General features: G+C 43.3%; 1 protein-coding gene across 2 annotated transcripts; it reads right to left on the reverse strand.

Moving 5' to 3' along the window:
• Positions 1-9,134: 9,134 nt before the first annotated feature.
• On the reverse strand, positions 9,135-171,156 carry ATXN10 (ataxin 10). Of its 2 annotated transcripts, XM_073621910.1 has the most exons (11): positions 170,959-171,154; positions 149,940-150,125; positions 139,686-139,768; positions 96,488-96,584; positions 94,029-94,193; positions 86,866-86,946; positions 83,339-83,504; positions 83,140-83,248; positions 71,317-71,486; positions 39,838-39,901; positions 9,135-9,709 (listed from the first exon to the last, which is right to left on the reverse strand). In XM_073621910.1, the coding sequence occupies exons 1-11, from the start codon at positions 171,093-171,095 to the stop codon at positions 9,528-9,530; spliced, it is 1,440 nt and encodes a 479-aa protein (XP_073478011.1). In that variant the 5' UTR covers positions 171,096-171,154; the 3' UTR covers positions 9,135-9,527. The 2 variants fall into 2 exon arrangements, with proteins under 2 accessions (XP_073478011.1, XP_073478012.1); XM_073621911.1 differs by lacking the exons at positions 96,488-96,584; positions 139,686-139,768 and having other exon boundaries at positions 170,959-171,156.
• Positions 171,157-288,358: the final 117,202 nt, after the last annotated feature.

Below are 288,358 nucleotides of genomic sequence, written 5' to 3' on the forward strand. Positions count from 1 at the left end.
CTTCCTGCTTCAACCTTTTCTCCATCCCTTATTTTTTTTTTTATTCTTTATTTACGGGTATGCAACAGGACACAATAGTACGACGTTACAGCACATTCTTTATGAAAACCATCAGCGGTAACATGTAGAGTTCGAAAAATACAAAGGGTATTTCACCATCTCTTTTAACCTTTTATGCAGGGTTGTGCTCAAGAAACATACTCACCGGCCCAGAGAATCTAGTGTTTTTCTGTATGGATCCTGTGCCACTAGCTTTCTCTCCTATGTCATCGGGAGTCCCTTGTCTCTTCTGAGTTTTGCAGCCGGCCCCTGATGACGAGCTGCTGATTCCACCCTCCTCCAGCACTGTGTCTATGCTTCTAAAGCCTCTTGGGATATGTGACATGGATACCCCAGGAGGCTCTGGTTTCAGGGTAACAGCATTCTCACCTAGGCGAGAATGGAAGCATGGGAGATAGTGTTGGTGGTGATGGGGGGGTTGAACCGCAGAATCAAAAAGAAAGGTAGAGAATAATGTATTTGGCCATTTTAGGTTAAAGGGGGGGGGGGGATTTGATTGTTATAGAGTGAAGGTTCACTCTAAAGCAGTGGTCTCAAATGCGGCCCTGGGGGCAAATGTGGCCCTCTGCTTGCTTTTATCCAGCCCTTGGGGCATAGTTCCTGCCACTGACACCAACAATGGGGCACTCTTCCTCCCACTGACACCAACAACTGGGGCACTTCTCCCACTGACACCAATGATGGGGCTCTATTACTCCCATTGATACCAACGACAGGGCACTATTCATCGCACTGACACCAACAATGGGGCACTGACACTAACGATGGGGCACTATTCCTCCCACAGATGCCAATTATGGGGTACTATTACTCCCACTGATGCCAATGATGGGGCTCTATTCCTCCCACTGACACCAACAATGAGGCACTTCTCCCACTGACACCAATGATGGGACACTATTCTTCCTATTATCACCAATGATGTGGTACAATTATTCCCATTGATACTAACAATGGGGCTCTATTACTCCCATTGAAACCAACGATGGGGTACTATTACTCCCATTGATACTAATGATAGGGCACTATTACTCTCACAGACACCAATGATGGGGCTCTATTACTTCCACTGACACCAACGGGGCACTTTTCCTCCCACTGACACCAATGATGGGACACAATTCTTCCCATTATTACCAATGATGTGGTACAATTATTCCCATTGATACCAAGGATGGGGCACTTTTTTTCCAATTGATACCAATGATGGGGCACTAATACTCCCACTGATGTCTACAATGTGGTACAAATACTCACCATTGATACCAACGATGTGGTACAATTACTCTCATTGATAAGAACGATGGTGCACTATTACTCCCATTGATACCAATGATGTGGTACAATTACTCCCATTGATACCAACAATGGGGCACTATTCCTCCTCCTAATACCAATGATGGGGCATTGTATACCCCCCACTGATGCCAGGACATTTTCTACTCCCACTGGCCATAGTCCGGCCCCCCTAAAGTTGGAAGGACAATAAACTGGCCCTTTGTTTAAAAAGTTTGGAGACCCCTGCTCTAAAGTATGTAAGCATTTGTGTAGCATTTTTCTGAACAATCACATTTGATAAACCAAGGAGGCTTCATTAACTGCAATCATTTATTTCTGAGAGTTGACAGAGTTTGGAAAAAAAAAATGAACCTTAAAAAAAAAACCAAAAAAAACACACAGCTTCGACATTTGTTTCATGTATTTGAAAGCTGGTTTCAGACATATCAATGCTCAAACAAAAATGACATATATGCTGAATTTTTAAGATTTCTCTCTTTGGTCAGGTTCAGAGTTTAAGGTTGAAAATATTTCTCCTGTTCGAATCTGCGAAATCCTCGATGACAACTGTGTAAACTTGTAGCATTCAAAAAAGCCCCTTTGACTTTAATTTTCCTATTCATCCCCGTGAAGTAAAGGAAGATTATAGAGACTGGTGAGGTAGCCAGTGTATATTTCACATCAAACAAGCCCAAAGAGACACAGAGATTTTGTTGGATGTACACCCCACCCGGCCGCCCCTCCGTATGCCCTCTTCATTCAGAGCTACATTCCGTAGATCTCGGCCTCTCGAACAATATGGAGACTGAAGAGATCCCCATACTTTAGTGTCTCTTGAATTAATGAACTGGAAATGAGTTTTGTCAATGTTTTGGGAAGGCAGGCAGAGAGAAAAGGGTCTCAGAGAATTAATCACAGTGAGAAAGTAGCACTTCAGCGACCCGGCAGGGCCCTCAATGTGATTTTCTGGGAAACTTTAAGGGGAAAAAAAAAAAATAAATATCTCAGTCTAAGAAACTTTAACATAGACCTAGTGGGAGCTAGAATGTTCTAGAACAGTTTCTATGGCCATGATGATTATTTCCTTCTATGGCTAGGGATCTTAATATATGCTAGGGCGGTGGTTCTCACCCTAGGGTTGAGTTGCATAGACATGGAGGTGATCAAGTCAATGGCATTTAAAGCTGAAGTTTGAACTATTCCGTTTTATATACCTTATTGATGTCATTGCTGAGTCTCTGTGCTTCTCTATGCAATATACAGTCAGATCATGGCTGGTGGAAGGGGCTGGCAAGGTGCTATATACAGCTTCCTGAAAACATCCCAGCCTCAGTGCCCCTCTCAAGAGCCCTGCTGCAGGCAATGGGATGGCTCTTGGGAGGAGATATGCAAATATCAATAGGTTGGCATCGGTCTGGAATAGCTGGAGTTCCTAGCCAGGCTAGACTGCCCTGGGTTACAACCACATGTGTTGCCTTTATGATTGAAGAACTGAAATCCAAAGAATTAAAGGGCCGGCCAGGGACAGTCAGGTTGGAGAGGAAAGTGTTAGATGATGCTGGATGTCCTGCAGGTAGGAAACTCACAGTGTGCAGCGAAATCAGAGTAAGCTGTTTCAATACAGGAGAGGAGACTGTACAAGACTGAAGGGGAGCCTAGAGTTCAGTATTCAAGCTGAACTTCGGCAAACAACTAAATTCACAGATGAAAAATGTATATCAGAATTAATTTACCTGCCAAAGGATTCAATTTATGCCCATCCAGCCCTACGATTGACACAGCTCTGCCACACATCACAGCTCTGCCTGGCAGGGCAGGAGACCTGATTTCTCTTTGCTGCAGTTCGGTTACACTAACTCATCTGTGACTGGATAGTGAAAAGAGAAGCAGCACAATGATGAGCTCTGTTCTCCTCTCAGCATCTTCCTAGTAAGCACATGAGAACTACAGCTCAACTGATTGGCTCCTTGTGCTGCTCCCCCCTCTCACAGTGTGAGTTCTGCTGTACAGGGAGTGCAAGAAACTGAAACAAAGTCAAGTTCATGTACTTAGACTGCTTGCAATAAAATAATACATTTAAAGATGTGTTACTCGATATAGAGTTGCAGTAACATTTGTCTCTTTTAGATCTGTCTGGTGATAATTCAAAAAATTGAATTTCCCATTACTTTTAGTGCCAGAGACCAGAGTCATCAGAACAGAGTGAATCTCCCCAGCAGGAATACAGACAGCAATAAAAACTTGACAGCAGTTCTAACCCCTTGCCACTTTAGATCTTTAGTCTAATTGCTGGGTTCCTTGGGCAGCATTAGTTTCACTTGTTGCCTGGCTTGGCTCTTTAACCCCTTCAATACCAGACACTTCCACCCCCTTTCTGCCTAGGTCAATTTTCAGCTTTTAGTGCTGTCGCAATTTGAATGACAATTGCGCGGTCATGCAACACTGTACCCAAACAACATTTTTTCCCTACAACTAGAGCTTTTTTTTTGGTGGTATTTGATCACCTCTGCATTTTTTTTTATTTGCTAAACAAATTTTAAAAAAGTGTTTCTTCCTTTCGGTTATAAAATTTTGTAAATAAGCAAGTTTTCTCCTTCACTGACAGGCACTGATGAGGCTGCACTGGTGGTGAGGCACTAATATGCAACACTGATATGCAGCACTGATGGGCACTGATAGGTGGCACTGAGGAGGAACCACTGACAGGCATTACTGATGGGCACTGATTGGCATCCCTAATAGGCACCGATTGGCATCTCTGGTGGGCTCTAGTAGGCATCCTTGATGGTTCTGCACTGATAATCAATGCGCTAATTATCAGTGCAGACCCCCTCTGTCAGAAGAGCCGCCGATCGTCTCTCCTCTGCTCGCGCCTTGTCAGCGCAAATAGAGGAAAAGCCGATAAACAGCACTTCCTGGTTATGATGTGACCAGCTGTGATTGGACACAGCTGATCACATGGTAAAGAGCCTATGTCATAGGCTCTTTACCAAGATCAGAGATGTAGTGTGTCAAAGCGACACACCGCACCACCAATCGCCGCTCTGCGCACCCTGATATGAGCCCCAGGTAGGATACCACAACCACCCTGCAGCCATCATTTTGAATACGGCGGGCGGGAAGTGGTTAAAGAGATCCTGCCATTAGCTTAAAAAAATTGAAGGTAAAGGTACAGTCCCCTCCCTTCTTGTACATCACAACACTCTCCTCTTCTGGGAGTGTCTATTTACTGTCTGTGCTGGCCCAGCTCCTCAACCATTCCCCTATACCTCGCTTTTATGATGCTATAGGAGCAGAAATGAAGGTGAATACTAAAGAGTATCACTTGAGTGGCAGCTCTGAGTATACTGGGGCTGCTGACATTGCATCCAAGATGGCCGCACCCAGCAGCAGTGTCAGGACTATTGGACATCTACGCAAGTGAGGCTGTTACGGATAAATAACATGCATAAAATACAATAAAATGCACAAATGGGAAGAGTGTAGTTTTAAAAAATGGTCTAGCAACAGGGTCACTTTAAGGGGACATGACAGCCTGGGAAATGCATAAAATAACTGTTTATCTAACATTTTATAAATCCCCTTTTCATTCATCTTTTAAAACAGCATTATCTTTTACTCATTAATCCAGTACATAATGCCTTAAGGAGACATTTCTCATCACAGTGAAAATGACTTGCATTAAGATAATGTGTAGTAGACAAGACCAGACAGGTAGCAGCCTATTAAAAAAAAAAAAAAAAAAAAAAGAAGCCAAATTTCACTATTGGCATGTCTGCCTCTCTGTTTTCTTTTTCACTTTTTTTTTTCCTCTAGAATTTAGGATTACACAATCAAAACTGCTTTAATGGAATTTTTTGTCAAAGTCCTGTAATGCACCTAGAATGTTAATATTTAGTGAGTTTAAAAAATACAATAGAAATGAAAAAAAATCTTATTTCACAGGGTTTGGACCCCCCCCCCCCTTATCTGCCTGGTGGGGCCTCTGTTGCTTACATATACCACGTTTTATTATTCTGGGGGCCAGGATTTCAGAATTCACCTGCAGTGCCACCTGCTGGTCAATCTCAGACTTCAGCTTGTCTGATTATAGTGCAAGTCTACAGCCAGTGGTATTATTGTGGTCAAGATCAAATTTAAAGTGACTGTCAAAGGTTTACTTGTATTCAAAGAACACCCTGTAAAAAACAGGCTCTATAAATTGCCGTTTTAACAGCCTGTATATTAAAATGCAGCCGATTTGCTTGACCATAGTAGGTATTGCCAATCAAGATGGCAAAAGACCCTGAACAGAAAAGGCCAGGGGGACGTCTGCACCAGTGAGGAAGCTCACAGCCAACTTATCATGGGGTCTTGTTTTTGCTTGTTCCCCTGGATCATCTGATATGTAGGTACTTGCCCTAGGGCCTAGGCCAACCTCTTGCCAAGTAGTGAAGCAATGGATTGCAGCTCAGGAGTCTGCACCTTTAAAGTGGTTCTAAAGGCTAGTTTTTTTTTTTTTTCCTTACTGCATTCTCTGCATTAGGGTAAAAAGTCTTTTAGTTACAGCCCCCCCCCCCCCCCCAGCTCCTCCCTTGTACTTACCTGAGATGATCTCTGTCCAGTGCAGTACACAAGAGCAGTGGCGCTGCTCTCTCCCTCCCTCCTCACTGGACTACTGTATGTGAGAGCAGTGGGAGCCATTGGCTCCAGCTGCTGTCAGTCAAATTCAGTGATGAAGGAGCATATTAGATTGCACAGAGCAGCCCCGATCCTCCTCTTCTAGGGTCCCCCCACTGGTGCTCTGGGCTACTCCTTTTCTCTGTGTGCCACTATAGGAAGCCACTTCATATGATGGCTCTCATGTCGACTCAATTCCTAGCCTCACTTGGTGTGTCCATTGACACACACAGTGCAGCTCGGCCCCGCCCCCTTGTCGCTGGATTTGACAGCAGCAGGAGCCTATGGCTCCCACTGAGTCCAGTGAGGAGGGCGAGAGAAAGCAGCGCTGCTGCTCTTGGGCACAGTACTGGATCAAGATCGGGCTCAGGTATGTATTTGGGGGACTGAGGAAGAACAATAGAAGTTTTTTTAAAGCGATTGTAAAGTTTTTTGTTTTTTTTAATAACAAACATGTTGTACTTACCTGCTCTGTACAGTTGGTTTTGCACAGAGCAGCCCAGATTATCCTCTTCTCGGGTCCCTCTTCGGCTCTCCTGGGCCCTCGCACCTGTTGAGTGCTCTTGCAGCAAGCAACTTGCTATGGGGACACCCAAGCTGAGTCACAGCTCCGTGTGTCCATTCAAACATAGAGCCCTGACCTGGACCCTCCCACTCTCTCCCCTGGTTGGCTAGCTGACTTTAACTGACAGCCGCAGGAGCCAATGGCACCGCTGCTGTGTCACAGCCAATCAGGAGGAGAGTCCCGGATGGCTAATAATCATGAACATCCCTGGAGAGAGATGGGGCTCAGGTAAGTAACTAGGGGGTGCTGGGGAGGCTGCTACACATAGAAGGTTTTTTTTTTATCTTAATGCATAGAATATATTAAGATAAAAAACCTTCTGCCTTTACAACTCCTTCTGACCCCTTTCACACTGGGGCGTTTTTCAGGTGTTTTAGTGCTAAAAATAGCATCTGTAAAGCGCCTCTCAAGTCTTCCAAGTGTGAAAGCACTCGGTGCGCTTGCAGGACCAGAAAAAAGTCCTGCAAGCAGCATCTTTGAGGCAGTGCGGGAGCGGTGTATACGCCGCTCCTCCATCACCCCTGCCTGGGCAGCACTACCCCGCACTGCCCCGCTAGTGGCCCAAAAGCGCCGCCATAACAGCGATAAAGTGCCACCAAAACTAGCGGCGCTTTACCACTAATACCCGCTGCTCTCCAGTGTGAAAGAGGTTTTAAAGGTAAAAAAAATCAAAAACTTTGGGGTCAGTTCACACCACATGCAGTCCAGTGTGTTTTTTTTCTGCATTAAAAACACATGGATATTCGGTTATATGGTTTTCAAGTGTTCCAGTTCCATAAAAAGAAAAAAAGAAAAAAAAAAAAAAGTAGAACATACTGCATTTTTTTCTGCGCTGAACTGTACTGGAATGCGGTAAAACGCATCAACGCACCAAAAAAGGCACTGGAACACAATGTCCTTATTTAAGGTGAAGGAAAAAAAGATGGGAAAAAATGTACTGGAACGCATAAAAAAAAAAAAACGCATGTAGAAAAGCATCCGGAACACATCCAGACTGCGTTTCTATGGTGTGAACTGGCACTCAGCCTTTACAACCACTTTAACATCTGTCCAATGAAAATGTGATGTTTCATTGTGTTTTCAGTTGTTCATTAACCTCTTGTGCCCACGTATGTACAGCAGCAAAGAGGGTAAGCTTTAATGTCCACACCCTGCACATGTGCATCCATAGGCGGCAGAGGTTTGTGTGATGAGAGCATGCTTACTGCACAGTCCCAATACAGACCTCACTTACTGTCTTTATGATGTCCATATAAAAGAAAAAAAAATTGCGGGGTGCAGCTGTGAAAAAAGGAACAGAGAGAAACAAAAACAATTTTCAGCAATTCTAATCCTACCCCACTCAACCATGTTTTTGGTCTGTGGGCTGTTGGAGAGATTTCTATTGATTTCCTGTCCTGAGAGAAAGTTAGGGAAAATCTACCTAAAAGGGACACAGACTGCAATAAAAACCTGACAGAGCTGTGAGGTTTCCAAACCAAAACTTTTGACTGAAGTTGGGCTTTAAAGGTGAACTCTGGGCTTCCTTTCAGTCTTGCACAGCTGTACAGGCACCTCTCCTGTAGTGAAATTGCTTACTCTGATTTCACTGCACTCTGTGAGCTCCTCACAAGGTACATTAGAAGCTGCAGTAGGTCAGATAGAACCACTAGAACCTTTCCAGACTGTCCAGCATTATCTACCTCTGTTCTACCCAGCCTCTTTTATTTATTGGATGTAAGTTCGTTCAATCGTGGAGGCTCAACTTCAACATGTGGGCATTACTGCCTAGGAACACCCACTTCTTCAAGGCTGGCATCCACCCATTAAGGCATTTTGATATTTGTAAGAGCCAGCCCACTACAGGTACTCCTCACTTAACGACCAGGTTCCGTTCCAGCGACCAGGTTGTTAAATGAGGAGCCACAAGTAATCAATATTTTAAGCATTCTTAACTACTGTACTGTGAAAAAAGGTCTAAAAACACCAGCTCAGTAACGTTTTAACTTGTTTAAGTACAAAACGCAAATGAAAATGTTGTACTGTACAATACAATGATGTACAGTGCGTCGTTCGGGTGGGGAGAGCTGGTGGTAAGTCATTAAACGAGAAGTATCTGTAGTTGCATTATGGCCAACAGCTCTTGAGAGGAGTACTGAGACAGGGTGCTGTGATGTACCCAGAAAGCTACATACTGTACCCTGCCTGCCAAGATCTGCCTGTCCCGGATAGAGAAGCAGAGGCCCAGTGATAACACTAATAAAAATAAGGTGTATTTTGTATTGTATTGTAAAGCGCTGTGCAAACTGTTGGCGCTATATAAGCCCTGGTTCACACCTATGCAGGTTGCAGTTTGCATATTCCAGGTGCATTTTGCATTTTTCAATATACATTTTTGATCCATTAAGGTCTATGGAACCAAAAAAAAAAAACAGAAAAAAGTCCCTGGCCCTTTCCATAAAATGCAGTTATGAACGTGACCCATAGGAAACCATGTTAAATGGATTGTAGTGTGTTTCTGCAAAACTGAAAACGCACTAAAAATGCATAGGTGTGAACAAGGTCTAAATCCTGTATTATAAAAATAATATAATATAATAAAACAAAAGTTTTATTTAAACATTTCATTAACATGTTATGAGGGGTAATGAGGAACCAGAGATGGCAAAATGTAAACAAATGAAACTTGAAGCTTTATTTAATGAGAACTCCAGGCAGGGAGACATCTACCGATTCCAAAGACACTTGTCAGGAACTTACAGATCCATGGATGTATATAGCCCAGGTACCAGGAAAATCTGCTCCCTTTTCACCATAGGAAAGGGAACACTGACAGTCACTAAACAATTTTCAACATGCTGTAAATCTTTGTCCCATAAATATAGCTTCTGACATTTCTAAGTGTTTGTTATTGAAACGCTGCATGGCTTCTTGTGGTTTGCTTGCTTTGATCAAGCTACTATAGCCAGTCCTGTACCTCCATTGTTCACATTTTCTTGACAGACCTCAGAAGCAGCTTGCCATCATGCTCCTCCACTTCTAATCCCATACGCTCCAGCGCAGATGCATCAGCCAGCCCTTGGCGTTCCAAGTTGGCGATGACCCCTTGGTTTCTCTCATTGTCTTTGGTGAGATTTCGAATGGCATAGAATGCCCACTGGTTCAGAACTGATAGTGAATGAGTTAAGAATAAAATAAACAAAGGAAGAGAATATAAGATACTTTCACTTTATTTGCAATAGTGGGGAAACCTATTACAAGCCAATCATTTTGAGGACCTACTGAAGTTGCACAAAGTCCCCATATGTTAGGATTTGCGACTAACTTTTGTCTGCAATTGTCTTACAATACATCTTCCTTCTAGTGAATATGCTACTTCCTGCTATTTTCTTTTTAAAGTTAAAACCGAACTCCAGGCAAACAGCTAAATACAGAGATGAACTCTATACAGTTTACCTATTTGTGTACCTGTTTGTCCATCCAGTTCTGAGATTTGCACAGCACATCCCTGCCTGGTAGGGCAGGAGATCTGATTTTACTTTGCTTCAGTTAAAGCATTACTAAAGGCTGTTATTTAAACAAAAAAAAAAAAAAATGAAACATGTTAAACTTACCTGCTCTGTGCAGTGGTTTTGCACAGAGCAGCCCTGATCCTCCTCTTCTCGTGTCCCTCCCCAGCGCTTCTGGCTCCTCCTTCCTGCTGAGTGCCCCCAGAGCAAGCAGCTTACTATGCGGCCGCTCAAGTCGAGCCGCTGCTCTGTGTGTCCATTTGTTTATTAGTATGTCCCAAATCAGCACAAACTGATTGACTTCTTGAGCTCCTTCTCCCTCTCCCAGTCAGAGCTGTGCTGTATAGGAACCACATGAGGCTGATGCCAGGTCACATTAAGGTATTCTCACGGCTCGCATCCACAAACTACACTTAAAGCGGTTCTTCACCCTAGAAATAAAAACAAATTTTTATTTCTAGGGTGACTTTTAAAAAGTGTTACTAAACCCAGTAATATAAAAATAGTTCATCCACCCCCCCAGTGCCCACAGCTTATAAATCTTAATTAAATATTGCTACTATATACCTTTTTGGATGATCTGTATACCACGGTCAGTGATAAACTGCACAGTTTCTCCAGTGCTGAGAGTTCAGGTAGGAGGAGATTACCACTGCAGCCTGTATACACGCCCACATGTGTGATGTCAATATCATGTGACCTGGCTAACTCTGAGAACAAGAAAATGTTCTCTCCAGCATAAAAGACACAACTGAGCTTGTGCAGGTCGGCTACTCTGCCTGTGTTAGCTGGCTTTCCCCTGATAGACAGTGCAGGAGGGAAGGATCTGTGCATACAGGATAAAACAACCTTTTTTACACAGTGCAGAGGATTAACCCTTTAAGTTCCACAGTGAGTATAACAAGCATGCTGTGCTGCATATACAGACTGATTTTACTCTTGTGGGTTTGGTAACACTTTAATAATAGGACACTTACCTGGCCAGGGATCCCGTGCTGTCCTCACCCGAGCCATGTCTTGGGTCATCTTCAGGTTCAAGCACCGACATATTTAACTTTCGGAAGCGGGCTGTGACTGCTTGCGGCTTCACGGCCAGCTTCCCACTACGTATGCGCAAGTCACTCAGCGATTGGTGAATGGTCTCCTTCAGCTTTCTGGGACATGTGATGTATCCAAGAAGGCGGAAGGGGGGGGGGGGGGTCCAACTTCTGCTAGGATTGCCACGGCGGTCCAACTGGAAGTGGGAGCAGGTACCTGTTAAAACCAAGTACCCCCGTACTATTCCCCAATGGCCAGAGTGGTGGTAAACGGATGGACATCTGACCCATTTCCATTGAAACGGGGAACCCGCCAGGGGTGTCCATTGTCCCCACTACTATATGCCTTGGCAGTGGAGCCCCTTGCCATCTCCCTTAGGATGAACCCGGATATACGCGGACTACGTATAGGATCCCTGACTGAGACGTTAAGTTTATATGCTGACGATATGCTTCTGTATCTGGAGGACACGGGCCTTTCCCTCCAAACAGCCCTAACGACCATTGAAAAATTCGGGAAACACTCGGGCCTTAACATGAACTGGTCCAAATCACAGATTCTCCCTCTAGATCTGTCACCCCCATCACAAACTGCATCCTCACTCCCCCTACAACAAGTTGCCCGCATTAAGTACTTAGGAGTAGAGATTACTAAAGACCCGCTAGATTATATCAGCAACAATATCGAACCACTCTTTTTACACTTAAAATCCCGCACACAAACCTGGGCAAGACTCCCCTTGGGAATATCGGGCAGGATTAACCTATTTAAGATGATATTACTTCCAAAATTCCTATATATACTCTGGAACTCTCCTGTACGTATCCCCCTTAACATTTTTAAAACACTTGACAAAATAATCAACTCCTTTATATGGGGGCCCAACAGGCATAAGTTAGCTTGGAACACGCTCAAAAACCCAACCTCCTCGGGAGGAGCGGCCCTACCGGATCTATACGCATACTACATTGCGGCACAACTTTCGCACCTATACTATATCCACAAAACAGATGAGACCAGATACCAAACCCTAGTATGTAAAAAACCAAATAGTGACATGCACTCCCCACTACAGGTTATATTCAGGAAAAGCAGTAAACAAGACAAAAACAAGGACCGAGACTTATTGCTTTCCCAACATAGATATGTGTGGGAGAAGGCGATCAAGTTGATTGGAGCCGACTCCTTTCATTCACACACACCCCTATGGCACAACCCCCAGTTGACGGAACTGACCTCTCTACCGGGAGCCACTAGATGGGCAGCCAAGGGAATAGTATTTCTATTCCAGATCACTACCATATTCGGAATTAGAAGCTTCCAGACACTTTGCGAGGAGTTTGATCTCCCCCCCCACATGCAATTTAGCTACATGCAGCTAAGGCACGCGCTCCAAACCCAATTCGGGTGCGGACTTCCTAACCCACAAATACTGCCACTGGTAGATATAATTACAGGGTCAAACCCAGAAAAACTTATATCCACCCTCTACACTACACTTCGCACCAAACCGGTAGCAAGGATTATAGACATGGCAAGAATTAGATGGGAGGACGATGTGGGACCCATAGACCACTCTGACTGGGAAGACATACTGGCAAACGTTAAAACCACATCACCCAAAATCTCCGAGCGCTTGACCCAGCTGTATATAATACACAAGTCATACCTTACACCATCCAGAATTGCAAAATTCTCTCCACACCAGAACCTAAACTGCCCAAGATGCTCTAGCAACCCATGCTCATTCTTTCACCTACTCTGGTCATGCCCAGTAATACAAAGTTACTGGGCACAAATCATAAAGTTCCTCCACGACCACATGGGATCACCAGTACAACTCGACCCCAAGCCATGCCTTCTCGGGCTACTCCCAGATGCCGACAAAGATAGACCCCTGACTACACTCCTTAGCGAATCACTCTTTAGTGCCAGAAAATTAATAGCCAAACACTGGATGAGAACAGAACCTCCCACTATACAAGCCTGGATTAGGGAAGTAAACATGGTACTACCATATAAAAAAGTAATGTACAAACACAGGGGCTGTCCGAATAAGTATCACAAAATATGGGATAAATGGTTGGAGAAGACTAGCACTTGCACGGACTAACTAACTATGTACGCTAGGCCAACGAATTGAAATGTTAGGGGTGGCCAATTCACCTGATGGAAACGATAACTAATGCTGCTGAGGCCATATATGACTATCTGTATCACTGTATTTTCTATGACAACACACACATTCATAAGTAATGCATGTAACCTCACTCTTCCGTCTACTTTTTGGAAAGACGCTATATAATGCATCTGTATATTATCCTTACTTCGTCAATAAACATGTTCTTTTTTCAAAAAATAAAACAAAAAACAAGTATTACCAAGCTCCCCCTACAAAAAAAAAAAGAAAAAAAAAAGAAAAAACTATGTGCCAAAATTTAAAGGAGGGGGGTAGCAGGCAGACAAACGGACTTCCCCTTTTATGTTTTTATGTGAAGTTCCCCTTTAATAAATACAGAGTTGAATTAATTTTAGGTCGGTCTGCTGTTCATTTTTTATCTTTCCTTAAAAAAAAAAAAAAAAAAGAAAAAAATATATACACACACACATACATAATATATATATATATATATATATATATATATATATATATATATATATATATATATATATATAAAATGGCTGGCATGGTCGATCTTCTTAAAATTTTGGCTACCTGACCATTTTGCCAACCTATCAGCTTTGTAAGTTTTAGTCAGATTCAGAACACGTAAGCAGATCAAGAATTTCAAAGTAGTCTGTAGTCCAAAGCTGCATACTTGTTCCAAAAGACTGACTCATATAATAATGGAAGAGGATCAGCACTGACAGCCACACAACTATCATTTCCAGAATGAGAAGTCACCAATGGCAGCCTCTATGTTTATCTGATAAGGTTTCTTTTAAAGCGGGGGTCCACCTATCTATCGTTTTTTTTTTTTTTTGGCGTTCATTCACAAACTTTTCTTCTCATGATTATCTACTCCCATGTTCTGTGTAATAAGTCCGCCTGTGTCCGATTTCGTTGTAAAGAATAACTTATAAAATTCACTGAAGGCGGTTTCCATCTTCATTGTGGGCATTTGAAGCCCACAAGCATGTATTTCCTGGATGCGGTGAATGCTGTGCTCCCAGCATTCACCGAGATGTTGTGATGAGGCTGTTGCACAATGCATGCTGGGAAGCCTGAGACTAGCTCCCAGGGGACTGTGGGAGGTCTGGGAGATGCTAGAAACACGCCTACTCCCTTGGGAGGAAAACCAGGAAGTGCTAAGAAGATTAGAAAAAAAAAGGTAATTACGGCGATTTAAATTTTTTTTACACAGCATGTCAGCATCTAGGCAAGGAAGAGAATGCATAGAGATAATGTTCAAAATTTGGGTGGAACCCCACTTTAAGTTGTGTGCTGACTTACTAGTAGATATATTAAGTCAATTACAAGAGCAGATGGGATTCTGGGAAACCCTGTATACCCACACTGTTGCCATGGTTGCAGTTTAAATTGTTTTGGCACTTTCACACTTTTTTGGCAAAACTGTCACCACCGAAATCAGACGATTTCAAATAAAGTTATGAAATGTTTTGTGCAGCAACTATATTATTTTTTTAGGTCTATCTATTGTCAAAACCTTTTTTTTTTTTTTTTTTGTCAGTTGCGGATATACTGTAGTTGTTTGTTTGTTTGTCATGTTTGGGAGAGTATCCCTTCAAAAGAAAAAAAGGAAACCTACTTTATTTAAGAGAGCAAGTGGATTAGATGAATCCGTATATTAAGCTCAATATATTTTTTTTTCAAATAGGAAAAAAAAAAAAAAAAAAAAAAAAACAAACTTCTGAACAAACTTTTCAGGCCTTAGGGGGTTATGAAAAAAAGGGAGAGTAATAATGCGTTATTAAGATTACAACCATTTTTCTAGTGCATTTGAACAGACAGCAACATGTTGAAACAATGCAAGCTTTGCTGAGCAGGGGATCTTTCGGTGAGCTGCTGTATTTTGGTAGTCGTAAGAAGTTCAGAATTGTTAAAGGATTAAATGTTTATAAACATGTCTGCATTTTAACTTCATTAAGCTGTAAATGACAGACAGGTCCCTGAATTGTCTGTATACCCACAGTGTACCGTCATGGCGGACCTGCTTTTTAAAACCAGTAATCCAGAGATTTGTAATCAGTAAAAATAAAAAAAAAAATTATGCAGGTAGACTTATGAACATCTTTCCAAATATACACCAGCCAGGCCAAGCCCGAATACACTTGTTTCTAGGCACAAGTGTATGACAAAGCCCCTCCTTAAAGGCACCACCCTTTGGGACAAATCTCATTAAAAATTTATTATGAAAAGTGTACGGCTTGTAAGGAACTTCCCAAATTGTCAGTATTCAGCAATCAAGAGTCTACAGGCATACAAGACCTCATGCTATTTGAGCTATGGGATGTTTTGTAACTCCTCTTATTTTACTAGAATGACAAAGATTTGGCCTCACACCTTTTGCGGCTATAACAGCCCCATTATTCTCACCTGCAATATAGGACTACAACAAGTCTGTGGACATCGGACATTCATACCTACAGTGCCTTGAAAAAGTATTCATACCCCTTGACATTTTCCACATTTTGTCATGTTACAACCAAAAACCTAAATGTATTTTATTGGAATTTTATGTGATAGACCAACACAAAGGGGCACATAATTGTTAAGTGGAAGGAAAATGATAAATGGTTTTCAATTTTTTTTTACAAATAAATATGTGAAAAGTGTGGCGTGCATTTGAATTCAGCGCCCCTGAGTCAATACTTTGTAGAACAACCTTTCATACAGCTGCAAGTCTTTTTGGGGATGTCTCTACCAGATTTGCACATCTAGGAAAGTGAACTTTTTGCCCATTCTTCTTTGCAAAATAGCTCAACCTCTGTCAGATTGGATGGAGAGCGTCTGTCAACAGCAATTTTCAAGTCTTGCCACACTTGCAACAGATTCTTGACTGGATTTAGGTCTGGACTTTGACTGGGCCATTCTAACACATGAATATGCTTTGATCTAAACCATTCCATGGTAGCTCTGGCTGTATGTTTAGGGTCGTTGTCCTGCTGGAAGGTGAACCTCCACCCCAGTCTCAAGTCTTTTGCAGACTTTTAACAGGTTTTCTTCTAAGATTGCCTGTATTTGGCTCCATCCATCTTCCCATCAACTCTGACCAGCTTCCCTGTCTCTGCTCAAGAAAAGCATCCTCGCAACACGATGCTGCCACCACCATGTTTCACGGTGGGGATGTGGAAAATTTCCAGAGGTATGAATACTTTTTCAAGGCACCGTATGAGCTTTTTGGAGATCTATTCCAAAACCAATAGCATTAAAGTGATTTTAAAGCTTCGTTTTTTATGTTGTTAAAATAACAAACATGTTATACTTACCTGCTCTGTGCAATGATTTTGCACAGAGAAGCCCCAAGCCTCCTCTTCTGAGGCCCCCCACCAGCACTCCTGGCTCCACAACCCCCTGCTGAGTGCCCCCATAGCAAGCCACTTGCTATTGGAGCACTTGTGAGTACTTGCTCCCGAGCCCTGCTCGGTGTCTATACAAAGCAGTAAGGTAAAAAAAAAAAAAAAAACTTCTGCCTTTACAACCACTTTAATCCAGAGTTCACCCCATCCCACCTCTGTAGCTATAAAAACCTCCACTATTCTAATCCACAATAAATAGCCAAAGGTCTGTGGACACCCGGCCATCAGATGACCTGAGCTGGTTGAAAATCTATTCCGAGTCTGTGAAAAATTTGTGCCCATTTAGCCAAAAGAGGATTGGTGAGGTCAGGTACCGATGTTGGATAAGAAACATGCCTAGAAATTGGTACTAGCCAAATTAATATGCTTTCAGTAGGATTGAGGTCAAGACTCTGTGCAGGCCACTCGAGTTCCTCCACACCGAACCAGCCAAACCACGTCTTCATGAAGCTGGTTTTGTGTTTAGGGGCATCCTGGAACAAAACTTTACCGCTAGGTTGGAAGTGGACAATTGTTTAAAATGTCTTTGCATGCTGTAGCCTTCACTATAAACACCTGGACTCGATTACTTGGAGGGGTGTCCACATACTTTTTGGCTATATACTATGTGGAATAGTCAGGTGTCCATAAGCGGTTGGCCATATACTGTAATATACACTGCTCAAAAAAAATAAAGGAACACATTGAAAGCACATCAGATCTCAATGGTGAAAAATAGCATGCTACATATCTATACTGATATGGACTAGGTAATGCATTAGGAACGAATGGATGCCTCATTGTTTGATGGAAATGAAAATTATCAACTTACAGAGGCTGATATCAAAGACACCCCGAAAATCAAAGTGAAAAAATGATGCAGTAGGTTAGCCTATTTTGCCGAAATTTCATTGCAACTCAAAATGGTACACAGTATTTTGTATGGCCCCCATGTGCTTGTATGCATGCCTGACAACGTCGGGGCATCCTCCTAATGAGACAACAGATGGTGTCCTGGGGTATTTCCTCCCAGATTTGGACCAGGGCATCACTGAGCTCCTGAACAAACTGAGATGCAACCTGGCAGCGTCGGGTGGACCAAAACATAATGTCCCAGAGGTGTACTATTAGATTTAGATCAGGTGAGAGCGTTGGGGCCATTTAATGGTATAAATTCCTTCATCCTCCAGGAACTGGCTGCATACGCTCGCCACATGGGGACGGGCATTGTCGTGCACCAGGAGGAACCCAGGACCCACTGCACCATCGTAGGGTCTGACAATGGGTCCAAGGATTTCACCCTGATACCTAATGGCAATCAGGGTGCCATTGTCTAGCCTATACAGGTCTGTGCATCCCTCCATAGATATGCCTCCCTAGACCATCACTAAGCCACCACCAAACGAACTGAACGATGTTACAGGCAGCATAATGTTCTCCACGGCTTCTCCAGACCCTTTCACGTCTGTCACATATGCTCAGGGTGAACCTGCTCTCATCTGTGAAAAGCACACGGCACCAGTGCTTTTGCTGGTGTTCAATGGCAGATGCCAATCAAGGTCCACTGTGCCAGGCAGTGAGCACAGGGCCCACTAGAGGATGTCAGGCCCTTAGCACACCCTCATGATGTCTGTTTCTGATTGTTTGGTCAGAGACATTCACACCAGTTGCCTGCTGGAGGTCATTTTATAGGGCTCTGGCAGTGCTCATCCTGTTCCTCCTTGCACAAAGGAGAAGATACCGGTCCTGCTGATGGGTTAAGGACCTTCAACGGCCCTGTCCAGCTCTTCTAGAGTAACTACCCATCTCCTGGAATCTCCTCCATGCTCTTGAGACTGTGCTGGGAGACACAGCAAACCTTCTGGCAATGGCACATATTGATGTGCCTTCCTGGAGGAGTTGGACTGCCTGTGCAACCTCTATAGGGTTCAGGTATCGCCTCATGCTACCAGTAGTAACACTGACCCTAGCCAAATGCAAAAGTAGTGAAAAACCTGTCAGAAAAGATTAGTAGGGAAAAAAATGTCCATGGCCTCCACCTGTGAAACCATTTCTGTTTTGGAGGTCATCTTATTGTTGCCCATCTAGTGCACCTGATGTTAATTTCATTAACACCAAAGCAGCTGAAACTGATTAACAACCCCCTCTGCTACTTAATTGAACGGATTTGATGCTATACTCTGATTAAAAAGTGTTCCTTTAATTTATTTGGAGCATTGTATATTAGATAGATACTATAGCTTCCCTTTATTGTAATTCAACCCACACATCAAAATGGGCTCCGTTCTTGTATCCAACTGGAATCTTTAAAAAATATTCAGCACCATTTACCCTAATGAGAACCTGAAAGAGACAAAACAGCCCAGCGGGGGGCACAAGCGTTTCCCTTTAATTTCAGGTTGGTTAGAAGCTGCCGCATAAATTTGATATACATATTGGAAGAACAAAGATCTAAAAATACAGCCTGAACGTTTTCCTCTCCCTCTAATTATTTTGTCTATTTATTTTGTTATTGTTGGATACGGCCTCTTCATAAAAATGGATATTTTCCTCACTTCACAAGCACGCCTCCTGTTATTGTGTGGTGGACGGGCTCCTGATGTTTCCTATGAGTGGGTACATTGTGTGATTTGTCCTATGCATCAGATGAAGCCTGTGGTTAAGCCCCCCTATTTTCCATAGCTTAATGTCATCTACTTTTAAAGTCACATTGACCTTGTAAGTTCTCCTTTTGTAAAAGGCAACTCCAAGCAAACAGATTAAAAAATTATTAAGGAAATGTTTTAGCTGCCAGAAGCACAGACTCTTGTTATCCATCAGCCCCTGCAGCGCTATATAGCTGCATAGCATCAGGAGACGGAAAACATAATCCAAAGTTACGTCCCTATTTCTGACTGGCTAGTGAAAGACTACCTACATACTTTCCCCTTTTGCCCATAACAGTAGGTTTGCTTAAAAGCTGAACTCTAGGCAAACAGTTGGAAATAAAATTATGGGAGCAATTTAACATTCCAAAGTATTTGTACTTCTGTCCATCAAGTCCTGAGATTTACACAGCTATGCCCAGAGTCTATGACTGGACAGTGAAGGAGAATCAAAAGACTGATAAGGTCATCGTTCGTTTCTCTCCTCCTTTTAGTATGTTCCTCTTCAGCGTATGTGTATGCAGCACACCTAACTATGTAATTATTATAATTATTAGTAAATTAATGGATTTTCACAATGGTACATAATTATTGTTGGACTATTGGGTTATACTTCCTTCAGATGATTTGGATACTGGCAAACAAAGGACAGCCTAGTGTAACCCCTTCCACACCCAGCATGCCTCAGTTTTGTTAGCAAGTCCTAAGAAATGAATCATAGAAAACAGAGAGGGACCTGTATCCCATGATGCACTCCAAGAATATGATTTTACAGGTATGTCAAAAATCGATTTTTCGTAATCTTAATCTTACATCACAGGACACAGCTCTGCTTGACTGCTAGGACATCTAAAAGCAATTCACCTGAAGGGTGGGGAACACAGCAAGCAAAAAAACCTTACACCTGAAACTGGCACCAGAGGAGGCTTGAATATCTACCTGGTAAAACTTAAACAAGCCCATGTGGCAGCCTTGCAATCTGGTGGGAAACTGTGGTTTCTGTTCATGGCAGAAGGACGTATAGTAAGCCAATAATGTAGAAAAGTTCAGCTGCAGGGAGCCTATGGACAATGTTAGTGACTACTCTTTTTGCCCCATGTTTGCCTGTTTTTGGGGGAAGTTTCTTTAATGTACATAATGTTAAAAACCTAGGGGTAGCCATATTTGAGCTTTCACATATGGAGGTTCTGCTTACAAAATTAGTAAAACTGCACTGCTTTACTGTTCCTCTTTGTTAGGGCCATTTTAGATCTGACTAACATCAGACTATTTATAAGACTAACTGAACTCTCAGGGTTTACATGCACACCTATTCTAGCTATATCTGTCTAAAGCAGGCCATCGATTATGGGATTTTCTTTCCTGCATCCACGGGTTGCTGTAGCCGCTGGCAATAACTGCATGCTATAAATACGACATGATGATTGTACCCAAGTAGTCCAATCAGCCTGCCCATAGATAGATCGAATCTTGGCCGGTCCCTGCTGAACTGGCAGAGATTTGATCCATCTATAGCCAGCTTAAGAAGGGATTTCCCCTCACTTCAGATAGATTTCTTGTTGCGTCACCAAGGACCAGCAAGCAGGTAAAGACACAAATTTCACACTAAATATAAAAAAAATAGGATTTTTATAACATCTTACCTGTAAAATCCTTTTCTTAGAGTACATCACGGGACACAGAGCCACAGTAATTACTCTGTACGGGTTATATGGCACCTTCAGGTGATGGACACTGGCCCACCCTAGACAGGAAGTTCAATTCCCCATATAACCCCTCCCCTTACCGGGAGTACCTTCGTTTTGTAGCAAAGCAATACACGTGTAATGAGAAAGAGGGGAGGGACCTCTGTGTCCTGTGATGTACTCCAAGAAAAGGATTTTACAGGTAAGCTGTTATAAAAATACTATTTTCTTTATCGTACATCACGGGACACAGAACCACAATAATTACCGCATGGGATGTCCCAGAGCAATGCTATCTGAGGGGAGGGGATACCAAAAAAAATAGGGTGCAATCAGACCTGAGGACATATACTGCTGCCTGCAGTACACTGCGCCCAAAGGCGATATCCTCATGCCTTCTTACATCCACCAGAATCTGGTGAATGTATGGACTGAAGACCAAGTTGTGGCCTTGCAGATTTGAGCCACGGAGGCTTGGTAATGCACTGCCCACGAAGCATTAACAGCCCTGGTGGAGTGCGCTTTGATTTGAAAAGGTGGAACTTTCCTCTTCAAACCATAAGCTAGAATAATTACTTGCCGAATCCATTTGGTAATAGTGGATTTTGACGCTGCCTGTCCTTTCCTATTACCTTCAGGCAACACAAATAAAACATCTGTTTTCCGAATCTTAGCAGTAGCCTTCAAATAGATTTTGACTGCTCTCACTACATTCAAAGAATGTAGTGACTTTTCTTCCGTAGAACAGGGTTCTGGAAAAAATGAAGGTAGAACAATATCCTGGTTTAGAAGAAAACCTGAAACCACCTTTGGCAGAAATCTAGGATGAGGACGCAATACTACTCTATACTTGTGAATGATTAACTATGGCTCTTTACAAGAAAGAGCCGTCAACTCTGAAACCTTTCTTGCAGAAGAAATGGCTACCAGAAAAACTAGCTTCCTTGTCAAAAAGGACCAAGGGAATATGTCATATTGGCTCAAAAGGCTGTTTCTGTAATGCTGATAGAACTAAATTCAAGTCCCAAGGGTTCAGGGGTGCTCTAACCGGTGGATTAAGCTGCGTTACCCCTTGTATAAAGCTTCGGACCAAAGAATGCGAAGCAAGCGGACGTTGAAACAATACCGATAAGGCCGAGACCTGGCCCTTGATAGTACTCAAGGCCAGCTTCATCTCTAACAACATTTGCAGAAAGGCAAGAATTCTACCTATGACATACTTTCTGGGGTGCCAACCCCTGGATTCACACCAGGAAACATATGCCTTCCAGACTCTATAATAAATGACTCTGGAAGCTGGCTTCTTGCATTAATCAAGGTAGATATCACTGAGCCTGAAAGCCCACGATTCTTCAGAATGTGGGTTTCAATAGCCAAACCGTTAAATTTAGTGTTTGTAGAGTAGGAAGCAACACTGGTCCCTGCGATAGCAGGTCTGGACGTGGTGGTAGGGTCCATGGGGCCCTTACCACCATCTTTACTATTTCTGCATACCAATATCTTCTGGGCCACGCTGGGACCACAAGAACTACTGACTTCCTTTTCCTTGATCCTGCGAAGAAGTCGAGGTAGCAGCAGAATAGGAGGGAATGTATAAATCAGTGAGAACTGATCCCACGGGGTCACCAATGCATCTGTTCCGCATGCGAGTGGATCCCTTGTTCTTGACACAAAGTTGTCAACTTTGCTGTTGAACCTGGCGCAAACAGATCTATGTCCAGGATCCCCCATCTTTGGCATATAGCCAGGAAGATGTCAGGGTGAAGGGACCATTCCCCTGGGAACAACTGCTGGCAACTTAATTAGTCAATTAGTCATTCCAGTTCTCTACCCCTGGAATGAAGATTGTCAATATGCACGGCACATGCTTTTCTGCTCAGGTTAGGATATGGTTTACCTCTCCCTGGGCTGCCTGACTTCTGGTGCCCCCTTGGTGATTGATATAAGCCCCCTGCTGTGGCATTGTCGGATTGAATCCTGACAGGAGAATTACACAACCTGAATGTCCAGGCCTTTAGGGCTAGGTACGCTGCCCGGATCGCTAGAATGTTGATGGGCAAGGTCCTTTTGGTTCTGGACCATTTCGCTTGGACAGATGCCTCTTCCAGGACTGCTCCCCAACCCGAAAGGCTGGCATCTATTGTTACCACCTTCCAGGTAACTGGTAAGAAGGACTTCCCCTTTAGCAGATTCTCGAATATCCTCCCACCCACTGAGGCTCTGGTGCAATTTTGGTGACAAACGCATCGGAAAAATCTAGTGCTTGGACGTTCTTGTTCCAGGCAGACTGGATACTGTTTTGCAGCAGTCTCGAATGAAACTGAGCATAGGGAACTGCTTCGAATGAAGCCACCATCTTCCCCAACAACCTCATATAAAAGGCGAATAGAAGGACCCTTCTTCACCCTCACCACCTGAACCAGCTCCTTTATGGCGCTGATCTTTGCCTGGGGTAAAAACACCCTCTTCTGGGCTGTATCGATAACCAGACCTAAGTACTCTAATCTTCTTACTGACTTTAAAGAAGAATGAGGACCCAACCTAGGTATTCCAGGTAGTTGACTGTGGTGATCATGCTTTGGTCTAAGTGGGCTACCGACCAGTCTATCAAGAGCAGGTCGTCTAGGTATGCTATTATCGTTATACCTCGAGTCCTTAATCTGGCCAGAGGAAGGGCCAGAAGTTTTGTAAACACCCAAGGTGCAGTAGCTAGACCGAAAGGCGAGGCTACAAACTGAAAATGAAGTTTTTCTACTTTGAAACGCAGATATTTCTGGTGAGCGGGGAAAAGAGGTACATGCAGGTATGCATCCTTGATGTCAAATTCTCATCCTTGTAGGATGGAGACTACTGATCAGATTGATTCCATGCAAAAACAGCGGGTATTCGAAACCGGTGTAGATCTTTGAGACATCTCCATTTGGTTTTGGCACCGTGAAAAGGTTTGAATAAAACCCCAACCCCTGTTCTTCCATGGGGACCACCATGATCACTTTTTGCGACAATAGCCGGTCCAACGCTTGAAAGAGACTTCTTTTTCTCTGGATCTTTGGGGACATTTGACCTGAGGAAACAAGGAGACAGGAATTCTTGAAACTCTAGTTTGTAACCTAGAGCTATTTTGGAGACCACCCATTTGTCTTGAAATTCCTCCTGCCAGACCCCTGAGAACTGCAGAAGCCTTCCCCTCCCTAGAACATGTGGGGGCGTCCCTTCATTAAGAGGCTTTAGCATTCTGTCTTGTAGGTTTCCTCCCCCAGGACTTCTTTTGTCCCTGGTGTTGACCCTGAGGTTTACCTCTTGAACTTGACGGTGGAGGTCGTCGCGACTGCCTGGAGGCTGATGCCCCTGACACTGGAGAAAGGGCCCGTTTAAATGAGGGAAGTTTACTCTTTTTCTTAACTGGCAAAAGGGTACTTTTCCCACTTGATATCTTTTGGATAGATTTGTCAAAATCACCCCCAAACAGCTTTTCACCGCGGAAAGGAAAACCAGCCAGGAGCTTTTTGCATGGCGCTTCGGCTGACCAACTTTTCAACCATAATATTCTACGCATATGTACCAACCCAATCGTAAGGCAAGAGGTTTGAAGAATAGAAACTCTGATTGCGTCAATTGCAAAACATTGCCGCCACTGCAGGTTGAGCCACTGAACCTGCCAAGGAGAAAATGTTTTTTAACAGGAATTCCAATTTTTTTATCAGTTGGATCCCTAAGCATTTGCGCATTGTCAACCAGACAAGTCAAACTTTTATTCACAAAGGATATAGCAGCGTCAATTGCTGGTATACTCCACATCTTAGGAAATTCTTCCTCCATAGGATAAAGTGTTGAAAACTTTTTAGGGGGGGGATGCTTATCTGGGTGATCCCACTCAGAATACATAAGCTTTTCCAGCAATGAATTGACAGGAAAGGCATGCAAAGCTTGAGGAGGCTTTAGTGAACCCAAACAAAAAGTGGGCTCCTCAACCGACTCAGTTAAGGGTAGCTTAAATGTGGAGCGGACCATTTCAGTAAGAGAACGCACCAGCAATTTTTCAGCTTGTGAAGCTGAAGAAGGTCCTTCCCCACTTGATCCCTTGGAAGAGGAGTCATCAGCCTCTTTACGGTCCCCTAAGAGGGATTCATCTTCCCTCATTCACTGTTCCTCTGCTTGAGGATCCTGGGTGGTAGAAGGGACCAAATGCGTTTTCTTCCACTCTGTGAAGATGCGATTAAAGCCGCTAACCTTTCCTGCAATCCAATCAAAGCTGAGGAGAAAAACCTCCTCAGTTATATAGACAGGGCCTGAAATATCGGAAGCAATTTCAGCCCCCGACGACCCTGATGGCTCATTCTGACCAGCCTCCCTAGGCCTTTCAGGGGGGATGGTGTTGCAGAGGGGGGTCCTTAGAGCGACCCCTTTATGGTTTTGTCTTTTGAGGTATTTGTACCTCTCCCTTTGGTCATAGTGCTGAGCACAAATGTAGAGGTACTACCAAATAAATGCACCCACTGCTGAGCAATAGTCCAGCAACTGCCACTGCTATTAATGCTCAGCCTGAAGTAAACGTGCCCTGGGAACGCCTGTGTCAGCAACACTCACATGCCTCCCGTCTGCTGTGTGTCCCTCCTTCAGCTGTATGCACCTGAAAAAAGTGCACTTTATAGCTTTACACAGCCCGCGTTGTGGACGCTGAATCAAGCCGAAGCTGCGTTAAGTCCCGCCCCTTTCTCCGACCTCCCGACGCGCCCCCCATCTTTTTAAAAAAAGTCAGTTTTTCCGTGCGAACGGGCTCCGATCCGGCTGGATTGCATGTGGAGGGGGAGCTGGGGTGGAGGAGAGCTGCTAGACAGAGAACCAGTGTAATGGCGGCGGCAGCGGCTTACCGCCGACTGGCCCATGCTCTCTCTGCCTCCTGGACAGAAGCTGTCCAGGTGGGGGACATTCAAGAGAAAACCCCCCCTTCCCACATCTTACCTGGGGCTTGGGCTGGAGGAAGCGTGCAGCTTGAATAACACAGACTGACAAGCATGGAACAGGTACGTGCTCTTGACAGCCCCCGGTGGCGACTTAGCAGCAGAATAGGCATGACAACATTTACTTTAAAGGAGAAAACCCACAAGAATTAGAAAAATCCCTTTGGAATCTCCCATACCTTATCCAGCTGCAGGGCTCTGTGGTAAACCAGACAGATCCAACCTTCACCACTCACAGTAGGCTCCATTAAAAAAACCTTCAGGGACCGGGGCCCCTTTTTAATCGGGGGATCCACACCCCTGGGCCTGTAAAGCACCCCACCAGGAATATGGCTGAAAAAACCGAAGCACTGGATCCCGGGGTCCAGCTCTCTAAAAAGAGAAGCGTTACAGGCAAAACCTTGTTTCTTCCGCCACAAGGCCCGGGTACCATTCAATTCGGCCTGAAAAGACACTTTGAATGGATCCGGTTGCATGGCTTGCCCCAGCAAGATTTCTCAAGTAGAGCTCAGCACAGCACATCTTTACTCGTGACCAACACCTAAGACACTGGTGAAAAAACTGAGGTACTCCCAGTAAGGGGAGGGGTTATATAGGGAATTGAACTTCCTGTCTAGGGTGTACCAGTGTCCATCACGTGAAGGTGCCATATAACCCATACAGTAATTCCTGTGGCTCTGTGTCCCGAGATGTACGATAAAGAAATACTCAAATAACGCAAAACTTACGCAAAATTACTGTTTTTGTTTCATCAGGCGCAAGAAATTACATTGTAAACGTTTTCTAGAAAGGCTTGCAAAAGAAATTCAACTAACAAGTCATTGAGGCAGAGAAACAAGCCACTTGATAGGTGAAAATGGAAAGCAAGCGAGTCCCAGGCTGTGAGAAGAGAATTAATTGAGAATAAACAGCTATTCCTCCCTAACACCACTCATCCCTTGTATCCGAACACACATCCATCTCTCACTGTTGTCATAAAAAAAAAAAAAAAGAAGAAAGAAAGGTTTCTTGGCTTTTGGCACACTTAGAGCAAATCTGGTTGATGATCGTTGATGGACCAAAACCCTCGCCCATTGTTACGTGTGACTCCCCACAAATAGATCTGCAAGTGGAGAACAAACGGTGTACACGGAGTCCTCTCCGCTAGGACACTTCACGTTCCTGAAGTCCCACAACAAGTGGATTACAACAAGTTTAGCTTTGAGATTATAGACTGGACTGTATTCAGCAGAGACTCTACACTCTACAAAAGGAGTGAATGCTTTTTGTGTTGCCTGCCTAGGCCTTATCTGTTCACATGAATTAAAAAAGGCCGAAGGGATGAAGTCTAAGAATGGAACCCGTAACTAATACTGATCAACAATTCAACAGGGTAGCCTCTCAAGTTCACAAAAGAGAGGGACAGAGGACCCCCAGCTAGCTGGGATACACAGTATTTAGAGGAGAACTCTGCATTACTAATGAGTTAATATGTACCAAGAATAAGTATTCTAAAGCAACATTTTAGGAAATTAGCTGACACTTAAAAAGCATACAAAATCACATTCTAGGAGGGTAAGTTATAAGTAGAACTGGCCGCTGTGTACCTGTTCTTGAATTACAGTGGCACTATGTTTCATAAACATTTATTAGGTAAAAAAATAAATAAAACACAGTTTCACTTTTTTAGCCTTTGTTGTATCTCAGTGCTAATGATCTCCTGCAGTTTCTTTGCATTTACTACTGCAGTTACACCCCATAGGACTTCTCACTGCAGGTCTCCAAATGGTGACAATTTGCCAATGCCTGTGCAATGCGTATAGCCATGGTCACCTGTAGTCTTCTTTGGAAGAGTGAGTGAGTGACAACCGGGGGGGTGAAATAATTGGGAGACAAGGAAAGAAAGAGTGTTGCCAGAAAGTGCCTGAACAAGGACCTTCATAGTGGGATGACCTATTATTTTAATGAAAGCTGCAGAGTAAAAAAACGCTGAACATTGCTTTTGAAGTTACATTAACAACATAATAATAATAACATAAGCAGCACTGATATGCAACAAAGGATATTAAAAAAAAAAAAAAGACAACTGCTTATGATACACATTCACTGGCAAACTGCACCGATCAGCCATAACTTTATAGAGGCTGACAGGTTAAAAGAACAACACTGATTATCTTGTTACAATGGCATCTGAAAGTGGGTGGGATATATTAGGAAGCAAGTAAACATGCTGTCCCTGAAGTTGATCTGTTAAAAACAGAAAAAATGGGCATCGCAGTTAGTTGCGTATGGGTCTGCGCAGCGGTGGGCCTGTGTCCACAGCCAGAAGCGCCTACAATGGGCAAGTGAGTATCAGAATCGGACCACATAGCAAGATGGTCTGGTCTGTTGAATCACATTTTCTTTTACATCATGGGGAAGAGATATCACCAGGATGCAGAATGAGAATAGGGCAAGTGTGAGGCAGTGAGATGCTTTGAGCAATATTCTGCTGGGAAACCTTGTGTTCTGCCATTCATGTGAATTTTACGGAGTTCCAGCTGGACCCATCTTTATTAAAAGTCCGCAGCTACAAAAAGTGTAGCTTCTGACTTTTAATAAACACACACTCACCTGTCCCACGATCCAGCGATGTGGCCACCCGAAGCATCCATTCTCTCCCCCGCCTGTCCGCAGCGCTGGCATTGCAAGTGTTGGCACCTGGCTGTGACAGCTTGCGGCTTCACAGTCAGCTGCAAGTCGCGCTGCGTGTCCTGAATGACCGGGCAATCTTCTGGGACCTGTGACGTGTTCTGGGTACCTGTCAAAACTAGGTACCCGCTCCCTGCCCTCCCCCCCACAAAAAATAAAACGGCAAATGTGGCATGTCAGGGGGTCAGGATACCTTAAAGCGGAAGTTCCACTCTTGGGTGGAACTCCGCTTTAACACTTACCACCCAAACACTGTTGCCGACCAAGTACACCCCTTCACAGAAACGGTATTCCCTGGTGGCAGTGGCCTCTTTCAGCAGGATAATGCACCCTGCCATACTGCAAAAACACAAGTTGGAGGTACTGCCTTGGCCTCCAAATTCTCCAGATCTCAATCCAAATCGAGCATCTTTGGGGTGTGCTGGAAAAACAAGCCTGATCCATGGAGGCCCCACCTCACAACTTACAGTACTTTTAGGATCTGCTACTTACGGTTTGATGCCAGATACCACAGTATAGATTCAGTGGTCTAGTGGCGTCTATGCCTCCATGAATCAGGGCTGTTTTGGTGACATAAGGGGGACCTACTCAATAATAGGTGAATGTTCATAAAGTTATGCCTGATCTGTGTAAAAGTTATTTAGTCAGGGTTTACATCTATTTTAGAACACAAAGACTTCTCAGAAACACAGGTTTTGTTTTTTCCATTTAACAGTCTGTGAAAGCATTCACGTGTCTCTAAAGTGGCACAGAAGTGACTTGCCCTGCACTTCATAAAAAACCTGGGTAAACGGCTACGGCACAAATGACTAAAAGACAACATAAATATTCCTTATGACAGAGGATCGGGAGATCCAGAGAGAGAGCAGAGCCCATTCTATGGTTTTGTCTTATAATAAAGTCAATTTGAGGATGAAAACAATGTTTAATGAATAGCTAACCAGAACTGTACATTGAGGACTTCCAGCCCATGCTGTGGTTCAGTTTGAAAGTCATTTGGTGGCCTCAAAGAATAGAGTGAACGGCCAGCCACATCACACACATACCAGACATAATCTGGCAAAAGCGAGAGGTTTGTATTTTCGGTATGGCCAAAGCAGAGACTGTAATTTAACAATGTGTTGAATGCTTTCTGTTGAGGGTTCTTAAAAATGTTATTGCTACTCCATAAAGAGAGCAGGTGCCTCTTACCTGAGGTTACTATAATAAATAGTTTTTTAGAAAGAGCGAATTTCCATGGTGTGTGCTCAAAAATAAAAAAAGCACAAGTTGGAAAACCAAACACAAAATATTTCGCGAGGGGTGCTGTGGTGCTCCTCCAAAGAGGAAGGGCCTCATAATTCATATATTAGCCTTAGGACACATGGCTTTGGATGGGGGTAAGGTACTCTGGTCCACCTAACTCAAGCCTTCCAGACCCCAGTCCTTAGGGAACAGCTGAACCTGATCCTCCAAGTACTTGGAAGGAGAAATCCTCATTGTGAGAGGAAAAAGACCTGAAGGCTACAGATCCTCTCCTCCCAACCTTTGGACATGCCCAAAGAACATGTGCCCTCTGTTTTTGTTGACTTAAGCTAGGTTCCCCCAGCCCTCATGGTAAATCGCAGCATTTTATCATGTGGGCAACTGTCAGTGTCAGATCTGGCTGAAATTTGAGCGATGTGCATATTCATGAACCGAACTGCTTACTTTTGTCCTGAAACTTTATCTGAAGTGTCACATAGGGACACTGCATGTATATCTCCACACAGCAGCACAGCTTGTTGTGCTGCAATGCAGCGACAAGCAGTGACATCCAGTGCAGAAAAATGCAGACATGCTGCATTTTTCAGCACTGCAGATCACACCATCATGTTCCAGCGGGACCTGTGTTTATCCAATCCCGAAAAGCACTGGTCACCACACAGTATAAACAAGCCCTAAAATGTGCTTTTGTGCAGAAAGAAGTACTGTGGTTGGTGCTGTACAGCATCTATGACATGCCAGGCCTTATGAAGTGTTAAAAAAAGAAAGGGTGCCATAACCCAATGCAACTGTCTCACAGTGTACCAAAGCCACATTAATTCTTTAGCACCCCTGGGATGCCAACCCACTGGGCAGAAGCACCATGGGTTCTCTGCCTTCCCAGCCGCTGACCACCCCAGGTAAAACCACATCCTTATCAGGAAGTACACAGATCCTTGATCAGTATTCCCCTTCTCCCATGTTTCTTGGTGGTTATTATGGCTTCCACCCTTTCTGGAGAGAAATCCATTGAAACCCCATCATACCAGTCCTGTACTCCCTGCCATAAGGTAGGAAGAACAGTAGGTTTCTGGTGCTGGACACCAATCATAACTGACACATCACTTGATCTTAGGCGAAGACCTGGGAAGAAGCATTTATTGTAAAGAGCTAAAGGTTGTTTTGTAGGTAGGCCCCAAGACACAATGGGCTTCAGTTGCTAAAGGAGAATTGTAGTCATGGCAGAAAATGCCATTAAACTCATTCAAAATATCATGGAACATTGTATTTTTGTTCTTTAAAGCTAAACGCTGGGCAGAAAAAAATGTAAATATATAATATATATCTTTAAAAGCCACCAAGCATACAAATCCATTGTGTGCACCAACTTCATGTGCACACCCAGATTTTACCTTGCAAAAGTAGTAGAGGTATCTTTACTGTGCTGTATATAACCTGTGCAGAAAGCAAAGCTGTGGGTGCGGTTCCAAACTCAACCCACTACAGCCTGCCTGTAGAACACTACAGAAGGGGGCGGAGACAAGACCAGCCACACTGCACAAGAGAGCAGCACTGACTGGTCTTTTTTTTTTTTTTTTAACAGGAAGCTCCTGCACAGAGCAAAAGTTTCACACTGGATTACTGCACAGATCTGGAAGAAATACACAAAGCACACTAAGAGGCAAGTAAGAATACCCCTTGAATTTAGACAATATTTGCTTATGCTGGAGTTCAGCTTTAAGTGTGGGCTGCAAAAGAAGCGGTATTGAATGATACGAATCAGTACATGGCAAGGGTGTAGGTTTTTAGTATAACACTGGATAAATGGAAGGAGAAGCCAATATTTATAGAATAACGCCCGATTCAGCCCAAAAAAAGCAAAAAACATTTGCAAGACCAAACTGTAAATAGGTGCAAATATATCGTAGTGAAAACGTTTGTGCCAGCTGAGCTCTAAGTCCTCAATTTGCAAATGAGCTACTCAGAAAACCTGCCAACTTGAAAAATTAGGTGTCAGCAAGCAAGGCGTGGCTTTTTTCTGACATTAGGAAGGAAGCTTGTAATGTGAATTCCGGCATTATATACTTTGTATGTGCAGAGCACCCTCTAGTGGCTACAGTGGAGATTCAAATCTCTAGGGAAGCAGGGGATGCCAGAGTTATTTTTGTGAGAAAATATAACTAAGTTATGGTGTGGGTTAACGGTATCCAAAAAGCCTCCCACTAAATCAGTTCATAGCAAAGTAAAACCTTCTTGAAAAGAATAAGGTATCTACATGTCTCCCTTCCATAACAAATGCAAACACTAAGATGTACAGTATATTCCTCATTTTAGAATAATGCATAGAACCATGCAAATCCTTCCTTTTTGCTTGTGGACTAACTGTACATCCAGAAACACTAGTTTAGAAAGTACAGAGCCATGCATTACAAACTGAATACAGCCGTTTCAGGCTTGCTGGTCATCATCAGTGCAGTGCTTTGACACCATAGCTTTATAAAAAGTAGGGCTTCGGAAGCAACAAGAAAGTATACCCAGACAGGTTATGGTTTTGTGGCTTAAAAGGAATCAAGTCTCAGCCACAAAAACAGACCTGACAGGCTCTAGTAGTGGAGTTTCAGCTCAGCAGGCTGTCACCACAAGCATCCACTAGTAGATTCGCCATAAATAAAGAACCACCTGGACAGTGGGTGAGATCTCCCTGCTGAGGTCCCAAACAGCACTGAAGCTCCAGACATATTTAAAGCCTGATCTATTACTATGAAATATGAAAATAATATGTTTTGGTTGGAACATTTCTTTAAATACAATTGTAAAAATAACTTTTCACATGTTCAGGATGAATTCAGGATACGGCTCTCGAAAGTACCAAGCAGGAGTTAATGAGCAGTGCTGCAGATGTCATCTCCCGCTAAGTTGAATGACCCATCCTACATTTTTTTTTTTTTTTACAGTGTGGTGACAGAAATGATACATATTAGGCTTCGGTACACCTCTGATGTGGTATACCATAGTGATGTAGAGCATGCAGATGTGGTGACCAGACCACCCAAAAGGGAGGCCAGACTAACCTCTGTGTGGGCATCACACAGATGCAAGATATCTATATGTTGTATAACACATACAGTATGTAGGTCACAGATTTACAGCGTAAGCTTGCAAATTAAATAGGCCAACAAACTAAAGAGGTCCCCACGCTGGTCTTAGAAGGTGACCGCTCTATGTGGTTACTGCTTCAACCAAGAACTTCTATGGCTTCTGGAAGATGGGCTGATCAGACAGAATAATCTATTCAAGAAAGTGAGTCTGTCACTAGACTGGAACCAAAAATGTTAAATGCCAACTCCTCTCTAAACCAAAATTTCAGTTCTGCAAGACTGTTGGCATACCAGATATTGGATCTTCTAATTCTCTTAGAGACTCCTGTGGCCAGATGAGTGTACAAGAATTCCCCAGTCTACAAAACTGCAAAGCTAGATTCTCCATCATGCAGAACATACACAAAATCAGGCAATCCATATGCAAGACAACAGTGTAATGGAAGAGAAATAGCACTGCTAAGTTTGGCTTCAGAGTCAGTCAGTTGTGCATTATATGGTCAAAAGAACCCCTCCAAATGTCAGGTGTCTCAAATAAAGGATGCCTTTAATGCTACAGGTTACAAAGGCATTTTAGACAAACTTGTCACTTCAACTTGTCTGGGGAAGACCCTTATTTGTTTGAGCACGATTGTACCCCTGTGTACAAGGCGAGCTACATAGAGACATGGTCGGATGCCTTTGGTGTGGAAGAAATTTGGAGTCCTGCACAGAGCCCTGACCTCAACTCTACTGAACACCAACCAGTGGGATGAAATGAAAGTCCAATTGTGAGTCAGGTCTTCCTATCCAACAACAAGGCACCAGACCTCAAAAATGAGCATACATTTGCTCAGGCATGCTCCAAAATCCAAAAAGGAGTTATAGCAAAGAGAGGGTCAATGTTTCTGTCTGAAAGATCAGAAGAACTTACAATCTGAACAGGTGGTACAGAACAGCGTATAATTACAGTGATTAAAAAAAAAAAATCTATATTCCTTCAAGAATGAGGATACCCCAGGCAGAGCACCATGAAACTATCCTTTTCAATATGCAGAAATACAACACGACTCTTTAATCATTATTGCACACATACATTTAAAACCTTTACCCAGCATGCCAATGTCAACTCATGCAAAAGTGACACACTGCATATCGCTATGCATTCAATTTTATGATATTCAGAGTTAAAGCGTTATTAAACTTAAAACCAAACATGTAATATATTGCAGTGTAAGGGAATATTTAATTTCAACGTTAGTCATATAATGAAGTATTCCCTTAGAGCAGCTTACCAATTCTGGTGAGGGAAAAAAGTATTTGATCCCCTGCTGATTTTGTACGTTTGGCCACTGACAAAAATGTAGGGTTGCACCGATACCACTTTTTTAAGACTGAGTACCAATACGTTATTTTAATGTCATGCGACAGTGGCACATGTGTCAGTAGTTTTTTTTTTCCTCTTTCTTACAATTACATGTTTTACAATGTATTTTTCTTTACTATTTTTTTTACAATTTTATATTTTTCTGTTTTGGGGGGAGGAGAGAGAGAGAGGAGGTGTCAGTGGTTTTTTTTTTGTTTTTTTTGTTTTTTTTTTTTGTTTGTTTGTTTTTTTACAATTTAACTTTGAAATATTTATAACAATTTTTTATTTATTTTTTTTCAGCCCTGTTGGGCTTTGGGGAGATATCAGGGGTCTGTTTTCCCTTTGAGACAGGGAAAGGGACAGAGGGCACAGATTCCACAGTCCCTTTCTCTGCAGCCTCAGCTACACTGAAAATGAATGAACAGGAGACAGAGGCTCCTCTCCATTCATAAACTGAAGCATTGTTACGATATTTCAGTTATGATGAATGGACAGAGGCACTGATCACTGACTGTTCATTTGGAAAAGGAAGGAGCCGGTAAATGACAGATTTACCGGCTCCTTCCTCCGCTATCCATCCTGAAAGATCCGGGGCAGGGGGAGACCGGTGGAGGAGCCGGGGAGGACACAGGGGGGATCCGGAGGAGAACAGGGGAACGGAAGGAGGACATGGGGGGGGGGGGGGGGCAGAGGGGTAGTCAGAGAGCCGGGAAAGATGCAGGGCGAGCCAAAGGAGGACACGGGAAGACCACCCACGGGAGGGGGAGGAGGAGAACAGGCTGTCAGAAAAGCTATACAGGGAGATCAGCGCTTGTAAATCCCCCCACCGCCGCACTAATCACCCTTGAGGCTGCCTAGGTATCCGGTCAAGCATCGGAGCATTTGCACAAGTACTCGTGCAAATGCTCGGTATAGGCACCGATATTAGTATCGGTGTAACCCTACAAAAATGATCAGTCTGCTCTATAATTTTAATGGTAGGTTTATTTTAACACTGAGAGACAGATTAACAGAAAAACACATTTCAAAAAAGTTATAAATTGATTTGCATTTTAACAAGTGAAATAAGTATTTGATCCCCTATCAGTCAGCAAGATTTTTAGCTCCCAGGTGTCTTCTATACAGGTAACGAGCTGAAATTAGGAGCACTCCCTAATGCCTCATACACACGATCGGAAAATTGGATGACAGATCGTGCGTTTTTTTTTTTTTGTATGCTAGTCATATATCGAATCTGAAGTACTAAAGTAATGAAAATTCTCGTACGACAGAATAAAAAATTCGGAAGTGATGTCATGTGTTGTAGTGCATTTGTATTGTATTTTCGGACAACAACTGTACTGATTAAACGAAAATTGTACGATCTGGTATCGTACAAGAACATTTTTTGTGTTTGTCCAATCAGAAATATCGGATGGACTGTCGTGATTGGCTCTTAAAAGTTCTGTACCAATGATCCGATTATCGTATGATCGCGTCGAAAGTGGTATTTTTCGTTCGATTTTCGGATCATGTGTACGGACCATTAGGGTACGTTCACACTGAATACGGGTGTGAAATCGTGCAAGTTCAGCAAAACGTGCACAATTTCAAACCCGCATTTCAGTGCGAGTTCGGGGGGGGATTTGAAAGACTTCTGTGCGGGTTCATGCACAGAGGTCTACTGAAATCGCCCCGAAGTCCCCAAAAGTAGTGCAGGAACTACTTTTGGAAAATCAGTGCGTTGCCGCAAAGTTGGCGTCGTACCGATTGGGACAGTGCCGTTGCCAGCAGTAGGTTGAGATTTGACGTTTTCCAATTCCAATCTCTCCACCATGGCTAAGACCAAAGAGCTGTCCAAGGATGTCAGGGACAAGATTGTAGACCTATACAAGGCTGGAATGGGTTACAAGACCATCGCCAAGCAGCTTGGTGAGAGGGTGACAACAGTTGGTGCAATTATTCGCAAATAGAAGAAACACATAATAACTGTCAATCTCCCTCAGTCTGGGGCTCCATGCAAGACCTCACCTTGTGGAGTTTCAATGATCATGAAAATGGTGAGGAATCAGCCCAGAATTACATGGGAGAATCTTGTCAATGATCTCAAGGCAGCTGGGATCATAGTCACCAAGAAAACACACTACATAGTGAAGGACTGAAATCCCGCAGCACCCGCAAGGTCCCCCCTGCTCAAGAAAGCACATGTACAGGCCCGTCTGAAGTTTGCTAATGAACATCTGAGTGATTCAGAGAAGAACTGGGTAAGAGTGTTGTGGTCAGATGAGACCAAAATCGAGCTCTTTGGCATTAACTAATTTTGCAGTGTTTGGAGGACTAATGCTGCCTATAACTCCAAGAACACCATACCCGCCGTCCTACACAAAGGTGTTAACATTATGTTTTGGGGTTGTTTTCCTGCTAAGGGGACAGGACAACTTCACCGCATCAAAGGGACAATGGACAGGGGCATGTAACGTCAAATCTTGAGTGAGAACCTCCTTCCCTCAGCCTGGGCATTGAAAATGGGTCTGGGATGGGTTTTCCAGCATGACAATGACCCAAAACACACAGCCAAGGCAACAAAGGAGTGGCTCAAGAAGAAGCACATTAAGGTCCTGGAGTGCCCTAGCCAGTCTGCAGAACTTAATCCCATAGAAAATACATGGAGGGAACTGAAGGTTCGAGGTACCAAACGTCAGCCTCAAAACCTTAATGACTTGGAGACGATCTCCAAAGAGGAGTGGGAGAAAATCCCTCCTCAGTTGTGTGCAAACCTGGTGGCCAACTACAAGAAACGTTTGACCTCTGTGATTGCCAACAAGGGTTTTGCCACCAAGTACTAAGTCATGTTTTGTGAAGGGGTCAAATACTTCTTTCACTTGTTAAAATGCAAATCAATTTATGACTTTTTTTAAATGCGTTTTTCTGGATTTTTTTTGTTGTTTATCTGTCTCTCACTGTTAAAATAAACCTACTATTAAAATTATAGACTGATCATTTCTCAGTGGGCAAATGTACAAAATCAGCAGGGAATCAAATACTTTTTTCCCTCGCTGTAAATGCAGTGGCTGCATTCAAGTTTTCTTCATGCTTTTTTCCCTTTATTTTCTACTGGTGATACAGCCAGTAACATACGTCCTGTCTTAGGGTGTCTCCAATCTGGACGGAGGAACAACAGAGACACCTTTGGACAGCCGTATTGTCAATCTGGGGAGACGGTAGTGTTAGATGGACATGACTAATGAAATAAAGCGAATTCCAGCTAACACTTTTTAAACTGTTACCGCAACAGTTATTTTTTTCCTTTTGGGATAAAGGTTTTACATGAATTAACAAATTCTAACCATTGTAAGGACCCCTGTCAGTAGTAAATGGTTTGTCTTAACCAGCTAACTGCCAATTTGCTGGACAGCTTGGTCCGTTAAAGGAAGTTGAAAAATAATGGACTTACTGGCAAGCGCACCCAGTTAAAATAAAGGAAAAAATATCTGAAAAAAAGAAAAACCACATCTAAGGATTGGTAAGCTGTAATATAATCCATTTTAGTTTTTTAGAATAATACCGATTTAACTCCTTATTTTGTATTTTGAACAGCATAGTGGCATGCCCCTTTGTTTGGTGTATCTCCATTCTAGAGAAAACATAGAATTGTTAATAATGAGGAGTAAAAACCCAACAGAGGTTTAAATAAAGAAACAAAGATTGCCCACACCTTGCTGTTTCCGCATTTCCCCATCAGCATATTTACAGTGACTGGGTAGAGCTTAGAGTCCTTATTTGCTAGAGTCGCTACCTTGGGATTAGGTGTTCCCAGAATATCAGGTCACTTAAATGGGCCCAGTATGAAGTAATCCTTTAACATAACATATAGTAGAATAACAGTACAGAATCAAGAATCAGAATATTGTAGGGATTCCCATCTTGAAAAATAAATATATATATATTCTGAACATTTTTTTACTCTTTTCTTTCATAACAAGCTTTTCCTGCTTTGCTCTGCAATCTTAGTGCCAAAACAGACAGCAGAAATAAATTGGGTCCTTATATTGTCTTTCCTGGCATGGCAGAAAAACAAAATGCCATTGTTGTAAAGCAGAGCAACTGGATTCGGGTTTGCTTTGTTCAGAGGTTTTCCTAGGCCACAATTATATGGGCAGCTGCCAGACAGAAGTATGCTAGAGCTACCTCTCACAGCCTTTTCGGGAGTTTCAGAGGGGGGGGGGATTATGGAAGAGAGCATCAGGAAATATGTAAATTCGTCATTTATGTCTAGTATGTAAACAACAGGACTTGATGATTGCCTCTGCAGTTACTGCTTGTAATAAACAGCCAAATTCAGAAGCAAGTAAAATTTGAGCCAGCCTCTGCAGCTCTGTAAACAGTTGAGATCCCATCTAGCAGTAGCTCCTCCCTCAACTATAAAATGCACTGATTATAAACTTGGCCCCAGCTGCACAGAACATATATCTCAAATCTTCAGTGTAGGTACTTTTACAGCTCAAATGAGGCAACAAAGGGCACACAGCTTGATATTATTAAATATAAAAAAAAAAATTAATAAATGGATTTTATCATGACATAGTAACATTGGTCATTACACGTTCTCGGATTCCTGCTTTTTGGGAACACAAAATTGTTTTACTGCGGCTTCTCATACTGCAAGTCTATGGAGATGGTCAACCCAATAATACCAAGACTCCCTGTGTGCTGATGTGTTATATAAACTGTTGTAAGCCCTGGTTCACATCAGTGAGGCTTTGAAGTCACACTACTTTAGTACGACTTCAAAGCTGATTTCATATGTGGAATACTGACATCTGTGCGACTTCATTTAACAGAGGTCAATGCAAGTCGCACTGAAATTGCACAGAAGTAGTGCAGGAACCTTTTTCTACATCACAGCAATTTGAATGGTTCCATTGCCACAAATGGGGTGCGACTTGTCATGCGAGTCTGAACTGTCAAGTCACATGACAAGTCGCACTGGTGCGAACCAGGGCTAAGGGCTCATTCACACAATGTGCAGTGACCTGCATTCGTTTTCTATGTGCCCTATTCACACCACAGCGCTGTGAAGAGGTGGGTTGCAGTGAACTGCTAAAATAATGTAGACATGCTGCATTTTTTCACACCGCACATCATGTTAGTGCATCTCCCCACATCATAGCCTTGCTGCGGTACATAGAGATTAATTGTCAATTTAGGACATCTCTGCTACACAATGGATGCCAGCCCACATGCTAAAAATAATCATTAATGGAGGTGAATTTCTTCATTCATCCACCCATCCTCCTTTCATAGATTGTTTTTCATTCATAGAAGCTATATTACAGCTTCTATGAATAGGGAAGGTTGGGGGACAGAAAGAGCGGACATAGTCGGCACTGTTGATGACTGCATATGACAGATCCCTTGGCTCTACTAACCACCACGGCACCAGAAAACTATAACGAGAGGGAAGGGGGTTTGGTCGGAGAATGGAAGATTTCAACAAAATCCGCAGCCAGCAGTACAATGGACACATCACATTGACTGTAAGTAATCTCCCTTGTGCTGATTAAAAAAAACAAACACAAATTTAAAAAAGTCATCCTATACACGCTCTGGAAAGGATACAGGGGTTGTTGTCATCTATACTGCAGTTATCCAGAATAAGTGGAATACCATCCAACTCATAGATCTGTAAAAAAAATAAATACAATACAATAAAACACAACAGAGCATGTTAATAACGTAAACCATAGAAATCTTTTAGTTTATGTAAAATGAAAGGATTGGAGGGAAAAGCCACAGGGGATCAGTCCAGGTATAATTTTTGTCAAAACAACAGAGGGGTCTAAGGACAACAGAGCAAACACCTCTTCAGGTCAGTCCACCACTCCAATGTCCCTATGGCAGCCTGGGTGCAGGTTCAGCTAGTACCGTAACTGAAAAAGAGAGTAGGCATGGATAACTGCACACCATAAAAAGGATAAAACTCCTTTATTAAATCAATGAAAACCCTTGGACAATAACACAACTACACAGAGGAACCACGTTGATGCATTTCATGTCCACAGACACTTAATCAGAATGTTATGAAAAAGTGCCTGTAGATGTGAAACGTGTCAACCTGGTTCCACTGTGTAGCTGTGCTGTTTTCCAATAAATGTAATCAATTTATTTAGGAAGTTGGAGTTTTATTCTTCTATGGTGTGTGGTTATCCATCCCTATTTTTATCAGAGGGGGTCTATGAAACTGACACCCAAGTGCTCAGTGAGGGGAACTCTGAGAGCTGATTGGAGGGGAAGGGATACACCCCTCTCCCCACAGCACAAAGGAAGAGAGTTGAGGCTGTCAATCTGCTGGCGGTCCCTCCCCTGTCACCTTTTTTCTCTTGGTGTCAGGAAAATTTGTCAGAAAATATTTATGCTGATAGCAGAGGAAGGAAGCAGCAGACAGACATGACAATCAGTGCTCTGGATTGAGACAAGTACACACTATAGAGGAATATGCTTTGTTCATATTTCACGTCTGAGGTTTACAAACACTTTAGGTAATTGAAGTATGCATTCACCTGTTTGGTTAGGGATCTACTTTAAAGTATATGTAAACCCTAACTGAATGACATATATTTTTCTAAAGCACTGTGCATCAAACAATTTACATTTTGGTTTAAAATACCCCCCCCCCCCCACACTTCGTTCCATTTCAGCTCTGCTGATCTCCCACATTTTCTTTGCAGCCACTTCCTATCTGTATACATTCCAGCAATGTCTGCAGGTCTGGTTTCCTGTTGGTGACAACAGTGGAACATAACAACCTGATTTGATAGCAAAATGGCTGCTTGTAGTCTGTGTAACAGTTACAAAGGAGGAACACAATTGCGAGGCAGGGACAAAGCGCTGTCACCCTATAACAGGAAGTGCCTAAGCAAGGATCTTCATGGCAGAATCACCATAAATGCTTTTGACCACTTGCCGACCGCCGCATGCCGATTTACGTTGGCAGAATGGCATGGGCAGGCTTAAAGGGCGTACCCCTACTTCCCTTTGAAATTGCCACCTAGAGGGCGCTCGCTGCGGGAGCGCGCCCGCGGGTCCCACGAACTCGCTGTTTGCCGGTGGCCCGCGATTGCGGCGAGGGGAGGCAGAACAGGGAGATGCCTATGCAAACAAAGCATTTCCCTGTTCTGCCTAGCATCTCGTCATTGGGAGCAGTGATCTGTCATGTTCCAGTAAGCCCACCCCCCTACAGTTAGAACACATCCAGGGAATACACTTAACCCCTTCCCTGCCAGTGTCATTTATACAGTAATCAGTGGATATTTGTAGCTCTGATCGCTGTATAAATGTCAATGGTCCCAAAAATAGTGTCAAAAGTGTCTGATCTGTCCACCATAATGTCGCAGTCCTGATAAAAATCGCAGATCGTCGCCATTACTAGTAAAATAAAATTGATAATAAAAATGCCATAAATCTATCCCCTATTTTGTAGACGCTATAACTTTTGCGCAAACCAATTAATATACATTTATTGCGATTTTTTTACCAAAAATATGTAGAAAAATACATCGGCCTAAACTGTGGAAGAAATTTTTTTTTTATATATATATTTTTTGTGGATATTTATTATGACAAAAAGTAAAAAAATAATGATTTTTTTTTCAAAATTGTCGGCCTTTTTTTGTTCATAGCGCAAAAAATAAAAACCGCAGAGGTGATCAAATACCACCAAAAGAAAGCTCTATTTGTGCAATTGTCAGCTAAAGCGACGCAGTGCCGAATCGCAAAAAATGCTCTGGTCAGGAAGGGGGTAAATCCTTCCACTGAACTGGTTAATGAAAGCTGCAGACTTGAAATGATGCAAATTGTTTTTGAAGTTTCAAAAACCTGTTAAAAAATATAGATAATATGAGATTGGGTTTAGATCTACCCCGATGCCTATTACCTTTCTATGAACAAACAATCAAGTTCAGCTAGAATAAACACAGTACACCCAGATAGTGGTAGGCACCATAGCTCATGATGAGTCAATGAGACATCTTTTGGTGTCACTGAACACCCAGCAATCTAAGGCCGCCCCCTGCACAGTGACACACTGCAGAGCTGCTTGAATCACATTTACCTTTGGAAGGCTTGGAAGTGACTTTCAAGTGTTATCCAAATACCTGAATAAAAGACTGCCACCCTACCAAAAATGTGAAGTGCTGTTGGGTGGGGGGCTATATGAAGAAAGGCACCTCCGCCCTATGTTCTGCTAGCGAACAATCCTGGCCTTGTCGAAGGCGCTTGAAGTGCTACACATCTTTTCAATTAGCTGGGAGATTGTGCACACCAATTACGGCACTATTGGCCTTTCAAGACTCTTTAACAATTGAGCAAAGGAACACTCCCTGGATTAAAATATCAACATTGGTTCACTCTAAGGTCAGGGCGGGTATAAAACATTTTTTTCAGGAATTTTTCTTGGAAGTAAAGCACAGCAGTCTATAAATCTTAGGATGTCAGGGCTATATCAAAAACAAAAAAACAAAAAACATATTCAGGGCATCTGTACAATTCACCATGTTTTATCCCTTTTAAAATGATGCAAGTACAGAAAATAACCTGTTGTGTTCCTAACTTCCTGTAGTAGGATGCCAACACATTGCCTTTGCTGCACTGAAATCTGAAAAGTGTTGACAGCACTGCTGAAATACAGAACTACGCATATCCCCCACAACTCTCTGTCCCACTCAACATACATCCATTGATCTCTTTACCAGCAAAGCAGGGCTGCTTTCTTGACTCTCAAAAGCCTGCCCACTAGGGATGAGCTTTGAGTTCGAGTCGAACTCATGTTCGACTCGAACATCAGCTGTTCGCAAGTTCGCCGAACAGCGAACAATTTGGGGTGTTCGTGGCAAATTCGAATGCCGCGGAATACCCTTTAAAAGTCTATGGTAGAAATCAAAAGTGCTAATTTTAAAGGCTTATATTCATGGTATTGTCATAAAAAGTGTTTGGGGACCTGGGTAAATGCAAAAAAAAGTTTTAAAAACGGCCGTTTTTTCGGGAGCAGTGATTTTAATAATGCTTAAAGTGAAACAATAAAAGTGTAATATCCCTTTAAATTTCTTACCTGGGGTTGTCTATAGTATGCCTGTAAAGGGGCGCATGTTTCCCGTGGTTAGAACAGTCTGACAGCAAAATTACATTTCAAAGGAAAAAAAGTCATTTAAGACTACTCGTGGCTATTAATGCATTGCTGGTATGACAATACACATAGAAGTTCATTGATAAAAACGGCATGGGAATTCCCCACAGGGGATCCCCGAACCAAAATTAAAAAAAAAAAAAAAAATGACGTGGGGGGTCCCCCTAAATTCCATACCAGGCCCTTCAGGTCTGGTATGGATATTAAGGGGAACCGCGGCCAAAAAAAAAAAAAACGGCGTGGGACCCCCCCAAAAATCCATACCAGACCCTTATCCGAGCACGCAACCTGGCAGGCCGCAGGAAAGAGAGGGGGGACGAGAGAGTGGCCCCCCCTCCTGAACCGTACCAGGCCACATGCCCTCAACATTGGGAGGGTGCTTTGGGGTAGCCCCCCAAAACACCTTGTCCCCATGTTGATGAGTACAAGGGCCTCATCCCCACAACCCTGGCCGGTGGTTGTGGGGGTCTGCGGGTGGGGGGCTTATCAGAATCTGGAAGCCCCCTTTACCCCCCTTTAACAAGGGGACCCCCAGATCCCGGCCCCTCCCCCCTGTGCAAAATGGTAAGGGGGTATGTACCCCTACCATTTCGACTAAAAAACTGTCAAAAATTTTAAAAATGACAAGAGACAGTTTTTGACAATTCCTTTATTTAAATGCTTCTTCTTTCTTCTATCTTCCTTCGGTTTCTTCCTCCATCATCTTCTTCTGGTTCTTCTTTCGGTGTTCTCGTCCAGCATCTCCTCCGCGGCATCTTCTTCCCTTCTTCTCCTCGGGCCGCTCCGCATCCATGAGGGCATAGAGGGAGGCTCCCGCTCTTCTCTTCATCTTCTTCTCTTCTTCATCTTCTTCTCCGGGCCGCTCCGCATCCATGGTGGCATGGAGGGAGGCTCCCGCTGTGTGACGCTTCTCCTCTTCTGACGGTTCTTATATAAAGGGGGGGCGGGGCCACCTGGTGAACCCGCCCCCCTCTGACGCACATGACGGGACTTCCTGTGGCGTCACGGGGAATGCCACAGGGAAGTCCCCGTCAAGTCACCATGCGTCGGGGGGGTGGGGTCACCAGGTGACCCTGCCCCTCCCGTTATTTAAGAACCGTCAGAAGAGGAGACGCGTTAAACAGCGGGAGCCTCCCTCCATGCCACCATGGATGCGGAGCGGCCCGGAGAAGAAGATGAAGAAGAGAAGATGAAGAAGAGAAGAAGATGAAGAAGAGAAGAGCGGGAGCCTCCCTCTATGCCATCATGGATGCGGAGCGGCACGAGGAGAAGGGAAGCAGACGCCACGGAGGAGATGCTGGACGAGAACACCGGAGGAAGAACCAGAAGAGCCAGAAGAAGAAGATGGAGGAAGAAACCGAAGGAAGATAGAAGACAGAAGAAAGAAGAAACATTTAAATAAAGGAATTGTCAAAAAACTGTCTCGTCATTTTTAACATTTTTGACAGTTTTTTTTAGTGAAATGGTAGGGGTACTTTTGTACCCCCTTACCATTTCACACAGGGGGGGAGGGCCGAGATCTGGGGGTCCCCTTGTTAAAGGGGGCTTCCAGATTCCGATAAGCCCCCCGCCCGCAGACCCCCACAACCACCAGCCAGGGTTGTGGGGATGAGGCCCTTGTCCTCATCAACATGGGGACAAGGTGTTTTGGGGGGCTACCCCAAAGCACCCTCCCAATGTTGAGGGCATGTGGCCTGGTACGGTTCAGGAGGGGGGGGGCACTCTCTCGTCCCCCCCTCTATTCCTGCGGCCTGCCAGGTTGCGTGTTCGGATAAGGGTCTGGTATGGATTTTTGGTGGGACCCCACGCCGTTTTTTTTTTTTTGGTGCGGGGTTCCCCTTAAAATCCATACCAGACCTGAAGGGTCTGGTATGGAATTTAGGGGGACCCCCCACGTCATTTTTTTTTTTAATTTTGGTTCGGGGGTCCCCTGTAGGGAATTCCCATGCCGTTTGTATCAATTAACTTCTATGTGTATTGTCAGACCGGCAATGCATTAATAGCACTTTTTTTCCTTTGAAATGTCATTTTCCTGTCAGACTGTTCTAAACACGGGAAACATGCGCCCATTTACAGGCATACTATAGACACCCCCCAGGTACGAAATTTAAAGGGATATTACACTTTTATTGTTTCACTTTAAGCATTATTAAAATCACTGCTCCCGAAAAAATGGCCGTTTTTAAAACTTTTTTTTTGCATTGATCCATGTCCCCTGGGGCAGGACTCAGGTCCCCAAACACTTTTTATGACAATAACTTGCATATAAGCCTTTAAAATTAGCACTTTTGATTATTCATCTTCGTGTCCCATAGACTTTAACGGTGTTCGCACAAATTTTTTGCCTGTTCGCATGTTCTGGTGCGAACCGAACAGGGGGGGTGTTCGGCTCATCCCTACTGCCCACACAGTATGTGTAGCAAAAGTCCTCGTGGCAGATGTAGTTCTGGGGGAACGCCTAGGTGAACAGGAACTGAGCTGAGGAACTTGCTACAGAAACAAGGTAAATGGGTAAAAACCTGGGTAATGCTAAAGTTTCACAAATACTAGTGTAGGGATCTGCTGCTCTCCACTGTTTGTATTTGTAATAGCTCTGCTCTTAATATGACAGAGCTGTTTAGCAGCCATTTAGCAGAAATGGTGGGAGAACATACATATCCTGTCCATGGGAGAGCTAGTGCTGAACCCAGACCAGAATACAGAGATGACTAGGCAAGTGCTCCTATGTTTAATAGTTTACTATTCGTGTGTGTGTGTATAATATATATATCTATCTATCTACAGTGGGATCGAAAGTTTGGGCACCCCAGGTAAAAATGTGTATTAATGTGCATAACAAAGCCAAGGAAAGATGGAAAAATCTCCAAATGGCATCAAATTACAGATTAGACATTCTTATAATATGTCAAAAAAGTTAGATTTCCATCATTTACACTTTCAAAATTACAGAAAACAAAAAAATGGCATCTGCAAAAGTTTGGGCACCCTGCAGAGTTAATATCTTTTACTGCCCCCTTTGGCAAGCATCACAGCTTGTAAACGCTTTTTGTAGCCAGCCAAGAGTCTTTCAATTCTTGTTTGAGGTATCTTTGCCCATTCTTCCTTACAAAAGTCTTCAAGTTCTTTGAGATTTCTGGGCTGTCTGTCACGCACTGCTCTTTTAAGGTCTATCCATAGATTTTCAATAATGTTGAGGTCAGGAGATTGTGAAGGCCATGGCAAAACCTTCAGTTTACACCTCTTGATGTAATCCCCCGTGGATTTTGAGGTGTGTTTAGGATCATTATCCATTTGTAGAAGCCATCCTCTCTTTAACTTCAGCTTTTTCACAGATGGCATCAAGTTACCATCCAAAATTTGCTGAAATTTTATTGAATCCATTTTTCCTTCTACTCGTGAAATGTTCCCTGTGCCACTGGCTGCTATACAACCCCAAAGCATGATTGATCCACCCCCATGCTTAACAGTTGGACAGAGGTTCTTTTCATTAAATTCTGTGCCCTTTCTTCTCCAAATGTACCTTTGCTCATTCCGGCGAAAAAGTTCTATTTTAACCTCATCGGTCCACAGAACTTGTTTCCAAAATGCCTCAGGCTTGTCTATATGTTCATTTGCAAAGTTCAAACGCTGATTTTTGTGGTGAGGACGTAGAAGAGGTTTTCTTCTGATGACTCTTCCATGAAGACCATATTTGTACAAGTATCTCTTTATAGTGGAATAGTGTACCACAACTCCAGTGTCTGCCAGATCTTTCTGGAGGGATCGTGCAGTCAAACGTGGTTTTGAATTGCTTTTCTCACAATCCTCCGAGCTGTTCTGTCTGATATTTTTCTTGGTCTTCCAGATCTTGCTTTAACTTCCACTGTTCCTGATGACTGCCATTTCTTAATTACATTCCGAACAGAGGATATTGACATCTGAAAACGCTTTGCTATCTTCTTATAGCCTTTCTCCAGCTTTGTGAGCGTCAACTATTTTCAGTTTCAATTTTCTAGACAACTGCTTAGAAGAACCCATGGTGCTGATTGTTGGGGCAAGGTCAGATGAGTCTGGCCATTTAAAACCTTTGAGATTGACATCACCTGGTCTTCCCAGACGATGATTGAGAACAATCCATGACACTGGCAGGTCTCAGCTTTGTAAAGGGGGCAGTGCATGCTATAAATTCTGCAGGGTGTCTAAACTTTTGCAGATGCCATTTTTTTGTTTTCTGTAATTTTGAAAGTGTAAATGATGGAAATAAAATCTAACTTTTTTTGACATATTATAAGAATGTCTAATCTGTAATTTGATGCCATTTGGAGATTTTGCCATCTTTCCTTGGCTTTGTTATGCACATTAATACACATTTTTACCTTGGGTGGCCAAACTTTCGATCCCCCACTGTGTATATACATACACACACACACACACACACACACACACAGCATCTCACAAAAGTGAGTACACCCCTCACATTTTTGTAAATATTTTATTCTATCTTTTCATGTGACAACGCTGAAGAAATGACATTTTGCTACAATGTAAAAGTAGTGAGTGCACAGCTTGTATAACAGTGTAAATTTGCTGTCCCCTCAAAATAATTAAACACACAGCCATAAATGTCTAAACCACTGGCAACAAAAGTGAGTACACCCCTAAGTCAAAATGTCCAAATTGGGCCCAAAGTGTCAATAGTTTGTGTGGCCACCATTATTTTCCAGCACTGCCTTAACTCTCTTGGGCATGGAGTTCACCAGAGCTTCACAGGTTGCCACTGGACTCCTCTTCCACTCCTCCATGATGACATCCTGGAGCTGGTGCATGTTAGAGACTTTGCACTCCTCCACCTTCCGTTTGAGGATGCCCCACAGATGCTCAATAGGGTTTAGGTCTGGAGACATGCTTAGCCAGTCCATCACCTTTGTCAGTGGTCATCTTGGAGGTGTGTTTAGGGTCGTTATGTTGGAATACTGCCCTGCGGCCCGGTCTCCGAAGTGAGGGTATCATGCTCTGCTTCAGTATGTCACAGTACATGTTGGCATTCATGGTTTCCTCAATGAACTGTAGCTCCCCAGTGCTGGCAGCACTCATGCAGCCCCAGATCATGATACTCCACCACCATGCTTGACTGTAGGCAAGACACACTTGTCTTTTGTACTCCTCACCTGGTTGCCACCACACACGTTCGACACCATCTGAACCAAACAAGTTTATCTTGGTCTCATCAAATAACAGGACAATAAATCCATGTCCTTAGTCTGCTTGTGTTCAAACTGTTTGAGGGTTTTTTTGTGCATCATCTTTAGAAGAGGCTTCCTTCTGGGACGACAGCCATGCAGACAAATTTGATGCAGTGTGCGCCGTATGGTCTGAGCATTGACAGGCTGACCCCCACGCCTTCAACCTCTGCAGCAATGCTGGCAGCACTCATACGTCTATTTACCAAAGACAACCTTTGGATATGACGCTGAGCACGTGCACTCAAATTCTTTGGTCGACCATGGCGAGGCCTGTTGCGAGTTGAACCTGTCCTGTTAAACCGCTGTATGGTCTTGGCCACCATGCTTCAGCTCAGTTTCAGGATCTTGGCAATTTTCTTTTAGCCTAGGGCCAGTGATGGCAAACCCTGGAACCCCAGATGTTTTGAAACTACATTTCCCAGGATGCTCATGCACTCTGCAGTGTAGTTAGATGGGCGTCGTGGGAAATGTAGTTCCAAAACATCTTGGGAGCCAAGGTTCACCATCACTGGCCTAGCCCATTCTTATGTAGAGCAACAATTCTTTTTTTCAGATCCTCAGAGAGTTCTTTGCCATGAGGTGCCATGTTGAACTTCAGGTGACCAGTGTGAGAGAGAGAGCGATAACACCAAATTTAACACACCTGCTCCCTATTCACACCTGAAAGCTTGTAACACTAATGAGTCACATGACACTGGGGAGGGAAAATGGCTAATTGGGCACAATTTGGACATTTTCACTTAGGGGTGTACTCACTTTTGTTGCCAGCGGTTTAGACATTAATGGCTGTGCGTTGTGTTATTTTGAGGGGACAGAAAATTTACACTGTTATACAAGCTGTAGACTCACAACTTTACCTTGTAGCAAAGTGTAATTTCTTTAGTGTTTTCACATGAAAAGATATAATAAAGTATTTACAAAAATGTGAGGGGTGTACTCACTTTTGTGAGATACTGTATATTATTTATACACACACACACTGTATATATATATATATATATATATATATATATATATATATATATATATATATATATATATATATATATATATCACACACACACACATCTATATAAATATATACAGTTTACTGTATATATTTAAAGATTGGTGACAGGAGCATCACTATCCTTTTGTTATCTCACATGCACAGTGCCAGATAGCTAGGTGTGTAGAGGTCATCTTCCAGTATATTGGTAGGTAGAACCGGTTTATTGCAAAAAAAGAGTTTATATGCAGCTACTGTTATTTTAGTTAATCCTGTCCCTTCTGGTCTGGAATTTCTTAGCTACTTTTGGGGTTAGGTTAGAGCCAACTTTTGCATACAAAGGCAGTGTCTGATAGTCAGTTTCTGCTGGAGAGAAGCTATGTTCCAGGCTGGTTGGACAACAGTTGGAGGATCTCCCTATCATTGCTGATCTTGCCTACAGGTTTCTGAGACCAGGACAGACACCACATCGTGATCATATTCAAGGGCCCCTGCAATTGGGCTTTGCTGCAACATTTATCTGGAGGCATCTTGATTATTAACTTTATTTACCCCAGCATATGTGCACAATTCCACCAGGACTCTTGGCCTCTATTCTGATGATACAAGTTGGATGTGTGTACCGTTATTAATATTTTCTTAAAAAAGCTTGTATGATTTCACTACTGGTGTGCATCTATTCAAATACGGTTAAAGTTATATGCTGGTTGCAATAGTCCCTCTGCTTCTAATTACTTTGAATAGACTACAGGTTAATTTCCCAGGAGGGGAACCCCCCCCCCCCCCTGTTCACAGAGGCCCTGTCCTGGGTGGAGGCATTTCCAAAATTTATTATTAATCCCACTTCTTCCAAAAGCAAAAGTTCGGACTCTAATATTTTCCTACAGGTTTAGTGTAATTTCCTGTTTGGGGACTATTTCTCAATCCTCCCCTCCCCAAAGAGGACTACACTAGATATTTTAGGTTTCAGTAGATGGCACTAAGCAGGATCACCAGGATGCCCACATTTTGCACAAAGAGGTAGACTGGAGTGGAGGGCTGGATTTGTAAAATACAAGGAAAGAATAAAAAAAAAAAAACAAAAAAAAGAAGTCTTCCCATTTGTAAAGAATATGTTTTTAGTAAACTGACCCTTTAGTTGAAATGTAACTGTTTCAGCCATCAACAGCCAAATTTGATGACTGCTCTTTAAATGATACCCCACCTTGCCAAGCTACTCACTATAGGCAAGTTTGAAAAAGCCTGCTCCAGTAATTATTCCCCCCCCCCCCCCCCCCCCCCCCCAGAGATGAGCAGTACAAGGAGCATCTAGTCCTTTCATCTCATCTCCATTCCCCACTAAACTGGATCATTGGGCCAAGAAATCTTAAATTTTGTTTTAACCAGCAGATCCAGCAGATTCAGGTGTGAGCGGCGCAATCACCTTAAATCATGCCTATGCCACTGCCGCTGTGCACAATCATGCGAAAAGCCCAATTATCAAGCATCTCCTGAGAGTCCAATGGGCAGGTGCCACCAATGAAAATATGCTTCTGATAATAAAGAACAAATATTTTTATTACCTGTGCAGCTTAGAAGATTACATTAGGTGCATTAAGCACATTCATTCCTACAGTCAAAAGCACATCACTGCACAGACTTGCTTTCCAAAAGGTAGCAGCCATCACGATCTGTGCTGTCAATCTCTAGTGCAAACATTAAAAGAATCTCACTCTCCTGTGATGTGTTGCCCATTGCAGACTAGAAGTCGAAATTAGGCAAGAGGTTATTTATTTAGAAATTGATCAAGCAGTTTCCTCTCCACTTTAAAATCTCTCTTTTAAAACAGGTGTGTTTTGTAGGAAAAAAAATCGTGAAAAAAAGTGTGAATAACTGCCCTTGGATCTTTTTTAATGGATTGGTGGTTTTGAGACCCACATCTAAAGACTTGACTTTTGTCAAATTAAAGTGAACCTCTCAGGTCCTAAAGACTGTATAAGTAGAAGTGGCTATCTTGTGATGCATGCAAGTAACTGCTCCTACATCTATCATCTCAGTAAAAATATATGATCTTTCCTTTCAGGAGTTAAAGGAATCCATCTCCTTTCCTGGACAAATGACACGATCTTTTGAAAATACATCCTGTTCCAAATTATTATGCAAATTCTATTTCAGTGTCACAAAGATTAAAGGGGTTGTAAAGATGTTTTTTTTTTTTTTTAAAATAACAAACATGTTATACTTACCTTCACTGTGCAGCTCGTTCTGCACAGAGTGGCCCCGAACCTGGTCTTCTGGGGTCCCTCGGCGGCTGTTTCAGCTCCTCCCCGCAAGCATTTACCACCTTCATGCGAGCTCCCTCGCACGGTGGTGAGTGCTTGCGGGCGCGCTCCCGTGATACAGCCGGCGGCTATAGCCGCTCGCTGTATCACTCGGCCCCGCCCCCCGGCGCGCCGCGTCATCGGATGTGATTGACAGCAGCGCGAGCCAATGGCTGCGCTGCTTTCAATCCATCCACTGCAGCCAATCAGCGACCAGGCTGAGCTGCAATGAAGCTGACGAGGACGAGGAGCGAAGATTCGAGGCGTCAGGTAAGTAAAACGGGGGGGGCTGGGGCGGCAGTACTGTCAAAAGTTTTTTCACCTTAATGCATAGAATGCATTAAGGTGAAAAAATTTTTACCTTTACAACCCCTTTAAATATTTTGTTTTTCAGTTTAACTCATGGATGGCATTGTGCCTCAGGGCTCTTTTGATCACTGAAAACAATTTCGGACACCTGTGATAATTAGATTGCCAGGTGAGCTCAATTAAAAGGAAAAACTACTAAAGGAGGGTGTTCCACATTATTAAGCAGAGCACCATTTTCAAGCAATACAGGGAAGAAAAAGAATCTCTCTGCTGCCGAAAAGAGTGAAATAGTTCAATGCCTTGGACGAGGTATGAAAACAGATATTTAACAAAAACTTAAGCGTGATCATCGCACTATTAAGAGATTTGTGGCTGATTCAGAGCACAGACGGGTTTCGTGCAGATAAAGGCACATTGAGGAAGATTTCTGCCAGATCCATGTATCGGATCAAGAGAGCAGCTGCTAAAACACCATTACATAGCAGCAAACAGATATTTGAAGCTGCTGGTGCTTCTGGAGTCCCACGGTCATCAAGGTGTAGAGTCCTCCAGAGTTTTGCAACTGTGCATAAACCTTGCACTTGGCCACCACTAACCAATGCTCACAAGCAGAAACGGCTGCATTGGGCAGAAAAATACATGAAGACTAATTTTCAAACAGTCCTGTTCACTGATGAGTGCCGTGCAACCCTGGATGGTCCAGATGGATGGAGTAGTGGATGGTTGGTGGAAGCCACCCTGTTCCAACAAGGCTGCGACGTCAGCAAGGCGGTGGTGGAGTCATGTTTTGGGCTGGAATCATGGGAAGAGAGCTGGTCGGCCCCTTTAGGGTCCCCGAAGGTGTAAAGTTGACCTCTGCAAAGTATGTGGAGTTCCTGACCGACCACTTCCTTCCCTGGTACAGAAGGAAGAACTATGCTTTCTGTGATAAAATCATCTTCATGCATGACAATGCACCATCTCATTCTGTAAAGAATACCTCTGCATCAATGGCTGCTATGGGGATAAAAGGAGAGAAAGTCATGGTGTGGCCTCCATTCTCCCCTGACCTCAATCCTATTGAGAACCTTTGGAACATCCTCGAGCAAAAGATCTATGAGGGTGGGAAGCAGTTTACATCCAAATAGCAGCTCTGGGAGGCTATTCTGACATCTTGCAAACAAATTCAAGCAGAAACTGTCCAAAAACTCACAGTTCAATGGATGCAAGACTTGTGAAGCTACTATCAAATAAGGGGTCCAATGTTAAAATGTAACGTGACCTGTTAAAAGTTTTTTAAAAGTTAAAATGTTGTTCAAAGTTTGATTGAAATAGCTTTTGATTTCAGTAAATATGCTGCAAACACAACAAATGACAATTTTCAGTTCTTTACAACCTATAAAGTGTTTTGAAACTTACTGTGCGTAAAAATTTGGAACAGTGCATTGCAAGTTTTTTATTTTGAAAAAAAAAACTGTTATCATTAGGAGGTTTGTTCAATAAAATTTGAATTGTACTCTTAATAGTTGATAACATGAGAATTATGCTGACTGTTGTTTCATTTAGGTAAATGAGAAAAATATCATTGGCATAATAACTTGGAACAGGGTGTAGTATATCCCCTACAACCAGGTAGCCCAAAAAAAAAAAAAAATTTTTTTGTAAACTCATATAATATGAAAAGCAACTATAATTAAATAAATATAATATTAACAATATCCACCTACACAACCAGCGCTAAGAGTTCCCCACTCTCCCTGTCAGGGGACAGGGAGAAAGGGGTCTGGTGCTAAACATATTATACTCTAAATAAGGTTGTAATGTGTTCAGAAAGGTGAACTTATCCTTTAAGCAGGTGACGTGTTGTGGTAGGACCCTATGCAGATGACATTCTTTCTATACTTGAATGCAGTTTATTGCATTTTCACCATCAACTCCAGAGCTCTCATAGGGAAAAACATCCTGATAGAAATACTCCATTATTTTGTAAATACTGTATCTGCTGACTTTTAATATAAAGACACTTACCTGTACCTGGATCCAGCCATGTCCTTACCTGGGCCGATTCTTCAGTCGGCTTTAGGTGCAGGCGCCGGCATCTGCACTAAGGGAAAGGCATTGAAGCCTTGTGGTTTCACAGTCGGCTTCCAACTCCACATGCGCGAACTGTGCTGTGCTTTGTGATTGGTCCCACAGTCTTCTGGAACCTGTGATGTGTCCCAGAAGGCTTCGGGGGGAAAAGGGCCCAAGTTAGGCTCAGAGGGCCACTGCAATCTGATGGTTACAAGCCCTTACATAAAGCCTCAGGCGATACACAGGGATTAAAAAAATCTTCCCACATAATTTCTACCAGTTTATCTGTAGTCTTCTCTACATCCGTTCAAAGTGCAGAATTTTTAAAGCTTGTCTGAGAGTTTAGAAGAAAAAAAAAAAAAGGGGGGGGGACAGAGCTGAAATTACACTCTACAGAGCTTAAGTGAGGAGGGCTCCGAAAGTTGATTGGAAGGAAGGGACACACCCCCTTCCACACAGCTCACAGAAACAGAGCTGAGGCTGTCAATCCTCTGATGGCAAAGTCCGTTTGTTAGAAAGTCCGCCACAAGTCCGCCAAAAGTCCGTCGAAAGTTTGTCAGACGGGCTGTCGGACTTTTGTAGCCGAAAAGTCCGACCGTGTGTACGCGGCATTAGGGCTCTCAATTGGGACAAGTACACACTATAGAGGGATATGCTGTTCATATTTCATGTTGGAGGTTTATAACCACTTTAAAAGTACACCTCTCTGGTCATCTCCCCTCCTGTTCACAATACATTTCTCACTGGTCACCTCATCTCCTGCTCACAGTACATCCCTCCCCGCTCACCTTACCCTCTGCTTATAGTACAACCCTCCCTGTTCTCACCACTGCTTACAGTACATCTCTCCCTGGCCACCCCATTCTTGTTCATGGTACATTCTTCACTGGCCACCTCATCTCCTGCTCACAGTACATCCTTCCTAGTCCCCCACCCCAACACATCACCCCTCTGGCAACTTCATCCCCCTTGCTCATAGAAAACAACATCCCCCAGCACTTCCCTTCCTGGCCACCTCACCTCCTGATCACAGTACTACGCCCCCCACCCATCTGCTCACAATACATTCTGCACTCAACCTGACCTATTTCTACTCCCACCACCTGCACACTAAACATTGCTCTGATAAGCAGCTACGCTCTACAACAGTCCCCCGCCACTGAAACACTGAACTCAGCTGCACCATGGTACCCATTGTGCAATGGGCTATTTTTTTCCCCAATCGACTTTTTAAACTGCAATAGGAGGAAGAAAGGATTCCCATAGTTGGTTGCTACATGACATATAGACAGTTTCTCTTTAAAACACTGATAAATGAGATTCTACTACAATCAATGAGGCACTGTTTTGTCTTGGCCGATAACGCTTGAAAAGGAAGACCAACTTCCTAAAAGTGTGTCATACTAAATCTTCCACTGGCTTGTAGAGATTAAAATCTGTGTGATGTGCAAGGGATTCATTTTTCTTCATTCCCTCATGTGATTTATACAGTAAGCCAAGACATAATTTGTCTCCAAAAGGATGTTTAATGATGTGTGTAAGCCATGGCTCCCCGTGTCGTGCTCCCCTGGGGCCCCCAGCAACAAGGCGAGCACCTACATGACTCCTCACAATTCTGAGAATGCCCTAAAGACAATCAGACATACTATTTTATCCAGGTAACGTTCAATTACTGCCAGCTCCACTTTACGTGCTTGGCAGCATGTGAATCAACAAATGTGCAAAACAGACAAAAGGAAAAACGGGAAAGAATTTGCTCTCAGGAAGTTATTCTGTACCTTGCTTGTTCACTACATACGTGAAACAAACCTGATCCTTTTACATGGAACTCCAGTTTTAGCAAGATGTAAAAATAAAATCCCCTCCAGTTCTAATATATAATCTTCAAGGACTTTTTAGCACACTTGGCTCCAGGTTAATTGTTTTTGCTCTGCAGAGATAGCAAGACAAGTTTTGGAGTGAGATTTGGTGATGTCACTACAGTGATGCTCACTGTTCTCCTTACTGGAGGTTCTGACATGAGGAGGCAAAGTCCTATCTCTGCCAAGATGGCTGTTTCCATACAGAGACACAGTGCAGATGAAGGCATGATAAGTCAATAAGGGGGAAAAGATAAGCTGCAGGGAGACCAAAGGAGAATCTGCTTACTAGTCCCTTGCCCTCTGTCTGCTATTTTTTGAGGACATATTCCAGGGTTCCTCTTAAAAAACAAAAAAACAAAAAAAAAAACAAAAAAAAAAAAACACACCTTCAGCTCCAGTTTGAGGAGGATAAATACAGATCTAAATGGGAATACAGTCACTTTTCATATGGTGAAGCCAATTTCTGTGCTATGGATCTTTTATTTTATATATTTGTATGTGTTTATTTAAATTAGAATTAACTTGTACTTTAACAAGCCAGTGTTTTTTGTTAGAGTATCAGATAGGAAAAAAAAAACAACTTTTGAGCCTTTCAGTCTGCCTCTCATTTTTTTCAAAGGTGCACCTGAATACCAGGTAATCTGGGGATTAAGCTTTTCATTTTGAAGTACAGACACTCCTTAGTCAGATTTAGCCACGCTTCAGCCATTTTCTTTTAAAATAGGTCTCCTTAAAGTAGTATTAACTCCTCTGTGTTTTTTTTAAACACAGTTTTACACACTGAGCACAAAAAATAAACATTCCCCAGCAAGCTATTTGTTAAAATGCTTACCCAGCGCTTGCAATTTTCAACTATTTAAAGTGCTGGCTTCTTCCCCGAACATCCAGTCTTCACAGGAATGAGTTTACAGTGGACAGTGTAGTTTCAAGTCAATCTGTTGGAGAATGGAGTGGGAGGAAGAGGGAGGAGCGAGGAGTGCCTTGCTATCCTAGGCTGCAGGGCTGTGTGTTTCTATTGATGCACACAGTGTGGGGAGACAATCCTAGTCCTTGCAGGCAACGGTGCCTCCATGAGAAGCTGCAAAAGAAAGGAGCTCCCAATAAACAGGAAACCTGGTCCAGTGGTCATAGAACCAGCCTGAAGAATAAGTTCACTTTTCAGAGCATGTTACACCCACAATTTGTGTGTAACATGCTCCAGGACTGCCCCCTGCACCCCTGATCCCCCGTCCCACCCCACCTTTCCCAATGACAGCAGGTGGGGGATCTACCCCACCGTTGCATTTTTGAAAATAGTGCAGCCCCACAGGGCTCAGCCCACACGGCTGTGCCATTCATTAGCATTGATCTGTGAGCGAGAGAACTACAATTACCATCAGCCATTGCAGCTGATGGCTTGTAGATCTCAATGGACTGAAGATTTACAGCTGCAATTACAGCTGTAAATCTTTTTGGGTATGTCTCTACCAGCTTTGCACATCTAGTGAGTGAAATTTTTGCCCATTCTTCTTTGCAAAATAGCTCAAGCTCTGTCAGATTGGATGGAGAGCGCCTCTGAACAGCAATTTTAAAGTCTTGCCACAGATTCTCAATTGGATTTAGGTCTTGACTTTGACTGCGCCATTCTAACACAAGAATATGCTTTGATCTAAACCATTCCGTTGTAGCTCTGGCTGAATGTTTAGGGTTGTTGTCCTGCTGGAAAGTGAACCTATGCCACAGTCTAAAGTCTTTTGCAACTCTGACAAGCTTAGCTGTCCCTGCTAAAGAAAAGCATCCCCACAACATGATGCTGCCACCACCATGTTTCATGGTGGGGACGGTGTGTTCAGGGTGATGTGCAGTGTTAGTTTTCCACCACACATAGCATTTTGATGTTAGGCCAAAAAGTTTAATTTTGGTCTCAACTGACCAGAGCACCTACTTGTGTCCCCCCCCCCCCCCCCAATGGCTTCTCACAAACGTCTTATGGCTTTCTTCTTGTCACTCTTCCATAAAGGCCAGATTTGTGGAGTGCACAGCTAATAGTTGTCCTGTGGACAGATTCTCCCACCTGAGCTGTGGATCTCTGCAGCTTCTCCAGAGTTACCATTGGTCTCTTGGCTGCTTCTCTGATTAATGCTCTCCTTGCCCGGCCTGTCAGTTTAGGTGGACGGCCATGTCTTGGTAGGTTTGCAGTTGTGCCATACTCTTTCCATTTTCCGATGATGGATTGAACAGTGCTCCGTGAGATGTTCAAAGCTTGGGATATATTTTTATAACCTAACAGGGATGGGCCGAACACCCCCCATTTCAGTTCACACCAGAACACCTCAAACAGGCAAAAAGTTCTAGCGAAAATGCAAACCCTATTAAAGTCTATGAGACACGGACATGAAAAATCAAAAGTCCTCATTTTAAAGGCTTATATGCAAGTTATTGCCATAAAAAGTGTATGGGGACTCGGGTACTTCCCTAGGGGACATGTATCAATGGAAAAAAAAGTTTTTAAAACAATTGTTTTTAAAAGGAGCAGTGATTTTAATTATGCTTAAAGTGAAACAATAAAAATGAAATATTCCTTTAAATATTGTGCCTGGGGGTCCCCTTAGTCTGCCTGTAAACTGGCGCATCTGTACAATGTATAGAACATGCCGCAGCAATAATTACGTTTTTAAAGGAAACACTATACAAGGCTGCCGTGTAAGCAGCCTTATATAGTGTGGAGCGACTTTTATATATACTTTTATATAGCGTGGGGCGTGTACCCTGCCTCTGGCCAATCATGGCTCTCACAGCACATCGCGCTGTGATTGGCCGAAAGCATATAGGTCAGGAGCATGCTTTAGCCAATCAGCACTGTGATCTCGCAGTGCATTATGGAGCTCATTGTGACGGGCGAACTTCCTGCGAGCACCCCATATGTCCGTTTGTTCTATGAACAAACGAACACCCGATTTTCCAGTCGAATGGAACATCAGGCCCATTTTTATAACCTAACTCTGCTTTAAGCTTCTCCACAACTTTATCCTTCACCTGTCTGGTGTGTTCCTCGGCCTTCATGATGCTGTTCGTTCAACAAGGTTCTCTAACAAATCTCTTGAGGGCTTCACAGAACAGCTGTATTTATATTGAGATTAAATTACACACAGGTGGACACTATTTACTAGTTAGGTGACTTCTGAAGGCAATTGGTTCCACTAGATTTTAATTAGGGGTATCAGAGTAAAGGGGGCTGAATACCACATGCCACACTTTTCAGATATTTATATGTAAAAACTTTGAATACCATTTATCATTTTCCTTCCACTTTAGTTATGTGACACTTTGTGTTGGTCTATCACATAAAATCCCACTAAAGTACCATTTAAATTTTTGGTTGTAAAATGACAAAATGTGGAAAATATTAAAGGCGGAGTTCCACCCAAAAATGGAACTTCCGCTTTAAGTGCTGGTGACCCCCTGACATGCCACATTTGGCTTGTAATTTTTTTTGGGGGGGGCGGTTACCAGTTTTTACAGACACCCAGCTCCCACTTCCTCCCCTGGTGCCGCGGAGCCTGAAGGAAGTTCACCTCTCCCCCCTCCCTCCCTCCCTCCATGCAATCTTCTGGGACACGTCACAGGTCCCAGAAGAATAACCGGCCATTCACAGCACAGGCTACACAAGCGCTATGCGCACCCGGCTGTGAAGCCACAGCCGGGCGCCCACAGTTAGAATGCTGGCGCCATGGAGAGGAGGGGGAGAGGAGCGAGGCTTCGTGCGCCTCGTGTCTGTGGGACAGGTGAGTGTCCAATTTAATACTTTTTGTAGCTGCTGACTTTAAAATGCGTGCAACTCCGCTTTAAAGTGGATGTAAACCCACTACCATAATTTGCAAGATATTAACATAGTTAATATCTATAATGATATACATGCCTCCTGCTTGTATTGTTTTGTTTTATTACTCACCCCCTCAGCTGTAACTTTCCCCGCAATATCGCCGAATTGGTGGGCGTTTCTCATTCCCGCTGCTCGGTGGGCAGAGTCGTGATATCAGCGGATTCCTCCGCCCACTTCTACACTCCCCTGGCCAGCTGGCGTTGCGAGGATGAGCCTTGTGTCAGAGAAGACTGAAGTGCATGTGCAGGAGTGACAGAGCGCGTTCTGTGAAGAAGCAGAGCGTGCTCATGTTACTCCTGCGCATGTGCAGAAGAAAGCTTACTCCTCCGTCCCATCCCCTGCTGTCTTCCTCCTCCTCCGCCCCTCCTCGTTCCCCGCAGCCGGATTCCCTCTCCTCTACAATCCTCTCCTCTACCGTGGGCTGCAAGGGTGGGGGGCGCGCGGGGGAATCTGTCAGGATGGAGAGCGGAGAAAGGGGCCGGTATATCAATCACCGGCCCCTTTCTTTTCTGAATGGGACACAGAGCGTTCGTTACTGATCGCTCTGTGTCCTGTGATAACTGAGCAGAGTAACCTGTGTTTTACTCTGCTCAGTTTATGAATGGAGAAAAGCCTCTGTCTTCCCTCCATTCATCTTCAATGCAGAGAAAAGGACTGGGGAATCTGTATCCTCTGTCCATTTCTCTGTCTCAAATGGGAGATGTCAGGGGTCTCGGTTTAGACCCCTGACATGTCACCAAAGTTCCCAACAGGGCTGAAATTAAAAATATATAAAAGATATAAAAATAAAATTGTTAAAAAAAAAAAGATAAAAAATGAAACGTGAAAATAATAAACAACTGACACCACATTATAAATAGATAATTGCGCTAATATTTACCTACTAATATTGCACAGTGTACCACCAAATATGTGAATAATTGTGAGCATATATTGAACCATACAAAATAAATACAATTAATAATTTCCTTCTGTGTAATGATAGCAATAGAGCAAACTTTTGCCACAGGTAAAGAATATCACATTCCACTGTGTGCAAACCAAATTATCTGCCAATAAAATCACATATGCGGGACTAGAGAGATAATATATATTATATATATATATATATATATATATATATATATATATATATATATATATATATATATATATATATATATATATATTATATGTGTATGTGTAATATAGCTGTGTCCAGAAGCAAACCCCCCCCATCAGACCAGTGGAGTGTCTGCAGCCAGGGCTGAGATTATGCTGAGGTGTGGAACATCCAATCCTGGCAGAGCAGCAGAACAAAGGAGTGGGAGGGAATTAAAAAATAATGCTTGTCTCTTAGGCTAGTGTACGAGATATGTAAATCACCTATCACTCACAGAAAGGGGGAGGATTTGACAAAGTTTTTCTCTGTAAAGATTTTTCTCACTGAACAATAAAAGAGTTCTGCTCAGAGATGGATTAACTCTTTGTGGCAAGACTAGGCTCAAATGATAGGAAATCTTATACTCTACACTTTGACATCAAAAAAAAGTGTCCAGTGTCCTAATTTTGTATTTGGCCCAGGCTTGAGGGTCGGGAATAGTATGAAAGTGCCGAAGAGAGGGATTCAACCAGAAAGGGGTATGTGGAGACAAAGTAGTATGGAGAAGAGCTTCTAGGGCAGTTCCCACTTTCCAAGACTGAAGCGTGGTGCACACAGAAGTGGTGAGGTCATGTGGGGCATTAGGACCTCTGAATACCAGAGACTGCAGGGCCTCTAGGGATCTAACTTATGCTGCATCCAATACAACAGAGGTGTTGGTTAAATCAGGCTGCAGCCACCAGTAGACCGTTGCAAGTTGTGTTGCTAAAAAATATTTAAAGCAGTCTGGCATGGTTAAGCCCCCTATGTCAACTGGTCTGGTAAGAGTGGTAGGATTTATACCTGGGTGGTTTGGATCCCCAAATGAACGAAAGAAATAAACGTTTCAACTTTAAGGAAAAAGGTGCATGGGAGCCATTGTGGGGTGTTCCTAAAGATGTATGTAAATTTAGGGGATCTTTAAAAGGTTAATTTGACCAATCAAAGAAAGGGGGAGGTTGCTCCATGCCTTCAGTTTGGATTTTATGTCAACCAACCCTTAGACCAAGTTAAGTTGAAGATAATCCAAGCTCTGCTAGAAATTACTATACCCAAGTAGGTAAATTTGTCCACACATCGGAGCATCCATCCTCATAAATAAGCTCCAGTGGGTGGAGTGAAACGCGTTGGAAGCATGGCCTGGCGGGGGTCCAGGCTAAGACTGCACCTTATCTACACACAGCAGGTCTTGTTCTGATGTACGGCTCTTAAGCTCTTATCAGTTAGGGCACTTTCACACTGGGGCGGGCTGGCGTCGGCAGTAAAGCGCCGCTATTTTTAGCGGCGCTTTACTGTCATTTTTGCGGCACTTTTCGGGCACTTTTAAACCCTCGCTAATGCCCGAAAAAGGGTTAAAAGCCACTGCAGCAGCATTTTGCCGACACTGCCCATCGATTTCAATGGGCAGGGGTAGGGGTGTATACACCGCTCCTAAAGCGCTTCAAAGATGCTGCTTGCAGGACTTTTTTAAGCATCCTGCCAGCGCACAGCTCCGGTGTGAAAGCTCTCGGGATTTCACAATGGAGTGAAAGGAGAGGTGCTTTACAGGTGTTATTTTAGGTGCTATAGCACCTGTTAAGCGCCTCGGGGTGAAAGTAGCCTTATTGTCTGGAGCATGGGTGGGCGCCTTCCCAGCCAGCACTCTCAGCAGCAGGCAACAAACTACACTTCCAAGCAGCCTGAGCGGCTCACATACATACCATGGGTCCACTAGATTTTAGTTAGGGGTATCAGAGTAAAGGGGGCTGAATACAAATGCGCGCCACACTTTTCAGATATTTGTAAAAAAAATGTAAAAACCATTTATAATTTTCCTTCCACTTCACAATTATGTGCCACTTTGTGCTGGTTTATCACATAAAATCCCAGTAAAATACATTTACATTTTTTGCTTGTAACATGACAAAATGTAGAAAATTTCAAGGGGTATGAATACTTTTTCAAGGCATTATATCTTTTATTTTTAGCACTTAACTGAACAAGCTGATAGAAGTTAATTGTATACTATGCACAGCTGCTACAGATTCTGTCCAAGTTTTAGTAAATCCTCTCCTATATGTACTAAGATTTAGAACTGCAATAAAAGACAAAGTATGCTAACCTCTCCAGCATTGCGTTTCTTCCGAGCATTGGGTGCATGTGTCAACCATGGTATTCAATTGTGCATTTGACACTCCTGGAAGTGTTGAGTGCTGAAGAGGCTTCTAGAGGCTGCAGTGCCAAAACAGAATGGAGAGGTGGAACTACTCTAGCTTCGGTTACAGGGAACTGACTGTTTTAAATATCTGGAGGCTGGGTCTTTTTAAATATTCTGGTGTTCCTTCACAGTTTGGTAGCTGTCGTAACAGAAACATATTACCTTGGTCAGACTATTATCAATATAGTGGGGATTCAACAGTTTACCTAATAAAGTATTGTAGAAAATAAAAGCAGAAAGATATAGCTTCCACAGTATAGGCAGCTGACACACAGTATGCTTTGAAAACAGGGCTGTCAATGCTTGTTGGGATTTCAGTCCAGCAAAGGCGCAGCATTTCCAGCACAAACAGGAATTTGGGAACCCACTGGATTTCTGGCAGATCAACGGGTATTTTCTATGCTAGCACATTTTCCCATCTTTTATCCCTTCAAAAATGCTACATGTATTGAAAAAAACTGATTTTACTGCATGTTTTTTTTTTTTTTTGGACCTGGCATACAACAAAATGTTACCCAGAGGATTTCATTTAATGACATACTTTACAAGAGAATTTTATTTCTCATTATCTGATAGAGACAACCAATGAAATGCTCAGAGGTTGGTTTCTAAATCACAATATGTAATTACCTTCCAAAAAAATAAAGAAAAGTGAAACATGTTGATTCTTGTACGCCACCTCCTCCAAAACTGGCAAAACCCACTTTTATATAACAAAGTCTGTGTGAAGTTTGTGCAAGAAGCGAAAGGGAACGTGGAGACAAAAGGCGTGATTCACAATCGACCACAGCACACACAGCTCTAGGACAGGACTATTTCTGGGCTTCCGTAAAGCTGGCAGACATGCTCACATCTCAATCAATAATGTTTCTACCTCCCCAAAGAGATCATTCTGTGACCTGTGTACAATCCATCATAATGGGGACGAGGTCTCTGCAGGTGTGCAGGGAACGTTCTGGAAAAAAAAAATAAAAGGCCACAGGCCTTAAAAGTGCCTGGATAAAGGGAAGTTGTTATTGCATACAGCAACCAGGGTCTTCTTTTTGGTTTACCACATTACACTGAAAACATGGGAGAACCCATATTGAATTTGCTGTGGTCAATAAAGTTGTTTGACATTTGGAAATGTAATTTGAGCATTGCAAAAAGCAAACCACCGAGTGTAATACCAGTATTAGCCAATCAGAACCCATCTCATACTGGTCTTCTTTTAGTAAAGTGATTTCTGGCTGGAGTGCTATTTGCACTACTGAGCAGTACACACTCCTGAGCCCTGCACCCTGTGCATTACACACTCCTGAGTGCACACTGGAATCTGAGGTCATATGCCGTGAATGATCTACAACTACCGTCTTCCAGCGTGGCATACAGCTTGTAGTTCCCAGTGAACTGCAAGGGCACTTGGTGAGCGCTCTTATAGTTCATTGATCTTCCTGCTCTCCAGTAACTGTCTGACCGTACAGGAGATACACGCAGACCGATATACTCAGAGCTGGCATGTAAAAAACACCAGAAGAGGTTACATCTCTTTGGTGAATCTCTAGATTCTTTTTTTTTTAAATCGGGCATTATATAATTTGTCACAAAAACAAAATCCTTCCATTCACTAAACAACCGACAAAAGTTATAGCTACACACAGGAAGATAAATGTAAACAATTTACATATCACATTGTAACGCGATAATTACATCTGGACTTTAATGATGTCAAGGGTGTTAAGAGCACCCCTTTGCCTAGCAACAAAAAAGCTAGGGTACCTGCAAACAAATCCTTCTCTTCCAGGTTTAGAAGGAGTTCATCCATTTATCCTTCCCATGCCTCTTCCTCAAAATCTAAGCCCTGAACCTCCTTCTGCCACCAGCCCTGGAATCCCAAGAAAACTAAGCCCAACTCCAAGCCCCCATCTCAGGAATGGGACCCCAACTTCTTCAAATTGGGAGGACGTCTGCTGGCTTTTTTCAGATCCTGAGGTTCGAGACCTTCCGGGAACTCTGGGACAAGCATGTTGTCTCCAGGAGGTACAGGCTGGTTTTGCCCTCTTCCTCCTGAATTCATATCTTTTAATGTGCCTTCTTCTCCACAGAGGTTGGAGAACCTGCATGCTGCTCTTGAACAATTGCTCACCTTGCAGCATCCCGCTCCGGTGCCTGCAGGACAGAGGTTTCAGTGTTTTTACTCCAACCTGTTCATGGTTCCAAAAGACAATTTTAATCCTATGCTGGACCTCAAGGGCAATATATTTTTTCAGAATCAGAAATTTTCTAAGATATCTACTTACACATTTTCCCCACCCCAGATAAGGAATCAGAATGAATTCTGACCTAGGTAGAGAGCTACATTCCAGTACTTACAGCTGTACACATTTCAATCTTAGGAAATTGGCTCGTCGACTTCCTCAGCCTTTGGATCAAGAAGAAGGTCCCTGGAGGTTTTTCAGGACCTTTGTCGCAGGTGAGGGACACCATATGTGGACTTGTTAGCATCCCAGTTCAACAACAAACTTAACAGTTTCATTGCCAGGACCAGAGATCTTTGAGATTTTGCAGTGGATGCTTTGGGATCAGTTTGACCTAATCTATGCTTTTTCTCCACTAAAACTCCCTCCTCGACTGCTCCACAGGATTGTGTCAGAGAGCATTCCAGTGATTCTTGTGGCACCAAACTAGCTCAGGAGGGTTTTGTTCTTAGACATACTCCGGCTTCTGGTAGATTCCCCTTGACCTCTTCCAGATCGTGTAGATCTTCTGTCTCAAGGTCCAATCTACCATCCTAATTCTCAGTTGCTAGCTGTTGAAGTCCAGGTCCTGAGGAACAGAGGCTTATTGGATTTGCTTATCCCAACTGTTCTTCTTGCTAGGAAGTCTACTTCTCGTAAAACATACCTTTGCACCTGGAAGGCTTATTTTGCATCAACCAAGCAGAGAAAGTCTCATCCTAGAGATAGGGACACATCCTAGCCTTTCTCCAGTTGGGTCTAGATCAGCATCTGGCCTTGAGTACCCTCAAAGGGCAGATTTCAGCCTTGGCTATCCTCTTCCAGCATCCTTTGGCTTCTCATTCTTTGATGAAGGCCTTTGTGCAGGGAGTAGCTCATTTAGCTCCTCCTAGATGCTCTCCAGTGACACCACAGGATCATAATCTGGTACTGATGGCTCTTCAAAAGCCTCCATTTGAACCGATCCAGGATATTTCCTTAGCTGAACTCACTCGAAAAGTATTTTTCTTGTCACAATCTCTTCAGCTAAATGAGTATCGGAGCTGGCAGAATTATCTTGTAACCCTTTTCCTGGTGTTGCACAAATGATAAGCTTGTTCTGAGAAGGCTTCTTTTTCTGCCCAAAGCGGTCTTCCTCCTTTCACCTTAATTAAGACATCATCCAACCAACTTTCTGTCCTGCTCCTAAGCACCCCAGTCTCTCTTCACTGTTTGGATGTGGCTTGTAAAAACTGGCTAGTAGCCTATGTGTTAAACAGTATGTAGAAATCTAATCTAGGGGTTTCATCCAAAGTTTTTTAAAATCCAATCACCTAACTAAATTGGGGCAATACGGGGACTGTGGGAGCTGGATCGGATGGTGTAACTCTTTACTTCTTCTTTACGCCCTGTCATTTCCCCAGTAACCCTTCTTCACTCCCCATATTTCCTTTCTCTCTCTGCACTTTCCTTCCCCCTCTGCCCCCTTATCCTTTACACGTTTTACCAGGTGGATGTTCAAGCCTCTGCTGATACCAGGTTCAGCCATAAGGTGCTACTAGCAGCTGTCTAATTAGGGTCTTATACCTTCTTACACTATCTTCTTATACCTTTTTTTTGGCACTTGTTTGCTCTTTTATCCACCCCTCTTTTTATGTATTGCTTTTCGATGTCCTGGTCATCTAAGACTCCTGTACTGTACTGTCAAAAAAATAATTTTTGACCTACCTGTAAAATCCTACTGTGGAGTACAATACAGGACACAGAACCTTCCCCACTGTCTCTAATAATTCTTATAGCTTGCTAAAAAAAAAGGGAGGGTTAAATGGGGGTCCTAACAGTTCTGTTTGCACTAGTCCAGTCACCTTATGTTAACATAAAACCCAGTCATCAAAGACCAAGCCTGTTTCTTGTACTGTAGTCAACAAATATTACAGGTAATTTAAAAGTCCTTTTGCTTCTATCGGTGTTGCCATCTTAGATTTCTCTTCACTTCCTGTCAGGTAAACTGTTGTTGGAAAGACTGGAAGTGAGGGTAAATCTTTCCAACAGCAGTCCAAAATGCAGTATAAACCTGACAAGAATTCTAACTCTTCCCCACCCTAAAACTAATAAAAACAAATAGGAGCTGGACCTACAATTTAAAGGTTCCTGCCCTTCAGCACTAGCACTTAGGCTTGCATATTTTAATTTAAGAATTGATATTCAATTGATATTCAAGTTCTTTCACAAACCCAATAATAAAATGTCTTTCTTGAAAAATAATAATATCCTACTTTCAGTTACTCTGAACTTAAAAAGCTCTACACGTGATCATCTTCAGACCACTTATCCTAGATTGAGGTAGGTCACATGGTATCAGGCTGACCATGCCAGCTCAGAATTATCTTTGCCTGGCCACAAATCATGCACACAACCCTTACTGAGATATTCCAAAACTATGCCAGGCCACCAGTAAGATATAATCCCTCCAGTGTGTTTTGGGTGTGCCCCAAGACCTCCTTCAGTGAGGATGAACCTACAACAGCTCTGTTGTCAGTCTCCCGGGGAGCATCAAACCCACCTGAACTACTATGATGTCAGCACTATCAAAAGGATGTGCAGAAATGTGAAGGAAGAAGGAAAATCAACAAAAGCTGCAATTCTATCGCCACAGGCACAAAAAAAAACCTACCAGGAAGTTTATATAACTTAAGTGAGGGAAAAATGCCATTGTACAAATATTCTCTTTCTTATTGCTTCATTGTAAATTATTTGATTAATCGGGCTAGGCTTCATGCTTTCCCCAAAGTCTCTGAAGGCCTACGTGAAGATCAATGAATGAGAGCACTCAGTGTATTTACCCATCCTTTCCTGCCCCTCGAGCAGTGTGCAGCAGTGAGATAGGCACCCTTCAGAGGTGAAAGGAGATTCGGATGCAGGCTGCGATTCAACAAACAAGGATGTGATGTGATAAATCCCTAGCAAACAATTATGAAATTGCCATCAAAAAAGGCTTTGTGTAGAGAGTAAACGTTGAATCAGTGTTTGTCTTCCGCAGGGAATTAGGCTTTCAGGTCAGTTTGGTTTGTGACCCTGCAGTGAGGCTGGCATGCATCCCGAAATCACAGACTATATCAGCCACCTGCACCTGGGAGATGCATCCTCCTCTACACCTGACACAGTGCTGGTTCTCCAGGTGTTGCCCAAATACTGAACCCAAAATACTACGTCAATCAGCAGCAGGTCAACATCTACAAAGCAGACCCTGGTTTCACTGCACGGAGCCAACCAATAGCTCACTAGCAGGGATGGAAGAACCGTATCAGAACCTTGGACGTGTGCCTGTTAGCAAAGGTTCCTAAGGTTTTTTTAAAGGCATTTTGATTCATCAGTGAAAATTCAAAAAAAAAAAAAAAAAAAAAAGTTTAAACTCAATTTTTTTTTAGTTTTAAAAAGGACAGAGCTTCCATTTTAGGACAAAATTGCAGGTTACACCAAAGGTCAGTTTTGGGCAGAAGAAGCTTCAAAGTAATGTGAATTCCTGTCCAAGAGAGTTGTCCCTGGAACAGGTGTCCATAATGAAAAGTTTGTACCTGTGAAAACTGTAAGGCTGGGTTCACACTATTGCTGCATGCGGCTCACAGCAGGGGTCCCCAATTCACCGTTTTAGGTCAGATTTCAGCCTGAATTTTTGGGCTGACTTCGGACCTGAAACGGACCAAAAGACACACAGGTCCCCTGTGCAAATCTGCACCAGAGATATGTGAACCGCTCCATAGAGAGTCAGTCACAATCTCTTGGATGCAACGAAACCCGCATCCAATGCGCATAGTTGTGAACCCAGTCTAATAATTTGGATTTCCTATCACTTTTTGTTCAGGTGACAATGGCCACCAGGACAAATGAAGAGAATGGATTTCTCCAGCGGCAACAGGGACAGCAATACAAAAAAAAAGAAAAAAAAACGGACGTGGGTTCTAACCCATTTAAATTTTATCTAAAAATATAAGAGAGAACACATATGTCATTAGTAAGGGCTCTCTCGTACTACCAGTGTTAGACTGCATTGTCCACTGCAGTCTCAACACAAGAACAAAGCAATATGCCATTTCTACTATGGCTTTAACTCATACCAACGAGCTCCATTGGCAAGTGCTGAGACAAGAAAAGAACATAGCATATTCCAATGTCCTACAGCAAGCTGCAGTACATAGACACGCATAGAAAATAAAGAGAGAAAAAAAAAAAAGGCAAACACTGCTTTCTGCATTGCAGTGGCACACAAATGTTTTGCTTTACGCCTTTTAAACACAATACAAGACTGATTGTATTGTATTGTAATGCACACCCTATTGTAATGGCCCCTTTTACACAAGCTGTCTGATTGGGTCTTAGCGGGAAGCGGTCTGTTTACACCCGGCTACCTCCGATCGGATCCGATTCGGCAAAAGCAAACAGAAGAGTGATCCGTTCCCCTCCGTTTGGCCAGATTGGATCAGAGGGCAGTCGGGTGTAACTGTACAGACGGTCCATTTACATCTGACTGCCCATAGAGCAGAGTGGGCTGTGTCTGTGTCCGCTCTGCATAAGCAGAGTAGACACGGACCTGTCATCTGGCAGCTCCACTCAGCTCAGTAGGGGATCAATGGACAGATCCCCTGCTGAGCAAAACTGGCCCATGTGACTGCCCATGTCACTGCTGGAACTGGGCTGTCTTAGCAGTTTGGTATTCTCTGAATGCTAGACTGAATCACCAACGCGTGGGTGAACTCAAACTTGTTACGCTAGAAATATAGGGGTATTTTTAAAATGAACTTTAAAGCCTCATTCCAGATGTTTTTATTTTTGTATATTTCTGTCTAGGACTCCAGCTGGAAGATTTTGCCTCACTGCCTGTCTTTGTGATACTAGAACAAGAAATACTTGGGAACACCTATCCCTGTGACTGGAAGGAACAGACAGCATTTAAAATAATGTAAGAGGTTCAAACCCCCAAACCTTTCTATTATAAAAAAAATGTGTTTCAGTTGTCTAGGAAGGTACTTTTCACTTGCTTCCTGTTGCGTCTCCAGGACAGGAATTGAGGATATATCTCCCCAATCGGGAAACCGCAATTAAAACCCGATTGAGGTTTTAACCGTTATCTGCACTATCCAGGGCAAAATAATAGGCTTTTTGTACTCGCCATGCAATCTTTAGAAAGTCTTAACTCTTGGGTTTTACTGCTGCTCACTGGAGGACTAGACACTGGCAAACAAAAAAAATGTAAGCCAGCACAAGATAACCCCTTTCTCCCATCTCTACTACCAGCATGCCTCAGTTTATTAGCACAAGAAGTACCAAGCATGATGATAAACACAGAGGGGTGAACCTGTGTCCTCGATGGATTTTATGGTGAGCACAAAAATCCAATTTTCTTTGTTAGCCACTGAAGGAAACAGGCAACAGACATCCAAAAGCAGTCCTACTGGGTAACACAAAAATAAACACTAGCAGAAAATAGATTTGTCGTCACAGCAGTGCTGTAGAAAAGCTGTCCATACTCCTAAGAAACTAGTAAAAAAAAACTGAAGTGTGCGGATACTGGAAAAGGTTATTTCGGGCTGGCCAACAGTTTATTTATTTTTTTTAATACCCATCCACACAATAGACATTTCTACCCCTATCAAAATGTTTCCTGGGAGTGCCTGCAGTACCAATAAGACAAAAAAATATGCAAATTAAATTTTTTTTAGATATGACCCCTTAATTGATTTGCATCAGGACAGTTTCCCACAGACCTCAACAAAGTTTCTGTAGCTACAGTATAAACAGCAGAAGCCTCCTACCTTGTCCTGGTTATCTTTGTTTCTATAACACAGGTTTGCAATCAAACGAACAAGGTGAGCTTTAAAGCCCACAGCGGCATGAGTGAGGTCACTGCCCAGGCTTGCAGTATGAGTAGAGGTGAAGATGTTCTTGCTTTGTTTTCCAACGAGATGCGTCAATCGTAGGGTCTCTGCAGAAGGCAAAAAGTGCTTAACAGCAAAATAAACCTGCAAATAATCAATGTGCTGGCTTACAGATTCTGAAGATGACTATAGACATATCAGTGGAAGTGCAGAGACAATCCAGCAATATTTGGAGAAGAATATTAGGAAAAGATACTTCTATTGAATACAAAACAACGCCAACAATCCAGCATTTGTAAGGCATTTTTTTTAGCAATGTAAGGAAAATATATTTTTTAAAGCTAAACCCTGGGATAAGCAAATATTGTGTAAATGCAAGAGGGATAATTATTCTTCCTTGAATCTCTGTGTGAATTGTGTACATCTTCTAGATCTGGGGAGTAGTAATCAAGTACGAAACTTTCCCTTTGTATAGGAGCTTCCTGTAATAAAGACCGGTTACTGCTGCTCTCTTTCCTTGTGCAGGGGGACTGGTCTGGTTTCCAGCCCCTTATGTAGCTTTCTGCAGGCAGCCTGTAGTGAGTGGAGCTGCTGGGCCCCTACCACAGCTCTGCTTTCTGTACAAACTATGTGTAGCACAGTGATGATGTCACCGTCATGCTTACAAAGTAATATCTGGGTTTGCAAAGGCATTTGGTGCATGCAAATTGCATTATAGTCTTTGAGGCTACTGGGCCAATATATTTAAAGTTTCAAAGCCCCAAGTTCAGCTTTAAAACTCAGCTGGTGTCCAGCTGAGGAGAGAGAGGGAGAGAGAGGGAGAGAGAGGGAGAGAGAGAGGGAGAGAGAGGGAGAGAGAGAGGGAGAGAGAGAGGGAGAGAGAGGGAGAGAGAGAGGGAGAGAGAGGGAGAGAGAGAGGGGGAGGGAGGGAGGGAGGGAGGGAGGGAGGGAGGGAGAGGGAGAGGGAGAGGGAGAGGGAGAGAGGGAGAGAGGGAGAGAGGGAGAGAGGGAGAGAGGGAGAGAGGGAGAGAGAGAGAGAGAGAGAGAGAGAGAGAGAGAGAGAGAGAGAGAGAGAGAGAGAGAGAGAGAGAGAGAGAGAGAGAGAGAGAGAGAGATTTGAAACTCTGTCAGGTTCTAACTGCCAGAAAATCTCTCCAAAAGAGAAGGCAGGCAAAATCAAAATCCCTCCTCAATGGACATGGAGGCAGCAGCGAGAGCCATTGGGGGTCAACAGAGAAAGTTCAGAGTCGCTATGTGCAATACCCCCCCCCCCCCCCCATTTCCTTTTAGAAGCATTAGGGACAGGAAGTGAGAGAAAATCTCCCCAGTTAAGTCACAAACAGCTAAACCTGGCAGAAATTTAACTATTTCCAAAAGCAAAAAAAAAAAAACAACTGGAGTTTTTAAAGCTGAAGTGCAATCGGCTTATATCTTCACTGGTTTCTCCCTCCCCCCGCATCACATGCTAATGATTTTAGTGAATAAACATCCAACAGCAATCAGCTTTCCCGAAGGCATAGTTACACACACCATTGCAACAGGAGGCTACAAGAAAATGGTACCTGCTAATAGATATATATATATATAGAGAGAGCGCCATGTCTTCATCATATCTCCCTGATGAAGCCATGTGACCCTGTGGCGTGTAGGGAAGGGTCTGGATGACATCACGACGCTCTGTGAACGAGATGTAACTATACCCTCGGGAAAGCTGATTGCTGTTGGAAACATTGTATATGCTGTTACAGCTTGGTGCGCTTCAGCACTAGTCAAATGTGAGTGTATGTCTGGAGGTGTTTTTTTTTTTTTTTTTAAACAATAGTTTGTATGTAATACTATGCATGGTGATATCTCTTTTAGGGGTGCACCGAATGGAAATTTTGGTGCCGAAACTGAAAATGAAGGATGCACTAGACCAAAACTGATTCCAATAATGACTGTTTTTAAAAAATATTTATATTTTTATACATAAAGTTGTATTATTATCAACTTTTTAATATCATCCATTTAAATTGAATTTATTGTTGGCCATTATTGGCACCTTTAGTACAAGAAAGGTCAAGAAAATAGGGTTTTTATAACAGCTTACCAGTAAAATCCTTTTCTATTGAGGTACATCACGGGACACAGAGCCTCAGTAATTACTGATGGGTTACATAGGGTATCACTAGGTGATTGGACACTGGCACACCCTAGACAGGAAGTTCAACCCCCTATATAATCCCTCTCATTACTGTGAATACCTCAATTTTGTAGCAAAGCAATATAAGTGCATTAGAAGAGGGGTGAGACCTCTGTGTCCCGTTATGTACCTCAAAAGAAAAGGATTTTACAGGTAAGCTGTTATAAAAATTCTACTTTCTTTCTCGTACATCACGGGACACAGAGCTCCAGTAATTACTGATGGGATGTCCCAGAGCAATGCTATCTGAGGGGAGGGGAACAACAATAAAGTAGGGTGTAATCAGACCTGAGGACCTTGTACCACTGCCTGCAGCACACTATGCCCAAAGGCGATATCGTCATGCCAGATAAAATCTGGTGAATGTATGGACTGAAGACCAGGTTGCGGCCTTACAGATTTGAGCCATAGAGGCTTGGTGATGCACTGCCCACGAAGCACTAATAGCCCTTGTGGAGTGCGCCTTGATTTGAAAAGGCGGAATTTTCTGTTTCAAACCATAAGCTTGAACAATCACTTGCCGAATCCATTTTGAAATGGTATACTTTGAAGCTGCCTGTCCTCTATTGGGACCTTCTGGCAACACAAACAAAACATCCGTTTTGCGAATTTGAGCAGTTGCTTCCAGATAGGCTTTGACTGCCCTTACTACATCCAAAGAATATAGTGACCTTTCTTCCGTAGAACAGGGATCGGGAAAAGAGGAAGGCAGAACAATATCTTGGTTTAGATGAAAATCTAATCTAGGATGCGGGCGCAATACCACTCTATCCTTGTGCATGATTAAATAAGGCTCTTTACAGGAAAGAGCTGCTAATTCTGATACTCTTCTAGCAGAAGAAATGGCTACCAGAAAAATTAACTTCCTTGTCAACAAGACCCATGGGAATTTGACGTATTGGTTCAAAAGGCTGTTTCTGTAAAACTGACAGAACCAAATTCAAGTCCCAGGGGTTTAGGGGCGCCTTAACCGGAGGATTAAGACGCGTTACCCCCTGCATAAAGCTTCAGACCAAAGAATGTGAAGCAAGTGGCCGTTGAAATAATACTGACAAGGCCGAGACCTGGCCCTTGATGGTACTCAAGGCCAGCTTCATTTCTAATCCCATTTGCAGAAAGTCAAGAATTCTACCCATTACATATTTTCTGGGATGCCAACCCCTGGATTCATATCCGGAGACATAAGTTTTCCAGACTCTATGATAAATCATTCTGTAAGCTGGCTTCCTTGCATTGATCAAGGTAGAGATCACAGGGCCTGAAAGCCCACGATTCTTCAGAACGTGGGTTTCAATAGCCAAACCATCAAATTTAGCGTTTGTAAGGCAGGATGGAACACTGGACCTTGGGATAACAGGTCTGGACGTGACAGTAGGGTCCACGGGGAACCTACTGTCATTTTTACTATTTCTGCATACCAAGCTCTTCTGGGCCAAGCTTGGGCCACCAGAAGTACCGACATCTTTTCCTGCCTGATCCTGCGAAGAAGTCGTGGCAGTAGTAGAATAGGAGGGAATGCATAAATCAGTGAGAACTGATGCCACGGAGTCACCAACGCATCTGTCCCGCATGCAAGAGGATCCTTTGTTCTTGCCACAAACTTGTCGATCTTGTTGTGGTACCTGGATGCAACGAGATCTACATCCGGAACCCCCCATCTTTGGCATATGGCCAAGAAGACGTCGGGGTGGAGACACCATTCCCCTGGAACTAACTTCCGGCGACTCAAATAGTCCACCTGCCAGCTCTCTACCCCTGGAAAGAAAGTTGCTGATATTCATGGCGCATGCTTTCCTGCCCAGATTAAGATCTGGTTCATTTCTCCCTGAGCTGCACAACTCCTGGTGCCTCCTTGGTGATTGATATAAGCCACTGCTGTGGCATTGTCTGGACTGGATCCTGACAGGGCAACCCTGTAACCTGAGTGTCCAGGCTAGGGATGAGCCGAACACCCCCCTGTTCGGTTCGCACCAGAACTTGCGAACAGGCAAAAAATTTATTCGAACACGCGAACACCGTTAAAGTCTATGGAACACGAACACGAATAATCAAAAGTGCTAATTTTAAAGGCTTATATGCAATTTATTGTCATAAAAAGTGTTTGGAGACCTGGGTCCTGCCCCAGGGGACATGGATCAATGCAAAAAAAAAAAGTTTTAAAAATGGCCGTTTTTTCAGGAGCAGTGATTTTAATAATGCTTAAAGTGAAACAATAAAAGCGTAATATTTCTTTAAATTTCGTACCTGGGGGGTGTCTATAGTATGCCTGTAAAGGGGTGCATGTTTCCCGTGTTTAGAACAGTCTGACAGCAAAATGACAGCAAAATGACATTTCAAAAGGAAAAAAAGTCATTTAAAACTACTCGCGGCTATTAATGAATTGCCGGTCCGACAATACACATAAAAGTTAATTGCTAAAAACGGCATGGGAATTCCCCACAGGGGAACCCCGAACCAAAATTAAAAAAAAAAAAAAACGTGGGGGGTCCCCCTAAATTCTATACCAGGCCCTTCAGGTCTGGTATGGTTATTAAGGGGAACCCCAGCCACAATTTTTTTTTTAAATGGCGTGGGGTCCCCCTCAAAATCTATACCAGACCCTTCAGGTTTGGTATGGATTTTAAGGGGAACCCTGCGCCAAAATGAAAAAAAAAAAATGGTGTGGGGTCCCCCCAAAAAGCCATACCAGACCCCACGCCATTTTTTTTTTAAATTTTGGCCGGGGTTCCCCTTAATATCCATACCAGACCTGAAGAGCCTGGTATGGAATTTAGGGGGATCCCCCACGTCATTTTTTTTTAGAATTTTGGCTCGGGGTTCCCCTGTGGGAATTCAATGAACTTTTATGTGTATTGTCGGACCGGCAATTCATTAATAGCCGCGAGTAGTTTTAAATGACTTTTTTTCCTTTGAAATGTCATTTTGCTGTCAGACTGTTCTAAACACGGGAAACATGCGCCCCTTTACAGGCATACTATAGACACCCCCCAGGTACGAAATTTAAAGGAATATTACACTTTTATTGTTTCACTTTAAGCATTATTAAAATCACTGCTCCCGAATAAAACGGCCGTTTTTAAAACTTTTTTTTGCATTGATCCATGTCCCCTGGGGCAGGACCCAGGTCCCCAAACACTTTTTATGACAATACCATGCATATAAGCCTTTAAAATGAGCACTTTTGATTTCTCCCATAGAGTTTTAAAGGGTGTTCTGCGGCTTTCGAATTTGCTGCGAACACCCCAAATTGTTCGCTGTTCGGCGAACTGGCGAACAGCCGATGTTCGAGTCGAACATGAGTTTGACTCGAACTCGAAGCTCATCCCTAGTCCAGGCCTTTAGGGCTAGATACGGCGCACTGATCTCCAGAACGTTGATGGGTAAGGTCCTCTCGGTTTTGGACCATTTCCCTTGGATAGACGACTGTTCCAGAACTGCTCCCCAACCAGAAAGACTGGCATCCGTTGTTACCACTGTCCAGGTAGCCGGTAAAAAGCATTTCCCTTTTGCAGATTTTCGGGTATTAACCACCAACTGAGGCTCTGACGTACTGTAGGAGACAGACGCATAGGACAATCTAACGCCTGAACCTTCTTGTTCCAGGCAGACATTTGGTTTTGGAACCGTGAAATGTTTGAATAAAACCACAATAAGCTTTTCCAGTAAACTATGAACAGGAAAGGCATATGTGGTGTGAGGAGGCTTCAGTGAACCCAAAGAGGAGGGTTCTTTAACTGACTCAGATACGGGTAACTTGAATGTGTAGCGGACCAATCCAGCAAGAATTTGCGCCAACACCTTCTCATCTTGAGAAGCTGAAGAGGGCCCTTCTCCACTTGATTCCTCAGAAGAAGAATCATTAGTCTCATCCTGATCCTCTGAGAGTGATTCTTCTCCTTTTTCCCCCAGAGTTCCTCTGCTTGAGGGTCCTGGGTGGCAGAGGGGGACTCTAGTGCATTTTCTTCCACTGAGTGAAGATGCGATTAAGGCCATTAGTCTTTCCTCTAATCCATTAACGGTTGAGGAAAAAAACTCCTGCGTAATGTATACAGCGGCTGAAGTGCCAGAAGCGGATGCAGCCTCAGACCCCGACGGCTCACCCTGGCCAGCTATCCCAGGTCCTTCAGGGGGGGAAGGTGTTGCAGAAGGGGGGTCCTCAGAGCCTGAGGGAGATCCCTTAGAGCCCCTATTTTTCGGGGTATTTATCTCTCTTCTACCCATAGTGCCAAGCAACAAAGGTAGAGGTACTACAAAAAAAAGCACTGACTGCTGAGCGATGTAGTTCAGCAACTGCCACTGCTACGAATGCCCAGTCTGGTGCTTAAGTAAATGCTGCCTGGGAAATGCCTGTCTCCCACATCACATGCCCCCGTCAGCTCTGTGTCCCTCCATAAGCTGTGTGCACCTGAAAGAGAGTGCACTTTATAGCCTGTGTAGCAAGGGATGTGGGCGTCTAATCACGCCAGACGTCACGTTACTGCTCCGCCCCCCCCCCCCCTCCTCCGACCACCACTCCCACCCCCCCTCGTTTTTTCAAAAACGTGTGCTTTCCCACATGAGCCAAGGCTCCGATCCTCGGGACAAGCATGGAGGGGAGGCTGGGGCGGAGGAGAGAGAAGGGCCGGTGGATGGGAACCTGCCGAAAATGGCGGTGGCGGCGGGTAGTGCGGTATACTACTGCTCCTTACTAAAGCTCATCCCAGCCCCCATAAGCCATGGGGGGAGAATCCCTAAAGGAAAGAACCCCCCTTACCCATCCTACCTGGAGCCTGGCTGGAGGAGCGTACAGTGTGGATACTGAGGCAGAGGGAACTGGCATGAAAGGTATGTGCTCTTAACAGCCCCCGGTGGCGAAAATAGGCATAGCATACATTTACTTAAAGGAGAAAACCTACTAGAATTAAAAAAATTCCTGAGGAGTCTCCCTTACCTTATCCAGCTGCAGGGTTCTGTATACAGACCCAATCTTCACCTCTCACAGTGGGCTCCATTTGAAAAACCTTCAGAGACTGGGGCCCCCTAGAATAGGGGGATCCGCAGTTCTGGGCCCGTAAAGCACCCCGGGGTCCAGCTCTCTAAAAAGTGAAGTGTTACAGGTAAAACCTTGTTTCTTCGGACACGAGGCCTAGGTACCATCCAATTCGGCCTGGAAAAAGCACTTTGAATGGATCCAGTTGCATGGCTTGCCCCAGTATAGTATATTCCTTTGGAGCTCAGCATAGCACATCTTACTCGTGACCAACACCTAAGACACTGGCGAAAAAACTGAGGTATTCCCAGTAAGGGGAGGGATTATATAGGGGGTTGAACTTCCTGTCTAGGGTGTGCCAGTGTCCAATCACCTAGTGATACCCTATATAACCCATCAGTAATTACTGAGGCTCTGTGTCCCGTGATGTACGAGAAAGAAAAATGCAGTCTGCAGTCTCTCACCATCTCTTGTATCATGGTCCTCAGCCTTTAACCATCTCTTGTATCATGTCTGCAATCTCTTAAACACATTGCTAATAGTATTAGCAAAATTTCCATTCGGTGCACCTCTAGCAGTAATGAGACAGGGGATGGTCAGCGACTGCAGACATGATATAGGAGATGGTCAGAGACTGCAGACATAATACAGGAGATGGTTAGAGACTGTAGACATGATACAGGAGATGGTTAGAGACTGCAGACATACAGTGCCTTGCAAAAGTAATCACCCCCCCTTGGCATTTTTCGTGTTTTGTTGCCTCACAACCTAGAATTAACATGGATTGTTTAAGGATTTGCATCATTTAATTTACAAAACATGCCCACAACTTTGAAGATTTTTTTTTTTTTGTGAAGCAAACAAATAGGACAAAATAACAGAAAAAGTCAATGTGCATAACTATTCACCCCCCTAAAGTCAAAACTTTTTAGAGCCACCTTTTGCGGCTATCACAGCTCCAAGTCGCTTTGGATAAGTCTCTATGAGCTTGCCACGTGTCACCACTGGGATTTTTTCCCATTCCTTCTTGCAAAACTGCTCCAGCTCCTTCAAGTTGGATGGTTTAAAAATTGTGAACAGCAGTCTTCAAGTCTGACCACAGATTTTCTATTGGATTGAGATCTGGGCTTTCACTAGGCCATTCCAATACATTTACAGGTTTCCCCTTAAACCACTAAAGTGTTGTTTTAGCAGTGTGTTTGGGGTCACTGTCCTGCTGGAAGGTGAACCTCCGTCCTAGCCTCAAATCACACACAGAGTGGTACAGGTTTTGCTCAAGAATATCCCTGTATTTAGCACCATTCATCTTTCCCTAAACTCTGACCAGTTTTCCAGTCCCGACTGCTGAAAAACATCCCCACAGCATGATGCTGCCACCACCATGTTTCACTGTGGGGATGGTGTTCTTTGGGTGATGGTTTGAGCCAGACAGCGTTTTCTTTGATGGCTAAAAAGTTCAATTTTAGTCTCATCAGACCAGAGCACCTTTCTCCATACATTTTGGGAGTCTCCCACATGTCTTTTCGCAAACTCAAAACGTGCCATTCTGTTTTTTGCTGAAAGTAATGGATTTCTTCTGGCCACTCTGCCATAAAGTCCAACTCTATGGAGTGTACGGCTTTTTGTCGTCCTATGTACAGATACTCCAGTCTCTGCTGTGGAACTCTGCAGCTCATGCCCGACCCATGAGTTTTGGTGTGCGGTCGCCTCTTGGCTGGTTTGCTGTTGTGCCATGTTCTTTCCATTTGGTTATGATAGATTTGGATATTTTTTTTAGACCTAACCCTGACTTGTACTACTCAACAAAATTGTCCCTTACTTGTTTGGAGAGTTCCTTGGTCTTCATGGCAGTGTTTGGTTAGTGGTGCCTCTTGCTTAGGTGTTGCAGCCTCTGGGGGCTTTCAAAAAGGTGTGTATATGTAATGATAGATCATGTGACACTTAGATTGCACACAGGTGGACATCATTTCACTAATTGTGTGACTTCTGAAGGTAATTGGTTGCACCAGAGCTTTTTATGGGCTTCATAACAAAGGGGGTGAATACATACGCACATGCCAATTATCAATTTTTTATTTCTGAAAAATAGTTTTATGTATATATTTTTCTAATTCTACTTCACCAACTTAGACCATCGCATAAAATTCAGATTAAAAAAACATTGAACTAAAGGCTGTAATGTAACAAAATAGGTAAAAAGCCAAGGGGGTGAATACTTTTGCAAGGCACTGTAGTACAGGAGACGGTCAGAGACTGCAGACATGATACAGGAGTTGGTCAGAGACTGCAGACATGATACAAGATATCAATGCAGCCTCACCAGTGCCCATCAGATGCAGCCTGCCTTTGCCCAGCAGCCTCACCAGTGCCCGTCATGTGCAGCCAACCTGTGCCCAGCAGCCTAACCAGTGCCCGTCATTTGCGCCTACCAGTGCACATCATATGCAGCCTACTAGTGTCCAGCAGCCTCACCAGAGCCTGTGATATGCAGCCTCAACAGTGCCCGTTATATGCAGCCTACCAGTGCCCAGCAGCCTCATCAGTGCCCATTATATGCAGCCTACCTGTGCCCAGCAGCCTCACCAGTGCCCGTCATATGCAGCCTACCAGTGCCCACCAGCCTCACCAGTGCCTGTCATATGCAGCCTACCTGTGCCCAGCAGCCTTACCAGTGCCAGTCATATGCAGCCTACCTGTGCCCATCATATGCAGCCTGCCTGTGCTCAGCAGCCTCACCCGTGCCCGTCATATGCAGCCTCACCCGTGCCCGTCATATGCAGCCTACCAGTGCCCAGCAGCATCACCAGTGCCCGTCATATGCAGCCTGCCTGTGCCCATCAGCCTCACCAGTGCCCATCATATGCAGCCTACCAGTGTCCAGCAGCCTCACCAGTGCCCGTCATATGCAGCCTCACCAGTGCCTGTCATATGCAGCCTACCAGTGCCCAGCAGCCTCACCAATGCCCATCATATGCAGCCTACCAGTGCCCAGCAGCCTCACCAATGCCCATCATATGCAGCCTACCTGTGCCCAGCAGCCTCACCAGTGCCCGTCATATGCAACCTGCCTGTGCTCAGCAGCCTCACCAGTGCCCATCATATGCAGCCTACCAGTGCCCAGCAGCCTCACCAGTGCCCGTCATATGCAGCCTCACCAGTGCCCATCATATGCAGCCTACCTGTACCCATCATATGCAGCCTACCTGTACCCATCATATGCAGCCTACCTGTGCCCAGCAGCCTCACCAGTACCCATCATATGCAGCTTACCAGTGTCCAGCAGCAACACCAGTGCCTGCCATATGCAGCCTCAACAGTGCCTGTCATATGCAGCCTACCAGTGCCCAGCAGCCTCACCAGTGCCCGTCATATGCAGCATCACCAATGCCCGTCATATACAGCCTGCCTGTGTCCAGCAGCCTCACCAGTGCCCGTCATATGCAGCCTGCCTGTGCCCAGATCAGAGCGGCGATCTCAGTGTGTAATGGAGCTGGATTTGAATTGCCCGGGCTGCAGTAACAATGTCCTGCCTCCTGTGATCACGTCACACTGATTCAATGTCCCGGCATTGGATCAGTGTGCCGTCTATCATAGGAGGTGGGACATTGTTACTACGGCCTGGACAATTCAGCTCCATGACACACGGAGATCGCAGGGAGGAGAGGAGGAGGGAGGGGAGGACTGGGCGCACCAGGGTGACACTCCCGCAATAGGCGGCACCAGGGGCGGACCCCGTCCTCTTTCGATATCAGCTGTTTTTTTCTTTCGGCCGAATGAAAAAAGCACCTTTTTCGACTGCTGAAATTTCGGTGCACCTCTAATCTCTTTCTCTATGTGTGCCTGAGTGGAGGCATCGTGAGGAGTAAGATCTATATATGGAGGCATTAAGAAATACCTAGGACGTCCAATTGATCCAGGAATCTGGGAATGCTTTATTAAGTCCACATTGGGGGACACAATTGCTTAGTGACCTTACTTAACTGTATGGTCATATATCCCAGGTGAGAGCTGGTAAACCGTTAATGGGCTGTGATCAGCGGTGATCCTTGGGATCATCGCTGATCAGTTTCATAAAACGGACACCGTAATCAAGATAACAATTGAAGAGGAATATAAGAATAGCAGCACTGTGGACTGTGTTTGCAACTTCATTTTGATTTGATGGCACACTGATGATCTTTTGGGACTATTTTTTTATATACAACATTGTTTAAAACATTGCATGGCATTAGTTTAAAATTGTGGAGCGTGGCATAAACTGGTTATAAACACAGAATCTAGTGCAGCCTCTGTATAGTAACCAACTAGCTTCTAGGCTTTTCAAAAGCTTAATTAAACAAGCTGAATTTAGAAGCTGATTGGTTACTATGCACAGCTGCACCAGTTTTAGTAAATCTCCCCCCCAAGGTGCTGAACTTTAGGACTGTTGTTACCTTAGATACTATTTTAGCCAGGATATATTAACTTTAAAGAAAAAAAAGCTGCCTTGGATAAAGGACCTAGACATTATACAAACTAATACAAGAAACACATCCGGTTTAACTCATCATACAGTTTTATATATTATATCGGGAGCTGCATTATAATTTCATGTATTGTATTTACATACCGACAACTGTGTCCAGTAACCCCGGGGAGCTCTGTAAACAGGTAAGGTGTTCACTGTCCGAGGTCATTTCACAGAGGACATCCAGGAGTCTGACTACAACAACACCTTCCTGCAGAAACAGAATTATGAACTATGAACTACAATCTGAGCACAGAAATACGAAGGCAGATGTGAACAAACACTACAATAACAGCCTTACCTGCTCATCACAGTGTGTGGGGCCGGCAAGTTTCAGCACAGCTCTGCACTGACCTTGGAAGCATTCAGAGAGGAACTCCGCTATTTTCTGCAAGCTGGCCAACTCTTCCACACTAAGCAGACTCTTGTCACCCACCTTTGTCATTATCAGCTCTATAAGGACAACCCTACAAAAAAAGATTAGGTCTTATATCATTAACTTTGTGGCCAGTGGATAAAGCCCCCTACATTGGTTATTTGTGAAAAAGGGCCACCAATACTTTGGAGGTCAGTGAAGAAGGGTTCCCTTACATTAGTGATTAGTGGGGAAAGTGCCCTCTCACATTATTGGCTAATGGAAAGACTGCCTCTTTTACAATGGTGATCAGTGGGAAGAAGAATGCCCTCCCAGATTTGTGGTCAAAGGGAACAATGACTCCCTTACAAAGAGCCAAAAAATCCCCAAATCATGGGTGTCAATGTATTATTACCCGAGAGATGAGAGGAGAGGCTCCACTAGTCCCACTCTACTGACTCTGCCAAGTCTATTAACCACTTCAATACCGGGCACTTAGACACCTTCCCGCCCAGCCCAATTTTCACCTTTCAGCGCTGTTGCAATTTGAATGACAATTGCGCGGTCATGCTACACTGTACCCAAACAAATTTTTTATCATTTTTTTCCCACAAATAGAGCTTTCTTTTGGTGGTATTTGATCACCTCTGCGGTTTTTATTTTTTGCGCAACAAATAAAAAAAGACCGAAAATTTCGAAAAAAAACAAGTTTTTCTTTGTTTCTGTTAAATTTTTTTGTAAATAAGTACGCTTTCTCCTTCAATAATGGGCACTGATATGGCTGCACTGATGGGCACTGATACGGCGGCACTGATGGGCACCCATGAGGTGGCACCAATGAGGTGGCACTGATGAGGTGGCACTAACGGGCACTGATGATGGGCACTTATAGGCGGCACTGATGGGCACTGATAGGTGGCACTGATGGGCACTGATAGGTGGCACTGGTATGCGGCACTGATGGGCACTCATAGGTGGCACCGATGGGCACACATAGGCGGCACTGATGGGCACTCGTAGGTGGCATTGACTGGTATATATGGGTGGCACTGATGGGTACTTATGTGTGGCACTGATGTGTGGCACTGATGGGCACTGATAGGTGGGCACTGATGGGCACAGATGGGCACTGACAGGTGGCACAGATGGGCAATGACAGGTGGCACTGAAAAAAGCATTGCTGGGCAGATCTGGGCATTGCTGGGCAGATCATGGATATAATAGTGCCAATCAGTGCCCATTTGTGGGCACTGATTGGGCACATGTGGATGGCCATGGGGTACATACCTGGCCATCCACGTTGCCCCTTCCCTGGTGGTCCTAGTGGCATCCCTGGTAGTCCAGTGGGGTGATCTGAGGGGGGGCTGCGCTGATAAACAATCAGCGCAGACCCCCCCTGCCAGGAGAGCCGCCGATCGGCTCTCCTCTACTTGCGTCTGTCAGACGCGAGTGAGGAAGAGCCGATCAACGGCTCTTCCTATTGACAGCGTGATCAGCCGTGATTGGACACGGCTGATCACGTGGTAAAGAGCCTCCGCCGGAGGCTTTTTACCAAGATCAGTGTAGCGGTGTGTCAGACTGACACACCGCTCCACCGATCGCCGCGATGCGCGCCCCTGGGGGCGCGCTGCGGCATGTTATCCTGCTGGACGTCATATGACGTCCAGTCAGGATAACACAACCACTTCCCGGACGTCAATCCGCTATAGGGCGGGCGGGAAGTGGTTAAGCTAGACCAGTGTTTCTCAACCTTTTTGTAAATCAAGGCACCTTTTACAATTCTGCTCAATCTTGAGGCACCCCATTCTAAAATGTAAAAAACAAAATTAATAATTTTACATAATGCAGAAACACCCATATGCGTAGGACACCCAACATAAGCAGCGATTTGTTCTTCCAAAAGAAACATCTTTGCACACTGGTACTGACTAGTATTCCAATGTTTCTCTTCTCCCTCAGTTTCTCTCCCTCACTCAGCTAATGTGACCCCAGTGCTGATGGAAAGGGGCGGGGCAGGGCAGGGGCAAACAATGCCCTCCTTATTAACCGATGATGTCATTGGTTGTTAGGACACTGGCGGCTAGAAGGTTGTAATGGTGCACAATGAAAACTTGAGGCTTTATGTAAGGAATAGGCAGGCTTGATCCACCTCCTGGCTTGTATTCAATTTTTGGGCAGTTTCTAGGCATTTTGCCAAGGCACCCCTGAAGACAACTGAAGGCACCCCATTGTGCCTAGGCTGTTCAAAGAACCCTTAGCAACCTAGTTCAACGGAACCCTGCTTGATAAAGGCTACACTAGAGGGTCCAGTCTAAAGTATTTCTGAGAAATATTGCATTTTTCCTTGAAGACTTTGCAACATTGATAACAGGATGCACTGTAAACATTCTCCAAAAATGGATGACATTTTCTGTGCGATAGTATTATTCCTGCTAATACCACTGCTATAATTCATCACTGTAATAATGTACATTTTATCTGAGGTTTACACTTTGGTTTAGATTCAGGTGGCTTAATGTTGATCATCTGGTAAGCAGGCTCTACTACTAGGGTGGATTGTCACTACTGCTTAGAAGTGCACGGTGGTGGTGTTTTCACTTTGAAATAAGGACTTGGAGAAATCCCCTTGATGTCATTTATATGAACTTTTAATAATTTTAGCGCAGCTTTTTACAGGACTCTTGATCATATATGTAGCAATGTGCAAACTGCTAGAGTGATTAAAAGCAATTTAACACACAAAGGCAACCTACCATTAATGAAGTTAATCAATTTAATCATTTTCATGGATTGAAATAGGTTTGATATTAAAAGAATAATTTTGATACGATAGAAACTGAACAAAAATAGGAACAACGTCAAGTAATCTGTAATAGCAACTGGATAGTCCACCAAGGTTTTCTCAAATAGAATTTCCAGTGGATGGTTGAAATTAATGGAATATTTATTAATTCTTTTCTTTTTTTGATGGGAGAATCCAAATATAATTTGATGGAATATTCAGAATTCCACATGTATGGCAAAATTAAGTCCAGGTGCTATATCAGCCCCACAATAGCCCATGGGCTAGCTACTAAAACAATGCACATAGATCAAAGTGTTCAGATGCATGACCATGGAGCTAAAAATTTGGTTTTGGGAGCTCCGTATCTTACAAAAGAAGTGTAGTTCCCTGTATATTGGAATTCACTCTGTATTTACAGTAGCTATTGGGCTAGAGTTGCCTTTTAAATTGGCTAAGCCTCACACGCAGCAATAGCGCCAACCTGGATCCTGTAATCTCACATAAAGCAATGCCAGTTTGTGGCCAACATGTAATGTTTAGCAACCAGTTTAAAACCATTACAGGCACGGAAGCGTGTACTTAGGGAACTTGTGCCAATTCTCAAACCACAATTTTTAAATGAAGGCAAACAGGGTGCACATTGTGGTGGGATACATGCATCATGTTACACTGGTTTGCATGGCGTTACCTGTCAGAGTGGCTCAGACTGGCATAAATCTGTTTCACCAGCTCTGGGTACCTCAGGAAGCGGTCCGTAACAATCAGCTGCCTGCAAGAAAAACAAAATAATTGACATTTAAGAATAATGTCATTCGGGGTAAAGATCGCAAACACACATAAGAGCTAGTCTACCCAAAACGGATATTTCAGCAATTACCGGATGCCTAAAGGCATGGGAAATATTTCTACTGCCACCTTGTGATTTTATCCCACCTTGTGTTTTTATCCTACTTTTGATGTCTATTAATTAATGTAGTTTTATGGTGTCATTTGTTGTTCTGTAGTAGAATAAATCTTCACATTCATATATCAGCAGTTTCAGTTTGTGTTGAAACATGATGCATGCAGCATGGAACTGAATGGGTTAATGCATGACTTTTGTAGTCGGAGACCTGACACTTCCTCTAAAGAAACTACATATTCCACAGTCCCTGGGTCTCTCAGACTAGCACTGGTGCAAGTGAGTGCTACGCAGTAATTAGATCTGATGGACAGAAGCAGACAGAGCATTTACAGACATACAGAGAGTTCACTTGAGTTTGTGTGTTTCAACACCTTAGCATTGCTACAATTGTGGTGCAACACAAAGGGGGGGTGACAAGGCATGCGCTGGATTCTGTGTGGCCCAGAACAGGAAGTTGTCTTGTCTCCTTGGTGCATAGGGACAAGCGAGCTGATGTAATGCATGGACATAGGGGGGATTGATCAATCATAGCACTATAAACTTCAGCCACAACATGTGAGCTCATCATTACAAGCCAAGGGTAACGACACAGGGAATATAACGACACTAATATTTAGTTAAAATAATAAAAACGTTTGAAATTGTGCAATGCCTTTAAGAGTTTGTAATGTTCTCCAGTGGTGAGATCTGTGTTTTATGCTGAAATTCAGGCTAAACAAATATTGTTTAAATACAAGAGACATGCATAATTTTACTTAAATCTTCTGTTCATGAAACAATTTCTGCACTGTTGCCCCTGTGCAGGAGCTTCCTGTAAGAAATACCAGTCAGTACTTCACCCTTTACTTGTGCAGCTTGACCAGTCTTGTATCCGCCGCCTGCTGTAGTTTTGATTATAGACAGCCTTTAATCGGAGGAGCTACTGGGTCCCACCCACAACTTTACTCTCTGCACAGACTATATACAGCATAGTGATGATGTCACTTCTCCTTTTACAAGGTAATATCCGGGTTTGGAAATGTACGTGGTACACACAAAGTGGATTTCTATCCCTTGTGGCTGCTAAGGAATACATTTAAAACAAATGTCTTTGTGCACAAAGTTTAACCTTAAAGTAGTTTTAAACCTACAATAAGCAAACAAAATTGAGCAGGCTCATCTTTATTGCAGAAGAGGCATGCAATGTTTCTTCTGCAATAAGACAAACTTTCCTACCTGTTTGCATACTACTGTTGAATGTACACGCAGCTTCAAAATGTGCTGCTCATTGGACACTTCTGCCACACTGCGGTGGTACCGGAATGAATGTGCTGGGAATCAGGTCATCCCCTGCCAGCCAATCAAGATGCCAAAAGCCTGGACCTGGAATAACTCAGGTGCCTGCCAAGGAATCCAGTATTCGCATCACTTGAGGGTGGTGTTGAGTATCTGCATACTTCAGTTCCACTTTAAGTCATCAGGTCTTCAGTAACCACTGAATGGAAACGGTAGTATATTTTCAGAGACTACATAGTTTAGTTATTACAGCATTCACCTTTGTTTTTACTATCTTATGTGACTTAAGTTTTACAAACTTGCTCTTCCACATTTAGCTTTTTTGTGTTAAATACATTTGTAAATCAGCCACAGGATGGAGCTTTCAATGGCACACTGAAATTACCGAGTCAGCTTACTCACAGATTTGCATTGTGATAAAGAGCAGTAACGCACTACCACTGTGCAGCCATTGGCTACCGCAGCTGTCAATCACAGCCAGTGAGGAGGGAGCAGGGGGGAGCCGAGCTGCGCTCAGTGTGTCAATGGCCACACAAAGCCAGCTTGAGAGCGAGCCTGTACAAGTGCCCCCATAGCAAGCAGCAGGGCAAAAAGCCAAGAGCGCCCACGGAGGACCCAAAAAGAGTACGATTGGGGCAGCTCTGTGGAAAACCACTGCACAGGGCATGCAAGTATTACGTTTGTTTTTTAAAATTTACAATCACTTTAAGGGGTATTTTTAGATGTGAGCTTCACTGGGACAGAACAATGACTGAGTAGCAACCCACCAATGAGCTTATCCCTCTGTTTGCCCCGATGTAAGAATGTTCCATGTTGTAGGTGGTGTCATTCACTTGACTGTACTGTGTAGCAGAGGTGTGTGAATCCCAGGACTGGATGGACAGCAATACAAATCCTTTGGCTGGTAAAACAGCACCCATATATGTATTTCAACTGTGTATTTAGCAGTTTAGCTTTAATAGTAACTCTATTAAGAAACTGAAGAGCTATCAAAGCAAGGGCAAAAGGCCATATGCCAAGTACGCCAAACTGAAAGCTACCAATCACTGCTTGTGTTAAAGCAGAGCTCCACCCGATTTTATCACAATAGCTCAAGAGGATTAGCTCAATGTTCTAATGTAAAAACGGAACATATATATATTTTTTTTTTTTTTACTGTACTTGGTTTTGCAGATCCTCTGGTGTATTTCCTGGATGTGGAGTTTGCGGATATGGGCGGGGATACTGTGGCTCTCTCATCATTTCCTTTTAGCCGCACTGGCTCCTGGGAGCTTGTGTCATTGTTCCCAGGAGTCAGTGCGGCGGCCTTGCTTATCTCAGTTGCCATCACAACGGGGCGGGACTTCTGCCGCCGCCGCCCGTTGTGATGGCAACCTGAGCTGTTGACGGCGCTCCGATTTAAGGTTACTGCGCATGCGCGAGATCGGGGATACAACGGGCGGTGCAAGCTGGTCGATCAGCGGCACAGTATCCCAGAAGAGGATGCCTGTGGGCTTCACATGCCCACAGGCAAGATGAGAACCGTCAGTCTAAAAATTTTAAAGTTTATTTTTTCTGAGAAAACGAATATCTTAAAGCAACAAAAACGGAACAAGTGAGTTACATATTTCAATCACATAATCTTTGTCATTTTCCTAAAAAAACAAACAACAAAACGTTGTAGACAGTGGAACCCCGCTTTAAAGAGACAACCCCAAACTGCAGAAAAAGTGTACAGGTGTGGACCGGAGCTAAGGCACCAGCGATTCTGTCCACAAAACATCTGTCCTGCTGTGTACAAGCCACTTTATTTTAAAGCCCATTCATTTAACTATGCCACTTTGTACAGATTTATTGTCCTGGAACGATATGAAGCTAAGAAGCAGAATTGTTTGCAAAGCCAACATTTTATTTTGTGGCTTAATAAGTAACTAGAATATAAAAGCCACTTGTGGTGGGGCTCAGAGGAAACACGCACAAGTGGTCCAGAAGCTGGAGATAAGCCGCTCTGATCTACCATTTAATACACCAGGATTAATATTCTTTCATAGATAAATGCTAGGTTCTGCCGCCTGTGAGGTTTCAGGAAGCTTTGAACTCTGTTTCGGCTATAAACAACTAATGGAAAATTATAATGAAAATAAAAGCTGCTCTATTCTGCAGAGGACTTCGGTAACAAGCACAAAAGAAAGTCCTATAAATCTTTAGTTATGCAAGCAGTCCTAAAGAGAACCCGTCACAGAATCAAATCTGCCTAACCAGCGATGTTTAAAGTGGAATGATGGTCAAATAAAGACACCCTGTTACCATGCTCATTTTCTTTCCTTGAAGATGTTAAAGCGATACCAAACCAAAAAACAAAGATGTAATACACTGCAGCTTGCCAATCCTTGGATGTGGTGGCTGCTTTTTATTTTTTCTTTTAGGCTTTTTTCACCTGATGATCTGACCAGTAACACACGTCCTGCATTAGTGTGCCCCACTCTGGAAGAGGGAGCACAGCAGACAGCAGGATTGTTAATCTGGGGAAGGGTAGTGGTAAAAGGAGTAGCAAATGTTGATACGCTAACAGACGGAAGCCAAACTCCAGCTCCCACTGCAGTTACAGCAACAGTTTATTTTCCAATTTGGAAAAAAGGTTTTACGTAATTAAATAAAAGCTGATCATTGTAGGCACCCCTGTCAGTGGTAATTTGTCTCAACACTCTTAACTGATACATTTGCAGGACAGCTTGTTCTGTTAAAAAACAACATACTTCTTGAATGGATCACCTAGTGGAAATAAAAGGATAAGGATTATAAGAACCTTTGTTGCAGATTCCTACCTTTTGTTTTTCTGAAGAAATGCATGTGTGTTTCACTGTGCCTCTGTACTGAGTGGGTGTAATGGGTGTGGTTTCATAATTAACTGTCTGATGTGGAGCTGCAGAGCACTAATGAGGAAATCTGCTGGGCCTGCATCCCTTTAGACGTGTTTCTACTGAAAGTATCTCTCAAAAATTGACATGTTTGTTGCAGGGGATGCCTGAAATCTGACTTGTATCTTAGGCAGACTTCTGGGAAAATTGGTGAGCCAATCACACAAGCAGGAAATGATGTTTCTGGGGAGTGGTCAGTACACACTCTGTGTACAGAACAACTCCAGGTAGCCATATTGCAATGTATTCTCAGAAAATTACACTGGCTGCAGATTGAAAAGGAAAGGTAATTTTTAATTACATTCAATTACAAAATGATTAGTGTCACAATTATATGCGCTATATTTTTTCTTTACTTGCTATTTTTTTTCCCCCCACGAAAGTGGGAGTTAACCCTTTAAGAAAAGCTAGATAACTCCACTGCAAAAATTGGCTACTCCAGGATCCCCCTGCCTCTTTTCACTGGAGGTACGAGCCAAATGGGACTTGGAAGTGGCATCACTTTTCCTTTCATCTTATCAGTAAGCCCAAGATTCTTAGAAAATATTGTATCATGGAAGCACCCAGTATTTAATGTTTTCTAATTGTTCTCAAACCCTCTTTTTTTGCAGCCTGTTCCTTAAAGTAGCTATAGTAAGGCGCGGTTCACACTGGTGTGATGCAGGATGCTGCGTCACACACTGATTCACAGCGACATCTGTAATGTAATGTTAATAGCACCCCCAAATTGGTTTGCAGATTGCAGTGCAAACTATGAAATGGTACAGGAATTGCATCGCATTAGCTGTGAACTGATCTGATTCCAGTGCAGATCAAAAAAAAGGGCCCTGTCCCTTTTTGGTGCGAATGCGATTTTAGCCATACAGTTTGTATGGCTGAATTTGCATCGCATGTGAACTGCACAGCAATGCGATGCACATCACATGTGATGTCTGATCGCACCAGTGTGAACCCAGCCTAAAGCAAGCAGGCAAAGCAATATATACACTGGTCAGCACATAGAAAGGAAACAGTAGGAGGTAACCATTTAGTTGCTTGGCCTCCCTGTATATATTTGAAAGGCTAACATTTTAAAAACTACACAATTTATCCTCTAAAGCAGAAGTATAATGCACCAGTGTAAAGACAAGGTTCAGAAGAGAAAAGTCACCAGTTCATTCAGTTAACCCATTACTAATTTAAAAAAAAAAAAAAAAAATTAGAATATTATAAAATTGTCTCCTGAAAGAGAAGCTGGTGTCATTGGAAGATTCCACCTCCAATGTACACATGCTGGCTTCTGCGAAATCAACAATTTTTTTTACGCTGCCAGCAATGCAGCCCAAAGAAATTATACCCCAATCAGAGCTGAGATTTCGAACCTGATATATCAAAACGACTAACTTCCACGCAATGACTTAAAAAGTAAGGCACATTAATTAGGGGTACAGATGAAAAAAAAAATATCTTCCACGTTAATGCAGCTGCTAAATTACTGTGAATCAGATTCCACATATACAGATGAAAGCAAAGACTAAAGAGACCTCTGATGAAGACCAAAAGAGTAGAGGAACGATTAAGAGGACTCATTGTCTGCACTTACACTGAGCAAGTGAGTACTTGATTTTTAGGCCGGCATCCAGTTTGGTACAATACCACCATTGTCCACACCTTAACTTCAAAAATGGCTGAGAGGCGTTAGCGAGGTTGTACATCTGTATGGCAAGCTCGCCAAGTGCACAGAACTGACCGGCATGCTCTGGCTCCCAGGAAAACGATGTGGGATCTGGACGTCCGGCCATGGCTGTGATTATAATGATCATGAAACAAGAACCTTCTTCTCCCTCTTTTCTTTTTTGTTTTTGAAGTGGGAGGATTTTCTGTTCTTCAAGCCATTCATTCAGATAAAACCTCTGCTTGCACGCAATTTCTCGTTCCCTTTTAATCTTGGTAGAGGCATTTCATAGGACCAAGTGGAGGTCCCTGGCGTAAAAGGGATTAGGGTCACATTCTTTTGCGGCAAGCTATCCAAACAAAACATGAAGCGGTAACAGGGGAAACAACGGTTGGATTTGCATCTAGGCCATACAGCTGCTTTATCAAAACAGATTTTCCTTATCTACATTATATTATTTGCAGCTATTATTCCTGAGCTGGAATGTTAATGGTCACCAAATTCTAATTACATACTTTCAATAACCCGTCAAAGGTTTAGCCAATTTTATGACTCTGCAAAAGAAAGAAGAAACGAAATAGTTTCCTCTACCACGACCTGCACTGCTGAATGCAACTCCATATGAGAAATTCTCTACTAAAGCCTGTTCAGAAAAAGACACTTGCAGAAGCGTTGTTCTCCTAGTCCCCCACCACACAGATTTCTGTGTCCTATAGTGACGTGGAAGTCAGAGGAAGGAACCACCAAAAAGGTGTTCAGTATGGTTGAGATCAGGGCTCTGTGCTGGCTGCTCAAGTTCCTAAACACCAAACTCATCATACCATGTCTTTATGGAGCTGGCTTTGTAAAAAGAGGCACAGTCATGCTGGAACAGAAAAGGACCTTCCCCAAACTGTTAGACAATTGTACACATGTAACCTTTTTGTAACATATCTTTGTATGCTGTAGCATGAACAGTACCCTTCAATGGAAACATTCAGAAACCCAGTAGTTTGCAGGGTTGTCCAAATACTTTTGGCCATATAGTGTAGGGGGACAAAAGGGTTATAACAAAGTGATTTTGGAACGTAAAGGAGCTGTTTAAGTTAAAAGGGATGAAAAGTAAGGAAAGCAACACATACAACCACTCAGCATTTGGCCACTTGTTGTAGACTGTGATAACGTTAACAGCAACCCCGAGATTCGCAGACACCATAAGGTCCGCCATTTTGTCTTCCCCCATACAAGTGAAAAGCACCATGGATCCATACATGGCAACTTTCTCATCTTCATGTGTAAGGCAGCTTCTGTAACAGAAAAAAAAAAAAAGAGTAGCTGTAAATATCACATTAAAGATCAATTCCATTATGCCCTATGTGAATATTTGTAGTCCCTGTGCTATTAATAACCAAACATATGTTGATGAATCTCACAAAAAAAGTCACCCTACTCATATCCTAACTACACAAGAGTATTTAAAAAAAAGCATATATAAAAACACTGGAAGCTTTACCTATTAGTTAAAGGACCAAAGGACAGGCCTGATAAATGGGAGTTGCATATAACTTTAGCAGCATATATGCAAACCCTACCGTCAAACTGACATATCTAGAGAGTTATAGTAACTGATAACTAAGGACACTCTTAAATTTGGGATAGAAGTATAGAAGCTGTCTTGATTGCTCATCACTAAGCCCTGGTTGACATCAGTGCGGCTTTGAAATCATGTTACTGCAGCGCGATTTCAAAGCCGCAAATCAGTGCGATTTACACCTCCAATTTAAATGTGGTTTGCAACTTCATTTAACAGAAGTCTATGCAAGTCGCAAATGAAATCCCAAAAAAGTAGTGCAGGAACCTGTAACAATATAACTGGGTACTAACATTTATAGAGAAAGTTGACCCAGGGAATATCTGATTGCCTTCCGGGGGCTGTAGCAAATTGGATCATGCTTTGCTGGGGGTTTTCACCTTCCTCTGGATCAACTGTGGGTATAGGATTGTGTATATGGGATTGAATGATTTTTTTATTTTGTTTTTTTATTGGTTGATCTTGATGGATTGTTTTTTTTTCAACCTGACCATGTAACTTTTTTCAAAGTCAATGCAACTTGAGTCGCAATGATTTGAATTGTTCCATTGCTGGCAATGGGGAGCGAATTGAAATGCAATTTTGAACTGTCAAATCACATTACAAATCGCACCAGTGTAAACCAGGGCTACAAGGTTAAGACTCAGCTTAACCCTCTGTGCGAGGCACTCCGACAGCTGCAGCCACAGACCTGTTTGTAAACAAACCTCATGCAGTCAGCATGGTTGGCTTTCATGGTGATCACAGAACTGGAAACCACAACGATTGGTTCCCGACTACTAATGTAGACAACACAGTCTTAGTACTAGACTCATACACCAAGACCTAAAATACAATGCTAGTTTACAGGTTGCATGTGTCTAAGTATTATGGCCAGATTTGTAACAAGTCTACTCTACCATAAGAGTATGACACCAGTCTTGCTGGAATTGAAAAAAAGAGTAACAGAAAAAGAACAACCTTTCCTGGAAAAATGCTACTTCAAATTTCCATTGGTATTGGCGGCATATGACCCACTTGGTCTTATGATCAGAGTTCAGATTATCTGATCTTCTCCATGAGCAGAGATTCTATACTCAAATGTCTGGGCCTACAGACTTGTAGCCAGAACTGGGGGTAGCCTGATGTAGTATTTCAGCTCTTCTATTATGCTTTAATTTTCCATCTCAACACGTTTATGTAAACATCTAAAAACCAGGTCCCCTTTGAAGTGTGTGTAAAGACAAAACTCTTTGTAGGTTAGTTAAGATGGAGTGGGAAGGAAAAGGTTGGAACCTGTATGGTTTTTTTTTTTGCTTTCTGCGACCCCACTAGGGAGATTTACCATTCTGTTGGTCATGGTGACCATTGCCTCCAGTAAAAAAAATTATCTGAAATCCATCATTTTTGAGCTGTCACTGGAACAGAAGGTGAAATCTTGCAACTGGGATACCTGTTCTAAGGACACTCTTTGGAATATGCTTTTCTTACTTTCAGATCTATCTCTTGAACAGGAAGTGAGGGGAAATCAGACAGCAAAAAAAACCTGACAAGGATCCTAAAAACTTTACTTACTCTACCAATAAAAAATAAATAAAGTTTAGTTTGAGATACACTTTACTTCCCATTAATTTGCATAAACAGAAACCATGGCAGGTACAGAAAAAGTTCATGAAATACACAGCTATCTATGTTAAGCTTATTACTATGAACTTAATAAAAATCTTTTGACAAGGAAATACACAGCTATCACAGTTACAACTAGTTCTCTCTTGAATTTTATCATACTTGGTCTATTCATATCATACGCCTTATGTTTAGTCTGCCCATATTGAACCACAGCAGGATACAGATAATACTTATTATCAAGATCACTTGTGCTTGTTCTATGGCTCACCTCCAAACATAGAAAGCAAATAAATCTTATCAATAGAGGAACACTTGGATTACAAGTTGCGCCCGCCACAAAATTGCTAATTATAAGACGGGGATTTAGTGCGCTAGATGGAAAACGGGCTTGTTCAGACTTACAGGAAGAGCTGTGGAAAAGCGTGATTCCAGATTCTATTCTGGGAACCCTGGTTCCCTCCTGCGACATTGCCAAGGAACTGAAGGCCACAGCGGAATGCTGAAAAGGCAACAGGCAAATTATTTCATTAAAACAAGGGAACGAAAAGTCTGATGCAGTTACACGCCCACACCAAGAACCAGTTTTCAAGAAGCTTCTTTGGGAAATTTTCAGGCAGTACAGTCAAAATGTTTAGGCGTGAAACCCAGGCTTACAGCTGTAGGCCTTTAAAGCTTGGACGCCATTGGATTTGAGACAATAGGTCTAATCTTTTAAAATCAATGGATAAAGTAAAAAATATTTTGCTCATTGGAAACTGGTAAAATAAAACTCTATTTTCATTAAAGGCAAACTTCACTTCTGTGAAAAGAAAAAAAAAAAAAAAAAGAAAACAATACAGCATTTTTTTTTTTTGAGAAAAGGATGTTTTAATAGCAGTACTTTATGTCATGAACTCATATGGAATTGAGCTCCAGGCTCCTTCAGAAAAAAATAAAAGTCAGCAGCTACAAATACTGTACCTGCTGACTTTTACTGTTAGGACACTTACCTGTCCACGAATCCAGTGGTGTCTTCACCCGAGCTAATTTTTCAATTGGCTCTCGGGGGCTGCCACCACCATTTCGGTTAAGGGAAACTGGCAGTAAAAAAGCCTTGCAGCTTCACAGCCGGTTACGTACTGCACATGCATGAAGCGCGCTGCACTTTGTGAATGGCCAGACGGGGGAAGGATGAGGGAGTCATTCGGAAGTGGGTACCTATCAAAACCAGGTACCTGCCCCCCCCCCCCCCCCAAAAGGTGCCAAATGTGGCAGTGGAGGAGGGGGGAGGAGGCAAACAAGCGGAGTCATTTTAAAATTGAATGTTAAACTTGACTGTTCTATTTCAATATACAGTCGCTATAATTTTTGTGTAATGTAAACAAATGAAATGCAACATGGCAACCTGGAAGTGTTCTGCTGACGTACAGAATTCCCCCAGAAATGTAATTTCCTGCTTCTGTAATTTGCTCAGAAGTAAACTTTCAAAGCCAGACTCCAAGCACAAACTTACCAAGGTTCATGCAGTTACAGTATAAATCATGTTTTTCTTTTTATAAATAATTTTTATTACCAGACAGAGGCAACAAATACAGAGCATATTGGAATTGATTGCAATACAATAGAAGAATAACCAAGAAGCAATGTGACATATTCAACAATAACAACAACAGTATAAATCATGTTGCCCTCAAAAGCAACTGCCCCCACTGACATGCAGGCTTTCTTCTACATTAGGCAAATCTGCCTGTATATAGGCCAAGGCAAATAATGCTCCCTTTTGGCTGGCTCTCATAAACCACAGTGCTATGGTTGTGTCTCTGCTTCCTCTGCTCCTGGCCATTCACAAAACAAAGCCTGGGAGAGGGAGGTGGAAACACAACTATAGAGCTGAGCTCTATGAGACCTGTAGCACCTACATCAGAATGGGATGGAAGTACAGCTCCCTATGTTCTTCCTCTGCCGTCTAAATAAGCAGTATTGTAAAAGAAAGCATGCATGCCAGAAGATTGCTTTAGGGGTAACAGAACGTATAACTACTCGAACCCTAGTAAGTCTATTGTGCCTGTAGTTGCCCTTTAAAGTGATTGTAAAGTCTCCTTTTTTTTTTTTCTTTAAAAATAAACATGTTATACTTACCTGCTCGGTACAGTTGGTTTTGCACAGGGCAGCACAGATCCTCCTCTTCTTGGGTCCCTCTTCAGCTCTCCTGGCCCCTCCCTCCTGTTGAGTGCCCCCACAGCAAGCAGCTTGCTATGGGCGCATCCGAGCCGAGCTGCAGCTCCGTGTGTTCATTTAGACACGGATTCCTGGTTCGGCATCACCCCCTCGCTCTCCTGATTGGCTAACTGACTTTAAATGACAGCAGCGGGAGCCAATTGCGCCGCTGCGGTGTCCCAGCCCATCAGGAGGAGAGTCCCGGAGGGCCGAGACACTCGTGGACATCACTGGAGAGAGATGGGGCTCAGGTAAATATTAGGGGGGGGCTCCTGCACATAGGTTTTTTTTTATCTTAATACATTAGGATAAAAAAAAAAAAAAAACCTTCTGACTTTACAACCACATTAAGTATTCCTACAATAGGAATTTTAATTGAACCTGTTCTTAGATTATGCACATTAAAGTGAAACTAAACAAAGAAGTGTTAATTGCAATAATGAATGCAAGTATAAAAATCAAATGTTTTACAGCTCCCAATAAATCTTTATTGAACATTAAATGCGTATTCTTTTGGTGCATTAACCGCTTGCCGACCAGCCGCCGCAGTCATACATACAGAGGTGAATGAGGGCCTCTTTTAGGCTCGGTTCACACTTGTGCGTGGTGTGAGATCGCATGCGATTCACACCGCATGCAAGCAAATCGCCGTCATGTTACGTCGCTTTTATATTTGTCCACTAGGGGCGCACGCACCCCCCGCTCATCCATGGAGCCAATGTGAGTGCCCGGCCGTCGCGATCACTGGGGTTGATCGCTCAGGGCACACGGAGGACCGGGATCTGCGTGTGAAAACCCGGCTCTCTGAGGGGAGGACAGATCGCTGTTCATACAGAGTAGGTTAGAACACACAATAGGGAACACATTAACCCCTTGATCGCCCCCTAGTGGTTAAACCCATTCACTGCCAGTGACATTTTTACAGTAATCAATGCATTTTTATAGCACTGATCGCTGTAAAAATGCCAATGGTCCCAAAAATGTGTCAAAATTGTCTGACGTGTCCGCCATAATGTTGCAGTCCCCCAATCACAGATCGCTGCCATTACTAGTAAAAAAATGTAATCAATAATAAAAATGCCATAAAACTATTCCCCATTTTGTAGACGCTATAACTTTTGCACAAACCAATCAATATACGCTTATTGCATTTTTTTTTACCAAAAATATGTAGAAGAATACATAATCGGCCTAAACTGAGGAAAAAAAAAAATTTTTTTATATATTTTTGGGGGATATTTATTATAGCAAAAAGTTAAAAAATTGCGTTTTTTTTCAAAATTGTCACTCTTTTTTTTGTTTATAGCGCAAAAAATAAAAACCGCAGAGGTGATCAAATACCACCAAAAGAAAGCTCTATTTGTGGGGAAAAAAAAAGGACGTCAATTTTGTTTGGGTGCAACGTCGCACGATTGTCAGTTACAGCGATGCAGTGCCGAATCGCTAAAAGTGCTCTGGTCAGGAAGGTAAAATCTTCCGGGCCTGAAGCGGTTAATATGGTGTAAGCGGAGTCAGAGATGACTGACACTAGCTTTTTTTGATTTGTTCAGACGGCATCTGCAATCTTTGCAGGTATTAGCAATTACATTATAGTGCAAGTATGAGGGTTAATTGGCGCTACCTATATAATGAAAGGCAACAGACCCTGTTCACTTGTTAGGTGCTATGTGCCTCTATCGTGACTATTGAATGTGCATATACCAACAGTGCATTCCTAATAAATTACCAATGTGCATATGCTAATATTGCAAACCTCACTAGGTTGCCAAATAAACTAGATATAAATAAAATTTTAGAAGCGATACAAAAACGTAATACTACAATAACAAAAATACCAGTAATATGAAAATAAATCAAATAAAAATCAAATAAAAATAATAAATAGTCCCAAAAGTGTAGTCCAAAAAATACATCAAAAAATCAATCCATTGATTGGACTTGGCACGTTAATTTTTTGGGGTTGTTTCATATAATTTCAACTATTTTTTAATATTTTATATTTGTCCTACACTTTTGGGACTATTTATTATTTTTATGTGATTTTTATTTGATCTATTTTCATTATATAGGTAGCACCATTTACCCTCATACTTGCACTATTATCACTCTAGTCCTCTATTGGGGACCTAGCAGGGTAGGCTTTCCTTTTGGCCTAAGCGCGGAAATATTATTTTATTTAACATTACCAATTACATTACATATATTTAATATTGATTTATATTAAAATTAAGCTTTTTTGTTAGTTTCTTAACTCAGCATAATATATCCTATTCCTATAGTGTTTAGCAATAGGAGGACATGGAGGAGGAAGGAGGGGAATGTAATTTACCACTGTGTACACGCCTCCATGTGTGACACTATGCTCATGTGGGTTGCACACATAAGAAAAACTAGAAAATGAAGATCCTAGAAAGAAACTGAAATAGAGCAAGCTCAGTAGAGGACACCAGCTGGTCCACACAATCTCAGGCTGCATTGGGGACAGAGAGATTATGGGAGGGACAGCTCAATTTAGGATAAACCAGGTAAATTTTGAGTACAAACACTCTGTTATATAGCATGTAATGAGAGTTTCTCATAGTCTGGGTTTAATGACACTTTAAAGGAGAAGTAGAGCCAAAGCTTGTTTGGTTATACTTCTCCTGTGGATCACAGGAGTGCAGTTCGTTTTGCACTCCTGTGACCCATTTTCAGCAGAGAGCGGACTGAAGTCGGTCCAGGCTCGGTGTCATCACGATCATGGAGTTGGGATCCATCCACATCCCTGGACAGACACCTGGCTCAGCCTCTACGACCCCTTTCACACCAAGGGGTTTTTGCAGCGTTTTAGCGCTAAAAATAACGCTATTAAAACGCTCATAAAACGCTCCCCATGCATCTCCATGGACCCTTTTACACTGAGGCGTTGCACTGGTGGGGCGTTGAGAAACCTCCTGCAAGTAGCATCTTTGGAGCAGCTTTTGGGCGTTGAAAAAAGCGCTTCAAAAAACACCCCTCTCCATTGAAATGAATTGAAAACGCTGTAAAAACGCCTGAATAGCGCCTATAATCCGCCCTGAGAGCCCTTTCACACCGGGCTGCCCATAGCGTCGGCGGTAAAACGCCACTATTTTTAGCAGCATTTTACCGTCGGATTAGCGGCGCATTTCGGCCACTAGCGGGGCACTTTTACCCCCCGCTAGCGGCCGAGAAAGGGTTAAAACCGCCCTCAATGCGCCGCAATAGCGGCGTTTTGCCGGTGATATCCCAGCGTTGCCCCATTAATTTCAATGGGGAGCAGCAGTGGAGGAGCGGTAAACATACCGCTCCTTCACCGCTCCAAAGAAGCTGCTGCCGAGGGCGTTTTGCAGGTGCTATAGCGTTAAAAATAGCGCCTGCAATCCGTCCTGCCAGCGCAGCGCTCCTGTGTGAAAGCCCTTGGGCTTTCACACTGGAGACAATGCTGCAGCTGTTTGAGGGCGGATTTTAACGCTATAGCGACTGCAAAACGCCCTCGGTGTGAAAGGGGTCTGAGCTGTAGAAAATTCACATGATCTCACAAAAAGGTAAACATGCAAGCAGAAGAGAGCATCTACAACAGGACTGAACTTGTGGGAAGGTCAGAATGATTAAACAGACCATCAAATTGCCAAAAAAACAAAATTAAAGTGCCAAAAAAAAGAATTAATCCCAGAAAAATGAAGATTTGAAGTAAAACAAGACACTGCTTGTTACTTTACAATACACTGCTTGTTTCACATGATATCACAAAGGATAAACATGCAAGCAGAAAGATAGCATTAATAACACATGCTTCAATAACGCTTGAAAAACACTGCTAAAACGCCTGCAGCGTTGCGTTAATTTTAACGCTAATGCCCCTAAAACGCTGTAAAAACGCGGTAATAACGCTAAGGCGTTTTAGGGCGTTTCTGAAGCTCCTTGGTTTTTAGCGCTAAAACGCTGCAAAAACGCCTTGGTGTGAAATAATACACACAGTACAACATGTACCAAAATTCACCCCCCCACACCTCCTCCCTCCCCCCTCCCCATCCCTTGTGCAGCATTTCGACAGTTACAAAATCACATTCTATGCTCACAACTTTCCAAAAAAACATTTTTGTACTCGAGGAGTCAGTGGTGCACCCAATCGTCACACAGTCAGATACTTATCGAGTCAGAATTACATGGTCATTGTACCCAAGTACAGAGAGTGCTTACCAGGTCAAATCAAGGTGTCCTTGGCGTCAAGCCAGCATTGCAATACTTTCTCACATTTTTTGGGACAACCCCTGCTCAGGTATGTTGCTTTGTAGAAAGGTAGCGCTTTATTGATTATGTCTTTCCAGTAGGACACTGTGGGTGGTTCAGGTTTTTTCCAACACAATAAGAAATAAATAAATAAATAAGCTTTACGTGCATAAAAAAGGGAGAGTGAAATCATGGTTCTTTGCGCCCTTCGTGGTGCCAACATATGTGTCGTTGCTTCAGTTAGACTGTGCCGCTACCGGCGGCTCCAGAGCGCATGCACGGGAGTGACGTTATCGCGGCTCCGGCCAATCAGAGCCGGAGCTACGATGCCCGGAAGTAACCCCCGGGAGCGATGTCGGCCACCGGAGCGGTAAATGAGGACCGCTGTGGGGGCTTCGATCTCAGGTAAGTAGTTCAAAATGAACTAGTAGGCTATGCCTACTAGTTCATTAATGCCTTTGTCTTGCAGGTTTTTTTTTTTTTGGATTTTTTTTTTTGGGGGGGGTTTACAATCACTTTAACATTGCTTCAAAAATTCAGAACTGATCTTCTGCAACCTGGATGGGGTGTTGAGGAACCCAGATGGTACCACGAACTGCTTACACATTGCGAGGGAGTACCCTCTTCATCAGAGCCTCAGCAATAATGAGGCGCAGGGTAATCGGTTCTAGTAGTTGAGTTGAGTATCTATTGGCCATTAATTTCCTGAATGAACACAGGGGACAATTGGTACAGGGAGGGGGGCCCCATGATTTCTAACAGCAGCCCTGAGGCTAGCTCTTGGGAGGGGTCCTGCAAATTTCAAAATGCTGTGATAGGTGGATTTCAACCTGGATGGGTGTTCCAAGGCAGGTTGTATTTTTATGGAAAGGACCCTAGGTAACAACCACATGTGATGCTGAGCATGATGACTGAAAGAACTGAAATGTAATAAATGAAAGTGGTAAACCAGGTACAGTCAGGCTGGGGAGGAAAGAGATAATGCTGTACATCCCCCAACCAGAAAATGTGGCAGGCCCCGTTTGCCTTGCTGCAGCTTCTAATGCACGCTGTGAGAAGCTCATGGTGTGCAGTGAAATCAGGATAAGCATTTTCAGGAAAGGAGAGGATCCTGTACAGCTGTGCAAGACTGACAGGAAGAATGAAGTTGATCTCGGGGTACCCTGGGGTATGGTACTCATTAATTACATGACAAAAAATGTGTTGGCAGCACTATTGTATATCAACTTCGCCTGGAAGACAAAAACTTCAGCCAGTCTGAAGCATGGGGAGACCTGAGGTCCAGCACTTTGTTTTGTTTCATTGTAATTACATTAAAGCGTATAATCTGTTTTTAATGGGATTATTGTCCATTAAATACATACTCTTTTTTTCTCTGCTGTCATCCTATAATTTTGGTCACGGTTTACCAGAAGGATAAAATTAGGTGCATCTACCACACACAGTTTTGATTTTCTTGTATTTGAAATTAAAATAACATGACCCGCTTCCCCAAAACGATTGAATTTCACACCAACGATGATGCACATGACTTAACATGCAGTTTGCTGTACACAAAGGTCCATAAGTGGGGTTTTATTCCTGGCTCTAGAACAAAAGCATTTGACCCATCCTGTCGTGAGAGAAAAAGGTTGGCTGTCACTGGTGAGGACCTTTAGAATAATGCTAATTACACAACATGCTGATCCAATGGCTTCAATAAAGTCGCTGATCCAGGGCATTGAACAAGCGAAGATGGAGCAAAGTCTGAACGCTTGATCTGCATGCTTGTCCTGGGTCAGTGGCTCAGCAAGTATTGAAGCCACTGGACAAGCATGACAGCCAGGCAAGTAGGGTTTTTATTAGGTTCAACAATGACAACCTACATATTTTGTTCTTAGGACAGGTTTCCTAAAGCCAACTTTTTTTTCCCTTTTAAAACAGCTACAGGGAGGGGGAAAAAAATATCTGATCCCCTGCTGACTTTGTACGTTTGCCCACTGACAAAAAAATGATCAGTCTATAATTTTAATGGTAGGTTTATTTTAACAGTGAGAGACAGAATAACAACAAAAAAAATCCAGAAATACGCATTTCAAAAAAGTTATAAATTGATTTGCATTTTGAGTGAAATAAGTATTTGACCCCTTCACAAAATATGACTTAGTACTTGGTGGCAAAACCCTTGTTGGCAATCACAGAGGTCAGACGTTTCTTGTAGTTGGCCAACAGGTTTCCACACATCTCAGGAGGGATTTTTTTTCCCACTTCTCTTTGCAGATCCTCTCCAAGTCATTAAGGTTTTGAGGCCGACATTTGGTAATTCGAACCTTCAGCTCCCTCCACGTATTTTTTATGGTCTGGAGAGTGGCTAGGCCACTCAAGGACCTTTTTGAGCCACTCTTTTGTTGCCTTGGCTGTGTTTTGGGTCATTGTCATGCTGGAATACCCATCCACGACCCATTTTTCAATGCCCTGGCTGAGGGAAGGAGGTTCTCACCCAAGATTATATGGTACATGGCCCCGTCCATTGTCCCTTTCATGCAGTGAAGTTGTCCTGTCCCCTTAGCAGAAAAACACCCCGAAGCATAATGTTTCCACCTCCATGTTTGATGGTGGGGTTGGTGTTCTTGGGGTCATAGGCAGCATTCCTCCCCCTCCAAACACGGAAAGTGGAGTTGATGCCAAAGAACTTAATTTTGGTGTCATCTGACCACAGCACTTTTACCTAATTCTCCTCTGAATCATTCAGATGTTCATTAGCAAACTTCAGACGGGCCTGTACATGTGCTTTCTTGAGCAGGGGGAACCTTGCGGATGCTGCAGGATTTCAGTCCCTCATGGCATAGTGTGTTACCAATTGTTTTCTTGGGGGACTATGGTCCCAGGTCCCAGCTGCCTTGAGACCATTGACAAGATTCTCCCGTGTAGTTCTGGGCTGATTCCTCACAGTTCTCATGATCATTGAAATGCCACAAGGTGAAATCTTGCATGGGGCCCCAGACCGAGGGAGATTGTCAGCTATTTTGTTTCTCTTCCATTTGCGAATAATCGCACCAACTGCTGTCACCATCTCACTAAGCTGCTTAGAGATGGTCTTTTAGCCCATTTCAGCCTTGTGTAGATCTACAATCTTGTCCCTGACATTCTTGGGCAGCTCTTTGGTCATGGCCATGGTGGAGAGACTGGAATCTCTGATTGATTGCTTCTGTGGACAGGTGTCCTTTATACAGGTAACAAGCTGAGATTAGGAGCACTCTAGAAATCTTATTTCACTCATTAAAATGCAAAACAATTTAAAATTTTTTTGAAATGCGTTTTTCTGGATTTTTTGTTGTTATTCTGTCTCTCACTGTTAAAATAAACCTACCATTAAAATTATAGACATTTGTCGGGCAAACGTACAAAATCAGCAGGGGGTCAAATACTTTTTTCCCTCACTATAAATCTATTCCAGGTGCATCACAGTAAAAATTTGTGCAAAGTCAAATATTTTTTTTTTTCTTTTAGAAAATAGCCATATCCCGAGTAAAAAAGCCTGTCCCCTGCCAACATGCTGTAGAAAAGAGCCCTTGCTCTGTGTGCAAGGCATGGTCTCTTTGCAAAGGTCAACATGCCCCCCTGCTGAGCCACAGCTAGAATCAGCAGGGAGAATAAGCTTTGCTGATTTTAGAACTTGAGGTCTGAGCAGAGGACATGGAAGACCTCTACAGAGAGACCACCACTTCCACAAAGAAAGCAAGGTCCTTTTTTGCAGCATGCTGGTGGATGGTTGGCTTTTCTACTGAGGCTAGGGCATGGTTTACTATTGCAAACTCTGTGACTGGTCAGTGATCACATGGTGCAGGGCCAATCACAGCGACCCTGTACCATATAATAGCTGTGAAGGTGCTCCTTGGATTTTGGGCCCCTCTGTGTGGCTAGGCTGTGAAAAAGTCTCACATATGTGGTATCCTTACACTCGGGAGGGGTAGCAGAACATGTTTTGGCCTATGATGTGTGTTAGAAATATCTTATTAATTGGCAACTTTGTGTAGAAAAAAAAAAAAACTTTCATTTTCTTTCCTGCATTTTCCAAAAACTTTTGGCAAAAAATTATAGTTTCAAAAGAGTAACAGAGAATACCCTGGTGTGTTTGCCTTCTAAAATGGGATAATTTTTTTAACGTTTACACTGTCCTTGTGCTCCGGGGCCTCCAAAAAGGTAGTCAGGAAATTAGATGAGTAATTTATGCTTCTTGAAAGCCCAAAAGGTGCTCCTTGGATTTTGGACAACAAGGAGAGGGGCGCCTCTGAGTATAAATCATAAATACATTTTATTAAAATAACAATATCCACTCACATGGAAGTTGGAGAAGTTGCATTAGGGTCGGTTGGCTGGGCTGGAGAGATGCGGTGGAACTACAGGTCACAGCGGTTCCTGCAGGGCATGCCAGGTCCAAAGAGGATTAGTTCTTGCAGCCAGGTTCAGTCTCTTGCAGCGACGTCATCACCGGGCGCCACGCTGTACTTGCTCTCCAAGCCTCGCTAGAGATCTTCGGCTCGGCCGGCCTTTTTCCCTTCCTAGAGGCTTCACACCATTCTATCAGTGAGCAGCAGCATGGCTGAACGGATGCTCTGGCGTCCTACACATCTCTCCCTTCCTTCCCAGGAACCCCTATCTGTGCATCTGGGACATAACCTGGCTCCCAACCCAGCAGGATTTGTGTTGGACTGTTCGCTGCAAGAGACTGAACCTGGCTGCAAGAACTAATCCTCTTTGGACCTGGCATGCCCTGCAGGAACCGCTGTGACCTGTAGTTCCACCGCATCTCTCCAGCCCAGCCAACCGACCCTAATGCAACTTCTCCAACTTCCATGTGAGTGGATATTGTTGTTTTAATAAAATGTATTTATGATTTATACTCAGAGGCGCCCCTCTCCTTGTTGTTTGTTTTAGCTTGCTGGACCCTGCTTTTGGTTCCTTTGGTGGCCGCCCTGACTGACCTCTTGTATATACTCCCAGTATATATGCATGAACTTACACATGCATTTTTACAGTTTTCAGTTTCTGGACTAATCGGTTTTACTTTCAAGGTAACTGTGCTTTGCGCCTTTTTACTTGTATTATCCTTGGATTTTGGGCCCCTCTATGCATCTAGGCTGTTAAAAAGTCTCACATTTGGCATCCCCATACTCTGGAGGCATAGTAGAATGTGTTTTAGGGTGTAATTATCGGTATGCTTATGCTGTATGTGAGACATACCTTGTTAGGTAAATTTTATTTAATTTCTTCATTTCCAAAAAATTGTGACAAAAAACCTACAACTTAAAAAAAAACTCCCCATGCCTCTTACTAAATATATTGGATTGTCTATACACATACATACATATATATATATATATATATATATATATATATATATATATATATACACACATACATACACACACACACATAATTTATAATATATATATACACACATACATACACACACACACACACACACACACACACACGCTAATATACACTGATTGGAGTTGTTTTTACTAAGAAATGTATCAGAATACATCATGGCCTAAATTTATGAGGAAAGATTATTTGCAAAATTTTATAACAGAAACTGCAGGCTAACAATTTTTCTTTAAACTTGCATCTTTTCCTTTATATAGTAACAAATAAAAAACCTAGTGTTGATTAAATACCACCAAAAGAAAGGTCTATCTGAAGAAAATATAAGAAAAAATTATGCAAATTTCAAGTGGGTACAGTGTTGCATGATTGAGTAAAAAGGAAAAGAAAGGTGCCTCCAAGTGCAGTATGCAAAATGTAATAAAGTGCACAAAGGGTTAAAAGCACTTAAAAGATCGTTAAGTGTTAAAAAGCATACTGCACTTAGAGGCGCCTTTCTTTTCCTTTTTATATCTTCAGAGTTGCTTTTCCTCTAACCAAAGTGCTGCCCGAAGTGCCATTTCATCACTATCATCCCTCTGACCAGCTATTCACCTCCACCAGAGCGCCCTTATCTCCTCTCTGTTGCATGACCGAGTAATTGTCATTCAAAATGTGACAACGCTGAAAGCTTAAAAATGCCCTGGGCATGAAGGGGGTAAAAGCATCCGGTATTAAAGTGGTTGTAAACCCACTTAAAAAAAAAAAAAAAACAATGGAAGCATGCGCACAGGAGCCGCCGGTAACGGCACACTAGCTGAAACAATGGCACGGACGTGCCATTGCTTCAGTGCGCATGTGCCGATGACGTTGGCCAGGTTTAGGAGATATCCGGGGTAGCTACAGGTAAGCCTTATTATAGGATTACCTGTAGCAAAAAGTGGTTGTAAAGGGTTTACAACCACTTTAAGACTGTGCACTGTGCATCAAGTTCCTTACTTCTCAGTCCTAAAGCGGTTGTAAACTCTCACATGTACCCAGTGAAGTGACTAGCATTAGGCGATACACAGAAATGAAACAAATCCTCCTACATAAGTTGTAATTGTGTACCTGCAGCCAATTTTTCTGTAGATCCTTCTGAAAACACACAGAAGAAAGGAGCAGAGGGTGGGGATCTGAAAGTCTTCACACAGCTGACAGCTCAAAGCCCTGATTGGAGGGGAGTGACACACTTAATGAATCAAAGTCACAGTCTCCTCTATAAGCATAGCTAATATGGACCAGACATTTTTAACTGCTTATCATCTTATTGGGCACCAGTCCTATTACTGCCCCAATGAGTTCTCCTGCCTCTGGAGCCTCAGAGAGATTCCAACCACTGTAAATGCTGTCTCCACCAATAGCTTTGGTTTACGTGATTATAAAATCTTGTATTTTTTTATAAAAATAATAAACATGTTATAATTACCTGCTCTGTGTAGTGGTTTTGCAAAGGGCAGCCCAGATCCTCCTCTTCTCGGGTCCCCTTTTGGCTCTCCCATCTCCTCCGTTCTGTCCAGTGCCCCCACAGCAAGCAGCTTGCTATAGGGGCACCCCTAGCCGAGCCGCAGCTCCCGGTGTCCATTCAGACACAGAGCCCCGGCTTGGCCCCGCTCCCTCTCTCTCCTGATTGACCAACCGACTTTGACAGCAGTGGGAGCCAATGGCGCCGCTGCTGTGTCTCAACCAAGCAGGAGGGAGAGTACCGGATGGCCGAGGCACTCGTGGACATCACTGGATAGAAATGGGGCTCAAGTAAGTATTAGGGGTGCTGGAGTGGCTCCTGCACACAGAAGGTTTTTTATCTTAATGCACAGAATGCATTAAATAAAAAAGCTTCAGTCTTTACAACCAATTTAAGTAATATGGACATCTGGAGAGGTTTTTTTTGTTTTTTTTCTCTTTATAACAGTGGTTAGTTAGCTTGAGGGGGTGACAAGGGAACCTAGTGCTTGTTATTTTAAACACTGGAGTGAGCCAATAAAGAGCATTACAAACTCCAAACTTTGCAAACAAACAAAAAAAAAAAAAACAACACACAACTAGCTTCTTTTATTGGATACACAAAAATGTCTGCACCAATATAACATTTTAATTTTGTTGTTATTGCTTTCATTTATTATTGTCTATTTCGATCCAGAATAAACAAGCCAATTACAGCAATACCGGATTCTGAATGAGTTCACAACCTTATGTCAATACTGCAAGCAGCACTGTCATGAGGGGGCCATGCAAGTCACAACTTCAAGCAAGTTTCAGCTGTTGTATTATTCTGTTAGGTATTAAAAGAGAAGTATGTCTAAAGATTTTCAGCCATACTTCTCCAGGAGTGTACACAGGAGTGTACTTACTTCTGCTCTCCTGGTACCCTGAATCAGTTGACAGTGGGCTAAGGCTCTGCAACGATCCTGACCATCTTGATGGGATCCACCCAGATGCCTAATCAGTAACTGGCTCTGGTTCTCTGCGCACCACAGAGCCTGAGCCATCCTGCTCAGAAAGGACCGAGAACCGAGTAATTAGCAGTCATGAAATTGCTAAGTTCTCTGGCAGAGGGCAGCTGCAGCAACTCATCAATGCTGTAGCAGGGAAGAGAGAATGAATGTTTATTTTTTTCCATTCCCATGCTTCTCCTTTAAAGGAGCCCAGTCATTTGACACCACAATAGACCTAAAATAATACCTGTAGTTTTTTTTTTTTGCATCACAACGCACAGTACTGTACTGCAATGAAAGTGCGGGGTGTCTTTTAAAATAAACGCCACTGCTGCGTACCAATTGCGTTAAAAAGCAACCCCATTACCCCATTTTAACTTCTTTTTTGTCCTAGTATTTGTCTATAACACGCATACAGCCAGTTCACCGAGAAAAAAACGCCATCAGCTTTGCTGCCACCCACTAGGAAAATTCTGAGATTAATGTATGACTGACCCACAGCATGGAACTCCGGGGGAGTAGGAAGGATTTCCGCATGGCGAACCCATCAATTGTGCTAATCCCACCCACACCACCACTTACAGGAAGCCACTGTGCTGTCCATCACGCCTCATAAAGGAAAATTACTACCGTAGCTGGGCTAATCCTCAATTTTACAACATGTATAAATAGATGGAGAGGTTTCCATACCTTGACAGCATGTTCAAGATTTTAGATCGATGTGTGGTTTTCCACCCACGTGCTGGAAGAATAACTGATACATCACTTTTTCAGTGAACTTTCTGGACAGACTCAAAAAGTCATCCATGGACAGAATAAAAGGGAAATTCTGATTAAAAATTATGGTGTGCAATTCACACATTTAAAAAGTTCCATTTGAAGCTGAACTACTGGCAAATTAAATAACAATCCACGATTTAATTAATTTTTAATTTTAAAAACATTAAATACAACTATCAAAGTGCAAGAATCAGCCTTTATATTAGCTTCCTGCTCTCCTCTGCATAGAAACAATCACACTGGAGAGAAATGGACAGAAGTCTGAGCCAACCAGGGTTCTATTTCTTTGCACAATTATGTCAGTCTAATAATGTGAACATGCTAACAGAAAAGGAAAACAGTATTTTTCAGTATGCTGCTGCACTTTTACTATCCAATCAGTAGTTCAATGGTCAGTTCTCAACCAAGGAGAACTGCTTAAAGGCATGATTCACCTTTTAGAAGCAGTTCCATGTTACACCCATATTCAGCGTACACCATGAAGCATTGTTGCAAACACCAGCACCCTAAACCAGAATCTCAAGGTACTTCTTCCTCCAGGTTACTGTTAAAGTCATGGCCAAAAATACTGGTACCACTGCATTTCTGTCAGATAATGCACCACTTCTCCCAGAAAATTGTTGCAATTACAAATGTTTAGGCATTCTCATGTTTATTTCTTTTGTTTGTATTGGTACGACACAAAAAAGTGGAGAAACAAAAAGCCAAATCTGACACATTCCACACAAAACTCCAAAAATCAGTATAAAGGTTACAGCTCTTTGCAATGCAATAGAGCCCTGACCTTTACAGGAAAAGCAAGGTTTACATATAAATTTAGTTGCCTATACCTCTCGATCTAATGATTGTTTTCACATTTCACTGCAGCCCCATTTAGAATTTCCTTTGTAACAGTTTTACTAAACAGAAAGGCTTCAATTTTTATTTCAGTATCTATCTTGAAGATTCTGTATTTGAGCCTCTCCGTTGTTTAGGATTTGGTAAATAAATCTTGTCTGGATCCACAGGATTCTTTTGGGTGACCTAAAAAGTTTATTTTTAAAGCATTATAAAAGCCAAAAGGAATGGACAATCATTCTCTGTGTGCAGTCTGGCCATCCCGAGCTGGAAATCATTGTAACATTTCCACTCCACAGATTAGGGGATTCTTTCCTAAACCTGACTATTAAATCCCAGCATGAGTGGGTTTGTGGCTTTCATGCTCATCACCTTTTTCAAGTCAGGGGCGAGTAAGCAATTTTCTTAAGGAACAACTCTACATGTAAATATCTCCAGATGTGGGGGCAAGATAACAGGGTTTTTATTCTGCCTACAGGAGATTGGACACTAGCAACAAAGCTGTTTGTCAGCCAGATAAAATCCCTTCTACTCCCAGCAAGCTTTTGTGACACCCTGTATAAAACTTACATTGCAGTCAAGATGGAGAGAACCAGGCAGGATCCAGGGGAACAAGTCCCATCTAGATAGTCTTTGCCCCTTTGGTAAGCGTGCTCCATGGGGAGTATTCAGGCACAGGGTTCCACTAGCCAATGGGTGCACCATGGCCCTGGACCTGTAAAGCACTCTGTGGCTGACTAACACAGTACACCAGGTGAACGCTCACAGCTGAGCCCAATGTCTTATGCCGCGTACACACGAGCGGACTTTACGGCAGACTTTGTCCGGCGTACTTTTCAATGGACTTTACGACGGACTTTCCGAATGTACGGACTTGCCTACACACAATCAACCAAAGTCCGACGGATTCGTACGTGATGACGTACGACCGGACTAAAACAAGGAAGTTCATAGCCAGTAGCCAATAGCTGCCCTAGCGTCGGTTTTTGTCTGTCGGACTAGCATACAGACAAGCGGACTTTTCGACCGGACTCGAGTCCGTCGGACAGATTTGAAACATGTTTCAAATCTAAGTCCGTCAAACTTTTGAGAAAACAAAGTCCGCTGGAGCGCGTACACGATCGAATTGTCCGACGAAATCCAGTACGCCGGACCAAGTATGCCGTAAAGTCCGATCGTGTGTACGCGGCATTAGGGTCACATCAAAGGCCAGCCCCACATCTTTGTCATGGCAGGTCCAGGATTAGCCAATCCAGAAAACTGAATAAATGAGCTCTGGCTTTGCAGTAAATTAAGAATCTAAGAATCTAGATTGAAATTGAAAGAAGTAGAGGATGCCGCTTATAAAGGGGCTTGCTCATCTAAGACACAGAAGACCTCCATTCTATTAAGACCCAACCAAAACCTGGAGCTGGAAGGGAGTGGGAGGTGATGAACCTTGTATCCCCTAATGAACGATGAAGAAAAAAATTGTTATATTATGCATTATACTTCCCTCCAGTCACAGGAACCAGTGAAGAAAAGAAAAAAAACCCTTGTATTTTTGCTTAACTGACCCTTTCCAGTGCAGTGCACCTGCAGTTTTATAGCAGGTTAGATGCGCTTTGCCATAGACCGGTGTGGTGCACTCTCAAAACTGCATTCAAACCCACAGGATATCATAGAAGTCAATTAGGGATGCACCGATATATCGGCCGCCGACAATCAACACCAAAAAAAAAAAAAAAAATTTTACCTGCGTTTTACAATAGAAAAAGGGTGCAGATAACGGCCACCAAAAATGCACACGGTTCTGCCACGATTTTAATAGGACATGTGACTCAAAAAGCGCATCAAGAACGCAACACAGGTGCATTTTTGCCACGTTTTCAATGCATTTCAATGGGGAGGTGCATTACAGCACAATGGAACAGTGTGAAGACATACATAGAAATTAAAAGGGATGCATTTTTCTTGCATTTTTTTAATGCAAAAGCACTTCAAAAACTATTAAAAAGATGAATAGAATACAATTATATATAAAAAATATATATATATATACACACGGTAATTTTTTAGGAACTGTCCATTTTGGTTTTGGGCTAAGTGCAGCCTGAATTTTCGGTTTCGGTCCAGAATTTTCATTTCGGTGCACCACTCAAGTCTATGGCTCAGTGCAGATAATCCGTAGGAAAGCCGCAAGCTGCGCTGCACCTTCAGATCAGAGTGAAAGCAGCTGAATAACCCTTTTTTAAAAAGTGCTAATATGCCCATTGCAAAACTATGATGGTTGATACAAAATATGGCCATTGGAAAACTGTGATGTTTAACCACTTGCTGACCAAGCCATAGCCGAAAGACGGCTGCAGTGCAGTCAGCTTATTCTGGGAGGGTGTCCATGGATGTCCTAGAACCTTGCCATCACGTGCCCCCTGGGGTGCGCATGCGGGAATATCCGGATCACGGTAAATGGGCGCTCACAGTAGCCGTTTACCACGTGATCGCTCCGTCAAATGATGGAACGATCACTTGTAAACAAACAGGCATCATGTCCGGTTTATCTCTCCCACCCCGTACCAATCGGTACAGAGTGAGGGGAGAGATTGGGTGCAGCAGGGCTCAGCAATACTTACCCATCCATCCATCCATGCTCAGCCAGCCATACCCAGCTATACCCAGCCATACTCACCCAGCCATCCCATCCATACCCACCCATCCACATTCATGGCTCAACCATGCTCAGCCATCCCCATCTACGGCTCATTCATGCCACATCAGTTCGCATCCATGCCACTACAGTGCCCATCAGTGCCACTATAGTGTAATAGGCAGTCAAATTACATTTGAAATTTATGCCCCTAGAATGCCTGATGGTGCTCCCTGCATGTTGGGCCTCTGTATGTGGCCAGGCTTTGTAAAAGTCTCACACATGTGGTATCACGATACTCAGGAGAAGTAGGATAATCTATTTTGGGGTGTAATTTTTGCTATATACATGCTATGTGTTAGAAATATTGTATAAATGGACAACTTTGTGTAAAAAATTTTCTTTCCACCATTTCCAAAAACTTGCAGAAAAAAAATTACATGTTCAAAAGACTAATTATGCCTCAGATTATATGTTGGGTTGTTTTCTTTCCAAAATAGGGTAATTTTTGGGGCGTTTCCATTGTCCTGGGCTCCAGGGCCTTCAAAAGTGCAAGAGGTAGTCAAGAAATTATATGTGCAATTTATGCTCCTAGAACGCCTGACAGTGCAACCTGCATGTTGGGCCTCTGTATGTGTCCAGGCTGTGTAAGAGTCTCACAACATGTGGTATCGCCATACTCAGGAGGAGTAGTAGAATGTATTTTGGGGTGTAATTTGTGGCAATAACCTGAGAAATAACCTGATAATGTGACAATTTTGTGAAAAAAAAAAGAAAAACAAAATCTTGATTTTGCAAAGAATTGTGGGGAAAAAAATAGAACTTCAAAAAACTCACCATGCCTCTTACTAAATGCCTTGGAATGACTACTTTACAAAAAGGGATAATGTGTGGGGTATTTGTACTGTCCTGGCTTGTTAGAGAAAGAAATGAAATAGGCCATCAGTACTTCAGGTGTGATCAATTTTCAGTGATTGACACCATAGCTTGTGGACTCTAATGCCGCATACACATGATTGGAATTTCCGTCAGAAAAAACTTGGATGGTTTTTCCGACGGAATTCTGCTCAAGCTTGCCTTGCATACACACGGTCACACAAAAGTTCTCTGAACTTTCGACAGTCAAGAACGTGGTTACGTACAACACTACGACGAGCCGAGAAGATTAAGTTTAATGCTTCCGAGCATGCGTCAGATTGTTTCCGAGCATGCGTGATTTTTTGCACATCCTAATTGCATACAGACAAACGCATTTTCGGACCGAAAAATAGAGAACATGCTCTCAATCTTTTGCTGGCTGGAGCATACACACAGTCACATTTTCAGACAAAAAGCTCTCATCAGAGTTTTGCTGGCGGCATTTCCGATCGTGTGTACGCGGCATCACTTTCACACAGACCAAATAATATACACCGATTTGGAATTTTTTTGCCAAAGATATGCAGCAGTATAAATTTTGGCCAAAATTTATGAAGAAAAATTACTAATTTGCAAAATTTTATAACAGAAACGAAGAAAATGTATATTTTTTAACAGAATTTTCTCTTTTTTCTTTTATAGCGCAAAAAATAAAAAACCCAGCGGTGGTTAAATACCACCAAAAGAAAGCTCTATTTGTGTGAAAAAGGGGACAAAAATTTCATATGGGTACAGTATTGCATGACTGAGTAATTGTTATTCAAAGTGTGAGAGCACTGAAAGCTGAAAATTGGTCTGGTTAGGAAGGGGGTTTAAGTGCCCAGTGGGCAAGTGGTTAATAAACTGATCTTTTTGTCTTTCAGCTTCTGCTGGCATCGCTAGACTGTTAGAAAGGTTCCTGTCCCAGGCGGAGTGATACCAAACGCACAGGGACAGGAGCTGAAACTACATTGGAAGCAAAGACTTATGCGACTCCTGCTTTCTAAGGCACCGGCTCCATCCACTCTGATGCTCTGGGATGGTGGGTTGGCAACCCGCAATCTGGGCTTGCCAACCCGCTGTCCCAGAGCATGAGGTTGTGGGCCTAAATGTATCCCTTGTCTTAGCAATGTGCCGTGCTGAGACTGAAGGAAAGAACATTTGACTGTACAAGTACAGTTGAAATCCACATGGAAAAAACACCATCGGTATTTCAGTGTCACAATGAGCCCTCATATAATGATGACATTCAGCCCCACCTTAGGCATCTAATTATTTTGTCAGGGTGCTCCTGCATGACAGATCTATGTTCAATGCCTTAAGGTGGTAACTGAGGAAGTAGATTGGGTGACAAGCTTGCTTCTCCTTTACAAGGAAGCAAACAGTGGGGTGCCTGGGAATCTTGCAAGGCAAGATTTTCATGGAAGATTTTTTTTGTTATATGTTTAATAAGAAAGATTATGGCTGGTAGGGGGAGGTTGTACATCGCTCTCTGAAAGCATCACTGCTTCAGGTTGGAGAGAAAAAGGTCTAAATGATTCTGGACATCTTCCAGGCAGGAAATTAGGCAGGGTCTATCTGGACTTGGTGTAGCTTCTAATGCAAACTACAGGAGAGAAGCCTGTATAACTGTGCACAACTAAAAAGGTAAGGTTAGAGTTCAACTTCAAACAATACATTTTTGCACTTGAATGGAGCATGGCTTCAAACACAGAATGAAAAAAAAATTTTATTTTCTGAGCTACTAGAAAAGGTAAAATAGCCAAGTCAATTTGAAAAGCCAAAAACAACATCAATAACTCAAGAGAATAAACAGTAAAAAAAATGGTTAGACTTATATTAAATTTTGATGAGTGTAATATATTTGTCACACTCCCATAATTTTTGTTCCTTAAAAAAATAATATAAATAGTTTTTTGACAGAGTAATTATAGCCTTGTCTTCTAAAACAGTGGAGCTGACCTGGCTCCTCATACAGCAATTCTAAAGTTAAAGCAAAAAAAAAAAAAAAATTCATAAAAAGAAAATGGAGAAATGGACATGAAAATGGTTGTGGACGCATTCCGATAGGGAAATGAATTTAAAAGGACTGAAATTCAACTTTTGCCTATTCTTGGCAAACTGGTAAGGCAAGATGGAGTCCTGTGATAAATTAGACCAGGGAGTTTGTCCACTGTACCGTGCTAAACTGGATCAAGTGGATGAAGCATTTAGAAGTTGCCGAGTTTGGGGCTTAAGCCTTTAGAAGTAGCGCCAGTTTACATCAACTATCGTGAGTTCACCAGGAGTACAACTAGTTTGAATGGCGCTGAAAACCATAATTTCACAGGAGATACATTTCACTTTGGCTCAGTCTTGAAAGTCACAATTTTCTTGCACTCTTGGCCATTAGTTTGAGCTTACACATTATTAAAAAAAATGAAAAGTCACCTACAAAACATACAGCCGTGGCCAAAAGCTTTGCGAATGACACAAATATAATAGAAGACTGCTGCCTCAGTTTTTATGATGGCAATTTGCATGAATGTTATGAAGAGTGATCAGATGAATTGCAATTAATTGCAATGCCCTCTTTGCCATGAAAATTGACTTAATCCCATTAAAAAAACATTTCGACTGCACTTGTGAAGAAGGCTTCAGGGCACCCAAGAAAGTCTAGCAAGCACCAGAACCATCGCCTACAGTTGATTCAGCTGCGAGATCGGGGCACCACCAGTGCAGAGCTTGTTCAGGAATGGCAACAGGCAGGTGTAAAGTGCATCTGCACACCCAGTGAGGCAAAGACTTTTGGAGGATGGCCTGGTGTCAAGAAAGACAGCAAAAAAAGCTACTTCCCTCCAGGAAAAACATCAAGGACAGACTGATATTCTGCAAAAGGTACAGGGATTGGACTACTGAGAAATGAGGTAAAGTAATTTTCTCTGATGAATCCCCTTTCCGATTGTTTGGGGCATTCGTAAAAAACCTTGTCTGGAGAGGAAAAGGGGAGTGCTACCATCAGTCATGTGTCATGCCAACAGTAAAGCATCCTGAGTAGGGTTGCCACCTCATCCCTTTAAACCCGAACACATATTAATTACACAGGTTCTGTGGCTGATTAAGGTGGTAATTAAACTCACTTAATGCCTTACCTGCATTCAATTAGCCAAAGAACCTGTGTAATTAATATGTGTTTGGGTTTAAAGGGATGAGGCGGCAACTCTAATCCTGAGACCATTCATGTGTGGGGTTGCTTCTCAGCCAAGGGAGTGGGCTCACTCACAATTTTGCCTAAGAACACAGCCATGAATAAAAAAATAGTACAGTGAGGGAAAAAGGTATTTGACCCTCTGCTGATTTTGTACGTTTGCCCACATGGCAAAGAAATGATCAGTCTATAATTTTAATGGTAGGTTTATTTTAACAGTGAAAGACAGAACAACAAAAAAATCCAAAAAATAAAAACGCATGTCAAAAAAAGCTATAAATTGATTTGCATTTTAATGAGTAAAATAAGTATTTGACCACTTCGCAAAACATGACTTAGTACTTGGTGGCAAAACCCTTGTTGGCAATCACAGAGGTCAGACGTTTGTTGTAGTTGGCCACCAGTTTTGCACACATCTCAGGAGGGATTTTGTCCCACTCCTCTTTGCAGATCCTCTCCAAGTCATTCAAATTTCGAGGCAGAGGTTTGGTAACTTGAACCTTCAGCTCCCTCCACATATTTTCTATGGGATTAAGGTCTGGAGACTGGCTAGGCTACTTCAGACCCCTAATGTGCTTCTTCTTGAGCCACTCCTTTGTTGCCTTGGCCATGTGTTTTAGGTCATTGTCATGCTGGAATACCCATCCATGACCCATTTTCAATGCCCTGGATGAGGGAAGGAGGTTCTCACCCAAGATTTGACAGTACAGGGCCTGTTTATCGTCCCTTTGATGCGGTGAAGTTGTCCTGTCACTTTAGCAGAAAAACACTCTAAAAGCATAATGTTTCCACCTCCATGTTTGACGGTGTGGATGGTGTTCCTGGGGTCATAGGCAGCATTCCTCCTCCTCAAAATATGGCGAGTGGAGTTGATGCCAAAGAGCTCAATTTTGGTCTCATCTGACCACAACACTTTCACCCAGTTCTATGAATCATTCAGATGTTCATTAGCAAACGTCAGACGGGCCTGTACATGTGCTCTCTTGAGCAGGGGAACCTTGCGGGCGCTGCAAATTTCAGTCCAGTCCTGGTAACGCAGGGTGTAGTGCGTTACCAATTGTTTTCTTGGTGACTAATGGTCCCAGCTGCCTTGAGATCATTGACAAGATTCTCCTGTATAGTTCTGGGCTGATTCCTCACTGTTCTCATGATCATTGAAACTCCATGGAGGTGAGATCTTGTATGGAGCCCCAGACTGAGGGAGATTGTCAGTTATTTTATGTTTCTTCCATTTGCCAATAATCGCACCAACTGTTGTCACTCTCTCACCAAGCTGCTTGGCGATGGTTTTAAAGCCCATTCCAGCCTTGTGTAGGTCTACAATCTTGTCCCTGACATCCTTGGACAGCTCTTTGGTCTTGGCCATGGTGGAGAGACTGGAATCTGATTAATTGCTTCTGTGGACAGTTGTCTTTTATATAGGTAACAAGCTGCGATTGGGAGCACTCTCTTAATCTCAGCTTGTTACCTTTATAGAAGCAAAGAAAGGATAATTCCCCCAGGGGTTTTTTAGCAGCAAAATTATTGTAAATCACAATCAATTTGTGTAACAAATCATTTTTATTGTACAAATGTTAAAATACACAAGATTTTTTAAAATATGAGCTCTGGTTGCAAATCATAGAACATAATCCATCAATTTAGCAACACTGTAAAGGGGCAGATGTACTCAATGTACTCAATTAGTGCAAAACCTTGTGCATTTTAACATTTGTACAATACAAAATAATCTTTTACACGAATTGGATTGTGATTTACAATAATTTTTCTGCTAAAAAAACCCCTAGGGCAATTATCCTTTCTTTGCTTCATTCCATTTATTGGGGTGTGCAGCCTCTTTACGCCAATGTGTTTTTCCATAGTTATCTGTATAGAAGACACCGGGGAACCATAAATCTTGCTGATTGCTAGGGGTTTAAATAGTTATTTCACTCATTAAAATTCAAATCGATTTATAACTTTTTTGAAATGCGTTTTTCTGGATATTTTTGTTGTTATTCTGTCTCTCATTGTTAAAATAAACCTATCATTAAAATTATAGACTGATCATTTGTCAGTGGGCAAACGTACAAAATCAGTAGGGGAATCAGATACTTTCTTCTCTCACTGTACAAAAACATCCTCTGAGAGCAAATTCTCCCAACCATACAAGAACAGTTTGGTGAGGAACAATGCCTTTTCCAACATGATGGATCACCTTGCCATAAGGCAAAAGTGATAAAGTGGCTTGGGAAACAAAAACATCAAAATTTTGGGTCCATGGCCAGGAAACTCCCCAGATCTTAATCCCATTGAGAACTCGAGAAGTGGGTGAACGAAAAAATCCCACAAATTCTGACAAACTTCAAGCATTGTTTATGCAAGAATGGACTGCCATCAGTCAGGATGTGGCCCAGAATTGAAGAATATGTATAAATGAAGGTTTCTGTGCATGGTGTTCAGGTGACCCCGTCACTCTATATAAATGTCCAGGAGAGGGCATACTTGTGAAAGCTAAATATATACGTATCTTTCTTTATCGTACATCACGGGACACAGAGCAGACTATATACTTAACTAACTGGGTGGTGCACCACCTATAGGTGAATGGACACTGGCAGATCAAACAGGAAGTCCTCCCCTATATAACCCCTCCTATACAGGAAGTACCTAATTTTTTTCGCCAGTGTCTGTAAGGTGGTGGTTACTGATGTGCTATATGTGCTGTTGGAGCATACTTGGAGGTTTTGTACGGACTCATTGGATAGGAGAGAAGAATCCTTGAGGTTTGCCTTTGATGCAGCTTTAGGTCGCTGGACCTTGCCTGTCTAGTCTTTCTCCCGGTAGCCACTGGGGGCAGTGTGCAGTTTGGTCATGCTCTGTGTGCTGCAGTTTCTCCTCTAGCCACTAGAGGGCGCAGAACACTCGGTATGGCCTACTCTTGTCAGTATAGGCAGGAAGTAGAAGGGCGCCCATTTTTGTTTGAAATACCATGTGGGCTGAAGTGATCCTTCTGGGCTGAAGGCTTCTTGAGACACAACAGCAGCCTATGGCTAGATAATGTAGTGCGAGTACTACCTATGGGAGAGTTGCATGACCAGACAAGACATAATCGAGAATGGGTGACTGGGGACAAACAGAAGGCAAATTTATTAAATACTTTCTTCAGCTCTGTGTATACAAAGGAGCATGGGGGAGCTCATGTCCATAATGGGGATGGTAGTGACACAGCCCCAAATGATCCACAATGGCTCAAAAGTGATATGGTCTAGAAATATTTAGACAGAATAAAAGGTGGATAAAGCACCTGGACCAGATGGCATCCACCCACGGATCCTAAAAAAATTGAGCTTGATCATGTCAAGGCCATTGTTTCTAATATTTAGGGACTCGTTAATGACTGGAATGGTACCAATGAATTGGCGCAGGGCCGATGTGGTGCCCATATTTAAAAAGGGATTTCTAAAAGGGAAAAAGGGATCTTCGCCAAGTAACTATAGACCTGTTAGTTTAACTTCTATAGTCGGGAAGGTACTGGAGAGTTTGATAAAAGACCACATAGATGAGTTCTTGCTGGAAAAAAATATTTTAAGCAACAGACAGCATGGATTCATGAAAGACAGAAGTTGTCAAACAAACCTGGTATCTTTTTATGAGGTGGTAAGTAAAACCTTGGACAGAGGGGTGGCTGTGGATGTGGTATACTTGGATTTTGCATAAGCATTTGACACAGTTCCCCACACACGGCTCAGGTGTAAGGTAAAGTCTACAGGCTTGGAAAGATCAATGGATAGCAAACTGGCTAAAAGACAGAATTCAGAGCGTAGTGGTTAATGATTCTTACTCTGAATGGTCTAAGGTCATCAGCGGTTTACCCCAAAGTTCAGTGTTGGGACCTTACTTTTTAATACCTTTATAAATGATATAGCGTCTGAGATTAAAAGTAGCATTTCTGTCTTTGCAGATGACACTAAGCTCTGCAGTGGAATAACGTCCTTACAGGATGTCTCCAATTTACAAGCTGACCTCAATACCCTGTCTAATTGGGCAATTAAGTGGCAAATGAGGTTCAATGTTGATAAATTTAAAGCTATGCACTTGGGGGCTAAGAATATGCATGCATCATACATATTAGGGGGAGTACAACTGGGGGAATCCACAGTGGAGAAGGATCTGGGGGTTTTGATAGATCACAAGTTTCATAATAGCACGCAATGCCAAGCTGCGATTTACAAAGCGAGCAAAGTCCTTTCTTGTATTAAGAGAGGTATGGACTCCAGAGAAATAGATAGATATCATTTTGTCCCTGTACAAATTGGTAAGACCTCATCTGGAATATGCAGTTCAGTTCTGGGCACAAGTTTAAAAAAAGGATTTCAGGGAACTGGCGAAAGTGCAGAGAAGGGCAACTAAACTAGTAAGAGGCATGGAGAAGCTCAGCTATGAGGAAAGATTAGAGGAACTGTAATCTAATCACAGGGTGCTCAGGTGCACCCTGTGTGATGTATGACACGGTTCCTGATGACCCCTTCAGGGGCAAAGTGGGGTGCTGCATGTCCCCCTCAAAACCTGCAGCTCTGTCCTTAGGATGGCAAGTCTGGGACTGTATTTTCAAAATTATATTTATTTTTATATTTATTTTTTTATAATTATTATTTGTATCATTATTCATGATGTACCATTATTTTGTGATTATTAATTTTTTTTACTTTTTTGGTATTCATTTTGTATTTCCTGTATTGCTTTGCAGTAATGTTGTCTTTTTTTTTCTCAAGCCAGGATCCTCTGATCCAGAAGGAACTCCTCAATTCGTTTTCACATGGGAGTCCTGGGCCTGATGGTAGCCTCCTTTGAGACATTGCCTTATGCCCAGTTTTACTCGAGGCAACTGAAATGCCACATTCTATCAGCATGGAACAAGCAGAGCTGATCTCTGGACTGACCTATGCAACTGTCTCCCAATGCCAGACTTTCCCTGAGGTGGTGGATCTCCAATGAAGTCACTGGAGTTGGGAAGTTCCCACAATGGGTGCCAGCCTGGGAAGAAGTCTACGGAAAGTTGATGGCCTAGAAAACCTGATCGTAAATGGAATTCAGAATTCTGATCAAAATCCTGAAATTCAGGGCCATCTGTCTGTTTCTCCAGCGCTGACACCATCAACTTTGGGGTTCCCAGCTAGGGTCCAATCAGACAATGCCACGGCAGTTGTCTACATCAACCATCACGGTCACACCAAAAGTCACAAAGCTCAAAGAGATGTAGATTTAAATCTATCCTGGGTGGAAAACTTTCCAGCACTGTATACAATGCACTGTCCAGGAGTTAAACGGTCCCAATGTTTTCTGTTACCAGTGGGGGGCGCTGGATGTGGATCAGCTGGCACCCAGATTTTACAATAAGGATCCTCGAGCCTTCACTTTGGATGTTCTAGTGACTCCAGAGGATCAGCCTTTAATGGCCTGGTTGTTGAACCCAGGGTCTCACAGGACAAGGTACTGTTGGATTTGGTCATGCAGGATGTCCACTTCCACAATATTACCATCGTACCTGGAAGGCATATTTGCATTATGCGAGCAACACAAATGCCATCCAAGACGATGCTCTGTGGGACGTATCCTGGCATTTATCCAGTCTGGGCTGCATCAACACTTAGCCTTGCGCACCTTCAAATGGCAGATCTCAGTCTTGGTCATTCTTTTTCAGTGTTTGATGGCCTCTCACTCCCTTATGAAAGCTTTTACGCAAGAGATTGCTCACATCATTCCTCCCCTGGTGCTAGCCAGCACTACTGTGGGATATCAGCCTTCCAGAGGCCTCCCTTCAAACCCATGATCAATTTTCCCCTGGATGATTTCACTTGTAATGTTTCCTTGTTGCTATCACTTCCACCAGGTGTGATTCAGAACTTGCTTCTTTATTATGCAAGGAACCTTTCCTTTTTCTGCACAGGGTTAAGGTTGTTCTGTGACTTAGGGCATCTGTTCTTCACAAGGTGGCTTCATCCCTTCGCCATAACCATGACATCATCCTGCCCTCCTGCAACCCTGCTCCAAAAAAACCCCAAGGAGGTTTCCCTGCACTGCCTGGATATGGTTTGTGCAGGGTGTGTTTACCTTTCAACTTTTGCTTCCTAAAAAAACTGAGGATTGCTGGAAGTGGGAGGGGTCATATGGGGATCTTGACAGCTCTGTTTGCCAATGTCCAATCACTAAAGGTGACATATAACTAAGCCAGCTATTAATATACCTGTACTGTACTTCTTAGCACCTGAATTTGGTATCAATCTTATTTATTTTGTGTGCAGTAGAGCTCAGAGTGAGAGAGGAGGAAGCCAATCAGCTGTACTGCAGTGCAAACAGCATACTGATAGAAGGAAAAAGCAGAGTGACTGAAAGAGGAGATCATCAGTCTGCTTCTTCTTGTTTCTAGTGTCCAGTTACAGGCTGGTGAAAGAACAAATACCTGTTAGGGCTCATTCATACCAGATGCATTAACCACTTTGGCACTAGAGCATTTTTAATTTTTTTTTTTGCAGACATGTAAAAATCTGTAATTTTGGCCATACAATTACTTACAACCACCAGAAAACTATATATTTTCTGAAAGCAGAGGCCTTGCAAAGTAAAAATATAGTAGTAGCTTTTTTTTATGTTGCACGATATTTGTGCAACTGTCTGTCAAATGCAAGTTCAGGAAAAATAAAGAAAATTAATTTTAGTGCGGACAAATAGAATACCCAATATTTTGGTAAAAGATGGGGTTACATTGGGTAAAAAAAAAAAAAAAAAAAAGTCTCCTTAGGTGACACGTTAAATAATCAGTTCAGGTTTAGTAACAAGTGTGAAGTTTGGGGAACCAGCTAGATCGCAGGACACAGGCTTTGCAATCAAAAGAAGCTTTATTAGGCTGGGTTCACACTGGTCCGACAAACGCTCCGACATTGGGAGCTCATGTCGCATGACGTGTGAAATTTAATGTTTCCCTATGGGAGCCGTCCTAACTGGTCCGACACAAGTCGTTCCGACTTTAGAAATGCTCCCTGTACTACTTTGGTCCGACTTTGATCCTACTTCAGCCTATTGACTATCATTGAAGTCAGATCAAAGTCGGATTGCCGTCTCGCATGATCCGACTTCGGCACGCGACTTGTGCTCAGATCATCTTGAGGGGGAACTCCGCGCCAAATTTTAGATAAATATCCGGCATGGGTTCCCCCTCCAAGAGCATACCAGGCCCTTGGGTCTGGTATGGACCTTGAGGGGAACCCCCTACGCCGAAAAAGCGGCGTGGGGGGGTCCCCCCAATCCATACCAGACCCTTATCCGAGCACGCAGCCCGGCCGGACAGGAATGGGGGTGGGGACGAGCGAGCGCCCCCCCCTCCTGAACCGTACCAGGCCGCATGCCCTCAACATGGGGGGTTGTTGCCTTGGGGGAGGGGGGCACGCTGCGGCCCCCCCACCCCAAAGCACCTTGTCCCCATGTTGATGAGGACAAGGGCCTCTTCCCGACAACCCTGGCCGTTGGTTGTCGGGGTCTGCGGGCGGGGGGCTTATCGGAATCCGGGAGCCCCCTTTAATAAGGGAGCCCCCAGATCCCGGCCCCCCACCCTATGTGAATGAGTATGGGGTACAGCGTACCCCTACCCATTCACCTAGGAAAAAAGTGTCAATTTAAAAAAAACACTACACAGATTTTTAAAGCATTTTATTAGACAGCTCCGGGGGTCTTCTTCCGACTTCGGGGGTCTCTCCGGTTCTTCTCCACGCTCTCCGGATCTTCTGCCGGGCTCCTCAGTTCTCTTCTGCTCTTTTGCCGTTCTTTTGCTAAAGCGGAGGAGCCTGGTCTTCAATCTTCTGCCTTCTGCCTTCTGCCCTCTTCTCCTGATGTTGACACGACGCTCTCTGGGGCTAGAATGCTCTCTGTGCGCTCTGCTCTGACTTATATAGGCGGTGACCCCGCCCCCTTATGCCGTCACAGTCCCTGGGCATGCTGGGACTGTGACGTTTTAGGGGGCGTGGTCATCACCCGATGACCACGCCCCCTTATGCCGTCATAGTCCCAGCATGCCCAGGGACTGTGACGGCATAAGGGGGCGGGGTCACCGCCTATATAAGTCAGAGCAGAGCGCACAGAGAGCATTCTAGCCCCAGAGAGCGTCGTGTCAACATCAGGAGAAGAGGGCAGAAGGCAGAAGATTGAAGACCAGGCTCCTCCGCTTTAGCAAAAGAGCGGCAAAAGAGCAGAAGAGAGCGGAGGAGCCCGGCAGAAGATCCGGAGAGCGTGGAGAAGAACCGGAGAGACCCCCGAAGTCGGAAGAAGACCCCCGGAGCTGTCTAATAAAATGCTTTAAAAATCTGTGTAGTGTTTTTTTTTAAATTGACACTTTTTTCCTAGGTGAATGGGTAGGGGTACGCTGTACCCCATACTCATTCACATAGGGTGGGGGGCCGGGATCTGGGGGCTCCCTTATTAAAGGGGGCTCCCGGATTCCGATAAGCCCCCCGCCCGCAGACCCCGACAACCAACGGCCAGGGTTGTCGGGAAGAGGCCCTTGTCCTCATCAACATGGGGACAAGGTGCTTTGGGGTGGGGGGGCCGCAGCGCGCCCCCTCCCCCAAGGCACCACCCCCCATGTTGAGGGCATGCGGCCTGGTACGGTTCAGGAGGGGGGGGGGGGGCGCTCGCTCGTCCCCACCCCCATTCCTGTCCGGCCGGGCTGCGTGCTCGGATAAGGGTCTGGTATGGATTGGGGGCGACCCCCCACGCCGTTTTTTCGGCGTAGGGGGTTCCCCTCAAGGTCCATACCAGACCCAAGGGCCTGGTATGCTTCTGGAGGGGGAACCCATGCCGGTTTTTTATTTAAAATTTGGCGCGGAGTTCCCCCCTAAAGTTTCATACCAAACACAGTGCCGGCATTGGCGGGGATCCAAGTCGGATCCCCGTTCATTGAAAGTCGGACACATGCCGGCTTCATGTCGCAGGGCAAAGTCGGATCCAAAGTAGGACGGCTGTCGTGTCGCACCAGTGTGAACCCAGCCTTAAACTTAAACAGCTAAAAGCGATCTACACCACACCGACGGCCAGGGTCAGGGCGAATGGCGTGATCTCAGACCAGTTTCCAATCACCAACGGGACGAGGCAAGGGTGCCCTCTATCGCCCCTTCTTTTCGCACTCTCTCTCGAACCCTTTCTGTGCCACATAAGGCTAAACCCAAACATATCGGGAGTTACCATAAACCAGTCACAATATAAGGTGTCTGCGTATGCAGACGACCTTATGTTCTCAATCACGAAGCCAACGATATCACTCCCAAACCTATTTAGGGAATTTGACTTATATGGGTCCCTCTCAAATCTGAAGATCAATTTCACCAAATCAGAGGCTATGGGGGTGGGAATTCCTAAACCACAACACTCGCTTCTCCAATCTAGCTTCAATTTGAAATGGACTACGACCTCATTAAAATATCTAGGTACACACATACCACAAACCTTGTCCAAACTATACGAGTTGAATTTCCCACCACTTTTAAAAAAAGTCCAAGCTCTCTTAAACCAATGGGGCACAGGACTGCACTCATGGCTGGGACGCTGCAACATACTAAAGATGTCTATACTACCTAAATTCCTTTACCTTATGCAGGCACTACCCGTCGCGATACCCTCGGCTTATTTCAGGAAAGTACAATCGCTCTTTACGACATTTGTCTGGGCCAAACAGAGACCACGACTCTCTAACAAAATACTAATCCTCCCCAAACAACATGGCGGACTAGCACTCCCTGATGTGCGTACATACTACCGGGCAATACACCTAGGAAGATTGATAGATTGGTGCCGTCATACCGATACCAAACTTTGGACTCAGATAGAACAGAAACAAAGTATAGTTCCACTCCGGAGAGCCCCTTGGTGCTGCCCAGCAGTTCCGATTGAAATCAAGAAACACCCTCTAATAGGAAACACCATACAGGTCTGTGCTCGTCTTCTGCCCCGTGCATCCCTGTTCTCACCAAATTCTCCCTTATACCCAGTACTGGGAAACCCTTTGTTTGCGCCAGGCCTACAGGACGCAATCTTTGAGAGACTAGCTGGAGAGGGTTTTTATCAAGCCTCCCACTTTAGCATTGGGGGGAGGTGGAGGACGAGCGCAGAACTTGCTGAACCTACGGGCCTTTACCACCTAGATTTCCTGAGGGCCCTCCAACTGAGCCATTTCCTCAAATCCATTCAGCCCCCCTCGAATGCCCTACCACCTACCACATTTGAGGACCTGTGCTCGACGCCGGGGGTGTTACAGCATACACTCTCTCTGACATATACCTTACTGAACACTCCCACACCAGATTTCGTACCACCAGGCTTACTTAAATGGGAGAAGGCACTAAACTGTAATTTTAACAGTACCAAAAGACAGCAAATTATTAGATTCACACACAAATCCTCGATATGCGCCAAAACCCAAGAAACGAATTACAAAATTTTAACACATTGGTATAGAACCCCAACACTCATACACAAATACTTCCCAATGACACCTGAACTCTGCTGGAGATGCCAAGCAGAAAAAGGGACATTATTACACATATTCTGGTCGTGCCCTAAACTGACGAACTTCTGGCATACAATACAGACAATTATACAGAAATTTACAGACTATAACATTACTAATGACCCGGCATTTTTTCTCTTACATGCATCCAATATACCCACCAAAATATATAAAAAGTCTGTGCTCCGCCACCTTCTGGACGCAGCTAAAGCCTGCATACCGCTCCACTGGAAATCCCAGACACCCCCAACTTTAGGCTTGTGGATCAAAAAAGTAGAAGAAATCAAAAGAATGGAAGACCTTATACACACAGCTCAAAACAGACAGGAAAAATTCTCCAAGACATGGCAGTTGTGGAATATGTTCATTTATTCCAGCGAGGGCCAAACCCTGCTAGAGACCTGAATAACCCTCCAATCAACCACATGGTAAATTAACAAACGAGACACACATCTGTGTCACAAGTACAGTCATGCCTCGGAGAGTTCTTTAAATACTCCGTGATTGCGAGGCATGTGTCCACTCCCCCCTTTCTAGCAGCCTTGGTCAACGGGATTTTGCCAATACCTCTTGGTAAGGCGTAATGTACCTGGCTGGACCTAGTCTCTCAATAAGCTCATCTACCCGGGGCATGGGGTAGGCATCAAATCTTTAAACTTCATTACGTTTCCAGATTGCAGAAGCGCAGAGTCCTGTTGGGCTTCGGTACCAACACAATCGGGCTTGACCATTCACTCACACACTGCAATTCTTCAATAATCTCCAGGTCTAACATCATCTTCACTTCCTCTGAAACGGCCTTCCTTTGAGCCTCTGGGATGCGGTAGGGCCGAACAAAAACTTTGACTCCTGGTTCCGTGATAATATCGTGCTCTATGACACTAGTTAGCCCTGGCAAGTCTGAACATTTTTCTTTATTTCTCTGCAAGAACTCCTTTGCCTGCTGACTTTGGATTTTAGACAGGGTATTTGCTACTTGGACACTCTCCATCCTAACCTGAAGCTCAAGTCTTGCACCAGCCAGGGAGGTCACCAGTTCCATGTCCGTCCAAGGCTTTAACAAGTTTACATGGTATATCTGATACGGTTTCCACTTGCCTGGCTGGTGGACTCTACAATTTACCTCCCCCATTTTTTTCCACAACATCAAAAGGGACCTTGCCATCTTTCCACAGTGGGAATCAACACCGCTACTCGATCCCCCACTTGGAACTGCCTTATTTTAGCGGCCCTATTATAGACCCATCGTTGGGTCTCCTGGGCTTTTTGCAAATGTTCCTTAACCAGTGGCATCACGCTAAGGATCCTTTCCTGCATTTGGGAGACATATTCAAGAACACTCTTATGCTGAATAGGTTCACTTTCCCATGCCTCTTTAACAAAGTCAAGTAGTCCGCAAGGTCTCCACCCACACACCAACTCAAAGGGCGAAAACCCTGTGGAGGCCTGGGGAACTTCCCGGATAGCAAACAGGAGAGCTGGTAACAGGCAGTCCCAGTCTTTCCCACCCCTTTGTACCACTCTCTTGAGCATAGACTTAAGAGTCTTAATAAAGCGTTCTACAAAGCTGTCCGTTTGGGGATGGTAGACTGATGTGCGCAGCTGTTTAATCCAGAACAGCTTGCACACATCAGCCATAACCCTCCACATAAACGGAGTGCCCTGGTCCATGAGTAATTCCTTAAGAAAACCAGTCCATGTAAACAAGTAGAATAATTCAAGGCCTTGGAGGAGGTATTTGGCAGGTGTAGCGCCTCAGGATATCGGGTGGCATAGTCGAGGATCACCAGTATGTAGGAGTGACCTCGAGCCAACTTCACCAAGGGACCCACTATATCCATGGCTGTCCTTTCAAATGGGACCTCAATTATGGGCAGAGGGACCAAAGGGCTCCGGAAGAGAGTCACCGGGTGGTGGGACAAGAGGTACAGTATTTCTTTACATCTGCTTTCAAACCAGCTTCATCATCTGGATCAACATTCATAACATTCATAACAATTGGCAGTTCAGGGTCAACAGCAGGAACAGAGGGGTTAGTTTCTCCACAGTCTCTGGACCCAGGGTTACCATGCTTTCGGAGTCCAACAAAGCCCTGGCAGGGAGGTGGTTCACTCGAACTTCACACTCAAAATTTCCCCTCACCAAGGTCAAGATGTGTGGTGCATACTTTATGGGCATAAAAAGACCCCCTCCGGAGAACCCCGCATTCAACGGGCTCCTCTTGCAGTGGGCAGTGTGCCTGGGTATGGCCCCAGGAATGACATCGCCAACATTGTACATCCTCTCTGAACAGGAACAGAATGCTGAGGAGGTAACAGGAGTGACTCTGGGCCTTCCGGGGTGTTTGTTCCAGGGCTTCATGGAACATCCTTTCGAAGGGCAGCAGTTCATTGATTAGGCTGTGGCAGACTGGGCCCTTGGCAGGGCCAAGCAGATAATCCACCACTGTATATCGTTCCACCATCTCGACAAGGAGATTCACTGTTTTGGGGTCTCCATGGCTGACCCACCGTTGAAGGTCGTCTGGCAGGGACCTCAGGTATCGGTCCAGCGTGGCCCGCTTCACAATTTGGGGGCCAGACAACACCTCGAGCTGCAGCCATTTTTTTACAAGTTGCACCAAGTCATGCATTTGCGACCGGGGTGGCCGATCTGGACGATACTTTCATTGGTGCAGTCGTTGGGATGCACACCCTGGATGCACATTTACAGATACGTGCAGAGCAACAGGCGTTACAATTAATTTTTTGTTTTTTAACAAATGTTTATTTTTTCCCTTTTTTTAAATTTTTTATTTAAAAGAGTAACTCCACTTTTGCTTAGAAACAAATATTCCCCTCTGGGTGATCTATGTACATTGCAGGGATTTTGAAAAACTTTGTTGCAAATTCCTACCTTTTGTTATTCTGAAGAAATCCCTGCGTGTTGCTCTGTGCCCCTGTTCAGTGAGTCTAATGGGAGCATACCTTTAGACGTAATTTCTTATTGGGAGTATCTCACAAAAAATGAGATTTTTGATGCAGGGGATGCCTGAAATCTGACTTGTCTCTTAAGTGCAGACTTCTGGAGAAATCAGTGAGCCAAACACACATGCAGGAAACGATGTTTCTGGGGAAGGGGGGCGTTCTGTACACATTCTGTGTACAGAACGCCTCCAGGTAGCCATATTGCATTTACTGAAAATGACAGCGGCTGTGGATTGAAAAAGAAAGGTACATTTTTAATAACATTCAATTACAATATGACTTGTGTTACAATTGTATATGCTATATTTTTTTGTTTGCGATTTTTTTCCCCATGAAAGTGGAGTTGCCCTTTAACTTTATTGCTATCACAAAGGGTTAACAAACCCCCATGTGATAACATTGGGCATGTGACAGGAGGTCTAATAGACCCCAATATCTCCCCTGCCCTCCAAAGCATCTAACCGAGCAAAGATCTGCATCTGCTCTTTTTAGCGCATTTGCACCACTGCCTTTCCTTGCACACCAGTGGCCGGTGAACAAGCCCGAGGGCTGCCCATACATTATACAATATTGCTTTAGATTTACCAAAATCATATAATATGAGGTCAAACCTAAACACTTTAAATTTGTATGCAATCAGGCAGGCACTTGCACTACATAATTGAAGGAAAATCTAAAAGGAAACTGAATTAAAAAAAATGTAAAATATATAGCCAACCTAATGCTTCATGTACACTTGAATTTAGGAGCTTTTGGTGCTTTTTGGTAAAGCTCCTAAATCCAATTCCATAAAAGCCTATATGTCAATGTACACACAGGCTTTTAGCAGAGTCTAGGATTCAACCTCCCTCTCCTAAACATGGAAGAATTGTGTTCAGGATAGGAACATTTTGACCGGTGGCCACAGGAAAATACAAAACACGGCAAAATCGTGGAGCAATTTTGCCGCAGCCGTGGTGTACACGAAGCTTAAGTGTTACTGAACTGCAGCAGAGAAAAGACAAGTCTCCTGCCAGAGAGGGCTGTGCTGTGTGGCAGAGATGTTTATATGTCTGGATGAACACAAATACAAATCCTTTGGTGAGTAAAACAGCTCCTATATATGTATTAATTCTGTACATTTAACGGTTTGCCTAGCGTTTGGCTTTAAGGGATTCTTTTTGTTTCTTTTTGTTTTCGGAGCTGTCCTTTAATTCATCTTTGTTCTGCAGACTGCCTAAACTAAACAGTATTTGAAAGGGGAACAAAAGATTTAAGTTAAAAGAAACAGCTATTAGAACCGGGGAACAGTGAAAAGCTGGTTTTAATTTTCTATAGTTAATAAATCACTGCCTCTTTAATGATAATGCTGCTGCTCGCCTCAGTAGGACCAAGACGGGAATATATACTTGCTTGTGACCACAGATCTACATGTATTGCCAACGACTGCACACAGCACTTCCCAGCATCCTCCATCCTATGGTACATACTGAACTTCCTCTGGTAATTACAAGGCCGCAATATAAGCGGTCCACAGGGGGATGAAAAAATTCTATTTCATCACTTGTTGTAGCAGTCACCAAACACCACCTGACCTAACCATTCACTGGGAGAGAGATGCAGAGTAGGAAAACTACTGACTATGATCAGTCTGCAAACTTTGGGGCATAACACACACAAGTTCTATGCAGTTGTTGCTGAACATTATGTACACCAGTGATGTAAATGTAGATAACGTGAATGTACAATTTTGAATCTCCTTGAAGAAAAAAAAAAACAGAAAAAAACAAAAAGGACTTGAAAGACACAATATACAATAATGACTATTAAAAAAAAGTACATATTTCAAAGACAAAGTGTTGTGGTTTTGTGCAATATTTCTATTTTTCTTAAAAAAAACAAAAAAAAAAAAAAAAAAAAAAACACATTTTGTTATTACAGCCAAACTCCAGTTCTGAATATTACACAGCTCTGCCATGCAGCACAGTCCTATCTGGCAGAGAAGACCCAATTTTTCTATGATGCTGTTAAGCAACACTTACTGGTCTTGTCCCTCCCCCTAACCTGTGTCTGGATAGGGAAAGTAGAAGCAACAGACTGATGAGCTCATCTTTTCAGTCACCCTGCAAGAAAAGATGGGACTTTAAATGAGGTGGGCACCATTTGGCCAAGAAGCATCATAGCAGCAATTGAAGTATAAAGTAGAGCGTCTATACAGGTAAAAAAAGTCATGCATACATTAATATCATCAGCAATGGCCAGTTGTAAAACAACATACATATAAAATGAACAATGGGTAATAAACATGCAATACATGGGCATCTGGTGTACCCTAGGAGTAAAAGTATAATATTTTTTTCAACTTTTATCTGGTTTCTCCCACTCTTTTTTTCTCTCTCTCTTGCCTATTCCTTTGACTCTCATCACTTGCTGGCTTTTCTTTGCCATTTTTCCCTTTCCCCCTTCAGTCTCCTATGTCCTTACTACCTTTGGCTCAGGCTCTCTATTCATACAGAGACATATACATATCATTAGTACTTAAAGTTCCACCCAAAAAAACCCAAAAACAAATCATTAAATGTGCACGAAAAAAAATAAGAAAACATTTGGAGAAATTTTTTCTTTTTACTCACCTCTTTAATGCCTGTTGCTAGGGGGTCCCTCGTAATCTGCCTCCTTCGGCGCCTGGGCTCCTGACGTCACTTCCCTCGGCGCAGGAAGGGAGATCAGCTCTCCTCCTCCCCCTAGGCAATCATCTGGGACACGTGACAGGTCCCAGATGATTGCGTGGCCAGTCACGGCGCGTGGCACGTGCATGCGCAGTGGATGCCCGGCTGTGAAGCCACAGCCGGGCACCCAGTTACAATGCCGGCGCCGCCGAGCGGAGGGGGAGATGAGCGCGGCTTTGTTCCCCCGCATTGCTGGACCCAGAGACAGGTAAGTGTCGGATTATTAAAAGTCAGCAGCTGCAGTATTTGTAGCTGCTGACTTTTAATTTTTTTTTTTTTTAAGCGGAACTCTGCTTTAATGCATTATTATACTTATTTACGCCTACAGCTTTCATTACATATTGACCCAGTGAGATTATTGGGGATACACTCTCACATGCGCACCATGCCTGTCTTTTGGTTTGCCCCACCGGGGTCCCGTTTGGCTTCAATTCCTCAGCTCCCGGGTAAGATACCTGCTGCTGCCTCTGGGAACCGCACACCTGTCGTTTTGGCCTCATTTAGTGGTGAGTATGGGCCCCTACATCATGGCTCCCATGCTCTGCAACTACTTTATCAATACTATACCACCTACCCACTTATTTTCTTCTATCTTAGGTACATCCATACACGCATGGACCCCTGAAGAGCGAGTTAGGTCTCGCAAAACGCGTCGGGTACACTAGATGCCTGTGTATCACATGTTTTTACTCCTAGGGTACACCAGATGCCCATGTATTACATGTTTATTACCCACTTACGTACCCATTGTTCATTTTATATGCATGTTGTTTTACAACTGACCATTGCTGATGATATTAATGTATGCATGACTTTTACCCGAATAAACGCATATACTTTATACTTCAATTACTGCTATGATACAATTTTCAGTCAATTTCAACCACTTTCCATCCACCGCAAATTGCAAAAATGATAGCAAGCGATCACCAGTAACTAAGCAGTATACCCCCATAAGTTCAGTCGACTACCAGAATTCAGTTAATTATGAAATTGAACCTGGACAGTACATGGACAGCTTCAGTACAGTTTATTGAAAGCCCAAGTCAAAACACATGGTAATTTCTCAAAACCAAACAGATTTTTCTACCTACAAATTGGGCAATGTCTAATTCATCTCCTTCAGGTTGAGGAAAACCATAATTTTAGGTGTTTGAATACTTTGCCATTTCTGCAATTAATGGAATCTAACGTTCGATCTCTCTATCAAGCCACGTGCATGACTGGCTTAAAGTAGTAGTAAACGCCACATTATTACTTTCTTCCACTAAAATCATTCAGAAACAATATACATGGTGCGAAATGTACATTTAGCCTAAAAACTTTGCTGTTGCGTAGAAATCTGGCAATATTCACCTCAATGACGTCACTGGTGCATATTTGTGGTGATCCATGGAATGCTCTGTGGGCCATCAGTCTATTCAGGAAAATGCTGTGCCTGCATCATCCCCTCTCAGAGACACTGCATTACAATCCCCAGATAGTACAGGCCCATAAACTTCCTGAAACACCCCATGTGATTAATGCAAATGCACAAGATTAAGGTTATTACTGACAGAAAGGGCGTAAGTAAAATACACTTTAGAGGCAGAAGACAATAGATAAAATGGTGCAGGCTTCAGCTGGGAAGCATGAAACTGAAATAAGCCAGAAAAAAATTCAGAAAACAACCGAGGGGGATAATTAATAAGGCAGAATGTTGTAAAAATTAGGTATATTTGCATCAATACAGGATGGTATGTGTATGCAGGTAACAGTAGCAAAGTACCACATCCTGTATTAGTCTAAATAAAATACTTGAAAAACCATGGACTTTATTATCAGGCACCAAATTACACTAGATTCTTTAAAAATTCATAATTTAATCACAAAATTTCTAAAATATAGAACTAGATTTAAAATATCACAGTAAATCTGCTATCTAAATTGAGCTAATCACACCAACAAAGGCACCAAAAACCCATCCCAATGTGTAGTAGAAGTGCCAGGAATTTACAGCTGCCAGTATCCAGGCAGGCTTGGTGTGAGTTGATGTAGCTTGTTCAAGCTCTACATGTTTCGCACCACAGCCCTTCCTCAGGAGCTTTCGGAAAGCTCTCTTTCCTGTTTGGACCTAAGGCGGTCTTGGTCAAACACTTTACACGTCAGGTTTCTAGCAAAAAACTAAATATCTTTGATTGTATTAGATTTGGCTAGCCTAGTCGAAGGGCAGAAACTCAGCCCAAATTTCAGGACATCCAACTCTTGTTGGTAAAAAATGGTAGGGAGTTAATTTAAAATGATTGTATGTTATGCTTACCTGCTCTGCTGCAGTGGATTTGCACAGAGCAGCCCAGATCCTCCTCTTCTCGGGTCCCTCTTCTGTGATCCTGACCCCTCACTCCTGTTCCGTGCCCCACAGCAAGCAGCTTGCTATGGGGCACCTGAGCTGAGTCCCAGCTCCATGTGTCCATTCAGACACAGAGCCCCGATCTGCCACCACCCCCTCTCTCCCCTGATTGGCTAGCTGACTTTGACTGACAGCAGGAGCCAATGGCGGCATTGCTGTGTCTAAGCCAATCAGGAAGGAGAATCTCAGACAGCTGAGACATTCATGGACATTGCTCGACAGAAAGGGACCTCAGGTAAGTATAGGGTGCATTAAGGTGAACAAACACAAACCTTTACAACCCCTTTAACTGCCTACCATTTTTCCCAACAAGAGTTGGATGTTCTGAAATTTGGGTTTCTGCCCTTCCACTAGGCTAGACAAATACGATACAATCAAAGACATTTACTTATTTGCTAGAAACCTGACGTATAAATTCATGTTTGACCAAGACCACCTTAGATCCAAAGCAGAAAAGAGAGCTTTCCGAAAGCTCTTGAGGAAGCGCTGTGGCGCAAAACATGTACAGCTTGAACAAGCTACATCAACTCACACCAAGCCTGCTTGGATACTGGCAGCCAAAAAACTTTTGGTGCTTATACTACACATTGGGATGGTTTTTTGGTGCCTTTGTTGTTGTGATTAGCTTAATATAGATACAGTTGTATGCAAAAGTTTAGGTACCCCTGACAATTACCATGATTGTCATTTATAAATATTTGGGTGCTTGGATCAGCAATTTCATTTTGATCAAATAACTGAAGGACACAGTAATATTTCAGTAGTGAAATGAGTTTTATTGGATTAACAGAAAATGCGCAATATGCATCAAAACGAAATTAGACAGGTGCATAAATTTGGGCACCCTTGTCATTTTGTTGATTTGAATACCTGTAACTACTTAGCACTGATTAATTGGAACACACAATTGATTTGGTGAGCTCATTAAGCCTTGAACTTCAAAAACAGGTGCATCCAATCATGAGAAAAGGTATTTAAGGTGGCCAATTGCAAGTTGTTGTTCTCTTTGACTCTCCTCTGAAGAGTGGTAACATGGGGGCCTCAAAACAACTCTCAATCGACGTGAAAACAAAGATTGTTCTACATTATGGTTTAGGGGAAGGCTACAAAAAGTTATCGCAGAGATATAAGCTGTCAGTGTCCACTGTGAGGAACATAGTGAGGAAATGGAAGACCACAGGCACAGTACTTGTTAAGGCCAGAAGTGGCAGGCCACATAAAATATTGAAGAGGCAAAGGAGAAGGATGGTGAGAAAGGTCAAAAACAGCCCACGGACCACCTCCAAAGACCTAGAATATCAACTTGCTGCAGATGGTTTCACTGTGCATCCTTCAACAAATTAGCGCACTTTGCACAGGGAGAAGCTGTATGGGAGAGTGATGCGAAAGAAGCCTTTTCTGCACACACGTCACAAACGGAGTCGCTTGAGGTATGCAAACGCACATTTGGACAAGCCAGCTTCATTTTGGAATAAGGTGATGTGGACTGATGAAACAAAGATTGAGTTATTTGGTCATAACAAGGGGCGTTATGAAAGAACACAGCGTTCCAAGAAAAACACTTGCTACCCACAGTAAAATTTGGTGGAGGTTCCATCATGCTGTGGGGCTGTGTGGCCAGTGCCGGTACTGGGAATCTGGTCAAAGTTGAGGGTCGCACAAATTCCACTCAATATCAGCAGATTCTTGAGAATAATGTTGAGGAATCAGTCACAAAGTTGAAGTTACACCGGGGCTGGATATTTCAACAAGACAACGACCCAAAACACAAATGCAGAGGAACAAGTACAATGTTTTGGAATGGCCATCCCAGTCCCCAGACCTGAATATCATTGAACATCTGTGGGGTGATTTGAAGCGGGCTGTCCATGCTCGGCAACCATTAAACCTAACTGAACTATAGATGTTTCGTAAGGAGGAATGGTCCAAAATACATTCATCCAGAATCCAGACACTCATTACAGGCTATAGGAAGCGTCTAGAGGCTGTTATTTCTACTAAAGGAGGCTCTACTAAATATTGATGTGATTTTTCTGTTGGGGTGTCCAAATTTATGCACCTGTCTAATTTAGTTTTGATGGATATTGCGCATTTTCTGTTAATCCAATAAACCTCATTTCGCTACTGAAATATTACTGTGTCCTTCAGTTATTTGATAGATCAAAATGAAATTGCTGATCCAAACACCCAAATATTTATAAATGACAATCATGTAAATTGTCAGGGGTTCCTAAACTTTTGCATACAACTGTAGCAGATTTCCCGTGATATTTTAAATGTATTTCTACGTTTTAAAAATGATGTAATAAAATTATTATTTTTTTAAAGAATATATACTGGCTATAATCATTTTCAGGATTTGGGTGGCCGAGTTTATTGCCATTTTAATATTTCCACAACCAAAATATTTCCAGTCAAAGTACATACCCACTAAAAATGACTCAGAACAATTGCTTGAAGAACTAAGCACTTTGATAAGTGAGACAGTCTCCTCGATCAAACCCACATTTCTGTTATAAACATAAAAAAAAAAAAAAAGAGAGAGAAAGAAAGAGAGAGAGAGTTTTTACAAAATGAACAACAAGTTATTCCGTGACAAAAGCAAATGACTGTCACACTTCCCAGATAGTCCACCCATTGCCCCCACAACTATCACTACACTTAGAATTTGGGACTTGGCATGGACATCATAATTGGCAGCAGAACTCTCTCCGCAGTCCACTACTACAAAATCCCAATTCCCCCATATCTGGATGAGAGAGCTTTCCAAACACAGAGTCCGCTGTGACTATATTATGTTGCCAAAGGCAGCAAAGTACTTGATATTTTGGAAATAAGAAATAGATGGGGTGAACACACCCCTAGAATTTTGGAGAGGGTTTCATTTGTATGGCTTGGTCAAGAACCTTCCAAAACCATTACAAGATTCTCTTAATCTGATAGATACAAAAATTCTTGTTCATTTCAGGTTCCGGGACACTTTTCACCACCATCCTACCACATTGTTCTGTCTATCAAGCACAAGTCTACTCAGATTTATGGAGTATCTGTAAAAGCTATACCGAATTGTCACTGTAAAACTGGCTATACATTGTACAAATTTCAGGCGGTTTCTGAGGAACTAGATACAATTTGCTTGGTGGGTGGCTTTGTCAGCTGCTTCCTGCCCAACATTCCTTAACTGAAAAAAACGATAAAGCTGGTCAGAAAATTGTTGGCAAAAAGTGGCTGCATCCAATTAGTATCAATACAACATGCACAGCAGGAGAATTATCCAGTATGGATAGAGAAATCCGCTATATTTTTTTTTCTTCAGTTTGTTGACTGAACAAAAAACAAAACCACCATCAGTGTATGGCCAGTATAACATACTGTGAGGCTAAATTCACACTTGTATAAACTCTGAAAAGCAATCAACAGTGGATTGCTTTTCAGAATGTTGCCAAGTCACTGTTAATGAAGTTGTAAAGGCAGAAAGTTTTTTATCTTAATGCATTCTATGCTTTAAGATAAAAAACCTTCTGTGTGTAGCAGCCCCCCCCCCCCCCCCCCAATTACCTACCTGAGCTCCTTCTCTCTCCAGCAATGTCTACAACCCCCTCAGCCATCCAGTCAATCAAAGTCAGTCAGCCAATCCAGGGATCAGGGGAGAGAGGGTGTGGGGGCAGGTCGGGGCTCTGTGTCTAAATGGATACACGGAGCTGTGACTCAGCTTAGGTGTCCCCCTGTAGCAATCTGCTGGCTGAGTGGCACTTAAAAGAGGGATGGGCTATGAGCAGCAAGGAGGGACCTGAGAAGAGGAGGATCCAGGCTGCTCTGTGCAAAACTAACTGCATAGAGGAGGTAAGTATAACATGTTTGTCATTTAAAAAAAACACACACACACACACACACACACACAACAAGCCTTTACAATCACTTTTTAGCATTCAGGAGGCGATCCTGTCTGCTAAACAGAAATTTTCAATACTACTGAACTGCAACTGCGAGCCAAACGCTTTTAGGCAGACTCAAAACAGTTGTTTTTACTGCCCCCTAGCCACCCACGTGGCAAAGACCCAACGGTATATGCACAGTTTTCAGAACCCGTCAGGTGATTAAAGTGGTAAAACTAAGAATGTTTCCAAAATACAGGCACTTTGTGGAGCCCTTATATTTAATTTTGTTGGTACTGAGAGAAATATTGTGGCTTCCACTGATACAAAACACTAGGGAAGAGGACAGTAAGCCACACACACGAGAAAATATTTGAATACTTCCAAGTGTTTCTTGATGACAGCAAACACCAGAACCCCACTAACACTAAATAAAGACAATCTGATTTAGGGCCCACCTCCTTCGCATGCGATAAATATTGCATCACATGTTATTATAGCCCATACCCATCACAATCTTTTTTTTTTTTTTTTTTTTTTCAAAGTTGTGAAATTCGACGGAGCGAACAGGTCCTAAATTAAACAATGCTCCTGATTTTGAGCACAGCGAGATCATTTCTGACCAATCGTTCACTCATCTAACAGGTGCACCATGATTGCCAATTGCTGAATAAAGAGATGGGTTCCTACGCTTGGTATCTTTGTGCAAGGTCAGGCAGATGTTTTCCAACCCTTAGTTTTTCATTCACTGACAGGGTTGCCTCTGAAACTGCATGCAGGTTTACGCTATGTGGTCACTATACGTTAAGACAGTGCTTGGCGGAGTACTTTTTCCAATGTCGGCTCATAGCAGAAGGTTTCCTGGATATACGCAGAACGAGGCCCTCCAATCTTTGCAGTGACATCTGCTGTGCAGCTCCCAAAGCTTTGTGGTAACATTATGCAAGTTTTCTGGACATAATTAAAGGGAGAGACTTCAGCCCCACACAGTGAAACCACAAGAACATACAAGTATTTGGCACACTGCTCTATATGCCAAGGTCCTGGCAGCAGAGATCATGCTTACTCAGGACTTTGCTTTAACCTGTAAAACGACCGGAAGGCTACATAGCTTAAAGAGCAAGTCTGCACGATAACAAATAAAGAAAAAAAACAAACACACACAAATAAAAAAATACTTAAAGTCGAGTTCCACCCATATAAAAAAAGTCAGCAGCTACAAAAAGTGTAGCTGCTGACTTTTAATAAATTGGACACTCACCTGTCCCACGGTCCAGCGATGCGGTCGAACGAAGCCCCGCTCCTCTCCCCCTCCTCTCCGCGGCGCCGGCATTCTGACTGTGGGTGCCCAACTATGGCTTCACAGCCGGGCACGCATTGCGCATGCACGAGCCGCACTGCGCTTTGGGATTGGCCGGGCAATCTTCTGGGACCTGCGACGTGTCCCAGAAGATTGCCCAGAGGGAGGGGGAGAGGTGAACTTCCTTTCTGCACCGGGGAGCCCCGGGAGGATGTGGGAGCTGGATGCCTCTAAAAAGAGGGTATCCACCCCCTACCCCCCAAAAAAAACTGACATGCCAAATGTGGCATGTCGGGGGTCACCTTCACTTAAAGCAGAAGTTCCATTGCTGGGTGGAACTCCGCGTTAATCTGTAGAATTTTCCCAAGATGACTAGATTAGACAAATTAATACAAATGCAATTCTGTCCCTTCCTTAAATCTAACATGGCAACAAATTGAACATCAACCTGCATAGCAAAGTTCCTAAAATCTTTTAAATGGACTTGTTGACTTGTCTTAGAAATAAAACAAATAATTATCTGTAGATAAAAAGTGCAGGCAGTTAGAAGTCTGTCTTAGTGGAAAAGCTTTGACACTTCTTGATGGTGTTTAAGGTTTTCTACACTTCCTGTCTCTGGCAGATTCCTATTGGTCAGTGGGGCTGTCCATCATTCCGATGGGTCAATAGTAGCGTGGAACGAGCGATCTGTCTGCAGCAGTCCGACATACTCCCTTGCCTTAGTCACAACAACATTTCTGCAATCAGCAACACTCGCATGCGTGCTGCTGATTTCAGAGCTTTAGCTGTGACTAAGGCAGGAGAAAAAGTCTGAATGCCATACTCCAGGAAAGGGTTTTTATACAGGCAATAAGACTGAATTAAAAACATTCCATAAGTAAGACACTTAAAATGTACAATTTTGTTAGACCCTTACCCTGTGTACACACTTTTTTGGCAAACTTCAATGGGACAGAGATGAGCAAGTAATTCTGCCAATTTTCTGCACGTCATGGACATGCCCACGGGCACATGACTTTTGGCCAGAGAGCACTCAATTTATCCATTCTTTAACTACTGTTGCGCTTTTACGCTAAGAAAGCTGACATGGAAGTCTGACAAGGCCTTTACCCTAGACTAATAAACTAAGTTGTCCCCTTTTACAAAGCAACTTACCTCTCTCGTGGCTGTCCAAGAAAATTCAATAAAGTGTGGGACCTATGGATAGACTGGCCTTTACTAAGAAGATGTCTGTGATTTATTTGTATTAAGTTTATCTAGTCTTTCCTTTACTCCGGCCTCTGTAAGCCACAAGGGTATTCCCCGTTGTTATACCCCTCCCTTTTCAAAAAAAAAAAAAAAAACAAAACAAAACAAAAAAAACCACAACAACCTTCAGGTGGGCTTTTGGTTTCCTGCCGTATAACCTTAGTGTCTGTGAAAAAGGCCAAGCAGTGTCAAAATCAGTTATCTGTATTCCTGTTGTATTGCCCATAGTTGACTGAAAATAGGTAAGTATATGCATCTTTTTTAAACAGGTTAGTTACCATAGTTGTTGGGAGAGGGGAGGGATAATTTTTCCTTGTCAAAAGAAGTTTATTGAGTATACAATATTATAAAGATACATAAAGTAAGTTTACAAGGATCTATAAAGTAAGCTCATTGTTTTACAGTAGGGTTTATATAGGTAAATATCATGAAATTTCAAATATTAAACATTGGGTTCACGTAAACCTAAATTAAAGATATATATCATTTCCTTAGTTACTTTTGTAGGTATTTAAGTGATTTATACCTACTATACATATTGTTTACAAGTAGAGTGTATATAGGTCAAAAAAATTCTGATAATGAGCTTTAATCGTAAAGTGGGAGGGATAATTTTTAAGACTAGTTAGGTTTAGGCTGAAATTCTACTTTAAGCCAAAGCCCCCGACAGGTCCCCCCCCCCCCCCCCGTATCCTATTAGGGAGATTAACCATCACCTCCTGTCCTGTAGACATAACAAGAAAATGATAGGGAAATCTCTTAAAAAACAAGGAAAAAGCTATTCTAAGTCAGCGGTCATTGGAAGATTTCCCCTTATTTCTTGTTCTGGGTACAACAGTAACATTTTGGATATCCCATCACAATCTGTCTGAGACACTGGTCATCAGGACAACCTGGGCAAGTGAATCTCTTCAACATGCAGACAAACAGTATAAAAAAATCTGACAAAGTTCTCTAAACTCCAATAGAGAGAGGCATCTGGCGCTTAGGGAATTCAGGCCATTTTAACAGGGGGGGGGACACCTTTGCATTCGCTTCTAGAAACTAACCCCCCATAAACGGGCTGGTGTAGCCATACTTTTTAAACGTGGATCTCTGTTCACATGTTTTGAATCCTTTCATCCTACGCGGCCAATGGCAGGCGCAGGCACTCACATTATGCGTCTTATACGCCCCAAATGTCTACCAGATCAACTTCCTAACTAAAGTATTTGCACGCCTCTTCCGAACACCCAATGAATTTTTAATATAGGTGGAGACTTTAACCTTTCTCATTCCACAGTGCTTGACCGCCACGTGGTGAACCCATGGGAATCGCAAGCTCGAGCCTCTAGAGATTCGAAACTCTTTCGCCAGCTCACTAGACGACATGCTCTTTTTGATTCCTGGCGGGCTCTCCCCCCTGGAGATCAACAATATAGGTTTTATTCCGCCCCCCACCGTATGCACTCACATATTAACTACCTCTTTGTCAATAATACCACGTTGTGCATCACCCAATCCGCGCAGATACTCCCAATTTCCTGGTCCGACCATGCACCCATCCTACTTACGTTGTATCTGGGTACCCCTAACCGTAAGCCATGCCATTGGCATCTGAATAATTTCCTTTTACAGTACATCCCCTCCAAAACAGAATTAGAATCTACACTGAAACTCTACTTTATCAAGAACGAAACCCCTGATATATCCCCTTCCACCCTCCGAGATGCCCACAAGGTAGTGCTCTGGGGTCGCTGCATTGCGCTCACTTCCGCCATGAAAAAAAGACGCTAGGACCACCAAACTACAAACTGAGAGGGCAACATAAACAAGAGAATGATCTGAGGCACACACCGTGACCCACCTCCATCCCGATATATTTTGCATAAAAACAGGATATTGGTCATGGGACTTTGAATGAGGTGGGCCACACAATCAGATAAAGAATTTAATTTATGGTTACAAAAAATGCACAAATACATTACAAAAATTGTAGCAAAATATTCACATAGTCACCTGTAAATGAAACATCATAAAAAGGTCCGTAAATAGTAAACATATTATTCATACAAAGTCATAAAGTATATAATGAAACAAGTTGTGTAGCATCCATGGAACTCAACGCGTTTCGTGGATCGTATTAATGTTCACTCATCAGGAGTTTGATGTTCTAAAAATATTAATGCATGATAGAGATATTAATCTCATCTAGGTATGCCACCTCAAAGAAAGGGCTCAGTATCAGGGGACAAGTGGAGGCGCACAGATGAATGCCTGACACGGGGTTGGGGCGGGGAAGCATCCAGGACCTCTGGTGTGGTCCATGTGTACATTCATGTGAGCCAGTCAATTCTAGAGTATATTTTATACACAAAAATATTATATAAATATATATATATTTTTTTTTTAATCATTGTATTGCTGAAATAATGTCTTTTTTTTTTTTTTACTCACTCGACACATTATTTCAGCATTACAATTTTTATTTATGTCACACACACACACTCTCTCTCTCTCTCTCTCTCTCTCTCTCTCTCTCTCTCTCTCTCTCTCTCTCGAATTGATTGGCTCATGTGAATATACACATTATATGAACCACACCAGAGGTCCTGGCTGCTTCCCCGCTACCTGTTATTCAGGGCGGTATTCCACATGTGTTCGGGGTATACCGGTTAGGGGGAGTGAGTTCAAGCTATCACCGTTCGCGGATGATATCATACTCATCTTGACCCAGCCCAGGATTTCCCTACCCAATCTGCATGCCGAGCTCGACACCTATAGGTCCTCCTCGGATATAAAATAAATGCGACTAAAATCGGAAGCCCTTCCGATTAACATTCCTGCAGATGAAGTACACCATCTACAAACGCGTTTCCCCTATAATTGGAAGACCTCGGCCATGAAATACTTGGGGGGTCCAATTTTACCCCGACCTTCGCCACCTTATACCAAGCAAACCCCCCCCCCCATTTCGCTCCATAAGGGAATTACTGAAAAAATGGACAACTCACCATATTTCCCTTCTGGGACGTGTCGCCTCTGAAGATGACTACTCTCCCTAAACTCTTGTACTTATTTCAAACACTGCCTATCCCCGTCCCTTACGCACATTTACGAAAACTCCAAGTGGATTTGATACGTTTTGTCTGGAACTACAAGAGGCATAGGTTTTCCTGCTCAGTATTAATGGCATTCCACTCTGATGGGGGGATTAGCATTCCCTAACCTTGTAAAATACTACCAAGCGACTCAATTGCACATTCTAACCTCCTGGTTCCCTCGACGTTCTTATAATAAATGGATGGTAATTGAAAAGCTATGGCTGGCGCCTATACACCCAAATAGTTTACTTTGGAGTGAGAATGCAGAGGTGGTCCCTGGTAGGCTCTTGGTATCCATATCTCCACTTAGGCCGCTCTGGCGCAAACTGTCTCGCGAGCACAAGCTCAACTCAGAAAAATCGCTGTTGACCTCTTTCCTTTGCAACCCCAAAGATGCCCAATAGACTCACTCACCAGATGTTCTCGTCCTGGGCGACGCAGAGTTTATTCCATTTTGGACACTTGGTAGACCTTAGATTCCGTAAATTGCTGACGTTTACCGAACATCAGGAAAAATATAGGTTACCTAACCAGGTGTTCTATGGATATCTGCAAATTCACCATTATGACCAGAATTTGGCTCCAAATCTACAATTTTCAGCGCCATCCTCCTTTGAAAGCATAATCGTGGAGGGATCTGCACGTCGGGGCCTGATCTCCAACATATATAAACTACTCCATATCCAAACAGGGTAAACACGCCTACATGCTCCACTGGGTGCAGGTATTGGGTGAGGAGATCCCTGAGATGATGTGGCAAACGACTTGGTCCCAGGCGGCCAAGAGCTCCTTTTGCAAGCTCTATAAGGAAAATGCCTATAAAATCCTCTATTTCTGGTACTTGACACCAGACATCCTCCACGTCATCTACCCATCTAGCTTAGATAGATGCTGGCGTTATCAGGGGGACAAAAAGTACCCTATACCATATCTACTGGAGCTGCCCCATGATAGCGCCCTTTTGGCTTATGACGCCGCGCTCACTGGCCTGCCTTATTAAGATGCCAATCCCCATGACATCGAAATTTTTCCTGCTTGGTGTGTCCCCACTGGAAATTGCCAAACCATACAAGAAACTATTTAGACACATCCTTACTGCCGCACGTTGTTTAGTTGCCCTCAACAGGAAGCACGCTCCCCACCTTCCCAGGATGCCCTGTATGCAGAATGGCATACACGGCAGGACACAAGGAGAGAGATGCCTCTGGGTGCAGATATAGAACAAGTTTTAATAACACTTAATACAGGCAAATCACTTTTGAGAAGTCATGAGTAGGCATAGATAAGTCCCAAATATGGGGGTAGTCTGGTCATCAGTTCGTCATTCCATTCCTGAAAGGCACTCTGCTCGGTATAAACACCGCTGGATGATGAAAAAGCCGGCCGCAGTGGAGCGTTCTCATAACGAGGCTTGGAGCGCAGTTGGTTGATGTGCAGGCAAGGAGGGATGACGTCACTGGAAAGTGACACGTTTCCTGAGCGTACAGGCTGTGACGTGACAGCCGCGCTCCTTCTTCAAGCTAACAAATAGGACTCGGAAAGTTTTGATAGAGATATAGAGATATATATATATATATATGTGTGTGTGTGTTTTTTTTATACCTTATTATTAATACAGGCTTTTTAAACATTTTTAAAATAAATATGTAATATTAGCGTGTTTTTCTTATTTTTACTTTTAATCTATTCTCATCATTACCCTTTATGTAAGGCGTTTATTATTGCTGCTGTTTTGTTTATAACTCGTGTCTGAGTGTATACCATTGTTTTTTCTAATTTATTTAGCCATTTAATATTAATGCTTTTATTCAATCATGTAAGATCCATTTGTTTGTTTGTCCCTTAATGTCATTTGTATCTGTCATCACTTGCCATTACATTGTGCTGGACTGCAATTGAGCCATTAACTCGGTGTGCCGCCAATCACTATGGATCCTTTATACTCGCCTTTACCCTCCCCTTTGTAGACTTTATATTGTGGTTTTCGAGTTTCCGAGTCTCATTTGTTAGCTTGAAGGAGCGCGGCTGTCACGTCACTCACAGCCTGTACGCTCAGGAAACACGTCGCTTTCCAGTGACATCAACCCTCCTTGCCTGCACACCAACTGCGCTCCAAGCCTCGTTTTGGGAACGCTCCGCTGCGGCCGGCTTTTTCATCATCCAGTGGTGTTTGTACCGAGCAGAGCTCCTTGCATGAATGGAATGACGAACTGATGACCAGACTACCCCCATGTTTGGGACTTATCTATGACTACTCATGACTTCTCAAATGTGAGTCGCCTGTATTAAGTGTTATTAAAACTTTTTCTGTATCTGCACCCAGAAGTGCCCCTCTCCTTGTGTCTTTCCAGTGTTTGGGAGCATGGTTTCTGTCCCCCATCCCCCCGATGGAAACCCTGAGTGTGGGACCCCTCATCATCACTCCATATGGTCCTTGGACCTCTTAACGTATTACAAGACTATGGACTCTTGTTATGTTATCTCCTAAATCAGAATGTTTTTAACCTATACATTATATATACTTTATTGTGGGTCATTTAATGTTCTAGTTCTTGCGCCTTTACTTGTATATTGCATCTCCGGGAGGACCTGTCCTGAGCTGGTGGTTCAGCTACTATTCTTTTTCCTCATATCTTACTTTCCCCTCCTTCTGTTCTCTTTTTTCTCTTATGTTTTCTTTTATATCTTATAGGTTCCCATTCAACTTATGGCAAACTTCATTTACCATCTAACAGTTCATAAACTAACTCAGCAATGATTTTGCATCATTTGATACTATGCTGTCTGTATTTGCCATAAACCTGTCTCAGTAATACTCGGAGTTTACTGTGTTCTGATTTTGTTCTTTTCTCTGCTGAGATAACCAATAAAAAACTGTTATTTGAAAAAAAAAAAAAAAAAAAATCTGACAAATTTTTAACCTTTCATATTCTAGCCGAAGCTGAATTAAAAGAAAAAGTTTGGGGTTTTAATAAAATAAACTTTTAAAAGATATTCTCTAGCATGCGCTAATGATCTTCCACAGGGTTAATTACTTCATTCTATAAAGCACAAAATAAGGTAAAGGATATCTGGAAGGATTATATGAATTTCATAGTCTGTAGCGCCATGGAGTAAGTAAACATTTCTGCTACTATGAAGAATCACATTCAATGACTACAATAGGCATATTTACCTGATAGTATTTTGATTTCGGGCACATTGCACACAGGAGTTCCTTAGACAGCGGAAGCATTCGGTTGACAAATCAAGCCAGCACTCTGGAGAAGAGTCAGATGTAGCACCTTTAGCCTGAATTTCACCCAATGCTCTGGACAGAATCTTTAATAGCAATGTGAAAATCTTCTCATCAGCATTCTCTCTGGAAGAAAAAAAAAAAAGGGGGGTTTGTTCCTGGATGTAAATAAAGTTGAAGTTTATAGTGGTTCTAAAAGCAAATTGTTTATTTTACCTGAAGTGCCCTGGATTATGGTAAAAAAAAACAAAAACAAAAAAAAACTCCTCATTACTTGTTATGTACCCCACCAAAACCACCCTCACCCTAAACTTTTACCTGACTACTCCACAGATCCAGTGCTGTGCCAAACTGCAGCAGTGGTGCTTCCTCTCCCTGGTCTCACAGGTGACTCTCTGATATCAGTGGGAATCATTGGCTCCTGCTGCTGTCAGTCAAATCCTGTGAGCAGGGAGGCATGGCCAAGCCACACTGTGTGCGTCTATGGATGCACAAAGTTCTGCTCAGGACACCTTCACGGGTGCCCTCTCTGCAGTTTCTCAGAGCAATGTGCTTAAGGTAGCATCCAGGGTCAAGGGAATGGCAGCATACCTCCTACAGAGGATGGGACCATGCACACAGAACAGACTGCTGAGCATCAGAACATATCTCAGGGTTTGGGCAAAAATGTGTGTTAGAACTGGAAAGTGGAACACAGTATGTGTATGGCTAAAAAAGAGAGATTACAGTAGCGCACGTTAGGCCATGGCTACACAGACTATTTAAAAGTGTTGCAGCAACCTTGGTACTCACTATTTTGGCCTAAGCTGCTTTCGTCAGCCACCTGCTTGTGCCCAAGGCAAAACCCCAAGCTGGGGGGGGGGGGGGGGGGCACTGGACGGGGAGGGGCAAACCCCCCAAACCCACCACACCAGGGTACAGGTGCATAGAATGCATTAAGATAAAAAAAAACATTCTGCCTTTACAACTCCTTTAACTTAACCCACACCTATTCTGTCCAATGAAACAAACAAAAAAAAAAAAAAAGGTTCACCTAGAGATACACTTTAGAACAGACCTTGCTGACAGCTGAAAAGCAAATTCTTTACGTCTAGGCCACCTTCCTCTGCCTAGAGATCAGCTTTAAGAGCGGGAGCCAATTTACCTACCAGCATGTTTTTAGACCTGGGAGGTCCACAACATCCAGAGGGAAGCCACCCAAACTTCATACAGACAATGTCCCTGGTAGCCACTGAACACAGGATCCAGAATTGCAAAGTCCCAGTAACAACCATTGAAGGAAATGCTGCTTTTAATATGAAAGAAGTTAATGGATCCACTTTAAAAATCATTCCTTGTCACAAGACACTGTAATGCAGAAACTATGCAACGTTGGGCAGTCAAGCTACAAAACAACCACACAATCATCTAGAAAGGATTGTATATGGTGAAAGGAGATGAAGAAAGCACATGCCACAACTTAATTCCTATTTACAGAATGGCTGCAGTAAAAATACATTCCGAAGTGCATTCATAAATCGGAAAACTAAGGTCATGGGTATTTTTTCCCACCTGAGCCACGAGCCGAAAATCACACACTTTGGAAGCACTTTTGTTCCTTTCTGCGCTTAAACACTCCGTTGAAAGCATTAGTGGTTTGCCACTGCCCAGCACGCAACACTCAATTATTTCAAATTAGTAAAGCAGGAGAGGGAAACTTTGCCCAATGAAAAGTATATAAAAATAAGCAGCAGCTACTAGGCAGTAAAGGCTAATTGCTTCTCAAGTGATGCCAAGAACACTGACAGATCAAAGTTTGTTTTAGAATATTTTATAAAAAGCTTACTGCTAAAACAGCATGGACCCACCAAACTGGTGATCTGGTACCACATCCATGTATTTTGTTATTTTTCTTAATAGGGCAGCCTGGTGCTTTGTGGTTAACACACTAGCCTTGTACTACAGATCTGGGTTTAACCCCCACTGGGAACAATGCTGTCATAAGAGAAATATATCGTTTATATTGAGCAAAAGAATGCAAGTGCCAAGTTGTAGGGGTCAGCCCAGATATTAATTTGTCACAATAAAATGGGTCTATCAAGATTTGACAAATTTTAGTGGTTATACACAAATTCTCCTTCATAAGGGCTACAATAAAACACTTTTTTTTTTTTAAGCAGTTATTTTAATCAAACAAATGTATAACTTTATGCATTCTACAAAGATTATTACAAAACGTTAAGGACAAGGGTATTATAGCAATTTGCTATAATAAAATTGCATATAAAGCACAACATACTATATACTTATGCATCTATCATAGATGGTTATTTAAAGATAAAGTTTAGCAAAAATAGGATTTTTAAAACAGCTTACCTGTAAAATCCTTTTCTTTCGAAGGACATCACGGGACACAGAGCCACAGTAATTACTGATGGGTTATATAGGTATCACTGGTGATTGGACACTGGCACACCCTATCAGGAAGTTCAACCCCCTATATAATCCCTCCCCCCTTGCAGGGATACCTCAGTTTTGTAACCAAGCAATATAGTGTATTAGAAGAGGGGCGGGACCTCTGTGTCCCGTGATGTCCTTCGAAAGAAAAGGATTTTACAGGTAAGCTGTTTTAAAAAATCCTATTTTCTTTCTCGAACATCACGGGACACAGAGCCACAGTAATTACTGATGGGATGTCCCAGAGCAATGCTACCTGAGGGGGGGGGACCACGACCAAGTAGGGTGCAATCAGACCTGAGGACCCTGTACCGCTGCCTGCAGCACACTACGCCCAAAGGCGATATCCTCATGCCTTCTCACATCCACCTGATAGAATCTGGTGAATGTATGAACTGAAGACCAGGTTGCGGCCTTGCAGATTTGAGCCATAGAGGCCTGGTGATGCACTGCCCAAGAAGCACCAATAGCCCTTGTGGAATGTGCCCTGATCTGAAACGGAGGAATCTTCTGTTTCAAACCGTAAGCTTGAATGATCAACTGTCGAATCCATTTAGAAATGGTAGCTTTTGACGCTGCCTGTCCTCTATTGGGACCCTCTGGCAGCACAAACAAAACATCCGTCTTGCGGATCTGAGTAGTTGCCCCTAGATAGGCCTTAACTGCTCTTACTACATCCAACGAATGTAGAGATCTCTCTTCCGGAGAACAGGGATCTGGAAAAAAGGAAGGTAGAACAATGTCTTGGTTTAAATGAAAATCAGAAACCACCTTCGGTAAAAAACTAGGATGAGGGCGTAGTACCACTCTATCCTTGTGTATAATCAAATAAGGCTCCTTACAGGAAAGAGCTGCTAATTCTGATACTCTTCTAGCAGAAGAGATGGCCACCAGAAAAATTAATTTCCTTGTCAACAAGACCAAAGGAATCTGACTTATTGGTTCAAAAGGCCGTTTCTGTAACACAGCCAGGACCAAATTCAAGTCCCAGGGGTTTAGGGGCGCTTTAACCGGAGGATTAAGACGCATCACCCCCTGCATAAAGTTTCGGACCAAAGAATGCGAAGCAATTGGCCGCTGAAATAATACTGATAAAGCAGAGACCTGGCTCTTGATGGTACTCAAGGCCAGCTTCATCTCTAATCCCATCTGTAGAAAATCAAGGATTCTACCTATGACATATTTCCTGGGATGCCAACCTCTGGATTCACACCAGGTTATGTAAGCCTTCCAGACTCTATGATAAATCATCCTGGAAGCTGGCTTCCTTGCATTAATCAAGGTAGATATGACAGGACCTGAGAGCCCACAACTCTTCAGAACGTGGGTCTCAATAGCCAAACCGTCAAATTTAGCGTTTGTAAGGCAGGATGGAACACTGGACCTTGAGATAACAGGTCTGGGCGTTCCGGTAGTGTCCATGGGGAACCTACCGTCATCCTTACTATTTCTGCATACCAAGTCCTTCTGGGCCAAGCGGGGGCCACCAGAAGTACCGACTTCCTTTCCTGCCTGATCCTGCAAAGGAGTCGTGATAGTAGCAGAATAGGCGGGAATGCGTAAATCAGTGAGAACCGATGCCACGGAATCACCAACGCATCCGTCCCGCATGCAAGAGGATCTTTTGTCCTTGCCACAAATCTGTCTATCTTTTTGTTGAATCGGGATGCAAAGAGATCTACATCTGGAACCCCCCATCTTTGGCATATGGCCCAAAAGACGTCGGGATGCAGAGACCATTCCCCTGGAAGTAACTGCTGGCGACTTAGATAGTCCGCCTGCCAATTCTCTATTCCCGGGATGAAAACTGCCGATATGCATGGCACATGCATCTCTGCCCAGACTAAGATCTGGTTCACCTCTTTTTGAGCAGCTCGGCTCCGGGTGCCTCCCTGATGATTGACATAAGCCACTGCTGTGGCATTGTCGGACTGGATCCTGACCGGACAACCCTGTAGCCTGATAGTCCAGGCCTTTAGAGCTAGATGTATCGCCCGGATCTCCAGAATGTTGATGGGTAAGGTCCTCTCTGTCTTGGACCATACCCCTTGGACCGCAGCCTGTTCCAGAACTGCTCCCCAACCTGACAGACTGGCATCTGTTGTTAACACTGTCCAGGTAACCAGTAGAAAGGATTTCCCCTTCTGCAGGTTTTCGGGTATGAGCCACCAATTGAGGCTCTGACGCACCGCATGCGACAGGTGCATCGGAAAGTCTAATGCCTGAACCTTCTTGTTCCAGGTCGACAGAATACTGTGTTGCAGCATTCTTGAGTGAAACTGAGCATAGGGAACTGCTTCGAATGAAGACACCATCTTCCCTAGTAGCCTCATACAAAGGCGGACTGAGGGACCCTTCTTGGTCCTTACTGTCAGAATCAGCTCTCTCAAAGCAGTGATCTTTGCCTGGGGTAGAAATATTTTCTCCTGGCTTGTATCTATAATCAGACCTAAATACTCCAGTCTTCTTACTGGTTTTAGGAAAGACTTTTCTAAGTTGAGGATCCAACCCAGGTGTTCTAGATACCTGACCGTGGTCCTCAAGTTTCCATTCAAAGAGGCTACCGACCGGTCTATCAAGAGCAGGTCGTCTAGGTATGCTATGACAGCTATACCTTGAGCCCTTAATCTGGCCAGAGGAGGAGCCAAGATCTTTGTGAACACTCGAGGTGCAGTGGCTATCCCGAAAGGCAGAGCCACAAACTGGAAATGGCGCCCTCCTACCTCGAAGCGCAGAAACTTCTGATGAGCAGGAAAAATGGGCACATGCAGATATGCATCTCTGATGTCTATTGATGCCAGAAATTCTCCTCCCTGCAGGGTGGGAACTACTGTTCGAATTGATTCCATGCGGAAGGATTGAATCCTTAGGAATCGTTTCAGATCCCTTAAGTCCAAAATGGGCCTGACATCCCCATTTGGCTTTTGGACCGTAAAAAGGTTGGAATAGAAGCCCAATCCCTGGTCCCTGGGAACTATCATAATGACCTCCTGCGACAAAAGTCGCTCTAACGCTAGAAGGAGCGACTGCTTCTTCTCTGGGTCTCTGGGAACATTTGATCTGAGGAACTGAGGAGAAGGGAATTCCTGAAACTCCAGCTTGTACCCTAAGGTTACCGTGGAGACTACCCATCTGTCCTGGAAGTCCTCGTGCCAGAGCTCTGAGAACTGTCGCAGTCTTCCCCCCACTCGAGTGAGCAGGGGCGCCCCCTCATGCAGACGTCTTAGTGTTTTGCCTAGTAGGCTTCTTTCCCCAGGACTTCTTTTGTCCCTGGGGTTGACTCTTGTCTCTGGACCCCGATGAAGGCGGCCGTCGAGACTGCCTGGAGGCTGAAGCCCCCGGCGCTGGGGAAAGAGTCAGTTTGAAAGAGGGACGCTTACTCTTCTTCTTGACAGGTAAGAGAGTGCTTTTCCCACAAGAGATTCTCTTGATATAGTTATCCAAGTCCTCTCCAAACAACCTTGCACCACGAAATGGAAACCCAGCCAGTAGCTTCTTACATGGTGCTTCGGCTGACCAATTTTTCAACCATAGGATTCTACGTATATGCACCAACCCCAGTGAAAGACGGGAGGTTTGCACGATAGAATCTCTAATGGCGTCAACCACAAAGCATAAGGCCGCTGGAAGGTTAGCAAACCCCTGGGCCTGCTGTTCAGGTAATACTTTGATGACCTGCTTAACATGGTCTCTTAAGTATTGACAGACTCCAATCGCTGCTACTGCAGGTTGGGCCACTGATCCTGCTAAGGAGAAAACATCCTTCAATAGGGATTCCATCCTCTTATCTACAGGATCCCTGAGCATCTGAGCATTGTCTACAGGACAAGTCAGGCTATTATTTACGGAGGAAATGGCGGCATCAATAGCCGGTATTCCCCACATTTTAATAAACTTTTCTTCCATCGGATAAAGTGTTGAAAACTTTCTCGGCGGAAAAAAACGTTTGTCTGGGTGATCCCACTCAGAATAAATGAGCTTTTCAAGTAAAGTATGAACAGGAAAAGCATGTGCTGCTTGGAAAGGTTTCAGTGACCCCAAAGCAGAAGAGGATTCCTTAGCATTTTCAGGTATGGGCAACTTAAATGTGGAGCGGACCAATCCAGTGAGGATCTGCACTAAGACTTTCTCCTCTTGGGAAGTCGCAGAGGGTCCCTCTCCACCTGATTCCCCGAAGAGGAATCATCCGTCCCATCCCGATCCTCTGAAAGGGATTCATCTCCTTTATCCCAGAGCTCCTCTGTCTGAGGGTCTTGGGGAACAGAGGAAAGCCTAGTGCGTTTTCTTCCACTGAGTGAAGACGTAATCACGGCCATTAATCTTTCCTCTAGACCATTAATGGTTGAGGAAAAAACCTCTTGTGTAATATATACAGGGGCTGAAGTGCCAGAGGCAGGTGTAGCCCCTGACCCCGATGGCTCTCCCCGGCTAGCCGTCCCTGGCCCATCTTTAGGGGGGGAGGATGCTGCCGACAAGGGGCCCTCAGAACCTGAACGAGATCCCCTAGTGTCTCTGGTTCCTGGGGTGCTTGAACCTCTTCTACCCATAGTGCAAAGCAACAAGGTGTGAGGTATACAAATGAACACTGCCTGCTGAGCGATGTAGTCTGGCTAAAAGCCTTGCTACCCAATGCTCAGTCTGGTGTTACTTCAGTAAATGCTGCCTAGGAGAATGCCTGTGTCCCACCTTACATGCGACCGTCAGCTCTGTGTCTCTCAGAAGGCTGAGTGCACCTGTACAGAGTGCCTCTAATAGCCTGCAGCTGGCCTGAGTGGGAGTCTAAGCACTCTGTCTGACGTCCCGCCCCCTCCTCTACTGCCCCCCCCCCCTCGAGTTTTGAAAAAAACGAGCGCTTCCCGCACTGCCGACTCTCCTGTCATGCTGCTGGAGAAAGGCTGGGGATGGGGGGGGGGGGGGGAGGAGGGAGGCTGGTAACAAGATCTGCCTGAATGGCTATCTTCAGAGATGGTGGCCATTAGGCCGCAGAGCCCGGGTGGTATAACCACTTTCTAGACCCCTGTGGCCCCTCTCTAGCCTGGGGGGGAACATTCAAACATGAGAAATCCCCCCTTCCACCTTACCTGTTTGCAGCCTGCTTGAGACGCTGGGACATAATCAGCGATTACAACACCTGAGACAGTCAGTCAGCATGTGCAGGTTTGTGCTCTTGGCAGCCCCCGGTAGTCACAATAGGCATAGCATGCATTTACCTTAAAGGAGAAAAGCCACTAGAACTCAAAAATTCTGTGGAATCTCCTCTTACCTTATCCAGCTGCAGGGTGCTGTTTACACAGACCCAATCTTCACCTCTCACGGTGGGCTCCGTTTGAAAAAACCGTCAGAGACTGGGGCCCCCCATCAGTAGGGGGATCCAACAGTTCTGGGACCGTAAAGCACCTCGCCAGAAATTAGGAAGTTTAAAGCCATTTTCTGATCTGCGGGGTCCAGCTCTCTAAAAAGAGAAGCATTACGGGTAAAACCTCGTTTCTTCGGACACGAGGCCCGGGTACCATTCAATTCGGCCATGAAAAGACACTTTGAATGGATCCGGTTCGCCTGGCTTGCCCCAGTATAGGATCTTAGGATATTCCTTTTGGAGCTCAGCACAGGACATCTTTACACGTCCATCACCTAAGACACTGGTGTAAAAACTGAGGTATCCCTGCAAGGGGGAGGGATTATATAGGGGGTTGAACTTCCTGATAGGGTGTGCCAGTGTCCAATCACCAGTGATACCTATATAACCCATCAGTAATTACTGTGGCTCTGTGTCCCGTGATGTTCGAGAAAGAAATATTTTTTTCTTTACAGCTATAGTGACCTTGTAATTAAGAATTATCCATATCGTGAAGACAGCTGGATCCTGCAGAAATCTTCTCTGCAGGGTGCCCAGTCCTCTTCCTGGTGCTGAACTTCCAACGCTGTTATGCCCTGTACACACGGTCGGACATTGATCGGACATTCCGACAACAAAATCCATGGATTTTTTCCGACGGATGTTGGCTCAAACTTGTCTTGCATACACACCATCACACAAAGTTGTCGGAAAATCCGATCGTTCTGAACGCGGTGACGTAAAACACGTACATCGGGACTATAAACGGAGAAGTAGCCAATAGCTTTCGTCTCTTAATTTATTCTGAGCATGCGTGGCACTTTGTGCGTCTGATTTGTGTACACACAATCAGAACTTGCAACAAACTCTCAAACACTCTGTGTCGGAAATTCCGATGAAAAATGTGTGATGGAGCCCACACACGGTCGGAATTTCTGACAACAAGGTCCTATCACACATTTTCCGGCAGAAAATCCGACCGTGTGTACAGGGCATAATTGTTATTAGTTTAGGGTTTTAGGGTTTAATAACAGTCAGCTAGGCTCGTCTCTCCTGGGCTCTGAACGATCCACATTGTGTAGGGCAAGGGAATCTCAGGAATCTATCCGAAGATACCAACACTCCCATATTGCCGTATGTCTGTCCACCCGGTCTGCCAGGTGGGCTGACATGGACTCCATAACCTTCACAGCCTTAATTCTAGCATAAAGATCAGCTAATGTTGGGGGGGGGGGTTCGCTTTTACCAGTGAAGGGCCACTAAGCACCTAGCCGCCGCTAATATATGTGTGGGCAGTTTTTTTGCTAATCCGGGGAGTTTAGGAGGAAGGAGACCCAAAAGAAAAAGCCTAGGGGAGAAAGGAATATCCACTTCAAACAGCCGGTGGAGAAGCCCCTGGATCGAACGCCAGAAAAGTTGAAGAGATGGGCAGTTCCAGTAAGTGTGGAGTAATGTGCCCCGGTCTTTGAGACATCTCCAGCAGCGATCCGAGGCCAATGAGTATATAGCATGTAGGTGGGATGGTGTCATGTACCAAAAGGGAAGCACCTTATATGTGTTCTCTTTATAGAGAGTACATTTAGAGCTCTTGGCTGTCCAGGACCATATAGTTTTCCATTGTTCAAGGGTTAATTCCTCTCCAAGATGTTCCTCCCATTCAATAAAGCTATAAGTCTATAATTCCCACACAGTCTGTGGTCCTTATCAGGCTTGAGTATGAGCGTTAGATGAGAAGTCTGCATGTCCCGTGGGATGTCATCCTTGCCCAGGAAACCGTTAAATAAACAAGTCATATGTGGGAATAGGCTGGCCGTCGGGGCCTGGGGCCTTGCTGTTTGGCAGGAGCTTCAAAGTCTCGGAAATCTCCTCTGCAGTGATCGGGGAGTTGAGAGACTGTAAAGCTTCTGCTGGTAGGGTGGCCATCCCACTGCTCGTGAGGTAACATGATCAGTGAAACGGTCATTGGTTGGTAAGTGCGGTATGGAGGGGTTATTGTAAAGATCCGAAAAGTAATCACAAAATAATTGGGCAATACGGTCGGGTGAGAGTGAAGGGTCCCAGTAGGGTCCCGGAGGACCTGGGGGGCCGAGGCATGAGTTTGTTCCCTGAGTTTACGTGCTAATATTTCTGACGTAATCTTTGAGGGGATTTTTCAACCTTGCCCATGTCTATACTCTTGAGGACTACACGTAGGCGTATCATTTCTCTTAGGAGACGGATTGAGGACGAGGATGTAAGCTTGGATTCTAAATCCCAAAGTCTCTGTGCAGTTTGCTGTCTCAGTTGCTTGGTGTTCTTCTTCCAGGCAGTTGAGATACATTGTCCACGTATTACTGACTTGTGTGCCTCCCAGAGGGTTCCTACGGAAATCTCTGGGGCACCATTTTCTACAAAGTACAGTTTTAAAGCATTATCTAACCCTGTCCTAGTTGCCACATCTTTCAGAAGAAAGTAATTAAGCCGCCATGCATCGAACTTGAGAGTGACCTGACAAAACTGTTGGGACCGTCTACAAATAGCATAATGTTTTCCAAAGGGGCTGTAAAAAAAAAAAAAAAAAAAAAAAAAAAACTCTCAAGTACTCATGAGATATAAGAAACTAAAGCATGATGAGGTCCTTCCATCTATAACTGAACTATCACGTTGCACTGATTGCTTCCAACAGCTACTTGTTTTAAACCAACATCCTGGTTTTAAATGAGGTCTGCAACAGGCATGGACAGAAATAAAAGTCTTACAGGGGTTGTAGCCTTCCCCTACTCTATTAAAGAAAAAAGATTTTTAATCTGCCTTATTCTGAAATTTGTGAGACAGATACATATTCAACACATAAGTGTAAAAAAAAAAATCCAAATTGTCTGGGGCAATTCTTTATATATATTATATTTTTCACAAACATGTTAAAATCTGATTTTTTTTTTACTGGCAAAATTACTCAGAACCCCCAAACAGTATACATTTTCTGAAAGCAGAGGCCCTGGAGAATAAAATGGTGGCAGTTAAAAATTTTTGTGTTTCATATTATTTGTACAGCCATTTATCAAATGCAAATTTTCAAGTAAGAATACACTAAAATGAATTTTAATCAAGGCCAGCACAAACTATAGGCAAGCTAGGCGCCAGTCTAGTGCGCACATCAGTTGGGGGCGCCGCAGGCATCTGCCCGGTGGGCCGGGGCCGCATATATTTCTGGGGCCCAAGGCAGCTGTGGCAACTCCCTGGGCTGGTGCTGCTCACCTGGTCTCTCTGCTGCCACCTGTCCATTCATTTTACTGCATGGCCGTCAGAGCCAGGGGGCGGGAAGTAGAGGTCAGCTGACCGTGAAGGGGGAGGGGCTGGAGAAGACCCCATCAGCCTGATGTCAGCACAGGTGTTTCTACAGCCGCAGACACCAGGGCCTGGTCCACAGATAAAGTGAGCTGCATATACTAACCTAGCCTGTCCATATACACTAACCTAGGCTGTCCATATACCTGCGGACCACGGATGGCGTGAGGAAGCGAGCCAGTGCCGCCACTACTTGTTTTCAGAGGCCGGGTCCAGAGGTGCAGGCCTGCAGACCACAGCTGAATGAATAGGTGGAGTCGGGGGCCAATGGTGGGGCTCGCTTCCCTCGCCACGCTTCGGGCACGGTCTCGTTTTGCTTGGCATAATTATGATCTAACTCTATGTCCACTTGGATGGTGGGGCTTGAACGTGGACTCAGGGGTGCGGCCACAAAATTCTGCACAAGCGCAGATCGCCACAGTTTAGAACTCATATGGCGGTGGCGCGCATGCACAGTCCATCGGGTAGCCAAATGTGATGGGTCGCCATATGTGAGGAAACACCGGCGTTAGTTTTAGCGGCGCTTTACCACTGTTATAACGGAGCTTTTCAGCCCCTTTTAACCCCCGCTAGCACCCGAAGAAAGGGTTTAAAAGCACCCGTGTTGAGGCACTGCTGAATCACTTTGTAGGCACTTCGGCAATGCTGCACATTCATTTTAATGGGCAGGTCGTTTTGGGAGCGATGTATAGACCGCTCCCGCACCGCCACCAAGATACTGCTTGCAGGACTTTTTTCCTGTCCTGCAAGCGCACCGCCCCAGTGTGAAAGCACTTGAGGAGTGGCTTGAGAGGTGCATTTCAGGCGCTTTACAGGCGTTATTTTTAGTGCTAAAACGCCTGAAAAGCACCCCAGTGTGAAAGGGGTCTAAGATGTTGTGACAAACTTGGCAGGCTGCCTGGTTTGTTTGTTTTTGACAGCTGTCAGCTTGAGGCGAGAACTCTGCACTCAATCAAAAAAATGCTGTGTTAAGATTGTAAGGGGGGCAGAATCGTGATGTCGATTCTTTAACGATTATTCGTGCAGCTCTAGGGCAATACATTAAAAGCCTTTACAGATAATCAGTGTAAAGTTAACCATGAATTATGGCTTTAAAATTAATACACAGATCCACGTCCTGTCAGTTCATAGGAGAGCGATCTGTGTTCCCAGAACAGCGTAACACTAATCGGTCTCCTCCCCTTGTGCGTCCCCTCCCCCTACAGTTAGAAGCATTCCCTAGGAAACACATTTAACCCCTCCCCGCCCCCTAGTGGTTAACCCCTTCACTGCCTGTCACATTTACACAGTAATCAATGCAATTTTATAGCATTGATCGCTGTATAAATGTGAATGGTCCCAAAAATGTGTCAAAAGTGTCCGATGTGTCCGCCATAATGTCACAGTCACGAAAAAAAATCTCTGATCGCCGCTATTACTAGTAAAAAAAATAAATAAATATTTTTTTTTTTTAAAATGCCATAAATCTATCCCGTATTTTATAGACGCTATAACTTTTGCGCAAACCAATCAATATACGCTTATTGCGATTTTTTTTTACCAAAAATATGTAGAAGAATACGTATCGGCCGAAACTGAGGAAAAAATTTTTTTTTTTTTTTTTAAAATTGGGATATTTATTATAGCAAAAAGTAAAAAATATTGTGTTTTTTTCAAAATTGTCGCTCTTCTTTTGTTTATAGCTCAAAAAATAAAAACTGCAGAGGTGATCAAATACCACCAAAAGAAAGCTCTATTTGTGGGGAAAAAAGGGCGTCAATTTTGTTTGGGTACAACGTCGCACGACCGCGCAATTGTCGTTTAAAGTGCGACAGCACTGAAAACTAAAAATTGGTCTGGGAAGGAAGAGGGTGAAAATGCCCGGTATTGAACCGGTTAAAAAGCCCTCACTGGACTAGAGATGTAAAATTTCCGGAAATTTTGAAGCTCGGAAAAAACCCCGTTTTTTTTTTTTTTTTTTGAGGAAAAACTGAAATTTTCTGAAAAATTTTAAAAAATGCTACATTAGCACTTTTTTGTCTTTTTAAGATTGAAAGTCATTCTGTTACTTTAGGAACATAAAATATGACTATGGACAATTTGACTTGGCATAAAATTATCACAACTAGCATATTAAAAATATAGTGTAGCCAAACAATTATCACAAACAGAATTAACTTTTTTTAATATTTATTTGTAACAAAGGGAGCTACAATCTGCTGAACTGCTTACTAGTTTATGTAGAACAGCCAAAAAGCCTCCACAAAACAATTTTCAAAACCAAAAGTAACAATTTTTCATATTTCCTCTCCACAGTATTAAATAAAAATAAAAACCCCATTCTCATAAAAATAATTGAAGATGGGGGAAGTGTTATGAAGAGAGTGGGACTAAGTTTTAATGGACATTTAATCAGAATCATTTTCTGAGCTGAAATTGTCAGTATCCGTCTCCGCTTCTGCAGCTACTCTTTTTTGTCCGTCATCACAATTAGGAACTTCTAAAAACTTAAGGTGAACACCCTGTATTAAAATATTTTATTCATCATGTTAAAATAAAATATTCCACAATTTTTTTTTTCCTTTTTTCAATTTTTTGGAAAAAAACAAAAAAGCCTTCAGGAAAAAAAAAAAATGTTTTTTCACGAATTTTGTCTAGGCCTTCACATCTTTACACTGGACCCCACCAATCTAAACAACTTAAGACCAATCTCATTGCTCCCATTCACCTCTAAAATTCTAGAACACTAAGGGCCCTTTCACACTGAGGTGGTTTGCAGGCGCTATTGCGCTAATAATAGCGCCTGCAAACCGACCCGAAAGTGCCGCTGCTTTGTCTTTCACACTGGAGCGGTGCGCTAGCAGGACGGGAAAAAAAGTCCTGCTAGCAGCATCTTCGGAGCGGTAAAGGAGCGGAGTGTATACCACTCCTTCAACGCTCCTGCCCATTGAAATCAATGGGACAGCGCGGCTATACCGCGGGCAAAGCGCCTCTGCAGAGGGGCTTTGCGGTGGTTTTAAACCCTTTCTCGGCCGATAGCGGGGGGGGGGTAAAACCGCCCCGCTAGCGGCCGCATACCGACGGTAAAGCGCCGCTTACAATAGCGCCGCTTTACTGCCAACGCCGCCCCCGCCCCAGTGTGAAAGGGCCCTTAGTCTACAACCGTCTTAGCTCCTACCTGAAAGTGAAAATAACCTTCTTGACCCATTACAGTCTGGCTTTCGCTCGCAGCACTCCATGGAAACTGCCTTACTAAAACTCACTAATGATTTACTAACTGCTAAAACCAACAGCCAGTACTCCATACTCCTACTACTTGACCTCTCTGAGGCCTTTGATACTGTTGACCACCAGCTCCTTCTCAATAAACTACATTCTCTTGGGCTCCGAGATTCTGCTCTATCCTGGTTCTCTGCCTATCACAGCGCTCCTTCAGTGTCCCCTACAACTCTGTCTCCTCCTCTCCATTGCCCCTTTCTGTGGGGGTCCCCCAAGGCTCTGTTCTTGGACCCCTTCTCTTCTCTATCTACACCTCCTCCCTAGGTCACTTGATAATTGCCCACGGCTTCCAATAACACTTATATGCCGATGACACCCAAATCTATCTGTCTACTCCTCACCTCACTCCTTCAGTCTCCTCTCGCATTACTAACTTACTAACTGACATATCAGCATGGATGTCGCACCACTTCCTTAAACTAAATCTCTCTAAAACTGAACTATTAATATTCCCCCCCGCCCGTGGCCCCCTCCATGACTTTTCCATCAAAATCAACAATGCAACCATCAGTCCCTCCCCTCACGCCAGGGTACTAGGTGTAATCCTAGACTCTGACTTGTCATTTCAGCCCCAAGTCCAATCATTGTCAAAAGTTTGTAGAATTCACCTCCGTAACATCTCTAAAATTCGTCCCTTTTTAACAAATGAAACCACCAAACTCCTCATTCACTTATCTCTCGTCTAGACTATTGCAACTCCCTTCTCATTGGCCTACCTCTCCATAGGCTATCCCCTCTTCAGTCTATCATGAATGCTGCTGCCAGACTTCTCCACCTTACCAACCGCTCAGTGTCTGCCAACCCTCTACTCCAATCCCTACACTGGCTCCCAATCACCCAGCGAATTAAATTAAAAATACTAACCACAACATACAAAGCCATTTACAACTTTGCCCCAAGCTACATCACCAATCTTGTCTCCAAATATCACCCAAATCATCCTCTCCGCTCTTCAAGACCTCCTACTCTCAAGCTCTCTCATCTCCTCCTCCCATGCTGGTCTCCAGGATTTCTCCAGAGCCTCTCCCATCCTCTGGAACTCACCACCTCCACTGGTCCAGCTATCCCCTACTCTTGCTACCTTCAGGCAATCCCTGAAAACTCATCTCTTCAGGGAAGCCTATCATGTCTCCAACTAATCTCCTACCACTTCCATCAGCTCATTCCCCACAGTTACAACCTTTTGTACCACCTGCCCCACCCTATTAGATTGTAAGCTCTTCTGAGCAGGGCCCTCTTAATCCTCTTGTATGTTATTGTATTGTAACTGTATTGTCTCCTTTAATATTGTAAAGCGCTGCGTAAACTGTTGGCGCTATATAAATCCTCTATAATAATAATAATAATAATAATATTAATAATTCCTAGATTGTAAGCTCTAACGAGCAGGGCCCTCTGATTCCTCCTGTATTGAATTTTATTGTACTTGTACTGTCCTCTCTAATGTTGTAAAGCGCTGCGTAAACTGTTGGAGCCATATAAATCCTGTGTAATAATAATAACAATGTCAGTCCAACGATTTCAGATACATCTGTGGGTTTTCCTGCACAGATGTCTATTGAAATCGCACCTGAAATCACCAAAAGAAGTACAGAAACTACTTTTGGGAATCAGTGCAGCGCAGCAAAGCTGAGACAGCAGCGGGGATCCATTGGCTCCCGCTGCTGTCAAAGTGAGTAAGCCAATGAGGAGAGAGAGGGGGAGACATACAGAGCAGCTCAGCTGGGGTGCCCCCATAGTGAGCTGCTTGCTGTGGGGGCACTCAGCAGGAGGGAGGTGCAAGAAGAACCGGCGAGGGACCCGAGAAGAGGAGGATCTGGACTGGTCTGTGCAAAACCACTGCACAGAACAAGCAAGTATAAAATGTTTGGTTTTTGTTTTAGTTTTTTTAAACAAAAAAAAAAAAAAATTAGACTTTAGTATCACTTTAAATGAAAAAAACCTTCAGCCTTTACAGCCATTTTAAAAGAGAAGTATGGGATTCACTTTTTTTTGCAAATCGTACTTACCTACCTGGATGCAAAATTAGTCTGATGCTGCACTTGTCCCCGTCGGCTCTAACATTGAGAACCGAGTGATCAAACGTCACCAATAGCTTGGTTCTCAGAGCTCCGTGAGCAGAATGCTGGCGACTGTCAGTCACAGGGTCTTTGCTCTGCCCCCCGCCCTCGACTTCGCTCACTGGAGTGCTGGGCTGTGAAGGGGGCGGGAGCGGCCAGCTCAAGCTCTCAGTGGCCCACTGAGAGGCTTCTGTGGTGTCAGCTGACAGTGGGCTGTCTGCTGAAAATGGGTCAAGGGTCACAGGAGTGCAAAACGAACTGCACGCCTGTGATCCACAGGAGAAGTACAGCCAAATGAGTGCTGGCTGTAATTCTCCTTTAATGTTGTCCTGTCATAAGGTGTGAATATGGGGGTAAACCACCTCCCTTCCTGACCTGCAAAGTAGGACATTTGCCCTAGAAAGTTCCTGTTTTTTTAGTTTGTTCTAGGTATTTATTGGTGTGGGATAATGGCACTCTAGGTTGTTTGCCCAGTGTCACTCTGCCTTCCTCCTCTCTTTCTTTTAAAGTCTCATGCACACAGGACATCTGTTTAAACCCTTCAGAGCTCCTGTCAGAAAAAAAAAGCCTTTTTTTTTTTTTAAATATTGAAAAAAACATGTAATGCACACGCGTTTAGGCATGTCTAGCGTTTGAACATTAATGCATTCTATTGTCCAGAATATTAATGTATTCTTGCCATTGGAATGCATTAATGCGCAGACGATTTACGCACCTAGCATTTTTTGAGCATTTAGATACGTATAGCATTTTTCTGCTCTTAAGCACCTCACCTGAATGCACAATTTTTGTAGCAATAATCCGGAATGCAACTGCAGCACAAGCGTTTTCCCCGCACCAGGTTGTATCCAAACCAGGTATAAACTGAATGTTGCTCTCCAGAGTTGAAAAGCCCCAGGTGCTGGCTAATTTTAATCCATCTTGTGAGGGAAGAAAAAAGTCCGAACAGCCGCACACCAGGAGAATACAATCCAACAAAATTTCTTTATTGTAAAATCAGGAACAAATCATGTACAAAGCACCATGGATAGAATGTACAGATAATCAGCTAACGCGTTTCACGCTCTGCGGAGCACTTACTCCGCAGAGCGTGAAACGCACTAGCTGATTATCTGTACATTCTATCCATGGTGCTTTGTACATGATTTGTTCCTGATTTTACAATAAAGAAATTTTGTTGGATTATATTCTCCTGGTGTGCGGCTGTCCAGACTTTTTTCTTCCCTCACAACATGAACGCACAATTTACTGGGTTTTTTTTCACCCTGTAAACTCCTTTGTGTGCATGGACACATAGGCTTGCATAGAGGAGCTTCTATAGGATGAAGAAAAACAAAACACCGCTCAACATCTGTAAAAGCAGTGTTTTTTTTTAAGTTCTGTGTGCATGAAGCCTGAATCTATTTCATAGATACAGTGGAGACTTGAGTGTAGCCATTAAAGCACAGGAAGTGTGTTACTCTCCATTGTGGACTACAAAACACCTCTCTTATGTTATCAAGGTGAAGAGGGAGGAGGTGTTCTGTAGTCCAAATCAAGAATGAGCAATCTAGAGCCATCCTCTCAACCTTTTTAATACAAAGGACCCTTTAAAGTGACACTAAAGGTTAATTTTTTTTTAAATAACAAACATGTTATACTCACCTCCACTGTGCAGCTCATTTTGCACAGAGTAGCCCCGCACCTCGTATTCTGGGGTCCCTCAGCGGCCCTCGCGGCTCCTCCCGGGGGGTTACCTTGCAGGCACGCTCCCGAGTCCAGCATTCAGCGTCCATAGAGGCCGAATGCAGGACTCGGCCACACCTCCCGGCGCTCGCATCATTGGATTTGACTGACATCAGCGGGAGCCAATGGCTGCGCTGCTATCAATCTATCCAATCAAAATCAATAGCCGAGAACCCTGGGCAGAGAGAGAGCGCGTCCCCGTGGGACAAGTTCGAGGGTTCAGGTAAGTAAAACTAGGGGGCTGGGAGGCCGGTCACTGACAGCTGAAAAAACACAAACCTTTACAACCCCTTTAAAGTGGTTGGAAACCCTTACAGACCACTTTTCACTACAGGTAAGCTTCTAATAAGGCTTACCTGTAGCTACCGTGGATATTGCCTAAACCTGCATGGTTTAAGAGATATCCCCTGTATCGGCACATGTGCACTGAAGCAAGGGCTTGTTCATGCCTTGCTTCAGCTGATGTGCTGTTACCGGCAGCTCCGGCACGGAAGTGACGTCATCGCAGCTCTGGACAATCATTGTCATGCAGGTTTTTTTTTTTTTTCGTGGGTTTACAACCACTTTAAAATGTCTGGTCTCATGGAACTTCTGTTAAAAATAGACTTAATCTACAGTTCACTGTACTGTAGTGTGATGGTCAAGGAGAAGAATACTCCTTACACTTGTGGTCAATGGGAATAATCTGCCTCTTAGACCTATTCACACATTTTTCACATGACACACATAGGACAGCCTATCGATTTCAATATGCTGCCCTGCGTGCAACGAATGTGGCAAAGTAGCTCATGGTGCATTTTGCTGTGTTCCAGTTTGCACATTTTGCCATGTTTGGCGCACATGTTTGTGTGCAAAGCAAAAGGCAAGCTTTGTTTCCCGCGTTTAGGGTGCCATTAACAAACATGTCACATGTGTTTCGCCCATTCACAGAACAAGCATGGAAACACACACTTCTGTGTGCTTTTCTGAAAACATCCAGATGTGAATGGAGCCTTACACATAGAGAAAAGCATCATTGGTTTCAATGGCAACTTATCTTAGAAATAGAAATTGCTCATTGCAGCAACCTCTGGAGAAACTCCGGTTGAAAAAGGCTGGTCTAAGGCAGCGTTTCTCAACTTTTTTTAGTTGAGAGACCCTTTAAAATGATGGACAGTCTCGAGGAACCCCATTCTAAAATGTAAAACTCTATTCTAATACTTTTACACAATGCAGTAACATCCACATGTAGGACACCCTATGCTAGAGGTGATTAATTCTTCCAAAGAAAATACACTTTTGCACACTGGTACTGACTACTATTCTAATGTTTCTCTTCTCCCTCAATTTCTCTTCATCAGTTAGCTAATGTGACCTCAGTGCTGAGGGAGAGAGGCAGAGGAGGGTCAAACAAGGATGCTGTGGAGGCGACAGACATCTTCCTTATCAACTGATGATGTCATTGTTTATTAGGATTCCAGTGTCTAGAAAGCCGTAACGGTGCATAATGATAAACCTATGGCTTTGTGTAACTAAAATGCAGGCTTGATCCACCTGCTGGCTTGTATACAATTTTTGATCAATTTTTAGGCATTTTGCCAAGGAACCCCTGAAGACGCCTCAAGGCACCCTGGTTGAGAAAGGCTGGTTTAGGGAAACAACAATGCTCCTTCACAGATACAGTACAGCGAATGAGTGTTGTCACCTAGGACAGGAAGTGAAAATAAAGGAGAAAAAGGCTAGTTCTGGTGACAACCAGGGATTCCCTGACTTTGGAGGGATTTCTTGTTGTGGCTATAGGACAGGAAGTGAATGGAAATCTCTCCAATGGGACACAGATGGCAAAAAAATGGACAGGGGGTTAGTTCTACTTTAACTACTTGCCGCCCCCTAACCGTCAAATGACGGAGGGACGGTGCGGCTCTCATATATGACGGCGAGCGCGCCGTGTAAAATTGGGGTACTTTGACATAGTAGTGGGCTTAGCATTATATGGCCATATGGTGTAACTAAATCCCCCGTATTTTCTGAATATGCTCAGGTGTTTTTAAATAGCCTTGCAGGAGTTAAATGTCATTTTTATATGTGTGCGCTGTAATCTTTTTTTTCTGTCTGTAGGGTCTTATGGCTGCACCATCTTTTATGCATTTTTTGGGGCATGCCCCCCAAATCTTTGTTTGTTTTGTGTTGCTAGGACACGGCACGACCCTGATCTCTATAAAAAGCTGCTGACACGGCTCTTTAACCATGTGATCGGCTGTGTCCAATCACAGCCTGTCACAAGTAAATACAGGAAGTTCCGGTAATTGGCTCTCATCGCCTCACACCGACAGAGTGTGCGGCAAGGAGAGCCCAATAGTGCCACCTCATCAGTGAAGTAGAAATATTAATTACAAATTTACTGACAGAAACTAAGAAAATCTTTTTTTTTTTTTTTTTAATTCAAGATTTTCGGTTTTCTTTTTTTTTTGTAAAAAAAAAAAAAAAACCACACACAGCAGTGATTAAATACCACCAAAAGAAAGTTGTTTGTGTGAAGAAAATGATTAAAAATTAATTTGGGTAAAGTGTTGCAAGACCGCGCAATTATCAGTCAAAGTGTGACAGCGCTGAAAAATGGCCTGGGGAGGAAAGGGGTGAAAGTGCCCGGTATTGAGGTGAATATGTATACACTTCCTGGGGGGGGGGTCTAAACTGAACCTGTTGCTTTGTTGTTTGTGAACACAGCACACTATAACCAGCAATGCAATATTTGGGAAGACCAGATCTCCACAGGCCTCTAATACAGCGCTGCCTGCAATTAACCTGAAAGCTAACCGCCTCATCTAGAAAGCCTCACCTGTGTTCAGCCTCCCTGAAGAGCTCGGTGACCCGCCTCACCCTGTCCACAGCCGGCTCTACCCCGTCCGTGCAGCCTATCTCCCATGCCTCCAGCTCCCTGTACACGGCTGTCAGATGCTCCATGGGCGCCGCCATCTTGCCCAAAGGCCCGCCCTTGCATGCTGCTATGGCAACCAGGAGCCCCACGGCGCAATCTGACACGCTATTGGAGCTCAACGCATGCGGAGAGGGCATATGATTGGGCAGCCGCGAGCTCCGATTCCCTATGTTCTGATTGGAGTAATGACTTCCTTGTCAAGCAGCGAGCACGTGGCTGTGTTTATGTGTTGTGACAGCAGTTGGGTTGGTTGCGTCTACAATGTGTTCCTTTGCTATGTACAGAGATCAGGTGGGGTGAGGGAGGAGTGGGGTGTTCTGTGTTAGGGCAGACATGGTCTCTGCTATTCAAGAAGATCTTTCTGTGTCCCTTCTCCCTGGAAACACAACAGAACAATACAGCATTGTCCAATATTTCATATAAAATCAGGAATACTCACTGATATTTGGGATATGTTATGAAGTTAAGCCTGTTCATACCTTGTTGTAAAAAAAATGCAAGTAAAGACACAGTAACATCAGGTATATTGCAGAAGAGACATGCTTTCACTGCCATGCCCACCAATATGGGGAGGAAGGGGGTTACCTTTCTCTGCTGTGACCATCAATGTGCAGGATGGGGGTTAACTTTCAGTGCAATAACCACAAATATAGGGGGATTAACTCTCACTGCCACTGACCACAATTGCAGGTGTGGGATGGAGTGTTAAAGTAGTTGTGTGAGTGTAAAGGATTTATTTTTTATTTTTTTTTAACCACTTGACCTCTGGAAGATTTACCCCCCTTCATGACCAGGCAATTTTTTGCGATACAGCACTGCTTTATTTTTAACTGACAATTGCGCGGTTGTGCGACACTGTACCCACATACCTTTTTGACCTTTTTTTCCCCACAAATAGAGCTTTATTATGGTGGTCGTGCTTAGATTGATATATAAATGAATACGTGAATAATTAAATAATAACCCAGTGAAAAAAATATCTGTGAGAAAAAATTCTTGATGATATGAAACTAATAAAAGTCCCAAAAAAAGGAAAGAAAATTCAGAAAAATTCGACTGTCCAATTAATAACACTGGAGCCTTTGATATGTTTGAGGGGATGGATCTATATTGCTCTCTCCATAGTTGTTGAATACATCTGGTTGATAAGTTAATTTGCTCACCGAAAGTCTGACATCTGGTAAGCAGGCTTTTTATGCGATTTTGGTGCACGTATTAACCCCTTCACTGGTGGATTCAGTTGACACTTCACAAGATTACAAGATCCACTATTTGTTATCTATCATCTGGTAAGCAGGCCCCCCTGTGTGGTGCTGGTGTATTCACTATCTTCTTCATGAGGATCCACATACCTGCATGATTTGCACTAAATATTTGTTATTGGCAAAGAGGCCTTTCGTGTGCCATCTGCTGTCTTCAAACACTTGGTGTTTTATATGATATTTATTCCTCTCACTATGTGAGTGTCACTCTTTTTTATTTTTATAAATTGTATGTCAGTATTACGCTATGTTGTCATTATATTTTTTGGGTTAATGTTTTGTGGATTCCATGCCAATTCCACGCGAGTGAAAATTGTCATACCCTACTGTGACCGGTTTCATAAAGGCCCAGGCTGGATTTAAGCCACCTGCTCGATTTGGCTTGCTATCTGGTAAGCATGCCATTCATCAGTTGGGAATATATTTTGCTTCATCCAATCACCTAGTGTTATTAATTGGACAGTCGAATTGTTCTGAATTTTCTTTCCTTTTTTTGGGGACTTTTATTAGTTTCATATCATCAAGAATTTTTTCTCATAGATATTTTTTTCACGGCGTTATTATTTGATTATTCACTTATTAATTTATATATTAATCTAAGCGCGGCTTTTCCATTTTGTATTTGTTTTTGGTGTTTAACCCACTGACAGCTGCTGCTCAATTTATTGGTTTCTAGCACAGTTTTTTCTTTTCTTATTTCTTATGGTGGTATTTGATCACCTCTGTGTTTTTTGTTTTTTACGCTATAAACAAAAAAAGGCCAACAATTAAAAAAAAAAAAAAAAAAAAACATACTCAATACATAAAAAAAAAAAAATCTAATTTCTTCATCAATTTAGGCCAATATATATTCTGCTACATGTTTTTAGTAAAAACGAATCCCAATCAGCATATATTGATTGGTCTGTGCAAAAGTTATCACGTCTACAAACTATGGGATCATTTTGTTTATATTGTTTACTAGTAATGGCAAGGATCAGCAACTTATAACAGGACTGTGATATTGCGGCGGAGAAATCGGACACCCAACTGACACTTTTGACCATTTTTGGGGACCAGTGAGATTAATACAGTGATCAGTGTTAAAAAAAATATGCACTGACACTGGCTGGGAAGGGGTTTACATCAGGGGCGATCAAAGGGTTAACTCACTGTGTGACTTAGACTAAGGCAAGGTAATGATCCATGTTCCTGCTTTGCAGGAACAAAGGATCAATACCTTTGCTTCTGACAGAAGGGCAATCTGTCTTGGTTACATAGAAAGATTGTCATTCTGCCTGTGTACTGTCTAATTGCTGGGTACCGGCGGACATCGAGTCCGTGGTACCCGCCGCTGGGTTCCCGCTGTGTGCGATCACAGCGGGAGCAGGTTGCTGGCGGAGTATTCTTGCCCCAGATCTGGAAGTGTCAGATCACGTACTAGGTACCTGACCTGGCACAGGGTGACAGCCCTGCTGCAGTATGTGGGCGGTCCACAAGGGGTTAAGTAACAAACATCTCTATACTTAACTGTTCTGTGCAATGGATTTGCACAGAGTGGTCCTGAACCTCCTTCTCGGGTCCACCGCTCAGACATCCCAACCTGCAAAAACTCATTTCAGGGATGTGGGCGTGGCTTAAACCATGCTACATATTGGGCGTGGCTTAAATGGGGTGTGGTTTAATGGAGTCTGAGATGACTTACATGTCGTACATGCAGAATGTAGTATTGTTAAATAGGGAATATACAGTGGGAGTGTATGGCAGTGGGTAGTATGTGCTTGTGAGGAGTGTGGAGTGTACAGTGGTGAGTAGTAAGTGCAGGATGGTGTCAGTAGGGCAGTAGTTCTTTATATTTATTATTATATTTTTACAATTGTTTTTTATTAATTATTTTACCATTTACTTTTTTATTTTTTGTTTTTCACAATGATGGGGGGGGGGGGGTAGTGCACAGTGTCAGTAGAGCAGTGTGTCAGTAGTTTTTTGTTTTTATTATTTTCTCTATTTTTTACAATTCTGTTGTATATTATTTTCTTTAAATAATTTTTATAAATATTTTTTTCACAGTGCTTCTGGGGAAAGGGTGGAGAGTATGTGGCGGTGATGGTGTCAATAGGGCAGTGGGTGGTGTCAGTAGTTTTTATTTTTACATATTGTTTTTTTTACAATTTAATTTTTTTTTTTTTTGTTCACAATGCTTTTTTCTTGGGGAGGGGGTTGGGGCAGTGGACAGTGTTGTCAGGACAGGGCGGTGGTGTCAGTAGTTTTTTATTTTGTATATTTTTTTACAGTTTAATTTTTTATCATTTTTGTTTACAATTTAATTTTTTTAAGTATTGTTAGCATTTTTTTTTAATCAGCCCTGTTGGTGTGGGGGGGGGGGGGGTCTTTGGTGAGACCCCTGACATCTCTTTGAGACAGGGAAAGGGACTGAGGACATTGATTCCCCAGTCCCTTTCTCAGCATTGAAGATGAATGGACAGAAGACAGCGGCTGCTGTCCATTCATAAACTGAGCAGAGTAACACATAGTTTACTCTGCTCAGTTTTCACAGGACACAGGAGCGATTTCACTCACTGTGTCCAATTCAGAAAAGGCAGGGGCTGGTAAATGACCGGTCTCTTCCTCCACTCTCAATCCTGACAGATCCCCACAGCCAGCGGGAGAGGAGGGAAGCTGGCTGCGGGGGACGAGAGGAGGACAGGGAGCCGGAGAAGAAGAGGGGTGAAGGACACGGAGGGGGGCTGTAGAAGAACGGGGGAGAAGGACACGGAGGGGGGCTGGAGGAGAAGGATACAGAGAACAGTCGGGGATGATCAGTGCAGCAAGAGGGACAGCTGTGACGATCTCCCTGTATGGAGAAGCGGATGTCAGCTATACAGGGAGATCGGTGTTCACAGCTGTCCCTCCTGCAGCTGGGATATTGGGCAGCACTTGCGGGTGTCTGGGAGCCACCCCTGAAATGCGGGAGGCTCCTGCACTTCGCAGGAGACTTGGGATGTCTGCCCACTGGTGCTGCTGATCCCTCCTCTCTGTCTAGTGCCTCCAATTCCTATTACTGTCTGTGCCCCCATTAGGGAGATTCACCCTCTTTGTTTGTTCTATTAACTGTTATCATTGGAAGTAAAAGAAAATCCCACATTTTGTCAGCAGAACACTAATAGAGGGGGAATCTTCCAATGGCAACACTAGTTCTGGTGACACGCTAGGATTCCTTCACTTTGGAGGGATTTCCTCTCTCTTCCGGTTTCCACTGTGGGACAGGAAGTCAAGGGAAATGGGATACAGATGGCATAAAAAACCCTGACAGGGGATATAACCAGTGGTGGCCCGTCTATCAGGGGCACACGGGCGCTGCCCCCCGCATCCATGCGTCCGGCTCCCTGATCTACATGCAGGGCGCCGGACGCATGGATTCTAATCATGATTTTTTCTTTTTTTTGAAGCACATGAGCCAGAGGCTCTAATTGGCTTCAAAAAAGGGTGGGCTCGGGTGCAGAGCACTGCGCCCGAAGCCCACCCAGTTGTGTGACAATAGCGAATGAATATTCACTATTGTAACACTGATTCTCCTCCCAGCCAATCATGAAGCGGGTCTGAGACCCGTCACCAGATTGGCCGAAAGGAGATCCAATCGGATTGGCCGCCAGAAGGAGGAAGAAAGAGATTCAGGGAAACCGAAAAAGCAGCCGCCCGCAGCCCGGAGAGAAGCCGCTTCCTGCAGCGCTGCCCATGTCATGGTGTAAGTGAGGGGGCCCGACTACTAACTGACCGACCTGGGGGGGCACCCGTGACCCGGCTGACCTACTGGGTTCTCGATAGGGGGTGGTGGCGGGTGGATTCTTTGCCGCTGGTTATAACCCTCCCGTACTCCATCCAAAATGAAAATTGCATCAACTGACACCAATGTTGGGTGTTATTATTTCATCCACTAACACCAATGTTGGAGGTTGTTATTGCGCGTACTGACACAAATGATGGGGTTTATTACTGCGCCCATGGACACCAATTTTGCTGGTTATTATTGCGTCTACTGACACTAATGTTGAGGGTTATTATTGCGTCTACTGACACCAATGTTGAGGGTTATTATTGCACTCACTGACACCAGTGTAGGGGTTATTATTGCATATACTGACACCAATATTGGAGGTTATTATTGCGCCTACTGACACAAATGTTGGGGGTTATTACTGCGTCCATGGATACCAATGTTGGGGGTTATTATTGTGTCTACTGACACCAATGTTAAGGATTATTATTGCACTCACCGACACCAATGTTGTGGGTTTTTATTGCATCCACTGGCACCAATGTAGCGGGTTATTATTGCATCCACTGACACAAATGTTGGGGTTATTATTGCATACACTGACACCAATATTGGAGGTTATTTTTGCGCCTACTGACACAACTGTTGGGGGTTATTACTGCGTCCATGGACACCAATGTTGGGGGTTATTACTGCATCCATGGACACCAATGCAGGGGTTATTGTTGCATCCACTGACACAAATGTTGGGGGTTATTACTGCGTCCATGAACACCAATGTTGGGGGTTATTATTGTGTCTACTGACACCAATGTTGAGGATTATTATTGCACTCACTGACACCAATGTTGTGGGTTTTTATTGCATCCACTGACAGCAATGTTGCAGGTTATTATTGCATCCAATGACACCAATGTTGAGGGTTATTATTGCACTCACTGACACCAATGTTGGTGGTTATTAATGTGTACATTGACACCAATGTTTGGGGGGTATTATTGTGTCTACTGATGAGAATGTTGGGTGTTGTTACTGTTGCTCATCTTGCAACTAATTCACTACTCTGGAATGGGTAGAGGAACAACAGACACACCTATCAGTCATACAGTATATCTGTTACAGTGGTGGCCTGTCCATTAGGGGTGCAGGGGCGCCGGCCTCCATGTGTCTGGCCCCTTAATATACATGTGGGGCGCCAGATGCATGGACTCCAATGGTTTTTTTTTTTTTTAAGCACATGATTAGATCCAGAGGCTCTAATGGGCTTCAAAAAAGGGTGAGCTCAGGACGCAGAGCACTGCGCCCCAAGTCCACCCAGTTGCGTGACAATAGCAAATGAATATTCACTATTGTCACACTGATTCTCCTCCCGGCCAATCAGGAAGTGGTCTTGAGACCTATTTCCTGATTGGCAAAAAGGAGTAGCGATCCTATTGGCCGAGGTGGAGACTCACGGCCACCAGGGGAAGCAGGGGATGCAGGGGAAGGTGCCGCCCGTCGCCTGCATTGAAGCGCTGTCAGTGCCATCTACGGGGTAGGTTCAGGGCTGGTAACCGACCGGCTGATTGACCCGACCGACATACGGGGTGTAGTTGTGGGTGCATTGTTTATCGCCACCCCCCTAAAAAAAAAACACCAGCCACCACTGTATCTGTATATAGACATCATGCTGATATTGGTACATCTTAAAGCAGAAATTCACCCAAAAGGGTAAGTTTCCCTTTTCTTCCTAATAGCTGTTGACTTTTTGGAAACTTGGCTGAAGCTCCTAATAATAATACCTTTTTGGTAAACATGTACCATGGAATTTTTTGTAAAAATTAAAGCTGAGCTCCAGGAACAAAATTATATTAAATATATTTCACAATAATCCCAAAGGATATAAATCTTCTTTGTGTGCCAGACATGCCTTTGAAAAACCTAGTAGTAGTGACATTACCACTCTACTGGATCAAGTTAAGAAGTTTTCTTTATTTGACTCATACGAGGAGACAAGTTACAACAAAAGGACAGATATTTGCCCATTGGTTCTGATCTCTATGACCCTTGCAATAGGGCAGCATACATAGAGTTCAGCCTTATGGGCTCCTATCTGACTTGTCTGTCTAACAATTGTAAAACTTGCATTTATATACCTTTTACAAGCCTTATCTTAGCCATCTCTCCTAGATATGATTGGTTGCTAAGATCTACGTCAATGTAACTAACCATAAATCTGACACCTGTTGATGATTGAGTGATTTATAACTGGTTTTGTCCAATTAAAAACACCTGTGTAAAGACAGTATGGCACCCAGCTATATTAAATCAAACCCTCCTCGTCCTGATAAGACTTAACCAACTTCAAGGATAACAGATTTACGACTTTGGGAGAATGAACTTTCAATAACCCCATCTTATGTGTTATATGTCTCACTATATAATCCTATATGTATGTATTCATATATTGGTTCTACAAAAAGGTACTGTATCACTTACTATATATATATAGTTACATGAAGACACCAGTCCATCCAGTTCAACCTAAGTGAGTGTGGGTGTGTATCGACAATCATCCCTATCTATTTAAGGTACCCATATAGCACTGGCATTTCACGCAGCACTCCACACATACATCATACACCCACATTGGTCCCTACCCTCAAGGAGCCCACAATCCAAAGTCCCCAACTTGCATTTATATACTAGGGCCAATTTTTGTTTTGAACAGAAGCCAATTAACCTACCAGCATGTTTTTGGAGTGTGGGAGGAAACCAGAGTACCCGGAGGAAACCCACGCAGGCACAGGGAAAACATGCAAACTCCGGGCAGGTAGTGTCGTGGTTGGGATTTGAACCAGCGACCCTTTTTACTGCTAACCACTACACCACTGTGCTGCCCAAATATATATATATATATATAGGTATATGTATATATATATGTATATATATATATATATGTATATATATATATATCCAACTACTTTATTCAATATTGTCTAATTATTAATATATACATACATATCAGTGTTTTCTTATTCAATGTATTTTAACAGTTTTAACCCCTTCCCGCCGACCGTACACAGATATGCGTACTCTGCTTTCGGGGTTTATACCGGGATGATGCCCGCAGCTACAGGCATCATCCCGGTACCGTTGTTTCAAGCCAGCGATCAGCTGTCCGTATATAACAACCGATGCGGCTAAAAGCCACTCGGCTGTTATACCGGAGGAGCGGGAGGGGACGCTCCCGCCGCCTCCCGCTGCTCTTACCGGGCCTCCCGTGCGATCGGGAGGCCCGGTGTCCAATCGGCTGCCTCCGGCGGCTGGGGGCGAGCTGGAATGAAGCCATGAATGGCTTCATTCCAGCCTTCTAATTGTAAACGCGGAAGCGACGTCATGACGTCACTTCCCGTTTACTCGGCTGCCAATGGCGCCGAATTTTTAAAAATACACAGTATTCAGAATCGCCGTTTTCGGCGATCTGAATACTTTGAAGTGCAGAGGCAGGATCGGGGGTCTTTTAGACCCCCGATCCCTCCATAAAGAGTACCTGTCGCCACCTATTACTGTCACAAGGGATGTTTACATTCCTTGTGACAGCAATAAAAGTAAAAAAAAAAAACATTTTTTTTTTAAACACAATTTATAAGTATAAAAATAAATAAAATTAAAAAAAAAATTTTTTTAAAGCGCCCCCGTCCCCGCGAGCTCGCGCAGCGAAGAAAATGCATACGGAAGTCGCACCCGCATATGTAAACGGTGTTCAAATCACACATGTGAGGTATCGCCGCGATCATCAGAGCGAGAGCAATAATTCTAGCCCTAGACCTCCTCTGTAACTCTAACCTGGTAACCGTAAAAAAAAATGTAAAGCGTCGCCTATGGAAATTCATAGCTACCATAGTTTGTCGCTATTCCACGAGTGCGTGCAATTATAAAGCGTGACATGTTTGGTATCTATTTACTCGGCGTAACATCATCTTTTACATAATACAAAAAAATTGGGGTAACTTTACTGTTTGGGTTTTTTAAAATTCATGAAAGTGTCCCTTTTCCAAAAATTTGCGTTTAAAACACCGCTGCACAAATACCGTGTGATATAAAATATTGCAACAATCTCCATTTTATTCTCTAGATTCTCTGCTAAAAAATATATATATATATAATGTTTGGGGTTTCTAAGTCATTTTCTAGCAAAAAATATGGATTTTAACTTGTAAACACCAAATTTCAAAAATAGGCTTAGTCATGAAAGGGTGTTGGCACAAGCAGACCCTTGTTTGGCCCTGTCAAACTTAATTAATGTACTGTACATAACTTTCCCATATTCCACATCCACATAATTATCTCTAAACTACCTGTATAAGATGTTCTTATCTTATCAGGCTGTAGCTGTCAAAAGTTTATTTTCTCATTAGTAAACTAAAAATGAACTATCTTATCTCTGTGATTTATATGCATTTCAAGGACTCAAAATAACTCTGTGTAACTTGAATCTATTCTACTTCTAAGCAATCTTTTTCAAGCATGCATTAAATGATTATAAAATAAGAATCTAATTTTTCTAACATTCCCCCCCTGTTTATACTCATTTATGACAGTTCTTTCAGCACTTCAGCTTTCAGGATTTCACCAAGGTCCATCATATAGTTCCCACATGAGAGTCAGGGGTAAAGTTATTATACTTGTCCTCATCAGTTTCAGAATGAAGTCCAGAATAGAGTTGGAGAAAAATAGTCTTTGTCAAGGATGTGTCAATGGACCGTTGAAGGAATCCTCGGACACAGGGAATGCAACAGGAACCACACAGGGTCAGTACTGTAGCTGCCATCACTATTGAGATTAACATATTTATCACCAGTTCACCCCATTTACCGAACTGTGTCTCAAAGAGTCCAGCCAGAGGATCTTCCACGCCAGAGTTTTCAGCCAGTTCTTCGGCAGCATCTGCAATCCTTCTGCAGTCCTTGCAGGGCCTTCGTTATGCTACCATCGGGGGCTGTATTGTTAGGAATGAAGGTGCAACAAAAGGTTCCGAACATCTTGCACACCCCTCCCTTCTCTGCCAACAGCACATCAAGAGCAATACGATACTGCCAGGCTGTCAGGTTGCATCCAGTTGTCTGGCTACTCCTTTAAGGGCATCTCTGGTATAGCTCACAAATCTTTGCTGGTTATAGTAGTTTATCCAATCAACATTCTTGTTAGGTTGAATGCACAAAAAGCATAGTTGCCAACTGTCCCGGATTTCCCGGGACATTCCCGGGACTTGGACTCCATTCCCGAATTTGTGGTGTCCCGGGAAATGTCCCGAAAAATCCGGTTCCCGTTTTGGAAACTGCCGCCGCTAGAGGTCGGCGGCCGGCGGAGACATTGTCTCCGCCGGCCGCCATTTTATTGAAGTTAAGGAAGATGGCTGGGGGGGGCTAGACGAAGCTTCTGCGTCGCCGCCCACCCCCCGCCCCGCTCCGCCTCGGCCCGCCCCGCCTCGCCCCGCTCCGCCTCGGCCCGCCTACCCCCCGCCCCGCTGCCAGTCTGATATGGAAAGGGGCGGGGGGTTCTAGCCATGCTGCGGACACACCTCTAAGACACCTCTGAGGTAGGAGGGGGGGCGCGCGCACCGCTGTGGGACACCTGGTGGGAGTGGGGGGGGCACTGGGGACACCTGATGAGTGGGGACACCTGATGAGGGGGGGGCACTGGGGACACCTGATGTGAGGGGGAGCTCCGCCGGGGACACCTGATGTGAGGGGGGCTCCGCCGGGGACACCTAATGTGAGGGGGAGCTCCACCAGGGACACCTGATGTGAGGGGGGCTCCGCCGGGGACTCCTGATGTGAGGGGGGCTCCGCCAGGGACACCTTATGTGAGGGGGGCTCTGCTGGGGACCCCTGATGTGAGGGGGGGCTCCGCCGGGGACCCCTGATGTGAGGGGGGGCTCCGCCGGGGACTCCTGATTGTGAGGGGGGCTCCGCCGGGGACTCCTGGTGTGAGGGGGAGCTCCGCCGGGTACTCCTGGTGTGAGGGGGGGCTCCGCCGGGGACTCCTGGTGTGAGGGGTCTCCGCTGGGGACATCTGATGTAAGGGGGGCTCCGCCGGGGACCCCTGATGTGAGGGGGGGCTCCGCCGGGGACCCCTGATTGTGAGGGGGGGCTCCGCCAGGGACTCCTGATGTGAGGTGGGCTCCGCCAGGGACTCCTGGTGTGAGGGGGGCTCCGCCGGGGACTCCTGGTGTGAGGGGGGCTCCGCCGGGGACTCCTGGTGTGAGGGGGGCTCCGCCGGGGACTCCTGGTGTGAGGGGGGGCTCCGCCGGGGACTCCTGGTGTGAGGGGGGGCTCCGCCGGGGACTCCTGGTGTGAGGGGGGGCTCCGCTGGGGACTCCTGGTGTGAGGGGGGCTCCGCTGGGGACATCTGATGCAAGGACGGACTCTGCTGGGACACCTGATGCAAGGACGGACTCTGCTCGGACATCTGAAGCAAGGACGGATGGCTGGTGGCAGGCGACGTGGCTAGTGACATGCTCAGGGATCCCACTGATTCTGCATTATGGTGAGTTGAATGATTTCATTTTATATTACAATGTAATAATAGAAATAATGCACTTCAATCATCCTGACACCATAACAACCATGGTGCCGGGATGATTGAAGTGCTAACACCAGGTGTTTGGAGTATCTTTATCTGCTGATTGTTAAACTTTCTAGAATACACATATTTTTATTGTGTAGGATCTGGGGCTGCTGTCCCGTCATTTCCCTCTCTCCCCCTCTCCCCCCCCCCTCTCCCCCCCTCTCCCCCTCTCTCCCCCCCTCTCCCCCTCTCTCCCCCTCTCTCGCCCTCTCTCCCCCTCTCTCCCCCTCTCCCCCTCTCTCCCCCTCCCCCTCTCTCCCCCTCTCCCCCTCTCCATCCCTCATTCATCTCAGACTCTAACCCCACCCTATAGAGCCACGCCCATTTAAGCCACATCCACTATTTCGCGTAAACCACGCCCATTTTTCGCCACAGCGCGCTTAGCGCGCCGCACTTGTCTATTTTTGCTAGGCCACGCCTACTGACGAATGCCCCGCCCCCTAATTATTGGACAGCTCCGCCTACAGCCACATTTTTTTTTTTACAATGTTGGCAACTATGAAAAAGATGGAGGTGAATCCGGTGGATATCTGGTCTTGTGCTTTGAATTCATTAGGGACTGCTCGTGGTACTCCGATGGAATCAATGTAGACTCAATTTTCAAACGATCCTTGCGGTGCATTCCTTTTCATTCGGAAGTGTTGTTTCTTCAATTGTGGCAACTTTATCTCATCACCTAAAGGTATCATATAAAAGGGGAGAAGTAAATGGGTTAAAGTACAGCTCCCTTTCCATTTAGGAGGGAGTTTGGTCCTAAGTTTCATATCCCAGCACATCCACCACACATCAGCTAATTGTTTCTTTTGGTTTTGAAACCAATCCTGCTGGTTTGATGTGTCACTAGTTGATATATTTTGTATGCAGTACGTTGGGGGTAAGTCTCCTACCTGCTGTCCACTATCCTCAGTGCTAACAAAGCAGGTGAAATTCCCTGGGACCGCTCTAACAGAGGGGGGTATACTTTGCATCTTGGTGGTTGAATATAATGTCTGCTCTTTTGTACATTCAGTATTTGTGACATTTTCCTCGAACATTCTTATTATACATGTCAGGTTTGTTTCATCAGTTAGGAAAGGAACAGTCGCTAGCTGGGGTTGTGAGTTGGCATGAGAATTCCCCAGCCCCTTGATTGTCCGTCTTACTCATTCTATCCACTCATTTTTATCTCCAAACCCTGTTTCTATACTTAACTGCTCTTTATAGGTGAAGTTAGCTTTGAACATGTCTGGACGTGGCTTTATTAGTGGCATGCTGGTGACTGAGGGCACAACTTGTTCTTTCCTGAGTACTTGAATCCATATGGTCCCCACTGCATCTCTTCCCAGGGGTATGTGTATCCCTAGCCCATAGGTTCCCGAATCCTCCCTCTTTGCATTTCTCAAGACTAATAACAGTTGGTTTTGACCCTTCCCCTGTGGTGGTATTTCCCCTGTGAAATACCTTCTATCTGTACTGCCCCTTTTGACAACCATTTTCGTTTCTCAGCCTCGGGTGCTGATTTTTGCATTTCTATTAACCATGTTTCATCTATCACGCTCTGCATTTCTCCTGGTTTCGCAAGATAGGAATGTACTTATATCAATAACAGAAAATACCTTGTTCTCAGGCTGGAGGTCGTTCAGGAGGACATGGGGTGTCAGGCACTACTGCCACATCTTTATTTATTGCTTGTAAGTCCTGAATGAGTCTTCAGCCTCCTTGTGGCTTCTTAACAGGAAACAATGGTGTAACACAGGGTGAATCCGCACTCTATGACCATACCCCTACCCTGCTTTTTCCTGACAACAGGATCCATTCCAACCTCTGCATCCTTTCTCAAAGGGCACCGTTTCTTGATGCAGTCTCACAGTACTTTTGGGGGTGATATGCACTTCACTTGCTGCTTTAATTAGTCTTACATCACCTTTTCCTCTTGACCAAAGGTGGTCGGGGATGTCTTTTAGTGCATCCTCTTCCTCCTGGGTCAAGAGGACCAGTCATTCTTTGTCATAATATCCCCTTGAAAGGTGCATCCCTGGTGTACTTTGTGTGACCCAATCATTTAACAAATCTCCCAACTCATACCATTCTAATGTAATGCTTCAAGTAATTGACACATGGGGTGTAACTCCTTTTAGAAGCATAAATTTAAAAAAATCAACAAATGTTTAAGAATAAGAAAGTATTCTGAGATTTTCTGCTCAGTTCATCAAGTTTCTGTCTAAAATCACCAGACATAACTCCCTAAACGTACCCCTTAGAGATACAGAGTACTGAGATGAACTGTCACAAAAGTAATTTAATGTTGTTGTTGCACATACGTGCAGACAGCTATTTCTAAAATGGTGGCTATACCTTCTACTCTCCTACACTCATACTGAAAGAAATACATTATCTTGTTTAACATGTAAAACCTACAACTGTAATTACATTAGCAGCTTTGAATTTATCTATAGATTCAAGCTATGCTGGGACTTTGGTTCCACAACAGATAGTACTCAGAGAGCAGCTACAACAATTAGATATATACACAAATTGTATCTAAGCATCCAATCATGGGAGAGATCATTACAGTCATCTGCACCATCAAAACGTCTAATATTCTTATAACTATAAACTTCAGTATTATTTATATCACACTGAACCATCTGCCAATTGCAGTATTTCAGCAAGAAAAGGGGGCTAATTGACTATAAAATAAACAAGCCCTCTTTTCAGTTTAAGACCCTATAATTGCCTACAGATATTTTCCTTCCAGAAGCAGTATGCTAGATACAAACAATGTTGTAAATTATCTAAAACAAACAACTTTCTTTTTTTCTGTAGTTTAAATAACTTCTCAGCCTATTCATGGAGCTATCTAGCTGAGGTGACTCTTTCTCTGTGTAGCTTGAATACCTCATCGGGGAGGAGGCAGGTGGCCATGCTGTCTCCCTCCCAATCCCAATAGAGGTTTTTCAAGGTAATTCTGACCCCTTTAAACTTAGTAAGTTTGTTTTCATAATTTATATCAGGTCCTGAAGTATGTTTGAAATACATTGTACAATGAAAATTATGCTGGACCTTGTAGTTCCTCACTTTAACCTTTTTCTTCCACCTTGTTCAGGAGGGATTGTTGCATGCACCCAGGACCTACAGTACATAAAACCAGGCTATATCAATGATAAGGCTCATTGTTAGCCTTCACTACATGTGTTTTGCAAGTACGGTGGGCTCTCAAGCCCCCCTTAGCTGGTATAACCGAGGTATCAAGTGCATGCAATAAATCCCTGCCCAGCAGGTTAACTGGGCATCGGTCCTGGGACTGCCTCAGCTTCCACCTGTAAAAACATGGCCGTTGGCCGACTTTCGAAATGCACATGCGCTGCTCGGGCAAGCTCGGCCTAGCTCAGCCCCTTGGGCCCAGCCTAGCTTGGCCGTTTGGATGAGTTTCCTATGTACAGTAACTTCCTCTCCTCCTCCCGACTTGCCCTCCCTCCCCCAGTCCGGGCTCTCCCTGTCACCCCTCCGGATCACTCTGCTCAGTATTTGGGTGACAGTGGAAGATTGGGGAATCTCGGTGGTAGTTCACGGGGGAACTCCATGATCAGCTGATCAGTATGCAGTGTATCCGCAGAGCGATTCCCAGAAGCAGATCCTGCAGGAGACCAGCCGCAGAGTCAGCCACATTAACAGAAGCTGGCTGGGTAGGAGATACACTGACCGGGGGGACTTCTGAGAGTTCTTTATTCTGCTGTGTGTGTGTGATAATCAGGTGTGCTGTCTGTCTGAACTTCTCCTGAATGTCAGATGTGCCCCCCCTCCTCATCCATAGGGTGTCTCTACACTTCTCCCTGACCCCCTACTTCCATGACCTGCAATCACCTTCCCAAGTCTCCCTCCTCTGTCCCTGGAAGAAGTGATCATAATTTCTCATCTTCACTTATCTGAGCTTATTATCATTTATATTTATTGTAGATGCAAATGTAAGAGCAAACCTGTAATATAATATATGCGGTATGCTGTGATTGCTAAGTTCTGCGACTGACAGCAATATATATATAACAATAATAATATATAGGATCTGGACCTGCTGTCCCTCTATTCCTCTTTCTTTCTTTCTTTCTTTCTTTCTTTCTTTCTTTCTTTCTTTCTTTCTTTCTTTCTTTCTTTCTTTCTTTCTTTCTTTCTTTCTTTCTTTCTTTCTTTCTTTCTTTCTTTCTTTTTCCTTCCATCCCTCTCTTCCTTCTCCCTCCACCCCTCTTTCATCTCAGACTCTATTTAACCACACCCCCTTTAAATCACGCCCAATATTTAGCATAGTTTAAAGTTATTGTAAAGACTTGTTTTTTTTTTAAATAACAAACATGTTATACTTACCTCCTCTTTGCAGTTGGGTTTGCACAGAGCAGCCCGGATCCTCCTCTTCTCGGGTGCCTTTTTGTTGCTCTTGGCCCCTCCCTCCTATCGAATGCCCCTCAGCCAGCAGCTCTTTATGGGAGCACCCGAGCCCAGTCACAGCTCCGTGTATCCATTCAGACCCGGCCCCAACCCAACCTGGCCCCACCCCCTCTCTCCCCTGATTGGCTGACTGACTTTGACTGACAACCACCGGAGCCAATGGCACTGCTGCTGTATCTCAGCCAATCAGGAGGAGTATCCCAGATGGCTTAGACACACGTGGACATCGCTGGAGAGAGATGGGGCTCATGCAAGTAATTAGGGGGTGCTGGGGAGGCTGCTAAACACAGAAGGTTTTTTTATCTTAATGCATAAAATGCATTAAGATAAAAAAAACCTTCTGCCTTTACAACTCCTTTAAACCACACCCATTTTTTTATGTGGCACATTTTTCCACTCTGACTAGACCACACCTATAAATGAATGCCCCACCCCTAATTAAAATAATACTCCACCTACAGACAAAAAAGCGTCCCTTAATTTTTTTTGAGAATGTTGGCAACTATGAATTCATAAGATTGTTTCCCTAAATACATTATTTAGCATGGCAGCTTATTAGGAGGGGACCACTTTAACGAACGGCGGCGAAGTAGCATGTGAATGAAGATCTCCAGACAGGGCTAAAGGTAAGTATTTAAGACCAAACTCTAGTTTGATGTGAACTTTTACGTACCTTTCTTCCAAGGGACATGTGAGTGCCGTTCAGCGCACTAGCATTCTAAACCCAGACAGGTTGCCAGTCCATGATTGCCTAGGCTGAGAGGGAGTGAGTTGAATGAAGCTGCCCATCATTTAACCTGGAAGATTGGTGACATCTAGTGAAAAAAATTTGTTACTGCAGGGGACAGCTCCAGACTATTGGTGAGTATTGCAAAAAAAAGCTGTTTTTTTCTGAGAAAATATTTTTGTATTAAATGGTGGTTGGGATAGTCAAAGCTATAAATGAAAAAAAAAAATCATTAAAAATAAAGTTGTCTTTTATGAATTTCTTTTTACTGAGTAAGGCAGACACTGCAACTATAGGATACTATAGAGTTTCTTTACAAAGGTATGGTAAGATTTTCCTCTCACGTGTGAAAATTATAGCGTTTGGTAATTCAAAACCTGCTTTGTAAACCAACTTAAAACATATGAACAACGACCAAAAGATAACTGACAGGAGCTACAGAAACAGCCTGAAGGCCTGTCAGTCATTCTCCCACTGCCATCAATAGCCCGCACAACTGTAGGCCCTCCGGAGATTAATTGCACTTTGCTAAAATATCTAAAATGATTGCAGGGGTTTTTTTATTTTAAAGGTGAGATGGGGTGAGAGATAATGAGATACAGTCACAGGGAAAATCCCCACAGATTTTGGCCCTACATTTTTGTCATGTCGGCGCCGGTAAAAAAATGTAAAAGACTTTTAGTGAACAAAAGAGAAAAATATATTAATCAATTAAGGAGACCTTTTCCCTAAAACAAAACTGCTAATAAATGTAGCCCCTGCAAAGAAGAAAGAAAATTCTTTCCTCTGCTGATGCCTATGCCACTAAATGCGGCTGTAACGTAGAGAAATTTCCGCTGAAAGATTCTTCAGAAACTGGGAGTATTGATCTCCTGGCCCCTGACTGTGCTCTGTGGATTCTCAAGTGGACCCCCACATTGCTACTGGACACAACACCATAGGAGCCAGTGTAGACAGGCTTTGGTTCACTTCATCTGGGTTTTGCATTACAGTACAAGTCTATGTAAATACAAAACCTACTGGAAGTAGTTCCAATGCAGGTCAGAAGGACAACTGCAGGTCACCTGCACCTGAAAATGAATTGTAATTGTATAATAACAAAAATAAAGAAAAACATTGTAATTGTGAATTCTGAACGATCTTAAGTTGATGCAATTGACACAAGCCCAAAGACTGTCAACACAAGCCCTTAAAGGGGTTGTAAACCCTTGAAATTTTTCACCTTAATGCATTCTATACATTAAGGTGAAAAACCTCCTGTGATGCATCAGCCCCCCAGAGCCCCCCTTTTACTTACCTGAACCCAGTCTTTCCAGCGACGGGGACGAGTACACCAGCTCCAGCCGGTGTCTCCGGTCCCAATTGGATAGATTGATAGCAGCGCAGCCATTGTCTATCTCTAAAATAGAAAATATGTGTCATTGGCGCAAATATTAATCCAAAGTGATAGTAATAATATCTAATATTTGATCTGCTGCGGTTGAAAAATCCTATATTATATATAATATATATATAATTTTTTTTTTTTTTTTAATTTGATTTGATGCTTCCTGATGATGCATGTGTGTATACGAAACGCGTAGTGGCCTCTGGGTAATTGCTGACGTCACTTCCTCTCACTGACCTACAATAGATCGAGGCTTGGAATGCACGCCGATTCGGGTGAACGAATGCGGAGGAGCTGAAACCCAAAACAAGCTGCTGGAAAGGCTCACTGCCGGTCTAGAGGCACTTTAAATAGTGAGTGTTCATTTTAGACATTCTGGATATTATTTTATTGGCTAAAATAAATATTTTATAAGTACATTGCGCAATCATGGATGTTTAATTTAATTTCTATGAAACACTGAGACTGGTATGGAGAAATGAGGAGCATTTAGTGGTAATCCAGGTGGCGGAACGCCAAGATAGTGGAGTGGTTATCCCAATATGAACCAAAGGCAAAACTTTTTCTAGGTTCTGGTGAGTGCCCATTTTAGAAGGTGGTGGTGGCACATGAAGTGGTGAAAAGTCCTCCTTTTTTAGAGAACGGATGTGAATTAGAGCACAATATACACATTGAATATATAAGAAAAATGGAAGTGGTGTTTGGGGATTATTGAAACATATATATGTTCTGGGGGAGTAATATCTTGTCTATGACAATATTGCATATGATAATTTGCACTTTATATATGATTTATTAGCATGTTGCACTTTGCAGTTTAGAGTTTATTGCATAGGTTTTATATAAGGTCTAGACACCGTTTTTAGTGGTTATATTGCAATAGCACCTTTTGAATCAGCGCAGTTATACTTTCATTGGCTCCCTCTGCTGTCAATCAAATTCAATGACACGGAAGCTGGGGGCGGGGCCGAGTCCTGCTGTCTGTGTCAATGGACGCAGCAGCAGGACATGGGAGTGCACCCACACGAGTGCCCCGAGGGAGAGAGACTGACAATGCTGCTGGTCAACAGTGCTTCTGTGCTCCTTCATTCAGGTGGGGGCACTCTAATACAGGAGTGTGTTACTGGCCAGATCACCGGGTGAAAACAGAGGGAAAAAAGGCTAAAAAAGAAAACTAATACAACCCCCTCGCGCGCTGTCAGACACAGCTGATCACAGATAGAGGTAAAGGGCCAATTCACAGTGGCCTTTTACCATGTGATCAGCTGTGCCCAATCACAGCTCATCACATTGAAACAAGTGACGGTTATCAGCAGCATTTCCTTTTCTCAGTGCTGTCAGTGTGTGAGGTAGGGAAAGCCAATAACCGGCTTTCCTGTGACAGGGGACATTTACACTGATAATCAGTGCACTGATCACCAGTTCCCTGATTATCAGTGCAGCCCCATCAGTGCAAAATATCAGTGTCCATCAGTGCAGCTTATCAGTTCCCATCAGTGCAGCATATTAGTGTCCATCAGTGCCTCCCTATTAGTGCAGCCTCATCAGTGCCTCTTCATCAGTGGCCATCAGCGCAGCCTCATCAGTTTCCATCAGTGCAGCCTCATCAGTGCCCATCAGTGCAGCCTCATCAATTCCCATCAGTGCAGCTTATCAGTTATCAATTTTATAATAGAAACTATGAAAAAGTCGTTTTTTTCTTTTAAATGTCAGCCTTTTTTCATTTGTTTAGCAAAAAAATTAAAGTGGTGATTGTATATCACCAAAAGAAAGCTCTATCTGTCTCAAAGAAATTATAAAAATGTCATTTTGGTACAGTGTTGCATCAATGCACAACTGTTATTCAAAATACGACCGTACTGAAAGCTGAAAATTGGCCTGGGCAGGAGGGGGGTGAAAGTGCCCAGTAGGCAAGTGATTAATATTGGTTTAGCTGCCATATTATAGCCTAGAATTAATGTCAGTTATTTTTGAAAGAACGGGGAGAAACACTGCAAATATACAGTACGGGACTTTATATATACATAGAATTCCAAATAAATGATAATAAAAAGATATTTTTATTGAATTAATACATTGATAAAAAATACTGGATAGAACAAATCCACATTGTTGTGTATAGTACAAATTTTACCGTCACATAATTGTATATATTTCTTTGGTATGCTTGATGTGGTGATGCGTTTCGCCGACTTCCGCTTCTTCAAAAACCATACAAGCAAATATTATGTGTGACTTCAGTACATGTGTGTAAATCGCACCTGCATCCTTGTAGTAAAAACATAGAATGATGTAGATGGTATGTATATACATGTATATGTGCAGCGGTACCCCCGTAGGGGCTGCTGAGTGTTATAGTCCATCTGTCGTGTCACTCACCCAACCCAGCCAGGCACACTGTTCTGATTCACCCTCAGGCAGAAAACCAGTCCTTGAGCTTTGTTTTGTATTTTTATTGAGGGGAATAAACTTGGATGAGGATGGGTTATTCATGAGATGCCCAAACTGATTGCCCAAATATATACATGGGACCGATTATATATACCTCTGGTATATACAACTCCAATCTTCAACTTCAGCACATCACTTGCATGCAGACTATCTCTCCTCAACTTGCAGACTTCCTGGACCAGCTAGCACTGATTTGTAGGCCTGAAACTGGCTCAGCTAGGCCTAAGGTGAATGCCCTTTGAAGTCAGGTACCGCGGGCCCCTTTAGTGTAGCAATATTGTAGATAGTCCCAGTGATAGCTGTCCACGTAGCTACTGAGCCCAGTACCACATCTTCAGGCCCTGCCAGCCCTCATGGCTGCAGCTGCCTCTCTCCGCTGCCCGTGACACCCCAGTCCACTCCTCTGGCTCTGCATCCATCTCAGACATCAATCTCCCAGTCCTCTCAGGTGTGTCTCCCAGATCTCCCGACTTTGTGTCACTCACCAGCCCTCTTGGCTGCGACCTGTTGTTCCTCTCCTGGAGACTTTGCTTGGCAGTGCTCTCCCACTGTCCTCTCTTGCTCCCATGCCACCTGTCCAGGACACCTCCGCACCCGTGCCCCAGGCCCAAGGTCACCCCCCGAGACTGGGGAGCTCCCTCAAAGGCCCCGAAAGCCTAACATTCCATCTCCAGCATCCACCCGAACAACTCCTCCCCAGCTGGGCTGACCCTAGGTATTTAATAAGGCCTGCCCCCTGCCAATCTGGATTGGGGATTGATCTGGGCTCCTTAGAACACCCCAGACAGCACCACCTCCTTTCTCCTCCTTCCCTTCCAGAAAACACTAGACCGTTCTGGAAAGAAGTGGGAGGTCTTGGTGATGCTGCCTGAGAGTCACCCAGCTCTGCATCACTCCCAACCCAGCCAAGCCTGGAAATGTACCTACTCTCACAAAAAAACATACACTATCCTGCTAGCACACTAGAGGGTGCTATACACATATGTTGCCGAGTTCTGGATCTGTATATATGCGCCTACAGGCCCATGGGAGCACAGCACCAAAATAATGTAAAGATAGGATATATGTCCAAGAAATCCTATTATAATTACTGCTATACACGACTATTATTCTATTATACTATACTATTATAAATACTGCTCTACACGACCGATGTTTACATCAGCTCCTTTCTCAGCTCCTGTTCTCAAGGCGCCCCAACAGGTCATGTTTTCAGTACTACCCTCAGATAAAATGGCTGCGGTAATTACTAAGGCAGTGAAACTGATCAAATCACCAGTGCAAAATAATACAAGGCCTGAAAACATGATCTGTTGGGGTGCCTTGAGGACTAGAGTTGAGAAACACTGGTCTACATCATACCATGACTCATCTTTGGTATGATGTAGACAGCGGTCGTGTAGAGCAGTATACTAATGAGATGGGAATTCAACTCTGAGATTGCCTCTGGAACATTTAGCTTACCAGTTATAATACAATCTCTCGGACATACTATATATCCTATCTTTATTTTGGTGCTGTGCTCCCATGGGCTAGTAGGTGCATATATACAGATCCGGAACTCGGCAGCATATGTATACATGTACAGTATATACAATCAACATAATTTTATGTTTTTACTACAAGGATGCAGGTGTGAGTAATGCCGTGTACACACGGCCGGACTTTTCGACCAAACTTGTCCGACGGAACAAATCCATCGGACAATTCGACCGTGTGTGGGTTCATCGGACCTGCAGCGGACTTTTTCGGTCGAAAATCAGACGGACTTTATGCCGTGTACACACAGGCGGACTTTTCTGCATCAAAGGTCCGACGGTCTTTCCGACGGACTTTCGACGGACTTTTGACGGACTTTTGAACGAACGGACTTGCATACACACGATCACACCAAAGTCTGACGGATTCGTATGTGATGACATACAACCGGACTAAAATAAGGAAGTTGATAGCCAGTAGCCAATAGCTGCGTGCGTCGGTTTTCATCCATCGGACTAGCATACAGACGAACGGATTTTTCATGTTTTAACATGTTCCAAATCTAAAGCCCGTCTGATTTTTGACCGAAAAAGTCAGCTGCAGGTCCGATGAAGCCCACACGCGGTTGAATTGTCCGACGGATTTGCTCCGTCGGACAAGTTTGGTCGAAAAGTCCGGCCATGTGTACACGGCATTAGATTTGTAACATGTTTCAAATCTTTCTGACCGACTCGAGTCCGGCCGAAAAATCCGCTCGTCTGTATGCTAGTCCGACGGAAGAAAACCGACGCTAGGGCAGCTTTTGGCTACTGGCTATCAACTTTCTTATTTTAGTCCAGTCGTACGTCATCGCGTACGAATCCGTCAGACTTTGGTGTGATCATGTGTAGCCAAGTCCGTTCTTTCGGAAGTCCATCAAAAGTCCATCGAAAGTCCGTCGGAAAGACCGTCGGACCTTTGATGCCGAAAAGTCCACCTGTGTGTACACGGCATTACACACATGTACTGAAGTCACACATAATATTTGCTTGTATGGTTTTTGAAGAAGTGGAAGTCAGCGAAACGCGTCACCAGTTCAAGCATACCAAATAAATATATACAATTATGTGACTGTAAAGTTTGTACTATACACAACTATTTGGTTTTATTCTATCCAGTATTTTGTATCCATTTATTAATTGAATAAAAATATCTTTTTATAACTATTTTTGGCATTTTATGTTCTTGGAGGCATAGTCCCACACTGCATATTTGCAGTGTTCCTCTTCTTTCTTTCAAAAATACTTATATGGGATGATGAACATTTTCTGCACTAGTGGATTCATCCTCAGCCCACATCACTCTACCTATTATACATATTAAACATCAGTTAATTTATTACTATCAAATGGACTTGGTTAACTGTTCATTTATTTTGTGCATTGCAGTTTATTTTACCTTGTGATAATTTACTTACTGTATTCACAACTAAGTAGCCTGATGCCTATTTCCTATATGCTAATAAAGTTGTGGGTAGTATACTAATACTTGCGCTCATAGGTGTTTGCAGCATCTCATTACCTAACCAGGTGTTTCAGAGGAGTTCTCAGAGTCATGGCAAAGAACACAGAATCAATCATACCAGGCGGTATGAGGGTAAGCCTTCATTATCATATCAGATTAATATTTTCAGTAAATTACATTTCTATGTGTATTACAAATTCTGTAATAAGATTATTGTAGAATATCATACAATGACCATCAATCATTGCAATAGCAACACCAGTTTTAGTGCCATTTGTATTACCATAATAATATCATTATCACCACCATTTTAATATGTTGAAATCATGTTGTTCTTACTGATTTCTTATGTCATTGCTCTTTAGCTTTCATAGTTTTTTTTTTTAGGTCTTGATGTCCTGAAGGGGTTAGAGGTAGGGGTTAGAGGTACAACCGCTAGAACACATTGAAAAATATTTTAACATCGGAATAAACTTGTGTTTGGACTTGACTATTATGGTGTGGTATGGTATGGTATTATGGTGTGGTATTTTAGTATCTAATTACTCATGTTACCAGAATGATTGTGGAAGCCCTACAGTGTGTGGAGGCAGTCAGCCTAATATTCAGATACTTTACATTTACACCTTACAGCAATACTTGATAACAATATCACAACAATAACAAAGATATAAAGTAATCATACATTGAATCCTTCTGCAGGGTTCCAGTGGCTTCTATCTACTTAAAAGTGTAAGCAGAGGCTGGGTACATAGGAAGTTATCATCTAACTAGATTTCTTGCAGGATCAGCAAGTTTTTTTTTTGTGCATATATCGAACAGGCTTAACAAAACAATTCAATGGTATAACAAACCAATAGGGAGCAAATAGGAGAAATGTATGGTTAGTATTTACATGCACTGTAACCAGTTCAGCCCCGGAAGATTTTACCCCCTTTCTAACCAGAGCACTTTTTGCAATTCGGCACTGCGTCGCTTTAACTGACAATTGCGCGGTTGTGCGACGCTGCACCCAAACAAAATTGACATCCTTTTTTTCCCACAAATAGAGCTTTATTTTGGTGGTATTTGATCACCTTTTGCGATTTTTATTTTTGCGCTATAAACAAAAAAAGAGCGTCAATTTTGAAAAAAAGCAATATTTTTTTACTTTTTGCTATAATGAATATATATATATATATATATATATATATATATATATATATATATATATATATATATATATATATAAACAATTTTTTTCCTCAGTTTAGGCCGATATGTATTCTTCTACATATTTTTGGTAAAAAAAAAATAAGCAATAAGCGTATATAGATTGGTTTGCGTAGAAGTTATAGCGTCTACAAAATAGGGGATAGTTTTATGGCATTTTTATTATTATTTTTATTTTATTAGTAATGTCGGCGATCTGCGATTTTTATGGTGAATGCGACATTATGGCGGACACAGCGGACACTTTTCACACTATTTTGGGACCATGGTCATTTATACAGCAATCAGTGCTATAAAAATGCACTGATTACTGTGTAAATGACACTGGCAGGAAAGGGGTTAAACACTAGGGGGCAATCAAAGGGTTAAGTGTGTCCTAGGGAGTGATTCTAACTGTGGGGGGGGTTCCACTCACATGACAGCGATCACTGCTCCCGATGACAGGGAGCAGTGATCTCTGTCATTTCACAAGGCAGAACAGGGAAATTCCTTGTTTACATAGGCATCTCCCTGTTCTGCGCCTCCATGACACGATCGACGGGCGCGCACCCACTAGCCCCGCCAATTAAAGGGGACGTACAGGTACGCCCATTTGCCCACCGCTGCTATTGTGCCGATGTATATCGGCGTGCAGCGGTCGGCAATCGGTTAAAGCCCATTTCCAGGAAATCTGAAAATACTCCCCTTGCAGTAGATCTGTGCCTGAGCTCCAGGGTTAACTACTCCTTTAGGTCTCGTGGATAATTAAAGTGGCCATAGATGAATTGTTTTCCTTTTTTTTTACTTTTGATCAGCTAGCTGACTGATCAAAAAAATCAAATGGATTCCACCCATCCACACAATCAAGGTGGATGGAGGAATCCTGCTTGCTGTACTATTGTATTCTGACAGCAGAGACTCACACCTCTACTGTCAGAATTCACTGATCAGCGATGCAGCTGATTGGCTCCATGCGTTGATTGAATGAAATTTTTCTAACATTCCTGTTCAAAAGAAGCCAATCATTAGACTGACTTCTCTCTAGAGGGAATGGCCATAAATGGATTGAAATTTGGCCAGTCCCTGCTGAACTGACTGAGTTTTAATCCATTTATGGACAGCTTAAAGTGTTTGTAAAGGCTGAAGTTTTTTACCTTCATGAATTCTATGCATGAAGGTAAAAAAAACCTTCTCTGTGTACCAGTGTACCAGCCCCCCCCCCCCCCCCCCAATACTTAGCTGAGACCAATCTTCCTCTAGCAATGTGCCTGAGAGCCTCGGCTCTCCGGGGACTCCACCTCCTCATTGGCTTAGGCAGCAGCGGGAGCTATTGTCTCCTGCTGCTGTCAATCACAGCCAGTGAGCTGCTTGCTCTGGGGGCATTTGACAAGAGGGAGAGGCCAGGAGCACTGACGGGGCACCCGAGCAGAGGAGGATCTGGGCTGCTCTGTGCAAAAATACTTAACAGAGCAGGTGAGTATAACATGTTTGTTATTTATAAAAGAAAAAAATTGACTTTAATATCACTTTAAGAGCACTTTTACTTACCCAATCCTCCGCTCTCCCACCGGATGGTAGTGGACTGGCCCTCACCATTCTCACATCCAGCGCAGGACCCTGTACCCAGTATTGGTTTTTATGACGTCAAACCCTTAGACTGCAGGAGCATGGAGTGAAGACGCTGTGCGGACTGGTTTAGCAGTGCAGAAGAACAGAGGATCGGTAAGTAAATATACTTTTCCAGACCCCCTAGACCTAAATGAGCAGTTAACCCTTGCAGCCACGTGCAACCCCACTGCAAGAGAATTTTCACATTTCCTTGAGTTTGGCTTTAAGGGCTGCTACAATAAGCTCAGTTTATTCTTTTCAGTCAGGTCAGACCCTTAGACTTGCACTGGGATAGAAAGGCAATAAAGCACAGTAGGGAGTATGAAGCAAAGCCTGCATATGTAATGAGCAAATATGGCTGCCCATATGTCCATATATACTAACAAACTATGCACATAAGGTATTAAAACACATAGATTAAGCTGCTTTTACAGATCTAAAATGAAACAAAAAAAAACCTATTGTTTCCCTTTAAATGTTTGCTTTAGAAAAAAGAGTTTGCCTCTCTTTAGCCACTCCCACTGCAAGTTAGATTTCAGCTGCTCTGTGACAATATCATGTAAAGTATGTTTTGGGTCATTACAGCAGCAGTACTAATATTTTTTTTTTTATGACTTTTAAAAAATGTGAATTGAAGTAAAAGGGTCTTTTGCATACAGTAGTTGGCCAGAGCTGCCCTTTAGGTTAGCAAGTATTCATGTTGTGAACAGATGGAGAGAAATTCTTGAAGCCGGCAGCTGTACTCATCCTCACCCACAAGTTCTACATTACATCCTGGAGGGTTTAATGACTAGATACATGTCTCACTTCCTCCACTTTACATCAAGAAGATGACAGGCCTCTAGCGTTTCTGGGAATACCTGTCTACACCATAAGTGTTGCGCTTGTGAAAGGTACATTAAGGAGTATGTACAGTCACTGGGATATTCCAAAAATGCTCCTGACAAAACACTCTCGGGCACTTTAGCCAGTAGAAAGATACTTCAAGGGTAAATAAATCAAAAGGAATTTCTGGAGCTCTCATAGACTTTGCAGTAACATCTAGTGTAGGGTTAGAAAAGCACAGATTAGAACTCAAGCAATAAGGTTACACCTGGATGTTTAAGCTTTGATGGAGGCTGCTGTGATATGCTGCTTATTAGTTCCAAGGTAAAAAAAGAAATCGAGTTTTATTATCTCTAAACTGGTATGTGGCACATCAGGCAATGGCTATTATCACCAGAGCCTCAGAGACAGATTAAAGTGTATGTTACCCCAATATTTCATATTTTTGATATGTGTCTGTATTCAGTGGTGTATTTAGGTTTTGTGCTGCCCTAGGCCTGACTGAGCTTGCGCACCCCCTAATTTAAATATGCCCCACCCCTTCCTGTCAAGGCCACACCCCTTTCTTTTAAAGATCCGCCCTGTCATCTTCATTGGAGGAGGACAGTGAGGCATGTGGCATCTTTTCATTTGGGGGGTAAGGGGATATGTGCTAGTTGCTTTGGGAGGGGAGGATCAGACCCCCCTCACTAGCACATATCCTCTCCCCTCCCAAAGCACACAGCACATATCCCCTTACCCCCCTTCCCCTCATCCATGTGTGCATCTGTTATCTGCCCCCCTTCCCGGTTACTGTGTCCCCCTCCACTGTAAACTATACACAGACCTCAGACCGGCAGCGCGGCTCTTGCACTGAAGTCGTGTCCCTCCTCTGTGGCTCCTTCTCCTCCTGGCTGTGTACACTAGAACATTGGAGCCGAGAAGGAGGAGGAGCCGAGGAGTGTGTGTGGCTGACAGTGGGGAGAGAGGTGGCGGCTGCTACGGAAAGCCGATCGCCGCTTGTGGGACCCCAGGTGGCAGATTTCCTGGGTGCCCACGCTAGCGCACTCTGGCTGCCAGTTACCGAAGCTCAGTGCCGGAACTTGTTGTGGGCTCCGGGACAGTGGCGTCACTAGGTTTGGTGTCACCTGGAGCTGTAAAAATTGTGTCCCCCCCCTTAATTTTTGGACTGGAGGCCCAGCGTTGGAGCTCATTGTGGCGGTCAACAAGGCCTAGAGGATATCAGGTTAGGCACTTCCTAATGGCTCAGTCCCTGGGAACAGTAATGGATAATGGCCAACAGGCTCTCTTACCAGACCCGGTGAAACTGCAACAGTGATCCCTCCAGCTGGACGTTCGCTCACTCTGGGTTGCCCAGGCGGACTCTGGTCAGTAGTGTAGCATGTCTGTACCCTGGCAGTGGCTTTATCTTTCTCCCCCTCTGGTGGTGCGGGTACAGCGTGGCTCTCTCTTTGGTGGTGCGGGAACAGTGTGGCTCCCTCTCTGGTGGTGCGGGTACAGCATGGCTCTCTGGTGGTGCGGGTACAGCGTGGCTCTCTGGTGGTGCGGGTACAGCGTGGCTCTCTGGTGGTGCGGGTACAGCGTGGCTCTCTGGTGGTGCGGGTACAGCGTGGCCCTCTGGTGGTGCGGGTACAGCGTGGCCCTCTGGTGGTGCGGGTACAGCGTGGCTCCCTGGTGGTGCGGGTACAGCGTGGCTCCCTGGTGGTGCGGGTACAGCGTGGCTCCCTCTTTTTCTCTTCTAACACCCCCCCCCCTCAGCAGAGTGCATGCATGCTGGGGGCTGTAGCATGTCTGTTGACACACAGGGCCGCCATTCTTCAGGGACTATTTTCCCATGATGCCCCCCAGAGTCTTCTGATTGGCCCTCTGCTGTGGCCAATCATGGGGATGAAAACAGCGGTCAGGAAGCTGGGCGGCGGCATGGTGAAACCAATTAGAGCCACTCTCTCTCTCTTCTCCCTTCAGCTGACAGAAAGAGGAGGGGGGGCGAGCGGGGGAGATACACAGACAGCCCACATCTCTCCTCTCCCTGTCACAGCGCTGCTGATCCATTTGCCAGAGAACTCCCCCCCGCTCGCCCCCCCTCCCCTTTCTGTCAGCTGAAGGGAGAAGAGAGAGAGAGCGGCTCTAATTGGTTTCGCTGTGCCGCCGCCCAGCTTCCTGACCGCTGTTTTCCTCCCCATGATTGGCCACAGCAGAGGGCCAATCAGAGACAGATTTACAGCTTTACGGAGGGGCGGCTTGACAGGTCTTACTTTACTTTCTAGCCCCCTCCGCACCCGCACTGCTAAGCTGTACTCCCCAGATGGTGGCCCTGCTGTGCGGGAAGAGGACGCCGCTGCCATTTTCGGGGGGGGGGCGGCTTTTTGCCGCCCCCCGCACAGTGCCGCCCTAGGCCTGGGCCTTGTTGGCCTAGGCCAAGACACAGCACTGTCTGTATTATCATGGACTTGCATTAAAAAGTATCCTGTTCTGTTTGCATTGCTTCCTTTGTCTGAAATACCTGGTGATTCTGTTAGTACACCTGCTTTCCTATTTTAAATTGACCAAACCAGGGCATGGAGTACATCTATCATATCGTGGTCAGTTTTATTCTTTGCATTTTACTTAGGAGCACAGCCTACCTGTACTCCAGTGGTCAGACATCTACTGACACTACCCTGTTACCGACCCAGCTTGTTCCTGACCTGTCTCCTGCTTGCTCCAGTCGGCTTGTCTTACGGATGCACTCTGCCTGCTTCTGTGTTTGATCTCGGCTATCCACCTGACTTCGTCTGCTCTGTTATTCACCTGGCTCCTGATCCTGGCTTGTACTGACTATTCTTCTGACACTGTGATTCTGCAGACCTGCCACACCTTACAGGCGCCATCTGCCTGCAGCCTCTGCTCAATACATCTGCAGTATCCCTGAATCCTTCTGCAAGCAACTCCGCAGGCGACCTGTGCTACTTTGTGCCTGACTCCACCTGTCTCACCTCCAGGGAAGTCCGTAACTTAGCTGCAAGGGAAGCCCTCTCTCCATTGGCCTCCAGCTCCCAGTATGTGATAGTATCAAACAGCTATTATGTCAGAGGCCGAGAGAGGTGCTTCCACGCTGGAAGCTGTGTCAACAGATGGCTGCCCTGATACAAACAGTCACGAATCTGCAGGATGGCTACTTCCAGCTTGAGGGGCATCTCCATACCCTCACTGCTTCGATGACTTCTGCTGAACCAAACCCAGCCACAAGCTCCTCCCATATGACAGTACCTTCCTGTTCAGCGACTGCGGCTCCACCTGCTGTCGTACTGCCTCCTCCGGAACCACTCTTGAGCGGGAACTGGAGGTTCAGGGCCTTCAAGAATGCCTGCGAACTTTACTTTGCCCTGCAACCCAGGACTTTTGCTCTAGAGCAGTGGTTCTCAACTCCAGTCCTCGGGACCCACCAACAGGACAGATTTTAAGTATTACCTTGGGGAGATGCAGACTAGAATACTGCAATCACTGAGCAGCAAATGATATCACCTGTGATGTATTTCAGCTATCTTGCAAACCTGGCCTGTTGGTGGGTCCTGAGGACTGGAGTTGAGAACCACTGCTCTAGAGACTGTTAGAGTGGAGTTCATTATTTCCCTCCTACCTGATGAACCACAATCCTGGGCTCATAACCTGCTTGAATGGAAGGATGAGGTGTTAAACTCTGTCACTGCATTCTTTGGAACCATGGTGGCATTATATGACGATCCACAGAGAACCGCCACTGCGGAATCGGCCCTTAATGCCCTTGTGCAGGGTAGATGACCGGTGGAAGATTACATCATAGAGTTCCATAGATGGGCAGCTGATACTGGTTGGAATGATGCGGCTTTAAGATATCAATTCTGTCTAGGTCTATGTGAGACCCTTAAGCGATGCTCTGAGCGTTCCCAGAACTTTCGGTCAACCTGGGTACTACCCAAAGTCCCAGCTCCAACAGTCCCTGTCTCTATTCCTCCAACCTCTGCCACCTCTGATGTAGAACCTATGCAGATAGGTCTTCTCTGACCCACCTTGACCCCAGAAGAAAGAACACAGGCGACTAAACAACTTGTGCATCTACTGTGGAGCTACAGGCCACTTCCTACATAACTGTCCCATTCAGCCAAGTAATCCCAGGCACCCGTACCCTTCATAACTCCAGCTTTCCGGGACTGTGTCTACTCACATCATTCTTCCTATCACTTTGCAGGTGGCTGCAGCTGCTTCCTAGATATCAATCTTGTCAAAGCCCTCCATCTCAAACAAAGACTGGACATACACCTTGCTGATGGCACTCCACCTAGCTCAGGGCCCGTTACCCAAGAGACTGTCCCCCTTCTTGCAACCACAGACACAGGTCATCAGGAGCTCCTCCGCTTCGATTTAATCAGATCTTCCATATTCCCGGCCATCCTCAGAATACCTTGGCTGCAGGCCCACAACCCAGTGATCGACGGGTCCAAAAGGGAGGTCATCTTCTCGTTCATCTACTGTCACCAAAATTGTGGCATCCCCACTCAAGTCGACTCTCTTGTGTGCCTAACCATTCAACCCTCAACAAATACCAGTCAAATTGTTCCTTCTGTCCACCATGACTTCCTTGACGTCTTTGACAAAAAGAAAGCCGATACCTTGACTCCGCACCGGTCATACGACTGTCCCATCGAATTGCTCCCTGGAGCAGAGATTCCTTTTGGGCACATCTTCCCACTGTCCGAGGTCGAGTTAGAGGCCCTCAGGCAATATATTGATGAGAACTTAGCCAAGGGTTTCATTCGTCCCTCCTCCTCACCTGCCGGAGCAGGCATTTTCTTTGTTGAAAAGAAGGACCACTCCCTCGGGCCATGCATTAACTACAGGGAACTCAACAAAATGACTATCAAGAACAGGTACCCTCTTCCCCTCATTCCAGAGTTATTCCAGAGGTTCTGAGCAGCCCGAGTGTTCACGAAGCTGGACCTGAGAGGGGCCTATAATCTAGTCTGCATTACAGAGGGGGACGAATGGAAGACTGCTTTCAGAACCTGCTTCAGGCATTTCAAATACTTTGTGATGCCCTTTGGGCTATGCAATACTCCTGCAACGTTCCAACATTTTGTGAACGATATCTTCAGAGAGTACCTTGACCTGTTTTTGATCGTCTACCTAGACGATATCTTGATCTTCTCAGCCTCACTTGAATTCCACCCGGGACCATGTCAAGAAAGTACTGAATACTCTGAGAAGTCACGCCTTGTATGCCAAAGCAGAAAAGTTCGAGAAGCAGTTCATCCAATTCTTGGCACTCATAATCTCCACTGAGGGGATTTCCATGGATCCCCAGAAGGTCTCAGCAATTCTAGAATGGCCCACACCCTCCGACAGAAAGGGAGTCCAAAGATTCATTGGCTTCGCCAACTTTTACTGGAGGTTTATTAAGGGCTTTTCGATCATCATCTCTCCGATCACTCAGCTCACCCACCTTCATACTCATTTCCTTTGGAACCAGGAAGACCAGTCAGCCTTTGAATGCCTGAAAACCCTATTTACCTCTGCTCCGGTATTGCAACACCCAGGTATTGCAACACCTTTCGTTCTTGAGGTAGACGCTTCAAAAGTAGCAACAGGAGCTGTGCTCTCCCAGCGTCTGGACCCAAAGGCCCTGCTGCACCCAGTAGCCTTCCGTTCTAAAAAACTAAGCCAGACCGAAATAAATTATGATGTAGGTGACAGAGAACTCCTGGCAATCAAAGTAGCCTTTGAAGAGTGGAGATATCTGTTGGAAGGCACCAGTCACACAGTCATGATCTTTACTGAGCACAAGAACCTGGAGTATTTGAGGTCTACTAAGCGTCCAAGGCCCCAGCAGGCCATATGGGCCTTATTTTTCTCAAGGGTTAATTCTCACTTGACATACAGACCTGGATCCAAGAACAGAAAGGCAGACGCCCTATCCCGGATGTTCCCTGAATCTACTGATTTTGCTCCCCCAAGCACCATTCTTTCTGCCCAGAATTTTTTGTTAATTCTGCCCAGCTTTAAATCGGTTATCGAACGGGCTTCTGCATCATACCCCGAAACAGAGCACACCTCATTAAGAAGACAGGACGGACTACTCTGGCATGAGGATAAGGTCTTCATACCCCAGGAGGCAAGGCTTCAAATTCTTAAAACATTCCATGATCACAGGTTAGCCGGTCACTTTGGGGCTTGTAAAACAAGTGAGCTCATCCAACGGTCCTTCTGGTGGCCCAACCTTGGTCGGGACTGTAGAGCCTATGTTAGATCCTGCACTGTGTGCCTGCACAGCAAAAGTGACAAGACAAAGCCCTGGGGATTATTGAGACCCTTAACTGTCCCTAACCGTCCATGGGAGATGATCTCCAGGGATTTCATTGTGGATCTTCCGCCCTCGGAAGGATTCACTACCATCTTGGTGGTGGTGGATCACCTGTCAAAGATGGCCCATTTCCTCTGCAAACCCTCCACTGCAGAGACAGCCCACGTGTTCATCAAAGAGATTGTGCGACTCCATGGTTTACCAAACAAATTGTCCTGGATCGAGGGGTACAGTTTACTTCCAGGTTTTGGAGAGCTCTCTGTAGTCCTGAGTATGGAACTCTGCCTTTCTTCAGCCTACCATCCCCAAAGCAACGGGCAAACTGAGCGCACAAACCAAACCCTGGAGCAGTACCCATGTTGCTTCTCAGACTTTTCCCAAGGCAATTGGGCTTCTCTGCTTCCATTGGCAGAGTTAGCCTACAACAACTCATTACATTCTGCTACCATCCAGTCCCCATTCTGGGCCAACTACGGATTCCACCCTTCAGCCCTGCCAGAAACCATACCCGAATCAGCAGTACCTGCTGTGCAGGACAGACTCACCTTTATACAACAAAATTACCAAACCCTCCAAGAATGTATACAGAAGGTGCAGTCCAACTACAAGAGGTTCTTTGATAAGAAACGAAGGGGGAATCCATCCTTTAAGGTCGAGGAAGAGGTATGGCTATCAACTGCCAATCTGAAGCTGCCGTGCCATTCAAAGAAGTTGGGGCCAAGATATATTGGTCCTTTTCCAATTAGGCGTAAACTAACCCCAGTGGCCTTCAAATTATCTCTGCCTGATTCATACAAGATTCACCCGGTCTTTCAAGCCTCTCTCTTCAAACCTGCCATTACGGATAATTTTCCAGGTAGAGTGGAACCACCTCCGCCACCAGTAACTGTTAAAGGGGAAACGGAATACAAGGTGGAATGTGTTCTAGATTGCAGAAAGTAAGGTAGGCAGATCCAATACTGTTAAATGGAAAGGGTATCCACCCGAAGAAAGCTCCTGGGAACCAGAAGCCAATGTACATGCCCCCAGATTCCTCCGAGAGTTTCAGGCCAAATACCCAGAAAAAATCCGGAGGCTGCCCTACGGGGGGAACACTGTCAGGACAGGAGGAGGACTCTAGGACCCAGCGTCTGTCAGGGCAGGAGATGGACTCTAGGACCCAGCGTCTCTGCCAGCACATCACATGGGCCTTTATAAGGAAGCCAGCCCTTGGCTAAAGTGCTGTTTGATCAACAGCTTGTTACCTGTGCCCCTGTGTTCCCTTGCTCCTGTGATCCTTAGTTACCGACCCGGCTTGTTCCTGACCTGTCTTCTGCTTGCTCCAGTCTTCGACCCCGGCTTGTCTTACGGATACACTCTGCATGTTTCTGTGTTTGATCTTGGCTATCCACCTGACTTCATCTGCTCTGTTTTTCACCTGGCTCCTGGTCCTGGCTTGTACTGACTATTCTTCTGACACTCTGATTCTGCAGATCTGCCACACCTGCAGCCTCTGCTCATTACATCTGCAGTATCCCTGAATCCTTCTGCAAGCAACTCCGCAGGCGACCTGTGCTACTTTGTGCCTGACTCCTCCTGTCTCACCTCCAGGGGAGTCCGGAACTTAGGTGCAAGGGAAGCCCTCTCTCCATCGGCCTCCAGCACCCGGTACATGATACTCTGCCTGCAGCTGATACGCTCCCTGCACAGCTCAGTACCAGGAATATCAGTGTACTGCATTTTCTTTGCCTCCTGCTGATATGCCCTCCTGCACCGTGTATTTCTGTATCTGCATGTTACACTGGACTGTTTGTGCTTGGTTCAAGCTGCTACTGCCATAGCCCCAGGGATGTGCAGTCAGGGGAAGCAGGTGAGGCAGAGCCTGCTATGACATTAAAAAAAACAAATGAACAAGCTTTGAGGATCATGGCTCGGCGACCTGGGGTAGGTAGCCGAAGTCCTACTCCACCACTGGTCAAAATTTGGGGCTCCTAGCACCTATGGTTCCGGAGATACAAGGGCTCCTTGTGCAGCCTGTAAGAAGCTACATAAAGCGCAGCCAGTTTAAATACAAGCTGGCCCATGCTGTTTGCAGCAGACTGAGAGGATGAGCTCACAGTGCCTCTGACTTTTTGTCAGAGGCACTGAGCTCAATGGACAGTTTGGAGCCTTGGACCAATGGTAAAGCACCATTGGTCCAAGCTGTCCAATAAAAGTGCTGCAGTGGAGGCTCTCCTCTCACTGCAGTGTCATAGAAGCCCAGCCCTCAAAAACATGCGTTTATGGGTATAAGGTTTACCCAAAATGCCATGTTTCTCTCACATAGTTAAAGTTGAGTTCCACTGTTTTGTAAGTTTATTAAAAGTCAGCAGCTACAAAAAGTGTAGCTGCTGACTTTTAATAAACAACACTCGTCTGTCCCGCGGACCAGCAATGCGGCCACCCGAAGCCTCACTCCTCTCCCCCTCCTCTCTGCGGCGCTGTCATCACTACTGTAGGCACCCAGCTGTGATAGCTTGCGCTGTGCTCTCCTAGTGGCGTGACGTGTCCCAGAAGCTTGCAGAGAGAGAGGGGCCACCTAGGGGGCGAGGAGGAGTTGCTTAGGCGGCCAAGTGATGGAAGGAGGACGTGGGACAGGAAGCACCTGTCAAAACCAGGTACCCACCCCCCCCCCCCCCAAAAAAATGACATGTCAAACGTGGCATGTAAGGGAGCGAGGAGTGCTTATAGCGGAAGTTCCACTTTTGAGTGGAACTCCGCTTTAAAAGGGAGAATCTGCTGCTGCTGAAAAGGTACTTTTTTAATCAAGCTAAATCATATATTATTATGCTATATGTTATAACATAATCATTTAATATTTATCTATTTACTGTGAAATTACTGGTTTGAAGTTATAACTTCAGTAATTTGTCCGTTAAGCCACTTGCTTGAGTACAGTTTTTTAATTTATAGTAAATTACCTGAAAAACAATATATAATAATTATATAATTATAATATAATTATTAAGTATTTATGGTAATTAACCACTTGCCACCCTTCTCTCTTACATGTAAAAATCATATTTTTTTTTGCTAGAAAATTACTCAGAGCCCCAAAACATATATATATTTTTTTTAGCAGACACCCTAGAGAATAAAATGGTCGTTTTCAACTTTTTATCTTATTTGCGCAGCAATTTTTCTTTTACAAAAAGTTTTAATAATATTCATTCCAACATATCAGCTCAACAATTTGATGGTTACATCACAGATAAAACATATAATACAGAAAGGAAAAATAAAATAAAGAGACACATGTAAGAAAAAACTGTTTCATGAATAAAAAATAAAAAAATAAAAAAACACTAAAATTAGATTTTTTTTATTAATGTAAAAGATCATGTTACACCAAGTAAATAGATACCTAACACGTCACACTTTAAAATTGCACACACTTGTGGAATGGCGCCAAACGTCAGTACTTAAAAAATCTCCATAGGCGACGCTATAAAATTTTTACAGGTTACATGTTTAGAGTTACAGAGGAGATCTAGTGCTAGATTGTATTACTCTCGCTCTAACGTTCGTGGCGATACCTCACATGTGTGGATTGAATGCTGTTTACATATGCTAAAACAAGTCCTTATGCTGGTTAAACTAGTAAACTGTGAGAACTAATGAAGGTGCTGTATATGATCTATATAATCAGAGAATGTTTCAGGTTATAGTCTTTTATTATACAGATGAAATATGAAATTTCATTAGTTATCATAGTTTACTAATTTAACCATCATAAGGACTTGTTTTAATAAAATCTGGACTGTTGGTAGCTATATAGAGCACAGTGTAATTTTTATTTTTTATTTCTGCATTCTGTAATAGCCCTGTACTTGACCAGTGAAATCTCAGCATTTACAGGGCTGTTACAGAATGCAAAAATAAAAAATAAAAATCTGCTGTTCAATAGATTCCTTTCACCAGATGCTTATTTGTCTGGGGAAATCTGATTGACTGCCTGCGTCTGCCTGTGTATTAATTCACTAATGTTACACTCTGCGCCCCAAGCTCACCCTTTTTGAAGCCAATTAGAGCTTCCGGCTCTAATCACATGCTAAACCCCCCCCCACATTCAAATTCATGCATCCAGCATCCTGCTTGGAGATTAGGGGCTGGGCACATGGACTGGGGGGGGGGGGGCGGCACTAATGGACAGGCCACCACTGAGTATCTTCCTAAAATGTCCAAACTGGTTTCATCTTCATCATCCTGGTAGATGGCAGCAGATTTTTAGCAAGACTGTCTTGGTGATTTTTTCCATTCATTCTTCCTTCGATATGAAGTTTGCCAGTACCCAGGCCTGGACTGGGACAAAAAATAGGCCCGGGCATTTTCAATCGAGCAGCCCATGACATGTTAACCGGACCCTTCCCCGCTCTCCATGCTGATGGATCCCCCGGGAGAGGGGAGGGGGGAATCCGGCAGAGGTGTGGGGGGTGTTGTGGAAATTTTATGAAGATGTATTTTTTCAGATGTTTTGCTGTAATATGCTCATGTGAGGGTATTCGCACATACAGACGTTGGTGGAAGACCATTGGCTGCAGAAACCTTCCCGTGGACACAGCTGATCTGTTTGCTCTTTTAAGGATGTTTGTTTATGCCTCACCAAGGGACTGGCCACTCCATGGCGACCGCATTTAAATGCCTAAGTAAGCAGATCTGCGTACATGCAGAGCCATGTGCTTGCCGCATGGTTTTGCACACGACCATCTGCACACGTCACTACTGCATTTCTATTTGAATATATATATGTGTGTGTGATTGGTTATTTTGAACGAATACAAGTGTCTGATTGGCTGATTATGAAGCCACCATCTTCTTTTGTTATCCATGATTTTAGTATAAATAAAAAGAGCCTGGCTATTCTCTGGAGGATTCGGCTGAGCTCAACGTGATACCAGCATTTCTGTTTATGTTACTGAGAGACATACAAAGCGCGCTTTCCCGGCATTATTTGAGAGAGCTGTATTTGTGCTTTTAACCACTTGCCGACCGCCTAACGTATATATACGTCGGCAGAATGGCACGGGCAGGCAGAATCACGTACCTGTACGTGATCTGCCTCCCGCGGGCGGGGGGTCCGATCGGACCCCCCCCCGGTGCCATCGGCGGTCGGCATCTGACTGGGAGCGTCGGGAGGCGAGGGGGAGACCATCCGATCGTGGCCCCCCCCTCGCGATCGCTCCCAGCCAATGGGAATCCTCCTCTGCCTGTGTGTAGTTTCACACAGGCAGAGGATGTGATGTCATCTCTCCTCGGTCTGGCAGTTTCCGTCCCAGCGCCGAGGAGAGAAGACATGTAAGTGCACAACACACAAACACACACAGTAGAACATGCCAGGCATACCTTACACCCCCGATCCCCCCCCGATCGCCCCCCGATCCCCCCCCAATCACCCCCCCCCCCCCCGTCACAAACTGACATTAGCAGTATTTTTTTTTTTTTTTTTTTTTTTTTTTCTGATTACTGCATAATGTCAGTTTGTGACAGTTACAGTGTTAGGGCAGTGAATATTACCCCCCTTTAGGTCTAGGATACCCCCCTAACCCCCCCTAATAAAGTTTTAACCCCTTGATCACCCCCTGTCACCAGTGTCACTAAGCGATCATTTTTCTGATCGCTGTATTAGTGTCGCTGGTGACGCTAGTTAGAGACGTAAATATTTAGGTTCGCCGTCAGCGTTTTATAGCGACAGGGACCCCCATATACTATCTAATAAATGTTTTAACCCCTTGATTGCCCCCTAGTTAACCCTTTCACCACTGATCACCATATAAGTGTTACGGGTGACGCTGGTTAGTTTGTTTATTTTTTATAGTGTCAGGGCACCCGCCGTTTATTACCTAATAAAGGTTTAGCCCCCTGATCGCCCGGCGGTGATATGCGTCGCCCCAGGCAGCGTCAGATTAGCGCCAGTACCGCTAACACCCTCGCACGCAGCATACGCCTCCCTTAGTGGTATAGTATCTGTACGGATCAATATCTGATCCGATCAGATCTATACTAGCGTCCCCAGCAGTTTAGGGTTCCCGAAAACGCAGTGTTAGCGGGATCAGCCCAGATACCCGCTAGCACCTGCGTTTTGCCCCTCTGCCCGGCCCACCCAAGTGCAGTATCGATCGATCACTGTCACTTACAAAACACTAAACGCATAACTGCAGCGTTCGCATAGTCAGGCCTGATCCCTGCGATCGCTAACAGTTTTTTTGGTAGCGTTTTGGTGAACTGGCAAGCACCAGCCCCAGGCAGCGTCAGATTAGCGCCAGTACCGCTAACACCCACGCACGCACCGTACACCTCCCTTAGTGGTATAGTATCTGATCGGATCAATATCTGATCTGATCAGATCTATACTAGCGTCCCCAGCAGTTTAGGGTTCCCACAAACGCAGTGTTAGCGGGATCAGCCCAGATACCTGCTAGCACCTGCGTTTTGCCCCTCCGCCCGGCCCAGCCCAGCCCACCCAAGTGCAGTATCGATCGATCACTGACACTTACAAAACACTAAACACATAACTGCAGCGTTCGCAGAGTCAGGCCTGATCCCTGCGATCGCTAACAGTTTTTCTGGTAGCGTTTTGGTGAACTGGCAAGCACCAGCCCCAGGCAGCGTCAGGTTAGCGCCAGTACCGCTAACACCCACGCACGCAGCATACGCCTCCCTTAGTGGTATAGTATCTGATCGGATCAATATCTGATCCGATCAGATCTATACTAGCGTCCCCAGCAGTTTAGGGTTCCCACAAACGCAGTGTTAGCGGGATCAGCCCAGATACCTGCTAGCACCTGCGTTTTGCCCCTCCGCCCGGCCCAGCCCAGCCCACCCAAGTGCAGTATCGATCGATCACTGTCACTTACAAAACACTAAACGCATAACTGCAGCGTTCGCAGAGTCAGGCCTGATCCTTGCGATCGCTAACAGTTTTTTTGGTAGCGTTTTGGTGAACTGGCAAGCACCAGCGGCCTAGTACACCCCGGTCGTAGTCAAACCAGCACTGCAGTAACACTTGGTGACGTGGCGAGTCCCATAAGTGCAGTTCAAGCTGGTGAGGTGGCAAGCACAAGTAGTGTCCCGCTGCCACCAAGAAGACGAACACAGGCCCGTCGTGCCCATAGTGCCCTTCCTGCTGCATTCGCCAATCCTAATTGGGAACCCACCACTTCTGCAGCGCCCGTACTTCCCCCATTCACATCCCCAACCAAATGCAGTCGGCTGCATGAGAGGCATTTTCTTTATGTCCTCCCGAGTACCCCTACCCAACGAACCCCCCAAAAAAGATGTCGTGTCTGCAGCAAACGCGGATATAGGCGTGACACCCGCTATTATTGTCCCTCCTGTCCTGACAATCCTGGTCTTTGCATTGGTGAATGTTTTGAACGCTACCATTCACTAGCTGAGTATTAGCGTAGGGTACAGCATTGCACAGACTAGGCACACTTTCACAGGGTCTCCCAAGATGCCATCGCATTTTGAGAGACCCGAACCTGGAACCGGTTACAGTTATAAAAGTTAGTTACAAAAAAAAGTGTAAAAAAAAAAAAAAACACATACAAAAATATAAAATAAAAAAAAAATAGTTGTCGTTTTATTGTTCTTTCTCTCTCTATTCTCTCTCTCTATTGTTCTGTTCTTTTTTACTGTATTATATTCTGCAATGTTTTATTGTTATTATGTTTTATCATGTTTGCTTTTCAGGTATGCAATTTTTTATACCTTACCGTTTACTGTGCTTTATTGTTAACCATTTTTTTGTCTTCAGGTACGCCATTCACGACTTTGAGTGGTTATACCAGAATGATGCCTGCAGGTTTAGGTATCATCTTGGTATCATTCTTTTCAGCCAGCGGTCGGCTTTCATGTAAAAGCAATCCTAGCGGCTAATTAGCCTCTAGACTGCTTTTACAAGCAGTGGGAGGGAATGCCCCTCCCCCCCCCAACGTCTTCCGTGTTTTTCTCTGGCTCTCCTGTCTCAACAGGGAACCTGAAAATGCAGCCGGTGATTCAGCCAGCTGACCATAGAGCTGATCAGAGACCAGAGTGGCTCCAAACATCTCTATGGCCTAAGAAACCGGAAGCTACGAGCATTTTATGACTTAGATTTCGCCGGATGTAAACAGCGCCATTGGGAAATTGGGAAAGCATTTTATCACACCGATCTTGGTGTGGTCAGATGCTTTGAGGGCAGAGGAGAAATCTAGGGTCTAATAGACCCCAATTTTTGCAAAAAAGAGTACCTGTCACTACCTATTGCTATGATAGGGGATATTTACATTCCCTGAGATAACAATAAAAATGATTAAAAAAAAAAAAAAAATGAAAGGAACAGTTTAAAAATAAGATAAAAAAATAATAATAATAAAGAAAAAAAAAAAAAAAAAAAAAAAGCACCCCTGTCCCCCCTGCTCTCGCGCTAAGGCGAACGCAAGCGTCGGTCTGGCGTCAAATGTAAACAGCAATTGCACCATGCATGTGAGGTATCGCCGCGAAGGTCAGATCGAGGGCAGTAAGTTTAGCAGTAGACCTCCTCTGTAAATCTAAAGTGGTAACCTGTAAAGGCTTTTAAAGGCTTTTAAAAATGTATTTAGTTTGTCGCCACTGCACGTTTGTGCGCAATTTTAAAGCATGTCATGTTTGGTATCCATGTACTCGGCCTAAGATCATCTTTTTTATTTCATCAAACATTTGGGCAATATAGTGTGTTTTAGTGCATTAAAATGTAAAAAAGTGTGTTTTTTCCCCAAAAAATGCGTTTGAAAAATCGCTGCGCAAATACTGTGTGAAAAAAAAAAATGAAACACCCACCATTTTAATCTGTAGGGCATTTGCTTTAAAAAAAATATATAATGTTTGGGGGTTCAAAGTAATTTTCTTGCAAAAAAAAATTATTTTTTTATGTAAACAATAAGTGTCAGAAAGGGCTTTGTCTTCAAGTGGTTAGAAGTGTGGGTGATGTGTGACATAAGCTTCTAGATGTTGTGCATAAAATGCCAGGACAGTTCAAAACCCCCCCAAATGACCCCATTTTGGAAAGTAGACACCCCAAGCTATTTGCTGAGAGTCATGTTGAGTCCATGGAATAATTTATATTGTGACACAAGTTGCGGGAAAGAGACAATTTTTAATTTTTTTTATTTTTTTTTGCGCAAAGTTGTCACTAAATGATATATTGCTCAAACATGCCATGGGAATATGTGAAATTACACCCCAAAATACTTTCTGCTGCTTCTCCTGAGTACGGGGATACCACATGTGTGGGACTTTTTGGGAGCCTAGCCGCGTACGGGACCCCGAAAACCAAGCACCGCCTTCAGGCTTTCTAAGGCCGTAAATTTTTGATTTCACTCTTCACTGCCTATCACAGTTTCGGAGGCCATGGAATGCCCAGGTGGCAAAAAAACCCCCCAAATGACCCCATTTTGGAAAGTAGACACCCCAAGCTATTTGATGAGAGGTATAGTGAGTATTTTGCAGACCTCACTTTTTGTCACAAAGTTTTGAAAATTGAAAAAAGAAAAAAAAAAATTTTTTTTTCTCGTCTTTCTTTATTTTCAAAAACAAATGAGAGCTGCAAAATACTCACCATGCCTCTCAGCAAATAGCTTGGGGTGTCTACTTTCCAAAATGGGGTCATTTGGGGGGGGTTTGTGCCACCTGGGCATTCCATGGCCTCCGAAACTGTGATAGGCAGTGAGGAGTAAAATCAAAAATGTACGCCCTTAGAAATCCTGAAGGCGGTGATTGGTTTTCGGGGCCCCGTACGCGGCTAGGCTCCCAAAAAGTCCCACACATGTGGTATCCCCATACTCAGGAGAAGCAGCTAAATGTATTTTGGGGTGCAATTCCACATATGCCCATGGCCTGTGTGAGCAATATATCATTTAGTGACAACTTTGTGCAAAAAAAAAAAAAAAAAAAAAAAATTTGTCACTTTCCCGCAACTTGTGTCAAAATATAAAACATTCCATGGACTCAACATGCCTCAAAGCAAATAGCTTGGGGTGTCTACTTTCCAAAATGGGGTCATTTGGGGGGGTTTTATGTCATCTGGGCATTTTATGGCCTTCAAAACTGTGATAGGTAGTGAGGAGTAAAATCAAAAATGTACGCCCTTAGAAATCCTGAAGGCAGTGATTGGTTTTCGGGGCCCCGTACGCGGCTAGGCTCCCAAAAAGTCTCACACATGTGGTATCCCCATACTCAGGAGAAGCAGCTAAATGTATTTTGGGGTGCAATTCCACATATGCCCATGGCCTGTGTGAGCAATATATCATTTAGTGACAACTTTTTGTAATTTTTTTTTTTTTTTTTGTCATTGTTCAATCACTTGGGACAAAAAAAATGAATATTCAATGGGCTCAACATGCCTCTCAGCAAATTCCTTGGGGTGTCTACTTTCCAAAATGGGGTCATTTGGGGGGGTTTTGTACTGCCCTGCCATTTTAGCACCTCAAGAAACGACATAGGCAGTCATAAATTAAAGGCTGTGTAAATTCCAGAAAATGTACCCTAGTTTGTAGACGCTATAACTTTTGCGCAAACCAATAAATATACACTTATTGACATTTTTTTTACCAAAGACATGTGGCCGAATACATTTTGGCCTAAATGTATGACTAAAATTGAGTTTATTGGATTTTTTTTAGAACAAAAAGTAGAAAATATCATTTTTTTTCAAAATTTTCGGTCTTTTTCCGTGTATAGCGCAAAAAATAAAAACGGCAGAGGTGATCAAATACTATCAAAAGAAAGCTCTATTTGTGGGAAGAAAAGGACGCAAATTTCGTTTGGGTACAGCATTGCATGACCGCGCAATTAGCAGTTAAAGCGACGCAGTGCCGAATTGTAAAAAGTGCTCTGGTCAGGAAGGGGGTAAAACCTTCCGGGGCTGAAGTGGTTAAGTGCAAAAAAATTATATGCTTATGGGGAGAAGCTTAAATTTTCTTGGACAGTTTTGGCAGGCCAGAAAGGAAGCCAACAGTTCTTCCTAATTCAGCGGACCTCGAGCGGGAAGAGACATCCAGAACCAGACCAACAAAGGCCGGCCTATAGTAAGACAACCATACTTTAAGTTTTTTGAACATTTTTGCTGTTCTGTGTTCGGGATCTTGATTCTCTGTCTGCTGAATGAGGTCATTTCTGCCAGGCAAAGAACCTCATGTTTTTTTTGTCGCTTTCTGTATAATGACGGGACTTTTATTGTAGGTTATATTTTTGTCATTGTAAGTAGGTCTATCAATTGGGGAAGCACCTATATTTAAATCCTCTATAGGCCCCATTTTATACAAACCTAAAGTGAATGCTGTGTGTGACTGAGCAGGCTGTGTAACTGTATGCTGTGTGTATGACTGAACAAGCTGACACTGTGTGTTAAAATGGTTGCTGCATATGTAATTGACCATGTGACTGAACGGGGGAGGGGCAACCAGTATTGTTGATGTGTATCTGTTGACTTTCCAACTTTCAGAACAAAATTATGTGTAATATGTTTGTGATGTATATGAGAAATAGAAATGAATGAATTGTGATTTTTACCTTTGTATGGGACCAAGACACACGTCCCCATAAGTGTAAAAATATTTTTAAGTAAAGGGTTTGGTTTTAAGTTGAAAATGCCTGCAGCATATTCAAGCGGCCATGCATTGTTGGGACATCACTTACAATGGCCTCAGGTTTCTAGGTAATAGCATGGGGGTAGTTCTGTTGACCTTTTAACTTTCAGAGCCAAGTATTGTGTTGTATTTGGGAACAAGAGTGTATGTTTGAGCCGTGTTATTGTGTGTTTTATGTAACGTTGTTGTGTGCCAAGGTCCCTAGTGGTCCTAAAATGTTTAAGTGCTCATTTGGTGTCTCAAATGTATAATTTTGTGGGGAGATGTTTCTGTTTCTAGTGAAGAAATCTTGATTTTGGCGCGATCAACAATTACATTTCATGTGTTAATGGCACCATTTTGTTGTAGCCTGGCTTTCGTCGGCCATTTTCTTATGTTGTTGTCTGCCATGTGGTCCTTTTGTTGTCGGCCATTTTGAGAGGCGCAGTTTAAGGATTTTGTGCTGTTTGGCCTGTGGGTCATCCAGAGTGGAAGCTGCTCCAATTCGGTCTGGGCATCTTGTCTCTGCGCACCATTCCCTTTTAAGTGAATTTAATTGGCTGTTTTTGTACTTTTTACATACTTTTCAATGAAACTGTTGTGTTTTTTTTGTATTGAATTTTTTTTTTTTTTTTTATAAAATCTCTACTTTGCACTGAATTTACTAGCTTTAACTGAGTTTTTGTACTTTTAGCGATGTGTTCTTTTTATTGTTAATTGTTTATAGCCTGCAGTAGAAAAGGGCTTTGGTTGACCTCCTTGAGCCAACTTTTTGCAGGAGGTTCAGTTTTTGGCTTTTGTTGCACTGTTGTGTGGTATTTCAGTCTCAAAACGTGTGGTTTGACTGCCCAGAAGATATGTGAGTCAAGGGGGATTCCCTCCCATTTGCAATATGGGGGGTTATTCCACCCTTTCCTGGATAAAATTTTTTAAATTGTTGAAGTATATATTATGTTAGGCATAGATTTTTTTAATGTCTTGATAGACATAATATGAAGCTATTCAAGATTTCCCCTCCCTCTTCCTGTTCAGGTGTGCAACAGGAAGTTGGTGGGAGGAGCTTCAGATCTTTTGACTTGTGTTTGGAAGGACGAAATCATTTTGATTTTTAAATTAAATTAAGTTTTATACTGTAATACAGTTTTTGGTAGAGAGCAAACAGGAGGCATCCAAGTTATTGTTGTAACATCTAGGTACAGATAGAAGCCATAAGATTGTTTTGAATAGTGGAGGATTTTTCATGGTGTTTTGTAGTTTGTCTGACAACACATTTACAGTATAGGGTTGCCGATAATCGGTTGTAGAGCATGTGAATGTGAGGAGTAGAATGCTAGCAGCCCCGCTCAGGCCGTGTATGATAATCAGGAAGCGGGGGGGGCGATTATAGTGATAAAGACGCAAACAATAACCGCTCTGAAAATAAAGCACAGGGTTCTCTGGATGCAGAAAAAAGCTTTTCGAATTGTCATGGGCAATGGGTCGTCCATGCACCCTAGTCAGACAGCTGCACAATACATGAAATCTGGGTATGGGGCTAAGGCCATTAGACCCCTTAAAGATTGGCGCATATGGTCAGAGGGTACAGTAAGGTGTATTCCTTTGGAAGGTACTTTTGATGTCTGGAGGTACGAGACTCCAAAATAAAAATACTTTAAAATACCTTGGGAGTAGTTCAGCCGTGGCTTCAGAATACCTTGGGAGTAGTTCAGCCGTGGCTTCAGAAATCTGTTATGATGAGTGGATTGATGGATGTGTAGTATACATTTGTGTGTTTAAAAATTATCAATGCCCTCTTGCCTGTTTTTGGACTTTGTGTGGCAGGTCCATGCAAAGATTTTGAGATGCTCTCGTGTTTTTCCCATTGTATTTTTTTCTATCGCTAAAAGAGTGAAGGTAGCATTCCATATGGTTGTTTTTGTTTTTTTCATTTTTGTTTTGAACTATGAAATATCTCCCCCACATTTGTATGTAAATGTTTGTCTCCTGTTTTAGTCTTCCCATTGTTTGTATGTAGCAACAAGAAAATGTTTGAACCTACCGCGACAGCCCTCTTACATGTCACAGGTGTTGTATTTCAGTAGGAACGTGAAAGTAAGGGTTACAGAGGGTTTAGTTATTGTCGTTTTTTTGTTTTTTTGTGGTTCCAGGTATTACACCCTAGTTGGTAAGCCATGCACAGGTTATGCAGTGACCACAGTCATTAAGTTCCCACATGTCTGGGTTATTGCCATATGAGGTTTGTTTGGAGGTCAACCAAAACCAGAGTTGTACTTTCCTCAGCAGCTGTCACTTACATTCTAAGCTGATGGGGTAGGTGCAGTCACTGTAACATGAATTTCAAAAGGTCCACCACAGGGTTCATGAGTCCCTCCTGGACCCTGGCACAATAACCAGTTTACGTTCTTTCCAACCAGGTGACTGGGTCATTGTAAAGAAGCTTGAGGGACGAGGCAACTGGATCCACGTCATATTTTTAAAGTGTATTTTCCAACTAGCTAAGAAAGCAAACAGGACACCTGGTTGGGTCTACTCTGAGTCTCCACCGAGCTCTAGTACCCCAGTGATGACGGCGGTACATGCTATATATGATGTTCATAATGGCATGAGGAGTTTTGACAAACTAGTAACATCCAAACAGACACTTGTCAATAGAATTTAATGATACATTTCTAGAGGGTAAAATTATTTATAATTTTAACAATAGCTCTGGTTCTTGCCAGCTTTGGTATCAGAACAACTAGGTAGCCCACAAGTGTGCTTCAACTTTAGTTTGGTATTAATGCAGATCTACAGCTTATAAGGTAATTCTCCTAATGCAAGAGGTTCATGTGTGCTGGTGAAACTCGTCCAAGCATCTTATGACGCGGCCGATCATGAGGATCTGATAGGGCGAGAGAAGGTAAGAATGACAGGGACAGCTCGAGGGAAATTGTTCACCAACCTCGACCAGGTCTGGGCATGGTTTCCTGCTTGTACATGGTGGGGGCTTGAGCTTATGAAACAATTGAACAATTTCTCATCCATTGAGGATGGGATGTTTCATGTAACTGTTGAAGCTACACGGAAGTTCCCACAGTCCAAGGGGGGTTTCTGTGAAATCATAGGAAAAGATTGTTATACCTGGATCGGGGATACTAGTGACAAAGTTCAGGCCCATATGGATAAGGTTTAGATCCCTGCAAGGCAAAGCAAGAGCTATAGCTAGTGAAGGTTGAAGTCCTTTTAAGGGTCTGGGAAACTTTGGGGATTTAATTTTTTATTTTGCAGCGGATCATAGTTGAAGGAAGTAGGGGTATATATACTCGTGTTATTTTTGTTTCTATTCCTTCTATATGCTGTGATGAGGTGCTTCTGTTGCCTGATTGGACGAGTGAACAGAGCCCGAGCAGATGACCACATCTTCCTCACCAAGATGAGACCCCCTGAAGCCCAGCCCACGACAAGACACAGAGGATCCCAGACTGACCGGCGATTACTACAGCTCACCATGTCGTGTCCTCCCTATAAGTCATCCCTCCTGAAAAACAGAGTCTACAAGTCAAGCTGTGTTATGAATGCATATGAACTGTAAGGACTGATTCATTTCCAGGTGTAAGAAGAAGATCAAGATTCATCGAGGGACACATGGGAGCATATGACAAGAGGAGGGACTGTTGTGGAAAATTTATGAAGATGTATTTTGTCAGATGTCCCCCAGTGTCTGTTTTGCTATAATACGCTCATGTGAGGGTATTCGCACATACAGACGTTGGTGGAAGACCATTGGCTTTGGAAACCTTCCATGGCTGATCTGTTTGCTCTTTTAAGGATGTTTGTTTATGCCTCACCAAAGGACTGGCCACTCCATGGCGACCGCATTTAAACTCCTAAGTAAGCAGATCTGCGTACATGGGAACCATAGCATAACCATACAAAATTATGGCCCACTGAGCCATGATAGAGTATAGCTCGCATCATTGGTAGCAGTGGGAGTGTGCCCACGATTGTGTTCAGAGCCATGTGCTTGCCACATGGTTTTGCACACGACCATCTGCACATGTCACTACTGCATTTCTATTTGAATATATACATGTGTGTGATTGGTTCTTTTGAATGAATACAAGTGTCTTTTGTTATCCATGTTTTTAGTATAAATAAAAGGAGCCTGGCTATTCTCTGGAGGGTTTGGCTGAGCTTAACGTGATACCAGCATCTCTGTTTGTGTTACTGAGAGACATACAAAGTGCGCTTTCCCAGCATCATATGAGAGAGCTGTATTTGTTCTTTTAAGCGCAAAGAAATTATTGCTTATAGGGAGAAGCTTAAATTTTCCCAGACAGGGGTGAGGGGGGCCAGGAAAGAGCATGGGGGGGTGGAGAGCACAGGGAGGAACCTTGAGAACATGGGGTGGGGCGAGAGCACAGGCGAGAGGCAGAGAACACAGGGAGGAAGTGGAGAGCACAGGGGGAAGCGGAGAGCATGAGGGGATGTGGAGAGCACAGGGGGGCTGCAGAGAGCATGGGGGGAGGTGAAGAGCAAAGGGGGGTGGCGGAGAGTATGGGGGAAGGTGGAGAGCACAGGGGGGCAGCGGAGAGCATGGGGGGATGTGGAGAGCACGGGGGTGGCAGACTGCATGGGGGGATGTGGAGAGCACAGAGGGGTGGCGGAGAGCATGGGGGATGTGGAGAGCACAAGGGGGGGCGGCGGAGAGCATGGGGGGAGATAGAGAGCACTAGGCTGGAGAGCACGGGGGAGAGGCGGAGAGCATAAGGGGGCAAAGAGTATGGGTGGAGTGGAGAGCACGGGGGGGCAGCAGAAAGAAGCAGGATAGGAGGAGCAGTGAAGCAGCTGCATATAGAATCATTCTCTCTATCTTCCTCCTGCAGTCATGGGATGCCTGCCTCTCTTCTCCCTCTCGCAGGTTTTCAGAGACTGCAGGAGGAAGATGGAGAGAATGATTCTTCTGTATGCAGCCTCCCCCACTGCTCCTCCTATCCAGGTTACAGGGGGGCCGCACTCACTTCCTCTCTTTCTCTCTCATCTGGCTCCAAGGTGTCTGCAGTAGGTGACTGGTCCGTGGCGACAGCGACCATCTTTTTCGGGCCCGGGTAGAAGAAGCCAGCCAAGGAGGCTTTGCAGCAGGTGAGCAGGCCCAGTGCGCGGAGGCGCGCGGCAGGCCCATGCGATGTCATTACATGTTACTCAGTGCACTGCGCCTGCTCACCTACTGCTGCAAACCTAATAGTGTACGCGGATGGGCCGCCGCCTCCCTCTGAGTCCATTCCCATTCCTTGCCTCGGCAAACAGTGCCTACCCAGCAATGGCATCCCTAGGGGGGCCCGAGGGGGCCCTGACCCCCCCAAAATTATGCTGTGCCCCACCATTTTTTTTTTTTTTTTACAAAAAGGCAATGTCTAAGAGGGAGAGCGCCCCCAGTCAGCTCCTGCAGGTCATTCCTCCCCCCTCCCTCTGCTCGCTGACACTGCATAATGCAAGCGCTCATGGCCGCCCGATTTGCTCCTTCCCCTGCATCCTCATTGGCAGGGAGAAGAGCGAGTTGCAGGAAGTACTCTACCAGGACTCTCAGTTACTGAAAAAACAGACTGATTTCTCCCTTCCTTAGGACAGGAGAACCAACCTGTAAATTCCAAGAGATACCAGACCAGCGATGTCAATAGGGGAGGCTGGGGAAACCCACAGTGGCAGAACACCAGGGCCCGGTGGCAAGACAAACTTTGCAACCCTGATAGTTCTCCCACTGCTTTGGACCCTACAGTAGGAAGGGAGCTCACTGCAGAACATGTGAAAAGGCTGTTGTGGGATCGTAGTAAAGGGCCCCAGGATATATAATTGCATTTTATAGTTGCCCGCCCTACTTTTGTCCCTGTCCCCACATGTGCCCCCCCTAAATATGAAAGCTGGAGATGCCACTGCTACCCAGAAGAGAAGAGGAGAGGAGTCAGGGGACATGCCAGCAAGCCACAACAGGAAGCCACAATAGGGCCAGGGACAAGGTGCCAGCCCAGCCACCCACAGCAGGACCAGGTGCCAGCCCAGCCACCCACAGCAGGACCAGGTGCCAGCCCAGCCACCCACAGCAGGCCCAGGTGCCAGCCAGCTACCCACAGCAGGGCCAGGGATCAGGTGCCAACTCAGCTACCCACAGCAGGGCCAGGAACCAGATGCCAACCCAGCCATCCACAGCAGGGCCATGGACCAGGTGCCAACCCAGCCACCCACAGCAGGGCCAGGGAGCAGGTGCCAACCCAGCCACCCACAGCAGGGCCATGGACCAGGTACAAGCCACCCACAGTGACCCACAGCAGGGACCAGGTGCCAGCCCAGCCACCCACAGTGACCCACAGCAGAGCCAGGGACCAGGTGCCAGCCCAGCCACCCACAGTGATCCACATCAGTGACCATGTGCCAGCCAACTACCCACACCAGGGCAGGGAACAAGGTGCCAATCCAGCCACCCACAGCAGTGCCAGAGACCAGGTGCCATCCCAGCCACCCACAGTGACCCACAGCAGGGACCATGTGCCAGCTCAGCCACCCACAGCAGGACAAGGTGTCAACCCAGCCACAAACAGTGACCCACAGCAGGGCCAGGTGCCAGCCCAGCCAGCCACAGCAGGGCCAGGGGCCAGGTGCCAGTCCAGCCACCTACAGTGACCCACAGCAGGGACCAGGTGGCAGTCAACTACCCACAGCAGGGCAAGGGACCAGGTGCCAGCCCAGTCACCCACAGCAGGGACCAGGTGCCAGTCCAGCCACCTACAGCAGGGTCAGGGACCAGGTGCCAGCCAGCCACAGCAGGGCCAGGGACCAGGTGCCAGCCCAGCCACCCACAGTGACCCACAGCGACCCACAGCAGGGCCAGGTGCCAGCCCAGCCAACCACAGCAGGGCCAGGGGCCAGGTGCCAGTCCAGCCACCTACAGGGACCCACAGCAGGGACCAGGTGGCAGTCAACTACCCACAGCAGGGCAAGGGACCAGGTGCCAGCCCAGCCACCCACAGCAGGGACAGGGACCAGGTGCCAGTCCAGCCACCTGCAGCAGGGTCAGGGACCAGGTGCCAGCCCAGCCACCCACAGTGACCTACAGCAGGGACCGGGTGCCAGCCCAGCCACCCACAGCAGGACCAGGGACCAGGTGCCAGCCTAGCCACCCACAGTGACCCACAGCAGTGACCAGGTGCCAGCCAGCTACCCACAGCAGGGCCAGGGACCAGGTGCCAACACAGCCACCCACAGCAGAGCCAGGGACCATGTGCCAGCCCAGCCACCCACAGCAGGGCCGCGGACCAGGTGCCAGCCAGCTACCCACAGCAGGGCCAGGGACCAGGTGCCAACCCAGCCACCCACAGCAGGGCAAGGGACCAGGTGCCAGCCCTGCCACCCACAGTGACCCACAGCAGGGACTCTCTAAAGGCCACTGAGAGGGCCTCAGTTAGAGAAAGACCCCCCTCCAGGTCCCATTACAGTTGTCTGCTTCTATTCCAGTATTTTGTTTATTGTTGAATGTGAACAGATTGTGGGAGGATCCCAGGGAAACAAAAACTACTTAGAGGAGTATCTCTGTGCTTGAGTTTATTTATATACTTTTTAGTATATTTTTCAATTAGATTGGATTAAACGGTTTATATATTTGTATTTGTCTATATATATATATATATATATATATATATATATACACACACACACACACACACACACACACACAAATGCCTTGCATTTCTATTGTAGCTCTCACCCCCTAAAGGGCCTGCTGTTTTTGTCCCCAGGTTCTTTCCCTTGTAAATGCTCTAGCAGCCAGGCACACAATCTCAGTCACTCTTCCAGCTCAACGATCAGTCTAGGGATATTCCTTTTGAGGCTTTATCGAAAAAAAACTTGAACTTGGATGGGAGCAGGGTAACAGTGGGATACATTAGCAATGTTAAGTAGTGACTCAAGGACACCTATCTTCCTTTTAAAGATTCCAAGCACAGTCCTTGCAGCAGCAAATAATGGGCTGAGCTACACAGGGACACCATGAACAATGCCCACTTTGAGTACAGGCTGACTCTAATGCAAGAGGGACAGCAGCAGCACACAGTCACTGGGATCTCACACACTGGTCTGTACTCACTAATGTCTTTTGGGTAATTGGATGCCTCTTTCCCAGTGGCGTATCATCCATAGGTGCAGTGCGGTGCACACGGGCCCTGAGAGGGATGGGGCCCACTGTGCTCTCATCCACACTGCACCTGTGGAGGGGACAAGCCTGAGGCGCTGCAGCCATGTCTGTCACTGCTGCTCTCTGCCTCCAGCCAAGGGATCCTGTGTGACTTTACTGTCAGTCACACATAAATCCTGTTGCTCAAGCTGAGAGTGGTTGTCTGGGGGTAGGGCACTGACTTCATTCACTGGAGCCTGGGAGAAATGCTCTGTGAATGTAGAGAGGAAAGGGGACTGTGAAGACTGAGGATGGGGAGGCTGTCTAGACTGAGGATGGGGAGGCTGTCTAGACTGAGGATGGGGGGACTGTGAAGATTGAGGATGGGGGGCTGTGTAGACTGAGGATGGGGGAAATTGGAAAGACTGACACACTCCTGCACTATATTGTACAATACAGACACCTGCGCTATATAGCCTATATTGTACAGTACAGACACCTGTCCTATATATCCTATATTGTACAGTACAGTCTCCTGCGCTATATATCCTATATTGTACAGTACAGACTCCTGCGCTACCTACACTATATTGTACAGTACAGACTTCTGCACTATATACACTATACTGTAAAGTACAGACTCCCGCGATACATTTGTATAATGTACAGTGCAGACTCCTGCTCTACATACACTATATTGTACAGTACAGACTCCTGCACTATATACACTGTACTGTACAGTACAGACTCCCGCGATACATACATATAATGTACAGTACAGACTCCTGCTCTACATACACTATATTGTACAGTACAGACTCCTGCACTATATACACTGTACTGTACAGTAGACTCCCACGATACATATGTATAATGTACAGTACAGACTCCTGCGCTAAATATACTATATTGTACGTACAGATACCTGCTCTATATACCCTATATTGTACAGTACAGACACCTGCGCTATATACACTATATGGTACAGTACAAAACCCTGTGCTATATACACTATATTGTACAGTATATACTCCTGCATTGTATACAATTTTTTTATATTGTGAAAGACAATGTTACGCTGAGTAAATTGATACCCAACATGTCACGCTTCAAAATTGCGCCCGCTCGTGGAATGGCGACAAACTTTTACCCTTAAAAATCTCCATAGGCGACATTTAAAAAATTCTACAAGTTGCATGTTTTGTGTTACAGAGGAGGTCTAGGGCTAGAATTATTGCTCTCACTCTAACGATCGCTACGATACCTCACATGTGTGGCTCCGCTCACAGTCACGCCCAGTCCCGCCCTATGATGAACATAACACAGGTCCAATGGCGGGACTGGGCGTGACTGGCGGGACTCAATTCTTAGATGGACAGAGAGGCCAATCTGTAACAAAGACCTGAAGCGCCGAACTGTATGTTGTCTACTGGGCGCACGGGTTCGGCACATCACGGATCTGGTGGATAGATTACTGGGAGGGGCTGGGGAAGACCCAGGTGTCATGGTGCACGTTGGCACCAATGACAAAGTCAGAGGCAGATGGAGTGTCCTAAAGAACGATTTTAGGGACTTGGGAGTTAATTGAGGAAAAGGACCTCCAAGGTAGTATTCTTGAGTATACTATCGGCACATTGAGCCACACCAGAAAGGCAGAGGGAGATTAGGGAAGTAAACAAGTGGCTGAAGAGCTGGTGTGGTAAAGAGGGGTTTGGGTTCCTGGAGGACTGGGCCGACTTCTCAGTCGATAACCAGTACTATAGAAGGGATGGACTGCACCTAAATGAGGAGGGTGCAGATCAGCTGGGAATGAAGATAGCCAAAAAGTTAGAGGGGTTTTTAAACTAAAGGTGGGGGGGAGGGTCCAGAGGTAGAGATAGTCAGCGCGGAGCATATTCCAGAGGGTAGTACTGGGGGCATTAATGGTAGGTTGACCAAAGCACATAAACCCAAGGTAAGTATAGTAGCAAGTCCTATTTGCAATCTCGGAACACTCAATAAGATGATAATATGCGACTGATCTAAACTACGTGGCATGTTCACCAATGCCAGGAGCCTGGCGGACAAGATGGGTGAACTAGAGATACCGTTGTACAAGCAGGATTTGGATTTTGTGGGGATTTCAGAGACCTGGTTCAACAGCTCTCATGACTGGCTGGCAAAGAATCAAGGGTATACCCTATATCGCAAGGATAAAGAGGGTAAAAAAGTTGGAGGGGTATGCCTATATATCAAGAATAATGTACAAGTGAATGGAGAGATGACATCACTAAGGGACCTAGAAAGGAGGTGGAATCCTTATGGGTAGAGCTCCAAAGGGATGAAGCTAAGGGGAAATAATACAGGGAGTATGCCATAGGCCCCCTAACCTGAGGGAGGAAGGGGAGACAGATCTCCTATCACAATTTGGATTAGCAGCAAGGATGGGAAGTGTTATCATAATGGGGGATTTTAATTATCCAGACATAGATTGGGCGGAGGGAACCGCGCATTCATCTAAGGCTAGCCAGTTCCTAAATGTCTTGCAGGACAATGTTTTCAGTCAGATGGTAGACGCACCAGCTAGAGATAAAGCGTTACTGGATCTACTGATTACGAACAATACAGACCTGATCACGGATGTGGAAATATGGGGCAATTTAGCTAACAGCGATCACAGTATATTGGCTTGGCTTCAGTATAAATCACACAAATAGGAAACATAAGAGGAATACAAAGACACCAAATTTCAAAAGAGCTAACTTCCCTAAACTACAAACCTTGCTAGAGGTCATAAATTGGGATAAAATCTTAGGAACAAAGAATACAGAGGAGAGATGGGTTTGCATTAAGAGCATATTAAATAAGGGCATTAGCCAATGCATCCCATTGGATAATAAATTTAAAAGAGCGAACAAAAGTCCTGGATGGCTTAGCTCCAATGTAAAAATGCATATAAAAGCAAAGGAGATGGCCTTCAAAAAATACAAGGTTAAGGGATCATCATCAGCATTCAGACTTTATAAAGAATGCAACAAGAAATGTAAGGGTGCAATAAGGATGGCTAAGATTGAACATGAAAGACACATAGAGGAGGAGAGCAAAAAAAGAAATTCTTTAAGTATGTAAACAGTAAAAAAGGGAGGACAGACCATATTGGCCCCATAAAGGATGAGGAAGGACATCTGGTTACAAAGGATGGGGAGATGGCAAAGGTATTGAATGTATTCTTCTCCTCAGTCTTCACGAGGGAATCGGGGGGCTTCAGTAACCAAAACTTGCTAACAACATAGCCAGTGCTTCCATAGCCTCCAAAACTACAGTTGCTTCTAGATCCGATTCTACATCTCCCACCCAACCACGGGTTCACCCTACTACACCTACACGTTCCATCTCTAAACAGAACCCTCTCGGCTTTGGATCTCAATTATTGGTGGACATGGGTCACTGCTCTGTGGCTAATGATTCTTTTTTAGTAATGAACCCCTCTCCAGCAGCTCCACAAAAAAGAAAACACGATGGAGAGGCTGCAGAGGGGGGCGACGTAAACAGAGGAAAGAGCCATCCCAAACTTCGGAAACTATAAAGATTTTTAATCTTTCGAAACAGGTTCTTTCCCCAGAAGGGATTACATTACTTGGTAGGGGCCTTAATTTTGCGCCCATCACTAAGCCAAATCCTAATGTGTTATTCAAAGATCTGAACAAATACATAAGACAGCTTACACTCAAAAGATTCTTTGACATTCAAAAAACCAAACATCCTGAGGCCACCCAGATTTTCCACATTGACAAACCCACTCCAACAGAGACCACATCTGTTGAGCTTAATTTTAATTTTGATGTTGACATGTTGGAACAACTGGAGGAACCCAATCTAGATGGCACCCTTTCCAATTTTGATTTATATACATAACACCTATCCACCTCACCGCCAGTACAAAAACCTAAATCCATCTTTTACCCGTATCAGTCCAAAGGTCCCCACATCACTACGTTTTACAATATGGTATTTGCTGATATAAAAAAGCTATGTTCCCATCCATCCCCACGTAATCCAAACCTAGGACAACTCACTCCTCCGGAACACCTAGCCCTAATATCTCTTGCTGACAATAAGGATTTAATCATTAAGACAGCAGACAAGGGGGGAGGGGTTGTCATTATGGATCGGGACAACTATATCAAAGAAGCATATCATCTTCTAGCAGATACCTCAACATATAGGAAACTTACCAAGGATCCTCTTCCCGAGTTCAAATTGGAACTTAATCTTCTAGTCGAAAGGGCAACCAAATCTCACATCCTGGAAAAATCCGAAGCTTCATTCCTTATCAAAGACTTTTACTGTACCCCATATTTCTACCATATTCCAAAGGTCCACAAAAGCTTAGACAATCCTCCAGGTAGGCCTATCATAGCAGCTATTGATAGCCTGACATCAGGACTTTCCAAATATATAGATCACTATCTGCAGACATTGGCTCAGGGCCTTCAGTCCTACATCAGGGACGGTACTCACCTTTTGGAGTCGCTCAGTCCATATACTTGGAACAATGACTATACCTGGCTGTAACTGGACGTCAGTTCCTTGTATACATCTATTCCACACATTTTTGGTCTCAAAGCCCTCCGTTATTTTTTATTTCAAGATCAGGTTATGAATGATAGACAGGCTACGTTCATTGTGGACTGTGCTGAATTTTGTCTTGAACACAATTATTTCACCTTTGACGATCAATTTTATGTTCAAGTACAAGGCACTGCGATGGGGGCTAATTTTGCCCCCTCGTATGCAAATCTGGCTATGGGCCTTTGGGAACATGAGTTCATATGGGACAACAACCCCTACTCCAGGCACCTTGTATTCTATGGCAGGTACATAGATGATATAATTATCATCTGGAGTGGTTCTCCTCAGGATACCCTGGATTTTATCCAACATTGTAACAGCAATCCCCATGGCCTCAGGTTCACCCATGTATCCAATGCAGAAAAGTTGGCGTTTTTAGATTTGTAGCTTTATCACAAGGGTGATATTATACACGCTAGAAACTACTCCAAACCCACGGCCGGCAATTCACTTCTGCATTATAAAAGTTGTCACCACCACCAGTGGAAAAATAACATTCCTAGAGGGCAATTCTGTCGCCTGAAACGTAATTGCACCAACCATCTAGATTACGTCAACGAAAGCAGTGTGCTTAGAGCTAGATTGAAGGACAAGGGATATCCTGAATCTTTCATCCAAAATGCATATAGGCACTATCTAACAGATACCCCTGCACAGGCCAAGAAACAAGTAGCCACCAATCAGTCGGTCCGTTTCATCACCAGATTTCACCGGGATCACAAGAGAATGGAAACTATCCTCAGGAGGCATTGCCCAATACTTCTGGAGAATCCCCATCTTAAGACTTTATTGCCCACATTTCCAATTGTTACCTATAGAAGAGCACTGAATGTCAAAAATAAAGTTGCTCCCAGTAAATTAAAACCTTTACTCACACCGCCCAGCCCACGCCTATGCCTACTTCCATTACATGGCATGTTTCAGTGCAGGAAAGCTCTGTGCAAAACCTGCGAATTTGTGGTGCATGGCCAGAAACAGTTTTCCACCAAAGGTAAGACATACGATATCAGTGAGGTTTACAATTGCTCATCTGACTTCGTGGTCTACTGCCTATACTGCCCCTGTCAGCTACTATACTGTATGTAGGCCGCACCATTCACCCGTTAAGACAAAGGTTTGGCGAACATCGTAGGAAGATCGAGGAAGGTAAACATAAACATAGTGTCCCTCGCCATTTTTCAAAATGCCAGCAAGGTTCCACTCATGGCCTAAAAGTGTGGGTTTTGGAACAAATGCCCAAAAACCTTTCTGAAGCAGAAAGGTTCTTTAGGCTGTGTGAACGAGAAACATACTGGATATATTCCCTCGACACTTTGTCCCCAGGGGGAATCAATGAGACCTTGGAATTATCTACGATTCTATCATGATTATTCACTGATTTTTTCCTTTGTAGTCCTTCTACCCTCCTCCTGTGTTGTCAGCTATATTCCAAATTGAGATAGAAAAATATATCCTCACAAAGACATTTTCGTTACCCAGCTAGAGCCATGATATATGTTTATTATGCTTCATATTGTTTTATTGCAAAAATGGTTTATATATCTTTTACTTATTCATTTTACCATGTCCTTCATTGTTTTTATTATTGTTTTTATCATTGTGTTTAACAATATCTATATATCAATATCTAGGCTATGTGAGACTTCTGAGCCCCGCCCCTAAGCTTGTCAGCTGATGTCGTGATCACATGACCAGAAGAAGATTTTATTCCGCGGAGGATTCGGGATTTCACGTGTGATGTGATATATTTGGGTCGGAGCCGTCAGGATGTCCTCAGCTCCCGCCCTCAGCCCAGACAATAGGGAGTTGAAGCAGCTTTGCTGATACCCCTCTTTCTATCACAAGTTGAAAAAGAAAAAGAAAAACTGCGCTGCAGAGCAAAAAAGGTCAAAGGTAAAAGCTGCACACAAAATACACCAATATCTGTGTATACCATGAAAAATAGAAAATAAATAAAGTGCGCTAATTATATGAAAATACACACATAGATGTGAATACATGTGGGTAGTAGTAAAAACCACAATCTACTGAGAGCAAGTAAATGACTCCATGAGTGGTAAAAATATATAAGTGCAAAACATAAAAACTCAAATAAAAAGAAGAAACAAAAAATGTGTACATGTGAAATACAATGATATTAATAGCATGAAAATCTGAAAATCAAACAAACTCAGTCCATGGGTTCAAATATAAAAAGTTCATCAGTGAAAAAAAGCTTCCATCCACTATACAGCTCAGCAGCAACTAATCCCCCTATGAGTGGATTGACAAGGGAGAGAGATGTGCAGGATAGTGCAAATCCACTGGCGGTGACTCCAATAAGTAAGAAAGTGATAAAGGTGGACTCTTACCCTCCGTGTTGGACCCCCTCCTTGGCAGGGTCTATCAGGCATGCAGATTTTTGCCCTCTGCAGGGACCATGTAATGAGAAGATCTCCCCAGCAGCTGTTAGGAATGTTGTCTCCGATCCGGGCTGGTCCAAGTGAAACACCTGGAGAGGGGGGAAGGAAAGCTCTCTTGCTCCCAGTGTGGCAAAGGAAAAAACAAAAGAGCAGAGCTCCAATAGTGTAAAAAGTTTCGGAATTTATTAAATAAAAGTACAGACCGCAACGGAGAGTGCACGCTCCGTGAGGTGAAAATACAATTAAAAACAAGCCGGCATATAAAAATTGTAATAACCCGTGCATAACATGGGGCAATCGTGACGGCTTACAACGTAGCCACGCCCTACATGTTTCGTCATTAGTAGACGTCTTCAAAGGGGCACGGGCTACGTGTTAAGCCATCCCCTATATAGTATAACAGTGCACACCAAGCCTCATTTTCACCTCCACTCTCAGGGGAGGGAAAACCCAAGCCTCTACCTGGTGCTCCTCAGTGAATGGATGTTGCCAAGGTGACACATAGGACTGAAACTAAACAAAACTTCAGCCCCTCCCAGCAGAGCCAATCTCTCGCGCCATCTGGAGGAGGAAGCCCAGTATTACTAGACAATTAATATGTCTTACAGATGCTAATTTGGAACGTAAAACTGACAGAGCAGAAAGGAGAAAATCACTGAATCTCACCAAGAGGCAAGATGTGGTGGAAAAAATTGTAAGTATATATGGAAACGTACGGAAAAGAAACAACGTTCATCTCCGTAAATAAAACCACATTAAAAAAACACATGTATGAAAAAAATATATATATGTATTAAAGTCACACCGTAATAAATGGAGGCCCATCCATGAACGTGAAGAGCACTCGGTATCACAATGATGCGACTAAATCATTATAATGTATAATATCTAAACATATCACTATGCTCCCAAAAAAAAAAAAAAAATTGTGAATGGATGAAGAGATAAAAAAAGTGAATGGATGGAGAAAAAAAGAAAAAAAAAAATTGTGAATGGATGAAGAGATAAAAAAGTGAATGGATGAAGAAAAAAAAAATTGTGAATGGATGAAGAGATAAAAAAAGTGAATGGATGAAGAAAAAAAAAAATTGTGAATGGATGAAGAGATAAGAAAAGTGAATAGATGAGAAAAAAAAATTGTGATTGGATGAAAAAATAAAAGTGAATGGATGAGAAAAAAAAAAATTGTGAATGGATAAAGAGATAAAAAAAAGTGAATGGATGAAAAAAAAAAAAAAATTGTGAATGGATGAAGAGATAAGAAAAGTGAATAGAGGAGAAAAAAAATCTCCGGTTAGACAAGGTAAACCCCCTCAGCCTAAACTACGTTCTAGGCAGCAGAAGGAAACCGGTAAAAACCACAAAAAGGGACCCAAAAATCATAAACCCAGTAAGTACAATCAACATAATCAGGAATATCACTCACAGGGTTTTGGAGACTTCCCCTATAGTTATGACTCCCCTAGGAGAGCTTATACGGACGACTACCCCTCTAGATACCCTATATCCACGCAGAATCGCTTTCAGAGCTTGAGGGATGAGGGGTATCGCTATGATAACTATGACCATCATGGGTACAGAGCAGATTATCATTCTGGACCACGTACTCCAGGTAGAGGTTCACAGAATGATCGACCATACTGGCACCAACCCCCCCCTTCTCAGATTAGAGAGGGAGGTGGCTGGCAATCTCCCTATAGACAGAGACAGGGCCAATATCCTCAACCCCAGCATTGGGGTTTTCCCAGAGCCCATCAAAACCATCTAGGACCCATAGAAAAAAGAGAGGAGTCCGAGGGGGGAGGAAATCAAGGGGCAAAAAGAAAGCGGGTGTAAGCGGTAGGGGTATTTTTAACCTGAGCAAAACACCTCTAACTGAAACAGAAATTTCAATTTTAGACAAAGGACTCAAGTTTGTACCGCCCAAAACACTCAATAAATTTGAAACCTATATGGACATACATAAGTATATCAGGAAATTGAACATCAAGAGATATATGCTGTCCAACCCCATTGCCCCCCAAACTGTTGGTCTCAACACCATCAGACAGTCTGGCCTAGCCAACGCGTCCCTATTTAACCCTCCGGGTGCTTATCTGCCTCTTTGAGAGTCTTCAGGGATGTTCTTTTGAGGGATCTCGATCGTTTGAAGGTTCAGAAAATGAAAATGACGAGAGAGTTACAGTTGGGTCTGGATTCACTTTGTGAACGTAGGGACCTTGTTATAAAGCCAGCCGACAAAGGGGGGGTATAGTGGTCCTTGACAAGTCAGATTATCTTCACGAATTGGAGAGACTTGTTGGAGACAGGGACACCTACCAACCCCTTAAGTCGGATCCCAGAATCCGTTTCAAAAAAGAATTGGAAAGGATTGTGGATAATGGTTTTCAATCTGGCATTATAAACAAGAAGGAGAAATCTTTTCTCATCCCGGTTGCGTCAAGAATCCCAGTCATGTACTACCTGCCCAAGGTCCACAAAGACCCAATTCACCCTCCGGGTCGTCCCATCATTAGTGGAATAGATTCCATTACTTCCAGGGCAGGTAAGTACATTCACAATTTCCTCCAACCACTTGTACAACTTCTGCCAGCATATATCAAGGACACTAGACATACCATCAATCTACTCAAGACTAGTAATTATAGAGAAGGGCATTGGCTTGTGACTGCCGATGTCACTTCTCTATACACTAGCATCCCCCATTACTGGGGTATTAAATCGGTGAAATTTTTCCTAGATAAGGATGCCTCCCTACCCAAGAAGCAAAAACGTTTTATTATGGAGCTTTTAGAATATGCCACTACACATAATTTCTTTTGGCATAATAAACAGTTTTATCTCCAGACTAAGGGGGTAGCCATGGGGGCTAAATTTGCCCCCAGCTTGGCGAACCTTTTTATGGGGAAATGGGAGGAGGACGTCATCTATGCCCACCGGAGACCGGAATTGGTCCTGTGGGCCAGGTACATAGATGACGTCCTCCTCCTATGGGATGGCTCCTATGACTCTCTCTGTTCCTTTATGGATGGACTCAATTCCAACGAGAGGGGTATATCCTTTAAATATGAGGCCAGCCAGGAAAAAATACACTTTCTGGATCTGGAGATACGAGGTGAAAATAACTCTCTACTTACCTCTACCTATTTCAAGGTCACTGACCGCAATTCGTTTATCCCGAGGGACAGCTGCCATCATAAAGCTTGGCTGGACTCTGTCCCTAAAAGTCAGTACATCCGACTGAAAAGGAATTGTTCTACCAATACTGACTTTCTTGCTCAGTCTAAGGTTTTGACGGACAGATTTATAGAGAAGGGGTATGAAGCGCAGTTTCTGACTGAAAAACTCAATCAGGTTGTATCACTGGACAGGGACGCTCTTCTGGCTGATAAAACCAGGGCACAGAGGGACTGTCAGCTGGTCTGTCCCTTGATCACAAGATACTCCTGCCAGCACTTTTCTGTCAGGAGGATGTTGAACAAACACTGGCACATTATTAAGAATGATCCCGTGCTTGGACCATCCCTTCCTGACAGACCCCAGCTGGTCTTTAGGGGTGCCCCCTCAATCAGTTCACGGGTGGTATCTGCTGCATGTGACCCTCCGGTTCATAAACCTATGTTCTTTCAACATATGACAGGCTATTTCAAATGTAAAAATTGCGAGGTTTGTGCTATTAATGCTTTAACGGAGAGAAAGGTGTGTCAATTCATTACCAATAATTCCCCGCTTCATTTCCATATTAAATCTTTTATCACATGTTCAACCACCCATGTGGTTTACCTACTCACTTGCCCTTGTGGGCTCCACTATGTGGGCCGCACGGTCCGATCATTAAAAGTTAGACTGGGGGAACATATTGGAAATATTAGAAGGGGTTTTTTTGGGCCACCCAGTCTCCAAACATTATTTAGACAAACACAAAAAAGACCCTAGCGGCACTTTGTTCATGGGCATTGATAAACTCAAACTCCCATGGAGAGGGGGATCTAAAAGACGGGCCATCTCTAAACTCGAGATGGAGTGGATTTATAAGATCCGTTCCCTCAGACCTTTAGGCCTAAATGTTGATATTGAGTTGAATGCGTTCATTGACAACTCATAGGTGATGCTTTGGGCCCTGTGCTTCCTTTCCTTTCTTCCCTTCTTTTGTATACATGTTTTTCATTTTTGTTATTTTTCAAATTTTTTTTTTTATTTTTATTTTTTTTTTTTTTTTCATCCATTCACTTTTTTTATCTCTTTATCCATTCACAATTTTTTTTCTCATCCATTCACTTTTATTTTTTCATCCATTCACAATTTTTTTTTTTTTTTTCTCATCTATTCACTTTTTCTTATCTCTTCATCCATTCACAATTTTTTTTTTCTTCATCCATTCACAATTTTTTTTTCTCATCTATTCACTTTTCTTATCTCTTCATCCATTCACAAATAATTTTTTTTTCTCATCCATTCACTTTTATTTTTTCATCCATTCACAATTTTTTTTTTCTTCATCCATTCACTTTTTTATCTCTTCATCCATTCACAATTTTTTTTTTCTTCATCCATTCACTTTTTTTATCTCTTCATCCATTCACAATTTTTTTTCTCATCTATTCACTTTTCTTATCTCTTCATCCATTCACAATTTTTTTTTTTTCATCCATTTACTTTTTTTATCTCTTTATCCATTCACAATTTTTTTTTTCTCATCCATTCACTTTTATTTTTTCATCCATTCACAATTTTTTTTTTTCTCATCTATTCACTTTTCTTATCTCTTCATCCATTCACAATTTTTTTTTCTTCATCCATTCACTTTTTTTATCTCTTCATCCATTCACAATTTTTTTTTCTTCATCCATTCACTTTTTTATCTCTTCATCCATTCACAATTTTTTTTTTCTTTTTTTCTCCATCCATTCACTTTTTTTATCTCTTCATCCATTCACAATTTTTTTTTTTTTGGGAGCATAGTGATATGTTTAGATATTCTTCACGTTCATGGATGGGCCTCCATTTATTACGGTGTGACTTTAATACATATATATATTTTTTTCATACATGTGTTTTTTTAATGTGGTTTTATTTACGGAGATGAACGTTGTTTCTTTTCCGTACGTTTCCATATATACTTACAATTTTTTCCACCACATCTTGCCTCTTGGTGAGATTCAGTGATTTTCTCCTTTCTGCTCTGTCAGTTTTACGTTCCAAATTAGCATCTGTAAGACATATTAATTGTCTAGTAATACTGGGCTTCCTCCTCCAGATGGCGCGAGAGATTGGCTCTGCTGGGAGGGGCTGAAGTTTTGTTTAGTTTCAGTCCTATGTGTCACCTTGGCAACATCCATTCACTGAGGAGCACCAGGTAGAGGCTTGGGTTTTCCCTCCCCTGAGAGTGGAGGTGAAAATGAGGCTTGGTGTGCACTGTTATACTATATAGGGGATGGCTTAACACGTAGCCCGTGCCCCTTTGAAGACGTCTACTAATGACGAAACATGTAGGGCGTGGCTACGTTGTAAGCCGTCACGATTGCCCCATGTTATGCACAGGTTATTACGATTTTTATATGCCGGCTTGTTTTTAATTGTATTTTCACCTCACGAAGCGTGCACTCTCCGTTGCGGTCTGTACTTTTATTTAATAAATTCCGAAACTTTTTACACTATTGGAGCTCTGCTCTTTTGTTTTTTCCTTTGCCACACTGGGAGCAAGAGAGCTTTCCTTCCCCCCTCTCCAGGTGTTTCACTTGGACCAGCCCGGATCGGAGACAACATTCCTAACAGCTGCTGGGGAGATCTTCTCATTACATGGTCCCTGCAGAGGGCAAAAATCTGCATGCCTGATAGACCCTGCCAAGGAGGGGGTCCAACACGGAGGGTAAGAGTCCACCTTTATCACTTTCTTACTTATTGGAGTCACCGCCAGTGGATTTGCACCATCCTGCACATCTCTCTCCCTTGTCAATCCACTCATAGGGGGATTAGTTGCTGCTGAGCTGTATAGTGGATGGAAGCTTTTTTTCACTGATGAACTTTTTATATTTGAACCCATGGACTGAGTTTGTTTGATTTTCAGATTTTCATGCTATTAATATCATTGTATTTCACATGTACACATTTTTTGTTTCTTCTTTTTATTTGAGTTTTTATGTTTTGCACTTATATATTTTTACCACTCATGGAGTCATTTACTTGCTCTCAGTAGATTGTGGTTTTTACTACTACCCACATGTATTCACATCTATGTGTGTATTTTCATATAATTAGCGCACTTTATTTATTTTTTATTTATCACAAGTTGAAGATTGGTGACGAGTTATCCTGTCCAGACCGGTTGGTCAACAAGCCTTTTTGACTTGTAAGACGTAGGTCTTTTCAAGTCACTAAGTTCCGGTAAGCGTCCTGAAGTTTCGGTGATGGTATTGTCACCCATCTAGATCCTTTGTCCACCTGTGGTTCCTTCCCTATTCATCAACTTGTTGGATGTGACAAATTTCATTTACGTGTGAAGTTGGAAGTAATTTTCCACCATTTTCAAACGCACAACCCCCATAGACTTTCGGTGGTGGTTTTCTTTTCCATGAGTTATTATTTATTTATACTTTGGACTTTTATATATGAATTTGAGTGGCTGATCCGCCATACTTTCACAGTTTTTCACATTTATTGTATTTATTTCATTTTTATATTTTGGTCACTAATATTCATATTGTATTTCAATCGGTGTTTTGAATCATATAGTGTAACTTTGTTCCACATTTCATACCTTTGTCTATAAAGGTTGTTTAGGTTTTATTTACTGTCCGTACGTTAAACCTTTTGTTCAATGTATATAGCGCTACACTTTTTTATTTTTATTAACAATATCTATATACTGCCGACTACATATAATTCTTCCGCAGAGGCTAGTGTATATATATTTTTACACAAAAAATTCCTTTATTGGTTTCTTAAAAACAAGCACAACAATGTATAATCTTCATTTCCATTTCCCCAGGGCTTCCCTTGTTTCCTCCTTTCCGCCCCCTCTCCCCAAAACAATGTCCCCCCCCCTCCCCTCCCTCTCCATTTTTTTCTCATTCCATAATAATTTTTCCCTTCCGTCCCATTCCCCTAGCATTTTTACCCCCCACACAGCTTTTATTAGTTCACGTCATTATCTGTGGAGTTTTTCTGTTGGGGGGTGCGTAATGATATGCAATCCCCACTAGATGGCTCCCTGCACTGGGCACATATAAGGCTCCTACGAGCCTTTATCCTCAATGCTTGAGGAAGGCGCACGCCTGTGATATACAATGCGCATGCGCCAAAACGTCGTCGCATTACCAGTGACGTCACAACGCCGGAGGCCTGCATTCCACCACTCACACAGGCCAAGCCTCTTTCTCAGCCTAGGGACGGTACACACACATCCTGCTGGACGGGATTGTCTCCCCACTCTCCCCTGGATTTGAGCTGACTTGCAGGCACATACACAGTGACAACACTAACTGAGGGATCTGTGCTCAACTTGCCTTTCTTTCATGTAAGTGGATAAATTTGTTTTGTACAATAAAGCCTTTAAACTGATTCTGACCTGGAGGCGCTTCTCTTCTGATTTTTTCATCAGTAACCAAAACTACGGTGTTTATCCTCATGACATGTCACAGGAAGTACCTCCATGGTTAACAGAGGACAGAATTTAAAATTAGACTCGGGAAACTTAACATTAATAAATCACCAGGGCCAGATGGCTTGCACCCGTATTTAGGGAACTCAGTCAAGTAATTTCCAGACTATTGTTCCTAATTTTTACTGACAGTCTACTGACTGGAATGGTACCAGCTGATTGGAGAAAAGCCAATGTAGCACCAATATTTAAAAAGGGCCCAAAATACATCCCTGGGAATTACAGACTAGTTAGCCTAACATCAATAGTATGTAAACTCTTGGAGGGGATGATAAGGGACTATATACAAGATTTTAGTAATGAGAACGGTATCATTAGCAGTTATCAGCATGGATTCATGAAGAATCGTTGTTGCCAAATCTATTAACCTTCTATGAGGAGGTGAGTTGCCATCTAGATAAAGGAAGGCCTGTAGACGTGGTGTATCTGGATTTTGCAAAAGCATTTGACACAGTTCCCCATAAACATTTACTGTACAAAATAAGGTCAGTTGGCATGGACCATAGGGTAAGTACATGGATTGAAAACTGGCTACAAGGGTTCAGAGGGTGGTGATAAATGGGAAGTACTCAGAATGGTCAGGGGTCGGTAGTGGGGTCCCCCAGGGTTCTGTGCTGGGACCAATCCTGCTTAATTTGTTCATAAACGACCTGGAGGACGGGGTAAACAGTTCAATCTCTGTATTTGCGGATGATACTAAGCTAAGCAGGGCAATAACTTCTCCGCAGGATGTGGAAACCTTGCAAAAAGATCTGAACAAATGAATGGAGTGGGCAACTACATGGCAAATGAGGTTCAATGTAGAAAAATGTAAAATAATGCATTTGGGTGGCAAAAATATGAATGCAATCTATACACTGGGGGCAGAACCTCTGGGGGAATCTAGGATGGAAAAGGACCTGGGGGTCCTAGTAGATGATAGGCTCAGCAATGGCATGCAATGCCAAGCTGCTGCTAACAAAGCAAACAGAATATTGGCATGCATTAAAAAGGGGATCAACTACAGAGATAACACGATAATTCTCCCGCTCTACAAGACTCTGGTCCGGCTGCACCTAGAGTATGCTGTCCAGTTCTGGGCACCAGTCCTCAGGAAGGATGTACTGGAAATGGAGCGAGTACAAAGAAGGGCAACAAAGCTAATAAAGGGTCTGGAGGATATTAGTTATGAGGAAAGGTTGCGAGCACTGAACTTATTCTCTCTGGAGAAGAGATGCTTGAGAGGGGATAAGATTTCAATATACAAATACCATACTGGTGACCCCACAATAGTAATAAACTTTTTCGCAGAAGGAAGTTTAACAAGACTCATGGCCACTCATTAAAATTAGAAGAAAAGAGGTTTAACCTTAAAATACGTACGTAGAGGGTTCTTTACTGTAAGAGCGGCAAGGATGTGGAATTCCCTTCCACAGGCGGTGGTCTCAGCGGGGTGCATCGAAAGTTTCAAGAAACTATTAGATAAGCACCGAACTATCGCAACATACAGGGATATACAATGTAATACTGACATATAATCACAGACAGGTTGGACTTGATGGACTTGTGTCTTTTTTCAACCTTGCCTACTATGTAACTATGTGTATGAACCTTGGTGTGCTTTGTGTATTTCTTCCAGATCAATGCAGAAATCCAGTGTGAAACTTTCCCTCTGTGCAGGAGATTCCTGTAATAAAGACTGGTCACTGTTGTTTTCTCTCCTTGTGCAGGGTGGCTGGTCTTGTTTCAATCCCCTTCTGTACTTTTCTGCAGGCAGCCTGTAGTGGGTGTAGCTGATGGGTCCCTTCAATGTACAGCACAGTGAAGCTATCACAGATACTTTTACAAGGTAATATCTGGGTTTGCAAAGGCATTTGAGGAGTATGTTTTAATGGTAGTTTTTGTGTCCAGGGTTCAGGGTTAGGAATACCTAATAACAAGTTTGCACCGCCTCATTTCATAAATAAAGTTTTCAATAAAGCTTCTTATTTTGCACTACAGTCAGGTCCATAAATATTGGGACATCAACACAATTCTAATCTTTTTGGATCTATACACCACCACAATGGATTTGAAATAAAACAAACAAGATGTGCTTTAACTGCAGACTTTCAGCTTTAATTTGAGGGTATTTACATCCAAATCAGGTGAACGGTGTAGGAATTACAACAGTTTGTATATGTGCCTCCCACTTTTTAAGGGACCAAAAGTAATGGGACAATTGGCTGCTAACCTGTTCCTTGGCCAGGTGTGTGTTATTCCCTCATTATCCCATTTACAAGGAGCAGATAAAAGATCCAGAGTTCATTTCAAGTGTGCATTTTGCATTTGGAATCTGTTGCCGTCAACTCTCAATATGAGATCCAAAGAGTTGTCACTATCAGTGAAGCAAGCCATCATTAGGCTGAAAAAACAAAACAAACCCATGTGGGAAAGTTAATCTAATGGGAGTGGTTTTCATAATTATCAATCAGCTATGCACCTGCAGGGCACTAATGAGGAAAGCTGTTGGGCCTGCATCCCTTTTAGATGTGATTTCCTATTGGGAGTATCTCACCAAAATTGACATTTTTGTTGCAGGGGATGCCTGTTATCTGACTTGTATCTTAGTGCAGACTTCTGGGGAAATCAGTGAGCCAATCACACATGCAGGAAATTATGTTTCTGGGAAACGTTCTCTACACATTATGTGTACAGAACACCTCCAGATAGCCACATTGCATTGCACTTTACAGAAAATTACAGAGCTGCAGATTGAAATAGAAAGGTAATTTTTAATAACATTCAATTACAATATGACTTGTGTCGTAATTGTATACACTATATTATTTTTTCAGATTTGCTATTTCTTTGTCCATGAAAGTGGGGTTACCCTTTATCTGAAAGCAATTATTAATGTGAGTCAACGCACTTCCGGCGGCACTGACGTCATTTCCAGCTCTGTGGAATGCATTTCCTGGTCTGTGGAACGCACGCCATGAGCGGCGCCCGGATACATCTACAAACACACTTTACATGCCTGTTTTTAACAGATATTTTGTAAGTACCCAATCTTGTGTAGAATAAATTCATTTTAAACGGACTTTCACTATCTTTTTGGGTACCTGGTATATCTACTGAGAACCTTCATTAAGATTTCATTGATCTGACGTGTACTTCACCTCTTCTAAATACCTCTGGATACCATCATTTAAGCCAACATTTAAGCCTGAAGCGACCCCCAGACTGCAAAGCTGGGGGTCATCGCAATCTGGTGAGTGGGGACCACAATGGGGTGTTGACTTGCATCTGAAAAGCTCCGAAGCATCTGTGTTTATTAGCACCTGAAAAGCTTTGCAGCATTTGCGTTTTTTTTCACCATGGATTCAAACATTTTTGAGCATTTTGTCACTTCATTTGGACTTTTTAATATTTTGTTTAATATCACTATATATATATATATATATATATATATATATATATTTACTTTTTGCAAATGTATTTGCGAGAGCCACTTTTATCCATAGGCTTTTTATATTTTTTACAATTATTAATATTATTAATGTGAACTTCATACCTTTCCATGCAGCTGTGCAATATTTTAACCATCATATATCATAAGTATACAGTAGTGTGCCCTCTAGTGGATATCCATAGGTAAAACCTGCTTGTGAAACTATCAATTTCATCTTTTTAGCATTTGCTCTATTCCAACCAGATTAAAAGCAATCCAGCAAAGCCTTATGGCCCAGTAGATTTTGCCAGTTGTTTTACTAATATTTCCACCAATACTATAAGAAGAGAACTTCATACTGTTTCTTTTCACTTTAGATGCTCCCATGCCAATATTGTTGCCAATTTTAAGACTGGGGCTGTGTAGCACTATATACTGCTTTTTATTACTGTTGATCCTTCCAATGGAGTCATTTCCACTTCCTATAATAGGATGACAACCCTGCTTGTTCTGCAGTGAACTTGCACAGCAGCATTGTCACCTTGTAGACTGGGTAGTTTTGAAAGGACTTTAAGTAGATGACAACAAATTAAAGCCCTAAAGATGGCTGACATTCTTCTGTATGTGGTGGGTTGTGACGCATAGTGGGTGCAAGGTGGACAAAGTTAATGGGCGCCAGACACTTCTTGGATGTAAAAGAGGTTTTATTTCTCTTAACAGTCCTTTTTTTTGTATAATCTTTATTTATAGAAGACAATTAACATGTCATTTGCAACATTTGTATCTGAATAATCCCCTTCCCGGCGAGCGTACGCAGATGTGCGTACTCGGCTTTCCGGGGTTATACCGGGATGATGCCCACAGCTGCAGGCATCATCCAGGTACTGTTGTTTAGAGCGGGCGATCGGCTATCCGAGTATAACAAAAAAGCTAAAAGCCGTTCTGCTGTTATACCGGAGCAGCCACCTCCCGCCGCTCTTACCGGGCCTCCCATTCGATCGGGAGGCCCGGTGACCAATCGGCTGCCTCCGGCGGCTGGGGGCGGGCTGGAACGAAGCCGTGGGCGGCTTCGTTCCAGCCTCCTAATCGTAAACACGGAAGCGACGTCATGATGTCACTTACTGTTTACTCGGCTGCCAATGGCGCCGTTTTTAGAAAGATACATAGTATTCAGAATCGCCGTTTTCGGCGATCTGAATACTTTGGAGTGCAAATGATGGACCCCCGATCCCTCCATAAAGAGTACCTGTCACCACCTATTACTGTCACAAGGGATGTTTACATTCCTTGTGACAGCAATAAAAGTCATCAAAAAAAAATTTTTTTTTTTTAAACACAATTTATAAATATATAATTAAATAAAATAAATAAGAAAAAAAAAACATTTTTAAAGCGCCCCTGTCCCCGCGAGCTCGCACAGCAAAGAAAACGCATACAGAAGTTGCACCCGCATATGTAAACGGTGTTCAAATCACACATGTGAGGTATCGTCGCGATTGTCAGAGCGAGAGCATTAAATTCTAGCACTAGACCTCCTCTGTAACTCTAACCCGTAAAAAAAAAAATTTAAAGCGTTGCCTATGGAAATTCTTAGGTACCGTAGTTTGTCACCATTCCAGGAGTGCGTGCAGTTATAAAGTGTGACATGTTTGGTATCTATTTACTCGGTGTAACATCATTTTTCACATTATACAAAAAAATTGGGGTAACTTTACTGTTTGGATTTTTTAAAATTCATGAAAGTGTCCCTTTTCCCAAAAATTTGCGTTTAAAACACCGCTGCACAAATACCGTGTGATATAATATATTGCAACAATCGCCATTTTATTCTCTAGATTCTCTGCTAAAAAAAGATATATAATGTTTGGGGGTTCTAAGTAATTTTCTAGCAAAAAATACGGATTTTAACTTGAAAAAAAACAAAATTTCAAAAATAGGCTTAGTCATGAAAGGGTTAAAGTCTCGGACCCAAATAGGCATATATCACATATACATCACACGCAAACAAACTAAACAAGAAAATAAAGAAAATAAAGGAAATACCATGGTGAATAATGTGCGAAATTAGCCGAAAGGCTGTCCCCATTAGGGAATTAGGGAAGCCTAATTGAAAATAATCATGGTGGACATATTTTGTATGCATATGGAAATGGATATAAAAGAGCCTCTGCGTGATAGCTCGGCCGCTGGCGCTAAGTCAGCAGGTGCTATCAATAAGTTCCCAGTGAAAACAGGATCACCTAGCCAGCGCCAGGTACCAGGAGAGGAGAGCCGAAATAGCCTCCAACTAACCTCCCCCTGCCCTCCACAAGAGTCAGGGATACCTTAGGCTAATGATAATCGCTCAAGGGGATAAACAGTGCCACCCCTGAGGGAGGGGGCCTCCCCTCCAGCGATGAGGCATTGGGCTGTATGTGCATCAACAGCATGGTGTACAATACATAAACCACCATCCACATAACAGGGGATGTGTACAATTTCTGCAAGGTATAGTAGAGAAAGAAGAGAAAGTGGAAAGAGGAGATGACCAAATCATACCTGAAGTCTTCTGAGAAGCCTTTTCCATGCCCACACCGAGCACCCCGTTCTTGATTGGAATAGGTGACCTATTGGAACTCCCCTTGCCCCCTAGGTTCGTGTAATGATTAAATGAACTTGGAGTGTGTGAAATGCATCTACCAGCTTTCTGTCTTTTGTCAACACTTGGGATGTTCTCAATAAAAAAAAAATGTGATTGAGCACGGAGTGTGGCCATTTCTTCTATTATTGACTGCATGCGGAGGTGAGCCGAGGTGGCCACCTGTCCAGATCATCAGGCATTTAATCTCACCTGGAGCAGCAAGTTTTCTTGTTTGGACCCCTAGGTTCCTGGTGGCATGCGGGTTTTAAGGGATGGTTCTGCCAACTGCAACAGAGCTGTGTCTAGGCTAGAGGGCATGTATCCACGGTCGGAAATGTATTCTATCCAGAGTGTCCAGACACTGACAAAGTGGTCTCGGGAACCCCTACAAGTTGCTATCCAGTCTTCCGCTTCCCGGATGTAACTCACCATGCTGATCCACTCCTCCCAGGTAGGAACTCTGGGCTGCTTCCAGTAGGTAGGAAGTAAGCGCCGTGCCGCATTCAGCAAATAAGGCAATGCGCTTTTTTTGTATTGGCTGATTGGAATCTGAGGGATGTGCAGGAGGAAGTGAATCAGGGATAGAGTAACGTCTAGCCCTAGTATGTCTTTAATTTGGCCCTTGATATGTTCCCAAAAGGGTCTAATTAAGGGGCAATCCCACCATATATGGAGAAGTGTACCCCTGTGTCCACAGCCCTGCCAACATAGCTCAGACCTGGAGGGATAAATACGTGCCAAGTCTGTTGGCACCTGGTACCAGCGGGACATTATCTTATAGTTTGTTTCCTGGGTTTTAGAGTCAATAGAGCATGAGTGGGTGAGCTGGTATAAGTGGGTTAACTGGGTCTCAGTAAGTTCACACCCCAAGTCCCTTTCCCACACCCGAATATAAGTAGGCTTAGATTCATGTGTGGTGGAGCCCAGTAATCGGTATAGTTCAGATACAATATAAGGTATTGGGTGTTCGTCTACAAAAAAGGCGTGGTCATGTATCTCAAAAAAGTGATGAAGTTGTCTATATCTCCAAAAGTCCATTTGTGAACCCTTAGTCTAGCCTGCAGGGCTTCAAAGCTCAAGAGCTTACCATCTTTCATCAGTTTACCGCAACTGGCATTGCCATCATCTGCCCAGGGCCCAAAGAAGGCCATTTGCTCACCAGGAGGAAACCACAGGAACCCACCCAGCGGAGCCAACGGGGACACAGGAGGGGCCACCTTCAGAAGTGGGTTGATCCGATCCCAGACTGAAAGCGCGTGGGCCGTCAATGGGGAGGTTGTATCAGACAGCCCCCTGTGGTGCATAGGACAAATTCCTGCCCGTCAAGCATTGGAGTGAGTATTTAAAACGTTAGTTGAGTATCCTCTGAAGGACAATGGCCTGGTAGTAGCCGATGTCTGGGATTCCCAAACCACCCACACGTTTTGGACATCTCAGCACCCCCAGGGCTATTCTGGGTTTCCGTGCATTCCACACAAACCCGAACAGCATGCTGGACAAATGGTCAAAGAAGTTTCTGGGTAGGGGTATCAGTATCATCTGTAGTAAGAAAAGTATACGTGGCAAAATATAAATTTTTATGATATTTACCTGTCCTAGCAATGTGAAAGCAGTCTGCGTCCATTGTGAGAGGTCTCTTTTAACCGCATTGAGTAACGAGGGATAATTGGCAGCGTAAATAGTGTCAAAGCAGTTTGTGAGCTGTATGCCCAAATATCTAAAGGAAGACTTAGCCCAGGTGAAAGGGAAGGCAGTCTGGAGGCTATATGTTAAAAAGGGAGTCAAATGGATAGGTAGGATTTCCAACTTTGCGTAGTTAATCTTAAAGTTGGAAAGCGATCCAAAATGTTTGAGTTCCTTCATCAGGTTCGGCAACAAAATCAGGGGGTCCAAGAGGTGGAATAACACATCGTCAGCATAAGCTGACAGCTTATATTCTACGTTGCCAACCTGCAGGCCCTTAATGTCCTTGCTTGCTCATACAGTGCATAGCAGTGGCTCAAGCACCAAGGCGAAAAGGAGGGGCGACAGGGGGCACCCCTCTCTCGTGCTGTTTCTGATTGGAAATTGAGTGGAGAAAATTCCATTAAACTTAACCTGCATGCAGGGACTAGAATATAAGGCCATGATCGGTGCCAACATACACGGTCCTAGCCCCAGGGTCTCTAGCACCGTTTTCAGATAGGACCAGTCGACACGGTCGAAAGCTTTTTCAGTGTCTGTTGATATTATTATATGGGGTTGAGGATCTTGGCAGGTACGGGCCCAGTGAATAAGTTGGATTGCTCTAAGAGAATTGTCTCTAGCCTCCCTGCCTGTAATAAAACCCGTTTGGTCAGGGTGAATGATTAGAGGCATAAGGTGTTTGAGCCTATTAGCTAAGATTTTTGCCAGGCTTTTAATATCCACATTCAGGAGGGAGATTTAACAGTCCTTTTTATACTTTTGGGGGAAAGAGGGTTAGGACCAGGACACCCTTAAGTAGTTATAGATTCAATTGGCAGACATCTAAGACTTCAATAGGAGGACTGCCGTGCAGGGAAAGGCCCCAGCAAAGCACCACATCTGCACATGCAGGAATGCTGTCTCCTTTGGCAACAGTTTTTAACAGTTCCTAACTCAAACGTAACAGTTCCGTCAGCTTTGCTACAACTGCCTCTTGTAGTTCTTCCACTGAGCTCCCGGTCTCTCACTAGACCCTCTGATTCACTAACTCTGAATCCCTTGAGCTCCTCCAGTCTTTGAGGTGGTATCTCCCTCAGGCGTCACCCCCACGCCCCTGCTGGGTCCCTAGCTTGGCACTCCATATACTTCTCAAGCTTCACCCCTGCTGACCGGCTCGGTCCTTGGCTTGATTCACAAGGCTGTTCTGCAAGCGTTGCCTCCGCTGGTTGAGTTCCTGACTTGATCACCGCCTGAAGTTTCCTCATTCTCCACCGTGCCCGTTCAGTGAGAATACTGCTCCAGTATTTGCTTCAGTTACTCACTGTGGTCCCTGGTAATAAGGCGGTTGGTCCCTTTGTGGCGACAGCTTCCCTTCTACCTCCGACCACTGACAGGTTCCCCGGCCGGCAAAACCATCACTTCTGGTTGGACTGCAAGCCACAATCTCAACCCTGCTCTTGTCTCTTGCTTCTGGATAGGCCCTCACACAGCCTAGCAGCCAGATGCCTCCGAGATAGGCCCAATCTCCTAGCCGCCGACACGACACACGTCCACCCAGACAGCCGTCCAGGTGGCACAGAACATAGATATCCTGACTCTACCCAAATATATAGGCTCTCCGAGCAGGCAAAGGGATTCAAGAAAACCCCTGCCCATTTGCTGAGATAACCCATATACCCATAACCTGACCTCGAGTTGTCCTTCTCATGCTTAATAGCACTAAATGCCTGGCCACCCAGTGGGAGAAGAGAAAACTAACAAGGCCAAACTTAGAGGAAAATCAATGGATCTCTAACAATTGACCAGGGTAACTACCCCTGGCACTAAATTTGTGAGGAGCTCCCTGACTAAACCCCAGGGTGCTACACAGATACATCCATAGAAATCCCACGCAGGGGATACAAACAGTAAGCATGATTAAGAGCCATGGAGAGCTACAAACAGAATGTGCTCATGGGTGTATTATAGCAAACTAGAATGTTCTCCCAATCAATGCCGGGGGACAACACAGGGAGCCTGGGCCCTCAGGTCCAGGGGATGGAACAGGGTGTGGACTAGTGGGGAGTGGATGGCATCAGGTGGGAAGGCCCAAGCTGGACAGATGCAGGATTGGAAAAGCATAGCCATGGAGCCCACACCTTAAGAAATTTAGTGTGGGATTTGCGGAGGATACTGGTCATTTTCTCATTGATCATGAGGGTCATCAGGATGCACTTCACCTCTGCAAACAGGACAGCAGGTTTTTTCCATGCCCTGTCAATCATGCACTTGGCAGCAATGACTAAGTAGGTGGCCATTTTCTGTTAGCAGGAAAACAAGCACAGGCTCAGACAGTGAAGCAGTGCTAATTTGGTATCTTTGTGGATAGGTATATGAAAAAGAGTATGCAAGAGTCCGAAGACCCTCGACCAGAATCCCGCCAGGCAGGGGCAGGACCACCAAATATGGATTTTGTCTCCTCATTGGCCACAACCCCGAAAACATCTGTCACTGTATGATGGGTTAAATTTGGCAATATGGGTCGGGACCCAGTACCAGCAGAAGAGAACTTTGTAGGCCGCCTCCAGAGTGGTTGTATTGAAAGAGAACTTGGCTATGCTGGACCAGGCTTTGTTCCAATCCGCTAGGTCAATGGGGTACAGGTCTTGTTCCCATTTGGGCACGTAGGAGGGTGAGGCTGGGGCATCATTGGAATTAAGGAAGGAATACAGCATAGAGGTGGCACCTGGGGCTCCTGGTGAGTGCAAACACATATGTTCAAAGGCCGTTGGCGAACCTGCGAGAACCCGTGCTCGGGCCACCACGAGAAGTCATGGGGTTGCTCAATTCCTGGGGGGGAACATAGGGTTGTGCAAGAGTGGAAGAAGGGGGACGAATGGTGACATGAGCCTTCCTGAGTACCGTACCGAGTCCCAGAGTTTTAGGCTATGTGCCAATAAGGAACTGACTGATGCATTTTAGGCGGAAGCCACAGTAGAGCAGAAACCAGTACCAATGCACAGTAAGGAGTTTTCAGAAGGACCCAAAGGGTGATGTCGGTCTTAGCCTGTAGTATATCGAGTGGAGAATTTGCGCCGCCAAATAATATTTTGCGATATTTGGAACGCCTAGTCCCCCTTTGCAATCTATGGGTATACAAAGTAGAACGGGTAATTCTGGGGCTTTTGTTGGCCCAAATGAAAGACAGGAGTCTGTTCTGGAGCAAGTGTAGGTAAAACGTAGGGACCCGGACTGGTAGAGTCTAGAAATAGTATAGGATCTTTGGAAGAATGGTCATCTTGACTGCGTGGATGCGGCCGATCCATGATAACATAGGGAAGTGCCAAGAGGACATGAGTGTCGTAATGGAACAAATAAAAAAGAAAGAAGGACGGCGCCCTCTAAGTGCAGCATGTATGTTAAAAATATTTATTACAATAGATAAAAACACTCACATTTGAGTTGCTAAAAACCAGCATGTAAAGTCGCCGCGTGCTCTCGGGGGATGTGGGTGTCACGGGCCAGTGGAGGGGTTCCTGGGATGTGAGTCCTGTAACCTGGGTCCTGGTAGCTGTTCCGGTGGTGCCGAGGGTCCTCAGAGCCTCCGGGCGGCCAGGATATCGGTCATGGATCCTCCGTGGAGCGCCGTGCTGACCTGCGTCTTCACTTCCGGGAGCGGGGTGAGGCGGGCGGTGCTTCGCGTTCGGAGCATGCGTGCTCCTTCATCAGGCTATGCTCGTAATGGAACGAAGAAGGGATAAAAGTTGGTGGCAAAAAGGGAGGGATACAAGGGAGCTTGGGTTTAATGCCCAAGTAATCCAGGAAAGAGCTCTCCCACCGATATGGGAAAGTCGATTGCAGGTGTGAGGCCAAGGAATCGGGGAGTGAGATGTTCAGAGCAGTCATTTTGTGTGGGTTGACACAAAGGGTTAGAAGGGCCTGCAAATCGGACAGGGAAACAATCAGGTTGGTAAGAGTCAAGAGGGCGTCATCAGCGAACAAATTTACTTTGACATTCGCCCACATATGAAATTTAGTTAATGTTGGGGTCTGCTCGCAGAGCAATCGCCAGGGGTTAAAGGGCAAGGATAAAGAGGACTGGGGACAGGGGGCAGCTCTGCATCGTTCCTCTGTGTATAGAGAATGGTGGAGAGAAGCAGCCCAAGTGGCTGCCCCAACATTGTAATACGTATCGCAGGTAATCCCAGGAAAGGGAGTCGAAAGCTTTGTATATGTCAAGTGAGAGGAGGAAACCAGGGATTTTACGATGTTGCATCAGAGAAATCAGATGGACCACTTTCCGAACGTTGTCCCCAGCTTGATGTCCTGGCACGAAGCCTATCTGGGCTCTATGGATGAGGGATCACAAATATTCATTAATGCGGGAGCACAGAATTTTCCCTAAGAGTTTCATGTCTTTGTTCAGTAAGGAAATTAGACGGAATGCCTGGGGGTCATGGGCTTCTTTGTTTTGATTAGGGTATAATGGAAATATGTGCTTGTTGGGAGTCGGGGGAAGGCAAGTCTCCCTGCTTCATGTTGTTAAAGTACGCCGTCAGAGGGGAAGCAGAGGAGATGATAATTTGTCGTAATACAAGCTGGGAAAACTGTCCAGACCGATGGATGGATGCTCTTAATGGCTTGGGCCACCTCCAAGGCAGTAGCATCTGCATTAAGGGCCTCTGAGGATAACGAAGGGAGGTGGAGATCACGAAAAAAGTTTTTTGCTAAGTCAAGAGCAAAGGGAGTAGGTTTGCTATAGAGGGATGCTAAAAAGTCAGCGAAGGCCTTAGAGATTTTAGACGGTTCAGAAGTGAGGTCTCCGTTAGTAGAGCGGAGGCGAATAGGTTTATCTGTGTGACCCTATGTATTTACCTTCCTAACCAGCATGGTGCCCGGTTTATTAGCACAGGAATAGTACCTGTGCTTGGTCCAACGTAAGACTTTCTCTGCCCATTCAGAGGCCAATAGATCCAGTTCCACAGCAATGGCGTCCTTTTTGTTTGCAGGGTTAGGGCGGGATTTCCATAGATCGGCCGCAGACGCCAGTTGGGCACAAAGTTCCTAGCTTACACTTTTCAAGCAGTTACAGCAACAAATCTTGCTTTCTTTTGGAAGAAAAAATTTTAATCCACAGGAATAACAGCTGACCATTGCAAACACCCCCTGTAATGTTAAATGGTTTGTCCCAACCCCTGTAACAAAAACTACTGCTGGACAGATTGGCCTATTACAGGGAGTGGGAAAAAAAAACAGATTTGCTGGCAGGATCAACAGGATATAAAACTATTTTACAGGGGGGGACAGAAAAACAAAAACTGCTGTGCTGGTGACAGACTACATTATATATTTCAAGTTTTTATTTTCCCATCGATGCACTTTTAGCATCTCTAGACTTGGAAACAATACTTTTCTTTTTAATTAAACCATTGTTCCATCTTAAAAGGTTATATTCACCTATCATAGAGAATTTTAGCTTATCTGACAGCGCATTGTGATATCATCACTGTCTAGATGGTTGTAATTCCAGACAATGCCGTTGTATCAGCCATCTTTGCAACCGATAAAAAAAATCATCCTGGTAATAGAATCCTTTGTAAAGTAACACCAAGGCACAACACAAAGGTCCCCTTTCACAGACATAGGTCCATCCAGTTATGCACCACGCCTTCGTACAGCCGCGGAAACACACGAATCCCCCTCTGTTCTGTGAGAGAGCTGCACCAGCTGAGGAATGTCTGTGTGATACAGAGGAGGTGGTAGACAATACAGAATTCTGAGTAACAAGGATGGTACTGTACCCAGGGCTTTATCCACAGATCTGCAGAGCTGTGCCCTTCACCCTTGAAGAGGCTTGAAAAGGATGTCACAGAAATCCAACCGCTTTAGTCTTTTTAAAAGGAAACTAAATGGTTTGGAGGTCAATTTTACTTTTTGTATGTTTATAAAAAAGGGATGAGCAAAATTGGGAACTTTTCCTCTGATGAAAGAAGGGACATTTAATTGAAATTTTGCCATTTGACTGAAGTCAATTTGGACTGCTATCTTGCAGCAAATTCTACATTCGGTGTTCGCAGCCCCATCCTAATAATGGGGGGATTCACCATAGAAGAAGTAATGCACTGCCTGGCCTTTGAACTTAGGTCAGCTGGCTTAGAAGAGGATTTAGGCCACTTTTACATGGGGCAGATTCCTTTGCGATCAGCAGGGGATCTGTGAGCTGATCCCCTGCTGATTGGAGCAGAGCAGGCAGATGACACATCCGTGGATGCCCAGTATCTGCAATGTGGACATGGGCAGTCTGCTGTCCTTTATGAGTGGCTGTAAGTAAACAAACTCCGCTGTCTCTTTACACCTGGCTATCTCAGACGGAATCCTCTCCCCTTTTTATTTTAATTGGCCTGATCGGACCTCGAGGTAGGCAGGTGTAAATGGACACAAGACCATTATCACCCACCTGTCCATAGGGATGAATGGATCTTCCAATCAGGTCCTCCTGAAAAACTGATAGGCGGAACTGATCAGAACGCCCATCTGAAAGGGGCCTAAGGGGGCTTTTGGATAAGCCAGACCCCTCACTATAGTGATCATACTAAGATCATAGTAGCCATATTGACAATGTGATTTTGTTACAATAGGAAAAGCATAGGGAGTTCTGCTGATAAACCGCCTAAGTAGAGATTAGTGTAAGGCTCCATTTACACCTGAGCATAGCGCAGCGACAGCTGCTACAGCGTGTTTTTTTTTAAGCACTTCTGTTTTTTTCTGTGGAGCGTTTTTGGAGCAGCACCATTCATTTGAATGGGCCTTCCTCCGTTCCAAAAACGTTTCAAAGAGGCTAATATACCAAGCGTTTGGCAGTAAGATTTGTCACTCGACAATCACGGCAAAATCACATGACGTTTGGGGTGCATTAAGAAATAATAGCATTGCAAACGTGTCCCACGTTCTGCCGCAATTCGGGATTTGCGGGCAGAATCGCGGCAATTCCAACCGCAATTCAAATCGCCTAGGTGTGAACAGAGCCTAAAGCCTCGTACACACGATCAGATTTTCGGCAGGTAATTGTGTGATGACAGACTGTTGGCCTAAAATGCGACCATTAGTACACTCCATCAGACAATTGTTGTCCAACCTTCCGCCAACAATTGGATGGCAGGCTAGTACATTTTCGGCGGACAACAGTCTGTTGTCAGATTTTCGTATCGTGTGTACACAAGTCCGTCACACAAAAGTCCAAAGTACAAACATGCATGCTTGGAATCAATGCTCACCAAACACGACATTAGCAGGAGGTGCCCAAAGGGTACTAAGACCTGAAATTCCACGTAGTATATCACTACATTCGTGTTTGTTGGCCGACAATTGTGTACTGTTTGTATGCAAGACAAGATCCTGGCAAACGCCCTTCGGACAAAAGTCTGACGCTTTGTTGGCCAACAATCCCATTGTGTGTACGAGGCTTAAGGCTTTTGATCACTGGCAGGTCTTTTAAAGTAGAGGTCAACCTTCACTAAATGTCATGTACTGTAGATAGCAAATTGTTCTGTATCTTGGAGAATTATCTTTTTTTTCATCTTTTGTTACATTTAAATTCTGCTGATGTCTTGCAGTCTCTATATAGCTTGTCCATGTCAACATGCACTACAGTAATAACAGAATGCATGTGTATTTTTACAGGACATATTTCTTCATTGTGGTTAATTGCAATTGTTTTTACAGAATATAATATTTAATAATTGACTACAGTGAAATATGCCTGTGCAATGTGCATCAGCTCCAACTTGTCTTGCATACACATGGTCACACAAATGTTGGCCAACAATTACGAGCGTGGGAACATGGTGATGTACAAGATGTACGACGAGCCAAGAAAAAGGAAGTTCAATAGCCAGTGCGGCTCCTTCTGCTTGATTCCGAGCATGCGTGTACTGTTGTGCATCGGACTTGTGTACACACGATCAGAAATTCCGACAAAAAAGTTTTGTTGGCGCAAAATTTGAGAACCTGCTAGCCAACATTTGTTGGCAGAAAGTCTGACAACAAATGTTCAATGGAGCATACACACGGTTGGACTTTCAGCCAACAAGCTCACATCCAACATTTGTTGTCCGAATATCCAATCATGTGTATGGTGCATAACAGTTTCTTTGGGAGAGCATGTAACAAGATGATGTTAAGGCAGGAGATTGAGGGAGACAGGGACAGAGCGTTGTCACCTTTTGTAACACAAATCGCACAAGGATCCTTATATCAGTAGAGCCAGCTTTGTCACAAAAACTAGCAATCAAAATAAACATAGACTTTACTACTGATATTATCATGTTAAAGTAGAATTGCAGCCTAAACCTAACTAATACTAAACATTTTCCCTACCCCCTCCTAGCACCAATGCTGACTAAACTGGGTAAAAAAAAAGATGTATATACTTAACTATTTTAAGCCTGCTCTGCTCTGGTCACATAATCTGGCTCCCCTGTGCCAGCCAGCAGCGGCTGCAGGGAAGAAGAGGGAGTACTGACAACACAACGGATAGAACATGGAAGCCTATTGGTGGTATCACCACTCGGGGAGTTCCCAGCTGCTGTCAGATGTTCTGCCATTGGCCATTGGCTGGCAGCCTGACACAAGGGAACAAGATCATGAGTGGGCTGAAAATATTATGTTTTTACATCTTTTGTACACATCAAATGCCGTACACACGATCGAACATTAATCATACATTCTGACAACAAAATCCATGGATTTTTTCCGAACTTGTCTTGCATACACACGGTCACACAAAGTTTTCGGAATTTCCGAACGTCAAGAACGCGGTGACGTACAACACGTACGACGAGCCAAGAAAAATTAAGTTTAATAGCCAGTGTGGCTCTTCTGCTTGATTCCGAGCATGCGTGGCACTTTGTACATCGGAATTGTGTACACACGATCGGAATTTGCGCAAACAGATTTTGTTGTCGGAAAATTTGAGAACCAGATCTCAAATTTTGTGCAACGGAAATTCCGATGGAAACTGTCCAATGTAGCCTACACAAGGTCGGAATTTCCGACAACAAGCTCTGATCACACATTTTACGTCGGAAAGTCCGACCGTGTGTACGCGGCATTAGTCAGCATATGTGTTAGGAGTGTGAAGGGAACATTTTTCAAGATTAGGTAGGTTTAGGCTTCAATTTTACTTTAAAGCTTATATTAGATTTTAGTGGCTGTGTTTAAATCTGCTTTAACAGTTATGCTTGAATTCTGTGAATTGCAGTGCTGGGGTGCCTTTCTTATGTACCCTATCTACTGTATGTTCTTAGAGCTGTACATCCAAAAAACTGTTATAGGACCAATATTGTCTGCAATAATTGGTTGATAGCTAGCTCGTCATTTTGCAACAACTTAGATACTCTTTTCTATTAAGGGAGTTATTTTACCTTTTTTTTAGAATATAACTTTTAGCTGCCTGCAAGAGCTTCTTTTTTTGTAGCAAAAATCCTTTGAAAATGAAAAAAAGTAAAAACACTCTGCACCCAAAACACCACACACCCTTACTCCAAGTGTCCCATAGCCCCCTGCCATATCCCCGTACACTCAAAAACCATTTGTTTTTTTCTTAAAATATACTGTGTGTGTATACAGAATCTCACAAAAGTGAGTAAACCCTTCAAATTTTTGTAAAGATTTTATTATATCTTTTCATGTGACGATACTGAAGAAATTACACTTCTCTACAATGTAAAGTAGTGAGTGTACAGCTTGTATAACAGTGTAAATGTGCTGTCCCCTCAAAATAACTCAACACGCAGCCATTATTGTCTAAACCGCTGGCAACAAAAGTGAGTACACCCCTAAGTGAAAATGTCCAAATTGGGCCCAAAGTGTTAATATTTTGTGTGGCCACCATTATTTTCCAGCACTGCCTTAACCCTCTTGGGCATGGAGTTCACCAGAGCTTCACAGGTTGCCACTGGAGTCCTCCTCCACTCCTCCATGATGACATCATGGAACTGGTGGATATTAGAGACCTTGCACTCCTCCACCTTCCCTTTGAGGATGCCCCACCGATGCTCAATAGGGTTTAGGTCTGGAGACATGCTTGACCAGTCCATCACCTTTACCCTCAGCTTCTTTAGCAAGGCAGTGGTAGTCTTGGAGGTGTGTTTGTGGTCGTTATCATGTTGGAATACTGCCCTGTGGCCCAGTCTTTGAAGGCAGGAGATCATGCTCTGCTTCAGTATGTCACAGACAGTACATTTTGGCATTTATGGTTCCCTCAATGAACTATAGCTCCCCAGTGCCGGCAGCACTCATGCAGCCCCAGACCATGTCACTCCCACCACCATGCTTGACTGTAGGCAAGACACACTTGTCTTTGTACTCCTCACCTGGTTTCTGCCACACACGCTTGACACCATCTGAGCCAAATAAGTTTATCTTGGTCTCATCAGACCACAGGACATGGTTCCAGTAATCCATGTCCTTAGTCTGCTTTTCTTCAGCAAACTGTTTGCAGGCTTTCTTGTGCATTGTAAAAATGTGGAGAGGGTGTAAAAACCTTCTCTTCTCACAGACACGTGTTATGTCTTAGGCGTTTTGTTCAAAAGTTCAGTAGCCAGACTGTCTTAAAACAAAGTGTGAGTTTATTTGGTCACACTTGGCAACAACTTGAAAATATATACAAAGTTAAATTCTTCTTACAGCTTGATGTAGTAAAACAAAAATAACAGGAACAAAAACTTGTATCAAAAAGGTTCAAGAGATGTTTTCAGCTCCGTTTGTGCTTTTCTATGTCAGAGAGATGTCCACTCTAGCAGCTGTTTGTGAGGTAGGCTGTATTTAGGCCTAATGTAAACAAAACGTCTTCTTCAATGTAAGGATGCGTGTGTCCTTCTTCTTTATGTGTGTGAAAAAGTAGTGAAGTCCTTCTGTGTGTGAGTAAAGGACATGTGTTGTGTTGTGTCGTGTAGTGAAGTGTAGTGAAGTGTGTCGTGCATCCTGAAGTGAAGTGTCACTCTGTTTTTATACTATTTCAAATCAACTAGTCAGCAGACTAAAGCCATAGCCATATACGGCTAGAACTAAAAATGAAATGATCATATTCGTGATTCTTCTAAATATTCTCTTTCCCATGAGCTAACACGTCTCTTAAACTTCTTGATTGTCAGTAACACACAGCAGATTCTTATAAAAAACTAAAGGTGAATGACCTTTCCAAATGGCCGAATTCTTGTAATGGATATTCTTTAAGCTACAGAAATGCAATTCTGTACCAAACCTTACAAATGCATATTAAACTACAATTGGATACATAAATATATATATTACTTCACACAAACTCAATCTAACTAACTAATTAAATAACTATATCAAATAACTAACTATATTATGGATAATATATGTTTTTACTTTTAAAAAGATCTTTACAATAAAGTCTATGACAGATATACTGAATATATTCTTATCTGTGAAACCACTGACCTACTGACCTTTAGTCATTAACTTTGCACATGAAGAACAACTGGTACAAAAAATGACACACACACAACCTAGCTATTTCAAGATTTGTCTTATGCTGAGCTGAGTGAGCTTTTTCAAAGTCAAAGCTTAAAAGGAACCCAGACTGCATACTTACAGATCTTGATTATAAAGCCGAATTAATATAATTATTCTACAATTCCCCCTGAATATAATTTATTATATTAACTAAATCACGCACACTCCATTTATGGCCCTTTCATACACATTTTGAATCAGTTGTTCCAGATGTACCACAGTCAATCACAGGATCAGATAAGCCAGAAGTAATTTTCCGACTAAAAATACCTGTCATAATTTTTTCACCTTTTTTTCATTTCTTCCTTAATCAATTCATAAAATTGTTTCATTCTAACCATAATACAGATTTGAAATAAAATACATAATATCATGATAATAAATATAATAACTATAGGATGCAATAATATATTTCCGGCAGCTGTTGTCACTGAGGTATTTCCTCAAACTAAAACATTCCTGCTGATTACATCCTACCCATTTAGTTCTTATTTTTACCAATTATTTTTATTATTTATTACCAATTCTTTAGAAACAAAAAGTATAATTCCAATGTACCTTAAAAATAACAAAATAATCTTTCCAATTGATATCTCAGTTGACATCTCTGTTGGCATCCCTGGTACCTTCAGATCTATAATTCTTAACCATAACTTTAGCTACTGGAATAAATTACTAAACATACTCATAAGAAGTAGAAATCTCATTCAAGACATCATTCTTATTTAAGTTTAGCAAAGGCCTAGCCATAATTTGTGAACAAACTTCTGAAATACCTTCACCTGTTGTTTGCAAAGTTTGCAACCACACTTCTTTCTATACAACCGATTATATAAAAATAACGGAGTATGCTAATCTCAAAAGACATCCTGTCATTAACTCAAAAGTTAAACCCTATGTTTAGAAAATAATAAAGTTTTTAAACTGTAGCAGGTAAATAAGTCACCCAATCTTTACCTTATTCTTGAATCATCTTACCCTATTTAGACTTTATAATACTATTCATACATTCTACAATATCTGAGTACTTAAGATGATAAGAAACAAAAACTTTACTAAATACCTAAAATTGCATACATGTCCTGCAAAATTTTAAATCATAATCTGATTCCATGGTTTGAAATCCAACCCCAATGGAATATGACATAAATTCACAACAACTTAGCTTTTGTTAAAAATATTATTTTTTCTAGAATAACCTCAATTAATTTATCAAAAAGAAACATTAACTAAAAAAAAAAAACATCATCCTAATATCCTCCTTTAGCAGGTGGAAAAAAACTAATATAATCAATCTATATGGATTAGCAAAATTTCTCAATACTTTGTAGTATTAGGTTACTCTTTCCTATTGGATTGTTTTATAAACAAATAAAACATTATTCAGAAGTTTGATGACAAAGTTTTCTAAAATGAGTAGTTCAGAATTTCTTTCATTAGCTTAAACAAAAAAATCAATCAATCAGTCAGTCAGTCAGGTACCTGGATATGCAAAAAGAAAAAAATTAATTTAAAAATAACTCTATTCATTATTGTTGGAATTATTTTTTTTACAATAAATATTATCTTCATCAGTCTGTACTGATTCTAACTAAAACAAAATGTCATAGTCCCCCTTTTTATCCTGTGACTAATATTAAATCTTGTAAAAGAATAATCTTACCAGATTATTGTATTTTTTCCTTTACACTGACAATTTAGGTTGGGCTTTCCCAAATATTCTATTTCTGAAAGAAATTTGATCATGTTGAAATTTTTTTCAGAACCAAAAACATTCCTCTCATACAGTATGATTGAATGAACCACACGTGCCTGTCACTCTGACTGCTAAACAAACACATGGCAGTCTTAAGATCAGCTTTCAATGCAGACACTTACAGAAAGTTTAATATTGTCATTCCATTGTGCCAATATTTGGATCCATCTATAGAAGCACAAGAAATTCTTTCCCAATAAATGTCCACTAAAAGTTAAAAAAAAGGGACTTTTTCATGATTAACTTACAGAACTGTGGCTCCATCACACTGCATAATTTAATCCCCATGTATTTTTATATACCACTACAGCTGATCTTTTTAACATCCAATTGCCACTAGACAAAGCTGTGTGCATTGACACCTCCTGTTTTCTTTGTAATAACACCTTTAGTGTAACATAAGATGTTTTTAAAACAAATGGTGCAAAACCCACAATGTCTCAGATCTGTAGCATTGGACAATGCGCTCCTAACACTTTTTTTATAAATACCAATGAAATTGCCTCATCATCCACATACACTTGAATGTAAAATGGCTGAGAGAGATCTCTATATTAATCAAAAATACTAAATTAATAAGAACTTTCTTTAGATCTTCAAATTATTGTATATAAGTTATAATTTGTTATTAAAAAATATTTGCCCTACATTAAGCCTATATAATTCATTAAAATTCACTCAGACAAATTCTTTGTCTGCAAAAATCTCAATGAACTCTCGAGAAAAGTTATTAAGGCCCAAAAAATCTTATTTTTTTAAAAAACAATTACTTTAGTAAGTAATAATACCTTTTAAAAATGTATTTTTTCTCATCCATGAACCCTCTTCCAGATATTTGGAAGACTTTGATCCACAGAAGTGAAAACTGTCATGGCATGATGACTAGTCTGTGTAACTTGATCTGCATTTCTCTGTGGTAATACACTCCTCGTATGTCACAAACTCTTCAGAGAATGATCTGTTACAGTCAGTCTTAGCTATCATGCTTTGTATACAATACACTGTACAATTTTGTAACAATCTAGTTTCTCGTTTTTAAAATGTTTAACCTTTTTACCACTTTTTAAACATATTTTGTTTGTACATCTGCCAAAAATCATGTACACTACGTTATATGACTTTCCTGATTATAGTAATGACAAAAAAAAATTGTTTAGAGGACAATCTCGTGAAACTCACAGATTGAGTCACGCCCAAAAACTGCGATTGGCCATATCCCCGAGAAAACTCCTCCCTCAATCAAAGTCCTTACTTTTACCAGAAATACTCATTTACAAAGACATTTAACAATTGTTATTTTTACAACTTTTTTAGATTGAACAAAACTTTCGTATTTTAATATTTTCTCTGGGAAGTCTTAAATAAATTAGAACAATCTACTACTTTTAATTTAATAACCAAATCTAAGTTCGGAATTTTTGTAAAAATTGTTCAATCCTTAACTTATTATTTCTTACAACCAAATCTATAGGATTTTTGTAAGACACTAAACACCATGTTATTTTCCATAATCTCAATTTCATGCAGTTCTTTCCACAATCTTAATCTATACTTTTTTCTCTGAAAACTTTTTTCTTGCCCCCTATTTATGTGTTTTAAAAATGACCACGTGTAATAACACACATTTTCTGTCGTTCAGGGCCTAAATATTCATAAACATTTACATGCAGCATTAAACTTAGTTTCCTTATTTAATAACTTCTTTACACTCTGGCATTAATTAATTACCTTACTACTGCATGTATTCCTGATGGTACAGGAAAATACTTCTGAACCTTGAGATGTTAACCATCCCATGTTACCATTTTATATAAACAAACACACTCACCCCTTGTTTAGTATGATAGTCCTTGTGTGCACTTAAAAAAAACAAGAGATGAATAATGTCCTTTAAATTTGTTGTTTGATACCTTTTCTTTAGTTTGTTGCTTTTTCTTTCGTTTGTTGCGTTTTCTTTCGTTCGTTGCTTCTTCTTTCGTTCGTTGCTTCTTCTTTAGTTTGTTGCTTTTTCTTGGAAGAATCATTTTCTTGTAGCTTTTTGCCTTGTTCCTTGTATTGTGTGCTGTAGTGTGCTTTAGTGTGCTTTAGTGTTCTTTCCTGTTGATTTTTCTTTGCCTGTTTCTTGGACTTTCCATCTTCAAACATCAAAATCCGACTTTCATTTTAGCATACCAAATAGTACATACATCTGCCTGTTGTACCTCAATGGTAGCTTTTTCAAATAACGTGAAGTCTCAGTTCCTGATTCAACATTTTTTCTTATTGGGCAACTACCCAATATTTTCCTATGTGAGACTTTCTCACCTTCTTAGGAACTAACCTTGGCAGAAATCTTCACGTACGTAACGTTACGTTTTCACAAACAAAGTCTTGGATTTCTAACAATAGCTTGAAACATACCGTCCAAATGGCCTTGACAATCAACTTCGTAGGCTGGGTCTTCCTTTTTTTTTTTTTTTCAAAGTTACAAACTTTGGCTAGAGGTGAGAAAACAGACATAGAAAAACTCACCCTCAACTTTTATTGAACTGTTGTCCACATCTGACGCAAACGCCTCCTTCTAGGTTGTTTACTTAGTTTCTTCTTGGAGCTTGTTGTTCCTCCATATTTGATTATCAGATGCCATATCTTATTTAGAAGAATTTCTCGTCTTTAGCTGGCTCAGTTCCTTGAACCTTTCGTCCTCGTCTGATGGAACACAAACGCCGCTTTCTAGGTTCTTTGATCGTTTTTTTCCCGAGACTTGATCAATCATGAAAATGTGTGAGTCTCCCCCCTTTGTCAAGGAGCAGGGAAAAAAAACTGGACTGGCTGGCAATCGCCAATGTAAAAATGTGGAGAGGGTGTAAAAACCTTCTCTTCTCACAGACACGTGTTATGTCAACAGTGTCTTAGGCGTTTTGTTCAAAAGTTCAGTAGCCAGACTGTCTTAAAACAAAGTGTGAGTTTATTTGGTCACACTTGGCAACAACTTGAAAATATATACAAAGTTAAATTCTTCTTACAGCTTGATGTAGTAAAACAAAAATAACAGGAACAAAAACTTGTATCAAAAAGGTTCAAGAGATGTTTTCAGCTCCGTTTGTGCTTTTCTATGTCAGAGAGATGTCCACTCTAGCAGCTGTTTGTGAGGTAGGCTGTATTTAGGCCTAATGTAAACAAAACGTCTTCTTCAATGTAAGGATGCGTGTGTCCTTCTTCTTTATGTGTGTGAAAAAGTAGTGAAGTCCTTCTGTGTGTGAGTAAAGGACATGTGTTGTGTTGTGTCGTGTAGTGAAGTGTAGTGAAGTGTGTCGTGCATCCTGAAGTGAAGTGTCACTCTGTTTTTATACTATTTCAAATCAACTAGTCAGCAGACTAAAGCCATAGCCATATACGGCTAGAACTAAAAATGAAATGATCATATTCGTGATTCTTCTAAATATTCTCTTTCCCATGAGCTAACACGTCTCTTAAACTTCTTGATTGTCAGTAACACACAGCAGATTCTTATAAAAAACTAAAGGTGAATGACCTTTCCAAATGGCCGAATTCTTGTAATGGATATTCTTTAAGCTACAGAAATGCAATTCTGTACCAAACCTTACAAATGCATATTAAACTACAATTGGATACATAAATATATATATTACTTCACACAAACTCAATCTAACTAACTAATTAAATAACTATATCAAATAACTAACTATATTATGGATAATATATGTTTTTACTTTTAAAAAGATCTTTACAATAAAGTCTATGACAGATATACTGAATATATTCTTATCTGTGAAACCACTGACCTACTGACCTTTAGTCATTAACTTTGCACATGAAGAACAACTGGTACAAAAAATGACACACACACAACCTAGCTATTTCAAGATTTGTCTTATGCTGAGCTGAGTGAGCTTTTTCAAAGTCAAAGCTTAAAAGGGACCCAGACTGCATACTTACAGATCTTGATTATAAAGCCGAATTAATATAATTATTCTACATGCATCATCTATAGAAGAGACTTCCTTCTGGGGCGACAGCTATGCAGACCAATTTGATACAGTGTGCGGTGTATGATCTGAGCACTGACAGACTGACCCCCCACCCCTTCAACCTCTGCAGCAATGCTGGCAGCACTCATACGTCTATTTCCCAAAGACAACCTCTGGATTTAATGCTGGGCATGTGCACTCAACTTCTTTGGTCGACCATGGCGAGGCCTGTTCGGAGTGGAACTTGTCATGTTAAACCGCTGTATGGTCTTGGCCAACATGCTGCTGCTCAGTTTCAGGGTCTTGTCAATCTTCTTATAGCCTAAGCCATCTTTATGTAGTGCAATAAATCCTTTTTTCAGATCCTCAGAGAGTTCTTTGTCTTGAGGTGCCTTGTTGAGTTTCCAGTGACCAGTATACAAGAGTGAGAGCGATAACACCAAATTTAACACACCTGCTCCCCATTCACACCTGAGACCTTGTAACACTAACGAGTCACATGACACTGGGGAGGGAAAATGGCTAATTGGACCCAATTTGGACATTTTCACTTAGGGGTGTACTCACTTTTGTTGCCAGCGGTTTAGACATCTGTTGCTATGTGTTGAGTTATTTTGTGAGGACAGCAAATTTACACTGTTATACAAGCTGTACACTCACTACTTTTCATTGTAGCAAAGTGTAATTTCTGCAGTGTTGTCACATGAAAAGACATAATAAAATACACTTACAAAAATGTGAAGGGGTGTACTCACTTTTGTGATATATATATATATATATATATATATATATATATATATATATATATATATTGTTTTATCAGTAAAATCTGCAGTTGGAGTTTGGTAGCCATCCGTCATCCAGGTATGATCTGTTTTTATTAAAAGACAGCTTCTCAGTCACAAATCTCCCCCCTCACGGCATTTTTTCACTAATTCGGAAATATTCGAATTAATGAAAACGCGTTTAACAATTTTTTTCAAAAATCTGAAGATTCGGAAATTCGCAAATCCGAAATTCGAAAATTCGAAAATCCAAAAATGAGAACGAAAATCCGAAAACTAGAAGACCCCAAAAATCGAAAATCTGAAATATTAACTAACTAATAATAACTATTACTAACTATTAAATTATAGGTATTGGAATTTCCTTTCAAATTTGGCTGTTAGTGAACGTAATGAATACAAATTTATCTGAAGTTATGACTTATCCGAAATAACCAATATTATTAATTTGTTACGTTCCATTCGTTTAGATGCGGCATTCGTTATTTCAGATAAATCGTAACTTCGGATAAATTTGTATTCGTTACGTTCACTAGCCAAATTTGAAAGGAAATTCCAATGTCTATAATTTAATAGTTATTATTAGTTAGTTATTATTTCGAATTTTTGGATTTTCGGATTTTCTAATTTTCACATTTTCGTTCTTATTTTCGGATTTTCGAATGTTATGGAAATGGAAATGTTATTGTGGGACTGGTCAGGACCTGAACTAGAGGAAGGGGGCTAATTTTGCCAGCTAGTATGGAAGCAGTTAAAGTGCCAAGCTTGCATACAGGCATTGGGCATGTGGGAAATGTGGGGGAATTTATTTTCCTCAGCTCCAGCAAAAACCTTGTATGGAACGATTGTTGGTGGGCTGGGGGTTGAGTTGAGTTTCAAAGTTTTAAGGAGAAGGGCCGGCAGTTTCTCCATTTTATACTGTGGCCTAACCAAGCTGCTTATATACTGTCCAGCCGTTGAACAATATTTGTATCTATTGTAACTCAGATAATGAGCTCTTATTTTTATTGCAAGTTAAACCTGCAGCCAAAATAACCTAAAAAAACGTTTTTTTCCAATTATAATTGAACCGGATTGAGGTGCTTTTTCTGTATTTAAGCTGAACTAAATGTAAAGGTTAAATCAAATATACAGTATATTTGAGTATGTCCCCTCAAAATAACTCAACACACAGCCATTAATGTCTAAACCGCTGGCAACAAAAGTGAGTACACCCCTAAGTGAAAATGTCCAAGTTGGGCCCAATTAGTCATTTTCCCTCCCCAGTGTCATGTGACTCGTTAGTGTTACAAGGTCTCAGGTGTGAATGGGGATCAGGTGTGTTAAATTTGGTGTTATCGCTCTCACTCTCTCATACTAGTCACTGGAAGTTCAACATGGCACCTCATGGCAAAGAACTCTCCAAGGATCTGATAAAAAGAATTGTTGCTCTACATAAAGATGGCCTAGGCTATAAGAAGATTGCCAAGACACTGAAACTGAGCTGCAGCATGGTGGCCAAGACAATACAGCGGTTTAACAGGACAGGTTCCACTCAGAACAGGCCTTGCAAAGGTCAACCAAAGAAGTTAAGTGCACATGCTCAACGTCATATCCAGAGGTTGTCTTTGGAAAATAGACGTATGAGTGCTACCAGCATTACTGCAGAGGTTGAAGGGGTGGGGGTCAGCCTGTCAGTGCTCAGACCATACACCGCACACAGCATCAAATCGGTCTGTATGGCAGTCGTCCCAGAAGGAAGCCTCTTCTAAAGATGATGCACAAGAAATCCCGCAAACAGTTTGCTGAAGACAAGCAGACTAAGGACATGGATTAATGGAACCATGTCCTGTGGTCTGATGAGACCAAGATAAACTTATTTGGTTCAGATGGTGTCAAGCCTGTGTGGCGGCAACCAGGTAAGGAGTACAAAGACAAGTGTTTTTTGCCAACAGTTAAGCATGGTGGTGGGAGTGTCATGGTCTGGGGCTGCATGAGTGCTTCCGGCACTGGGAACCAGAAGGTTCAGTGGGAACCTGAAGCTTCCGGCATTGAGGGAACCATAAATGCCAACATGTACTGTGACATACTGCAGCAGAGCATGATCCCCTCCCTTCGGAGACTGGGCCGCAGGGCAGTATTCCAATATGATAATGACCCCAAACACACCTCCAAGACGACCACTGCCTTGCTAAAGAAGCTGAGGGTAAAGGTGATGGGCTGGTCAAGCATGTCTCCAGACCTAAACCCTATTGAGCATCCAGACCTAAACCCTATTGAGCATCCTCAACCGGAAGGTGGATGAGCGCAAGGTCTCTAACATCCACCAGCTCCGTGATGTCCTCATAGAGGAGGGGAAGAGGACTCCAGTGGCAACCTGTGAAGCTCTGGTGAACTCCATGCCCAAGAGGGTTAAGGTAGTTCTGGAAAATAATTGTGGCCACACAAAATATTGACACTTTGGGCCCAATTTGGACATTTTCATTTAGGGGTGTACTCACTTTTGTTGCCAGCGGTTAAGACATTAATGGCTGTGTGTTGAGTTATTTTGAGGGGACAGGAAATTTACACTGTTACACAAGCTGTACACTCACTACTTTACATTGTAGCAAAGTGTCATTTCTTCAGTATTTTCACATGAAAAGATATTATAAAATATTTACAAAAATGTGAGGGATGTACTCACTTTTGGGAGATACTGTACATCTAAAATATGTGATGCCAGAATACAATGTCGCTGACGCTGTCTCTAATAATCATACTGTTATGTAATATGATTTACAGCTTAACAGCATCTTCCAAGAATGCAATTTGAAAGTTCTGTGTTTTTCCATTGTCCTGAAGTTGTTGCAATAAAAGGACCATCTCCCCACAGTGCTGTATTTTTTAAAACATTTTTTATAAATGTTCCCAATGGAAGTGCTATACTCACCATGACCTTTTTGACAATACCTTGCCTATTAAGCTTGAAAATGGCCAGAATTTAGTATCAAGATTCAACCCCATAGACCTAAGTGGGATTTGCTGGTGAATTCAGGTTTTGCATGTTTCAAGAAGGATTCAGTGAAACCCGCACAAATACATACAAACAGTAAGTTCATCCATCTCTATAGCCTTTCATGAAACCATGGTGATTGGGTTGCAGTGCGTACCCAGGCATTACCCACATTTAATCTCAATTTCCCTCTGTCTCCTCTAAATCATATCCCATTATTACTTCTCTTTTTCTTGCATCTGTAACAAGAAACAGTCTTGCAAAATTCTTGCAAGGGCAGGTGCTGAGAGGTCAATTCCTATTGATGTAGGCACACCCCCTAGAACTACATCTCCCAAGAGCCATTTCACTACACACAGTATGTGGGAGGTTTTTAAGTGTAAGACAGCAGCATTCATTTTCTGGGAAAGAAATCAATGTACTGTATCTATGTGGAGTGGTACAAAGGGTGGTGATAGATGGAGTTCTGTAGTTCAGCAGGCAGGACACTGTGTTGTCAGCCTAAACAGCAAGTTAGGAGTTTATTGGATTCCTGGCAGGATCACCAGGTATTTTCCTGTACTTGCATCATTGGAACTCAGGAAGCCAATTGGTTTAGTGGTGAAACATCTTTAACATTACAGAACAAATCCAATGAAATGTGATTAACCACTATTGGGTACTGTATATAATGACCACTGTAAGTAATACCTCTTTTAAAATGTGTTTTCATTCTTTTAGTTACATAAGGTTATAGAAATGTGAAAGGGCTGCATAGTGTTTTTTCCTATAGATCATATTTTGTAATAGGAATGACAATGGGCTGCTTCTGCCTGCAGGAAATTGTCGGAATTGTCATTTCGCCTTCAGTCTTTCTGTAAAACCAGCCAGTACATGCTTTATGAAAGCCAATTAGAAAAGGAAAGTATGTGTCCAGGAACTGCAATTTGGAACATAGAAGCCGAAAGATTGGGATATAAAATGATGTGTGATTTCCTCAGCGCTGGCTGCAACGGAAGGAGTAAAACAAAAAAAATATGTGAAATTATAATATTTTTTACATTGATAAAAGATGCTTTGAAGATAAACCATGCATTAAAATAGGGGGATAACAGCAAATTCCTGCATGAGAAAAGTTTGTGTTAGACCTGAAACTTAGAAATTCTCACCATGTGATGGTTCTAATATACTGTTCCTCTATGAGGACTTTTGAGACAAAAATAAAATAGTTTTTTTCTTGATTACAGAAGTTCAGTGAACTCCTAACCTCCTGTTGTAATCTCACAATGGTAAACAAGAAAGAGAGAAAAGTATTGTTGCGCTACTAAAAAATGTTTTCTCTTAAAAGTGTAAATCAGCAGCCAGCATCACCAGTATGATAACCGTATATATGCCCCTGTAGATGGACAACCGTCCGAAACATGTCGGGTTGCTGACTGCTGTTACTCTGTCACCACGCTAATTTCCAATCCTATTTTTATTCAACTTGTGATCACTTGTTCAACTTTTTTATCTGATGCTTGTGGAACGTCTGCTGTACCGCTGATGATTTCAAATAAACCTGCTTTTATCGGTTCATGCACCATGTGGAGATTCCCTTTTTTCCCTATGTGGATGACATTGTGACGTGGTGAGAACTACATCCTTTCGGCCACCAGCGTATTGGGAGAGGTGAATCCATCCATCCATCCGATGACCTACAGTCTACCTTGTCTCTGAAGTCGCTGTGTATGCAATTTCCGGTACTGTCCATTGGCACGCCTCACCGAGTTTCCAGTGAACATCCATAGGATCATCTGGATCCACAAGCCCTTATGACACCCCGCCGTACGGTGAGAGTGTCCATCCCTTCTGGTAAGCGCATCCACCTTACTATTTCTATATGAAATCTGTGTGCAGGAAGATTGCCCACCAGATGTAGCAATCACTACGGGATCTCATCAGTGCCACAGTTTGCACAGCGTTATCGCTAGAGTTTTTTATGTATGGACTTTATTCCTTTATATACCACTATACACTGCTGTGATGTAGGGTGATATATATTATTCTAATTAGATGATTCATGTGTGTAGACACTGCACTTATAATTTGTTGTTTATTTTCACTTATATTTTTTGAATCACCATCACATTTTTTCGGATGAACATCCTTATTACCTATGAAAGGTGATATGTTTGATTATATGTTTGTATAATCACTGAAAACGCATGTTTGATTATACGTTTGTTTAACCACAGAAAAACGCATGGTTAATGACACTTAGCGCTGCATTTATTTATTTATCTAATCTCACAATGGTGACTCTTCTGCACTGAAATCCCAAGCAACATTGTCAGCCATGCTGAGTTCTGATTTGCTGGACTACAAAATATCTACCCCTTATGTTATGGAGATTAGATGAGGGGAGCAATTCTGTAATGCAGCAGAACTCCAGCTACTTGGGATTTCAGCACATGATAGGCAGAGTTGTCAGCTCAAACAGGAAGTTAGGAGCACACTGGATTTTTTGACAGGTCAACGGGTATTTTCCTTTATTTACAGAATTTTTAAGGAGACAATATGCATGTATTACAGAGCCCAGAATTCATTAACTCTTAATCTATAAAGCACAAGGGCCCTTTCACACTGATCAGCAGGGGATCTGTCTGATGGTCCCCCTCTCATGGTTCTCTGCTGATGCAGAGCAGACAGGGACACAGCCCAATGTTCGTTTCAAGACAGATGGGGAACAGATCGGTATGTATGTCAGTATGTTTTTAGCAGACAGGATCGGATGTCAGCAGGTGTCAATGAACACATGTCCGTTGAGATCCGCTGCAATATAGAGAGCTATGGATGGTCCGATCAGGTCTACCTGAAAAACTGGCAGGCAGACCCGATCGGTCCGTCAGTGTGAAAGTGGCCTAATACAGCAATAATAACTTATGAGGCTGATAAATTGCTTACTAGTTTCCTTGTCAATGCTTTCTTTTGTGCAAAAGCCAAACTAGAAGAACTTGACCAATAGACTTTCATTTACAGGGTGTTTTGATTGCCTTGCAGAGTCCCCCTGGAGCCACTCTGAAATGCATGCCCCCAGCTGGGACCACAGCTTTACATGTACAGCTCCATGAGCCCACATACGCAGGTGGCAAACACGGTAAACCACACTCTTTCTCCGCCCACATAACTTAAGTTGGCTACACACTATACACTTTTTTTTACAATTCTCCTGTATAACTTTCCTTCAGATTTACCAAAACCATATATTATGAGGTTAAACTTAAGCACTTTCAAATTGTATGCAATCAGGCAGGCCCTTGCACTACATAGTTGAAGGATCTAAAGGAATCTAAAGGAAATTGAACAACAAAAATTGTATAATGTGTATCCAGCTTTAGATTGACAGTACTTTCCCTTCTGGCACTGTGATTATTCTGTAATATGCTCATACGGTATGTTACCAACAGGCAAACTGCACTTTTGGGACCAAAATAAAACAAAATTATTTTAAAGTGCTGCTAATTATGTGGAATTAGAGGGAAAGATTAATTGAAATAAGAGAGTTTAAAACTATTTAAACTTACTCAATAACACTAACTTCAAACACAAGGATGTGGTTGTATTTGTATGGTTAGGGACCGGGGAGTGCAAGGAGCTCCTGGTGATGTGCCCCCTGGGATTGGTGTTCTAGGGGTGACAGAAAAACACTATGGTTTTAGGACTCCAGAGTTTTACTATCACTAGGTCATGTCACGGCTGCTTTTCTGGCACTATGCCTCTTGGGCAGGCCTTTTGGCAAGGAGCAATTGTCATACTGGCCGAAAGGTCTGCTATGTGCACTGCACTTGACAGTTCTTTTTTTTTTTTTTTTTTAGCTATTTATGTAAGAGCACTTGCACTGCATGTGTGTGTGTTTTTTTTTTTAACAGGACCTGCCATGAAGTCAGCCTGAGGATCTGTGTCTTTTTCCTTTACTCAACTGGAAGGATCTCTTCGGGAGAGCCCTCATCTAGTGTTTGGTAGACCAACTTTTGCTGGTCCCTAAAAATTGGAGTCCACCGGGTTTCAGCAAGGTGGGCTAGAATGCCATGCCCCTGTCAGGAGCCTTGCCCTCTGGGAGTTTAGGGACCTAGGCCCTTCCTCTTCAAAGGTTGCACCACACTATATCATCATGCACTTCTTTGTGTGCTGTGATTTCATAGTTCAATTTGTTTATTCACAGGACATCAACAAGCACTGCACCGCTGAGCTACGTAAATAGAAAAAATAAAATAAATAAAGCCTTTTTTGTGTCTTGGACAGAGTAGGGAGAGTTTAGAGCCCCTGCCAAGTTTTTATTGCTGTCTTTGCCCCTGCTGGGGAGATGTACCCCCCCCCCTTGTTTTCCTGATGGTCATTGTCACCAGAAATGAAAGTAAAGGAAAATCCAAACTGTGTCACCATAAAAGGAATAGAGAATACATTTTTCAATGCAGACACCTGTTCTAATGACAACCTTCTTCACTTTGGAGAAATTTCCTCTTACTTCTTGTTGTGTCAAGTCAACAGAGCACAAAGTTAATTAAAATCTCTCAATGTGCCACCAATAGCTAAAAAGTTAAAACTGACTGGAGTTTTGACCCTTTCCTGCTCGATCCTAAATGAAAAAAAAAGTTTTGACTTTATATATCCCTCCCTTCTAGATTGTAAGCTCTAACGAGCAGGGCCCTCTGATCCCTCCTGTATTGATTTTGTATTGTAAGTGTACTGTCTTCCCTCATTTTGTAAAGCGCTGCGCAAACTGTTGGTGCTATATAAATCCTGTATAATAATAATAATATATATACTTTAAACCTTAACTTAGGCAAATTGAATAATCCACAACTGAAATACATACTTGGGATCTGCCAAAAGTATCTGTATTTCTGTCTATCCAGTACTGATATTTACAGAGCTCTTCTGAAATCCTGGTTTTGGAATCTCCTTGTTCACGGATAGGCTTTTTAGACTGAAAACAACAGACTGTCTATCTGCAGTCTTTAATGACCAGAAACAACCAATGATGCTGGTAGAAAGAGAATATGATGCGGACTGGCTAGGCTTTGAGGGGGCTGCCATTGGTGCAGAGGGGTTGCCATTGGTAGACAAGTTTTAAAAAAATGATGCCTTCCCAGCACAGCAATCTGAGTTGAATACACTGCCCACCGCAGTTCTCTTTCCACCCTCACCGACAGGCTGTCACTGTGAACCAACACGGTGCGTGGTCCTCGGCATCAGTAATTCAAGATGTCTATGGCATTAACACATTTCACTTGCATCTAATAAAACTGTATCCTAGGATTTGCTCAGATTTATGCCTTGTTTTGCTTCAACCACAAAAAAAAACTGTTAAACTTGGCTGTGAATAAAATGTAACCATGTGCAGATATTGTGCAAAAAACCTCAGGATGTCCTGGAATTTTACTCAAAATGTCATTGTTGCAAAAATAATATATACATTTTATGTACAGTACATATAGTATATACAGTTTGTTTCCATTGTCATGGTATGTGATGAATCAAAGATCAACTATAAATGTAGAATTAAAATAATCCTTTGGATTTGTGGCGGCTGTGTTATTTTTGCAATCAGATGAAGGAAGTCAATTGAAAAGAGAAATCTAGTCAACATTACGGGAAATAATGGACTTCTTTTTTGTCTTTAATATGATGGCGAACAGCTTTTTATTAATAGGCTTATCAATTTGTTAAAATGTATGTCTGGGTTTAAAAATGTACAGTATATAGGTATAGTACATCTCTGCAGTGCATGCCCATTTTCCCTCTGTTTTGTCCCTTAAAAGCACTGCAAGAATGTAAAATACTAGTTGATCTGCCAGAAATCCATTGAGCCTCTTATGCCCTGTACACATGACCAGTTTTCCTGTTGGAATAAACTCTGAAGGTTTTTCCGACGGAGTTCAGATGGAATTCCGCTCAAGCTGTCTTGCATACACATGGTCACACAGCATGAGGTGACGTACAACACGTACGACGGCACTAGAAAAAGGAAGTTCAATAGCCAGTGCGCCATCCTTTGGGCTCCTTCTGCTAATCTCGTGTTTATCTCGTGTTAGTAGAAGTTTGGTGAGAGACGATTCACGCTTTTCAGACTCGTGCTTTTCAGATTGTTTTACTGCTCTTCAGTTTGTGCTTGTGGGTTTGTATCTGTTCTTCAGAGCGTGTAGACAGTTCGTATCTGTTTTTCAGTGCGTTCTTGTCCGCTCTTTTCTGATTTTCAGCTCGCTCTTCACAGGCCTTGCTGTTCTTCAGTGCATTCTGTTTGTTTGCTCTGAGCAGTTGACCGTTTTGAAGCCATGTTGCGGGTACGTACTCGTCGTAGAGTTCGTGCTGTGTGGGGGCTTGGTGTTGGGGTTCATACTTGGACCCAAGCCCAGTCCATGGACAGGGTGGGGAGGAGTTCATGGACCAAGAATTGGTTGCTCCAGCGTGACCAATTCTCTCATATGCCTTTGCTGTGGGAGATCCAGGAGAATAATCCTGATGATTTCAGGAACTTTCTCAGGATGATGGACCCCGTTTTTCACCATCTGTTGGCTTTGCTGTCCCCTTATATTATGAAGCAGGACACCTGCATGTGGCAAGCCATCACTCTGGAGCAGAGGCTAGTCGCCACGTTGCAGTACTTGGCAACAAGAAGTCTGCAGTACCTCAAGTTCTCTACAGGCATCTCCCCCCAGGCTCTGGGGATCATTATTCCAGAGACCTGTTCTGCCATCATTCAGGTCCTGCAGAAGGACTATATTAGGGTAAGTTTTCTCCTTTAACATCACATTCTATGTATTTAATGTTTGCTAATGTATTTCTTTCATCATTCCCTAATTACCATAACTGTAATATGCTGTGAATGTCCCCTTTGTCCTCATGCATACTTTAAGCTTTTAATGCTCCTTTTTTGTCCTACATGCATATTTGCCTTCACAAACCTCCCCAGCATGCTATCCTGGGCCCATATACACCTAGCCTAGTCACTTAACAATGTATTTTGTCAGCTCCATTCTAGTGCTTTACCCTAAACACCCCCTAAAATGTGTCCAAATGTTATTGTTGTCCTTAAATTTAGGCAGAGTGCCAGAGGCTTTTTTTTGGGTCCCAAACTCAGCTCGGACCCTCCCTCCCTCCCCTAAAATTTTTACAATGGGCCATCAGAGGGGGTGAGGAATCTGATAAGTGGGCCTTATATATTTGTCTTTAAATACTCCTTAAAATAAATGTTATACTGATGTTGGGCAAGAATGTTTTTGTGTAATCTGCTTGCAATGTTATGTGGAAAAGTACTAATGTTTTTTTTTTTCTGTTTTGACTCCACAGTTTCCTTCAATGCCACAGGAAAGGCAGACTGTGGCCTCCCATTTTGCTGACCGTTGGGACTTTCCCAACTGTGGAGGGGCTATAGATTGGAAGCACATCCACAACGTGCCACCACCCCTTTCGGGGTCTTACTATTACATTTATAAGGGTTTTAATAGTATAGTGTTGATGGCGGTGGTGTCGGCGCAATATGAGTTCCTCTATGTGGACGTGGGGAAGAATGGCCGGATGTCGGATGGAGGAGTCTTCGCCCAGACCGAGTTCTATGCATGTCTCCAGAGTGGTGGCCTGGCATTGCCACCTGCTGCGGACAATGTTGAAGGACTCCTGTTTGTCTTTATTGCTGATGAAGCATTCGGTCTGGGTGAGCACCTGATGAGGTCATTCCCCCCAGAGGACCCTCACCCCGGAGAGGAGGGTTTTAAACTACCGGATGGCCAGAGGCAAAGAGTCATTGAGAATGTCTTCGGGATAATGGCCAGCCGGTTCTGCCTGTTTCTGACAGCAATACATATGGCGGACTATAAAATTAACCACATCATATTATCCTGCTGCATATTGCACATTTTTTTTACGGAAAAATGCTCAAAATTATCTTGCTTCAATTGGGCCTGAGGCCAGACTTCCTGCTAATCCCCTGATGGGCCTGGATACTGGCCGTCCTGGCTTGGCACCCCAAAGCGCCTGTGAAGTTCGCCAGAAATATGTCAATTATTTTACAGGTGTTTCTTTTTAGCTGTGTCCTATAGGTTCTTCTAGTGCACTTGTAGTGCCAAGTGGATTTTCATTTAGTAAATAAGCCCCACTGTAAACACAAAATTACTTAAAAAACTGGGATTGAGCATTGAAAGAAGAAGCCACACATTTTTGATTATCAAAGTTTTTACTCTGTGCACATTCACATGTGCGTTATAAAATTTTTGTGTAAAATAAAACATGTTTTTTTTCTCAAGTTTTTTACAATTTATTTGTTTATTTTTTTGGTATAAACAGGCATGTTTCAAAACATAACACACACAACTCTGGAACTTACAAAGTTCAACGTAGAAAAACTGAAGGCAATATCAGACATTATAGTATGTCCAAAATGTGTTGATTTTGCCTTCATCAGATGGGGTGATGTCACACCTGTAAAAGCCAAATTTTGAAGATGCACACAATTTGGGAGTCAAAATGGGTATTTCTCTCCTGATCCCATGCCTAATGTCAACATGTGCTATCTCCCATCATGGGGGATCAATGGACGTGTTTTGAGGGTGCAACCCCTTCCTCTCATCTACTAGAGTTAAGAGAAAGGGGTTGCACTCATAAAACACGTACATTGATATCCCCTGATGGCAGATAGCACATGTTGACACACTGTGTGCATCTTCAAAATTTGGCTTTTAAAATGTACAAAAAATATTTTTGTTTAGTACAAAAAAGTTAAAATAGTGGCATTTTGAAAATATTTAGATTCTCCCCAACACATCAATCATGTTCTTAATTTGTTGTTCAAGAACATTGAGTTTATTCCTTATGATGTCTATTTCCCGATTCCACACCATGATGTCCTGGATTAGGATTTGTGCACTTGCAATTGTGAAATGTTGAGCTTGCTCTTCCACAACCAGCACATCACCTAAAAATGTTAGTAAAAACATGTATTATAAATATGCAGGCATACATATATTACCTGAAGCTGGGGTGTCAGACACTCACCTGCTGTGGTGACAATTTCACACACTTCCTCCACCTCTCCTTCCTCCAGATCCTTGGGGTGTGGTGTTGTGCTGAGTTCCCCTTCTTTCTGAGGTGTGGGGTTCCTGGTGTCCTCTGAGTGGTGTCCTCCGAGTCTTTGATCCCCTATGAGAATGAAACAAAAGGTATACTTAGCACACAGATATTTGAGTCCAGAAATAGGAATATGAAACATTGCTTGGAAGTGGGGTAGAATTGTCTGTTTTGGCCAAGTTCCAAGCTGAAGACATGATTTTTTACCTTACCAAAGCTGGAATACTTACCTTTTTGTGACAATTTTCACACATGGAGACACACCAAGTATCCACTGGAGTACCTGTGTGGGACACCCTAAAAAGTTTGTTCTTATGTCCCACACTAGTGCTCCTGAGTCCAGATGTGTAAACAGCTGCTGAGTGTCCTCTCCTTACATTACACAAAATCAAGCTTGCATTTCATTCTAGTTACAAACACATCTAGACAGCAATCTACAAAACTTATGTTTATACAAATAGGCATGACCAAATGTATTTAACCTGTATCTGCCCAAAGCATCGTATTTAATGAGTGAACGATGTTTACAACGACCGATTACTGTTCCCACGAATATGAAAGTCGCCATTTTAAACTGTACAACAGTAAAGAAAAGCACATGGAGCAGCATGCAAGTAATAATAATAATCAGAACACACGACAACTACTTACTTTTTTGAAGCACTTTCTTGATCCTTGTATACTGATCCTGCTCCCTCAGTTTCAGGTCTGACCAGCGTTTCCTCAATTGCTCCTTGGATCGTTGTACCCCAAAATTCCTGTGCAGACTCTTCACAACTTTAGTCATGATCTTGGCCTTTCTCACATTTGGGTTTAGGTACGGTCCATGATTCCCATAATAGTCGTGCCTCCTCAAGATGTCCAGCATCTCCACCATCTCTACAAAGGCCATATTTGAGGCCTTAAATCTTCTCCTCCGGGAACGGGGCGTTTCTGGCTCTGGACTGTCCTCCTCCTCGTTACTGGAATTAACACACACCTGCTCTGTCTCCGCCATGTCGCTCCTACTGCACGCCGAAAGAGAAGGGGCAGGGAATAGGCTAGAAAGAACGTCAGGTGCGGGCGTCGCGGGCAGAGTTTCACGCACGCGCAGTGTATATCAAGCTAACACACATGTGTCATACCTACATTCTGTGTGCGGAGGAACGGAATTGGCGAGTGTCCTAAACGAAGGTAAAATTTTAACTTGGGCCATCAGTGGCCTATACTGCTTCAAGATTGAGGCCTATATTGGGATAAGATTATGAGAGTTTAGGCTGACATTAGTGTTTTTGTCTTGTGTATTGTCTTACAGCAAATATGAATCACTTTAAGGACCCAGAATTCATGGCCAGTTTCATAGACAGGTACAGGGAGATGAGGAATTTGTGGGAGGTGAAACACAGCTTATATTATAATAAACAAGCTAGGAGTGCAACGCTGGAGAAACTTCTGGAATTTGTGAAGACTCGGGTCCCTGATGCAACCATCGTGTTCTTGGAAAAGAAAATTGGGATCTTGAGGAACATGTATAAGAAGGAGCATAATAAGATGCAGAAATCACTCAGATCAGGAGCAACAGCAGCACAAGTGTATGTGCCCAGGCTGTGGTACTTCAACAAACTGCGGTTTCTGGACGACCGGACTGAAGCCAGGGAATCACTTTCTACCCTTCCTTGCAGCCTTCCCTCCACCCTTCCTCAACCCCAGCAGAGGCTGACGAGGAACAACCTGGGCCTATCATCCTGGAAGAAGTGGATGCGCCCAGCTGGAGCCAGGTATATTATTTTTATACATATTTATTGTTCTAATATTAATGATGTTAACTAGATTTTATAACTGATAACAAATTAATGATTTAAAAAAAGTGATTTACATAACAATAGACAGTAGTGGCCAAAAATGTTTAGGACAAGAATGAAAAATGCTGGGCTCAGAATGATAGTCTTTTTATTTCTATTTATTAACATTAAATTTGCAAGTCATGAGCTGAAAATTGTGTGTGATTGATGAACCAAAAACTAAAACTATATCCCTTTTTTATACACAGGATGAGCTCAGCCAGGAGGAGGGTCTGGAAAGTGTCAGCCAGGAGGTGGCCGTGCCCAGTGTCAGCCAGGAGGTGGCCGTGCCCAGTGTCAGCCAGGAGGTGGCCGTGCCCAGTGTCAGCCAGGAGGTGGCCATGCCCAGTGTCAGCCAGGAGGTGGGCAGCCCAGTGGCCTCACCCAATCACAGGTGCCTCCCCCTTGCCTTACAACAAAAAGGTCCAGTAAGGGGACAATCACGGAGGAGGCAGCACTGGGCTTCATTAGGGAAGCAAGTAATGTCCTCAGAAGCCCCCCGACGCTGAAGAGGCCTATGACTGCTATCTAGCCACTAGATTGCAGAAATTGGAGGAGGGCCAACGCCACCTCTGTGAGGGAATTTTTGCTCAGGCCCTTCAGAAGGGGTTGAGGGGCCAGCTGACTGAGAACAGTCATGTATGTGAGCTCGCTCATCCTCATCCTCCTCCTCCTCTTCCTACCACAAATCCACCTCCAGAGCCACAGCCTCCAAGGAAGGCTACAGGGAAGGCTGCAGGGAACCGAGGAGGGAAGGCTGCGGTGAAGAGAAGAAAGTGATGGCCTAGGTTAAGTCTGGTCTGACAGAAGACGCAGGCTGTTGTAGTACCACAGCCTTGGGACATATATGTCATCTGCTGCTGGTCCTGATCTCTGTGAGTCCTGGACCAGATTGGGCTCCAAATTATATAAACTCCTCAAGCTAACAATTTTATTTTCCACAGACTTAATGTAGGCCCTGGGGGCCAAAAGGCTTCGCAAATTCCAAAAGTTTCTCCAGCGTTGCCTTCCTCTATATTTTGTTACCCAGAATAAATGGATATTTTATTTTTCACAAATACTGGCCTATGTGTTTTTCTAAAAAAAGGACAGTTTGTTTGTGAGTAGGCAGGTACATTTCAAAAAGACATTGTCTAATTAACAAAGGACACCAACTTCCTTGAGGTTAAAAAATACAAGATAATAATGTTATTATGGTAACTTGACACACACAAAAAAAAAAATTATGGAGATCACTAAAGAATAATTTTTCAATAATCCAAAAAAAGGAGGTCTTGATGAAATAAAAAAAAAATGATTATAAAAAATAATTCTAAACATTATTATGGAGATCTGGCTTTAAAAAAAATAAAAGATTATTCATGAAATCACGAGAAATAATAAAGAAATAGTAGCATTATAAAGCACAAAAGAATGCGCTGCATTAAAAGATCACAGAATTTGCAGCGTGAGGAATGTGCTATCTCCATTACAAACACTAGTTTTACCAGACCGAGCGCTTCCGTCTCGTACTTGCTTCAGAGCATGCGTCGTTTTTCGTGCGTCGGAACAGCATACAGACAAGCGTTTTTTCCGATAGTAATTTTTTCCGTCTGAAAAAATATAGAACATATATAGTTCTCTATCTAAGTCCCTCTGAATTTTCGACGGAAAAAGTCCGATGGGGCATACACACGGTTGGAATATACGATGTAAAGCTCCCATCGGACTCTTTCTGTCGGAAATTCCGACCGTGTGTACGCGGCATTACTTACTATAGTGAGCTGACAAGGCAGGCTCTGCTGCACTGAAATCCAAAGCCCTATTACCAGTCCTGCCCAGTTTACCTCTGTGGACTACAGACCACCAGTATGTTATGAAGATGATAAAGGCGGGAAGTTTTCTTTAGACCAAATGAGGAGCAAGCAGCCTAGGGTGACAATGCTTCTCCTCCATAGATACAAACAACAAAGATGCGTTCAATGTTATATTTAGAACAAAAAATAGCAAAAAAGGGAAGCTCAATATTGGAGTTTACAAATATCTTCAGTGCAATTTCTCAACTGCAGTAACCCATCATCCATCTATGCTGCATTGGTCTGGGTTTAGAGTGAACTCTGGTTGGTTAATTGTTTGAGTTACTGCTAGTAAGAATTTCTATAAAGCTGGCCATACTCAGATTGAAATCTAGCTGATCAGTGTGTGGGCTTCCACACTTCCCCATTCTCCATTTTTTAATTGACTTCTGTTGAAGGGACATGTTGAAAATGTTTCATTGATCCTATCAGTCAATCAGTTGCAGCCACTGACCACTGTATTTTGACAGCGGCAGGAGGCAGGAGAATACAATGTCTCAGCAAGTTTGCCACCAGTAGAGGAAGAAAAAAAAAAATATCCTCAATGGGAATTAGCAATAAAAACATGAAAGAGATTCTAGCCCTTTGTCTGTTTATGAAAAAAAAAGTTTTTGGTGGGCTTACACTTTTAGGTGGGCGCATGCCAGTCTTTCATATCACAAAAGCAGGGGGACACCTATTCCAATAACAATGAAGAGTGGCATTTTGGGGAATTTCCTCTCCTTTTGTATTTTTTAAACAGGAAATAAAGAGAAGCCTCCCTAACAACACAAAGACATCAAAACTTAAAATAAGAGTTCCCGTACTCTATCCAAACTTAAAAAAAAAGTTTGGGCTATACATACTCTTTTTTTAAAATAAATTCTTGTTATTGACATATTTTGCATAGAAAAGCACAAAATATTGCACTTGGACTGCCAAGCAAAGCTCGGTGTGTAAAACACCATAAAGAAAATAAGGTTAACATTGAAAGGTTTAGCCATACAGAGCCTACAAGTGGTGAAATTGTAGCCACGCAGGGTTCACACGTAAAAGCCAAAACACAAAAAAAGTACACAAATACAAGAACAAAATTCAGTTGCCCCAGGTCCCCTCCACCCTCTCCCACCCCCAAGCTGCACCCCATGCAAGGAAAATACAATAGGGATGAAATCATTGTATCAGTACATCTGACCGGGCCCACAAAGTTCACCAGATAACTGCATTTTTATTCCAGATCTTAGAATTTCAGGATGGCAGGAACATGTAAACAATACCTGGTGGTAAAAGCATGGGGCCACAAAATGAAATAAGGTCTATGAAGTGTCCTGGTATATAGAAGGACCCAAAACATTCACATTTAGGATAACAGCATTCAAACAGTGATCAAAAACATGGGTACACCTAGACATTGGTGGAAGGGGTGGAAAGCCAATGCTGCCAAATCTTATCAAAGTTTTTGGGGCACCTCTACCTAAATAAGTCCCTTCGTAATATAGTTTCATTTTATTCAGCAGACTTTTCTAGAAGCTCAGAGTGGGTATGGTTTCTTTTTCCCAGTGGACAATTATGGCTTTGCGAGCACAGAACAGAAGAATACCTAGTAGGTTTCTCAGAGCCCTTTCAAGAGCAACCCCTTCCATCAATCCCAAAGGATATAAGTTAATGGCAATGCTACAGCATCAGTAATACAACTGACCAGAACTTCTGGACCACCTGGCAGTGCTAGAAGATATGGCCAAAGGCAGCTGAGGCATACAAGCACCGCCAGCACTCCGCCAAGACAGAAGGGTAAATAGTGGCCAGTTTGGCTGGGGTAAAGTAAATCCTTTGCAAAAACATGAAATGTATAAGTCTATCCCAAGCCAATACAAGATGAGTGAAGGGATAATCCCACATATCCTCCCAGCCCTCACCCTGCCGATCTAGGAATCTTCTTCACATTTTGACCACCTCAGGAGCAGACTGAAGAGCAGTTGCCATGGGCTCAATCTTAAGGGAGAACAAAGAGTTCACCTTGCCAAGTTCCCCTGCCAATAGTGAAAAAAGTAGACAGGGCGCATCCTATTTGAATGGCTATTTTGGGACAGCTATAAAGCATGGAGACCCATCTTCGCAAATTACAGCCAAAACCTTTATGCTCCTACACCATCTGCATTAGTCCTAGTCTATGGAATCAAAAGCTTTGGCAAAATCAAATGAAACCACGGCCCTTGTACCTACAATGGGCTATATATACCGTACTCTTTAACTATTCCCTACTCTATGCACAAAAAAGGTATATTTAGGAATGCACTTTATGATTATGAGCTCTACTGAATAAGGCCACCAACACAATCAAGCACTGCCTACATTACTTTTTTTTTTTTTTTTGCACTAACAGTTACGTTTTCAGGAAAAACTTTTGGGGTACACCACCTTTCTTCCAAGTCCAAGCAGTACTCATACACAGAGGTTTAGAAAAATGTTAACATGGCAATTTCTAAATAAATCTCTGAATAAGACCATAAATATCTAGAGAAGAAATGAACATATTAAGTCCTGCAGGAGGCATTCCAGTATAAATAAGAGTTTTGACCAGTAAAGAAGAACAATATGCTGCTATTCTATTTGACTGGAGCTGTTTAGCTTGCAGCAGTAGTTAGTCTCCCTTGTCCTATGCCCTCCACTGTTTATTTCGTCTGGTCTGCTCCAATGCTCAGTAGTCGGTGTTAATCCCTGTCAGAGCATGACCCTCACAAAGCGGAGGTCACAGCTCAGGGTGACTGGAGAAGGAAATCGCAGTGACGGCTGTTGACAGAAAGATGATACGCTTGTTGTTGGGGCTACAAGCTTCTTGTTTGGAGATGGCTACTAATCTTTAAGCCTCGGCATTCACACGATGAAGAGGCCTCAGCCCCATTCACAAATATTTTCTCATGCTCGGGCCTCCTGACCCTCAGGGGATTTGTTCACCCTGCCTCTGTTATTGTAACGGCCTTTGAGAAAGCTGTGGAATTGCTTGTCATGTATCGCTGTCCTTATGTAATTTGCAGTATTTTACACCCCACACCCTAATGCATGAGGCATAGCACTGGGCTGTCTACTTAGGCCTCAGGGCCAACAAGGACCTTACAGGTGCATTATTTTGCCACTGTTCAATAGACAAGGGGTGGATAGCTCATTGGAGCATGACTGTTAAGGCTGGACATTAGAGATACCTCACTGGCAGGGTATGTACAGCCCTGGTTGAGAATATGGTTACTGGTAGTTACCACATAGGTGGGATAGGTACAGCGCTGATTGAGAAGATGATTGCCTGTTCCATAGGTTAACAGGCCAATGGTGGCAAGCAGGAATTTAAAGGGTAGGTAACCTGGTTTAACTGCGGGTACCTGAATCATGGTAAAGCAATATCCAGGAAATAGGTAACAAGGACGAGGTCACAGGAGAACAATACAATGTACTAATACTTCCTGTATTTAGAATGATGCTTCCAAAGGCTTCATAAGGGTTACAAAAATAATTGATAAGGGGCAGGTTTGAGGATTGTTAATACACAAGGCCATAGAGGTACTGTGTTATTTGCAGATTCATATGTCAAAAAAATGAGTTTGAGGCTCAGGCTGAAGGTTCAGTAGCACAGAAACATGGATTTGACCCTAGACAGCATCTTAATGTGTGAGCTTGAAACGTGGTAGAAGTTAATAGGACTGTAAGTGATCATATACCTGTAGTAGGGACAAAAAATTGTATGCTCATTTGGCGGCAGGGACTAATGTGAATGGTTCTATGTACTTCATAAGGCACTGTAGAAAAGTCAGCATTCTATAATTGAAATAAATAAGTAAATCTTTAAACAAGGTTATGGTGGACGTAACAGGCAATGAGCCAAAATCTAGGAAAGAGTCTTTCTAAGAACATAAAAATAAACAAAGTTGTTGAAATATCTTAGTCTGTGCAACCTTCATCCAAACGTATTTTGGGCTTATTTCTCCTTAATGATAGGCAATTAGCCTGTAACTCTAGAGCCTGGTCCACATTCCTTTCTAGGTCAACGAACCAAACATCGTCAAATTTGGTTCAGGGACATACAATAATCAGACATCGTAGAGACACCGTAATGGTCTCCAAGGCACTAGCTGGGATTTATGGGTAACAAACTGGAATATCGTACTTAGGATTTATGTGGCTTGGCTGGTCGAGGTGCTGAAAAGGGGAGGTGCCTATTGGGTCCATCGCATTTGAACAAATCCAAAGCATATACTGGGCATTAAATGGGGTTTAAGAAGGAAGGTTTGTGGCCAGAGCAATGGCCTGATAAACAGGAGACTACATCTCCGGAGTCTATACAATCTTGAGTATGTTCAAACAGACACTTCCAGTTTGTATACCGCTGCAAGTTTGGCACTCTTTAATAAGCAGTTCATGTTGCAGCGGGAATTGGCCTTCTAGAATATTAGACTGAAAATTGGCTCAGCAGTATTTTAAGCATTCAAACGCTTACTTCTAGTTTCTCTAGATGTTGGTTTGCTCACGTTTTCCGTGATAGTCAGCTGTATTGTATTGTTAATTGGTCACCTGAAGCTGACAGTTGCGTAAACTAGTTCTTAGAGAAATCATAGAGGTGAGATGAGCGTTTGTCAAAATGGTCAAAGACCATCTCTTGTCTGCGGCACTCTCAGACAGCTCTGGTCCAGCAGCCTGAAGGCGATTTAAGTTTGAGGACGGGCTAGAAATCTGATCTCTGTTGGTTGCTGATCATATAGGTCTGTGTTTATCCGGCCTACAGACAGTCAGATTGTGCCTGCATAGAAATACAGAAAAGACCGCCAGACCAAAATCGGATAAAAGATCATTTTAATTGTTGATTTAAAAAAAAGTCATATAAGGCAGCCAACACATTTCAGAGGCAACATCAATCCTCCTTCACCATTATATAATAAATATAAATATAAATATATATATATATATATATATATATATATATATATATATATATATATATATAATAAACCAATATTGAACTCTCCTCATGGAGAACAACTAATGCCGCGTACACACGGTCTGACTTTTCAGCTACAAAAGTCCGACAGCCTGTCCGACAGACTTTCGACGGACTTTTGGCGGACTTGCGGCAGACTTTCTTACAAATGGACTTGCCTACATACGATCACACAAAAGTCCGACGGATTCGTAAGTGATGACGTACACCGGACTAAAATAAGGAAGTTGATAGCCAGTAGCCAATAGCTGCCCTAGCGTGGGTTTTTGCCCGTCGGACTAGCACACAGACGAGCGGATTTCTGGGTCCGGCGTAGTTACAACGTAAAGATTTGAAGCATGTTTCAAATCTAAAGTCCGTCGGATTTGCGGCTGGAAAAGTCCGCTGAAAGTCCACTGAAAGTCCGGGGAAGCCCACACACGATCGGATTGTCAGCCAGCTTTAGTCCGTCGGCGTCCGTCGGACTTTTGTAGACGAAAAGTCCGACCGTGTGTACGCGGTATAAGTCATCTTACAATACAGGGCAAAGAAAAACATCACCTTTATGGCAGTCCCACCAGCTGTTTTTACCTTCCTTTCATTCGCCTGGTGCTACACTTGGGTGCCTAGTGAAGAAAAATATCTGGTTCTTATGGGTATAGTGGACCATGTAACTCACTTGTTCCAGATCAGTGACTGAGACTGACTACCAGGCAACTAGCATTTTTAAATGAATACCAGCAATAGTAGATTACATATTTCTGTCAGTAGAGGCTCAGTGCCTGTGCAATTCTTAAATAGTAAGGGAATGTGAATCCAGTAGGTTTGAGCTGGGACTCCTTTACCTATTGCAACCAAAGAGGCATTTGAAGGCTAACCTATAGCCTATATAGACTTAGCATCAGATACATCTTTTTCAATTCAGTGCTTTCATATCTAATACGGCATGTCAGAAATATATTCACGCAGACTTAAAGTTGCTGAAAGTAATAAAGTAAATTCAATACGGTGATTTACCTAAAAGATCACAATTTACATTTTGTAAGCGCACTCATGAGTAGCACACTCATTTTAACTAAAACAGTTTTTTCTTAATTTTAGAAACAATAAAAGTCAGTGAAAAGACTCAGTTTGTTACAAAAGTTAAATGCAGTCCTATCAGCTACTTCATAGCCACAGACAGCTTTTGGTTCTGAAATATTTTTTTACATTAGAAAAAGTGAGGCTTTATGAAACAGAAAAAACATTATTTTTCTGGACTTTTTTAAAAATAATAAATGAGTGCTTTAAAAAGTAATTATAATTTTGTTCATGAAAGAAGAATACAACTACAGTTACCAGGATTATCTTAGAAAAATGTATGCAAGCACAATTCAGGGCAACAGTGCCATCTATAGGACATTAGTTGTACTTTAGTATGAAAAGCCAAGGTACACACAGCTCAGGATATCAAAGTATGACTTCTGGGCTTTATGGTTTGCTGAACAAAGGGAAAGAGACACATAAGTTTACTTATTTCATCTGCACATGATTGGATTATTGAAGTGAACATTCACACATTTTTTGTGATAACATTCTCAGATCCTTTAGTAAACCAGACTAATAGGGGTTGATTTACTAAAATTGGAGAGTGCAAAATCTAGTGCAGCTGTGCATGGTAGCCAATCCGTTTCTAACTTCAGCTTGTTCGGTTAAGCTTTGGCGAAAAAAAAAAAAAGAAAGCTGATTGATTTCTATGCAGTGTTGCACCAGATTTTGCCATTTTCAGTTTTAGTAAATCAACCCCTGCATGAGCCCAAACTATTAGGTGTCATTTAAAGCCTATGGCACATTTACAGACATCTCAAGTCTCCCGCAACTCGCGGGCTACTCCTGCATTTGAGGGCAGGCTCATGGACACCCGCAAGTACGGCACAATCTCCCGGCTGAGCCTGCACTGCCATTCAGCCTGGAGTAATCACAAACAGCGGGTGTCTCCCGCTATGTCATGCAGCTGGAGTCTTAACCCCAAAAGCCCCGCCTCCTCATCCATGATAGATGGACCACTGATTCAATTTCCCAGCATTGTATCAGTGTTCATTCTATTATGGATGAGGAGGCGGGGCTTTTGGGGTTAAGACTCCAGCTGCATGACACAGTGGGAGACACGCTGTGTGTAATCAAGGTACTGTCGAGGCTGCAGATGGCCACTGATGAGGATACAGATGGGCACAGTGAGGCTGCATTTTTGGCACAGTGAGGCTGCAGATGGGCACAGTGAGGCTGCAGATGGGCACTGATGAGGATACAGATGGGCACAGTGAGGCTGCATTGTTGGCACAGTGAGGCTGCATTGTAGACACTAATGAGGCTGCAGATGGGCACGGTGAGGCTGCAGATGGGCACTGATCAGGATACAGATGGGCACAGTGAGGCTGCATTGTTGGCACAGTGAGGCTGCATTGTAGACACTAATGAGGCTGCAGATGGGCACGGTGAGGCTGCAGACGGGCACTGATCAGGATACAGATGGGCACAGTGAGGCTGCATTGTTGGCACAGTGAGGCTGCATTGTAGACACTAATGAGGCTGCAGATGGGCATGGTGAGGCTGCAGACGGGCACTGATCAGGATACAGATTGGCACAGTGAGGTTGCATTGTTGGCACTAATGAGGCTGCAGATGGGCACGGTGAGGCTGCATTGATGGCTCAGTGAGGCTGCATTGATGGCTCAGTGAGGCTGCATTGATGGGCACAGTGAGGCTGCATTGATGGGCACTGATGAGGCTGCAGATGGGCACAGTGAGGGTGCAGATTGGCACAGTGAGGGTGCAGATTGGCACAGTGAGACTGCATTGTTGACACTGATGAGGCTGCAAATGGGCACAGCGAGGGCACAGTGAGGGTGTATTGTTGGTGAGTGTGACACAACATTATCTTTAAAGTATTATTTTATTATATTATTTTATTATGAATGGGGGGTTGTC

The sequence above is a fragment of the Aquarana catesbeiana genome, linkage group LG03, assembly GCF_042186555.1.
Source record: "Aquarana catesbeiana isolate 2022-GZ linkage group LG03, ASM4218655v1, whole genome shotgun sequence".
NCBI lineage: Eukaryota > Metazoa > Chordata > Amphibia > Anura > Ranidae > Aquarana > Aquarana catesbeiana.

What these genes read in the sequence shown, in the direction of transcription:
- ATXN10 (XM_073621910.1), bottom strand. Translation starts at nt 171,095, where the DNA reads ATGGCGGCGCCCATGGAGCATCTGACAGCCGTGTACAGGGAGCTGGAG. An exon ending in TTCTGAGTCATTTTTAGTGG is followed by an intron (nt 96,585 to 139,685) that starts GTATGTACTTTG and finishes TTGCCTTTTCAG; the next exon opens with CATTCCGCTGTGGCCTTCAG. An exon ending in ACAAAGATAACCAGGACAAG is followed by an intron (nt 39,902 to 71,316) that starts GTAGGAGGCTTC and finishes TTTTTTTTACAG; the next exon opens with ATCTATGAGTTGGATGGTAT.